The sequence below is a fragment of the Melanotaenia boesemani genome, chromosome 17 (assembly GCF_017639745.1).
Source record: "Melanotaenia boesemani isolate fMelBoe1 chromosome 17, fMelBoe1.pri, whole genome shotgun sequence".
Classification (NCBI taxonomy): Eukaryota; Metazoa; Chordata; class Actinopteri; order Atheriniformes; family Melanotaeniidae; genus Melanotaenia; species Melanotaenia boesemani.
This window is the reverse complement of record NC_055698.1, coordinates 12,295,993-12,584,350: the sequence shown is the minus strand read 5'-3', so window position 1 is coordinate 12,584,350 and position 288,358 is coordinate 12,295,993. Positions and strand designations below refer to the sequence as shown.

General features: G+C 39.2%; 12 protein-coding genes across 20 annotated transcripts; 8 read left to right on the top strand and 4 right to left on the bottom strand.

Annotated features, from left to right (window-relative positions):
• The first annotated feature begins 178 nt into the window (after positions 1 to 178).
• On the top strand, positions 179 to 2,769 carry evx1 (even-skipped homeobox 1). The gene is made up of 3 exons (XM_041967092.1): positions 179 to 542; positions 1,529 to 1,764; positions 2,242 to 2,769. Exons 1-3 carry the CDS (start codon positions 179 to 181, stop codon positions 2,767 to 2,769), a joined length of 1,128 nt encoding a protein of 375 aa, XP_041823026.1.
• A 20,802-nt stretch (positions 2,770 to 23,571) lies between these two features.
• On the bottom strand, positions 23,572 to 45,487 carry hibadha (3-hydroxyisobutyrate dehydrogenase a). Its single transcript, XM_041967058.1, has 8 exons — positions 45,376 to 45,487; positions 43,799 to 43,959; positions 43,573 to 43,682; positions 43,313 to 43,434; positions 30,884 to 31,017; positions 30,501 to 30,577; positions 25,752 to 25,908; positions 23,572 to 24,959 (listed from the first exon to the last, which is right to left on the bottom strand). The coding sequence occupies exons 1-8, from the start codon at positions 45,443 to 45,445 to the stop codon at positions 24,801 to 24,803; spliced, it is 990 nt and encodes a 329-aa protein (XP_041822992.1). The 5' UTR covers positions 45,446 to 45,487; the 3' UTR covers positions 23,572 to 24,800.
• Positions 45,488 to 45,888: 401 nt separating this feature from the next.
• On the top strand, positions 45,889 to 65,348 carry tax1bp1a (Tax1 (human T-cell leukemia virus type I) binding protein 1a). 2 transcript variants are annotated; one of them, XM_042012056.1, is made up of 17 exons: positions 45,889 to 46,059; positions 47,315 to 47,529; positions 50,522 to 50,624; positions 51,122 to 51,312; positions 52,880 to 53,035; positions 55,363 to 55,511; positions 55,878 to 55,968; positions 56,065 to 56,250; positions 56,337 to 56,588; positions 56,807 to 56,998; positions 57,116 to 57,188; positions 57,733 to 58,256; positions 61,380 to 61,466; positions 62,385 to 62,571; positions 62,654 to 62,862; positions 63,478 to 63,560; positions 63,885 to 65,348. In XM_042012056.1, exons 2-17 carry the CDS (start codon positions 47,341 to 47,343, stop codon positions 64,090 to 64,092), a joined length of 2,880 nt encoding a protein of 959 aa, XP_041867990.1. In that variant the 5' UTR covers positions 45,889 to 46,059; positions 47,315 to 47,340; the 3' UTR covers positions 64,093 to 65,348. The 2 variants fall into 2 exon arrangements, with proteins under 2 accessions (XP_041867990.1, XP_041867989.1); XM_042012055.1 differs by having other exon boundaries at positions 45,894 to 46,059; positions 63,882 to 65,348.
• On the bottom strand, positions 65,330 to 79,456 carry jazf1a (JAZF zinc finger 1a). 2 transcript variants are annotated; one of them, XM_042012058.1, is made up of 5 exons: positions 79,127 to 79,456; positions 73,180 to 73,252; positions 71,466 to 71,593; positions 69,868 to 70,037; positions 65,330 to 67,787 (listed from the first exon to the last, which is right to left on the bottom strand). In XM_042012058.1, exons 1-5 carry the CDS (start codon positions 79,239 to 79,241, stop codon positions 67,611 to 67,613), a joined length of 663 nt encoding a protein of 220 aa, XP_041867992.1. In that variant the 5' UTR covers positions 79,242 to 79,456; the 3' UTR covers positions 65,330 to 67,610. The 2 variants fall into 2 exon arrangements, with proteins under 2 accessions (XP_041867992.1, XP_041867991.1); XM_042012057.1 differs by having other exon boundaries at positions 71,397 to 71,593; positions 79,127 to 79,451.
• A 5,268-nt stretch (positions 79,457 to 84,724) lies between these two features.
• On the top strand, positions 84,725 to 100,287 carry creb5a (cAMP responsive element binding protein 5a). 5 transcript variants are annotated; one of them, XM_041967262.1, is made up of 10 exons: positions 84,725 to 84,809; positions 87,195 to 87,261; positions 87,563 to 87,656; positions 88,858 to 88,952; positions 89,419 to 89,678; positions 93,942 to 94,068; positions 98,058 to 98,438; positions 98,542 to 98,802; positions 98,892 to 99,000; positions 99,748 to 100,287. In XM_041967262.1, the coding sequence occupies exons 2-10, from the start codon at positions 87,208 to 87,210 to the stop codon at positions 99,882 to 99,884; spliced, it is 1,518 nt and encodes a 505-aa protein (XP_041823196.1). In that variant the 5' UTR covers positions 84,725 to 84,809; positions 87,195 to 87,207; the 3' UTR covers positions 99,885 to 100,287. The 5 variants fall into 5 exon arrangements, with proteins under 5 accessions (XP_041823196.1, XP_041823197.1, XP_041823198.1 ...); XM_041967263.1 differs by having other exon boundaries at positions 84,758 to 84,805; XM_041967264.1 differs by having other exon boundaries at positions 84,792 to 84,809; positions 87,516 to 87,656.
• Positions 100,288 to 101,691: 1,404 nt separating this feature from the next.
• Positions 101,692 to 105,052, bottom strand: tril (TLR4 interactor with leucine-rich repeats). The gene has a single exon (XM_041967260.1). It carries the CDS (start codon positions 104,784 to 104,786, stop codon positions 102,327 to 102,329), a length of 2,460 nt encoding a protein of 819 aa, XP_041823194.1. The 5' UTR covers positions 104,787 to 105,052; the 3' UTR covers positions 101,692 to 102,326.
• Positions 105,053 to 116,827: 11,775 nt separating this feature from the next.
• LOC121628193 (oxysterol-binding protein-related protein 3-like) lies at positions 116,828 to 134,490 on the top strand. Its single transcript, XM_041967148.1, has 22 exons — positions 116,828 to 116,932; positions 125,039 to 125,228; positions 125,600 to 125,716; positions 126,448 to 126,501; positions 126,595 to 126,708; positions 126,853 to 127,005; positions 127,083 to 127,173; positions 127,374 to 127,477; positions 127,557 to 127,646; positions 127,759 to 127,918; positions 128,069 to 128,193; positions 128,274 to 128,405; positions 129,106 to 129,193; positions 129,723 to 129,970; positions 130,408 to 130,545; positions 130,845 to 130,908; positions 131,361 to 131,439; positions 131,618 to 131,762; positions 132,428 to 132,572; positions 132,706 to 132,832; positions 133,321 to 133,443; positions 133,762 to 134,490. The coding sequence occupies exons 2-22, from the start codon at positions 125,166 to 125,168 to the stop codon at positions 133,856 to 133,858; spliced, it is 2,457 nt and encodes an 818-aa protein (XP_041823082.1). The 5' UTR covers positions 116,828 to 116,932; positions 125,039 to 125,165; the 3' UTR covers positions 133,859 to 134,490.
• Positions 134,491 to 141,758: 7,268 nt separating this feature from the next.
• LOC121656313 (gasdermin-E-like) lies at positions 141,759 to 148,574 on the top strand. 2 transcript variants are annotated; one of them, XM_042011345.1, is made up of 10 exons: positions 141,759 to 141,994; positions 143,268 to 143,500; positions 143,585 to 143,777; positions 143,994 to 144,171; positions 144,324 to 144,444; positions 145,148 to 145,282; positions 145,617 to 145,738; positions 145,922 to 146,084; positions 146,186 to 146,256; positions 146,560 to 148,574. In XM_042011345.1, the coding sequence occupies exons 2-10, from the start codon at positions 143,290 to 143,292 to the stop codon at positions 146,773 to 146,775; spliced, it is 1,410 nt and encodes a 469-aa protein (XP_041867279.1). In that variant the 5' UTR covers positions 141,759 to 141,994; positions 143,268 to 143,289; the 3' UTR covers positions 146,776 to 148,574. The 2 variants fall into 2 exon arrangements, with proteins under 2 accessions (XP_041867279.1, XP_041867278.1); XM_042011344.1 differs by having other exon boundaries at positions 145,148 to 145,297.
• A 1,298-nt stretch (positions 148,575 to 149,872) lies between these two features.
• nup42 (nucleoporin 42) lies at positions 149,873 to 154,016 on the top strand. The gene is made up of 7 exons (XM_041967258.1): positions 149,873 to 150,117; positions 150,682 to 150,982; positions 151,075 to 151,163; positions 151,249 to 151,325; positions 151,485 to 151,571; positions 151,695 to 151,794; positions 152,409 to 154,016. Exons 1-7 carry the CDS (start codon positions 149,961 to 149,963, stop codon positions 152,921 to 152,923), a joined length of 1,326 nt encoding a protein of 441 aa, XP_041823192.1. The 5' UTR covers positions 149,873 to 149,960; the 3' UTR covers positions 152,924 to 154,016.
• Positions 154,017 to 155,518: 1,502 nt separating this feature from the next.
• rims3 (regulating synaptic membrane exocytosis 3) lies at positions 155,519 to 205,549 on the top strand. The gene is made up of 7 exons (XM_042011932.1): positions 155,519 to 155,754; positions 171,288 to 171,616; positions 197,836 to 197,977; positions 198,079 to 198,191; positions 198,695 to 198,796; positions 198,875 to 199,014; positions 200,237 to 205,549. Exons 2-7 carry the CDS (start codon positions 171,352 to 171,354, stop codon positions 200,447 to 200,449), a joined length of 975 nt encoding a protein of 324 aa, XP_041867866.1. The 5' UTR covers positions 155,519 to 155,754; positions 171,288 to 171,351; the 3' UTR covers positions 200,450 to 205,549.
• Positions 186,843 to 223,008, bottom strand: smap2 (small ArfGAP2). Of its 2 annotated transcripts, XM_042011931.1 has the most exons (11): positions 222,599 to 223,008; positions 214,278 to 214,411; positions 213,299 to 213,463; positions 213,070 to 213,129; positions 212,662 to 212,719; positions 212,267 to 212,424; positions 210,875 to 211,055; positions 210,352 to 210,776; positions 210,122 to 210,278; positions 200,073 to 200,079; positions 186,843 to 186,855 (listed from the first exon to the last, which is right to left on the bottom strand). In XM_042011931.1, the coding sequence occupies exons 1-9, from the start codon at positions 222,699 to 222,701 to the stop codon at positions 210,153 to 210,155; spliced, it is 1,410 nt and encodes a 469-aa protein (XP_041867865.1). In that variant the 5' UTR covers positions 222,702 to 223,008; the 3' UTR covers positions 186,843 to 186,855; positions 200,073 to 200,079; positions 210,122 to 210,152. The 2 variants fall into 2 exon arrangements, with proteins under 2 accessions (XP_041867865.1, XP_041867864.1); XM_042011930.1 differs by lacking the exons at positions 186,843 to 186,855; positions 200,073 to 200,079 and having other exon boundaries at positions 206,714 to 210,278.
• A 461-nt stretch (positions 223,009 to 223,469) lies between these two features.
• trappc3 (trafficking protein particle complex subunit 3) lies at positions 223,470 to 231,188 on the top strand. Its single transcript, XM_041967213.1, has 5 exons — positions 223,470 to 223,643; positions 224,708 to 224,805; positions 227,861 to 227,960; positions 229,149 to 229,331; positions 230,402 to 231,188. The coding sequence occupies exons 1-5, from the start codon at positions 223,602 to 223,604 to the stop codon at positions 230,519 to 230,521; spliced, it is 543 nt and encodes a 180-aa protein (XP_041823147.1). The 5' UTR covers positions 223,470 to 223,601; the 3' UTR covers positions 230,522 to 231,188.
• The last annotated feature ends 57,170 nt before the right edge of the window (positions 231,189 to 288,358 follow it).

Sequence of the window (288,358 nt, the reverse complement as noted above, 5' to 3'; positions counted from 1 at the left end):
ATCTTTTCCAGAAGCCTCTTCTACTACCCGTTTGGACGAAATTTCTCCCACCCACATTCACCGCCATCATCACCACAATCACACACCCCTCTAACCTGAGAACCATCGCCGTAGTTTTGACGGCTTGCATTCTCCATTGAAGTCGAGTTAAAAAAAAAAAAAAAAAACAGTGGTTGTGATGGAAAGCAGAGAGGAGGTGGTGAGGTTGGCGGAGGGAGGTCGGCTTGGCAAGAGCGGTTCGAATTTGTCGGATGCCATAGGGAGCCCCGTGAGAGAACCGCAGGGGAAGCCGAGTCACAGGAGCTGTCTCAGCCCCGCCGCTGCGCCTTACTGCCGGGACAGGACCGAGATGATAGTGGAGGAGAGCGCACGGAGAAATGTGTGCGGCGACGTGAGACCGATCAGCACGTCTTCCACCGGTAAGAGGCACCGGGCTGATCAACCCCATAAGGACGGCAGCAGCTCAGACACGGAGTCGGACTTCTATGAGGAAATTGATGTCAGCTGCACGCCTGAAAGCATGGACTACCATACAGCCAAAGGTAGGCTTTATGTTGCTGCCTGCAGGGTTTCTGTGACTGCGTGATTCTATCACCAAGTTGATTGTATACATAAAACTAAATTATGCATCCTAAAATTAGAAACAGACTATTCAGCAGCTGCAATAGTTTATTATGAAAATGCACATTGAAATAGATACACACAGAATACCTGCTTAATAGGTACATTTTAGCCTTACTGGCTACACAAAATACATTCAAACTGTAGCTGCTACACACAGCTGTTTTGCCAAGTGACCAATGTGGCTGCAACACTGAGGTGACACCCACAGTCTAACCAGGAATTTTTATCTCTGACTTACACAGCAAATATGTCTGATACATTGACAGCTTGAGAAAAATGCAGGATTTAGTCTCAAGTACAAGCAAAATGGTGAAGCAAAGGAGATTGACATACTAGGTCCATGGGTATCTGTCTGGCATCCTCTGTAAGTGCAAAGGCTCAGTCTTCAGTATATTCCATGTGTATCTTATTAAATAAATAAATAAATAAATGACACCAAGCTGCTACATACTACTATTAAAATAATAAATTATTTAAAGTCTATTTGCTTCAGGCTAAAGAAATGCCAAGAAAACCAATACGCCAAAGATAATTTTCGTAATAATTTATCAATGCAATCGTCGTACAAACCAATTAATGTGTACTACAGTAATTAACTGATAATAATCTTTTTCATCTTAAAAATAAGATTAAAAGACTCTACAAAATAAAGACAGACAAAGCTGTAGAGCATTATGCAAAAAAAGGCCTTGAAAATAATAAATGAATAACAATGGAGTTTGAATAATGAAATAAACCAAATACCAACTATCAGCAAAATGTCCTGATACGTATTAAACGAATAAAAATAAAATAATAATAATAAACCATCTCAGTACATTTTTATTCAAGGGATTCTACAGATGTGTATTTGACTTTGGCTGCAAATATAAGCATCATTAATTTATTCTGTTTATTGGTTCAGGTCGAAATGGGGATTCTCCGGGTCACCCAAGTGAGACTGGTGCAGACCCGGGTAAGTCAGTACCGGGTCAAGGCTCTCTGTCCTACGCAGCAGACCAGATTCGCCGGTATCGAACTGCATTCACTCGGGAGCAGATCGCCCGACTGGAGAAGGAATTTTACCGGGAGAACTACGTATCCAGGCCGCGGAGATGCGAACTTGCGGCTGCATTAAATCTACCTGAAACTACCATCAAAGTAAGATTCTTGTCCCAAACGAGCAGGGCAGCATCGGGCCTCTGATGCACCAACCCAGGCTCCCATTTCGCAAGCTCGTTTTGATGCAAATTAGCAATATGCAAAAAAATGTTTCGAGCTTATACAATAAAGGAGTCCTGGATGTAATAAGGCAAACCAAGGAAAACTAACATGCAGCAAGACAAAGACGCAGATTGTCACTGAAGCAAGGCCTTCATTTAAATGTAAATTCTTTCCATTTGCATGTTTTATCTATTTACCTGCTTACTGGCACAAGAAACGGAGCAAATTATATCAATTTTAAAAAGTAATTACCAAATCAATCTAAATGAAAAAGATAAAATCCCCTTCTAACCCAAAGCAGTATTGGGGCGTGTGTGGAAGCGTTACTACTGTATCACGTGGTTTCCATATCTGCTTTTGTTGGTCAGAGGGAGGGCTGAGGTTAATATTTGACGCAGTGTGTCTCTGTTCCAGGTGTGGTTTCAGAACCGAAGAATGAAAGACAAACGCCAGCGTCTAGCCATGACATGGCCTCACCCTGCTGACCCGGCCTTTTACACCTATATGATGAGCCACGCAGCGGCCACAGGCAACCTGCCATATCCATTTCCATCCCACCTGCCGCTTCCTTACTACTCCCCTTTAGGTGTTGGTGCAGGCTCAGCTCCTACCGGCTCCCCCTTCTCGAACCCATTGCGATCTCTCGACAGTTTCCGGGTTTTGTCTCATCCCTACCAGAGACCAGAACTCCTGTGCGCCTTCAGACACCCTTCCATGTACCCAGGTCCAACTCACGGCCTCGGTCCCGGAGGGAGTCCTTGCGCCTGTCTGGCCTGCCACTCCAGTCAGTCTAATGGTATTTCAACTAGGCCCTCTGGCTCGGACTTCACTTGCTCCCCAACAAGCAGGACAGACGCTTTTGTCACTTTTACGCCTTCGGTGCTCAGCAAATCCTCATCTGTGACATTAGACCAGAGGGAAGAAGTGCCTCTGACCAGATAAAACCAAAACAAACTATACGACAGCATTTAATATAAGCTTTCATTTTAGCATATTATATGGTCAGAACTGAAACAGTGTAAAGGGGTAAGCAGATAAATCCAACCAAGTGTGGGGAAATAGTTAGATCTTCAGGACGCACAACATTTCAACCATAACTGTAACAAAATAATCCCTTGGCAGAGCCACGAGAGTGGGCTGAAATAAGACCGCATGGACGCAAAACCAGATTTCGTTTTTAGAAGATTAATTTGATGTGTGAAAGACGAAAAGGGTGTTAGGGGGAGGGGGTTTCATAAACAAAAACATTTAAATCTCCGTGATGGATGAAGATGAGATTTTTTTTTTCATAACTTGTCGTCTCTTTACGCGTCCAAATCGACCTCCATGTATTGTTAGTTACACGAGAATGATGCTTTCCATCTCTCTTTTTAACAAGGGGATTTGTTAACAGACTGCGTCCGTCTCATTATAACCAACTCTCCACACCGGTGCCCTCCATGGCGGCGGCCCGGGCCGAAATGTGCAGATGCAAGTAAAATTAGTAAGTGATGTATATGGACGACCCTGCGATTTTTGAGTGTTGAATTAATGATAATACCAGGAAGGGATCGTTGCTGCCAAAAGGTAACAAGGCGCCGAGGGAACGGATTACTACAGCCCGCACGGCTTGACAAGGGGAGGGGGGGCAGTGGAGGATGGAAAGAGGACAATCAAAATGTGGGGAAAAAATCTCGAAACATTTCGAAGGCCTTCAAACAGACTTTTTGTTTTGTTTCCATCTATAATGATAAAGAGAGATGTATTGCCTAATCTAATGAAAATGTGATTAAATTATGGAAACGTTTTTTTCTCGCTTTGCACTGCTGCAGTGATTCTAGTTTTGTGACATTTCATGGAGAGTGCTAACTAACCATTGACTGATTTTTTTATTTTCTTTTCTTCTCTCTCTCTCTTTTTATCATTTAATATTTGTACATCTTTTGTGGTTGTTTGGTTGTGTATTGGCTGGGGTGTCCACAACGTCCACCTTGCAATAAATTATGTCAGTCAATGCAGCCGTCTTTGTCCTCTAAACACATTTATGATTTTTTAAATCCCAAATGAGGATTCAAAGTTTTTCATTTGAACACCCCTTTATTTCATCAAAACAAATTAAAACTAATTCTAACCAGCTTTATCCCTTTCAGATAATTTCTACTTGGTTTGATTTCGTTCAGTTCACGTACGCTCAGTTGGTTCCCTCCTGCCGCCTCCCGATTCAATAATAACACTAATTTTGTTCTCAAGTGGTCGCTGTCAAAACCCCAATGTGCCCCCCCATATTTCCTAATGGGACCGCTAGATTGACCGTGACAGCTAAGTGGTCCCTGTGCTCCGTTAACGTCACGCATATTTTCTCTGCAAACACTTAATAGACACAGAATTAGTTGCGTGAAAATATTGGAAACACTGAGATCGATCATTCAGAGAGAAGCACAACAATAAGTCGGATTTTAATTGGCCGTATTTGACCGAGGCCGCGCAAATTTAAAAAAAAAAAAAAAAATAAAAAAATTAAGGGATTGGTGAAAAGCTGCGGCCCAGAGAGAGAGAGACACAAATCAGGGTTTAAAAGTAGTTTTACGCTGCAGATTAGAAGTTATTGCAGTAATATATGGAGATAAATGGCTGGCATTTAGCGCGCAGGCTTTGAAGTCTTTGTTAGCAAAAAGAAAAATATTGGACAAGTACATAATTGCAGCTATAATCCAAAACTACATAAAAAAAAACGTCAAATTAGCATGAAATATCCTCCAGTTATTTATTCCACAAGATTATTTCAATCGACTAATCTTCATAGGTTATCTCAGTAAACAAACCCTTAGAATAAACATGTCTCACAAAGTCAGTATATTTTTATTCTGTAAAGCTTTCTGAGGTTAAAAAAAAAAAAAAAAAAAAAGGTTCATCCTAATCAGACTCAACTTCACCAACCATCCCCTCTTCTCCCCCCGCCTCCCACCCCAGCGCACACGCATTTGATTGATGGCCTTATTAACTGGAGTTCTTGTAAGTGTGACCGAGCTGATTAAAATGCATATGTTTGGAATAATACACCGTTTAAGCCTCCCGGGTCGGGGCGAAACCACAAGGCAGATTTATGTAAACTATCAGCCGTTGTCTTTAAGCCTGATAGGGACCCGGGTCAAGCAGGGAAATGGCCCTGGTTTGTGCATAATAAAATTGCGTTGTAAAAGATGAACGGACCCGGTGTGATATTCAAAAGGCGCAGTCTCCCAACATTTTTTTCTTGTTTCTTCTACCCATGTTGGTGCAGCAGGACTACAATACTCTTCCAAAGCCACATCACACTCTGCCAGAATGACACATTAAAACAAGGCAAATTACAGCCACATTTACACCAGCCAAGCATATGAGTCCTCATCTCACGGTACACGGCTGTATCCTCAGTGGCCTAATCCAGCATCGCCATGCCATTTAATCGCGGGAAGATTGCGAACGACTGAGCTTCCAGATATGATGGGCTCATATAGATCGAACACATAACAGCAATTACATCAGCCTTATAAGATCCTATTAGGGAGAGCTGGCACAGAGTTCCACAGCTCCCACAACTAAGCACAAAGCGTCTTGATAGGGGCGGTGCATGCAGCTGTCCACCGGCAGCAAAACCGCACATTCACACGCACACACACACACACAAAGAAAAGAGTGGATCTGTGGCTTATACTACCATTGTTAAAATTGGATTACATCCTAATTTACAGACCTTGTCGTAACGCGGGAGGCTGGTGAAGGCGTGGATGGACCAATCACACAGTAATGATGATGAATGGGAGATTAATGCGCATACAAGCAAGACAATTTAAGCCTTCATCTGTTTAAATAGGCTTCCAATATCATTTGGAAACGGAGGTCATGTTAAATCAATCGGGGGACGCGTGAAAGTCGTTTTCAACTGAGTCTTTATCAACATTATTTACGGCGCACTGGAGACAACCACATGCGGCAAGAAAATGTGCCGGCTGCCGCACACTCGTGTCAAACATTAGAGCAAGAAAAACTGAGCAGGATGGATCCAGGTCATAAAGGGCCTTTGTTAATTTGTTTTTGTTTGGGGTTGAAATAAAGACTTTCATGTCATGAAGATCCTTTGGATTAATCCAAAGAAATTTATTTTTCTTTTCTTTTTCAGCAGGGGCTATTAGTTGTAATGATGCTGGATTTAGAGGAAGAAAAGGCTTTCTGTTTTACAATTATCCCAGAATCCCAGAAAACATCTTTTATAAAGGCTCACATCTGTTATCTTTACACTGCCGCATAACCTAAATGAATTTATGCCAGTGATCCTAATTTATCAGGAGCATAAAAACGTACAAATAGGCCTAATATAGCTGTTATGCCTGTACACGACTAATTCATTCAGTGAACTCATTCTGGACAAATGAACAAAAACTACTTTAAGTAATGGATTAATGCATTAGTATTATTTAATTCATGACTTGTATCAAGCACATAAAGCCACTGAGATGACAAGGCTGTATGAAATATAATCTTGACATATCTAGGCATACAATATAGACAGAGGAAATCTTTTAGAATGTCTTATCCTTAACACACTGTGTGGCAGGCAACAAGTAAAATGACTTTGCTTCACACATCAGTTTAAAAAGGGATTGCAAAGTTACAAGTTTTGGACAGGGTTTTACAGTGGTATAATTATCTGGGTTTTAGTAAAAGAAGCAGTTGTCCTAAACAAACACAAACCTTGAGAACGGTAAAAATTGTGATGGACATCCACCAGAGGAATATGGATAGATATTTTTTTCACAAATGAGTTTCATCTTTGGGATATGGGGTATCATATATCTGATAGAACCCCCGTTAGGGTAATGATTAATGAAACAAATGATTCTAAACGGTTCATTAGAATTTGTAGAGCACCAATACTGTATTTCATAAAACTATCCCTGAATAGCATATAAATCTGATACATACAGAAGATGTTTAACAGTCAATAAACAGACCAGCGTAAAAATTGCTTTTGTATGAAGCATTTGGAAAGGGCAGCAATATGTGACAGTTAACACTGTCACATTCATTGTTCAAAACTGACTGTAGGTATGCAGTATTAGTGTAATATGAGTGTGTGATGCACTGGTGACCTGTATAAGGTGTATCCCACCTCTTACCTTTAACAGCTGGAATATCGTCCACCCACTGTGACCCTTAACATTAACTAGGGAAAGGAGTGTAGAAAATGGATGCAGGCATTTACTAAATGCTTAATCCTGCAGAACAGCATTAATGAGTAAGAATAAACATGATGAATTAATTACATGTAGCCTCTGCGGCTCCAAACACCTATCAGCCTCCTCTAATGATGTTGTAACCTCAGAAAACGTAGCTGAAAAAATGACTACTTCTGTGAAATTATACAATCTGTAGAGCATAGTGAAAACAAAACAGGTGTAAGCAGTGTGAGATAAATATGTGTGTGAGATAAATATTTCAAACATGGTTTCTTTCTTAACTTAAAATAAGGTGCAAATTACAAGACCAGTAAAGTCCTAAGTCAGTCCTCGAGGGCCACTGACCTGCAGGTTTTTAATATTTCATAGAAACTGAGTCTAAATTAAATGGATCCAACAATCTATGAAGTTCTGCACAACGATTTATTAATTTGAGTCAGGTGTGTTGGAGCAGGGAAACATTGAAACCTTCAGGATTGTGGCCTTCAATGACCAGAGTTGGTCACCACTGTGTTAGATCATGAGTGAATAAGATTATTTAATTTAATGGTCATTGCAACTAAATAAGCTAAAATGCTTATATTGATCATGGTCAGCATTTTAAAATGTACCTGTATATAAACAGTGACAGGTGGGCAGAACAGGACGTCTCTGTGTGAATATGAATGGACTGTCATTAATAGTTTTTTGTTAATTTTCTAGTTTACAGTAGTTTCTTGAACATTCTGCCTTTGCAGCTCTTTTTGTGTATTTTTAAGGATCTTAGTTCAAACATCCTCTCTCTTTTCATCTCATAGTCTTGCAATTGGGTCGTTCCTCTTCATAACAGTTAGACCATGGATTTTTGGCATGGAGGGATTCATAATCACATCTCACTCCAAAATCTAAGAATCTTACCAGTTTTTATCCGTTCCAGAATAATAACCACAAAGGTTTTTGGAAGGTATGCAAATATTTGACATTTATGCAGAAATATTCTCATTTTATTGATTCACATTTAAAGCAATGTGTAAATGGAAATATATGTCCAGGTATTCAGTATGACTGTGCAGAATAACTATGTTTTATGGTTAATTTTAAAATTAACAAGTCATACAATATTGTGATACAATCAAAGAAAGCAGTTCAGGCTATACCACCATAAAGTGCAAAATGTCACTAGCAAACTTGCAGACTTTAACATAAAATGCATAATATTTACTGTCAGTAAATACAAAGCTAGCATAGCTAGTTTAGCAGTAATGTACATGACTACATGACTGTGAGGAATATGTAGTTGTGCTGGCTACAGTGGTTACCTCTGCTTTCTTTTTTACTTCAATATAAAGACTAACAAAAATCTTCTGCAGCAGTTGAAAGTACACAACTCCACCAAGATGATGTTGAATTACTGCCTACTAACTATAATATATTGGTGAAAAGAAAATCACAGACACAAAACAAAACTAAATTCTATTCTTTTATCTGGACTTTGACTTTCTTCTTTTTCTTAATTTTCTTTTATGGTACACTAAAAGTTGTATTACCATTGTATTTACTCTTTTCCCACAGTCTATAGGCTTTCCTCATCATTTCTGGTAAATCATTTGTCTCCCAGTAATCACATCACAAAAAGTGGGAAAATATTTTTCTATTTTACTCAGATAACGTTTTTTTTGCGTCGCTATAACAACTTAATTTCTTTTGTTTCCTTCTGTCCATTTTTAAATTAGCTATATTTTAAATTTAGCATTTTGTGCGCTGTTTCCAATAATGCTGTTTCCAGTACTTTTTCTATCTTTGATTCCATAACTGAAAACTCCTTTGATTGAGATTGCATTATTGCTATCTAAATGCTCTTAATTTCTCCTTTCTTTGTGGTTAGTTTTTCCAACTCTGCTGTGCATATGAGCTGGAAATTATATAAATGTTAACTGAGTTGTCTACTTGTAAATGTGCTATCTTTATCTCAGAAGTGCTACCAGTGATTTGCTTCCCTGGATTTCTTTAAGCCACTCTAAAGACAGTACGGCATACAACTTTGTGGTCAATATATACATTCTCCTAACTTATTCAACTCTGTGGGGCATAACCTATAATATGCCGTACATATGTATGTAAAAAATAGTTTTGGGTTGTCTGACAAATTTAGACTTTATTGATATCATATTTTCCAACAAGGCAAACATTTAGTCAGATCTAAACACAAAAACAAGACCATCTTCAAAGAAATCTCAGTCCAAAGTTGTGGAAGGTAAATGCACTTTTAAAATAAATGACTATTGGAAATCTAGGAATAAAGTTAAAACAAACTAGGTATAAAATTATACTTAGAATATTAGTTTTACATTGTACTTAAACTGTAGTTCTTTCTGAGATACAAGTGTATGATTTTTTTTTTATATTTGTCAGTTACTTCTAAAACTCACAAGTTCCAACATCCTGACCTGGAATAGAGTATCAAGGTCATACACAGAGTCACACACAGATGAAAGCATCAGGGACATTGTGGATATCACTGGAAACGACATATTGACATGTGGGACTGAACCATCACCCTTCTGATTGGCAGACAACAGCTCTATTTCCTGAGGCTGTGAAGAGTATGTTTTAAGACTCAACAAGACACAAAAAGTCATACAACTTAGTATTCTGAGAAATTCATGTAATCTATTCCAACTAAGACATAAAACCTTTGCACTGGAAATTTAATTGTTTGATGTTCAAGAAAAGAATGACAAAATAAGAGGATGAGGAAGATGTGGAAAAAGCAGGGAAAAAATCCTTCAAAAAATTCTGTAAAAATGATGAGATTCAGCACCAATCAAAAGTTTGGACACACTTGCACAATTTAAAATGAATGGACAATGAATGTGACTACTATTTTTGCTGATGATGTAAGCATACATGAGTTTTATCATATTTGAGGCCATCCTCTGCACAGATGCCTTATTGTCATAGTAAGTTAGTAATAGTAGGTAAGTAAAGATTGCGGAGTTTGGGTCGGAACCACCAACCTTAAAGACTTCATTACTTTAGTGTGAAAATGTGATACACAGCATGCTGCTTTATTTAATGTACATGTTGTGTTTATGCATGCATAACCTTAACATATCTATTTGTGTGATATTACCACCTTTGGATAGAACAAAACATCACATGCTTAGTGTAGAATTATAGAAAATATTTTACCCCACTGCTCTTCTTATGTGCAATTGTCACTTAAAGTCCATGTAATGGCCACATAATGGCTAAGTGTCATATTATTGATAGTGCTGGTAGGAGCTCAGCCACCAACGTGTCCCAAAAGTCTTACACAGTTTTGTGATAATGATCAACTTATTAAATTTCATGTGATTGTTCAGCTGCTTTCCCCATGAGATTTTTTTGTTTGGTGGAAAAGCTCACAGAGCACATAACATTGTGCGATATTGTTTAAAAATGATTTAATAAGCACTTTGCTTTACAACAGAGTGTTATTATTTTACAGCCCTCTTGGCAGCCAATAGCTTTGCAGATCGGTCCAATTCTCCCCACACCTCACTTTATTTTACTACTTACTGGCTGCTTTACTGCTCAGTAACAGTGGTGGCTGATGGCGACAGGAAAAGTTGTTCCCTTTCTTTCCCAGAGATTGAAACAAACTTTGTTGCAAAGTAGGTAGGTAAGGATCAAGTCTGTTCCCACAGTTATACAAGGCCTGCATCATTCATATGCAGCATTTTCTGCTTTTCTGTGAGAATGTGTTGCAGTTTAGGCTCATCTGATGTCCTCTGAACAACAGTAATAAGGGTGATGGTGATGTGATATCTGCACAGGCCTTTGGTGGGTACCGTACACAGCAGGTATGTTCTTCTTGTGCATGCTTGCCTGTGATAGAGTACCTTATTGTTGCAGTGATGCATCCTCATTATGCCCTCATCCCATGACCGTCACACCCAGACTGCTGGACCTCTCCTGGGGACTGGTAAGTCTAGTCTTCCCCATTCTATCTGCTCTTCCATCTCCTGCAATCCTCTGCCCTTATTCTTATTCTGACTCCAGCATCCCACATCCCCCAACCTCCTTTCAATGTAAAGTGCTGAGTGTTACTGACCCCTCATGTGGCTGACCAATAGCTGGGGTTTGGCAATGTTTAATTGAATTTGAGAGGGCTGAGAAAGCCTTGTTTCATGGTGGCACAAAATGTAACGCATTTATTTAAACAAATGGAATTCATCTTGCATATTTTGCAAAAAGGGTTGGAAAACGGAGATTTCCAATTTGTGATACATGTTGTGAGAATATCTTAAGGCAAGCCATGTTTTCCTTTTCTTAATCAAATAGCCTAGTTTTGAAAAGTAAATCCATTGCATTATAACTGCCAAATCTTGATTTAGATTCTTCTGAGTAATCAACTCATAAAATCAAAGTTATATTGTGTCAGTTGAAGGATAGACTTTAACATCCTGATGAAAATATACAGACTGAACAGATCTGATCACATCGTTAGTTAAACTTGTCAACCCCCTCATGCAGCTTTACTCTTTTATCATGACCCTATCTGTGAAGCGCATTAACTGCATATTTAAAAAATTCCCCAGCCAGCATGACCATGTGTGGTTAAAACTGGGCTGCAAATAAGGGTCTCAAGTAGATTTGTCTACAGTTTCCACATTGGCCTCACCTGTGTTTGCCCATATGGGTTTCAAGTTGTTTCTGACTGGATTTCAGCTGGGGCCTAATTTGGTAAGGGCCCATGTTTGCCCTGTTTATATCCATGCCCACTTAGCCCACATACATTCCTTATGGGGCTCATACAGCCAGCCCACATGAGCTTCACATATGGGGCCCATGTAACTGAAACCACATGGGACCTGCAAAATTTGCCTTGTGGGCTCCACATGGAAATGCTGGTTGGCTCATTTTACAATTGTTTGTTTTATTATATCTGTAAATAAACAAATTCTAGAAAAACAAAATGTTGAGCACCTTGCTCACCTCACTAATAGATAACTTCCTTACATTATATTTGTTATGCAGTCTTGCAGCAGTTTGTGAATCTGTCACAAAACATATATTTTTTTTCTATTAATGTTTAAATTACATTTTTTTCTAGTTTTAACTTTATGTTTTGGTTTCTTGGTTTCTTACATCAAGTTCTAGTTGACCCTATGATCAGGTTATTTCTTGCAATTGAGTGTTATTTATTTAATGTTTTTCAGTCACGCAGTTTTCAGTTAGATTGCTATACCTGCTCCTTGTTTGTAATTATTTCCGTTATTTCTTCAAATTGTCCTTTTTTAATCACCATATACTCATCATAGATTTCCCCTGCCAGCCACCTGGTCTGTTACTTTTGTCCTCAGTTTTGGTCTGTGTTAGTTTGCAGTCAGTGGTTTCTTATTTCTTTCTGTAAGGTTTTCTTCACCAACCTGGATGCCTCTCACCCCGTTAATCTCTTTTTGGGTCTTGCTTCAGCTGCAGACAGTGACATTATTGGTTTTAGCAGTGGAAAAAGTCAACCCCATCCAGTGGAATCAGTTTTGAAATTATGCCTGAAGCCATGAGCATCTAAAAATGTGCTAGCTAGCTCTATGTCATTGAATTTGCAACAGAATCTTACAGCAGTTCATGCCAAGGAACATGTTTAAATCATATTCTGGGATGCAAGTTTTTCTCCTTTTTTTGAGCATGTGTTCATGAACACAGAAATTACCACCATTTTATGGCATATATAAATGTTTATCATGTTTACCATGATGAAAAATCTGAATTGGGAGGTTGCAGGTTGAAGTTCTTGCTATACGCATGAATGCCATCCAAGACTTTGGTTTGTCTCAGGTCTGACACTGTTCTATTTACATTTTCATGTTAAATTTGACTTGTTTTCATTGGCTGACTTCTCTCACCATGTTCCTGTTTGTCAGGTTTGGGCACTAAAGCAATCTGGTTAGAATTAGGTTTTAACTGCTATTTATTTATCTGTTCTAATTGTGCAAGAAAAGTGATAATCAAAACTTTAGTTTTATGAAACTTGGTTGAGAAGTAAAGTAAATTTAAACAAGGCGTTAGTCTGTTTAAAATTATAAGACAAGCCATTGACCTTTGTAGAGGGTTCCTTGGTGCCCAAGCAGTTTCTAATGAAGTAATTAATACTAAAATTCTAATTATAATCCAGTTATATGAAGGAGTAACAGGGTATAAATGCCTGCATGTTCATGTTGAGGGAAGATAAATTTAGGAAGTAAGCTTTTACCATGGGAAAGAGAGCAGAGGAGATGATGGTTCCAGATAGCAAGGATATCAGTAGAGCAGCTGAGAGCTTGTGCTTAGTGCCTTAATGGATGGTTTCAAAGAACACTCACACTGGTTAGCAGGGAGAAGACCTCCCCACAACTATAAAAACAGAGACAGTGTAGAGGTAGGGTCAGCTGTCTACATTCTGTGCTGTAATCTTCCATGAAAATGAGCTTACTCAGCTTATTTGTGAGATAGTGAAATAACTTACCAGTTTAATATGTATTTTATGGTTGCAAGATTATTTGAGATCTTGAAAGGTTCATAAACACATCTGTTTTTTTTATCTTGACAATATAATACAATATAACCAGATTGTGTCAGAATATTTTCATTTTAGGGACTTGTACTTCTCTGAGAGACTTTAAAGATACTCAACTTTTCCCATTGTTTTCTTGTACAATATTTGTATTTCAATTAAGTCACTGAAATAATTATTAGTCTCCAATTCCTCCTATGAATCCACTAAGGACATTTTTTATAACAGAATAAATTGCATTGTCTGAAAATTATATTTTATATGACTCGTAGTTTGTATTAACAGTTTTTTAATTGTTATTACCATTCATTGGATTGCTTGAACCTTAGCTAATACCTGGTTCATTGCCAGTGTCCATCTGTCCATTGGCTATGACTCTATTACTAGAATTGATAGATGCAGTGAAATCAGGGTCTTTACCAAGTTTATGTGAAAGATGTTGAGATTAACAGAGCTCAGATTGATAATGGATCAGGTAACATACTTAAAACCTTATAATGCCAACTTCCCACTTATGTACAAAAGGTAAACTCTGTGTGTAAATACGTTTTATTTTTTAGTAGTAGGCAGAGTTTGAGCGCAGAATGAGCCCTATTAAAATGCCTTGAAGAAGTCCTCAAAAAAGTGTTGGTGACTTTGCATGAATGAATGGGAAACTGGTTTAATAAGACAGACAGGGTGACGCTGACTGATAGACATGTGGCGTCTTCAGGTTGTGACTCAGGGACCAGGAACCCAGTTTAAATGGGGAAAGGACAAAACAAGGAAGCCTTGTTTTGGTCAGTCAGTTAGGAGGAAGGGTGTCAGGAAGGCAATGGGGAATACTTGTGCTATAAATTTGTTTTCTAATGTCTCTTAGCTGTGTAGAATGCAATTGTAAGACATTTAAAGCAAGGAGAAAAATAGGGTCAAACAGGAGGAAGGATGGAGGAGAATGGGGCAAAGACTGTGTGACACAGTGCTCTAGAGATCAAGAGAAAGATGGAGGTAAGGTCGGACGATAGGTTTTATGGTGATGCTCTGTTTGTGACGGCTGTCTGCTGGATGAAAACAGGGCCTCTTTAACTCCTCACAGGTTAATGGAACTTTTATGAGTTTGTTCTGCAATCATGTAACCCCTGGCGTCTCCTTTCCTCTGTTTCTTTCTCTGCATCTTTGCCTTTCATTCCATCTTTTTTTTTTTACCATCTTTCGCAGGGCAGATCAGAGGTAAGCCGCTCCCGCGTTTCTGTAAACACAGCTCTCTCACTCTCCACAGTGGGTTTATGAGGACAAAACCAGTATCAAAGTGGTCTCCTTTGGATGAGTCACTGCTCTGGCTTAGTTTACATTAGGTAAAGACTTGTTTAGGCAGTGGTTAGTATAGTCAGATGGAGAAATGGAAAGCAGCAGTTAAATGGCTTAATAGCTAGTAAGAAAGGGGCAGTCTAATTGTTTAGCTATTACCTCTGTAGTGTGGGAAATTATGGACTTCTTCCTAACAGTGGCAAAATATGTTTAATTGTACGTAAGAAAAAACTAATAGCTCATCTGTTTTACAGCCACAGACACCAAAACCTCTGTGACTCAATTCAGATAAGCTCCACAGCTAAAAGGTCTCCCACCACCAGGATACAATCAGCTGCTGTCTGACAACATAGGGTACATTAAGTCTGAAGAAGGAGGTGAGGTTGTCTGTAGACAGTGGATTGATGGAGATTGGCGCAGAAAGGCGATGGGAACCCGTTCAGGTCTCCCGTCATAAAGCATGACTGAGGAATGCACTGCTGAGGCCCAGACGCAACTTTTAATGCCTGAACATGACTCAAGCTGACTGTCAGTAATGAGTTTTATTCACTTCCATCATTTGAGTGTCGATTGTGATCATGGGCTATCTGAGAGGAATGATTGACGGGGATGGTGCCAAAGATGTGAGGCGGGAGTGTGGGGTAAAGGAGGACAGAAAGGAGCTGGACTCATATTTATGCTTAAATGTGCCTGTTGGAAAAGATATAGAAATCTTATTTGACAAACTACACAATTAGATTAAGCTTCTATGCCTTCATCTCATTGATGTTTCATCTTCTCTCTCCCTTTGCAACACAAAACTCTGAAAATAAGTCAGAATCAAAATCACAACCTTTTTCTGTTACATCAAACTATTCTTGGTACAGCAGCTCCTTAGAGGCACAAAGCCAAAGAAAAAAAAGGCAGTTTAAGGATGATAATCAATATTGATCTGAGTTATGGAGTGAGTGTGAGCCACTGTGAAGAAGAGGGGGTGATCCTTTCTCTGTCTGGATGTTGAAAGGATCAATGAGCTTTAGAGGATTGAGAACGAATGGTTCCCCTTGTGGAGGCACTGTTAGAAATGACAGAGCCAGAAAGATTATATAGTCTGTCCCATCATCTCCTTATTTCTCCCCTTTTCTATTCCATTTGTCAACACACCTTAACACCATCAACGAAAGTGCACGTGAAAAAAAAATATGCATATCCATGTGTGCGGAGGTGACACATCTTTCACCCCTTGAAGGTATTGATTTGGAAGCAATGCAGTAATCTCCTGGGGAGTTACATTAGAGACATGACACACACACTAATTTTTGTTTTTTATTAACCCAGAACATTTATTGTAAATTATAGAGGCTCCACACAAACATCTACCTTTGAGTTGTGGTATTAGATAAAATGACAAGGCTAAAAATGGGAGAAATACTAATGGGAAAGTCTTTTTTCAGAATAGTATAAGAAATATGCAACCAAAAGATGAAGATGGCCTTTTAGAAAAGCTTAGGAAGGCTGCTGCTATGAGCATAGAGGGGAAGGTCTGTCCCTACTGGCCATGCTTACCCCTGACAGTAAGAGAGCCTTTTCTATTCTAATAAAGCCTGTCCTCACTATATTTACCTGCTTAGCACAGTCCAGTGCTCTGCGGCCACAGTGACCTGCCTGCCCGAGGGTGTTTGTGCATGCATGTGTGCACTGAAGGGAGACATAATGGTGACTTAGCACCTGGACACGTCAACAATATGTAGATCTGTTGATACAGCATCTGAATTGGCAGTGAATGCAAATTTATTTGTGGCCCAGAGTGTAGATGGAGGAAAGCAGTTCACTCTCTCTGAGTGTGTGTGTGTGTGTGTGTGTGTGTGTGTGTGTGTGTGTGTGTGTGTGTGTGTGTGTGTGTGTGTGTGTGTGTGTGTGTGTGTACAACATGAGAGATTGAGAGAGATGAAGATTCAGCTGTGTGGGTGAGACACTTGGATTAGAGATGACAACCAAGACTGAGGAATCCCATCATTCCACATCCAGGGAGCACTACATAAACCACTGACATGGTCCTCTGGGATGGAACCATAGGAGGATGCCAGTTACACCCTGTCAGGGGGTCTTATGACCTGATGGATGTGGTGCTGTGGGACTCAGAGAACACGTGAATATTACACCAACATCCAAGAACAGATAAACTCACTGACTTCATTGTTTCAGGATGCACCAGCTCTTCCAGCTAATTTCTTGGTGCATTTTTGCTGCACAGATGTTGAGCTTCAATGCATGTTTTGCTGCATGGACAAAACTATATACCCACATAGATGAGCACACTCTTTGCAAGATCCCATATGACAGCACTGAAACCTCTCTACAACTATCATCAAACTGAAAAGCCCCAAAGTTGCATCTTCTTTTATTAGAATGACATAATAACTATCCATCAACTCAGCTAGCCAACCGTAGCTTCCCTCCTGACATACAGCCAATCAGCTTTTGCAATATTTGAGAGCTAATTTGTCACAGTCAGCAGCGTCCCTCCCATTTCTTACTCTCCCTGAAGTGAGTTTTATTGTCATCCAAAGTCTCTGAGGATAGTTTTATCATTCCTGCTCAGTACAGCACTGGGACTTCTGAGACACACATCTTTCCACCCCACCCACACCAAGCTGCAAGCTGAAGATTTTTTTTTTTTTTTTTTTTTTTTTTTTGCTGTTGTTATGACCATTTAATATTGCTCTCTTTTTCTCTCTTGGTATTCCTAACACACATAGGGTCAGTGATGGCTGTGTTTGTGTGTGTGTGCCATTTCCCTCTACTCTGCTCTAAACGAACCAATTATGGGTGTTTATGTAGCTTTAATGCGTGTAAGTGTCAGGAGAGAAACATTGCACCGCTCACCACCTAATCAATGAGGCCTCGCGTGCTACACAACCATTCGCTTTTCTCCATTCTTCCTCTCCGATTCCTCTATCACATCACTCCATCCTCCTCAGTACCCCTCATTTTCTCTTTCTATCCCTCACTCTGCTTCACACTCCCATTCCTTCTCTGTTCAATTAGCAAGACATGAGAATGAGGTATCAGGTCAATTGGCCGTGAAGAGAGCTTTAAACAGGGCAAGATGAGGCCATCAAAAAGTTGCTATGTGCAGGGCAATTGCTCTAAGTCTGGGAGTTTTTTTTTTTTTTTTTTTTTTAAAGATTTAGAGGAAGTTTCAATGTATCTAAACCAGCTTTTTGAAAGTTGTATCAGCTGTTCATGTGCAATTGCTGTGTTTTTAAATTTAATAAATTTTATAATCCATGTTTATTTTTTCTGTCAAGTTTCTAGAATCTACAATTTCTCTTCCAGTCAGGATTTTGGTGTATTGAAAATATGCAACTTTAAAATGTCATCAATAAATTTGATCTACCCAGCATGTAGCCCCCTGTCATCACACCATCACACTCCCACCTCAGTTAATTGTTGATGCTGTAGATAACTCTTTGCAGATAAGTCTTCAAATTTTGATCAAGCATGACTGATTTGTAGTGAGCCCTGTGATGTCTCTCAATGTCTATAATTGATGCAACACACATTATAAATCTGTTGTGATACTTTATTTTTTGTTTTAGAACCCAACCTCACTCAGTTACTTATGCACCTCTACAGAGGTTGTCATAAAACAGAATTTTATTCATCTCAGATTGCTGATCCTGGATCAGATTACCACACTGACCCAAGTTTGAACTGTTTCTGGATCAGTTGGTAACAGCTACCTTAGTTGGTAGCAGAGATTAATGTGGAACAGTGGGAGTTGTACCCCCCTTGGGTATTTAGGACCCAACACGGAGGGTCTGATGGTATCAGCAGGGCCATAGCCCTGTTATCAACACCAGTGATTATTTACTGGACCTGGGCCTCTGTGGGAACTGGGGTGATGAATCCTGACAGGACTGATGATCACTCTTCCAATAAGAGTAATTAATATAATGAGGAGCTACTGAGCAAGTGCAGAAGCATATGATGAATAGTACATGCATGTTGTCGTTACTCACAGGTGACAGTAGGCATATGGGGGGTATTGTGAAGCAGGAAAAATAATGTGGACCACATGGGGAGAAAGGAGAGGTTATAGAAAAAGAAAAGGAAAATATGGAGGAATCAACAAAGTGTTGCAGTAAGAAGCAGATGATCTTGAAGATAAGGGTACATATATCAGAATCAGAATCATACTCCTTTTGAAAACCACATCTATGTAAAGGCAGCTACGGTGAGGGAAAGTGAGAGAAAGCAAACTCGTATGACAAGACAAGCAGGGACAGAGTTTATGGAGCCCACTTTACCCTGATATGCTTACTCATATAGCTGAGATGAAACCTTTTAGCCAGGTAGTGGCTTCATGTTTCACAACAAGTATATATACTCCCAATGAAATTCTAATGAGGACTTAATAGTTATAATTAGCTGTTGTTATGTGCCTCACTGTCGACATGATATGTTTGATGCTGACTTGCTGTCTGAAATGAAATTATCTTCACTAATGAACCTAAGCGGAGTCAGTGACTAAGGATGAGGGAATGATGTCTACAAAACAGGAAGAAGACATGTGGGTGTTTTTGCCGATGTGCAGACACTGTGGGTGTGGATATGAGCTAGGGCTAAATGGGCTGAATATTATTGGCGGATTCATGTAAAAGATATCAAGGCCGCATTACTACACAGCGAGACAGTGGCTCGTTACACACCACTGCATGAGCTATAATGCCTGCTAAATTCCAGCCACTAATTTAGCCGCATGCCACTTAACCTGCATTTGATATGAATCACGGGGTGCTGCAAGAAGCCTTGCCTCCCTTCCTGCCTCATGACCTCACCACTCTTACTTCCTTAAAGAGCAAGTCGTTAAACAGCCATGAGGATCCACATGCAGTTATAATGGGGAAATAATGAACGCTGTTGCCTCAGGTATTTATCACAGCAGCAGCTCTCAGCATAATCTCTAAATGGCAGAAAGTGGAGCTTAGCAGGTGGTAAATTTACAACAAATTTACAGGGGTAGGGAGGCTACCTGGTATAACTAATGTGTTCATGAGCAGGTTGCAGGGAACTGCACGTTTGTAGATGGAAAGGGCATAAACTAGTCGAGGTGAATGAAGTGCATTGATATGAAACTTCAAGTTTGTCGACCACTTTAAGTGCCTTTAGTTTGACTCACCCATTCACTAAACACTTTGAAGTGTGTATACCAGGGATTGGCCCACATTTACACGCTGATGAATTAGAATGGTGACCTGGGGTGCGATCTTTCTCAACGACAGTTTGACATGTTTTGTTTGTATGTTTTTTCTAAAAATGCCAATCTAAAACTGTCGATAACCTTTCTCAGTAAACAGTATCAAAGCCTTTGGAGGTAGTCACTGCAAGCAGAATCATTGCTTACAAACTTTGTGCACATCAAAGCAGTCCTCGCTCCCTCTGCTTTGCAATCACTGTCCTTTCCACTCTTTCTACATGTTATTTGTGTCTGAACTTTAGCTGGGCTTGCTGAAAATCCAATGCTTCTCAAGACTAAGCTTTTCTGCAGACTTCCTGATGTTTTCTCCAAAAGTGTAATACAGACCTCTATTTCAAGGTTCAACTAAGGTCCAAAGATCACTACCAAGACCACTGTGATGAATCTGTTAGAAATACTGGCTGTCTCATCTAGAGGCAGACACTCTACCTGACTCTGTACAAAGCTGCTGTTAACATCTGCCTAAAAATCCTAATATTTGTAAAAGCTCATGCAAATAAAAGCTAGTCAGATACAATTCAAAACTAAACAATACTATACAATACAGTTACAAAAAAAATTTGTTATGATATGATAAGTTATGGTATCTTACAATACGCTTTATTGTCCCCAAAGAAAAATTTGTCCTTGACTCAAGGGCTGTTAAAATAGCTGCCTTGATGAGAGGAGTTGTTTGGACACAGGAACATGTTTTCCTTCACTAAAAGCTTTTTCAGCCATTTAATTGGGCAAAACTCACCATTTCTTTTTAAAAGGTCGACAAAGGACTGTTTAAAGATTTTAGTTAGTTGATTTCAGTTAGTCTGCAAAAATTGGGCCTTAAGCAGTGCTAAATACAGATGTGGACCATGATCAGACTTTTTTTTTTTTTTTTTTTTTGAGTTGTCCAGTCAGTCTAAATCTCAACTTCATTCAGAATCTTTGAGGAACATCTCCAAGTTCAAAGACCCATAGCTCTCCAGAGAAAAGGTGTTGCCCTGCACTGTACATCTTGATAGGAACTTTTGATTGGGTTGATGCTATGAAAAGGTATGGATAAGTTTGAATTTTATTTTGAATTATGAATTGAATGCGATGCCTTTCTTTCAGTGTGATACTTTATGCCATCTCTAATCAGACGTAGGGTGCACAGGTGCACAGGGGTGTGATGGTTTGCACCGCAGCCTCACAGTAAGAAGGTCGCTGGTTTGAGCCTTGGCTGGGGGCAGGTTTGAACCTGTGGGGCAGTGGCTTGTCTGTGTGGAGTTTGTGTGTTCTCCCTGTGTATGCATGGGTTTTCTCCGTCTTCCTCCCACCGTCCAAAGACATGCATGTTAGGTTATTTGGTCACTCTATATTCTCCCTAGGAGTGATTGTTGGCCGTGCAATGGACTGGTGACCTGTCCAGGGTGTACCCTGCCTCTCACCTGCTAAAAATTGTGGGTATATGGGATATACTAAGCGGTACAGAAAGAATGAAAAAATAGTCAGAAGTAACTTATTGGTAATACAAAAAATTCTTATCAACCCAAACTCAGGCTCAGTGTGGATATGAATAATTGTTGGCTGAACTGTATCATTGAAATTTGCATTACACACTTTTATAATCTATAAATAGAAATAAGTAACTCATGAAACGCTGAACTCTTGCTGACACTAAATTGGTCTAGTATACTGGTGTCGACACAGTATGGTGTGTCTGGTGTCCCACCGCTGGCTGCTGGGCTGGGAGGGTGAGGCCCTCTGGCTCAGACCGGCTGGCTCGGGACTTTGTCGGTCCTTCAGTTGCTTGCATCCTCCTTCTGACGTCAGCAGAAGCCGGCCTCACCACTTCTCCTTTACAACCTGCTTTCATGTGTCCTTTAATGAGGAAACCACCGGCTCAGCAGCTTGCTATAAAACACAGGCAAATTAAAACACCCAAATATGAATCAGCGACACTGCCTAATTCAGCTGGCCAAGCCAGAGACATAGTTCCACTTCAGAGAGACCTCAGGAAGACTCAAATCTATTGTCTACAAAACAAACTCCGATGAAGTCCCTGAGATATGAAAAGTGTGTAAGAGATATGTAATAACAATCACCTCTTCATTTCAACCTGATAATTCTGTTCTATTACAATGACATGAAGATAATCTTCAAAGCAGACAGCTGAGGCAAGTGCATGACTTCCCAAAGAACAATAACAGAATGAGTCACAACACAACTCCTGCCACCAATGGCTCACCACAGTCTGCTACAACTGCGACTGCCACTTAGACAACAGCAGCTCTATAAAATGTCGAAGAAACACCAGCCCTCCGAAAAAAAGGAGTGTTAAATAAAATACAACCACATTTGTTTTTTTCATCTCATTTCATTGTAATGATGGAAATAAGGGCATCATTCTGAGATTAGTGCTACTATTCCTCCTCAACTGACATTAAGTTTTATATGACTGACTGCTAAAGAGTTTAAAGAAACAATGAAACAACAACCCAAAGAGGAGGAGGACGGTATGATCATCAGCTGGCACTTTAAACTGCATAAAATGGGGTAATATTGCCTAAAATATGGAACCAAAGTAGCATAGAGTGCTCTCATCACACAAGATTAACAGGACTGGATGCGTAAATCTAAATTTCTAGACAATGCTATAACACTAGAAGACTGGCATGTGGTCGTACAAGGCTTGTTACATGGTTAAGATGTCCATTTCCCTAAAAAGACACAACTTGGTGATCCCACTCAAGGCTTTTAACTTTGTCTTTTATTCTCATTGGAAAATGACTTGGCCCCAGTTTTGGTCAGCACACACTGTTCTTGCAGCAGAGCAACCTAGTGGAGCTTCTTGGACAGATGAGTGACACAATTTATGCCACACACTTTGCAGCTGATTAGACAGGCAAACACAAATTGCCTTTCAATAAGATAACCTAAAGCAAACATTGTAGAATACAAAGCATTTATTGAAACTGAAAAAAATAAATGTTTTAGTCATTCTTACGGAGTCTTGACTAGAACTGCTTAGGGTAAAATTGAAGTTTTTCAAACAAAGGATTCTTAATGGGGTTCAGGTCCAATCCATTTTAAAAGTTGTCTCATACACTCGGAACCACTCTTTCACAATTTAAGCTCAATAAATCCTGGCATTGTCATCTTGGAATATGTTCATGCTATGAGGGGGGAAAATAAATAAATGAAAAAAAAAAGCCAGTGATGGAATAATCTGTTCATTCAGTATACTCAGGTAGTCAGCTGACCTCATTCTTTGGGAACATACAGCAGTGTTTCTGAACCTAGACCTGACCAACTGAAGCAACCCCAGTTCATAGCAAGGCCCACACAGGCTTGTACGGTAGGCATTAGACAGAATGGGTGCATCACTTCACCTGCCTCTCTTCCAGGGTAAATCTGGACCTACCAGGAATTCTTCCTTGAAGACAATGGTTCCCCACTGTCCTTCCAGTTCTTAATAATGTTTTGGACAGTTTAATTTACAAAAAAAAAAAAAAAAAAAAAAAAAAAAAAACCTCACCCAATTCACAGAACATATTTTATTTAGGCTACAGCATGACTGAGGATCTGTTTGACAGAACAAAGACAAACTGTAGACACCATTAATGAATTTTACTAAAAAAAAAAGTAAATTTTAATTTCTATCAAATGCTACACAACAATATGAAATATAAATTATGTACATTTTCTAAGAGCAGGGAGAACCATTCCTCTCTGGCACTTTACATGATGTAGTAGACACAGAGAAGGAAGGAGAGACAGAGAGGAGAGAATATGAGGAGAAATATGAACCAGAGAAGGTGCTTGACACAGACAACGTTTTGTAGATGATAGTATAAAATTTCAACATTATTGGTCACAAAATACTACTCAGGTGGCTCAATAAGCAGATGTACACAGTTGAGAAAAGAGGTAAATTCAAATGTAACAGTATCAAAATGGCCAAGCACATCGCACTGCGATGCACACGGTACAAAAATAACCGGATATTTATCTCACAGCATAGTAGATCAGGACTGGTAAATCCAGCAAGTAAGGACTTATATGTAGTACCACTGTAACTGTAGTGTATTCAAAAGGTAATAATTAAATAGATAAAATGAATTATTCAATAAACAAATTAAATTATGTTTCCTAACTGGAAGGAATGAAGTGGATTGAATGACATCACCTTCCAGTCAGAAACAAAAAATGGAACAAAGTCAGTACACTTTGTGTGGGCAGTTGTAACTTCACATGAACAGCTGTTAATATGGGAATTAACAGATATATAGTGTAGCAGAACCTCTGCACTCTCCTATTCTCTTCAATTCCATTTATTACCATAACATGAATCATTACTGTTTTTTTTTTCTTGTCCTTATCATTTAACATGTTCAGGCTCAGGTAACAGGCATATAGCATAGATTGGACAAATACATGCTTAACTTTTAACATTCATGCAATTTTTACTCATAAACCATCTTGAAAAGCCAAATATTAGTTGCATTGTTACATGTAAACCTGCCACACCTCAATCTTTCTTAGCATTTCCTCCATGTAAAGTGAAGGACACAGGCAGAAAATTATTATTCAGCTATTATTCTGCATAATTGGGACATGTGTCAACATACAACATGTTAATTGGACTGCATAAATGTGCCTGAGCATTAGGCCTTAGTCCCTCCTGAGCGTTGTGGGATAAGGGACACTGGGGTGTGTGGTTTTGGTGTGTGTATATTTGGTTATGATAGCAGCTATGATAGCTGTACTCCATTCACTGTCCTTCCTCCTCGCGCAGAAACTGGAAGACGGATGAGAAATCTTTGTTGGCATAGCCGCGAGAGCACATGACTCTGTAGATCTGATGGGCGAGGGAACCTAGAGGGATGGGTGTCTTTGTGCCGGTGGCAGTGTTTTGGGCCAAACCCAGATCCTTTAAACAGAGACATAAGAGTGAAAATAGAAAGAAAGTTAGAAATAAACAAAGACAGCTGCATTTAGTTAGATCAATATAATAACACCTTCTGAAATAGCCACATGCTTTGCTGACTTAAAAATGGCAACCGACAGGATTGAGGGTGCTTTAAGAGGTAATCAGGTCAGCTGCTATGCATAATTTGACTCTACACCTGGAGAATGCGTAGAGTCAAATGATAAATTATAGGTGTAGGATTTCCTCAAAGAGTCAGACTTGTTTTCAGTGGGTGTTGGGTTTTGTTGGATTTTCTCTGTGGCACATAATTTATAGGGGCAGTCTAAGAGAGGAAGCTATCTTGTCTGGTAAGCTTAAGATTGAAAAGTTTTCCTGTTTTGAGGTTTCTAAAGCACCTTGGGGTCACATTTATAAGTGGAGGAAGAGGAAGCAAGAGATTTAAAGATGGGCAGGTGCACAGTATACTAAAGATATGAAAGCCATATGGGTCTTCTGTGATGAAGAGAGAGTTTAACTCAGATAATAAAGGTTAATCTGCGGATTCTCTATTCATTTTTACCTTAACCTATGGTCATGAAACAAAATGTGGGCTGTTTAGTGACAGAAAAAGCAAACTCTCAAATAAGAACAGCTAAAATGAGCTTACTCTATAGGGTGTGTACTGCTAACCCATAGAAAATGAATGGGTGGGCAGACTTTAGGCCTTTAAATGTCCAAGCATTGAAACTAAAGCAATACTACTAACAACACATTATCAAAACATTACAAAAAGACACAAGGTAGGTGTTGTACTTTGGCCATTAGTGTGGTTCCAAAGCCGCCCTGGTAGTTGTTGGCAGAAGGGACTCCCTCCATTACCCCGGGGACTGGGTTGTATGTGTCGCTGGACCAGCAGCGACCTGAGGACATGTTGAGGATCTTTGCAAGAAGTTTGGGGTCCAAACCCAGTCTGAAACAATGACAGGAAACCAGAAATAAGTAGATACTTTGGAGACCATTTGACAAAATGGAGTTCATCCTCTGAAGGTATAAGCTAGCCACTTAACAGAGTAAAATGTTGAAAATGTTAACTAGGGGAAAGCCCAGAAAGGAATAGGAAGAGAAATATCAAAAGAGAAAATGATGAAAAGCTCAATTCTTCAAATAAGATGGGAGACCAAAAATAAAAAGGATGCAAATTTTCATTAGATTAAAATAACAATAAGACGTCTGTTTTACTTTTAAACATTTAGAAATGACTTGGTAAAGCCAGTACAAGTAAAAAGTCAAATAGAAGTAAAGCAGATAAAGGAAATATATAACCAAGAGCACTGATTTTGGTGTTCATTTTGAAAAGAGCTTGAAGAGGCAATGTGAAAAAAGATGGGTGTGGGTTACCAGCTGATTCTAGTGACCCCCACTGAACTTTAAGCCTAGCTGTGACCATTCCTCAGTGATAATGGCTCAAGGCTTTGTAATGCTGGCTAATGCAGTATTGATGTTCACTAACAGAACTATCCTTCATCATCCCTCTTTCCAGCAAGTGGAGGAGGAGAAGTGGTTAAGCTGCACAGGGGAGCCATAAACCTGGCTGTCACATTTCAGAAGCACACTCTTAGCTCTGCTGCCCCATTTTGCAACAACCTACTTTCATATGCAAAAGGAGAAATCTCTAGGCTATGATATGAAGCAATGAAAAGCAAATGAGACAAAGAAAAAAGGACAGAGCACAGACAGAAGCAAAGAGTAAAACCAAGTGCCAACCATTACAGCAAGAGGGTGTAACCATAGCGCCTGTGTCGGGTATTCAACGTGCCTGTATAGTTCAGCTTTTGTATATTAATGGTTTAAAGGCCACTGTAAAGCTGACCACATCAAGTCCTAGCTGCCTTAAGTTTATTGTTACTTACAGGCCTGTAACTCTTTTCTGCTCTCAATATGACGATTAAACCATCATAGGTCCTAAAAGCCAGCAGTCCCCCTCCCTGCCTCTTTCCACCTGGCTTTCATTCTGCCATTACTACCACAGTTTTATTATCTGTCTTCTAACTAATTAAGAATAAGGATTGCATTTACACTCTCTCTGTCTCTCCCTCCTCTTTTTCCCTCTCCTTCATCCCTTACATGTCCTTTCAGACTCCCTAAATTTTTAACACACAGTTGTGGAAATGCAGCATCAGTGACTCTGCATGCAAGCTGATTTTATTTATTTATTTTTTAAAAGCACCAGTCTTGTGGTGGCTTTTTTCCACTTATGTCTATGCATGCTTCTCCATTCTGCTACCCCTCTATTCTACCTCCTCCCTCACCATCCATGCTGAAACCTCCCTGTCTGTGGACTCTTGGAGACATATGTTTGACATCGCACACAAACCCAACGCCACCCCACCCCTCTCAACTCGCCACACATACGCACACACAAGCAGGTCCCCCTCCTTACGTTCTGGGTCAGCAGCTGAAAAGGTTACTGGCTGAACTACAATAAAGCGCGTCCGAGCGCACGGATCGTTTGTTATAGCGACCAGAGACGCTGACGGGGAGCTGTTGTCCTCTGTTAACGATAAATCAATGAAGTTCCCCTCTTGCTCCCTTCACACATTTACACACACACATACAAACTCAGCTGTGGTTATTAGCTGACGCAGTGGTGTCGTTCCTCGCCTGCGGTAATTTGTGTGAAGAAGCGGACATGTCACACTTTAACAAGATTGACATGGATAAACAGACATGAATGGTGAAACAAACGTGTTGCTGTTTGGTGCTGCTGCAGATTAAAAATGGAAGGAAAAAAAAAAAAAAAAAGGAAAAACAATGTACATGAGATGGAGATGCAGATGGAAATAAGAGGGGAGGGTGTGTTTATGTGTTGGGAGCGCAAGCAGGTGGAGTTCATTTGCAGAACTGATATTAACTGTCTGTTTCATCACGATTAGCTTCTCGTCCTCATTTGATGCCACAAGAGAGGCAGCCCAACCCGTTCCCCATTTATTATTTCATTAAAGAGCTAACGAGCAAAGATACACACACAAGTGTTTACTATCCCATTTACAGAGGCAACAAACGCGTTTATCGCCCATGTTTAATCTTTGTCGCAACATATGCTCACAAATTTAAGCTACGGAGAGCGGAGACGAGATGTGTGTTGTGGTAAACCTGTTCCTATTAGTCAGGCAAAAGGTTTGTGTCTTGTTAGTCACTTTGATTAGAAGGTTGCTCCTCCCACAAAATATCAGGAAAGAAGTACACATGTGCATTATTACTGCTGCATTAATTATTGCATGTGACCTGGTGAGATAAATAGGTGTGCAAGATGGGCAAAGATCTAAAAATGTCAAATCCTCTTCTAAGACAGTCGTCCTTCTCCTTCTCGCCTTCACCATTTGTCTTCATGTGCATCATTAAAATCACTGCTGCTTCTCTGCACTACTCTCTGCAGCGCCTCATTTCCCTATTTTAAAAGACTGGCTGATTGGACACAAAAATTACAGCAGACATGACAGAGATGGAGGACGTTAAAGAATTAAAAACGCAAATAAAATTCAAAGTAAATAAAATATGGATTTGAAAGGAAAAACAAAAACAAGGGAAAGAAAGGAATGCAAAAAAAAAAAAAAAAGACGGGTGTGCACGTAGGTTTGGGAGTGAGTGTATGTGTTCATAATTGTCATGCGTGGCCATTCCTTGCACTAAGAGAGCGTCACGCTCTGTTGGAGACGGCCAGAGCTTCCATCTGAGATCAACAAATTAGTTCCATGAGCAGAACTGTGTGCATGTGTCTGTGTGCGTTTGTGTGTCTGCCAGCATGAGCAGGTAAAGAGACACACAATAATATCTGAAGAAAGGGCAGCTCTATCAGACCCAGGTTCAGCATGATAAAATGTTATTGCCATTTTCCTGTAAATTGGCTGTGAGTGCTTAGTCTCCTTTGTGTTGAACTGTGGCGGTGTGTGTGTCTGTACACATGCGCCGATGAGAGCATCCTCTCTGCATAAGAGGCTGGGCTGCAATGCAGCATGGGAGATTTACGGGTGTGTGTGCTCTGTCTAAATGATGACAGACTTTGTCAAGCCCTCTAATAAAGCCCCAGAGATTGTCAAATAAGAAGAGGGGGAAACATGGGAACACACACACACACACACCATTCATATCTGAATGCACTATCAAGAGAGCATAGGGTCAGTCCTTCAAAAATAAAAAGAAAATTCACATTCAATGTGAGTAGATGTGGTAGGAAGTATTCTTTTTCTCTACAGGAATACATTATAATGATATGCTCTGGGATAAGTTGTTATACTGCTAGAAAACTGCTGTTTTCAATGTATCTGGGTGTAAATTGGCATCTGAGTGCTTGTGTGCATGCTTCAGAGGCAGTGTGGAAATGTGTAAATCTGTGTAGCTCACTTAATGCCTCGATATTTCAGAGGACTAGTGAGGGGATTTATGTGCGACTGCTCATGCCAATTTTCTTCCTCTGTCTCAGCACAGATAAATCAGCCACACTAACACAGCTACACTGTGCAAAGAGCAATACATTTACACTCATGTCCACACAAAACTGGATACGCATACAATTTTAAATAGTAAAACCCATAAAAACTCATAATAGTGCAACAGTAGCCAGAGGAAACAGTCTATTATTGACAATGGATATGCATAAACAGAGTAGAATGTAAACTCCCATATCATTCACCTGACTGACAGCCAATATACAGATTCACTGTGTGCAATTTGCACTCAGCATCCACTTGCCTGACCTCTACTCCATAATGTAGTGTAGTGGTTTAATTCAGAAGACTTCATATCCCATCATTCTCAGCCACCTGGCAAAGAGACTTAGGATGAGACATGATGACTGATGGGATTTCTAGGTGGTGTTCAGTGGCATGGGTGTGGCAGAATAAAAGTGAATGCTCAAGAAGCAGATGTAAAATCAGACTATTGCTCCACCCTCTCATCCATCTTGCTCTAACACAGGCAGCTCTGACTTGGGGCAGGGTTGACCCCTTTGCACCTCCATAAACTACACACGCACACATACACAGAAACATTTCCAAGCCTGTATTGAACTAGTAAATTACAGTTACAGCCATATCACTGGTGTAGTAATTGCTGTTATTGTGACAGCTATATCTAAAGGCAATTTCATGGCTGAATTAATGCATAGTTAAATGGTAGTAGCTTCAAAATAGGTGATGTTTAAGGTAATTGTACCAAATCTCCACCTAAAAACAAATGTGTCTCAAATACTGCAGGACTCAAACATGGATATATTTAAGCCCAGTTTTCATATGTACGCTTTTACCTGACAGAAGCTACATCTGCATGGGAGCAATATTCTAGGCTTATTCTAGTCTTATTAATAGGCATATTTAAGTGGGTCAGATTATTTGTACCTATTACTGATAGCAAATTCTTGAGCGTTTTCCTGTGTCAGTCTTTACAAATGAATCTGTCTGTTGATTTGCATAAACCCTTTCCATGTAAATAAAACTACCAATGACACTGCTGAATCTTGGCTTTCAAAACAGCACATATCCAGCAGGTCAGCTTTACTTACTGTACCTGATGCCAAGGTTCATGGTCTCTGCAGTCCCAATCATCCCGATAGCTAACAGCATGTTGTTGCATATCTTAGCTGCCTGGAGGGTTGTGGAAAAAACAGAGAAAGAAAGAGAAGCAATCCTTATATAAACAGTAAGGTTTGGAAACAAGCATGCAATACAAAATGGGAAGAAATTTAAAAAGACATCCCAAAAGGAAATGCAAAGTGAACAAACTAGTGGAGAGACAGGCCACTAAAGCTATCTTGAATAGATCGGTATGATCAAATATTTGTTTTGTTTTACTTTAGAATTTGTGTGGGAATGATTTATTAAACAATTCACACAAAATAAGCAGTATGTAATTCTTATATCCATAATCTTTGTGAGTGAGCTTTGCTTTACCTGTCCAGTGCCAACCTGTCCGCAGTACACAACATTGGCTCCCATGCAGGTGAGCAGCTCCTGTGCAGCCTGATATTCCTCCTCCACTCCTCCAACCATGAAGGTCAGTTTGGCCATGCTGGCAGCCCCAACACCTAAACACACATCATACGAACAAAACTGAGATTAACTTGACAATGCGCACTGTTGACTTGATGCTTAGCCTACAAGAAAGATTTGCAAAAATTATTTATATTCAAGTTTATACAACACCTACCCTGTTTCCTTTTTTGTTATATTACATTCAAATTCAATCTGAATTTTAGAAATTAAGTGCAAGAGAAGATAACAGTCAAAACAAACTACAATGTATGGCTTTGCCATACAAAAGACATCTTAAAACACCAGATTGTTTTAACACTATTAACTTAGCCTAAAAAGTCAGCTGTTCTTTGTGTGTGTGCATGTGTTTGTGTGTGGGAAAAAAGTGTTAAGTAGTTGTGCACCAGAGGGACACAGATATCTTTAAAAGCTGATTGTTGCCATGATCCACTGCGCAACCCTCGTGGGAACCCTTGGCTTTTGTCTTGTCACCCCTGCTCTTTCACATACACATAAACACCAACACAAATGCACATACACACCACCAGCTGTGCCTGAGGCCAGCCCCTCTCATGTGGGTATCAGTGACAAGCGTGAGGGGTAATTAACTTTATACTTTATCATGTTCAATTAGGCGTCCCTCCCCATGCCTGATGGCTTAAGGAGCGTGCCATGTTGTAGGAGGCAACCCCTTCCCAACCCCCCTTCTATCATCTCCACAGGGTCCTTAATGCAGAAATAACCCCTTTTCATAGAAAGGTTGTAGCCGGCTGGCCTAAGCTTCTTATGCAGTCAACTGTCCCCTAAATGCTTCTGTGACTGGCCCTGAACCCAAGACAGACAGACAGACAGACAGACAGACAGATTTTTTATGAATTGGCTTATATGAATTCAGATATTATAACTGGAGCAAAGTGGCTCAAATAATGCATTTGCTTGAATTGGGTTATAAATGAACTACAATAAATTGCTTTGAACTAGACTGTCTATAAAAGTGCCTTGAGATAATTTTGTTGTGAATTGGCGATATACAAATAAAGCAAGATTTAACTGAATTTAACTAAAGATAAAATTGAATTACTGACTACGTAACTGATAAGTTGTCCTCATTTCTAGAGAAGGATATGTCTATTATTTACTACCAAAAAAGAAAAATTGCATTAAAATAGAACAATAACTCCTGAATATCTCATATTTTTTCTCTAGTGAGTGGCCAAAAGGACTGGCTTTACCTAATCTTGATATTTTTTTAGTTTTATTTCTACAGTGATCAGTAAATTTCTAATCACTAATTAGAGACAAGAGTAATTTAGCATATGCCATTTCCATGATGTGACATCACCATACATAAACCACAGCCAAGTTTTTCTTTTCCTCATCCATTTAATGAAAACACTTGTAATTAATATTTTTTAAGAATTTCAAAAGGGTGCTTCCTGCTTGTTTAAGATGATAATAGTGCAGTGACTGAAAAATAGCAGGGAATGGAGATAGACTAAATCCCTCTTTAGGGTGCCCTTAAGCTCTAATGAAAGGCCTCTAACTAGTGAAAACCTAATAATGTTAGCATTAATAATTAAAAGGGATCTTCTACAGACAGAACAGCTGAAATCACATTATCAGAGCTTACTAGAGAGGAGGAGAACTATATTTCCATGGTCCATAAACATAAATATACATCTTTTCCCCTCCCCCTCATTTAATTGGCTGTTCTCTTGTCAGGGATATCATGATGCCACTGCGTGCTTCTGTGTGTGTCAGTGACGAGCTGTCAGCAGGTCATTAGGGCCCCATAATGAAGCCCGAAGCCCGAAGCCCACACTGCAGCAGCAGCCTATGGACCAAAGCTAACATGCACTCAACATAAGGCTACCACAGACACCAATCATACACACATATGGTCCACAGACATGACAGATTATTTCCTTACTTGCCACTTCACGTCAAGTTTTACATTTAGTTTAAGTGTATTTAGTCTAACTTGAATCAATGTTCTCTTCTATTGTTCAAACTTCTCTTTCAGTATTATTTTAATTTTGGAAGAAAAAAATCATGCACTTATAAATAGTTCAAAAAGTTTGACTTGCTATAACAGTTGTTTTTTTTTTCAAATTTCCAGCCTTTAGGCTCCAAGATGAGCCTCACAAATGCAAATACATATGCCCAAACACACAGCAGTGTGACAACTTTGCAGGTTCATTAGTGGAGATCACTGTTTGCTGACGACTAAAGAGAAGATTATTGATAACATAGTCGACATGGTAATCAATATATCGCACTAAGGAGGGAAAGGGGGAAAGGGAGAGAGAGCAAAGAAGAAAAAGGATCTTTCTGTTTCTACCTCCCAGCATCCCTCTCTCAAATTAACTAATCACCCATAATAAGCTCTTATGATCTGTAGTGGATTTCTATAAGGAGTGACAACAGGATGATGGAAGATCCTTGTAGGTGGAAGAATAAGATATCATTAGCATAAAAGTATGTGTGTGTAGGCATCTTCAGGATACCAGTGAGTCTGCTCACTGTGCACGGATTAAAGTGTTATTGTTACGTGTAATTTTAATGTTGTGTTTATGTGGTTCATGCACCTTGTTGGGCGTGCATGAGGGGATGTCCCATTCCTGGGCTGGTCCTGTCAGAGACGGATTAAAGAGGAATCCTAATGAGGCTTCCTGAGTGCCGACTATACCAGCTCATCCATCCCAGCGGGAGTGACAGTCTTGGATCGTTAGCACTGCACAACTACACAACGCCCCCTAGGGGGAGGAGACAAGGAGTGTGGGGCTGGGGGAGAGGCATCTACGATAAAATATACAGGGTAAAAACATTGAAAGGAAAGAATACAGAAGAGAGGACAATAACAAGAGGGCATGCACAGGAGAAAGTTGAATAAGCTAAAACAAATATGTGTAAGTAAAAAATCATAAACATAATACAAGTATGCCTGAGGTCTGAATGTACTACTAACACCTTTTCCAAGTCTCACAAAGGCTTAAAATTAAAAAAAGGAAATACTCGCTTTGGAAATAATTCCCTCTTTTCTCCAGTTATCCAAATCCTAGGGAAAAACTTAGGCCAACTGCATGGTGAGTGCCCATACTGTCACCCCAAAAGCATCCAACTCAACTATTTTCTAACCAAGTTTACTTCTGTACTAGGAAGCTACTCAGTGCAATTATTCTTTAAGAACAAGAGGGAGGAGAATGCAAGATGCTCTTTTGTTCTAGTATTGTATAAAAAGATGGAATGGTACCGCACAGAAAATGGTTATGTGTCCAAGTGTGTGCATTTGAAAAACTTACCAACACACACTGTATAAACACTGGCTGCAAGTGAACTCTAGCAACAAAACTGTATTTAAGAAGCAAGCGATTGGGCAATATAAGGGCAGATGCTAACCCGCAGGTTTTAACGGTGGCATCATCCATGAGTGTGAAACTGATCGTATGAAGGCAAATGAACATCAAAGAAACAACTTTGGTTTGGTCTGTTTGTAGCAAACGCTAAGTTCATTAGCACTTCTTTCATTACACACAAACGAATCAACCAAAGCAATTGATGACAGCTGTATAGCCTTTTAAAGCACAGCTCTGTCTGAAGTGGTGCATATACAAAGCAGGAATATGTGTGTGCATGTGTGCACCATAGACAGGTGCACATCCCAGAGCTGGCCGCCAGTAAGACGTCAGTTGGAGCTTTGAGGCTGTGTCTCAGAGTTACAAGCCGCATGTAAACCAGTAGCCACTTTTTTTTTTTTTTTTTTTTTTTTTTTTATTGGTGGTGGGTTTAAACTAGATTTGTGGATATGAGGCAACACAAACTATACACACACACACACACACACACACACACACACACACACAAAGGGGGTGTTGCTGGTGTTTTGTAATGAATGACGCATTTGATACCATTCCGCAACTCTGCTTTCCTGTCAAGGGATTACATGGAAAAAACATTTAGAGGAAAACAGCACCCATATGATTAGTGATCTAGAAACACCTAATTTCCTCAAAAGATGATGCTGCTGCTCTTTGTGCTAAATGCAAGTGTTTTAAGAATACAGCAGATTTTAAACCTCTAAGTAAAGCAGTTGATGCAAATATACTACTTAGATTTTAACTTTATACAAACACTACTAGTCAAAAGTTTGGATGCACATTGCTATTAGATTTAATGGGAAAGTGCATCCACACTACTGACTGGTAGTGTATGTGAGAATGCTTTGGCTTCATGCAGTCATCTCTTAATTCTGAGTGAAAAGTGTACCAGCTTTGAGTCAATGGGAGTTGACTGTTGGGAGTGTAAGCCAATGGGGGTAGGATGTTTACAGGCCAAATACGAAGCCTCATGTGGTCCACCATTATAATTACACCCAAGGGCAGATCTTTTTCTCAAACAAATTAAAACCCAAAACAGGGCCCGTAAAAAGCACAGCGGATATCGAGTAAATAAGTGAAACGGGACGAGGGTGTGCGTTAACCAAAATCGCTCACACACTTCAGCATCAAAATCCGCACTTTCAACAGTTTTTCTGCCAACTTTACTAATGCTTCATGTGCTTCTCTGTTGTGTTAAAAACAGACTCTTTATCGGCTGCACTTAACGAGCACAGAGCCATGAGAACCGACTTCAGCACACAAATACTCCATGAGAACCTCAAGTGAGCAGGCGACTCAGGAAAATTTGGGTTTTGGGAAAAAAAGGCGAGGGAAAAAGGTTAACTCAGTTTAGAGTAAAGACATGGCTTCTCTTTCATAAATGTTTATACAGCCTTAAGAGTTTGCAAGTATCTCTCTATTGACCAACAGGTCAGCTCTCATCACCATCATTATTATCTTCATCATCATCAGTAACGGCTGTGTTCCATAGGGGACCGTCTGGTCAACGGTAAGTGACAGAACGGACGTAGCAGGAGAAAGCTGCAATCAATCCTCTCCCTGGCCCAACAAGACTCATCTAGGATAAACCAAGTTAATAATGACCCCCAATTAAGCTGCTAGGAAGACACACACAAACATGCACACTCACACAGTTACTTTTTATCCAGACACAATGCCAATTTATTTTTAGATGATTGACGTCAAGTGTGAGGTTTGGACTACATTTGATGGACAGTTACTTTTTGTATAACTCATCCACCAGCTGACTGTTTGCCTGCACACAACACACACAGACAGCAGATGACTAAGAACAAGCCCCCCAGCTGTTGTGGGTCTACTGCCATCTGGAGCATAAGCAAGAGCCCCCACACAAGTGCCCCTCCATCATCACCATCCCTGGTCACTTTACCAAAACACACCCTCCCTCCAACAATCCCCTCACTCCACCTCTTTGTCACCAGGACCCATCAGTGAGAGGCTTGTTATGTTAATCTGGTCTTTGGACAACTGACATTGCCTCATACTGGTTAGCCAAGACAGACTGACAGTTCCATCCCATTCCTGTCCAGCATGATTCCTTACCTCAGTGTTTAACTTAACTAAACAGCATGCAGACACCTTGGGCTCAACTTCTTAAACAATTAAATGATCAGACTGGATTAGGCAGGAGCAAGTGCAGCCTTATCAGTTGTAACTTTCACAGAAAGATTTAGACTGGTATACGAAGAGAAGCAAGTCTTAAGCTGTGCACAGAATCTGTTACATCCTGGTTGCTATGTCTAGGTTCAATGTTTTGGATTTTGTGGATGAAAACATTTTGTTTCTGGGACAAATTAGTGTTCAAAACCTCTACATGCTGCTTAAAATTGTGTAGCTAAAAGTAAATGTTTTCACCACTTGATATGATGATGATATGATTATGCCACTAAACTATTTTTATAACCCAGTGTGAAATTATTACATTTGCTTTTTCTCATTAACAGTTTAATTCCCACAGAAATCTTTTCAATCACACTGACTAAGAAAGAAACCAGACAATTGGACTGACATTTCAGCTTGAATAACAGATTATATCAACCACTGCAGAATTATTATTGGTAGTTTGACTAATAACCATCAAATTATTTTCTATTTAAAATGTTTCAGAGTTTTTTTAAGGAAGTGTAAATGATTGAAAGAGGGGGATTTCAGAAAGAGCCCTGGTGACAAATAAACTGCTTGATCCCTGCTTGGAAAAGAAAGTGTGGCGAGTATGGCATTGCATCATGTGACCGAAGCAAGACGAGTAGAAACTTCAGAAATACAACGAATTTTAGGGTTGAAGCAACTAAAAACCGGCAGTTTTAACATTTCTGTCACTGTTAGGGTACACTCACACCACCAGGGTACTCTGTTAGACTGGGCAGGAGATTATAAAAAAATTTTGCACCTTCATTTGGTTTGGTTTCACATTTCATTTTACCCAAGCAGACCAAACCACCAGTACAACGTCATGCAGAATGTGTGCTCGGGGTGATATTCTGCAAAATGACCACTGCCACAGAAAAAAAAAAAAGAAAATACTGGTGATTGGCCAGGACTGAAAAAGGCTCAATCACAAGTAAACAATGAAGCAACAATAAATTTGTGCAGTTTTGGGGTTTCTGCTTTTACTTTGGTGTCCAAACCTAATGCGGTTTTCACCAGAATCTGTCCAGTATAAACAGCAGGAGAGTTAGAAAGTAATTCAAAATAATGCGCTATGATGTGCTCCATGTCACTTCCTCGCTTTGGTTTACTGGATGGTCTGTTTGCTTTCACACTGCAAGCAAACTGCAACAAGATTCGCTTGCAAGTGACCCCCCAGGTTTCAAGTGGACCAGAGTTTGCTTCTTTAGTCCGCACCAAAGTACGAATGAGCCATCACTACTCCAATTACTCCAAACAAACCCTAACATCCATGGAAGTGGACCAGAGTTGTATTAAAGTAGTCCAAATGGCGTCAGTGTGAATGCACTCTAGATTCTTTAAAAATATATGGTCTAAGCAATTTTTAATTTATTCAGTAATCATGAAGAATAACTGAGAACCATCCAAAATTCAGGTGCACTCAGTAACTTTCTTTCTCTGCTTGTTTAACTGTATTACAGCCTTGACAGAGGTGTGAAAAGGGTATGAAAGCTCATTCTAAACACTGGATAGAATGAGAAAAAACACGTCATCTGCTAATCTAACGAAACTAAATGCTCAAAGAGAAGCTAGGGCCTTAAATTAGGAATGCTCTATTAAATTAATATGAATAAAGATAAAGTTTCATAGTTAAATGATAAATAATACCGAACTTTAATGCAAAACTGAAATTAATTGTAGTATTTATTAAAAAAAAAATTCTGAACCACGGGTAGCAGTAGTTTGCAAATTAATTAATTAAAATGATTACTTCACAAACATCAGCTTTGACTTTGTTTAAAGGTTTTGGGGTGCAGAGGGAGAAGCAGTCTTTCTCATTCAGCACAGGATTGGATTTGAATGGTGTTGACTGACAAACCAAGTGGTTCCAGCTTCTGCTTGAACAAGCTCCTACAGGCTGGAGGATGACGTTCAAACTGTCAGCAAATGACACATTGCAAAACCAAGGCCGACCTGATGTGGTATGGATATGATTAGAGTGGTGTTGAGACTCAGCCTAAAGAGGTAGTTGGCTGAAGACTATAAGAGCTCACAAACAAGCAAGATTAACCTGAATACTTATGCTCCCACAGCAGCTTTGCACCATTTGCACCAATAGTTGACTTTCCAGCTCTGGGAAAAACACAATGAAAGGTTTTTTAGGGTCTTTTTAAAGCCACCGTGCGTTAGCAATGCGGCAGCCCACCATGGGCACACAAACACAAAGACAGGCATTCTGGGTAATTACTGCTAACGACCCTGCCACTTTTTAGCTAGACCTCCTATTTTTGCCATCATTGTGCCAACACCCTGAGCCTGTGACATCAGAGCTTGTTTTGTTGTGGGTCAACTTTGCATGTAGACGCTTTTATTGGCACCAGACGGTGGTAGAAACGTGTATGTATAAGCAAACGTTAGCATGCCTGAAGAACCAGTGTCTTAATCATTATGACTATGTCTATGCAAGTAAGTGATTAGAGTGTTGGAGCAGGATGTTTAAAGATCTGATGGATGTGAGTGTGTTTTTGCCAGGATACGGTTGGCTCATGTATGGCCACAGCCAAAACACTGGTAAATGTGTAAGAATGGAAGCCAGCACCACGAGAAAAAGAAGAAAGAAAGGGTTTTTTGATTGCCCTTCTTAAAAAAGGGTTATGACTTTGCAGTTCAGATCCCATCATTTCTTGCCAAACCTCTAGTGACGCACACAACAGACACTTGTGTGAGAGAACATGCCACCTCACACGACACACAAAGGGATTTATTTTATATCAAAAGAGTCATAGTGAATCTATCCTTATTCTGTCCTCAGAGAACTAAATCAGTTCTTGCTAGATGCCTTCTCTTAAGTTAGTTTAATAAGAAAAAATAAATAAAAATAAAATATTTAATATCAAGAGTATACTGTATGACAATGTAACAGTTCTGACCCAGTGACATGTACATTTGTTTATCTACATGACATGATTTCACTTTATCATTGTGCATATTCATAACAAATTCATAAAAATAATCCTCGTTCAAGAGCTGATCTCATCTGTACTTGATGTCTTGTACACACACACACACACACACACACACACACACACACACACACACACACACACACAAACCTTGTAATTATGACAGTGCCCTGTTTGGGTAGGGTGCCATCTTCTGGTTGGAGCAAGACATATATACTCAACTCCCACCGAGAGATGAGTGCAGGGTGACAGGGAGTAGGGATAGTGGCTGGGAAATAGTTCTCAGAGATTTTTCATTGAATAGTCATGAAGAAACTTTTTAGAAGGTGGAAGTTTTTGGGAGGGTTTGAGGCATAAATTACCTAAATAGATTCTTAGAATTTAACTTATTCTCACACTGTGCTTGTGAGTATTTAACTGCATAAATATATTCTTCTGCTAAACAGAAGAATATTTTTGATGTAGCATGGGATGGGTTCTGCATGCAGCACACGTGCATGTGAAAGAAGAGCGCCCACAGAGCTGGCTACACAGACCAGAGGAAGCAGGTAAATCATTGGTCATCTCAGGCTAGTAAAAGGGGCTTAGTTAAGAGACTGAAGAGGAAGAACCTTCACAAAGGGCTGCACACACAAAAACCATGCACTGTCTATCGTATGTAAACAGACTATGTGTGAGGGGAGAGTAACAGGCTTAAGGCTCTGATCTCTCTGTCTGCTTTGTAGACGCCAGCTGGTAAACATGCCAAAATGGGCTAAGTCTGTGTTTGCATGGAAGAGGGCAGGAAGAGCAGTGTGCATTCAGCATGCATTTAAGATAGAAAAACATAACATGAATATAAAATATTATCAGAGTTAGCAGCCTGATGTGCAGGAGTGTCAGGAAAACCTTAACTTGCATACTAGAATAAAAAGAAGCTGTGTGTGGGTGCATGTGTGAAAAAAAGAAAGATAGAGAGGGGAAGAGAGATGGACAGTTTTACTGCGATGTATCTCCTTCATGTCTTATCTCCCTCCTCTCGTCTCCTGCTCTCCATGTGAGGGCAGTTTCTCTCTTCTTTATGACTCTTTATCTGACATGAAAGGCCCTAACATGGGATACCCGCCATTACGGCTCCATCAACATGAAAAGCCCTGACACGGGATTCTCCACTGTGGCTCAGCCCATTAAGGACGACTGGTGATCCTGTGCTCTGTCAAGAAGCCGTCACAAGTAGACAGCACCAACATAATGAGGACTTAAAACCTTAACCTTGCCTTTAAGACCCCTGGTCAAAAGCAGCAATAAAATCCTCATGAGGGCACCTACTGGCTAGCCCGCTCAGTAATTACAACCCATGTCCGAGCACTAACCCAAAAGGTCCTATATTTTAGATATACAAAAGAGTGTACGGCAGTTCAGATCCAAGGCTGAAGGGTCATAGACTTAACACACTATAGTCGCAAACTAGCTGTCAAATTCTGCCTTTGGGGGACAAAATTAACTCCTCATTTTCTTCATTTAATATCTGATCAGTGACAGGACTGATAAAAAGAAAGCAATCATTCACGTGATTCATGAAATATTAACCAGGGACAAAGCCTGCAAGAGAAACTTAACATTTTACTCTTGGTGACATTTAACATCAAGCGCCTTAAAAACCAGACTGACTCTTCAAATAAATATGGTTCAAATTTGTTATTGAAGTATAAGAACTACAAAAAGAAAAAAAAAATACACAAAGATAAATGAGGCAACCAACTATACATACTTGTACTCACAGTTACAGTTAATTAATTCAGTTTCTGTACTGATTATTCCCATTCAGGGTTGCAAAGAAGCTGGAACCTAGCCTAGCAGGTGAGAGCCAGGGTCCACCATGGACAGGTCGTCAGTCTATAGCAGGGCCAACATAGAGAGACAAACAACCACTCATGCTCACACTCACTCCTAGGGAAAATTCAAAGTGACCAATTAACCTAACATGCATGTCTTTGGGGCGGTGGGAAAAAGCCAGAGTACTCAGAGAGAACTCATGCATATATGGGAAGAATATACAAACTCTACACAGAAAGGCCACTATTTGAACCCCTCTCCAGCTGAGGCTTGAACCAGTGACCTTCTCGCTGTGAAGCAGTGTTGGCAATTACCAGCACAACATGCAGCCTTTGGTAATTCATGATAATCATAAATTAACATGCACTGACCAGCATCACATGCATGCTGTTGGACTGTCAATAAAAGCTCCAGTACCATAAGAAAAACCCACACATGCACAAGGAGAACAAGCTAACTCAAAACAGAATGGCCCTGGCTCAGAATCAGGTTTATCTGGGCCAAAGCTCACTCAAAAAGCAGAAGCAGAGTGAGAAAAAACTGTTTCTGTGGTCAGATGACATTAAAAATTATTTGGAGTAGTTGTGAATAACGTTTCACGCATCTTTGCACTAAAAAACATGGTTTAAAAAACTGCATCTGTAATGGTATACAGGCATAACCGCACACATTTCATGGATAGCCTGCACATCCTGAAAGCATTATTCATTCCAAATGATGTGAACAATTTTGGATTAATGAGCAGTGCCTTCCAAAAATATAAATGTACCTGAAAATGTCAAAGCTTTATAGCAAACCTTAAAAGGTATATTAAAACACCAATTAACAACATAAAATGGCAAAACACCACAATGTTCAATATTACCAATGCTCTTAACAGAAACGAAGAAACAGAAAAAACTTTGCCAAGACACAAGCCTGTCAGATGAGCTTTTAAGATCAGATAAACCAACAAAACAATTGCTAAAACTTCACCTCACTAAGGTGTAATCTGTCTGTACTTCAGTGTAAGGCCAACTGTAACTTCTCCTACAGATAGGTTTCTTAGTACACCTAATCTGCACAACAGATGCTGAACTCTTTCTCAAATGACAACTTAACTTAATGATACAAATCCAACTACAGTGTCTTCCTCAGCAGTCTGGAAATAGATCCAGATAGTAGACTTGGATTGCAGAGTTTTTTTTAATAAGTAGCTATCACATGCCCAATACAAGATGAACAAATTACATGCAGAATAGGACCATTTACATTTGAACTAAAGATGCCTAGAACACTGTACTTGTGGGTAAATCATTTAAAAAAAACTTGATAGTCGGTTACAGCTGTCATGGTTATAATGTTAAGCACATTGGGGTGTTTTGCTGTTGCTGAAGTTGGTGACATTAAAATCCAAGAAAAACTCAGCTAAAACAGATATCACTCCATCTTCAGATTCATACTCTACTTTCTGGCCATTTGATTGGTCTCATGTTTATCATGCAGCCAAGCCATTAGTCCAAGCACATTTTAAAGTTGTGAAAAGCACCAGAGAAGGATGGCGAGCTAGCGAGTCATGTCCTGGCCATCTTAACCACCTGACCTAAAGTATAGAGAACTTGTTTTGGATATTCTTAAGTTTTTTAACTATGCAACCAACAAACGCCTACCTGCTCTGGGAATGCCTTTAAATACCAAGTAGAATGAGTGCAGCAGGTTATATAGAATCAATGCATCAATAATGTGTTTCAGAGAATACCTTTCTTACATCTGCAGAACAACCTTCTGTGTGCATTACAGTATGTGTTTGCAATAACAGCTTGAGTGAAAAACTCTGCATTATTGCATTTGTTGTATTATCAAAATGAAAAGAACAATAAAGAAGGCCCTAAAGCATTCTTTACATTTCATACAGCATCCTGAAATCTACTGGGAAACACAAATCAATTACGAACTAAAAGAGGCAGAGACAGATTCTACACAGGCGAAGTGCTTGGGAACAATTATAATAAATAAAGCTGTACTTGCCAACTTCCTAACAATAGCTTTGTCTAAGACCTTACCTCCTGACACTGGAGCATCCATGAAAACAGAACCCATCTTCTCTGCAGCTACTGCCATCTCTTTGGCTACGGCAGGATCAATTGTTGAGGAGTCAATTAACAGTGTCCCCTTCTTCACCTTTCTGAACAAGGACAGATGGAAAGCATTAAAATGACATGCACAGAGCATAGAATTTGTTTTCCCTTTCTGTTTATACGTTCAACACCTTACAGTTATAGCATAGGGTTTCAAAGACACTGTCATGCAAAGATGTGCTTACTTGAGGATACCATTTGGACCTGTGTAGACTTCTATGACATTAGGACTAGAGGGCAGCATTGTAATGATGCGGTCTGCTTTCTCCGCTACTTCTGCAGGGGAGTCCATTACCTGAATATCAAGAGTCATCATTATCTCACTGTATTAACAACATTGAATAAAATTGCATTTCTTAGAAAATCTCAGCCTGAATATAAATATGTAAAATTTTACTGACATCATCTTACCTGGGCACCCATGTCCTGCAACTCTTTACAAGACTCTGGGAAGACATCAGTGGCAATGACAGGATAACCATTTTTTAACAGGTTTTTGGCCATTGGAGTTCCCATGTTTCCCAGACCGATGAACCCCACTGGTGTTTTAGAGGCCATTGAACGTGTTGACACTGATGGAGGAAAACAAAAGAAAACATTAGAACTGCGAGAAAAACAAACCCTGAGGGGTGTTCTGACCTGATCAGGTCAAATTTAAAAAAAAAAGATTCAACGAGGAAACCAACTTGAACTTTGAAGTAAATTAACTCAATAGCACAGTAAGTCTGCATACAGTAACCTACCACAGGCTTTTGGGAAATCTGGCTAGCCGATTAAAATCTTCTGGCTGAAAACAACATCCAGCCAGATTAAGATACACTAAACAGAGCGGAAATTGGAAGTGAACCAACCAGCCTACAATAGGATTAGGCCTGGATAATGATGCCCAAACAAACAGCATTGTAAAATTAACTCCTCAACATTCAGTAGATACTGTCATATTATAACTTCAATTACTTGAAGCATAAATACATAACTTATCTCATTCAATACTTATTTTTAGAAATAAAGTCACAATAACATGATTCAGAAAAAAGGGAAAACTAAATGATTGGATATTATTACAGTATTCCTTTTGCAAATAATGCTGACACCTTGATTTCAACAATGTTCAAGAAATAAATCTTAAACACTTTTATCATGTACTTAATTTGGTGACAATGGAATGTCACAATGAGTCATAGTAAATGAATTTGGCCAGTGGTTCATTTTGCTGTTTGTTCAGCTTTCAGACAAACAGTACAAACATTTTAAAACCATATGCAGCTTTCAGTTTTAATCAGCAACAAGTGACGATAACACTTTTCTAGTTTGGCATAAAATATAAACACAATTATTATTTGCTTATTTTATTACAAGAAACATGTCAACTAGAAAAAAGTGGAGGAAATATGTATACATGTCATTTAAATACGTTGGACCTGCACCCTTGTCATAACAGTGAAATCAGAAGGTAATGAGACAATATTATACTATATTTACTATACTCACAAGTATGTTAAATCACCTTACGTGATTTAGGGCTTTAAATTGTATTTAATAGTTGATTCAGAATAAAATAAAATGGCTGTGATTTAAAATGTGGGATCAGCAGGGAGTCCTGGGTGTGGTGGCTGTAATGCAATCCAAGTATAATCAATAGTTTTGTGAAGGAAGAGCCAGCCACTACAAATATAAAGCACCACGTTTAATGGTTGAAGTGCAGTCATATAAGGGTCCAAAAACGGAGCTATGAGTTAAAATTAGCTGTTGTTTGACACCTCCTTTATGATTCAGCGTGCTCATGTTGATTCCACACAAAATGAACGCAGGGACCTTGAGTTTAGACTACACTTGAAAAAACACATGGGGAGCAAGTATTCATACTTTCTTCTTGGGGCTAACGAGCTAGCTAACAAGCTGAAGTATGGAATATTCTGCTTGTATTTATCTCTGAAAGCACGAAAAAAGCAACACAAGGCAATTGACAGCATAAAAGAATACGTTACCGAAGGCAAAGTCGACATGTTTATTCCACCTTAACCATATAGTTCGAGACCCTCTAAACAACGCAGCCATGCTTCTCTCCCCTTGACCTCGACGTACGGTGACAGCTGTCAAGCCAGGAAAGCTACGCTGAACTGTTATGATTAACTGTATTTTCCACCAATCATAGCGGCGGCTGAGTTGTCAAAGCCAATAGGAATGATGCAAAGGCGGGACATCCTGTGGTGCTCTTGAACGTGTCCTTTAGCCTTTACTCTTACTATTTTACCTAATAAAAACAGATAAAATCTTTGAATTTACCAGTGAGTTTATATGTTTCGCTGTGTTTTGTCTCGTAACAAATGGCCCAGAGTTACAGGCTGCAGTTGATCTGAGCAGTTAAGCATTTAACTTAGAAGGGAAAAAATCAAGGACGCGAGAGAAGATAAATTGTGAATCTATTTTAGTAAGGTAAAAAAATAAAAATAAAATATAAAGTAGTTTATTATGGAAGATACTTTTTCTACTCTCTTTTAGCCCTCTCAGCATCACTGGTACTGCTCAGCATCCCGGAAGTTCAGCATCATCTCTTTCAGGAAGAGACGCATTACCTTCAGGGCTTTGACAACAGCGGGTGGAGTGGCATAAATATCGACCCACCCGGCAGAAATTCATCCTTCTTTGCAAGTGACAATTACTTGAAAAGGGTAAACTTTCCATTTAAATTTGTATTAACACCTGTCATTTTAGTTTCATGTGCTAGCATGCTAGCTGCCCGACCAGAATGATGTTAAGCTAGCTGGTGACTTGACACGACATGGCCTATACTCAAGCTAATGTTAGCTCCTTAGCCATCTTTAATAAGATAAACCACAGGTTAGCCTAGCCAGTTTCAAACGGCCGAGCTGCATCGTAACCGATTTGTTATGTGAGAGCTGCGAGCTGTTAGCACAGTAACATAAAAAATACGTATATGTTAGCTGACTATATCATCATACAGTTTTGCCTTAGTCATGTTTCACATTATTTTATCTCAGTTAATTCAGTGTCAGGTCACAAGGAAATAAGTACCTTGGGGTTAGTTATTTCATCCTTCGTTTACATGAAGATTATTGCGTGACAGTGATGCAAAACAGCTGCATCACTTGTGAACAGCTGCCCACATTCACACCTGCTTGTTTTCCACTCTGTACCACAACTAAAGGCTCCGTTTGAGCTGTTAAAAGACAACAGCCTTTCTGCAAAGATTCTTACAGGAGTGTTTGAAGGTTTCCAATCCCTTTCTTCTGTGTCTGCTTAAATATAACCACAAACACCAGTCTGTTTTAATTACTGGTGTGAAAATCTGATACAATTTTGTGTCATGTTAATGATTACATTTTTTTTTACTTATTTTCATGCATTATTGTCGACATAGTGAATGGGTTCTACCTTTTATATATTGAAATACATAGCTTCTACACCCTGTAGTGTAAAATCTTTAGAATTTTAGCCACAGAATGCGAAAGAGAAACAATAGTCAATGCATTTAATCTAAAAACACAAAAACCATCCCAATCCTTGGACTGTCACAGCCAGAGGAAAGAAAAAGCCTTTATGTACCCAATTCAGTCACCTCTGACTTGACTGGACTCCCCAGGGGACACAAAGGACAGTTTACATTGCTGTTGTCACATGCAATGTATGCTGTTCTATAATGAGTTGACTTTGACTAGTCATGGATCCCACACTATGGAAAAAAATCCATTAATAATTTATATCCAGGGTTGTGCATTAAGCCATTAATTACCCAGGGCTACCATTTGAAGGTTGCAAGACAAGCATGAGGCTGAATGGACACTATATTAGGTCAATATATAATTTAATAGGAACCTGCTGTATCCTCTTGCTGTGTGAGCTTGCATTTCCATTCACTATTTCTGATATTTTGTTAATTTATTTTCTGCTGTTTTTCACTTGTAGACGAATGAAGTGACCAACGGGGTACAATGTCATCATTCCAGGTGGTGGATTCATCGCCTGGCAGCAGCGTCAGCATCATGGAAACATCCAACTTTGCTCATGTCATCTTCCAGAATGTTGGAAAGAGTTTCCTACCCCAGGCACCATTGGAGTGTCGTTACACCCTGACCCCTTACATTACTCCCCACCCCAAAGACTGGGTGGGCATTTTCAAGGTACCACACACAAAGATAGCAGCTGTTCTCATCAGATCAGACTTTACAAAGTCAACCATAATCAGTTTAGGAGGAGAAGCACTTTATTGATGACAATATCTTTTGTTAAATTTGTTGTTGTGAGAAGTTGTTCAGTGGTCATTGCACAAGTGTTTAATTTTTTTTATTTATTTTTTTTTTGTTTTGTTTTTTTTTGTGACAAAATGATGTGTTAGGGTTTTATTAATTGCCCACTTGGCAAATTAACACATACATCTGCCTAACATTAATGGTTCAGCTCTTCAGTGTCAACCTTACCACAAGCTTTGGTGTGGTTGCCCTGTATGAAGAAAGAGGAAGAGTGTACATGGTGGGCTGGCTGCAGTAGGTCTCTCAGGCGGGGGGCAAACATTTGGTACTCTTTATGAACCACACTAATTCCTATTAGGACCTCTTTCCCTTCTTTTCACATGTTTTTTCCTCTATGTCTTTCCATTAGCCTTTTCCCTGCTTCCTGCTAACCATCACCACCCCCCCCGCTCCGCTCTGCTCTTTTATCAGCGCCATCAAATCTCACACATAATTAACAGGAAATGTGAACCAGGAAACTTAATGTCTCATAAAGTCAAAAGACAAACATTTTATCGTTGTTTAAGAACTAACTTCAAATCCACCAGCTCAATAAAAAAAGAATAAAGATGCTGGGTTTATTTGGAAAAAGGACGATTGGAAAATGTAATTATGGTAATCCATGCTAATGAAACCTGTTTGATGGTTAGCACATCAAGTCAGGGAACAAGCAAACCACGCTTCTTTAATCTGTTTGACGTACAAGTCGGCCTTTTTTTGTGTTAAGAAAGGTTTCACTTAATTGTAGCTAAAGCTTAGCAATGTCAATCTGCATATTATAAGAGTAAACCCATTCTGGCATGAAAAGGTTGGTGTTTGTGTGCTGTTACAAATGGTAATCATTTATTAGCAGAAAATAAAACAGATTTACATTTTGCTGTGGATGTTCAGATGCTTTAATGTCAAAATCAACAGCTTGGGGATTTTTTTTTTTAAATGATTGATTTCATGTGCCTTTGCATGAAAATGTTAGTCTTATCTATGAAGCTTCATTTTCCTCCCACAGGCAATGTCTTTGTGTAGAGGTGACTCAGGGAGAGAATATTTTCTTTCTTTTACATTTTACATCTATAGGCGTTACCTGAAAAAGGAGAGAGCCTGATCAGCAAAGCTTTACTGCTCTGAGGATGACTCAGAAGCAGGAGCTGCTCATTTGAGTTGTGTTCAGACACCCTCTAGTGGCTTAAAGTGTTCATACTATGCAATGTAATGGATTGTGGTCTGACAAGCTTGTTCCTATACAGTGGTGCCCTCAAGCAGTGCTCGCGTGTTGTGTATGCACAATGGTGAACCTTCTAAACAAGCTCGTCAAGTATCCTGTCTCTAGTTTTGTAGCTCTCTGATGTGATTCTGTGCATGTTTTTTTAAAAAAAGATGTTAAAGTCAAATTCTTATGCATACCTTTTAACTTGAGATCACATACATAACTCCCTTTAAAGAAAAAAAAAAGAAAAGAAAGGGAAAACATGGAGGTTTTTGGTTGTGGCATGTTTGTTGGGTCGGCAGGGAGAAACCCGTTGTGTGAGTGTATAATTAAAGTGTCATCATGTTGTCCCCTCACATTTTGGATGAATGATTGATGGCTGCTTTGCCTGTGATTATTTTATCACATCACTTCTGTGTTGGAATGCCACACCATGCCTAACCAAACGTCAGTCAGCCTCACTCTGCAATTACCACAGTTATTGATGTCTTTTCTGTCTTGAGCAAATGCGCTTGAACACACAAGCAAACTTGGCAGGAGGCCATGGCGATCTGGCTCCTCACTGAGATACTGGTGGAGGTGGAAGGAATGTTCTTGGCCCAGGTTCTCACGCTGACTATTACCATTTGTTTGGAACAGCATTATACTTGCTATAATGGGGCTTATGGGGGAACCACTGCAATTACGTTTTAGGCAACAATATTATCAAACCTGAAATTTTGACAAACGTTTTGAGTAGTTCAGTTGATTTACAGTTAGAGCTCCCAGGTGCTTTGCTTTGATTCATCTGTTCGTAATTGTTTTCTCCTATAATTGTTGTTAATTTGAATAATCAATTGTAGGGATTGTTTTCTGTGATTATAGTTATATCTTCTAGCATTTTAGTTGTTTTTGTTTTTTTGTTTCCAAATCCCTATTTTTTATATCTTTTTATTAGCTGTGTAACATTAAAAAAAGCCACCCACCTAAATCACACTATGATGATTTACAGCTATCTAGAAGATACATTTCCTCCTGTTTTTAGATGTAACATACCACAGTCGGTTACTTATCCACAGCTGTAGTCATGGCTTATACATGTATGACATGTGTGAGTTGTAAGTAAAAGTGTGTGTATGTGCTTGAGTGGTCTTGACAGGGGACAGATTTATGATGCAGGACTTGAGTTAAGAAATTCTCAATACTCTTTTATCATCTGTCACCTAACGACATATGAAATCCAAGGAATTACATGTCCCTTGCCATTTGGTGTAAAATTTTCACCTTTTTCCCCCTCCCCGTACTCGTATTTTCTTCACCTTTTCCCGTTTCCATAAGGGTCAGTTTCAGAATGCCCCCCCACCCCGTGTAAGTCTGCGCATGTGTTCATAGTATGTCGCATAGTATGTCACAGCCCTCCCACCCCGTTCTCACACCTTCTGTGGCCCCTTTTTTGTGAGTCTAAAAAGGGGGAGGAACTAAGGAGGTGTGCAGAGAAACGAGGGGAACATGGTTTTAAATGTTTCCATTCTCACCTTCAATCCTCCAGAGTCCTCCAAACTTCCAAACTATGTCTTTCAAAAGCATGTATATATTGGAGTTAAGGATTTTTTAAGTAAAGGAAAAAAAAAAAACTAAATATGCTTTCATATGAAGAATACGTGTTCTTCATTGTAGTTTTTGTTCTCACTTTTTTCTTAGGTGGGTTGGAGCACGGCAAGGGATTACTACACCTTCCTTTGGTCTCCAATGCCTGAAAACTATGAACCAGGAAGTACTGTGCATAGGACTGTGGTGTTTCAAGGTACACATAGACACACATGCACACAAACTCACTGTGTAAACCACTATACAGACCCAGGGTATTCCAGAGTAACTCCTCCATTTTACAGTGCATATAAAAACCAGCACTTTTATTTAATAAGGGAACACAACCGCAAACGGCGGCCTGGGACCTGAACACCTCTCAAATCCCACACACATACACACACGGCCTACAAACTGGTTTTACTGGATCTGGAATGGTCAGATATTACACAGTGAAAATATGAGAGCCTTCTGTGGTGTGTTAGGAGTCAGTAAAAGCAGTTGGCTCCTGGATATCCTGTACTTACTCTCCTCCTTCTCAGAGATGCAGGCCCAACAGTTGAATCTAGTACTCCAGTTAGGTCTCCCGTGTGTTACTATTGAGTTGTTAAAAATGTCAGTGAATAAAACATTTAACACAAAGTTAATATTAAAAGAAAGAGGAAAAGCTAAACTCAAATCCAATGCATCCACTCTTATCTGTTTCTTCTGCAGGTTATTATGTTCCTAAATCTGATGGGGAGTTTTACCAGTTTTGTTATGTCACGCATGCTGGTGATATCAGAGGAGCCAGCACGCCCTTCCAGTTCAGACCAGCCACACCCACTGAAGAGCTTCTGACAGTTACCGAGGATGACAGCAACTCAGACATACTGGTCGTCACCACCAAGACTGGCCTGCTAGAGGTAGGCCACACAAGATCAAGGTTTTTGTTTATTTTCCATCTGTCTGGTCTTGATCTCCAGTTAAAAGGACCCAAAGTGAACTTTGACCTCAGCAAGTAGTGGGAAAGATGAGAGGGAATTTCTTCTTTGGCTTTAAAATTAGCTGTATCTAGATAGCTATGGATACATACTATTTGTCATAAATTGGATGTTTGATTTCATTTGCAAGATCAATGATGTATTTTGCACAACATTTTTAAAAAGTAGATATTTTATGGATTAAAATGCTTATTTTTTATTTCTTATGCATCCTGCTGTATTTGGAATGTCGATTAACCCTTACTAATGCATCCACAAGATGAAATACGTGGGTTGTAGCAGTATAGGGGCAAAAGGGGGAAAATCTTTTCTGTCCTTGATTTGATAGATTTGATAGATACCTCTGCAATACAGGAACTGTTGCTTTTTCTGCCATGATCTTACATTAATAAAAACTCATCTCAATTGTCACCATATTTTCATGTAAATCAAGAAGTCTAATACAATCTATATTCTTGGTGAACCCTCAACCTGAATACTCCAGTAACTGGTGCTGTAGTTAGGAGAGGCTGGACAATATCCCAGCTTTTAAATTTATACCTGTATATTTATAAAGAAGGTATAAAATTCAGTAATGTTGATGTAAAGTGATACCATCTATGTCTCATGTAAAGCGGTATGTGAATTTCTCTTCCTTCTTTCTCAGATCGTAGCCCCACCCCAACTTTTCCTTCTGTATTCATCAGCAACAAGCTGACCTGCATGCTCTTACAACATTTTGTCATTGTTACCATCTTTGTTTTTAAAACATGCTTAACATGTAGGAACATGTTGGATTAATGGTGACAGGGATTTGTGGGAAAATGCCACCTGAATAGTCCCATAAGCATATGCACGTTTTTTTCTTCTCTCACTCTCTCTGAACTATGTCAAATGAAGCTGCAGCTCTCTGTGAGCCTAGCATGCAAACATTTTCTGGGTCGTTTTACATGTAATTACCAACAATATCAAAATACGGCTTCAAAAGGAGTCAAAAGGTGACTTGTTTTAATGACAACAAATTTGTAGAATCAGAATCACTACTATCCAAGATAAAATCTTAATGTGTTATTTCATTGTGCCGGTGTAATTATTCAAAGAGAAGGATTTTTATCTTTATGGTTTACATTTTTGTTATTTGCATAACCTCATAGGAACAATAGGCTGTTATTCTGTAGGTACTTATAAACTAGATATACCATTTCATTTTTATATGTGGTATGCAACTGTATATTTTCAGATGGGAGAGGCTTATTATTCTTGTTTACATATATGTTGTTTGCACAGATGTGCTTTTTTTAACTAGGAGAAGAAAATCTGAAAGGGTTCTTAGTAGATTAAAGCTTGGATCTGGCCACCTAGCTCCAGTTTTCAGGCAAGTATGTGAGAAGCTACGTGGACAAAGGAGCAAGTTGTCTAATTGAGCCTGATGTCTCTACCCTAACATAAAACCTTTAACAATCAGATACCATTTTGTTTGTATTATTTTCTCCCCTCTTCTGTCCTGTAGCGGGTGGAGGAGGCACAACAGGAACGTAGGGAGCTGCTGAAGGCCATGCGTCTCCTGCAGGAGGAGAAACAACAGCTGCAGGAGGAGCAGAAACGACTGGCCAGGGAAAGGGAGCAGGAGAGGGAGACATGTTGCCTACTGCGGACACATAACCAGGTTAGAGAATGTACGGGGGCTGGAGTGTTGGCAAGAATGAAAATGGAGAGAGACCGTCTGATTTCAGATGCATGCACAGTGGTACGGAAAGTGTCCAGATATGATTTAAAGTACAGTTTGCAATTGAAATCTATCTTTTATTCTGTTTATGTGCACTTACATAAAATGTGTGTGCGTGTGTGTGTTTTGGTGTGGATGTTTAGCTACCATGTACATATGTGCATGGAGCCGGTTCTACGCCAATGATCATAGAACTGAAAACTTCAAAAGGTCTACATTTTTGCATAATCTGTGTCCATGTTTGAGAGACACACAGCGAACAGTTTTGTGTGTGTGCACAACCTCAAACTCGTTCTTTAACGATTTGACTCAGTGGGCCAGAACGGAATTGGGACAAAGTTTTCCTGGACATCTGGCGTCAGGGACGATGCCATCGCAACCGCAGAGTGAACAAACATGACGTCAAACACACTCGCGCACTGGAGTGTCACAGTCGTATTCAGGTTCCACACCACGGGGCTCTGCTCATGTGCATTTACACATGCACGAGCGTACACAAACACACTTATTATGCCACCCGCTTGCAAACCCTTTTAGTCTGTGTGTGGAATGAGAGGAGGGTAGTCCACAAAACCGCCTGTCTGAAAAAAGAGCCCGGCCCAGCCCCAGGGACAAACTCCACTCTGTCACGCGATTCAGTGGCCACTGCTTTCTTACTGTTTTCTTTCTGCCCGTCTCTTGGCTTCTTTTTCAGTATTTTGAGTTACTTAATTGGCATGACAAGAAAATAAACAGTTAAACTGCTTCCTGAATGAAATAAGACAAATGATTAAACCTCCACAATTTTTCCTGGCAGGACAAGTCAGACTCAGGTTTTAGTGCATTATGTGTTGCTTATTTAAGAGCAGTAACTTGGCACTCAAATTCAAGGAAGCTCGATGTAAGCAGGAGAGGAGAGGAGCGGGTGGCATAATGAGCAGGGAGAGGTGAAACATTGAAACCTGCCAAGAGTTTCACAAGTTGCAATCTAGTCTCATATCGCCCCCTAGTGCTGTGCTCTGGCTTAGATCCACAGTAAGAGCAGGCTGCTTTGAGTTAGTCTGCTGGTCTGTTTTTTTTACGAAGGACAAAATCGCCATAAATTAAATGGTAATACACACACACACACACTCTGTTATTACCATGCTGCTTTTCATTCAACAGGCATGTCCATCTGTGGATATACGACTTGTACAAGTAGGTGTGTGCGTGTGTGTTTCTTTTGCAATGCATTTGCAGAGGGTGCGTCAACTCATGGCACTCTGATGAAAATATCCTTTGAGTTTAACATGAAAACATAAGTACATATTTTGTGGCTGCTAATTTTACGACTACACTTTTTATAAGGTCTTTATGCACTGCTAAAGTGCTTCCCAAACGCCTGCAGTAAAAATCATACAGCAATCTATGCTGAGCCAAGCCCAGAGGGAGACGGGCCTGAATGCACCGGTGTGAGTGTGTGCTCTCTTATGTTGGACTGGTTGCTGTCTATATGTCCTTGAATGCGGCAACTGTGTGTCTGACCTTGTGTGAGCGAGAAAGGTCGACTGTGAGTATGTAAGCGCCGCTGTTACACACAGAAAATAGGGCGTGTGCAGAGGTATGCTTTTCTGTCACTACTGATATTAGCTGTGGATGATTTATTGTCTTTCTCTGCTCATCAGCAGCAAGTTCAAACAAGGCTTTTCCTCAGCAGGATCACAACAGGAAGAAAACAGACATCATGTGATCTGCTGTCTATATACCAAGAGTTTGTTTCAAGAAATTCATTGATACTCGACAGGTTATTTGTGCTTCCTCTTGCCAGTTAGTTCTTTTGTTTGTTCAGTGAAGGCTGCCAAACATCTCAGTAGCTTGAAATACTCAGTGTGTGCTTTGCATCCATCAAAGAACACATGACTCATGATTTGTTGCGGGTGATTTATGAGTGATAAGATAAGGCTATACAGATACCTAGCAGGGGAATTCATGTTACAGCTGCAGCACAAGTATGCTATTGCAGAAAACAAAGAAAAAAAAACAACCAAGTAAAACTTACAAAGCTAAGTATGACACTTTGAGTAGAGTTTGTGCAGATATATACATACAAAAATTATTAGTCGAGTTGTGCAACAGCTTTAATGAAAACTGGAAAGAGGTTTGGCAAACTGTGTTAAGACTTGGAGTAAATGTTATCATCAGTAAACAATCATTAGGGTTATAGAAATTTGTGCAGCCCTTTTTTCTCCCCTTGAAAATGTCACCCTGCTGTTTCAGCTGCTGTGATTGGCTGCATCTCTGTCCCACAGGAGCTGCTGCGCTCATCTCAAGGCCTGTCAGAAGAAAGGGAGGAGGTTCGGAGGAGGCTGACAGAGGCTACGGACCGGGTTCGCCAGCTGGAGGAAGACCTGCTGGGAGTCACCCAGAGAGGCCTGCAAAAGGAGACGGAGCTGGATTGGTGAGTGATCGCTCACATGTAGTTTTTAGGAGGATCAAACTGTCCTTGGCATCTTCATAATTTTACTTATCTGAAAATGCGAACAACAAGGATGCATTCCAATTAAATTATCGGCTTTACAAATATATACAAAAAATGTTTGCATGTAGGTCAGATTTCCCACGTCCAGATTTCACTGCCATCTGGTGACTCCAATGTTTAAGATGTGATTTTTTCTTTTTTTTTAACTTAAAAGCTACTAACCTAATAAACAGTAACCAAACTTGTGACAAAAAGATCCCTGGTCCATCTTCAATGACTCTTCCAATGGTTTTTGGAAGAATGGCTTGAAAATTTTTAATAAAGTTAACTTAAAAAATGTTGCAGTCTTCGTGACCGTTTAAAGAAGCTGACAGCAGAACGAGACAGTCTGGAGAACCAGCTGAAGAATGAAAAGGATGAGAGAGATCTTTATAAGGTGAGACAATGCTTTTCATATCAGAAGCTGTGTCATCATGTGTGTGCTTCTGTCTCCAGTAACACACTCTACTTCTCTGCTTTGGTACCTGTGCAGGCCCACCTACGCAGCACAGAACTGGAGAACACCAAGCTGAGTGCAGAGCTTCAGATGCTAAAAGCGGTGGAGCTCAACAGGGAGGTGACCATCGCTCAGTTTCAGGAGGAGCTAGAGAGGCTCAGGGTCTGCGTGGCCCAGCGAGACAGCCTGGAGAAAGAGCTGCTGGCACACAAATCCGATAAGGTAGAGGTGGTTTTAAGTACTTAATTATGCATTATATATTTCCTGTTAAATCAGTTACTGTATGACTACTTCTTATGTATCCTTAGGCAGAGTTGGCCCGTGTACATGAGCAGCTCCGTCAAGCTGAGGAGCAGCTTCAAGCATCCCGGCAGCAGGCTTCCCTACTCGCCTCGGAGCTCCGTGACTCTGCCAGCGCCCGTGACCACACTATGACAGAGCTGTACCGTGCCCGTGTAGAGGCGGACAAGCTACGTGCCAGTTTGGCCGATGCTCAGGCTGAGTGCCAACGCATGGAGAATCAGCTGGACCGCATGAGGAGCACTGCCCAGAAGGAGGTGGTCAGTGTCTGACCTCTTTAAGACACTGTCTTTCTATGGCAGCTTTTCATTTCAGAAAGAATGAAAGCTAAAGTTAGAAAAATGCACATCTAAATCTTAGCTATGTTTTCCTAGGGAATGCACTGTTCTTTGACCCTGACTTTTTAGTTTAAAGCTAAACTTTTTAATTGCAATACAAAACAATGACAAGCAAGTAATTTTTATAACTTGTGTTTCAGGGAGTTGGGACCAGCGGGGACGTGACGCTGAGCATCGTGGTGGTGTCAGAGGCCGAGGCAGAGCTGCAGAGGGAAGTGGAGGAGCTGAAACTGCGCCTCCACATGGCTGCTGAGCACTATAAAGAGAAATACCGTGAGTGTCAGCGCCTCCGCAGACAGGTGGCCAAGCTCAATGCATCAGAGTCCCAGGGGGTGAGTACTTTGTATAAAATGTCATAAAGAGACAGGGTTGAAAGAAATTTCAGTAACTGCCGCTGCCTGAGACAGGAGCATTTATTTATTTTTTTCATGTTTGTTGATACTTTTCAGGAGTCAAAGAGAAATGTGTCCACTGAGACAACACAGGAGCCACTTACCCCAAGTCCAGAGTCACCTACAGAAGGTACATATGCAGAAGTAAATGTGCATAAAAAACTCATTTTAAGAATCAGCATTACATTAGTTCAAGTGAATGTTTGCACAAACATACGTAGGTTTATGTTGTATATATATATATATATATATATATAGTTTTGTATCTCTGATCAAATTCTTGAACTTGGTATTTCTTTATTTAAATATCCTAAAATAATTTATCATTAAAAATACTGGGATACCAACTGGATCTCAAATATTTCAGTAAATGGTGTGTGTCAGTATTTCTAGACTTTTCTAAAATTTCTGAAAAGTCTCTCTAGGGAAGGTAGGGTAATGGTAACGGTCAATGGATCTGTGTGACCAAATTAGTCCTGCAGAAATGCTAATTAATTTTTTTTTTAACTTTCAACCACCTTAAAAAACAGCAACTGGTGACATTTAAAGACTCATCAACTCAGACTGCAAGTCACCCTCATTTTAAAGTTTTTTAACTTAAACGTGTAAGTTATTTCAAGTTGAAGCAATGCAGGGTTTGTCCAGCTTATAAACTTTGTGTGTTTTTTTTACAGAAAATATTGCTATTACGGCTCTACAAGAAGCTGTAGCGATGACAATCACCCCAGAACTCAGTAACAAGGGACCTACATGTGCCGACACACACATCAGCACAGAGATGGAGGAAAAGGCAGGCGTGAAAAAACTGAAGGAGAAAGCTGCAATGGAAGCTGAGAAGGAAGTGAAGCAAGCTGAAAGGGAAAAAGAAGTCAAAGGGAATGAAAAGGAGGAGAAGGAGAGCCTGGTGGAGGAGAGCTTGAGGATGATGAGCTGGGTGGAGGTGGCCAACGAGAGGCCGAGCTCTGAGAAGACCAGCGAAGCAGAAGCCATGCTGAAGGCAGAGCAAGGGAGGGACAGTGCGGAAGAGCAGGTGCTGCTGGAGATGGAGGTGGAGGGGAGAAGCACAGAGGAGGCAGAGAAGGAGCAAACGCGCTCGGTGGAGGCAGAGCTGGCAATGATGGAGGAGAAGTGGAGGGAGCAGTGTGCAATCAACGAGACACTCAAACAGCGGCTGGCCGATGAAGAGGAGCGATTTAGAGTAAGAAACTTTGAAACAAAAACTCTGTGTTGGATGAAATGCTGCTACCCCAAAAACACACTTGAATGGTTTTTCTTCTGATTCCTATTACACACACAGTAACTTTATCAGAGTAACAAGGTTACAGTAGATCATAGACATTTCCATTCTTAATGGAGATATCTAAATGTTAGAATGATTCAAGACTGAGTATTGACCAATACAAAGTCTCATTGTGATTCCTGCATTTTCTCAAAGCACACATTGCAAACTAAACTCCATAGACTGTCAATGACATGTTGAGAAGTAGCTTTATTAAATGTGTTTATCACGTTTATTTGTTAATTAGCCATGTTAGCCATAATCACTATATACTGAATGTCATTTTCAGACACTAAAGATAAAAAAGCAAAGGTTGTAAGTTCAGGTGTACTCAGTGACCAAGTAATGAGATCAGACTGGGAAAATATCTCCCATACTTGAGATTGGTTCAGCACATCCCTAGTTCTGAATAATGAATACCACATTAGGTGCCAAGTCTTAGCTTTATTTTTTATTAAGCTTGTGTACAATAAAAAAAATATGGAAATTACAGTATTCTTCTTAAAGAAATTGGGGTCCAGCTCTTGGTTGCTGTTTTGTCTCTCTGTTTTTCGTCTGTCCACTGGGTTGGTTCACATTGCTGTCTCACTACCAGAGTGGTCAGGTGATAGACTGGACCAGTAAAAAGCATTTATACCTCTTGGAAAGTTCTTTAGTTGGTCTGACTGCAAGTTTCAGATCGATGTCCTGCTGAATGATGAAATGCCATCCATTGAAGTGTTGACAAGCCCAAGTTGTAACACTCCCACCAGGTTTGATGTATGGGTTTCATCATGGGTTGTTCTTTTTTTGGTGCACATCTCTTCCCCTCACTGACATCAGTATGATCGAGTTTGGCTTTAGTTTCTTCCATCCATAAAGAGGCCCGTCAATATTATGAAGTTTTAGTAGATGATTAATTGCACAAATCATTTTAGACTTTCTCTGTTCCCCTTTTGGCATTTGTAAAGTGTAACCCTTTAGTTTTATTCAGTTTAATGTGTCATTTATGTCGTGTCAAATGACAAAATCGAAATGCATTTTACATGAGGAAACCTAAAAATTCCCTCTCATTTGCTAGGTCCTGTTAAAAGTTTGTCTGAAGCAGTTTGGATCTGTTGGAAGCGGTACCTTATAAAGGAGCACAAATACCAGTATGTCTAAAATATAAGCCTACATGGCAAATTTGATGTGACCACATGAAGGAGTTGCAGTGAGATGACATTTAAAACTTTATCTTAAAAATCTGGAAGCAGCTCTCATTTCTATATAAATTCCCCCAAAAATGTGGTTCTTGGCTAAGATGTCTTTTCTTTGATTCTGTTGAGTCAATTTATTCCAAAGAATCACCAGAAATTATGAGTATTTTTGTTTAAAAGCACATTAAAGGATTACAAGAAAATCTAGCTTGTTTAAAAACAAAAAAATAAGGTTCTTATGATCACGTCAATCACAGGCCAAATCTTAAAATTTTCTTCCACATCTCTGCTCATTTCTCTTTTTGCAAGTTGATACAAAGCTTTTCTGTGTTTTGAGTCATCTTTTGGTCAGGCAGCAGAGTTATCTTCAACTTTGTAATGGCCGACACTGCTCAATGTGAGCTGTGGCTTCAGTGTCTGCGTGTGGCAAAAGCATGCACTGAGTGATGATTTGCAAAGCTCAAAAACCCATAGTTTGTCCTAAATCGAATGTTAACTTCTTCAAATATTAAAAATGTGACATTTTTTTTAATTTGATGGCTGCAGATACCCAAAATATGGGTTTATGAGAGTTGCATATCATTACATTCTGTTTTTGTTTACATTTTTCACAGCATTACAACTTTTTGGAAATAGGGGTTGTAAATTATATGATCCAAACATTTGGTCAATAGTGTTTAAAAATGTTGCATTTTCTCCGCAACATCTGCCTTAATGAAGTACGAAAGTTTGATAGTAAAAAGCTATGTTTTACTGTAGTCCGCATAAATTGTTTTCGAATACAATGTGCTGACACCAGAGAGAGAAATGTGGGCCTGATCCACATACTGATGTTGTGAATCATGGGCACTACATCACATCCACAGATGAGTCGATATGTGTGGTATGTGCACACATTATTGAACAGAGCTCTTGCATTTTGTGTGCAAACGTCCGCCAAAGCACTGACTGGCATTTAATCTTGGTGAGTGAGTATGTGTTTATCAGTGTTGTAAAACAGCTCTCCCTTGACTTTGATAGAGTCTGCTGTCTGAGGCAAGTGCTCGGGGGCCCAGAGCTACCCCTTAATAGCCCCAGAGACCGACGAGAGAGGCAGACGCAAAAGTCTGTGCTTTACGGCTGTTTACATCAGCCAGCCAGAGGATGGAAAGAGGGAGAGGAATATGTGGGGAGAGACACAGAAATACACCATTGCAGACTCCCTTCACCTGAACTTAACCCTCTAATGCTGTGTCGTAAATTCATGACAAGAGGGGAGAACTATAGAGGACAAAAGAAGATGAAAGAGAATTAGGGGGGTAAAGCAAAAGAAGCAGGGAGAATTTAAAAGTGATGAGATCAGGACAGACAGACATGAAGCAGAAAGGAACCATTGGGGGGGGTCAGATTTGAAACCTTTGAAATGGGGTGAAATAAGAGAGGAGCAAGCAACCAGCAATGTAAACTATCCCACCGGGTCAGTTCTGTTTGAGAGTGAGAAATTTATGATGACCCTCTGACCGCTTCATCTTCACCCCCCTCTCCAAACACTGGCCTGGTTTCTTTGGTTTTATTTCTTTGCTTTACAATAAGCCCCACACACTCGACACTGCACCAGGTTAAATAATAGCCAAATAATTCGCTCGGATGTCTGTGCATATTCATCATCAGCTGACAAAAAATGGAAGCAGGAAGGAGGTTCTTCTATCAGCCAGATAAGATCCTTTCCAGCTGAGCTTCCGCAGGAAGGATTTTTACTGAGACCTTTTAAAGAAAGTCATGTGGGCCAACAGAAGTGAAAACACTAATTTGTGGGGTACAGTTCTGAACTTTACTCATATAACACTTTTTTTTTTTTTTTAATCTTTGTGTGTCTTGTAACCAGGTACAGATGGCAGAGCGAGCCAGCGAAGTGACTGAACTCAAACGCAGCCTCGCTCAGGCTCTTAAAGAAAAAGAACAGCTACAGGAGGTAAAAATCTTGAGCCAGTGCAACTTTGAATATTTTGTTCTTAGTGCAGCATTGTTGCTTCTTAGTATGCCACTGATAAACTAATTATTTATAGGTAAAATTGTGCTGATATCCTTCTTCAGGAGCTGCAAAATTTTCATCATAGAATAAACTGAAAGTCGAAGTTACATATGTAGATCCACACTCCACACCAGAGTCCATAACAAGATCTTTACTTTTAATTATATTCAGCTTTTCTTTAGAGTCTAAACTCTTTCTGTAGCTTTTTTCCTTCCAGCTCAACACTCCCCAAACCATCTAATTAATACATCTATACCTCCTTCTTTCGCCCTCAGGTACAGTGCCATTAGACAGTGCAAATGCCACATAACGTGTCTGTTTCACCTTCCCAACCCTGGTTTAAATGTTAAACCTGATAGCAGCGCACTAATGAAGTCATCAAGAGTGGAGATCAGGGAGGAATAAAGAAAGCACAAAAAAAGGGAGAGGGTGCGTGCCTCCATCAGAGCAGAGGGAGCCAGAGTCTGACACCTATTACAGTAATGAGTAGGGTACTAATGCTCTTGCTTCAGATATATTCGCAAAGGGCAGAAACAGTGTTTAGGGAAATTAAACTGTAAGTTAAAATTACTTAGTCACCTTGTGGTTCCAACATTGACAATGTGCTGTGGAAATGTGGACTGAATTAGTTATAAAACTGACAGTGATTGTGTTTCTTTTGACCATTTAGCATATTGAGCAGAATTTAAAAAGATTAGAGAGGATGAAACAAAAATAATCAAATAGTATCAACATAAAATATATTTATTAAAAGATTAAATATTTAGTAATGGATATGTATCTGTCAAATCAGACAGTGTGTGTGTGGTTAAGTACCAACTCTCACAGGTGGATGCTGCATCCCCATCTCTTCTCCAGGAGCTGCAGCGTTTTGTGTCCAGGCAGAGGGAGAAGGAGGCTGCTTCTCAGGGCGCTGAGGTTAGGCAGCCAATGGTACTGCAATACCCTCTCCCTTACCCCCAGGACCCCTCCCCTCCACCACTGGTGCCGCAGAGGCCCGCTGAGCTACAGTACGGCAATCCCTACTCCACCGATATCTCAAGAGGTGGGAGGAATGAAAGCTTCATTAATTTGTACGCAGCATGCCTCTGTTCTGTTCTATCATTGCTTATGTTACTCTTTTACAGATCGGGTGGATGTTGCACTGTCTCCTGAACACATGCTGCGTCCCCCACCTGAAGCTCCTCCCTGCCCCCCTCCTTGCGCACCCCCAGTCACACCCCCCAGCCCTGGTCCTGGAGTGCCAGGCTGGGACAGAAAGGTGGTTTGCATCCAACCATCGCGCAGCACAAGTCCCCCTGAGAACATCGAGCATTCACCAGAGGAGGCGCAAAAGGTAAGAAGGAGCACACTAACAACCATATCTGTTCCTTCTACATGTCAGTAAACTACATGGCCATGTCTTTTTTTAAACGGCATTCATTTAAATACACTAACACGATCACACAGCATCCAAACTGCACTCACAGCCTTTGTTTCAAACCCAAGCTTTGTATTTTGCAGCCCATGAATTCTTGTCACGAATATCCCTCCGTTACTGCACCTCTCATCTGTTTCTGTCTCTAGGGCGCCACTCCCTCACAGACTAAAGAGAAATACAGCTTGCCCTTAAAAGACGAAGCTTTAAACTAATTTGCATTAAGCTCTAATTAATGTCACTCCCTTGTAGCACAAGAGAGAGATAGATAATCAGAGCTGAGAGAGTAATTAGGAGATTTTGAATAGACCCAGACCTGTGATTGGTTGTTGACAGATTATATCTTTAGTTGTTTAAGAGAAACCAGGATAGAAACAAGTGGAAATTTACTGCATGCTAATCCTAGAAACATAGTTGCACATACTGAACATTTATGGTTAATTACGACTGTCTTTTCTTAAATGATTGTGTTTATAAATGCTGCAGTGAAGGGAAAAAAACATGACCAACTACACATCCTTTTGTGTGTCGAAGGTAGGTGATGGAGCTCAGCCGTCATGTGATCATCAGTCCAACAGACGCAGTGAAGCAAGGAGCAGCTTCTGCTTTGACTCCAGGTAACTTCCCAATTCATAAATATAATGAGGATCTACTGCATGAGCGGGAAAGAAAGAAAGAACAGTCCATCAATAATTATCATCCATGGTTGAGAGCCTGTATTTAACCAAATTCACCAAAAGCCTAAAGACCAATTCCTTAACTGTTCCCTCAAGGTAAATATGTACTTAAATAAATTATTTATAACCGTTTTAATTAGCTCTTGTGAAGCCAAAATCTACCAAATTATTATTTTGGTCAGTTTCATTCTGACCTCACTTGGCTGAAATTTTATCTCCCTTTTATCCTCCCCACCCACTCCATGTTGTCCTCTTCCCCAGTAGTGACGTTCACAAGCGCTGCCCACTATGCGAGGTGATCTTCCCACCACACTTTGAGCAGCGCAGCTTTGAGCAGCACGTGGAAAGCCACTGGAAGGTGTGCCCAGTCTGCTCCGAGCAGTTCCCCCTCAACTGTCAGCAGCAGCTCTTTGAGAGACACGTCCTCACGCACTTCGACGGCCACGTGCTCAACTTTGACCAGATTGAATGAAGGACGCGAAGGAGGAAGCTCGAATTCTGACATACAGTGTGTGTACGTGTGTGTTGTCAGCTATTAGTTCATTTTGATTGCGGGTTGGTTAAGTTGTCTTGTTAAAAAAAAAAAACTAAATCAGCACTTTTTTGCAATCTTATAAAGGTTTTAAAGAATGTAGTTGACTTCTAAAAGGAAGAAGAGTATACTGTGGCTAATTAGGGTAGCTGTTACTTTAATACGAATTTTGGGAGTAGTGCCATGATCCTTTATTTTTTATTTATTTATTTTTTTATTAGTTTTACGCCCATCTTTTAAGCATCTTTTTAAGTGCATGCTTATGATCTTTAATAAAATTCCCATCCACTAATTTCTTGCCTATTTTGTAGGGCGTTGTAGAGGTTTGAGTTGTGGCTTTAAGGAGAGAGGGGGAAAAAAAAGTAGTTTTATAATACTTCTTTAAATTAAACTGAACATACATACATATGTAACAAAACAACCAAGAGAGTGTGTCATCTTTTAGTTACCCACAGAAATGAAACAGAAGTACAAATGCAGAGTGAACCGGAGTGTTTCTACTTTAAAGTCACTTGAATGTGTACATATGAGATATCTTCCTGTTCTGCTGTATGTATGAGCGTTTTGCAAAGATGTCAGATGGTCTTAACAAAAACAGCACTACGTTTTCATGTATCTGCACTAAATAAGGCTTTACCCTGAATGTATTGTACATAATTGAAATGAAGTATAAGTTTTGGAGAGACCTGTGAATTGCTGTTGTCAACCTGTCCTCTCATCATTGCCTCATGTTTAAATTATGAAAAACAAATGGGCCAATGATGTTTCACTTCCCTTTGTGCACTTTGTTCTCTTGGATCGGTCATTAGCAACGGGACTGAAAGGTCATGTATCGTGTTTTAGACAAAAATACGCTGCAGGATGCTGCATTATTGACACTTTATTTATGGTTTTTAGTTTTTTATTTGGAACTGTGAAGTTGCTGCTTTATGTACATGTTGGTCCTCATGACTGAATGTCATTTAAGTGTATTTTCACAGGGCTTCATACCACTGCTTGTCTAATTTTCCATCATTTCAACTCATTTCCCTGACAGTGTTGTATTCAGGCTTTAAAAACTGCACATGCGCAGAAATCTCAAGGCAAATCAGTGTGTCATGTGTCTGACTCCACCCTTTTAATGTGAGAATGTCAAGAAGGTGGTCTACGTGTGGACTGCAAAGATCTTTATGAATAAATTAAGCTTGTCTAAATGATTTTCACTGCTTTGTATCTCATTTGGGTTGCATTGGGAGGGAAAAAATTAAGTGCTGCAGATTTTTTTTACTTTATTTTGCTGTTTACATATAAGCAGCTCTTCTTTTATATAGAAAGACAGTTTGACATCATTTACAAGTCACTCATCTCAGAACCTGTTGAAACCCCATAAAAAGAGGGAAACGCTGGTCTGCACGTTACATACGAAAATATAATTTAAAAGCACTTGACAACAAACACACATTAAAATACATTCACTGTACATGGTATACTGACTGAAACCCTCCCTCATCCCCTCCTTCTGCACACAGCCTCTGCTCCGCTTCTCCCATTTGTGTTAATGCTGCAGACAACCCTCATGAATAGCATCGCCATGGTGATGGTGGTGTCTGTGAAGCAAAGGTTGGTTTTACGAGTGTTTGACAGCTTGACTGTCTGTCCCTGCTGAGAAAGACCTCCCCTATGCCTGAAGGCTTCTTCTATTATTATCCAGGGTTAATCTGGACACTGAAACTGGAACTACAGATTAGACTTGGAGCATCTTTGAAGCCACATTTGTGCTGGTTTGTTCAGCAGCACGCTAGATAGATGCATTGACGTCTTAAATGATTAATTAAATTTGTGGAAACTTTGCAGTGCAAACCCAAAAATAAACTGGAGGAGAGGAGGATGCGTGCATGTTGAAGGTCAGTGTATCCATCAAACGAAGGCTCTGCAGCTGAATCTAAACTGCATGAGAGGGGAAAAAAAATTGATGCCATGAACAAAAGTGATAGCACCACTCTCCCCAAGTGGATGATGAAATCCCAGTCAGCCTGGCACAGAACCATGACACATCCCAGTACTGAAACACACAGATACAGTAATACTCTCAAGGCTGATGACTTGGATGTAGCTGAAACGTACACATACACATAATGGACTGGAATGCTGCTGTCTACAACACACAAATGACAAGTTGTAGATGGTAATCTCCTTTAAATATGAATGCAACCTCATCTTCAAAAAAGCATGCATGAAAACATTCTGCTCACGTACATCTGTGTGCATTTTGGAGGCGCGATAAACAAGAAAATCATTGCCACACGTTTGACGGCTTCCACAGTGAAACCATCATGATAAACCCCCACCCATCCCACCCCTCCCATCAGGCACATGGTATGGTCAATGTTTGGCAGTGGAGAGCTGTTGGCAACGATCATGGAAAAAAAACATAGCAACAAAGACATTGGCAACCGCAATATGATGCTTAGGCCACGTTAGCGGCTAAGTCTGTGGAGCACAGCTCTGGCACTCTGAATGAGGAAACATGGATGACTCCGGGAATGAGAAGTTTAGGAAACAGGCTGCGTTCTCTTCCTGATCAACAGTGAAATACCGCACACAATTCAGAGTGTATCAAATGGAAAGGAGTATTGGATTTGTAAAAATATCTCAACTTTCCAACTCTAAAATCAGCCAGCTGTTTTTAAACCACAAAACTGGCTGTCTCAGCAAAGAAGGAATGGAAAAAACACGTAACGATACATACAAAACACTAAATCTACAACACTGACAGAAATATATAAAATAAAGCTTGAAAATAAAGTGTAACTATGAATATGCTCATGAATACTTTTATATTTTTTATGTACACATACATATCTATTGTTTATATATCAATATATCTGTTAAAAGTATAACTTAACTCTTGCTTTTACTCCCAGAAGTGACCATGAAGGCACAGACCTAAGCTCAGCCGGACTCTACAGCCAGCAGACAGGGAGTGTAAAAACTACTGATCTCATATCAGCACTAGAAGCCAACTTCTTCCGGCTCAGGGATGAGCAGGAAAACGGCAGAAGTTGTTTGGATTTCCTGTTTCACATCTTTTTTTTTATGTTTCTCCTTTCTTCTTTTATATCATTTGTTTTTTTTTGTCTTTTCTTTCTGTTGTTTTTTACAGTTAGCACCTTATGTTATAAGTGAAACAATAGAAAAAAAATAGCATAAAAATGATAGCATAAATGAAATGTGCAAATGTACATCAATAGAAATACTACAAAGATACATATTTTAAAAAATACAAGTGATATAGATAGAAAAAAAATGTAACAAATTAAATGGTGACAAAAAAAAACAAACAAACAAACAAAAAAAAAAAAAAAAAACAAACAAACAAAAACTTAAAGCATGCACTTGATCCTTTAGTGTGTAGGTTGGGGAAGGAAAAGTCGGGACCGGGACAGGGCTTGGGTTGTTGACGGGTGTGGCCACCAGCTTTAGCCTTGAATCTTGCGCAGGATCTCGGTGGAGACGGGCGGATGGAAGTTGATGGTGTGGTGTCTCAGCCCCTGCGAGGTCTTGTAGCTCTTGCCACAGCGACATTTGAAGGGTTTCCTCACGCGGATCTGCGTTCGGTGGCCGTTCTTGGCGTGGTATTTGATTCCATTTACATTCTGGATAAATAAGGAATGAGGACAGAAAGAGGTGAAAGGTTAAAAAATACCTTCTTACTGGGGAAGTGCCGATCTGATATTGATATCGGTGCCGATATTGAAGAAAATTCTTGATTGCGTATCAGCGATCCATAGGTGCAGTGTGTCTATTTAGTGTAATTCTGTGCACTTGGACAACTAACACACCAAACTTGACAAGTTGGGACTATCTGATTTTTTTCCAAGCTACTAAAGCTATTGTTTTATTCAGCAGCTTTTGTAATGGATGTTTATTTCAGGGTTTAAAGTATTTCGGCACCGTGCCGGATCTCCGGCTTGCATAGATTTTGCACCGGAAAAAAAAAGAAAAAGAAAAGATTATTTAATAAGTTAATGTTCTAATTTGGACTATTGTCACTTTGAGTTAATATAGCAGTGGTGTGAGATGAACGCAGCTTTGCTCTCAATTAAACGCATTAATAACCGATCTGAAGCTGAGCTGAGCTTTGAAAAACGTGTGGTTGAGAGATCCAGCTGTAGTTTAAATCTACGCTAGACCACAGATTGCTATAATAGTGCAGAGACGTTGATGAATAGCTCAACGTTAAATAAAACTACAATCAAACTACGCTACATCAGTTTTATCGGCGGGATGGAGGGTAAATTTGTGAAACCTGGTTATTATCTCTTATTTACGCCACATATTATCCGACACATGCTCTCTGCCTGCCTGCTGGTGGGAGTGTGCTCACCTACGTGTGCAGGTGTCTTTGGACATCAGGCGGAGCAGAATTGTGAACATGCGACCATGCAGAGTCAGAAAGAACATGCCATCATTTCAATAAGGTAAATAACTTCAGGCTGATTAGTTTTTAAACACCGGTGTTGAGCATGGATGAGAAATAATAGAATGGCTGTACTCCACTAGCTAATGGAGGTCAAAATAAATACAAATAGATTAATTAACAATTATAAAGAGATTTTGTTCTTGTTTATTTTTATAAATGTTTTAATCCAGGTAGTCAAGCTATAGTTTTTTTTTTTTTCAGTTTCACCACTTTATTTTACACTGGGTGTTATACACCTACTTCCACTGAACCAGAAGAAGTTTTGTTTATGTTTTACATGTTTGACCAAGCTTGTGAAGCTTATTTAAGATTGAAGTTTATTTAAGATTGCTGTACTGGTGCACAGTTGTTAAATAAATATTTCAGTACATTTATATCTGTTTGTTTTTAAAATTTAGGAAAGAAATTTTAAGTCAAGTCACAAAATAAAGATCTCAGTCTTTTCCACACAATGAGACATAATTTGTTAGGTAATTCAGCGCTGTTTTTCTGTATCGATTTCAACTTATTTTAAATCTCAGATATCTGTATTCGTATTGGAAGTGAAAATACATGGATTAAATCATCCCTACTGCTTACTAGGCAGCCTAAACCTCAGTTTCTTCAAACACCCTGGTTACAAACATTGCTTATGCCAAATATTTTGCTTTAATCTTATATAATTGTTAAGAAGGTTTAGTTTTGTTCTATTTAATAGTAACTTATCATCATAATCCATGTTTTATAGCTTTGTTACCATCTTTCCCTCTCCCTTTTAGATATCGGACTAAACATTCAAAATATGCCTAAATGGAAACACCTGTATCTCCCAGAGCTGGCCTCGTCACTGTAGATTCTTGGTTATTTTTTTGTTTTGTTCTTTTGTTTTTTACATATGAAATTTAAAACAGTCCAATCAGCATTAAACTTTGGAGGAGCTGAGACAAAATGTGGCTTTTCCCACGTTGTAGTTCTGGCCTGTGAGGGGAATTTAAAAATAATGCTCTAACACTGTCCATTAGCTAAGGCATTAGAATAGTGAGATGAATGAGGTTCTTGTTAGTAGTTATGAAAAATTAAAAAAAAAACAAATCTACCATCATATATTTATCAGTGCTTTCAATCACAGCAGTGTGGATTTATACTGTGTTTTTTAAAACATTATGCCTAGGCATGTGATACCACACAAAAGCTCCAGTGTAGATTTAATCACTGACAAAACCTCCATGTCCCATGGCAGGAGCTGACTTTTCCATCATCTGGTCTACCCTTACCTTATATCTCTTCTTACACCCGGGGACGGGGCAGGCGAACGGCTTCTCCTCTCCCCCATTCATGCACATGGAACTCAGGATAGACTCAGAGCTGATGGCGCTTTCTGTGGTCCACGACTCATCGCTGTCCGACTCCTCGTAGTCTACCTCCTCCTCATCATACTCGCTGCCTAAAGACATATTGGTGCCATGCAGAACAAAAAAACATTTGTCAACCCAGATGAAATATGGAAAGAGACATAGCCAAAAGAGCATCATGCCATGGGAATTCACCATGCAGAAAATGATTTGTGATTCTTTATCAATGCTTTTCTCTGTATTCTGCTGCTACTTACAGCCCACATGTCACTGGGATCAGACAAAACAAAACTGGTAATGCATGTGTGTGTGTGTGTGTGTGTGTGTGTGTGCGTGTGTGTGTGTGTGTGTGTGTGTGTGTGTGTGCGTGTGTGTGTGTGTGTGTGTGTGTGCGCGCGCATAAGTGTGTGTGCCTGTGAGTCAAAATGCAGGGATTGGCACTGAGAAAGGGATCATTAAGTGGGAGTGAATCCCATTGCTCAGCCTGGAAAAAGTGCTTTGCTAAGTGCAGAACATTTTCCACTCACGCATACATGCACACACACACAAGTATCCACATACCAAATTACTAGAAAAGTTCAGACCAACACAAGTACACATAAAGACCCACTGACCCCCCACCATACAACAGGAAATGTTGCACCTCAGCATGAGGAAATGGATAGCACCCTGGCACATGTTGAAAGAGGGTGTGTGTGAGTGTGTGTGTGTGTGTATCCATGCTGGTGTGTAAGCCCAGACCTAACACTAAGTTTGAAACCATTTGGGCTGGAAATGGACATCTGCTTCTGGGCTGTGCAACACACGGCCCCATGCAAACACACAGTGTGACAGCTGCTATGTAATTAGCAGAGTGTTGACTGGTTTGCTCACTGCAGGAGCTACCAAAGCCAGCACACAAACAAGACACACATACACACACACACACTCATATATATAAATAAATAAATATATAAATAAATATATATATATATATATATATATATATAGTGGTTGGGTTTCCTGCTTTCCACTCTGACTGCAGATTTCCCTCATGCTTTAAAATCTCGAGGAAAAACTGTATGGAAACATTCAAAACTACCCAATAACTTTTTATTGCTTAAAGAGAATAATTTGTGGTTTTCTATTTACAGTTCTGTGAATAAGAGGTGAGCTGCCTCGTGCTCTCTCCTGCCAGCTTTTCTTGGGTTTCTCACAGTAATGCTAAGTCACTGGACAGGTATGAAATAAGCTGCATTCCATTTGCATTACAAACATTTTCTTCTGTGTGCTGCATGAAAATGATAAACCTGCTCTTGATGGCGCAATCACAAACGCGAGGTTTGTTTCAGTTACTGGGTTAATTTTACATTAGTCACTTTCAACACCTCCATTCCCTGTACAAGTAAAAGTAATCCATCTTTTTTCCTCTCAAACACACGGTTCGACACACACACACACACCTGTCGTACCTGTGGGTGTGCTGCTGCGGAATGAGGAGGAAGGGGTGATGGGGGGCGTGACGGGAGGCGTCAGGTTACCGCTGGTGTGGCGGGGAGGTGTGGCCGTGCTGTTCCTGGACATTCCACCCGTGATGGACAGGGACAGCTTGGGTGTGGCCTTCTTCTTCATGGTTTCCTGTTCCCGGCGTGCTGCATCCGTCATGAACCTGACAGCAAAGAGGTTTGTCATGTATTAATGTTCCACTTTTAGGACAAAATGTACTATACTCTTGTATTTTGTTCTTGCTTTGCTCATTTTGTTACAAACTTATCAGAGGGGTCCAAATTAACACCTGCCATGAGTCAAATGTGATGCAGTGTCAAATCTTATTTTTACAGTTTTCTACTCTCTGATGTCTGTGATGTAAATTATGTGCTCAGGATAGAAGGAATCACAATGAAACTATTACAATGATGGTATTTATTACTTAAATAGTTCATGGTAAAGTTGTGGATTTGATGCTATCTGTTCTTATGTTCTCTAAAGCTTCATTTCCACCAAGGGGTCTGGCTCAGGATGGGTCAGTATGCATTTTTTTTGCATCTCCACAGGCAAAAACTGAGTAGAGTGTCATCCCACTTTTTTGGGACCCTTCCATTGGGGTCCCAATCTTATTGATCCAACAATAAAGGGTGAAGCTTGACACACTGCTGGATGTTCACAATTTTTAGCCTTTGTTTTTGTGTTTCTCTTTCTTCTTTTCTTATAATTCAAGGAAGGCAGTGCACCACTTTGATGTAATACTGTAATGTTAATGCATGAATTGCTATCCGGCTTGTACCTCACTTACGACCTTGTATGAATGGCTGTGGAAACGCAAAGGAAATTAAGGTTTACTGAACCAATCTGCACTGAACTGTGCCAACCCGTGCAGGGCCACTTGGCAGAAATGGGGCTTAAAATAAATGTAAGAATCTGCATATAACAAACTGGAAAAAGCTGATGCAATTGTATGACTGGTATGAGGAGGTTGATTTGCCAGGAAGTCAATCTTAACCCCAAAGTGATTTTTTTTCTGAAACACATTTATGATTTAAAGGGTATTCTACTTTAGTGCAAAGTGGGTTATTCTGTGCAGTGTGGTCTCTTGGTTAGAACTGGTTCATATAAAACCTGCTCCACTGAAAACTCATATCTCTGGCTGACTTTTTTTTATGTGTGTCAAGCTATTTTTAAGTGTTGTTACTGGGAGGACTCTTCTTTTATTTGTGCTTCCTAACTTTTCAGATTGAGTCTTAATGCCTTTTATCTCATCTAATCTGTAGATTTGAATTGAGACAGATGTCTACGGTGTGATTAAACAACTGAGCCGCTAAAGAAATTCTTGTAACAACATGGACAATAAATACGGATGACATTTACAGCCTCAGCCACTTGAGCAATTATCACTGAAAACAAGGCTCATTCCCACTCCCTCTTTGTTTTACCATTCCCTCTCTAAAAGATAGATCTTGTAGTAATTTGATGAGGCATTAAGTAAGATGCGACACACCGGTTGACTGAGCTAAAACACACAAACATGCCATGATCCTGAGGCGCTGCCTTTGGCAGCACAGGGAGTTGAGAGTGATTGTCTTGTGTGGTTTTGTCTGTTTTATGAGTCACTGGCATTCTGTCTATGGGAAGACATATCAGTCACTGAAAACTTTCTGAGTAAGTCACATGAGCACACACAGATGCAGACTTTCAATGGTGGAGCAATGCTGCCCTCTATAGATGCACACTTTTTAATATGGGCATGAATATGTGTACCTGTTAATGTAGCTCAGGGCGAGGTAAGTGGGCTGCTGTTGCTCCTGCTTCTCCAGAACCCGCGGATCTGTGTCTGAGAGAGAAAGAGACAATCAAATTAATTATGTCTGCCTGCAGAGGGAAGATGTGTAAATATTCTTAGCACATAGGTGACTCAGACATCTATTCTTCCTGCCACACAGGCTGATAAATCACTGGAGGTTTCCCACACTGGCTTCAGTGTAATAGTGGCTAATGTGCAGCACTCTGCAAATTCATTTAAGATACTTTCATAAGTCGTACATTCTTACACTGTGTTCACCAGGTGCTCGCTAAGACTGAAGGAGCAATTTGAAGTAGGCTGTGATGAATGTATTATGAATGTATATTAGTCAAGACGCGCACACACAAGCTTTTTCCAACTGACTTGCTAAGTCAGTAACACTACAGTAGGTACCTTCTATTGCCTGAGGGTAGCAGGGTTAACTTCAAAGTCACACTTCCCACCCCCTGGAAAACAGGAGCAAGTGTGCATGGAAAATCTGCCCCTGGGTTGAATCTGTGAACAACCAGTGCCATCAAGTGTTCAAAAAGGGGACATTCAAAAGGAGCTGAACTAAGAAAAAGTACAAAGCTTATTCCATGGCATCTATAGAGTGCGTGAGTGTGTGTGCATGCTAAGGAATAATTGTAGCTGCATATTTAATGGTTTGCAGATGCATTGCAATTCAGATCTGAGGACTCCAGGATGCTCCTTCCTACTAATCCCAACTGTGTGTGCTGGCCTTCTTAGCTCTTTCAGGCTTTCACACCTCATAATTGAAAAAAAGAATGCAGACTTCCCACGGTGCAGGAGAACACCAAGGAGACCAGCAAACAAGAAAATAACCTTGAAAAAAAAAGAGACCCACACTGCTGCCACTACAGAACAAACCACAATCCTACACAACCCTCTAAACAGAAAAAAAAATGGATGAAGAAAAACAAAGACAGCAGTTCAGTTATTTGTGTTCATTAGCACAAACAAGCTCACACACACTTACATCTCCACAGAGGTGGTCTTCGAGAGTTTTTTATAGCTGAACCTTATAATCCTACCTGCTGCTTAGATGTATAGACCAGAGCTCTTTTCACATGCATGATCAATCTCTCTCTCTCTCTCTCTCTCTCTCTCTCTCTCTCTCTCTCTCACACACACACACACACACACACACACACAAATCACAACTCTACCTAAACGACTGACATGGCTGAATCACAATTTGTGTGATGGTACTGATATCCAACAAGATGACATGATTAGGATGCCTCCTGAGTTTGTCTCAGTAGTTGATCAGCTATTTAATAATAATGTTAGACTCTGTGTAATGCAATGAATGAGACTTCTACATGATGAGATGTGTAAAAAAAAAGAGCCAAATGGAAAAAAAAATTGGGTGAAAATTTAACTTAAGGTGAGGATTGTGGGTGAACTAAGTGTGTGCATGTGTGCTGAGATGAGGGGGGTGTTGGTGGTAAAGGAATAGGCCTGGTGAAGAGAGCGAGAGTTGTAGTAAATGTTTGCTGGCTTTATGACATCCGCTCAGCTAACAGGACAGGAAGCTAAAACGCTGCTGATCCTGCTGCTGGAGCTGGAGGAAGGTCTGCATGTGCAAGTTAAGTAACCTGAGTGTGATTTCATTTCAGTATTATTTTTCTTTAAATGTTAGAACATCATTTTATCAGACTTGCATTTGCCCATGTTACATAACGATTGCACTTAAAAGTCTTAAGGGGACTGTATATAACCTATACAGTCCCTAGTAAATAACATTTCTGTAATTGAAAAACAGCTTAAATTGAAACAAACCAACAGCACACTTCTGCCCCCTACTGACTGCATGAATCCACAAGTGTGTGCACACTGTGTCATGTGTCATATGCATTATGTGTATGTGTTCAAACCAGGCCAAGAATGCATGGCTTGTTTTGCAGCCTGCTAATTAAGCCACAGAGAGCATTTTAACGTGTTTCTAGAGCAGCAGGCAACCGGATGGAGGGAGAAGAGAGGAGGAGGAGGGATGCGGGTGGGGTGTTGGGGGGGGGGGGGGGGGGGGGGGGGGCAGCTTCTCTTTAATTACACTTTCCAGTCTTCTGTGAGGCTCTCAGGCCCTGCGACTTCCGAAAAGCAAAATGTATGGGTGTGTGTAAGTGTGTGTGGGTGTGTTTGAGTATTTAGGGTAAAGAGAAGCTCTGCAGATTCAAGTTTGGGATGCAAGTTCAGTAATTGCTGTTACACCCTCACAGGTCATTCAGGAAGTATGGTGAACACGCAAACACATGCAATCGTGTTACACATGCTCACGTGTTACACATCTGACACTGGAATGGAAAACAATCTGTCAGAAATACTGGAGTACATGGCTGATTAATGGGGATTATTTATTGTATAATAGTGCATAATCCCATAAGTGGCAAATGCAGTTACAAAAAGGACAAAATATATATCTTGTCATTTTTTGCTTATTCAACAGGTATTATGTGAACAGGCAAATATTTTGATTAACCTATGAAAAAATTTGTAAAATTGGATAAATCTGCATGACTTTTAAATTGAAACAGAACATTTCCACACTTTTACTTTAAAATTCATCTAAATATTTTTCAAGATTTATTTAGCCATACGGTCCACATCAAAGCAAAAATACAAAAATTAAACACATATTTCCTCAGCTGTGTAATACATTGAAATAATATCAAGCATGTTTTCTTATGGTTCATAAAGACAGTTGACAACTGTATCTCTGAGATGTACTGTCGTGATTGTGGCATTTTTTATAATTATCTATTTACAAACCTTATACAAGTCCAACATTTGTATTAATGCCGTTGATCTGCCCTTTTTCAAAGGGAATCCAACAAATATTTTCCTCCAAGTTATGTGATCCTCCCATTCTTTTAGCTTAAATCAAAATGTGCCCCAAAAGTGAGGCTATTATTTTCTGTTATTTTCTTTTACCTTAACTCTGCAGAGTGTACACAGCAGTTAAGATAAACAATCAAATAAATAAGTATAATGATTTCTATCAACTCAGGCAATTAAATCATAATCGTCACAGACCTGCCTATCATACCATACTGATTTCAACTTTAAAATAAGTAATTAAGTCGCAGCATGCTTTACAAAAAAGCCAATTCTAACACATCTGACTTATTATTTTCAAACTCTGTTCAACCAGATATAAAATGAAAATCCACCTATGAAAAAGACAACAAAAAGAAAGGAAATTAGTCAAAATAAAGCCTAAATATTTTGGGATTTCATTGCACTTGAACCCAGATTTTGGCTTTCTTAATCTTGTCTTTCATGTCTCTTCCTGTCTTTTAATCCCAGCCTGTCTCCTCCTCCTTTGCCTGCTCTGTATCTGTTCAAGTAAAAGGCAGGTATGTGCTTGTGCAGGTGAGATCACAACACGGTGCTGTCGTGCACACAGGCACAGGAGCTTGACATCATTACATTCCTCAGACCTTACCTAGACTTACTGCACAAAGCGGTCAACAACAACTAAACACAATCCACCTTAGCCACTTCCCCCTGCATTCAGCTGTAATCTAAACAGCAGGGGAAGACTGCTCTTTCTTCTGGGATGAGGTCAGCACCAAGACCCACACATTATTCAATTTTCTCACGGAAGGGCTCATCTGTATATTTGCTACTAGCTATTGTGTGATGTATCACAGAAGGCAAAAGTCCTTATAAAGATGCAAACTAAGATTATGGAGTTAAAAAGCGGTTCAAACCAGCTGCTGGAGCAAGAGCTGGACTAGTTCAGGTTATCAGGCACATAAGATACCCTGCCACAAGAGGGCAGCAAAGACTGCAAGAGTAACAAAACGCTGCTGGGACAGGTTTGCACTGATTTCTTCCGCTGATTTAAGTCCCACTGGCTCACTTTTACCTCTACATATATCTTACAACATAAGCTTGGTATCAAATCTACATAAACTCATTTTTGTCTGCTTGCTCTTTCACAATTTGTGCATGCACGATGCATAAACAAACACAATCAAAGCAATCTTTTACTAACAAACAGCTTATTTAACAATCTGAAGCAAAAAAGTTAGGAAGATCAAAATAGTTTAGTATTTGATCAGGTGTCGTCATGCGCTACTACACTGCTTCAAAACCAAAAGGAGATGGGTGTAAAAACCAAATGCCACTAACCCCCTCCTCCTCGCTCACAATATTACCTCAAACCCACTCCATCTGTCACACTGGTCCCTGTGGTAACTGATCTGTGCACAATATTGATTAGACTGTGCGCGATCTTGACACTGCTGATGACAAGCCGTGGTATAAAGCGAGCACTGGGGCAATTCATTAATCCCAAAGATCTGGTAAACTGACTTTCTGCTCTGCTGACGAGTAGAGTCAAAGGTCAAGTTTAGAGCCAGATGGGGCATAAATCAGCGTCTGCTCTGTTTAGGATACAGGACTGAAAACTACATTTAATTTAGCATTTCTGTCCTTCATTTGTTCACTTTTGTGTTAGGTGGTCTATATACCCACAGGCCACGACATGTAAGGTGTAAAAAAAATTATCTAAATCCGTGCTTCATTTGGTTTATTTGAAAGCAATAAAGTGGTAACCAGTAAGTACTGTGACCCGCTACACTCTGCTTACCCTTGTAACCCATTTCAAAACATCTGCACACACTGATATTCCACATGTGATGTGTCATAGTGTAGGGTGTCATCACCACAGCTGGCGTCTACAGCGCTCTTTGTTTGTGAGACAGCAGGTGTGCAATAACTCAGCCAATGTACTGCCCCCAACCCTGTTAGAGACAGCCAGTTGCCATGGAGACTGGCTCAATGAAGCATCCATTTTACCCCCTCACCCCGTTCAAACAGATTCATGAAGATGGATACATGCTGGAAATAATGATTAGCCCCAATCAGCAGAGCTACACATGTATTCCTGCCTTAATGCTTATACTTATATATGATATATTGAGTTTATTCTAGAACATAGGATGATTGCTGTGTTTACATAGAAGTTAAGAGTGTGCTTCAAAAAGTTATGTAATGCTAGTTAAATATTTATTAACAAGCACTGCTGGTAACTAATAAATGTTTTGTTCTCTCTCTCCCTCTGAAACATCAAAGCAAAGAGAAGAAACATTCCCATTTCCCCATTTTTTCATTTACGTTTCTGCATAGTATCACTTGACAATGCAAAAACAAACTTGTCTACGAGCCAATCAGATGTCACTAATCCAGACATTAATTTTTCCTTCCTATTTAACCTCCTGCTTTTTTTTGTCTCTTGTATTAAAAGGTGGATAAACTAATTAAAAGTCTATTTATGCACGGTCGGTGACAGTTATCTGGGTTGATTGTCAGATGAAAATCTAATAAGGGATGCAACAAGTTAAGGTTTGTGCTTGGAGAAGAAAAATCTAATTATGTTACTGCATGTCTACAATAACTTGGTTAAACTAATGTAGTGACAGTGGTTCTAAGTGACACAAAGATAGTAGTGCAAATTGTGATGCCTTGATGAGAAACCAGAGGTAAGTAAGTGACAGACTGTTTGGCAGCTTTACACACCAGTGTTGTGAGAGAAGCTGTACTGCATCAGGCCTTGAAATGTAAACACAGACTGTTAGCTGAAAACCGCTGCCTGGTCGGGATGCTAGTTACACCCATTAGACCTACCCGGCCCTTACAGTCGAATTTTCGCTGCAAAGGTAACCATCTTAGCTAAATTAAACACACACACGTAATTCTAATACAAAGCATTCATTTTCATAATAATTAAAGTCTGAGCTACTAAAGAATTTGTACTCCAACGAGTCTCGACGAAGAGTGGTCACAGGGATAGCGGAATGCAATGCCGTGCCTATCTGCGTTTAGCTAGCTAGCTAGCTAGCAAATACCAGTTAGCTGCCTAGCTCCGTCACCCCCTCTTTGGCCCCAACTCACCGATGTGATTGTCCTCGATGTGGACGATGAGCTCGGCGAGAGACTCGAACTGGAGACCGCAGCCTCCGAACCTGCAAGAATTAGAGAAGAAAGAAGCAGCGGCGATGCCCGTCATGTTTTTGGTGCTGGTGCATTCACTGGGTTTCAGAGAGGTCCAGGAGCCGGGGGTGGTAAACGAGGAGGCAGAGGCTTCGGGTCCGGGGTGGGAGCGGAGCGGAGCGGGGCAGAGAGAGGAGCAGACACCGGGCGGCCAGACAGGACAGCGGCGGACGCAGCTGGGAGGCAGGCGTTACGGTGGGGGTGGGTGGGTGGATGAGGACAGGGTGGCTGGTGGCTGTCGACGTCACGGTTTTCCTACCTGTTGGAGTCAGACCTCGTTCTGAATCACTGATCGCATCAAAATCAGTCTAGTCTGAGCATATTTAGATATATTATGCTGCAGCTTCCATACATGGAGTCTGGAAAACATTTGATAATCTCATTTGTCTTTATGTTGTTGATGTTGTCCTATTTCTCATTTGAAGAGGAATACATTTTAAATCACAGATCTGGAGCAATCAAATATTGAGAATGTTGTAGTTTATAAGAATAATAAATAAAAAGAGGAGATAAAACCAAAAAATTAGCTTTTTTTAAGCATCTCAGAATAGCTTCAGTTTAAGAAAAATAATTTGAGTTAACTACAATTAATCAACTGATATCCCTTCAAAAGTGTGGGTATTCTGTGAACATGATATGTCATGGTTAATAGTATATATCCAATAAAAAAAAATAAAAATAAAAAATAAAAACTTTTGGTGCATATCAGGGAAAAAAACCAACGGGAGACTCATCTGCTTCAATGCAGGAGTACTTAATCAAAATGCCAATCCTCCAATTTCAGTGAAACTATTAAGCTATAAAACTTCATTATCTTTTCATTAAATTTACTTTTAATGTAATTTTATAGTGCAGATCACATTTACAGTTGATCAGATCAGTTTAGTTTAAAGAAAATCCTCCTGGTTGCAAGATCTAAATGTGAGCTGTATTGTTTTTTCTTAATGAGTGTTTGATTACATCTTTAAAATATGGCCACATAGTGTGATCACATTATCCTTGATGGTGTAGTTCTAATCTAATTACAGCTCTTTTCAAATGTATTGTGGCTGATGATAGTTGCAAATATATTTTGGAATTGCATGACAATGCAACAAAAATGGTGTAATATGATGCACATATGTATTGTTCTGTTTTGAACATACAATACATAAAAAGAACATTTAATAGGCCTTTAAAAATTACATTAGAAACATCTTTTTTTTATACTACTACTCATCAAAATTATAATTTGAATTCATATAGCAACAAAAGGCTGCCAAAATCAAAAGAAAAACAATAAAAATACTAATTCTGAAAGTATATGTTAGACTCAAAATCTGCTTGATGTTGATTACCTCTCTGAGGCAGTAAAATGCAGTTTTGTTTTACAGTTGATGCTTCACTTGTGCATCAGCCTGTAATAAAACATTAAATGAGAGTCCCTTTAGGGCCTTTAATAGACCTGAGCTGTCATGTAGATATTATGTGAATAAATATCTGGTGGGGGAACTGAGCTTTAAGTGAACAGAAGCACAGAGTCAGGATGAGCAGTATCATAGTCCTGCAATAAAAAGACATGGACAGGATAGGCACTGAGTATCTTTATTCTTCTTTTTTTCATGGTGGTAAAAAGGATTCTGTATTTAGTTTTTGTCACAACACTTCTGTAATCTTTTGTAAGCTTTTTAACATACCTTGTAAAACTGTTGTTTGATAAGCAACTTAATACAGACTTATAAAGCATCCATCCAATGTCTGCATCCACTTATTCCAATACAGGGTCGTGGGGCAAATTAATAATTCAAAAACAGAAAAAGACACCATGTCTAAACACCAATGTTGTGTCCAGATATAACGGGCAACTTTGTGGGCTCTTTGTTACTAGGTGCCTGACACACAATCTCAAAATTTGTTCCCATTTCATCCCTCACATATATTAAATGTACCAAGTTTGACAAGTATTAAATAGTGTTTTTGCACAAATACTATTTATTGGTTGTAAAACTTGCATCAAAAAGCTGAAAACTTGGCATATCTTAGAATGGTGTGCAGCAGAAATGTGAGGAAACTGGATTGATGGAAGACATAAGAAGATGTGGCAGGCCTGTAAAGCTACCTACAGCTGAGGAAAATGGTCTATCATCGATGTCCTTAAGAAACAAGAAAAAAAAGACCTGACACAGAACCAGAGGGATGCATCTGGTCCTTCAGTTAATACATCTGCTGAAAATCCATTGCAACAGGTCTTATGGAGTGACTATTCCTCTCCTCTCTTCTCAACACCACTGAAACAATGTGGGATCAAACTGACTGAGGACAGAGGAAAAGTCAAGATCCAAAGAAGAGCTTTAGAAAGTCCTTCAAGAAACCTGGAGAAACTTGTGTAATATGGCTCTGGCTGTGTTGATGAATAAATAATGACTTTAAAGTTAATTAGAATTTTTGCTAACTCTGTTCCTCCCATTTATAATGTTTTTCCATTTTTGTTTGCATACATTAAAAAAAATCCCTCCAACTATTTCCTTTTTTCCTGACATAAATAATAAAATAATGGGCAGTTCAAGACTTTTGCACATTACGGTATTTTGTTGCATATGAAATCCTTGTGAATTGCTTCATTTGCTTGAAATCTGTCATGTCAAAACATCCCTCCCCATGTTATCTAACTTTAATGGAACTTACTTAATAAATGCCATGTAAATGCCTGGAAACAATATTTTATATATTTCTCAAACAAGTCAGTGCTTGAAAGCAAACGTTTTGAAACAAAAGTGAAAGAACTCACATAACACTTTGACAACAGAATCCGTTTTACCCATAAAACTTACTGATTCATGTTACCTATAATGGCTAAATTGCACAGAGAGAACTGTGCAGCTTTTAAATGTGTGTGTACGTGTATGCATGTGGCTCCCAGAGAGAGGAGAATGTCCTTAAAACTTTGGGGTTGTCCAACTAGAACCGGCTGGCTTGTGTTGGACTTGTTAAATCAAGCGTTAAAACAATCTGCCATAAACCAGCGGCTGGTGACTTCAATGAACAACTTTAAGATCTGGTAACGCTCTTTTTCTGTGCAGCCCTGTGAGATCCAGTAACACACATACAAAATATAAAAGACACAACAATTCAATAGTATAACAACCATAACATGCATACACACACCCAACAACATGACATCACCAGAAAGAACAGTATTTAACACATGTAGTGTATAGAAATTCAGTGACTTCATCAACCTAACACAGATGTTCTCTCTTACACACTAACATGAAGACACACACTCAACATAAACACACTCATTACACACACATGGCACATCGAATCTGTAACAGTGACGCAGTTGCCGACACTGTTGCGCAAATGAGAAGTGGTCACATGTGTTGCCGAATGCACGCGAGACACGGTGAAAAGTTCATGGTGCATGACATCATCTGATCTGAGGTCAGTAGGTGGGACACACTGTTACAGTTTGGGGTTTTAAACTTGGATTATCCTGTACATCTGCTTCATTCGGATATAGACAGACAGTCCAACAAGTGGGATGATGAACTCAGAACTGCATTTAAACGCAAGCTATGTAGCGTGAAGCAAGCAAAAATCACAACAAACACACACCCAATGCAAGCAGTCTGCTCTGAAGGTGCCATGCATGTAGAGGCAGAGCTGAGGGAAATTTTAAATCAGATCATTGTATTACATAAAGAGAGCACTGGAAACGCCAAATGTGTTGAAAGTGTCTGGTTCCTGTTATTTTCTTCAAGTTTTACAAGAATAAATATGCAGAAAATCACATGGTAGTCTTGCCAAGTGTGTGATACAGCCATAGTATAGCTGTAGTTAATGATGTCAGTAGGTTTGTCTGACCTTTGACATGAAACAGCATATTTTTACAGTTAGGGTGACATCAGGCTCTGAGCGGGCAGCTTTCTAAAGCTCCCAGACTGGTTGTTAAAAGCCATACCGAGCTGAAGATGCCAGATGGTAATGGCTGGTATAGCCCCTGAGTTATAGAGGTAGTTGTAATCTCAGTGGCATTGTCTGCTTCAAGGCACCAGCCAGAGACTTCCTGGCTGCCGTCATAGACATTTGAGTGTGACTGTGCACTCCCCTCGTGCACGTACACATGCTGTACAACATCCCTTATCTCCTCTAAAAACAAAACTCTGTGATTCACATCACATCCACACGGGGGATGAACTCAAAACACAGTGACATCATGACAACTTCCTGTTTCATCTTGTTGCCATGGCAGCTGGGATTTGCATGCGTAAGGTGATTGGTGGATGATGAGTAATGGGGGTTTGGTTTTATTTTGTGCTAGAACCACAACACGGCCATACCCCTCTGCTCAGCTCCAGTCCGTCAGGAGGACCGGAAAGCAAAACCAAACATGGCATAAGCATTTTTTAGAGGTTTTGCTTATGTTGATGTTGATAACCACAACACTTCTTGTTTGATGTTGTCATTTGCCAATTGGGAATTCATAATTTTTCACAGTTTTTTTTTTTAAGAAATAATGACTATTATTTCCTCTTAGTAACATATCCAACACACACATGTATATATATATATATATATATATATATATATATATATATATATATATATATATATAGATAGATAGATAGATAGATAGATAGATAGATAGATAGATAGATAGATAGATAGATAGATAGATAGATACCAAAAGTTTTTTTTATGTTTGCTCTTAGCAATGCTGTCGATGAGAGTAGCCTATTTTAAAGACAATGGCCTAATTATGTTTTTCATAAATTTATTTGTTTCTGTGGCCTTTCTGTGTGGAGTTTGCATGTTCTCCCCATGTGTACATTCATGTTAGGTTAATTAGTCATTATATATTCTCCCTAGGAGTGAATGTGAGCATGAGTGGTTGCTTGTCTCTTTCTGTGTTGGCCCTGCAATTGACTGGTGACCTGTCCAGGGTGTACCCTGCCTCTCACCTGCTAAATGGATGGATGGATAGATGGATGGATGGATGGACGGATGGACGAAGTTGAGGCTGATAATGAAATGAAATTAAAAATACTTTATTAATCCCAGAGAGAAATAACAACAATAATAATACTACTAAAAATAATAATAAAAAATAATATTAATAATAATAATGAGTAAAGACATTAGGACACTATATATATATATATATATATAGAGAGAGAGAGAGAGAGAGAGAGAGAGAGCGAGTTTCCTAATAATTTAATTTAATTAATTTAAGAAATCGCCTATTCAAAGTAGGGAGAATAAACCTTTTAAAAAAGAAGAAGAAAAAACACTCATCTGCCCAATCGTTCAGCCCCGTGTCACGTTGCTGTTGGTGTGTCTGATTCGGTTTGTCTGTCAGTCTGGGTCTATTTGCTACCACGTTGCTGTCCCGTCCCGTCCCGCTGCCGGCCGCTGTCATAACCCCGCCCCCCTCCTCTATTCCTCTCTCCGTACGGGACCGCAATGATTTAGAAGTTTAGGAATCCCACGTGACGTCACCGTGAGGGTGATGTAATGCTTCTGTAAATAGAACGTATTGTAATCGCGCTCCAGTCCAACGTGGTTCCTCTCTGGAGCGCCGCTCGTCCCTCTCCACTTGTAGGTAAGCCTCCGTTTACTTTCATTCACAAAACTTTAAACTCCGTCGCAACCGCTCTCCGCAAAATCTGAAAGTTGTCTGCGGAAACTCCCTATTTGTTTAATTTTTTGGCATTCATTTACTTTTTTCAAGCTCTAAAAGTTACCGGTAGAACTTTTTAGGCTGGTTGTACCGGTAAAGTCTCGTCATCAAGTGGACGGGTAGAGCGCTCGTGTCTATTTGGGGGGTGTGACAGCACTCTCCGTACAGCTGTGCCGGGCTTGTTTATGAGTTGAACAGGTTGCTCGCGCGGTGGGGAAGAGAGAAGCACCGGGTCACGGTCTTGTCTTGGGACGCGCACTTGCAACTGACCGCACGCCTGCCGGAGGATTTAGGCTTCCGTTCAGAATGCTGCGTAATTTGACCTGAATCAACTCCATGCCCGCTCGGCCCAATTCGGTGCTGTTACCATGAGTCCACCGTCATATATGGAAACTTTGAGAAACAGTAAGTAACTGAAGTTTACACTTTAAGGAGGCTGGATGTTGATGATGGTTGAAGGGCAAAACAGTTATATGCTGATTCATTGTCAAAGACGAGAAGAAGCAGGAAAAGAGTTGTTTTGTTGCTTTAAAGTGGATAAAAAAAACAATAGTGAGCAACTTTAGAAGAAATGTTAATCCATCTTAAATTCGCAGCATGTCTGGTCTGTTGTATGTAGGATTTATGCCTAAAGGATGACGTCATTGTCCATTGATGTAACCACTCTGACAGAAGGTTTTCTGGAAATCTGCTGAGTCTGCTAATCTCATACAAGCACTAGGCCTACTTAATGGAGACTGTCAATGTAAAAGTCTTAAAAAAATGCATTTCAAAATTAAATTTTTCTATAAAAATGACAGATTATGTGATTATATTGCAATAAAGGCATTATTTGTGTAAATAGTAGTACATAAAACTGTGCAGTCGTGATGCCTTTTAGTCTTTTAACTGACAAAGTAAGGCTTTTTGTCTTTTTTTCCATGTGCCTGGGCATCTGTAACTGGGACCTTGTGTACACTTGCTTATTTGTTTTGTTTTGTAACACATACACGTACACACCCATGAAGTCACCTCTACTTGCCAGGGGTTGGAAAATGGGGGCTGAGGCAGGTTGAAACCTGTCAGGAGTGTAGGCCCTGAAGTGCAGCCCTCCCTCTGCTGCCTCTCTTCCATTCATCATGCCCTCCTCCTTCTCTCTCCCTCTTTCTCTCTCTTGCCCTCTCCATTCCCCTCTCCATCACCCTTATGCTCTGCACCCGCCCCTTGGCCTCAACCCCCCGCCCACCTCTACCCCTCACACACATGCACAATCTTTCCATTTCTTATGGAAGCATATACTGTTTCCCCCCCTTTCTTTCCTGACTACCCTCTCTTCACTTCTCACTCTTTCCCATAACATCAGGACCCACTTTGCTGCCCTTTTCACCACACTTTCTCTGCTCATGCAAACCAAAGGTTCAAGAGCGAGTGTGCAAACACTTCTCACAAGCATAATCTCCACCTAACATCACAGTAGTAATATTTCTACCTCCTGTTTTCCTCCATGGGAATGTGAGAATATAAAGTCAAAGAAGTAGCCACTTTTTTGTCCTGTGTGTCTTAGCTTTCAGCTTAGGAGGAACCCTTGAGGTCAGGGAGCTTAAGGTTCTCTTCAGCATTGGCTGAACTCTTCATCAGTGGTTTAATATTTTCAGAGCCGAGCTGACTGCATTGAGCCTGGCTTAGAACTACAAGCTGGTTTATTATTGTTCTCTGTCCAGCATTTGAGTGGTATTTTTATCCTGTGATGACTTGATACAAGACCCGATGAGAATTCATCCTTTCATCACACTCATATTATTAACTGTGTCCCGATGAAAGCCTAATTGCAGGCTGAAACAATTGCACTACACTGAGCACTTCACTACACAACAACCAGGAAAACTAGATCATGATACTGTAATCCTCTGATGCCTTTCTAGCTCTTAAAAGTTATCAGTATTAGATAATGAAAGGCTGGATAAAAAACAAACTGATCGTGTGTATTATGACTTAATACTTGACTTGGTAAAACAAACAGCAATGCTCTCACAAGACTTTTGCATTCCCGCTGACACAAGAGGGATCATTTTCCTCGAGATGATGTTGTGTCTCAGAGTGAAACATCCATCATCTGTGGCAACTATCTCATTACAGCTTCCACACTCAAGGCATGGCATGTGAGTTATCATGCATTGTCTGAGCAAATTCAAATATAAGGCAGAGAACTGCAGGCTGAAAGCTGAATGCTGAATGAGCTCGACTCAGCTGGGATCGGAGAGAAACTACTCTGTTGCTGTGACGAGAATGCAAGTTAAAACATTGTACTTACTTCTTCTGTTTGTGTAGGCCTGTGTATGACATGAATGACAAACAGGACAGGCCTTATGTGTGCGGCGCCCCTGGCTGCTCTCAGGTCAGTTGGATACAGCACAACTTACACTATATGAAATGCAATAATTACCTGTTTGAGGAATTAGAAGCTTGAATATTGAAATAATATGACTTTTGACACAATATGTATAGTTATAACATCTGATGTCATTCATTTATCTTGTTTATGAGCGAAGTTCTCTGAAATACTGAACAGACTAAGAATGTTGTGACTGTTTAGTCAGCTAAGAGGCATCAGCTGATTTACCTTAACAACTCATCCCATGTGTCACACAGCTGCACGAATATCTTCATATATTTCTCCCTCTGTCGGTGTGCTGCAGCGCTTCCAGCTGGAGGAGCATCTGATCATCCACAGACACAAGCATGAGATGACCCTCAAGTTTCCCTCCATAAAGACGGATACAACTTTTACAGGTGAGGCCTGCACAGAAGACAAAGCAGCTTCATCTCACAAAGAACATTTTCTGGAGTCTGTGTATCTACTTTCTACAGTTTTCTTTGAGTTTTTAGCTTGCATGGTTCTCCTTTGCTACTCAGCCCAGTCTGCACATGTGTGTTTGCTGACCCCCACTCAGGATCAGTGCTTGCTAAAAAAAAATGGCGATATGTTGTACAGTATGAAATCAGATAACCTTGATACAGTCTTCCTTCCTTCAGGTAGCCTATGCTGTGAAACAAAGCAGCTAATGTTCCAGCATGTACAGGATACTCCATCAGATGAGCCAAACATGAAGATGCACTTTGATTTTTAAAAACATGGGGAAGATGTGCATGTATTAATTTCATTGTTTTTTTTTTAGTGCTACAATACATACAGTATAATACAGCTGAAATTTTGCAATCCAATCCAGCGTTATACGGCGATTCCCTCAATCTTGAATCTTGACATTGGGTAAAAGCGTGTAGAGAAATTTCTATGTACTTCTGCTCACCTGGCACAAAACCTACAGTTAATGTGCATCCGTGTTTGATTTGGTTAGTTGATTATTTAGCAAATAAGCCCAGTCTCATGTCAAAAGAAATATAAATATATATAAAACACAAATTAATGAAAACAATTTCTCAAAGCAAATGCTGTTATTTAGCTTGGCAATTTGGCTTAAATGGAAGGCTGAAATAATATGTCAGAATGCAACATTTTCATAAAATCCTTTAAATCCATAAAAACTTATCAGTAACTCTGTCCCACCAACTACATAGTCCCACAGTCAAAATGCTGTCATACAAAAGTGTATGTAACTATAGAAACAGCTGTCTGTCTGGATGGAAACATCAGTGTGAGATCTGACCTCTGCAGACTCTCCCGCTGGGTCTCTCTCCCCCCATGTCCCTGTCCTGCAGCCTGTCTCACCTCCTGCAGGAAATCTCATGTCAAAACAAAGGGCCCAGCTGACCTCTGACCCCTGCATGTTTAGACGGCTCAGGGAGACAGACTGATGTTATCAGAGAGCATGGCTGAGAGACTTGTCTCTCTTCTTTGCATTACAACCTGGACCATAGTTGATTTAGACAGCAAATAGACTGAAACAAGACAGGTTATTGTGGGAATTTTTAATGTTTACATTTTTTTTGTCTGCCTGTCTTCTTTATTTCCACTTTTGTGTAATGTTTTCAGACCAGACCCCAACACCAACGAGGTTTTTGCAGAATTGTGAAGATCTGTTCAAGGAGATAGAGTTTCTTCAAACACCAGAGGACAACAACAAACAGGTAAATGTACACAACACAATACACAACTTAAACTTTCTTTCTATGCTTTAAGCAGCATTTTGGGGTTAAGCTTAAAGGTGCTCTAAGTAATATTTAGGACACAATGCAGTTGTGTGAGTTATTGCTCCTAAGAATTTGCTTGTGAGGTCTGTCGTGTTTGCATTTTGAGTGACATTTGTTTGCGAGGCCGATGAAAGCAATCAGACTCAATTAGACAACTGCAGATATCTGACCTGCAGCAGGAAAGATACACCAGGCGATCGTGTTCTACCCTGTAAATTAAACAGCCAGTCATCAAACACAAAAGCAACCAAACAAATACAGGCATGCTCACACCTACACACAGCGGTCACCTTAATCGCATATCATAATACGCACGCTGTGCACGTGCAATTGTAATCAAATCCTACCCTACAAGTTTTGGAAAAAGTTTCCAGTTGTTTGTTGTTCCTGCTTCTCTTTACAGACATTTTCTCACAATGGACCGTCTTGTGTAAACCAGCACCATCTCAAACCCCAGCTTCAGCTCCAACACCCACCCCAGCCTCAGCACCCACATCCCCAGCCAGCACTACATCATCCCCAGCCAGCGCTGCATCATCCCCAGAGTCATGGCTCCATGATGGCACCCAGCTGCAGCCTGGCTGCCCAGCAAGCTTTGTCCTCCTCCTCCTCCCAGTCTGGATCAGTCATCACTCAGGCTCCTTCCACTCTAACACATTCAGGGTGAGTATAGCTTGGATACATAAACAAATACATATACATATACATATACATATACATATAAACATATACATTATTTGCTTCATTACTTCACTCATGTAGTATTACATAGTGTCTCATTTGAATACACATTTTCTTTGAATTTCTATTCTATCTTCCTTCTCTTTTCTTGTTTTAGACATAGTATTATAACTCATTCTGTCGAGCTGAGATTGGCATTTTCTCCTGCATAATTGATCATTTTATTATTGAACTTAATGGAAGGATGGAAAAAATGTAACTACAATTTATTAAAGGAAGAAAGTAGAAATGGTGAGCTACAAAAATGCCCAGTCTGTCCCACTGCCTATATCTACCCCAACCCCCAAATACTTCCTCTGTTATGTCTGTAAAAACTCAGAACCAGACTGGTGTCTGTTAATGCCTGGACAGCTTCCATGGCTCCCTGGTTATCACCCATTTCAACTGACAGATTAGAGGAGTTCCTGTCTTTCATCTGACTGGCTCCCAACAGCTGCTCCCACTCTTTCTGGCAGTTTGGCTAAGGATTTGTGAAACTCAGTAGACACTGTTTTCTCTGAATTTTTTAATTATTTTTACACACACACACACACATATATATAAATATATACTCATATGTAAACTGTAGAGTCAGTGTAACACAGTGATTTATGTCAAGCCATGCTGTTGGATTTGCAAAATATAGTTATTTTTGTTCTATTTTTGCCATGTCAAACTAAAGAGTGCCTGAGGTTACATTTGCATGTCAATAATGTGAATGTAAACACAGGATCTTAAAAATGAACACCGTTGTTTAAAATAGATTGCATAACCAGCATTTGTAAATAAAGTTAAGTTCAACTGCAATAAATCTGTTTTGCATCTCTATTTTCATTTTAAATCTATTTCCACTTTATTTAGCATTCAAAAGAAAAAAAAAACATTTAATCCCATTTGCACCAACTCCAACTATTTGGCCAATGTAGTAAAGTTCCTTTAGTAAACTTAAGTCTATTTTTTTCATTTATTTTTTGCACTGGTAGTTTCATATATCAAATTTTGAACTCATTATTTGGTTTAAGTTTTTTCTTATTATAAAAACATTTTTCATTTTATTGTTATTTTCTAATTACTGTGGGACTTTCTATATTTTCCAAATAACCCAAGATTCTGAAAAAAAAGTTTAAATTATTTAATAGTTAACAGTAAATGAAAAATAATTTGACTTACAGTACTTTTGGACCTGGAGGAACCCGGTGATCTACTGAGGGTCCCTGAGCAAGATTCTTAACCCGCTCTCTGGGCGCCAGATTCTGGGCCTGGCAGCCCACTGCTCCTAGTACAGCTAGGATGGGTTAAAAGCAGAGAATGAATTTCCTAGCTGGGATTTAAAAAGTATAATAAAATTAAAATTGAATTAAATTAAATTTACTTATGTTACTGCCTACAGTCAAAACCATATTATTTTCTACTTTCTTCTTTTTTTTAAGAAACATTGTCAACTAGGAATACTTCAATGTTTTTTTGTTTTTTTTACAATATAAAATGAATCTATATAATTATACTGTAATTGTATTTATTAAAATAATGCTGGAATCAAGCAGCCCCATTACATCATGATATGGTTTGTAGTTTAGCTAATATTAGGGAGACAGGGCACTGTAAGGCACATATCAGTGTGGGCTATTCTGATATGTGTCTTAATCGTTTGGACACCAGTGCCCTCCAGCATTCTTTCATTTCCAATGACAGTCTCACAATTGAGAATAAGCCTTTTAACCTCCTATCAACTGGCTTATGGGTAATATCTGCTTCCAACACACTGCACATAAACAAAGTGTTTGTCACAACCCTGTAGATGATTAGATGAGTCAAGGTGCCAGAAGTATGTCAGTGACATAATAAGCTCCAAACATCTGTCCAGACCCAGGCAGGCCACAACAAGACAGTGGGAGAGTGTCTGACAGTCGATTACGGTACAATAAATCAATGCCAGCTGAATTCAGACAGTTTATTAGTCAGTGAAAGCTGCTATGTGTTACTAAACGAACGAAGGATTCAGCAATCTGACTGTTTCCTATCATGTTTACCACTAGTTTCCACAGCAACCTTTTCTCTAAGTGTCTGGCAGCTGGCCTAGCAGAGCTGTTGTGGTTACGTTAGGAAATGCTGTTTTGGTTTGTCTGTATTTTGTTGTATGTTAATGAGGTCGCAAACTCCCCGATTCAGTAATGACGTCATTGCAGATGACCTCAGTGTGACCACGGAGGCCAACATTGTTTGACTGACCGAGTTCGAGAACGGTTAGGTCAGCACATGGCACCCCGGATCTCTGCATCTCCTACTGTGATCCATTAGCTTCTTTCCTCCCTCACAAGCTGCCCCCTTTCCACACATTTCTTTTGTCTTTATCAACACATAATCCTTTCCATTGTCATTGCTTCAGTTCAAACTTCTGCTACACTGCAGGTGGAATAACACGTCTACTCAACTGCTTCCTCTGTAAAAACTAGTTACAATGAGCATCTAGAATGATATGCTGATGTTTATTTCAAGTTAATACTCACATTTTCTTCAAAATAATAAGTTTTTTTCAGGCAGAAATGTTGTATTTTTTATTTCATTGTAAATATCTAAGTAAGATTTCAGACTCAGTATCTTTCACTAAGGTCATGTTTCTGAAAAGAAAAGAAAAAAAATCAAATAAGGCATAAGTGTCCATTTAAAATGTGTAGAAGTTGTGAACAGTTTTGTCAAAGACTAAAATCTTGTCCATACTTCTTGTCAGTATAGGGGAAATTGAACTTATGAATGACATTTTGTAAGTGTTTGGAAACTGTTGTTTTCCAATTTTTCCATTTTTGAAAAATGATTTAGGATGTTACATTTTTCCATGTCAGTGTATTAATTTCCTAATGGGCAAAACATTTTAAGTGGGTAACAATTTTTTCTTACAGGCAGGCCAGTACCTTGAGCCATTTCTTTATGGCGCTGTGTCATTACTTTGCTGAAACAAGCAATGATTTCCTAAATTTTTTTTACTTGTATTATATTTAGGGCTGGGCCCATTAACACATTATTATCACGTTAACACATTAATTGATTAACATTGTTCATTTTAAAAAATGATATTAAATATAAAAATTTTTAAAACAAACATTTTCAAAACATACTCAATAAAATCTCATTCTGCTGGTTTATTGACTGATGCGTGCCTCCCTGCCAGCAAAAACATATAGAAGGCTCTGGACACATGAAGAGAACCTCCCGCTGAAAGATATTAATTTGAAAGTTTAAAAGACATGAAAAAGGCTGCATAATTTGCATCCCTCTTCACCAATAGGTGATTTAGGGCAGGGATTGGCAACTAAATTTGGCCTGGGACCAAATTTATTCTGACCAACTGAATGGCAGGCCTACATCTTCATTTGGCAAAACTTGTTTATTTCCTAGTAAACAAAACTTTTTCATATCTATGCTATTTTATCTTATACAACAATGTAATTTAATTAAGTTGTTTATCTACAATCAGTTAAATGTGTTACAGACTGTTATTACTGTTATTACTGTTATTACTGCTTTGGCTCCAGACTGTCTGCGTTATGAAACAAACAGTAACCTTGTGAAATTAAGGCCTCTGTCTTTAATCACCTTCACACACTCTGTCTTTTTGGACATAACCATTAAATAATTACCACTTTAAATAATAAATATTTCTCTAAGCCTAACTAACATATTAATAAATTTGAGGACATTTACTGTAATGATTTGGCTATCCGTCAGTAACACGGCCTTTTCCTCTTGCTGAGATAACATGTCGATGGTATTTGTATGATGTCTGTTTCATACACGATTATGTTTTACTTTGTTATATTTTTAACATAGTGTGGGCTCTAATGTCCTTTTATAGTTTTACTGGATTAAACCTGGTCTAGCTGCATTTATGGGTCGGCTGTTATGCCAGGTAAACTATACACCACCCACAGGAGCATTTAACAACAACAAAATCAGCTTCTTTATTGCTCATCGTTTACTCATCTCTTGACACTACCCATATTAACTTTTTTCTTATTCTTTTTTTTTTTTCGTATTCTCCTTTTTTTTTTTTTTTTTACTTATTCTATCACGGTGTCACCTCCATGTGCCATTGGGACTCAGCTATAAATGTTTTAGCTCACACCTCCCTTTGAACCAGGATTAGTGAAATTTAAGCCATGGACAGCTCTGGTTTGACATGTTATTTTCTTTCTCTGTACCTGACCACAGGCCGGTTCCCGGGGCGCTGTCCTGCCTCCTCCACATGCGGAACAGACACAGACAACCGCTGCCAGCCTCCTTACCTGGCACCCTGCCAGACCCAGCTATGCAAGGGGCATCTGCTCAACACATGACTGTAAGTATGGTAGGCAGCAATTATCATGCTCAGGCTTACACACCTTCACAGACGAACATTTTATGATTTATAGATGGAAGTATACTGACCTAAGAGTCCCAGAGTTAAAAATATTGTTGACAGGAAAATTCTCTTTACACTTGTGGATGAATTAATCAGAAGTGTCTGAATCTAGATGGATTCACCTGGGCCTCACTGGTTACTCTGGATACTAAAAATTAATGCATATATATATATATATGTATATATATATATATATATATATATATATATATATATATATATATATATATATATATTATTATTATTATTACTTTTTTTTTTAGATAGATAGAAACAGATGCAATGAGCATACAAGTCCCTATTCACAATCCCTCCTGCTGTTCCCTCCAGTTAGTGACCAATACCTCATTGTCAGTTTATTTTTGCTTAAGCTGACAGTCAGCTGTCAAAAATAAAAAAGAAAAGAAAGAAGAAAATCTGATATTTTAGACCATGTAGCTGCTTGCTTTCCAGCAGCGTTAGAGAAGAGGATTGATACCACTCTTACAGTAGTGCAGTAAATGTAAAGCTAGCGGTAAAGCTAGCCTACCTTTGTCCAAAGATGGCACATTTCACCCACCAACAACCAAAGTTAAGTAATATACATATTTCACACATTACAATTACCAGTTTTGTGGCTTAACACAACTAACAGGCAGCAAACTAAACCTTTGTTTAGCTTATTTTTGCATTTTGATTATATTATGTAGCTACTAATGTAGCTAACATTTAAGCTAACTAATGTATAAAATATGTATTTCCCAAAATGCAAAACTATTTTTATTTTATTTTATTTTTAGTTGTGTTTATAGATTTCTCTTTGTGTCTTATATGTATAAGGAAAAGATTTAAACCACATTGCTTGTCACCCAAACACCCTGTGTGTTTATTCACAATGATAATTTCGGGAGAGCGTAACTTGACTGTTTAATGCACACATCTGCAGAGCTGTGGGCCACAGGACGTCAGAGTCTACATGCTCTGGATGATTGTGTTGGTTGTTTTATTTTCCTTGTGCCAGCTTGCTCTCAATCACTTATCTTATGAATTTTGCATTTTCCCCTTTAAGGTGCATGTTGAATGAATTGTTAAATAGGTTTGTGCTATCAAAAGCAACTTCAAAGAGAAAACTGTGAACCCGCCTTGCATCCACTCTTTCTTTCACAAAGGTTATGGCTCCTTGTAGCAGAGCTTGTATTTAGAGTGGCAACTGAAAAGTAGTTTTAGATTGCAGAGCCATTCTTTTCCCTTGTTCAGAACTTAACCACTCTTCATACACTTTATATGAGGGCACTTAACTGATATAGTGCATTATCAAGTCCCTTACTTTCACTATCACAACTAAATGCCAATCTTACCCTAACTAAATTATTTATAATTGTAAACCATGTGTCCCAACTAAAATCCATTTTCCACAAATGTCCTAACTCAAACTTCTCCTCATACAAGTAATCACAAGCACAGATGTAGCACAGTCAGACTTATTCTGCATCTACAGTGCACTGTTTAATTCTAATTTAGTGTTATCAGGTGGTATGCATTTCTAATGTGTGAAATGGGACCCTGCTCCTTTAAATCCACAGGAGGTGTATTAACATGCCTCTGCTGTGCAGTAAGGCCGCACTCAGCTCAAGTGGAAAAGTAAACATTTGACAAGTGGATCAATGTCTCATGTACAGTTTTGTGTCTTCATTCACTGATCCCTCCAGACAGAAATATCAACGTGGTGTGTCATCTAGGCCAAGGAGAGCTATGATGTAATCAGCAGAGCCAGCATCAGGGTGTTTCTATGTAGTAAACAGAGCTGAAACACTCGTGTCCCGTCCTGCTTTGTGTGTGTGGCTGCGCATGTGTGTTTGACTGGCTGGCTGGTAAAGCTGGCACAAGACAGCCCAATGACCTCATCCTTGGCAACCACTAAATGTACTCCCTTTTTTTCATCGCTGAATGGCAAAGAGAGACAGAGTGAGAAAGAGAGAGAGCAAGAGAAAATCTGCTTCTTCTCTTAAAGAAATATTGTGTAACAAGCAAATAGCAATATTGCCAGGGATAGGGAGTTAGGAGGGTGATGTCATGCTCCAAACATGACCTCTCCCTCTCTCGCTGAGTGTGGGAGAAAGGTGAGATGAGTTTTAATTTAGCTCGCACAGTCAGTTTAGTCAGATGATATACGGGAATGATAAAGTGTGAAGGTATCAAGCTGCAGATGGCAGCATTTTTATTGGAACACATTATCCCTCTTATCAACAGTTGTCTTTACTGTTGTAGATTGTTAGGACAAAACTGCAATGATGGACTACAGTGGGGAATTTTTTGTGAGAGCTGATGTACTTTTAATTTTCAGACATTAGAGAGAGGTAGGATAATATGGAAAGCATCTACTTACCCTGGAGGGGCCAGATGGCTCATATTTAATACACAGCCAATAATTAGCTGGTGATAGCAGTTAAGCTAACTGCCACAAGTGATGGGAAATATCTTTTATAATTATAAGATCTTTATACAGCCTTCTATAACTATTTCAACACATTTACACATACTCTCACATGAGTTTGTGAGTTAGTAATTAAACTAATTAAACTAATAATGTTGTTTGCAAGCGAGCAGAAACAACATTGAGTTGTTTTATTTTTTCTTTGATTTTGACATTTAACTTTCAATTCAATAAAGTTTGGTTTCCTAAACTACTGGGTTTTTTTTAGATATAAATATAGATCATTTCACGACAACTTAAGCTCTGTTGTCTTAATAACTAAGTTGACAAGTCCTGTGCCATTTAAAAACAAAACAAAAATATGCAGCCATCTACATGTTTTGAGATTTTCATGAATTGTCACTAAGCTTCACTGCAAATGCCTGTGGAAGCAAAGTTATATAAAACCATGTAGACCACGATGACAGTAACAGCTAGATTTTTTTTATTTGTTTGCTTGTTTTTGTTGTTTCTTTTGTTTAAGCTAGAAGAGCCCAAAGCGTAGGTGCTAAGCAGTTGACTAATGCTAGCCCTGATTGCTAGCTGCATGCTAATTTTCTTTACCATTCTGTTGTCAAGATAACATTTGGAAAAAAAACACACCAATATTTGTGGTTCACTAAATGCATCTCATTGAACTCTACAAATACAAGTGCAGTGCACAAAAACTGGAAACTAATAAAACAAATATTCGCTAATTTAGAAAAACTAAGAAGACAACATTTTGACATGTTAATCTTCAAGCTTGCATCCCCCAATAAATGACAGTTATCCCCACAGACTCACGTGTATGTCAGATAAGCTACCGAGCATCAATTTTTGACACCTACCTATAGCATATTTTGTACTTAGGAAATTACTTTGCATTATCTTTGCTAGGACAGTTCAAGAGAATGACTGTGCCATACACACAATCACTTTCTTCTCAAATTTATTGTGTAGGCCAATCCTTTTTGTAGAATCATGTATAGAGTTATTACTTTCAAATTTAGTTAAAATGTTAAATAACTGTAAACCTCTCATGAGATATGTATGTATTTTCATATTTGGAAAGAAAAATGCTACAACATATCCGAACATTTCTATATGGCTGTAAGCCTTTTGGAAAACCGGTATCAGTGTGTCAATGTATCAATGTGCATAAAGCTATATTTGGTCAGGACTTTAGTTAAGAACTTTTTATTACACTTTTACAACTCTGTAGTTGGCAACATCTATAGTATTCTTACCCCTATATTAACAAGCATACAACATCCACTCAGAGAGAGGCATGTTAAACCACAGAAAAATATCTGGTTGCAACTATCTGGTGTTAGTAGACCAAATTTATATACCTGTACGCTGTATATCTGTACACAATCTGACACCTGTACACTCTATCTTCATCCTTATAAGATGTATTGCATCATTCTGTCTTTACAACAAGGAAAGAAGCAGTTGTTGAGGAAGGCCATTTCTTTTTTTTCCCCCTCAGAGAGCCAAACAGACAATGGGACATCATTACCAACAGCACCACACAGGAATGGTCCCCATCAACAACCCTGTGACCTCCATGGGTCACATGATGGAGATGATGTCACAGCACCACCAAGCACCTCCACTACAACAGCACCATCCCCAACCCCATCATCATCATCAACATCATCATAATCCTCCTCATCCTCCACAACTTCCAGGAATGCCACTTACCTACCAACAGCGATGCCATGCTCCGCCTCCACAACATCTGGGAAGCACCCAAAGCCACCAGCTTCATCAGTCAGGGAATGTACCACATGCTCAAGCTCACCAATCACCGCCTTCACGCTTGCACCAGAGCTCACCACCAGCACCTCCACTGTCAGCTCCAGCACAGGTGCTGTTTGTATTAAAATGATGCTTTCAGGCTCAGCAAAGTTGCTCAATTTTTACCTATTTTGATATAATTTTATTTATTTTTTTTTTCCTTTTTGTTGCAGTTATCGCCAGTTGCACAACAGATGCAGCCCTCTCAGCATGCAGTACAAGCAAGTGGAAGCTGTAGCAGTGGTGGAGGAGGGGCCATGGGAGGTGGCAACCGTCGCAGAAGGACATCAGAGCAGGATCCGGATGAGCGAAGGCAGAAGTTTCTTGAACGTAACCGGGCGGCAGCCACCCGTTGCCGGCAGAAGAGGAAACTGTGGGTGTCATCGCTGGAGAAGAAAGCCGAAGAGCTGACACACACAAACCTGCAACTACAGGTGGGATGCTCTCCGTATGTAGACGATTACTCACATTCACACAAAGTAGACAGAAAGACACTTAGCATCATCTATCTTTGTGTTCCCAGAATGAGGTGACGTCACTGAAGTCAGAGGTGGGTCAGCTGAAGCAGATTCTGCTCACCCACAAGGACTGTCCTGTCACAGCACGGCAGAGAGAGGCACAGGTGTACCCCAGTGAGTAAAACCCCATAAACCCCTCACTTATGTTTATTAAGCTCAATAACTTTTCTGATACATCCTCAGCAACTGTTGAGGATATAATTTAGGTTCACTCTTCCTTATATTTGCACATTTGAAAATATTACTTGGTTACATGTAGTCCATAGTTTTAAGCACATTTCTACACACAGAGAGACCTTAAATGATGTCTTACATAGCGCAACTAAACCAAACCTAACTGCTTTTTACCCCACAGACTCCAAATAAAGCAATGCACTTTGATTCCTAAGGAGAGCCAATCAAGGAAAAGCACTGCACTATCAACTTTCCATTTAAAGGAATGTTACCCATAATTTGTCATACTACTTTAACGTATTAAATCTTAAACATCTTGCACTCCAGGCAGGTTAGGGTTAATGCTCACATTAACTTTGATTGTTATGTAAAGTAGTAAAAGCAAAAGAAAAAAATAAATACTTTGCCTTTTGGCCTTAAAAAAGATGCTGTGCTTCAAAAGCATCAGTGAACAAAGAGGGATGCAGTATTGCTATATCCTATATTCATATGTTTCTATTATCTTTTTACCTGTTTGTACAGTATTAAAATGTCAAATAAAAAAAAAGATATTTTCATTTACTCTGAACTCCAATGAGTTTTTATTCATCACTTATATGTGCAACAATGAAGTGATGGCAAGGCTCACTCCAACTGTGGACATTCCGCCACTTTGTCAGTGACTTTGACAGCTGTCTCTGTGTCCAGCTGCAGGGGTGAGCCCAGGAGGAAGTCCCACCCCTGCAGGTTCTGGGTCTCATCTCCAAGCCATCCAACACAACAGCATTTCCACCTCCTCAACAGCTGGAGGCGACACCGGGCACATCCCCCCACCTGGAAACTAGCCTTCTACGTTTAGATGAGATGCTAAACTGGATTTAGGAGGAATTTATTAATCCACTTAAGCACTGAGGTGTTTTTCAACATTTTTATCAGGTTTTCTGGTTGGAGCAAAGACCAGGGGTAGAATTTTCCATATCATGTGCAAAAATGAAACTTTCTTTGAACCTTGTTTAAAAAAAATGTGATTGTAACACGGCAACTGGATCCTATGTTCATGCAGAAAATGCTTGTTTCTCACCTGTGACCTATTGCCTATCCACACACACAGTCACATTACATTTTTATTTTTTAAACATCGTTTGCTCTCAAATCTTGCACTAATTTTCTAAAAAAAAAAGAAAAAAAAAAACAAAGCTCATATTTTAGTTTTTATTTCTAACTGAGCAGCTGTTTTTGCAAACCTGATGCCTTTTATTTCAAGCAAAGGCAGCTTGCAATAAACAATACAACGGTATTTGTTTTTATTTTTATTTTTTTGTTTAAATAAAAAGTTCAAAGCAAAATTATATTTTGATTTTAGAAAGTTTGTTGTCTTGTAAATAGAAGTCAGTCTAATCTACATCTGTGTTGGAAAAGCCATTCAAAAGATGATTGTACAGTATTTCCTGTAAGGCACCTTTTTTTGTAACACAACAGGATTGAGTCACCAAAGTACTATAAATTGCACTTCATGTCTAAAACCCTGTCAACTACTTTACACTTAATTACACTTTTTGTACTGTAAAGATGTGGACAATCGCTGTAAATCTAATGCTTAAATAAAGACTTATTCTGGTATGTTAATGTGATTTTGTTTTTAGGACGTTGACCACTTTTCTCTGTTTCATGAGACTATGGTTGTCAGGTTGGCCCTGCACAGACAGTGTGGTCTACTCTGCCATCTAGTGTCTACTTTTGTCAGTGGTGGCTAACCAGTGAAGGAGAGTCTGACTGATGTTTTACAAAAAATAAATAAATAACACAGACATGTAGATTTCTCACTATAAAATGCAAAACATTTAAAGTGACCTTTCCTCTTTTATTTAAATTTAATTCATTTATATAAATTATGTCATTTTTCTAAACTGTTACTAATTATCCAGGCAGAATACTAACTATTGCTCTGACTTGGCTTTAATATTTGACATGTCAGATGAACTGATGATATATATAGCTTGTGTGTATGCATGTCTGTGTATGTGGCAGTGTTTTTGCATATTAGTATTTCAACTAAATGTTGTAGGGAGACACTCCACCCTGTTGACTCAAACAAAGGGGCTGCTTAACCATTACCAGACATCCTGATGACAAGCACACAACAGTCCCAACAACCTCACACTGTGTTTAGTTCTCTATATTTTAAAATGGAACAAATAGGGCCATTTTGATACTGGTACTGTGGTAAAGATGGACAGATAGCCTAAATGAGACATTTCATACTTTATTCATCCCCCTGTGGGGAATTCCTTTAAATTAATATGTTTAATGCTTATAAGTTCAACATTTCATGCTGAACTTATGAAGATAAAACATAGTTGAGTTCAGTTTTTTTTTATTCATTTATTTTAATCTAATTATTTTGTGAATACCTAGTACAGAGGCAAGTTCAGGCGAGCCTCAGTCCTGCAGGTTTTCTGTGTTTCCCTGCTCCAACACACCTGATTTAAATTAAATGGATCCAAAAGCTTATCAAGTTCTGACTCGTTCATTTGAATCAGGTGTGTCGAAACAGGTAAACCCTGAAAACCTGCAGGACTGCGGCTCTCTGGGACCAATTTTGCCTACCCCGACTTAGTATTTCACATATCATCTAATAAGCTACTTCCTGGTATCCCTGGAAACATACTTTTAACTCAGCAGCCATAGAAACAGCAACATCTCTTCCACAATTAAATGATCAACAAACACTGAAATGAAAATTAGTCACATTCTTGGGAATTTTACTTTTTTGTGTAATACAAAATTATACAAAACTCCATATAAAAGTGTAAAAAGTAATAGTTGTGGTACCAAAAAAAAAATAAAACAAATACACAATTGTTTTTTATCTGCCATCCAGCAGCCATTGTTACATTTTGTACAAAAATGAGACAATATAATGTCTGTGAATTCAGTATTAGCACCATCGTTGAAATCAGTGGTACAACATTCATATGTGCACACTTGAGCTCACAGCATTTAGAGGCACTTGCAGGTGCAAGGAAATGAAAGAGGAAAGGCACAAAGCAGGAAGGGGAAGTCAGAGCAACTGGATTTCCTCTTAAGTCTGGATAGAACCACATGAGTTTAACTGTTCTGCAGACAGTTAAATGAGTTTGTTTTCAGCTGTGAAGAAACTCAATGTTTATAGTGTGATGCTGCAGCGTGTCTGCTGAGAAGAGCAAAGACTGAAACCATAAGCAAGTGTACATGTTTCTATGCTGTACAGTGTCAATATTTTTAGGTCTGAGTTAGTTGAGAGCTTTCTACAGGTCACTATCTCTGCGAACACTGCAGGTGTCCAAAAAGCGATCGCAGGGAAACTCAATGAGGTCTCCTTCTTCTAGTGGCGTAAGTCGTGTTGGTCGACTGCTCTGGTAGCTGGTGAAGTCTGTGGACACCGAGGCAGTCGCCATGGTGGGGCGAAATGGTCTCCTGGTGGAGTACATGTGACGCACGTGGACGGCCGACTTCCTCCTCTGCAACCTCTTCTTCAGGCTCCGTCCCAGCCAGATTCCACCAATGACAAGCAGCAGAATGGCGTTCCCTGCCAGGGTTGCTATGGTTACCAGCTGGAGGTCAGAGGTCAACAAAACTCCATGGCTCAGCCCATCAGGAAGGGTGACCAGTCCTGCACAGTGGTCACGGGGTGCAACTTGACACACGGATCCACCAACCACTCCTTCCACGCAGACCATGTAGGTGACTCCTGAGCTGAGTTCTCGAAGGGTTACAGACCGAGCTGCTCCACGGGCATAAACGTAGCGAGGGAAACGATCGGGGGTTCCAAATCTGTCAAACAGAACCCGATAGTGGACTTCGTCTAGGCCTGGTTTTGGTCTTGGTGTGTAGGGATGATGATCCCTTGTGGTCCAATATACAGTGACAGTACTGGATGTAACTTGATCCACTGACACATTAGTGATGAAATGGCGGTTAAACAAGCATGGATCTGTGATTACAGGTAGAGCCTCATCCCGATCTGATCTCAGAAGATCAAATTTTCCTCCTGCCTGGGCAGGAGAACTGGTACTGTGTCTGATGTCTATCATATGACTCGATGTGGAAGTGGTTGATGAATCAGCTTTGGAAATAACATTCGACCTGCGTCTCCCTTTGGCACGTCTCCCAGCTGCCTCTGCAGCAGGTCGTGACTCCCTCTTTGGTTTCTTTCCTTTTAGGATAGAGGATTCTACAACCTCTGGACCCCCCTGGTCTCCCTGGACGCCCACTTCTTCCTGTCCCTCTCTTTTCCTTTTTTCTTCTTCTCTCCTCATCATTGTCTCATTCATCCTTTCTCGTCTCAAGTTTTCCCTTTCTTCCACTTCTGATTTGTTTCTCTCACCCGTTTCCAGAGTGTTTTCACCTCTCCTCCCTCCATCTTTTGCATTTAGCACACCTCTGACCGCCTCCACCTTGACTACTACACCCCCTGAACGGCTCTCTTCAGGCCCGGCTCCGTTCTTACAAAAATGGCTCCAGTTCCCGAGGGGTTGCAGCTGGGAGCTATTCACATAGTCCAGATATTTCCCCCTAAGACTTGCCGGGTAATGACACTGTACAAATACCGTCAACAGTTTTCCCTGAGAATGTGCAGCAGTCATCCATCTCTTCAGTTCCTCCAGACGGCAATCACATGTCCAGTTGTTGCCTTGGAGATCCAGGTCATAAAGCACATTGTTGAGGGCAAAAATGTCACCTGACAGGCTGGTGAGAAAGTTGTTCTTAAGCTTAAGCACCTTCAGGTATTTAAGTCTGGAAAAGGCCAAAGAGTCCACATTGGAGATTCGGTTTCGGCTGAAGTCCAGCTCTTCCACATGCTCCAGAGGGTCAAGAAGACCAGCGCGGATTTCTACCAACTCATTGCCATCGACTAGAAGTTCTCTGAGGCTTGACAGTCCCTTCAAAGTGTCACTCCCCAAACGAGAGATTCTGTTGTTGCTAAGGGAGAGCTTGGAGAGCTTTTTCAGGTTTTGGAAGACATGGTTTTCAATGTATTGGATTTCATTGTCAGACAATAGCAAAGTTGTCAGAGCTCTGAGTTGAGAAAAAGTGAGGGCACTGCGCACGGCTCCCTGTTTGTTGTGGGCCAGATTTAAAAAGCGCAGGCTAGTCAGTTTGGAGAAGGCATTTCTATGTATGTGCTGCACTTTGTTGTATTCCAGATGGAGATAATGTAGACTTGTCAAACTTTTAAAAACAGAGTCCTGCAAAACTTCAATTGCATTGCCATCTAGGCGCAATTTAACAAGACTATCCAAGTTGGAAAAGAGCTCTGGTGTGATTTTCTTAATGGCGTTGTTATTTCCATAAAGAATAGTTAATTTCTTTAGTGGCTGCAAAGTGCCAGCAGGTACAGCTGTTAAAAGATTATGTCCCAAATACAGCTCCTCCAGCTTGGAAAGTTTCTCAAAAGCTTTTGGGTGAATATTTGCAATTTGATTGTACTGTAAATTGAGCCTTACAAGATTAATGTACCGTGTGAAATCGAAGACAGAGATGTTGGCGATGAAATTACCCCCGAGGCTGAAGACCAGTGTATCATCAGACACCCGCGCGGCGGATTTGGGTATAGTGCGCAACCCGCGGTTGGTGCACATGAGGTGCTGCGCATGCTGACAGTCACAGGGCTCGGGGCAGAAGTCCGTCGCCAGTGAAGGAGATGGAAACCCGCTGAGCGACAGCAGAAAAAAGCATATCCCAACCAAGAAACTGCTAGTATCCATTCCCACAGCGCGGCTGGCACAGCCAGAGACAGATGCAGCATTCGCTTTGCGTTCAGGTGCAGTCACCCGTTTCCTCTGTCATCCTGCAGACCGACTCCTTCATTATTCACTTGTTGCCTCCAAAAGCGTCCTGCGCTTCACGTACACCTCATGGCTGAGCTGCATCATCTACACAGCAAATCAATTAGTACAGCGCGCTCTGGCACGGTCTGTGGAAGCGCTCAAGTCAAGCCTCCACCCCCCCAAAACTGGTCATCTGCAGCGAATTACAGAGTTCAGGCGCTGAGCTCGATCACACACACACACACACACACACACACACACACTGAAAAGTCCCTCCCCTGCAACTCTGCGACCCTGCCAGAACCAGATGTGCACAGTCCTTGAAGCACGAGATTCAGAACTTTGCGCGTGCACGCAGGTAATCAAACGCACACGACCAATGGTCGATGGGGAGGGAGACTGAGAAACCTTGTGACCGAGTTTTGTGCGCCCCCCCGCAGCCCACGGGGGTCTGAGATCTGGATCTGGTCCCTAGTATGGACAAAGCAGACAGGAAGAAATCCTTCACAAAGAATCCCATGAGAACCCCTGATTTTTTTTCTCCAACAAACTTTATTCAGAGCAAACTAGTCACTATTCTTATATGTCTTTAAGAAAAAGGAAATAAATGAAATAAAATTTAAATTTGTTTTGTGTGTCTCCACAGAATGTATAGTCATCCCAGCAGAGTCAATGCAAACACATCAGATAAATTTGCATACACTCTGCAGTAGGAGCATGATTGTAATTTATAGTCTCTCAGTAACATGTCTTTTTTGTTGTGTGGGTTAGTGTGTGTGTGTGTGGGCACAAGAAGCACAAATGGTACCCATTTGAAAGTGAAGAATTCAAGTCAACAAGCGTTTGTTAAGACTGGTGGGGAAATGTGCCAAATCTGAGTTAAAGATCTCAAATTTGAGTGTGTCTGTGTGTGTGTGTGTGTGTGTATGTATGTGTATATGTGTATATGTGTGTGTGTGTGTGTGTGTGCAGGAGAGGACAGACTAAGTGAAGGGTAAGTGAAGCATGTGAATATCTGGTGCATAATTTTGCAGACAGAGAAATGATTCTCTGCACTACACAGAGGTTTCTGGGCCAGTCTAAAAGCATGCAACACTACTGCCAAGAAATCTGCACATTTATGACAAACATGAGGTAGAGTTTTCATTCGGTCACAGAAGCTGCACAAAATCCACAAGTGAACTTCATTGTAGTTTTTTTTAAGGTTTAAAGCTTATTGTTTTGAATGCAGTTTGCTGTTTGTGACACAAGAAAGTTTAACCAGTTACTTTATCTTTTATCTCAATAATATAATAATCTTAGTAAACTGACAAATTATAAGTGAAGGGGAAGAAAATGCAGATAGATAGTAAATCTTGTTGTGTGGAATGTGGAATAATGCTGAACTAACCCAGTTGACACTAATTTTGTACTGAAATCGCAATAAATAAATAAATAAAATGGCTTTGAAAGGACAAATGGCAGAAGTTTCAGTCAAAAGGACCAGTTATGTGGCTTAGCTCACCATATTCTCAGCAAGTGAGTAAGTTTTGTTTAGCATATACAAACAAAAGTGCATAAACCCGAAACTTGGTTCTACGTGGCCTCTTAGAACAGGAGGCAACTGTTTTTTCCAAAGAAGTTTGAGAAGCTGAAGTGTATCCTTTATTTATTTGTTTGTTTATTTTAAGGAATCAAGGAGCAAGGGTCCCCCCATCCACTAAAACAGCCCCCCAAATCCCTGGTTAAAGATGACCAAAACTCTGTAATCCACTTTAATTTTGAAAAATGGAGGGTGGGGCCAAGTCAAAAGGCCAATAAGAATTGGAATTGGGACAAAGTTAAAGAAATGAAAGGACTATCCTAGTTAGCCACCTCCATTACACAAAAAACATTTTTAAAAATATATGACCAAAGAACAACTTCATTTGAGTTGAATGTGTAAGCTTCCTTTTAAGCTCAACTGGTTTGTTAAATTTTCTTTATGTCAAGAAGGCATCCAGAGCTGTTTTCTTCTTTTTCCTGCAATGACAAGTTTTTAGCATCACAGTTAGCAGAAAAAAACATCTCTTGATATTGAAACTTCTTGATCATAGTGAGATTCTCTTGACTTTTCAAAACTGCTTTTGTTCAGACACTGACAAAATGTTTTGATGTTTGCTCTTATAAATTAGACATTCAGAGTCAAATATTCTTTTCGCTCTTTCCTTTTTTCTGTTCTTGAAGCCTTTATCAAGTCGACACAATTTCATGGTAGTGATTATAAATAGCCCACCACTTTCTGCAGCTTTATTTTGTCATTTATATGCATTTATTATTTTATGTTATCATATGTTATTTTGGGGCACAGGTTAAGCTACATAACATGAAATGAAAAGCAAAAAAAGAAAAAAAAATTATACTAATAATGTGTAATAATTGCACCTTTTAATGAGAACAGGTTACGTCTGGTTCTGCCATCACAGCTTCATAAGATTTTAAAGTTTATTTTAATTCATTCTAAATATATGCAATGCTTTCTGATAGAATTTAGTTTAGACATAAGTTCATCTGACCAATGTTTCACTGTTTCATTATTTAAACTTTTTAGGAGGATTTGTTTTCATCTGACAACATCACAACCAAACCAAGGTAGCTCGTAATCTGCTTCTCACCCTCTGGCCATATTTTCTTAGATGAAATGCTAAAAAACAAAATATTACTTTTATCACCTTTATTTTGAATGAAAGAATATTTAAGTTCTTTAATTTAAGAAATTCATTTTTACTTCTTGTGCATTATATAAGCTAACTCTCTGAAATAATTATCCATGTTTCAGCTTCTCAGCTTCCTTGGATTTTCACATTGTGCCTGAAAAAGATGATGCTAATGTCTGATCTGAGAATTTTCAACTTTTTTACACAAAATGCATTCTCAGCTCTCTCAGGAACAACAGTGCATACACATCCATGCAGGATAAAACTCACATGTGCTTTTTTTTTCAACTACTCATGAGACTGAAGTGATGCAATGGTTTCCAGAGCTGAGCTAATGCATGACTTTTGCAACTCTCTACATTCCCAGCACACACAGAAAGCATTCCCTGACCAGCCTCATTCTCATGCATATCTGCTGGAAGACATCATCAGACATTAGCCTATAGCCCTGAGTGACTGTGAGAGACAGGAGAGAAATAAAACCCATGGGAAGCCCCCTCTCTCTGGGAGGTCATTTCCTGTCTGACCATATCTCTGTTGGATTTCTCTGCATATCCTCCATTCCCCCCATGTCTCTGCTCCCTCCTCCAAGGAACACACACATTGAGAAAAGCAGACACAGTGGGAGCAGTCCAATTGTTTTATGGCAGTCGCCTGTTCCGACTCAAAGTTGAAAGGAATAAACAAAAGTTTAATTACCACAGACTAGCTTCTACTCCATATCACCAGCAAATAAACCTTGAGATTGACTTTATCTTTACACGAAGAGGAGGTAAGAGTGAATGATTCACTCCAGAGGGGGCTCTGTGTGTGAAATGAACAGAGAGAATGAAATATGGAAGAGAGGGTTAAAGATAAACAGTGGGTAAAGTGGGAGTTGTGTTAGACTTTTAGACTAATGCAGGAGAAAAGTGTTTTGACCCAGATTCACATAGACACAAGCAGTGATGCCACAGATTACTTGAAAAAGTAATCTGACCACTGATTACTGATTACTTCTTTAAAAAGTAATCTAGTTACTTTACTGATCACTAAGGTTTAGAAGTAACTAAGTTAGATTACTAGTTACTTTATTAGTTAAAACCCCCCAAACAAAAAAATGACGGACGGAAGTGGAGAGGCGGACCTCCCATCATGCACCAGGGTAATAAGTTTCTATATCATATTTTTTTCTAAAGTCATGTGCAGTGAATGATTTGTGTTTGTCGATTTAAAAAAGGTCAAGTTTCAGCGAAGAAAGGTAACTGCATGCTTACGAGTACATAAAATTTCTGTACCACCGTTAATGAGAAGGTGTGTTGAGTTAGATAAATACACTTTCGTCCACGGCGCTTGATTTCAAATCATATGTGAAAGGAGTGGGGAGTGCCGAAGTAACGCAGGACGAATATGAAGAGTAACGGTAATTTGATTACACTGTAGGACATCCTAACGCGTTAGATTATATTTTGTTAAAATATGTAGTCAGATTACTGTAATGCGTTACTTTGTAACGCGTTACTGGCATCTCTGGACACAAGCAGAATAGGCTCATCGAGAGCAACATACAGAGTTGCATGTCAATGTGCATTTGACAAAAAGCTGCCTCAGAGGGCCCCTCAGGGTCCAATCAACTGAGTTCACAAGCAGTAGAAAGTCTGCATGAACTGAAGAATATCCAGGTTAGTGCTGACAAGTTGGTATATGAGAGCAGCTTAAGGTGGTTATCTACAAGTGATACATTTCCCCAATTTGGTTTTCTGGTATTGAAACTGCATCTTATAAACAAGGGAGAAAAATGGGTGAATGTTTATGTGTGTTGCAAAAGTTATGAGGGATTTTATATTTCTTCACTTTGACTACTTAGTCAAGTGAGTTTACATCTACCTGCACGAATATGTGATTCTCTCTACACCTATTTCAAATATTTCATTTATACCTAAATGCAATTAAATTGTCTTACAAGGACAATAATATTGTTTATGGTATTTTTTTCCTGGATAATTTATCTCCCAGAGAAGCCTAGAGGCATTATTCTGAATTAATGTTTAAAATTAACAATGAAAAAGTTTGTTTTAGTGTTGAACCTCAAAACAGGAGAGTCAGGGTATCAGTAATTAAAACTGGTATACTTTATTTGCAAGTGTTAACAGGAGGATACAGTGAACAGCTTTGTAACAAGTCCATAGAAGTGAGTTAATATTATTTTGTCAACAACAGTAAATGTCCTGCTAGAGCTAAAACTATCAGAGAACAGTTAATGTTAAAATGGGTGAGGATTATAACAAGATTTTCTCAAAAGTGCTCCTTGGAGAGCGTTTCTTTGTTAAACCGCCGCTGAGAGACAGTAATACAAGGAGGTGGCACTTAAATAGAGAAATTTAGGAACCTTTCCTTTCAGTGTGTCCAACAAATATGGTCTTTGGGAAGTATTTAATGCCCACTGAGGTCTGTGTGGATGGTATAGACCAGGGGTGCCCAAAGTTGGTCCTCAAAGGCCTCTGTCCTGCAGATTTTCCAATGTTTCCTGCTTCAATACACCTGACTCAAACGAAATAGATCCAACAGCCTATTAAGTTTTGCAAAATGACTCATCAATTTAAGTCAGGTGGTTTTGGAGCAGGGACAAATAAAAAACCTGCAGGATTGTGGCCCTCCAGGACCAGAGCTGGGCATCCCTGGTATAGACTGTTGCAGCTAAGTAATTAATTTCATGTTTCGTGAAACCACAGATACATTTTACCATCTTTTGACATATAATTTAGAAAAGTTTGGACACACAAATTTTAAGTGAGCTGAAGATAATCTGATCATCAAACAGTTAAAAATCCAACAAAAATCTTAAATCTTTTGATACAAGATTCCTGTGTGATGTTCTGGTTTTGGTTTTTGGTTTGATCTTGGTTTCTTGTATTTAGGGTCATATTCCGTGTTTTTTGGTTTCTGCTCATTGGTTCACCTGGTCTGATTTGTTTATTCACCTTTAGTTCCTCAGTGTATTTAAGCCATTGGTTTCAGTTCCTCCCTTGCCAGTTCATTGTTTTCTGACTTATGCTTTTCCATGTCTTTTAGTGCTATTGTCCATGTTTTGCCACCAGAGTTTTTTACTAGTTATTCCTTTTTAAAACCTTTTTACCTGCACCTGTCTGCCTCTTGCCTCATCTTCCTGCATTTGGGTCCTCAAGTCTACAGCTTTACAGTAACAGCATAGATCCTCAAATAAAGTTTTGATTTAGAGAAAAACCCATCAGTTCAGTTTCTGATATCTCAAACGGTCTGGTGCTTCCAAGGAGCTTTTACTGTGCCAAGCAAATGAAAGCATGGCAAAAGATGGAAACATATTGCTTTTGCTTCTGTGTAAGTATGCATTTTGGTGTTTTACTAGCATGGTTGCTACACGTGTTTGGTGAAAACAAACTGTGATTGGCTGTGATGAAAGATACAAAGTTTCATCAGATGTGATGTCACATGAATACAAGCAATACCTCAAAATCCACCATAGGTTACTTGAGTAGACTAAAGCTAAAAGCTTTAACATGAACATAATAGCCCACTGACATTAAAAAGAAATCTGCAAAGCCACCTAATAATCAAAAGAACAAGAAATATTTCACAGGAAGAGTGAGTGTAAATCCTCCCAAACAAGAACTAAAAGACTCCTAGCTGCGTACAAAAAGCCTGGAGGCAGAAATCCAATATATTACTTAATAAACAGATGTAGAACTGGCCACGAAGGGTGCATAAATCTAGCTTTGGGGTCACTTCTTTTTTAATTTGGAAAATATATTCTACAAACAAAGGAAGTACATAAAATTTTGAACAAATACATCATCTTCAAGCTTTCAGGAATCCAGGTCACCCTCCATTCACTTAGCTATTTAAAGTAACAGAAATTGCACCCTGGGGTGCCACTCTATATACACAGCACTGTAATATAGATATATTAAAGCTCTGATGACAGAGGCTGATACCCTCAAAGTTATCTATATATTACACACAAATCCTAAATAATAGTTTGCCCAATAAAGCAGGATTCACATTACAAGTGATGTTGAGTCTCATATAAAGACATAAACATGTAAAAACATACATTTTATTATGTCTAAATACAGTGATCTTAGTATCTAAGATTTCTTGCAGATCTTAGATCAGAGACATGACTTGATTCATATCTAAAGCCTGTCTTAGTAATCAGTGTGTAGGGTGGGCAGCACTGGATGTACTTTACATCAATAGAAAACAGTTGAAAGTAACAGACTCCTCCTCTGTAGCAAGGTCAGAAAACATGTGGGACTCCCTGAGTGAATGTGTAGTTTTACAGAATTATTACCACAAGAACAGATGACAAGTACATGTTTGTTCATTTACTTTTACTTATTGTATTCTGTAGGTACTTTTACAGGGGGAAAGGGGATGAGAAAGTGGGATTTTGAGTGTGTGTTTTACTGTGTGTGAGAGGAATGTTTACATGAGTAACAGCTGCTGTGATCATTAACTGCCTTAGCTTGAGCTGCGGATCATAGATCTATTCCACGCTCCGATGCATTAACATTGTGTGCGTTTAACTGTTTGTGAGGGGATATATGAGTGTGTTTCTGCAATCAGAGAGAGATGGTGAAAGAGACTTTCCTTTGAGTGAAGCATGTGACGATGAGGACATGTTTTACATGTGCCAGAAATGGATAAATGTTGGAGGAAGAATAAGAGCAACACCTGGGCCCCATGCCTGCAGCCATCCACATTCTCAGTGCTCCCCTGTTTAGCTCCAGCTGGTTCCCATCAAAGGCAGAAGAAAAGACAAGGCTAACAAGGACAGACACGACAAAAGACACATAATAACAAACTTATCAAATCCAATGCAATAAAGAAAGTCACGAGCAGCTGCACCATCAATGCTGAATGCACTAACAATTGAGAACCATGTTTCATGGCATGCTTCTCTGCTTTGGGCGAGCTCCACCCTTTGCTGCCTGACCTCTCGGGGCCTCCTTTCGTTATTGAGGCCAGTGTGTTGAACGAGCCGGGGAGGGGTAACACGGGAATGGAAAGGAAGAAGGGCTGGGAGAGCCTTTATGGTCTTAGTCAAGTCTGGGAGCTCTAAGAATGGAGGGAACAGAGCAGGAAAAGGGAGGAAGGGAGGTACTCTCAACATCTGGAAAAAATTACAGAGCATGCTATTACCCTGTTGAAGGTCTGGAGAGAGTGGTGGGGGAGATAGAGGAATAAGGAGGGTAGTGTAAAGGATAGATTGTTTGTGTATGTATTGAGGGGCAAGTCCTTTGATCTAACAAGTCTGATAGAACCTGTCTGCACACCCATAATCTGCCGCAATCACATAATGACGCTAACGCAGCATAATGCCTTGAGATGTTAAGCTCACTGAGCTGCACATAAGATAACACTCAAGAAATCAAACACCCTGAAAACAGCGCAAGAAGTCCATGTGCACACAAAAAGATTAAAGAAATAATGGATACAGGCATATGGGCATGATCTCTGGAACAGTATTTGCTCCATCTGACAAAATCCATTGCAAGTCACAAACAAGAGAGAAGAAAAGTGGGGCCTTTATGAGTCATTAAAACAAAGTCGTCAGTCAGTGATTTAGGCAGAGACATCTGATCTGCAGCTGTCTGAGTCCCCATGCTGCCACACTGGTGTCCAACATCGCCCCCTGCAGACATTCAAATGCAGAAACTTTAGTTTTGCTCCTTTCTTCCTGAGAGGAAGTAAGACTGGATAAGTAGGTGAAGTGATGACTTCTTAGTAAAAACATTTTATAGTTGCTCTTTGGTTTGCACTTCTTCTCTACTGAAATATGCCCTGAATTCTGGTATACATAAAAGACCCCTGGAGGTGAGTATAAAGATGGTGATTCCCTCTGAGTTTTCCTTAGTGACCTGAGCACATTGGTTACTGAACACTGAATTTGATACATCCATTAATGTTCTTTTAAAAGTCCATGCAGATAAATAAAGTCCACAAAGATTCCATATGCTAATCCTTTACATCAAATAAAAAAAGAAATGCTTTCAGTGCATTGGTATGTGATCCTACAAATCAACATACATCACCTTCAGTTGTAGTTTGCATTTGGGATAAGATAGAAAATGGCTAAATGGGAAGCTAAGATGGTAACAAGGCAAACATTACACTGGACTGCATTTCCACATTTCCAATAGAATCCATTTTAACACATTTGAAACCATATTTCTATGGAATTAAATTCTTGTAATTAAAATATGTTATGCATTGGTTTTAGCTATGAAAACAATCCCCAGTAATCTTTAATGATCTAAAAAAAATGTCATTTTTCTTTCTTTGGTTATTAACTTTTTTAAATATTGCATGCTTGTTTTAAATTTGATACTAGCAATTTCTTTAAAAAAAAATGAAGGTTTGTGTTAAATTATCTATAAATCACTTTACCACAAATTCAGTTATCAGCAGGAAGATAACTGTTATAAAAGAATACAAGAGAGGATTGGGTTCACCACTCTGATAAACTTTGTGAGGAAATTGTTTAACAGTTAAGTAATATTGTCAAGAATATGACAATTTGTGCATCTTGATAATATTAAATATCCTTCAGATTCAGAGTCCAGATATATCTCTTTATGTAGGGAACAAAACCCAAATCCATGACAGACCAGCTGTGAATTTTGGACTCTCAGGTATTGCTGCATTAATATCACATACAGCTCTGTAAAAGTAATACTGCATAAACTTAGAAACACCTTTAAAGATCCAGAACTTTGGCAGATTTTCTCAGTGATGACGGCTAATTCAGCATCCATCTTGCATCTGTCCTGTACTCTGAACTCTCTCCAGAAAGTAAAAGTCAGCCCTGTGTTGACTCTTGTCTCATCTCATGCTATGTCTCTTTCACTTTTCTTCCCCTCTCTTCCTTTAATAACAATATCTTGGGTTTCTTTTTCCTAGTCAATCATGGTGCGTGTTCAAAGCAGTTGGTCTGTTTATATCTGCTTGCAGATGTGTGAGACAGCAGGTAAAGCAAACACCCACAAAACTGGGTGGTGTCCCAGAAGGAAAAGTGTGGTTTCTCAGCATTGCGATCTTAATCTCAACCGTTTGATAGAAAACATTGATTGTTATTATTATTGTCCAAAGGGAAAGAAAAAATGCAGAGAAATATTTTTCTCCTGCTTTTTTCTTGGTAAGTACATAAAACAGTTGCTGGAATCAAATTCCACATAAGCATGTTTTGAGTCACAACTTTTAACATGTTGTCTATCTTAGATTACATCTCAGTAACATGATTTGCAAAGCAGTGCATCCTATTTTTATTCAAATTTAAAACAGAGTACACTGATCCAGTCCAAAATCAAGGATCACGTTTAGCTGCAAACCACTAAGGTCCTATGGTTGGAAGGGTGTTGCCTCCTATCATGACTTCCCTCTTATACTTCAAAATACATCTACACACTACTCATACTATATCCACATAAATGGCAGCCCTCTGTATGAAGTGTAAATAACATGAGGCTCTCCCAGTGGTACAGTTCCCCCTTTGAACAGAAGCTACTCTGTGTGCAGTAACCAAAGCTAACCTACAGATGACACTGTAATACACATTCTACCAGTACAGTATGTGCACGTCTCTCTTCTCTCTGTATATTGCAAGTGACAGAGAGGTGAAGAGTGATATTAATAACTTCAGGTTTCATACTTCAGCTTTTGTTTTACTATCTTGTTCATGACTTTCCCTGTATTTCTTCCTTATCATGCCTTACTAGGCTCATATAATTAAATCTTCTTTGAGAGTCACAATTATTAAAAATCTTGAGCAATTTCTTTTGAATCAAATGCATCCCTGTTTGCAGACAGACATAGTTCACAAAGTCTCAGCTGTAAGTGAGACAAGGGTGTGTCCCTTGTGGCTACAACACTCCTCAGGTGAGTAGGCTTCACAGGAATCTGTCAAAGTTTAACAATGAAAAACATGTGATACAAACAGAGGTAGCAACCTCTTTTCTTTCTGTTCTACTTTAAGAGCTACAGTACATTGTAACATGCAAAGCAATTTTTCTTCTCTCTCTTAGTTCCAGTCGTGATGTAGGCCTACACTCCCTCTTTTTTTTTTTTTTACACCAAATAATTAGTTTTGTTGGTTCCAAGTTACTGGACACACCCAGCTCTTGCTCTCCTTTTCAGACCCCCCTCTCTCCATCCCTTTTGTTCTGTTTTTTTTTTTATTTTTTTCCTTCCTTCTGTTGCCATAGAAATAAACCCAGGCAGGAAGTCAGTCTCATGCCCATGCAAAGGAGGGAATTTGTTTTGTTGGTTAAACAAATCCACAGCATGAGGGTGGTGCACGAAGCCACAAGGACAGCAGAGGAGCAGAGCTTTTCAGAGAAATCATGGCGGATTAAGCAGAGACACAAACACATGCTCATTTGTTCGCCCACTTGTTCATTCTGTCTGGGTGCAATCACACAACTTCTCTCACTTACTCATCGTGTAAGTATACAGTCAGCAGCCATCTTTTGCAACCAAAATGTCTGAGGAAAATCACCAAACAATCTGTCCCAGGACTATCAGCTATGTCATTAAGCAACAACACCAGGCTTATAATGAAAACATGCTGTATATCTATTACAAGCTTTTCTATCGTTTGTTTTTCAAATGTTTGTACTGTGCAGAATTGATCACATTAAAAATATAATGTTCTAGGTTGAGTATGCTGACAGAGAAATGATAAACAAGCAGACATTTCCTGTTTTTATCTTATAATCAAGGACTGTTGTGACTATTTTATGTAAATGTTTAAAGTTTGTATATCATGTAAGTAAGCTATATCACTTGGGCACAATGAAATCATAGTGAGTAGCCAAGGATGAGTTTTCAGGACCTTATTTTCTGTGGACATATTGTGGTTTAGTAGGTCTTCATCTAATGTTTAAAAGTTGATAATTCTGCTTTTGATAGCAATAAACAATAATACTAATAATAAAACTAACAATACAGAGAAGGATGAAAAAAGGGAATGCAAAACATGCTAGTAATTGTCTTATCTTTGAAGTTGAGTGGCTCATTGTGTAAACAGAAAGCTATAATAGCTTAGCGTGCGTCTCTGCACATCACCTTTGCGTCAGTTATCAGGAATTAACCTGACACTCCACTGCCTAACTCTCACCTTGATTGATTTCCCTATTCACTTTTTTGTCTACGTCAGTTTATGGTCAGTCAAAAGAATGCACTCACCCCGCCTTAATTTCCCCGCCCTACTCAGTCATGCTGTATTCTAATTGGCTTAGACGGATGTCACTCACACCTGCTTTTCAATCAAGCCCCTCCCATCCACAACGTTCTACTCTGGCTTGGAAACGAGGAGCAGAGCAGTCCAAATCCAGGTGCTGTGGGGCTCTGGTTCCAGAATAAGATGCTGTAGCTTCCCGTCACAGAACCGTAAGCTTATCTTTTCTTATAAATACTAATAACTCGTGTGAAAGTGGGTCTCTGTGTTGTTCGTGGTCGTTTTCGTTTGAATGAAACGGCAGAGTTGACAGCGTTGTGATGTCTGTAGCAGACCGTTTAACTGAAACATCGCTTTCGATAGAATTATTAATGGACTCTTAATGCTTGGTGCCCAGCTTGTGTGTGAGAGTCTGCTTATAGCAACATGCGAAGAATAGAGTTTAAGTTGTATCGAGGCTGCGTGTTTCAGAATTTGAATGGATTGGTTATTTTGTTAACGCTGACAAGTTTGACTTGCTGTGCTGGCTGTTGGCAACAGGAACTGTCTGAACGGGGCCACCTGTGGTGACTCCCTGTGGAGTTTGGGTTTATTAATGAATATTTTATATAAATGATCCACGTTAGCTGTTGTTACTGACATCATCTTCAGCTTGATCAGTTATTTTTAATCAGCTTGTTTATGTAAAACCTAAGATTGTACAAGAGATGGGATCTCACGAGTCAAATCTGATTGAACAGCTGTCCAGCTGTAGTAACAGCCCACTTCCGCTCTGCTTTACAAGTTGAGTACAGTTTGCTTCCTGAAGGCTACAAAGGAAATTATTAGCTGATTGAATCTTCAATTAGCAGACAATTAACCAGTGCTGACATTAATTACAAAATAATCCCTTCCTTGTTGCTTTTGTGGTTCTATAGTGACTTTGCTGCCATTTGTACTGTAAATCGATATTGGGCCTCAGGGCCTCCTGGCCCAGACAAGATCAATTTTATGCATGAGCAGTGATGGCATCACTATCACTGTGAATTTCACTGAGAGCCTGTTGGTGCACACTACCATCCCAGCAGTCAAACTAAACAAACAAAACTGCTGCCATGCAGTTTTTTTTTTTGTGTGTGAGTGTGTGAACAAATTTAAAGTCAGAGAGTAGGTCTGCTTCATGGAAGTGGAAGACTGTGACAGCAATGATATCCACTTTCCAGACAATGACAGTGGGGACATTTTCTACATACAGCAGCTGGCTAATTCTATCAAAGCTAATTTATTTTTCTAATCAAACTGAAAAATGCTTAATGTAATGTGGAAAAGCACTGATTGTCTTATTTTTAGGCCTTTGTTCAGAAGCACCTTTGTTTTTGTGTCATTTCAGTCTGACAATTTCAAATATGTTAAATATATAGAAATGCAATGTCACGGCATGGAAATTAACTTCATGTTATGTTTTAAACCCCCCCCCCCCTTTTTTTTTTAAACTAGAAAACTATAAGCATTCAGGTTCTTGTAAGCACAGATTGTTTTTAGTTTTTTTTTTTTTTACCAGTAAATGTTGTGTGTCACCAGTGATTAACATGCAGTCTCAGCAGGCACACAGGAATGAGTAAAGGAAAACCCAGAAAAAAGGAAGATGTACTCCAAAAACAAACCAATTCATCTGATGGAGGTATTGTAGAGAACGGAAGTGAATAACTGAACTAAAAACAGGTTTTATGTCACCTTAAGTTGTGGCTGAAAGACTGATTCAGAGATGCAATGATTGTAATTTTCCTGGCTGTTTATATGCATTATTATTATTATTATTTTTTTTTTTTACTTTAACTGGACAATCAACTCTAAAAGAAACAAAAAAAAAAGAAGAAAACATTGGTCCCCATGAACTATAAAAGGACACCAGAGAAAAGGACAAACATTTACTGAACCTGAAAATGTCTTGAACTAAAAGTGTTGTATTTATAAAAATTAATATGCCAGATTATGAAAACAGAAACATAAAATAAAAAAACCTTCAGGTTGTCACGCATAAATGTAGAGCCATTTCAGTTACTTTAACATTAATGGTTTGCCAGGAGATGTCCATAACTCTTACTGTCCAAAAGGTTCATTTACTGATGGAGAAAAAGATCTGACTTCTAGGTATTATGTATATGGTGCTTTTCTGAGTCTAATAATTAGGTGATTTCTAGTTAGTTAGTTTGACCAAAACTCAGCATAAAAACTGCAGTCATAAAAAATATTGTGGCACATTAGATCACTGACTTGGCATTGAGTGGCTGGATGGGTAGAAGAATATTATATAAATACAATGCTGTTATGATGAGTCAGTTTTGATTCCCCCACTAAAATCACTTCAGAATCTCCACTTCCGATGAGTAGTCCCAGTGCTCTATTGTGTTTTGCACTTTGAAACCAGTTGCACACCATTTATTGTAAAAAAAAGAAGAAGAAGAAAAAAAAGAAAATAAAGATGGGTCAGACAAATTTGTTAGCCTGCATCTACCCTTCTAAAGTGCCTTTGAGCAAGAGATACATTCTTTTCCCCATGTGGTGCTGTTCCAAGCTATTCTCCCAGCACTCTCATTATTTTAAGCCAAAGTCACTGTTTCACAGGGGGTCTGTCAATCACCCAATCGCTGCCCAGCTAAGACAGTTTTTTCCTGCTGCTGCATTTTCGGGTGTAAACATCCAGCGTGGCCGACGTGACTCACTGAGTTATCTCTGTGTCACCTTCTCCTTTTATACAACTCCCACTGAAAAGCTGGGAAATACAGAGCACTCCTTCTTAACTAGTATGCCAAGTCAAGAATAGCCCGCCTGTGCTTGCATGAGGTTATGGGATGTTGTGCCCTACTTCCTTTCAAGCCAGCTGGTCAGTGCAGAAACTCCTGTGAAATTAATAATCCCATGTTTAATACCTCCAATTAATGCCTCCAATTTATTCATAAACAACAATCAAATTGTATATAATGTTCGGTTTTTTGTATCCATAGCAACCTGTGATTGAGCAGTAACACAAAGTGTACCTTGTCTCAGCAGGAATGAGGCCAAGTGATGGCCTTTGTGATGCAGCTTTTTCAAAAATACATTGGTCAGGAATCTGAGGCTATGCTGTTTCTCTCTTTTTCTTTCTGTCTGTCTATGAGTGTGAACAAAAATAACTGAGTGCTACGTGGCATATTGGTGCTGTTTTTATCTCTTTGATCACTTGCTAATAGTCACATCAGGTTTTCACTGGCTGCTTACACCGAGCACAAATGCTGTCTTCCTGTCAGGTGAGAAAATGGCTCTAAAATAACTTTAAACAAGTCAGTCCCATCTGCTTTACTCTCCGACTCACAGTCAGAGTTCAGATAAAATAAGTGCTGCTGCCATCAACCATATGCTGTCACTAATACTGCTACTTTTTTTTTTTTTTGCTACAACATTTTTGTTTTGAAATATAAATAGATGTTGCCAGATGTGAGTCAGTTTAAAGTGTCTTATACTGCTTTCTGATAATCAGTGGATCATCCACAGCTTTAAAACAGTAATCCGGTAATCTGTTAGGACCTTTTTGCAATTCCAATAAGCCAGTAATGGGGAGGATGCTACAACTATGTGGACTGTTGGGTTAATGGCAGTCCTGATGTTGCAAGAATGTGTGTTTATAGAGTGGCCGCTATGTCAATGTCAGTGTGTTTTGTTTTTATTTTTTTTCTCATGCCAGGACTGGAACCTCCAGCCTGACCATCCCTCAGGCTAATGCTTGAGGGATGGTTAACAACAAGGCTCAGATTTGCTCTGTGAAGATCACAGGGTTCTTGGATAATAAGTATGTGGTGCCTGTTGTAGTCATGCTTTACTCAGAAAAATTATGTGGATCATGAAACGATAGTTTCCTAGTTTAATTTGTAGACTTTGCACAACAGAATATTGATTTCCTGTGACCTCTTAATTGTCATTTACAAATTGCTAGCAACAACAGTTGCAGGTTACTTAAAGAGATTTCTATTTTGTCTCTGAAACCTGTGAATGTCTCTGCCCCACTTACACTTGGTTTTAAGTTCAAAATCAAAGAAAAGTTTAGCGGAAAAGGTGCAGGGCCTCTGAGGTACTTTTTGTTCAGTGCAAGGGAAGAAAGAGAAGTTGCATATCAAGTTGTACTCATGCTCACGGTGTACTATGGGTTAGTTGTTGAACTACACGCTGTTACGCTGTGGTCTACTACAAACACAACACCATTTATCTGTCTCTTCCTCCTGTCAACTGATATTACTAATTTGACATTTAAGGAAACAAAACAGAGTCTATACTTAAGTCCAATCAGCTCCTAATTTTGTCCTTGAGATTCTGTGGCATCTTAACAGATCGTTTACACAATGCTGTGCCATTAATGATTGACTCATGTTATGTAATGCTAAAGGCAGAAAGCACAAGCCCTTCTAGTGTTACTCTGCAGAAAGCTTGGCAGTGTACAGTCCCGTCAGTAATCAGTGGAAGTACTTTACTATAACTAGGACACACAGTGGTGTGTTCAGGGACTTGGGTCCCAGCTTATCTACTGTATGGCAGATAGGTGTGTGTAGTCCTTATAGTATGGGTTTTACTCAGTCTTTTAGGTTAGCAAGGAGAGGAAGTGAGTCTTCAATGAAAATCTCTGCACTGATGCATATAAACAATTTTGAGGTTTTGCTCAAAGGAAGTGTGTTTTTGCAAACTTTGGTGAGCTGTATCAGAGTCGGGGGAAGAATGAGGAAAGAAGAAATTAACATAAGTTTCCATCCTAACTTATTTTGTGCACTGACTGAAAACATTTAGTTGCAGTTGTAAGATATCAGGCAAGTCACAGCCTGAAAAGGGGCTAACAGAAAAGCTTGATGAGCTAAATCAAGCTATTCAAGTCTATCATTTCAAACCTACTCAAACATGTTTTCTGTTCTTTTAGCCCATGCTCCCGAGCTGTGAAGTAAGTGGGCCGTCCTTGTACTCCAGTCTGCTTTTAGCTGAGTGTTGACTGTAGCTAGCCTGCTGTTGTGGTGTTTCGGAGGTATCGAAGCGCGGAGCACATTCTTTCCTGTTGATGACTCATGTCCTGAGCATGGAACAGACTGTAAGAGAGGCCTTGGGGAACTTTAGAATACACACACTAGCACTCACACACTCATCTAAACCCCCAGAGTGCTTCCAGATAATGTGGCTAACAGCATAAAAGTCTTGAAGTTTAAAAAAAAAAAAGTTGCATGCATGTAAGCACACACAAAGCCCACAAACATTTTCACTGGACAGGGATGTGCTTTTCTCACGTGTGGTACATTTAACTAGAAACGCATACCTCAGACAGTGTCAGTTGACAATAAAATAGGGCCATTACATGCTCATTCAGGTTGCTGCATGTTTTTTTCTGGCAAGGAGACGAATGAATGTTACATCACAGCATGAGTGCCACGTTTCCTGAATCCTGCTCTTTACATACAATCATAAATATGCTGCACAGTGCATTTTAGTAATTATTTAGAAGAGCCTTCCATGAGCTCCACAAAAAAAAGATTAAAATATCACATTTACATAAATATTTAGAACTTTTCTTCTTTTGCATTTAAACTCTGGTGCGCCCTACTTCTGTTTTGTTGTCCTTGAAATACTTCTACCACTAATTCGCTGGGTTTAATTCAGTGACCAGTATACGATCTCACAGTGGGTGGTGAGTATCAGAATGATAATCAAGCACTAAGGTTGAGAAAACTTTCTGTATGTCAAAAAAGATTGTCTCCAAGTATCGACCTAGGAAGCATACAAGCTAGTGATCTCTCTGAATTATATCAGGGGTACCTTTTGTTGTGATGGGAGAACCTTACAGATGGATAACCATCAGTGCAACACTACCTGTCACTTTCATGTGGTGGAGAGGCAAGCCAGAAGCCACGCCTCATTAAGCAGCAAATGACAGCCTGCATTTGGCATTCGGATGACTCTCAGATCATGACAAGAAAATGGTCTGATTTGATTAAAGATATGTAAATTGAACCTATTTGGCTGCAGTTACCAAATTTGTGTTTCAAACAACCAGGCTTTGAGGACTATCTCATTAAAACTATCCCAAATGTTAAGCATGGTGGAGGCAGCATCATGCTAAGACAGAGATGCACAGTAAAAGTCTCATCCAAAGTGGTCAGGATCTCAGGACGGGGTCATGGGAGAAACTTCCAAAGGACTTTTGTGCCAACTCCGTAGAACAAGAAATCATTCTTACCTTCAGTATTTCATCCGGTACGGCTTCTTCTTCATCAAACACAAAATCAAATTGTCCCATGTGGTCAGTTGGTCAGGAAAAGTTTTACTTTATGAGTTTAAATGTATTGTATTGTTGTATTTATCGTAATTTTGTCAAAGAGAAATTTATTTCCCCTACTTGTGAATGTACAATGAAGTTTTTTTTTTTTTTTTTTTGTCTAATCTAACCCAAAATAAAATCCAAGTTGTTAATACTGTAGGTTGGAATCACTGACATGTTGGGTTATGTGATCATATGGAAGGTGGGATCATATAATCATAATGCTCATTCAGGACTCTTGCATCAGGGTTTCAAAGTCCATTGTAGAATAAAGAGCAAAAACAAGCTTAGTCCTGTGGTTTTCATGTTTTGAATTCACAGCATTCGATCAGCACATTAAAAAAGAGATTCAAAATTCTTAAAGTAAAATGTTACTTTAGATAAAAAACTGAGGGGGCAAAAGAACTTTGCTGAAAAAAGTGGAATGAATGCAAACTGTACCTGTAAGCAGTGTTGGAATAAAAGAAGGATTCGGAGAACACACACGTCCACCAAGCCATAGGATCCCTCACCTGAGGAAAAACCCCAAAAGGCCCAACAGCCTTTTGGGGCTATATATTTTGAACCTTCTGGATCACCAGATCCAGAATACCCCAAAATACAGTCACTTGTTCTGTTATTCTATTTCTGACATTTCCTGAATATTTAATGAAGAGCCATCCATAACTTTTTGAGCTACGTTGCTAACAGTCAGACAGACAAACTAACGCAGCTGAAAACATAATAAGAAAACGGAGTAGAAGCACAGGAATGAATGCATTATAAGCTTTAGCTATGCTTCAACAAAGGAACGAGGAAGACTCAGATGGGGGAGAAATAATTAGCTCCTCTTACAACATTAGGATCTAGTTTAGACATTCTTGAAATGCTGAGGCAGTATTAATCTCGAGCTACAACTAGAAGATGGCCTGTTGTGGTGTTTTTAAAACGTTTTGGACATCGCTTCACTGAATCCATGGGTCGATGCCAGAATGACCCGAAGTGGGTTCATTATACAGCTCTCGACATGCGATACAATAGATCAAGATCAGCTGACATCTAGCACTCTGTTTCATTAATTTAGCTTTTTATAATGCTTTTTCTAATTGTTTTCCCTCAAATAATTGATAAAAAATATAAATACATTTAAAAATGATTTAATTTTGCAACGTTAGCTGATAAGCGAGAGTTGTGAGCTAGTAAGCATTTGACATTTTCTATTTGAAATATAAGCCTGAAGAAATCCCACAAGCTAATCAATTATTTATTTATTGAAGCTGTGTCTACTTCAAAAATGATAAAAAAAAAAAAAAATCAAAGGGGGAAAAAATTGGCCTCTGTAAGAAGGCCTTGGCAGAGGTATTTGACTGGAAGATAAGGAACATGTTATTACAAAACACCTCTACCTTCCTGGACTTCTTTATGAACCCCTAATCCTTTCAGCTCATGTGATATTTGCAATGAATGATGGCAGTTTGACTTTACCAGTGCTGGAGGAGCAGCCTCTGCAGTAAGGTTTAATTGGTATTTTTCATTAGGTTTGATTGTATTATGATATGGTGATTCCAAATGGATTGCTTTTGCTGTATCCCTGATGCTCACATGCTTCCATCATCATACAAGAGCAACGATCAAAGGCACACTGCCTTTGATCGTTGCTCTTGCACGGTACCGCCACGGCCATAAACACTGACTTTGAAGCATTTGTCTGAGCTTTTGCATGTATTTAGTTCATGTATTTAGTTTGCATTTATCAAAACAATCCACAAAAGCCACACATTTAAATGCAGACCTACACATGTGTTTGTGTGAGATGTCTTATGATTATGATTGTAGTCTGGATATTTCTGTCTAGCGTCCTTAAAACTCAGCTACTTTAGACTCTGGGGATTTTACAGTTACTCATGCACACAGTGAGTAAACGATACCTCTGTTGGTCCTGTTTGCAGGCGCTCTGTGCTGCTACTATTCTCTTTGAAATAAGCATAACCTTTGTGCTGCTCTGACATCACTTTGCTGCAACCTTTCTCGGCAGTGCTGACTGTTGGCGTGGCCTTCAAAGGTCAGGGTGATGCTCCTGGCGCCCCCGCTGTGATCTCGCCTGCTGCAGTTTCCAGAGAAACAAGACAACGTTTGGCAGAGACCAGTAAAGTCGCAATACGATGACATCACCGTCGCCCACTCACAGTGACAGCAGCGGCTCCTCTAAACATGACAGCAACCAGGTGCGTATGAGGGGTGCTTGTAGCCGCTGTTGTTATTTTCACAATATCCGCTGACCCCTGATGTGTTTAATGTAAATGCACCATTGGATTCTTTGAAGCTGTGAAGTAGCTGGAGCTTAACTGCAGCGCAAGTGTGTCTATTTGTTACTTTTTAACTAATAAACATTAAAAATTGGTCTCTGAGAGAAAATATTATTAAGCGTAGCAAAAATTTATGTGTTCCAAGAATGGCAGGTCTCTGAAAGCTTACTTAAATTTTTGTTTTTGATTGCATCTGTATGTGCCTGCTTACCTCTGTTGTTTAAAAGAGAGCGAATATTTCACTTGCCTTGTCTTTCTGATGCTATGTTGCTTCTGTGTCTCCCCCTCAGGATAGCTGGGAGATTGTGGAGGGGCTCAGGGGGGTTCCTGCCAACATGCAGGAACCTGACAGACAAGAGGGCTTCCTGCTCAAGAGGAGGAAGTGGCCCATGAAAGGGTGGCATAAGGTAAGCACCTCAGCAGCCAGATGGCATCAGTAGTGAGACATCTGCTGCTTCACTCTGATCTTAATTGATTTAATGCAGAGGAACATAGACATATTGCCTATGCTGGATTATTAAATTATTTCATTAAATTAGCTTTAGAAATACTGGGATTGTGTCTGATACTTTTAACCTCAACTCATTTCTATATTTTCTCCTGTTCATAGTCACATTTCCGTCATTCCATTAATTTAATTTCCAGCTAATTTCACTCTAATTCTGATTCATCCCCACCCCTCTCCCCATGAGTGTGTGCTTCCTTTCCTGAAAGGTTCTGCCTTGCAACACAATGAAGCTCCCACTTTAATAGTAACCAAAAGCCAAAAGTGTCAGAATGCCATGTCGGCACACACCTCTCATTATAAAAGTAAAATGTGCTGTTAAACTGTTGTTATGCCTGTATGTGACCATTATGTCCATTGCTGATCTCCTATCTTAACTGCTGCTGCTATAAAATTTATCCTTTAACACATTAAGGTTTCAAAGTCCATTGTAGAATAAACAACAACAAAAAAATAATTATAATTTTTTAAGGACTCCTGTGCATTTTTTCATTTTTTTACCCTTGCAAGTTCAAGGGTAAAGTCGATAAAGATGCACAACGTCTGCTTGCAGGTTTTTGTTGGAGTTGAACTCTTTATGTAAGCAAGAACTCTGAATAATTGTTGATTGATTATTGTTTTCTTCCCCCTTAGAGATACTTTGTGTTGGATAGAGGCATCTTGAAGTATGCAAAGCGTGGAACTGATGTAGGTGTCAACTCATGAGTGCCATCTGTTTGTTATTCCTCTATACATATGCACAAACTAAACGCTAACTGCATATAAATGATTCTCGCGCAGTTGCAAAAGGGGAAGCTCCACGGCTGCATAGATGTCGGCCTCTCTGTCATGTCAATCAAGAAGAAAGCCATGTGTATTGACCTGGATACTGAGGACAACATTTATCACCTAAAGGTAACTCCTTAAGTCTTGAGTTTGATGGAATTCTTTTGTTGCCCGGGCCATGCAAACACAAGCATTTCCTTTCATTTCCTCTGCCTGTTTTATACAAAGATCTTCTTCTACTTAGTACCCCTATTTTGATGTTATGGCATCCAGGTGAAGTCTCCAGAGCTGTTTGAGGAGTGGGTGTCAAAGCTGCGTCATCACCGTGTTTTCCGGCAGAATGAAATTTCCACATATCCCCACGAGAAGCTCCTCTTCCACCCTCATGCCTCATCCTCCCCCTCCCTCAGTGACTCTCTTAGAAAAGTAAGTTGTCTTAAAGTGGGAAAAGCAATGTGTTGCCGAACAGACTGTGCGTCATCCTCTTTTTCTTGCTTAAACAGAGGGCCACACTGACCAAGCAGGCATCAGTCCACCAGGCTAAGGTTAGCTCTTGGCTCCACTCCTCTGAGGACATGAACAAGTGCTGCAAAGGTGGGTTGCTCTCTGCTGTTCCATTCACTTCCTGCAGCTGTCTTATCTCACAAATTGTCAGCCGTTTTGCTTGTTGCTGCACCTTGTCGGCTGCTTATGCTGCAGTGTGTCACCGCAGTATTTTGGGTTCTGTTTATCCCTCATCATCGTGCCTGCATGCAGCTGCACTTTGATCTAATAATAGTCTGTTATTCATTCAGAGTTGGAGGAATGTGAATCTTATCTAATGGAACTCAACTTGCTGCTAAAGAGCATGGAGGTCATGCACCGCACATACTCTGCTCCGGCCATCAGTGCACTACAAGTAAGCATGGAAATGAAAAGGATCATTGTCTAAGCATAGAGGAATTGTAAGAATTAAGAAAAGCCTTGTGTTTCCACAGTCATCTACTTATGACATCCCAAAAAAGGATAAGAGGCCACGGAGATGGCGATCCAAAAACAATGGCAAAGAAACCAAAGCCACATTACAAGTACATGTCCATCTTCTATTCTGTTCTTTATGCATGCTGCTGGTGATATAAAGTAGGAAAAATATGGAAATGGGGAAATAGTGGCTCACTTCCCTCTGCATTTGTCTGCCAGGTTCCAAGCTGCATCTCCTCCCAGTCCCCTCGCCTTCATGCCTCCAATCCCAATCTTTCCACCACAGAGTCAGCTCCCCAGGAGGCCTGCCTTGAATCTCCAGACTCGCCTACAAATGTGTCACGTCTACAAGAGGACTTCTGCCGACTGGCCAACAACAGTGAGTTTGTGCCTGCATGTCTGCTGTTTTGCTCAGCGCATGCATTTACTGTGCAGAGAAAAATGCTTATACCAACATAGTTTCCATGACAACTCTGTTTCTCCATGTTTCCCTGCTTCTTTACTGTATCTGGCATTCTGTTCCCTCTAGTCCACGTTACATTGAAATCAGCATATAGCTCACTGGTGGCAGAGAGAGACAAACTGAGGCACACCATTGACCTGCAGGGCCCCCAGCCAGCCCAGGTCATGAGCCTGAAGACTGGCTACTCCTCTGTGAGTAATGTCTGAATCAAAACTCATTGTATCACCATCTATCATCTCTCTGATATCTCTTCACTGATGTGTTCAATCAGGAATGTGCAGGTGCCCCTCATTCACTGGTCCACCAGGTCTCCAATGAGAGCAGAACATCAATTCCGGAGTCCATATCGGAGTTCTTTGATGCTCAGGAGTACCTTCTCTCCTCTTCTTCTTCTGAGAATGAGGTCAATCAATGCTTATTATCTTTCTTCTCTATGTGAAAACTTTAATGTGAGAATCTGTTAATAAATCATCAAAATTATGACTGGAAAAAAAAAGTATCATATCTAAGAGCAGCAGCAAATAATAGCAGCGAAAAATACTCCCTAACACGGGGAGCGTGGTCTTTTAGAGAGGTGGACTGGAGGACGCAGGTTCAAGCCCCTGGACTAGCAATAGAGGTGAATCACTGTAGGCTCCTACGACTGCTCCCTGGGCCCCAAAATATTATAATATTAGTATTATTAATATAAATTAATAAAAAACAGCTTTCCCTGTTGGGATGGATAAAATAGATATGTATATATGTTTCAAAAAGATTTTTCTGCATTGCCACCATGTCTTCTGGTAACTTTACTTATCTATCAAAAACTACAGAATATAATTCTTAAATTCCACAAAGACAGAAAAGCAGCGAATCTTCATGTTTGACAGCTAGAAATTTTCCATTATTTTTCATACATTTTCTAATTGATTGAAGGTCAAATAAGGAGTTTAATTTACAGAGTTAAAAAAAAAAATCAAACACCTTCATTTAAATGAAAACTTCTATACACAGTTTTTCTGTAGCAGTGCAGGGACTTTACAGATATGTGTGTGTTTTTGATATTTAATCTGATATTCTAAAGGCTTACCGACCTTCCTTTACTGATTTTCTGTCTGCAGGTGTCTGACGATGACTCGTATATCAGTGATGTCAGCGACAGTGTCTCCATGGACACCTACGACGGAGCCAGCGAGAGACACAACTCCGGTAAAGTTACAAGTTGTGTGTGTGTGTGTGTAAAGCCAAGCTAAGCCCTTCAGCGGATGGAAAAACAAGACTGAGTAAAGAAACCTTTTTGGTATTCTGTTAGTGAGGCAGGGATTGTCTGTCTCAGTGTGTTTGTGTGACTAAGCCTTCTGTGTGCATTTTACAGAAAGCATCAGCATCAAATAAATTATTAATGTCAGGAATGAGTGAAATTACTCACTTGCTCAGCACGTGCGAACACAAACATTGTTGACTTCCACATATGTTTACAAGCTCGGTGCCATGTCTCATTTTACAGCATGTGAGAAATAATCTGAAGTCATCGTTAAGTGACTGCTGCAGATTATATTAGTTTTATATTTTCACTGCATAAACCTTAAGCATTGGTTTGAATTTGTCTGGTTACGATTATTCAGTTATAACTTTTTTTTTTAATTTGACAAAAACAATCTCTTCCCTATTTTAATTCTTCCACATACTTTATCCCATTCAAATATCCAATCCCCCTCCTTCATCTCACCACATACAGTATGTCCTGCAGTCAGAAGCATGGTGGCCGTGGCTCGCCGACGCTCCACGCTGCCGGCCCCCTGTCCCGCCAGCAGCGTCAGCTTATGGAACATCCTGAGAAACAACATCGGCAAGGACCTGTCCAAGGTGGCCATGCCCGTGCAGCTCAATGAACCGCTCAACACCCTGCAGAGATTGTGTGAGGAGCTGGAGTACGGCGACCTCTTAGACACTGCAAACCAGACAGAAGACCCTTACCAGCGCATGGTGAATAGTTTTAGTACAAACTCGACAATAATCGTCAAAATTGTAACAAGCAAATGCTTGAAATATCTCACTTTGCATATAATGAGACTATATAATATTTTAGTGTCCTCTTTTAAGTTGAATTACTGTAATAAAGTTTTGTTTCACCTGTACTTTTAAAAATTAAAACAGACTCAGAAACACAAATTTAAATATGTTTACACCTAAAATCATGTCACATATGACAATATGTAGATTTTACCTCCATGTATGTCAATTTTGTTAGAAACATTGTGTACAGAAATACCTACACAATCTGAGGCATGTATGTGGCTACCATAACATACTGCACGCACACATGCCAATACTGAGGATATACATGTCCAGTAGAAAAATTCAGTCAGTGTTGTGAACAAGTAGGATATGTTCACCCTTTCTCTTCATTTTTTCCTGCACAGGTTTATGTTGCTACATTTGCAATAACTGCCTATGCCTCCAGCTACTACCGAGCAGGGAGCAAACCCTTTAACCCCGTCCTGGGAGAAACTTACGAGTGTGACAGACCTGATAAGGGCTTCAGATTTATTGCTGAACAGGTAATACATATACATAATGTAATCGGGGGTTTTTGCAACAACAGTTTATTTAAATTCCTTGCTCATTATAGCTATGTATTTATGGTAAAGATAAACACATTTTGTGGTTGTTTTTGTTTTATTTTTTAACACTTATTGTGATATAGTGGTCTTGCTTCATTTACATTAATCAGATTAATTTGTTATAGCTAGTAAAAGTTGCAGATGCTACCTCTCGGACTGCTTGCTTCAACAGATTATTGATAACACAGCAAGGCTTTAGATAAAGGCCTTTATCATCTGTTCTCTACAATTTCCAGGTCAGTCATCACCCACCTGTGTCAGCATGTCACTCAGATTCAAAGAACTTCAGCTTCTGGCAAGGTGAGAATATGTTTGGAACAACCCCCACCCGTATCTTCCTCTTTCATTGGTTCACTTTACAAATGCATCAGTGCTGCCACACCTTTGTTTCCAAGTGATTTTCCAACATGCTGTGGGTCTTTAAAGGTTAAAACCAGTTCTGCAGAAGCTATAACCTAACCTAACTTAACCCTGTGATTCTCATATAAGAAATGATCTTGCAGAATATGGCCTGATTTACATCTGATTAGACTAAGTATTTTGCTTTTGAAGCAAATGCTGATAAAAGAAAACTGAAGCCCGATGCCTTGTTTGTTTCCCTCTGTGAAAATGTGATAAAGAAGCAGCAGAAAAAGAAGCTATTGTGGGTTAAATGGATTAGATTGATAAGCCTGAAGACATAAATTAAGATAATGAAGTTTCTATTTTTAAATGTGCTCACCTGTGGATTTGTCTTCTCTTTTCTCTCTTAGATGTACGATGGAAAAATAAATTCTGGGGGAAATCCATGGAAATAGTTCCCATGGGAACCACACATGTGACACTACCTGCGTAGGTCCTTGACTTATTCTGTGTGGGTGTGTTTGTGAGTGTGTATATTCAACATGTGTGTCTACATCATTCACAATTTAGGCCACATGTGCAATTCAAAGGAATAAAACAACATGCACTTCTTGGTGCAATAAGTGGAATGTGTGTGTGTGTGTGTGTGTGTGTGATCTTTCTTCAGCTTTGGGGACCACTATGAATGGAACAAAGTGACTTCCTGCATCCATAACATCTTGAGTGGCCAACGCTGGATTGAGCACTACGGAGAGATGGCCATAAAAAATATAAACAGTGATGTCTGCCAGTGTAAAGTAACATTCATCAAGGTGAGATGACACAGACATGGAACTTCTATTTTTGTACTGAATGCATCTGTTGTAGCTGTGAATGACTGATTATTTGGAGGAAAGAAAAACACAACTTCAACAAGAAATTATGATGTTTTAAAAGAGTCCTGCACTGTAGAGACAAACTATACAAAAGCATCTCATGTTCTTGTCCTGGTTGCTAACAGTCATATGAACCTCTTTCAAGGTCTTGTAGTTAGTGTGGTTGGTTGAAATTTAGCTTGAGTTTGGCTTCCTAATACTTTGAGCAGACATGTACTTTTCTTCTCACAGCTTTAAATGATTGCTGATATTTGCTGTACTGCCTTTTAAAACTTGCTCTCAAATACTGTCCTGTCAAGGCAAACAGCACCATCTAGGGGACAAAAGAAGGACTGAAATTTAAAAAAAAAAAAATGAAGGCAAGCTTAGAAAATATATATATATATTTTCAAGAATGCATTTACCAAAGTGCCTTTTACTATAGAGCTGCACTGAAGAATCAGTCAGTGTATATATCATAGTTTGCATTCCCCTACTGCAATGGATTGCACATGCAGTGGATATTGAATGATTTTAGTCCTGACTGTATGGAAATGTGTGTGTTTTTTAATGTTTTTTCCTTCTGTTCTTTACAAACATTTGTTTTCCTGCTTTCTCTGAAGGCAAGATCGTGGACCTCTACTGTGAATGAAATAGAGGGAGTAGTTACAGATTCAAATGGAAAAGTGGTGCACTCCATTTTTGGAAAATGGCACGAATCAGTTTTTCAAGGAGACCCACCGTCTGCCACATGTATCTGGCGAGCAAGTGAGTGAATAATCCCAGCAAATGTTGGTTATTACATTTTCTCTCTCTTTGTTTTTCCATCAGGAAACCTAAAGCTAAAAGCGGAGTAACATGTTATTATAGAGGTTTTATTTATACCTGCTCATGTCTGTAGATCCCATGCCAGTGGAACAAGAGCAGTACTACGGCTTCACCCAGTTTGCAGTGGAATTAAATGAGCTGGACTCCGCATTGAGACCACTGCTGCCCTCGACAGACACACGCTTCAGGCTGGACCAGAGGTAGTTGCTCATAAGCTGTCATTCATGTTTTCTGAGCACAGCCAGGAAGCCATTATTGTTTTTTCTTTCTTTTCCTTTTTTTTTTTTTAACATTTTCTTAAAATTTACAGTCAGGCTGAGTGGATGCAAAGCTGCCAAATCAAACCATCTGGTCCCAAATAAACACATTTTTTGGAGAGGCCAAGAGCGGTTTAGCCCATGTAGTGTGAAGTAAGAGATATGGGTATTACCATGGCAACAGAATTATGAAAAGACAAGAATAGTATTGTTTAATATACAGAAACTTTATACTGTACACTATAAAAGTGTAATGTAATTTTGAACTTTCCTGTGTAACCTCCAGTGTATATACCTAAACATCCTGACGGGTGGATGACGGCTATACAGTTTTCCCATTTGGAAAGAGATTGGAAGAATGGTGCTTACACTTTAGTAAGAAAGAATTCCTGCTGTTCCCTGTCCTCACTTAATCTGCATACTTTTTCCAGGCTGCTGGAGGAGGGGAATGTAGACGGAGCTGAGGAGCAAAAACAGAGGATAGAGCAACTACAGAGGGAGAGGAGGAAAGTGCTGCAGGACAACAACATGATGCATCAGCCACGCTTTTTCAAGTACGCTGCTCTTTGCTTGTTTGTAAACGTGTCTTTGTATGCAATCAGACACAGTGTTCCCATTTGTTTCTGCCATATTACTGTTCTGTCGCATGATCGGAGGTCACCTCTGCAACAGCCCCCGTGTTGTTTCAGGTTCATACTGCCTTCTCGATTATCAAGTCTCTGTTTTCTTTTTGTGTCAGACAGATGAGGATGTATTGATAGAATTTGGGTTGTTTAAATGGATTCATCAGACCAAAATATATATCAGTTTAATTTTAATAATATTTAAAAACCTTTGAAAATGTATCTAAACTAATTGTTTTATGTGGACAGGAAGTCTAAGGATGACACGTGGGTGAGCAACAACACATACTGGGAGCTACGCAGAGATCCCGGCTTCAGCAAAATGGACTTCCCTGTGCTGTGGTGACCTCTGATTTTAATCAGCTCCACTCTGATTTATCATCGGGAAGGAAGCATAAAACTAAACTTAGACCAGAGTCCTGACCTGGTTAACATGCATTGCTCTGTGTCATGGTAACCCATGGTAACCTCCTGCTTCCTCTTTCTGGACTGGAGTAAGCTGAACCTGAAGAACTCCTCCTGTTAGGTTTATTACTAATGTCATGATTCTGCAGACATTTTATTCTCATAACTGTAATTTATACCATGTCAGTGTAGACTAATGATGCATATCAGTGTGTTTTGTTGTATCTTTGCATTTACCAAAGTGCCTTTTACTATAGAGCTGCACTCAATGAGTTGCAGCAATTATGCAAAAACACTTTTATTCCGACACTTAATGATGTCTGTATCATACTTCGCTGGAGAGAGAGGGAACAGGAACTAGTGCAAAAAAGTCTTAACCTGATCATGTATGACAAATGTCTGGCTTATCAGATGTTCTAATTTTAAAAGAATATGATTTTAAAGGCCTTTTTTATTATGCTGCTTTGTTTTAATCAGTAATGATTGTTATGGGACTGTGGAAAAAGTTTTTCACAGAGGAAAATCACAAGAATACTCCCTGTTAAAAAAATATAATAAACTGTACAGTGGGTGGAAGAATTATTGTGTCAAACCTTCTTTTTTTCCAGTATTCTAAATAATTACATACAGTCCACTACCTTTCATGTTCTAATCATGAGGAAGTGCCCCCCCCTTTATAATAATTGAAGAGAAACCACAGCATCAGCAGAATTAGTGTGCGGTGTGAACAACATGCCACATTTCAGACCGATCATCGGAGTCCGTGCAATGAGCTAATCATCAATCACAGCAAAGAAAGGTACAGAAACATTGACTTGATAAATAATTAGACCATTATATTTAACACTAGAAGTCCCAGGAATTTTGATATCTCCCTAAAGTCCCAGAGAAGGGTCGAAAGACCTTTAGTCCAAACTGACGACTCTGCTGGCAAAAATTAGCATCTCTTCATTTGTAAATGCAGCCATTACCTGAGGAATGCACCCATTGCATCCAGCCCCTCCTTGTTACCTTGAAACGTCTGGTAAATTCTGTGGCAGTGGGGGATGGTGGGCTGAGGGGGATAAATAGTAGCTAGCTTCACCTCCAACAAATAGAAGGAAGCAAAATGCAGAGGCGGCTTACAACTCAGCAGGCATTGGACCTGATCCTCAGCGATACAAACCCTTGTGACTCAGATGGAGAAGAGATACAAATTCAGCTGGATTCGGACTCTGACTCTGAGCAGTCTTCAGGTAAGATTTGAAACTATTATTGAACTTTTTGGTATGACAAATTTCTTTCTTTCTGCTTTGTCCTGTACTGTGAGTTGCAACACTGGAATTTCTCCATTTTGGTACAAATAAAGGATTTTTTTAATCTTATTTCCAAAACATCCTATTTTCGTCCTCTGAAATTGTGAAATTGTTTACCTTGCAGATGATGAGACTGCTCCACTGCCAGAAAAGAGGGCTCGGTTGGGAAGTGAGAGGACAGAGATGGCTAAAGATGGCACAGTGTGGCATGAAGAACAGCTGGGGACATGTCTCAATTTCACCCCAATAGAACCATACGGCACAGATGGAGAGCCAACTGCTAAGGCCAGAAGAAGTATCCGGACTCGTCTTCAAAGCTTCTTCTGTTTTATAACACTTGAAATGCTTCGTAGCATTCAAGAATGGACCATTCAGCATGCACGGCAAAAGGAGCAGGCAGATTGGTTCATGAACCTCCCAGAACTAATGGCATTTATTGCAATTATTATCTTGCGGGGGGTGAAGAAAGTTCCATCACTACGTGACAATTGGTCAGCAGAGCTGGGAAACCCACGAATCATTGCTACTATGGCCCGAAACCGCTTCCAAAACATCATGCAACACCTACGCTTTGATAACATGTTCACACGCAGTGAGCGAGTGGAGACAAATAAGTTTGCTGCAATTTCTAATCTGTGGGAATCTTTTGTCAATAACTGCATCAGATCTTATAACCCTGGTCGACACATCACTATTGATCAACAGCTTTTCCCGACAAAGACTCGCTGCAGTTTTCTGCAGTACATTGCAACAAAACCGGACAAATTTGGCATTAAGTTTTGGCTGGCTTGTGACTTGAAATCAAAGTACATTTGCAATATCCTGCCATATCTTGGCAAGGACCCCAGTCGTCCCAGTGGAGAGAGACTCTCTGAGAGTGTAGTGATGAGGCTGATGGAGCCGTTCATGGATAAGGGCAGAACTGTAACAACAGACAATTTTTTTACATCGCTGTCCCTTGCGCAATGACTGCTTAGCCGGAAAACCACCATCCTTGGCACAGTCAACAAGATTCACCGGGAAATTCCTCAGTCAACTAGACAGAAGGACCACACTAAATTCACCACTCGAGTGTTTTCCACCACTGGTGCAACACTCACAGTATATGCGCCGAAACGGAAAAAGACTGTCTATCTTCTCAGCAGCATGCACAATGTGGTTGAGACTGAGAATACCACCAAAAGGAAGCCAAACACTGTCACACAATACAACACCACAAAGTGTGGTGTGGATGTGATGGACCAGATGGTGCGGGAGTACAGCGTGCGTGCAGGAACACGGAGATGGCCAGTCGCCGTGTTCTACAACATGATCGACATGGCGGCACTGAACGCTCATGTTCTTCATAAGGAATGCACCGGAGTGCAGGAGAGAAGAGTGGACTTCCTGGTTGAGCTCGCGAAAGAGTTGGCCAACTCTCATGTGAGTCAGAAGAAGGCACATAAGGAGCAACTGCTTCAGCAGCAACCTCCCACACCTAGCCCTGGGAAAAGGGCAAAATGTCAGGTCAACCATCGATGCAAGAACAATTGCGCAACTGTAAGATGTGTTGACTGCTACAAATACACATGTGGCAAATGCAGGATGGAGATACCATGGAAGTGCCAAGCATGTTTGGACTTAGCACAGACGGACTGCTGAAAGAGCAGAAAAGCCATTCACACAAGGGCATGCCACTGTAGCCTTGTGTAAATATTTGTGAAATTGTTTCATTACTTGCATTATTTTAACTGTTTTGTTGTTTTTTTTATGACAAAAATAAAAAGCATTGGAAAAAATTCACAGTTGTTCTTTTATATCTTTGTCATGTTGACATTTATGCCCTCTTGACTTAGACACTAATGCTTCTGGATATTTTACTCACAGACCCTGCCTGTACCACCACAATCAAAAAATGTTCATTTTAAATATTCAAAATTGTTCATTGCTTGGGCTTTTTGGACATAAGGTACATGAACATTGGGTTAGAAAGTTTGAAAAATTGGTCAAAAATTTTGAAAAATTTGTATTTTTTCATTTGTATGAAAAGAGGAGAGCTGGACCTTTTAAAGTGATTTTTAAAAAAAATATGAATTCATCATTTTGTCATATCATTCTAAATTGTTTGCTTTTTTATTGAAGGCCCACAATGATTATCTTTTTTTTTTCTTCTAAAAGCACACAAATGTGTCGAGGAGGTATATATCATATATCATATCAAATATATTTTTAATTATTTGAAATATACCAGAATGCAGGAAAACCTTTCTGAATCTGTTTGAGGTCTACTCCAATCTCATACTCAGGGGACCAAGCAGTGTCTCAAGCCAAGCTTTGGGCAAAAGTTGACAGTCAGGTTTCAAGAGTCTACAGTGTCTCCCCTAAGTATGCGCCCTCCTGGGGTGTGCCAGTAATTGACTCGTCTACAAACAAAAGAAGCTGTTCACAGCTTAAGACAGGATTTTAGCTAAAATCCTACTGGTCAATCGACCCATCTCTGGGTTGTAAAGGTAGAAAGGTCAATTGACCCCTCTCTGGGACTTCTAGTGTTAATGAGACTTCAAGCAACCACAGAAACTTTTATTACTGTAAAAAATGTTTAATTATGAAATGTTCTGATTATAAACAGCTTGTTTACATTTGCAGGTGTTGCCTTGTAACATTATTACAAGTTATTACAAGTCATGTTTCTCTTTTAGCATAATTTGTGACAACAAATCAGAAAGCATCTACATAAAATCAAATAGATGACGTGTGTCCTAAATATCGTTTTTTTTTTTTTGCAGGGTTCAAGTACCAAAACTACCAAGGGAAGTAGAATCTGTCATGTCCCTTCTTTTAGACAACCTCACTGTTTCATTTCAAGTCCAATATTCTCTCGAAGTGAACTCAAGCATCTGTAGCTCTCAGTCACCTCCATATTCTCTCCCAGTATGGAATTAACATTTGGGTTTGTCCTCATCCTCCTTAAAGCTCCACAATCATCAACTTTCTGTTTAGCCATCACAGCACTGACACTCTGACTCAGGCTGATGTTGAAGAGGTGTAGATTCCCAAACATTTCTGTACAGTTCTGTGCAGGTCTTCAGGTCTCTGGGATTTGTCCAGATCCCCATCTGGACCTACAGCCTTGTGGGAGCAGTCAAAATGGCGAACTTCTACTTAAAGCACATTTAGAGAAGGGTTTGTCTTCAGATTTCTAGATTTATTACATGAAATTACACATCGCTATACCGTAACTCTATCCTAAACTCAACCTTAACATAATCCCAATTTAAACTCAACAAAATGTTACCTTAACCCTAACCTGACAAACCTAAATATAATTTGAAAATCTTCATCACCTAGAATATGATGAAGAATGAGGTCATTGCAGAAGTGCTTATGTGAAATGTGGGATCACCACAGCCACATGAATCAGCTCTGCGGGCAGACTGAGCTCAGATACACATTCCCAGTAACCTGAGGACCACGTCATACAGTGAAATCCCAGTGAACTAACACTGTCCTATTTGCTTCTCTCCATACAACATTACAGAGAAATACATTCCTTTAAAGACATAAAGGAGCAATTTTTCTGAGGATTTTTGACAGATAACAGGTCATATCTGATGGGGATATTTTGCCCACATTTGCTGATGTTCATCTTAAAACAACAGTGAGAATGTGAGGCATAAAGCTAAAATCAGTGAAAGCTAAGCTGGGAAATGTGTGGAAAGCTGAGCACCAGCAGAGTATCTTAACTACTGGGCTCACAATTACGAGACACACACGCCACACTGTAAAACCACCAAACAACGGTCCTCTGTTCTGCTGCCCTGCAATGGTGTAATGTCAGTTTGACAAAATCTACTGCAACACTTCGAATTGTAACAATATGATGAAAATGGTTATTATTGTTTGTTTCATTGGATTTGCATTTAGTAAGAAGTTCACATGGCTGAGAAGCATCCACTGAAATAGAAAAGGTAATGGACATACAAAACATCAGTTTCAGGTTTTAATGGTACTATAGTCAGCATCACTGTCCCATTAATTAAAAGGTTTTGCTTTCACTATGTGGACTTTTCTTCCTGCCACAAGGGTTTTCTCAAAAAATTAAATTGCTTGCAACTGTGAATGCTTGTGTGAAACGATTACGGCTAACCACAGTACCTCAAAGCCGTTGCCATGGCAATCAGCATCCAAATCAGTACTGAAATGCTTCATTTTTTCTTTCTCTCTCTTCCTTGGCCAAGCCAGTGAAAAACTTGCATGCTTCTTTTGCTGAATACCACCATTAAGTAATCATACTTAATAGTAATGTTTTAGCCATCCTGGGTCTTTGTGTTGCTGAGAGTGGGTTATGTTTTGTTTTATAACAAGTGTACGGCCAAGAAATAAGTTCCTAAAACATCTGTCTTAATCAAGCAGCTATTCCAAGAGAAGTTAGTCTACCTAATTTTTCAGCTAAAGTTACCAACACTGACCCTTTCAAATTTTCACTAAACCCTAAATATACAGTAAGAGGGATGGTGTCTTTGCGTAGCCACACGTACCAGTGTTTGGAACCCTTAATCTTTTGGTATAATTTCTTTTTTCTTTTTTCTTTTTTTTTTGGAGTCTGAAGTTGCCATATTTTAACACGGCTGTTGAGAAGGAAATGGACATTTGTAAGCTGAGTGTATAAAATATATTTCTTCATTAGTATTTTGTAATAGTAGTTATTTATTTGATTCTACTGGAACCAGAGATGTTACGGGAACAACATCTAGTGGCCATCAGAGGTGCACTTGCATTGGGTTTCACGTCCTACAGCAGATAATTGTGTCTTTTTTTTGTTTTGTTTTTTGTTTTTAAACATGGTTCAGGTTTAGGTTGTAACTCCAAGTAACTAAGTTGAGGCAGACAAGTTTGACAACCTGAAAACTGTAGCTAACTGCTTCCCTGCCTTGGAACTGAATGCTAACGAATTGTAAGGCTAATTATCAGGTATGTAATTTTATTTTTGGCTAATTCTGGTTAACTTTGCAGACAGCTCTTGATGAAAATGCAAAGCCCATAAAGTCATCTAATCTTTTGATAAACCTCTCTCCCAAATACTGGCTTTCCATATACAAACTAGCTTTTTCTTTTCTTTTCTTTTCTTTTCCCAAACTCGGTTAACTAGCGCCCTAAAAAGACGATTTCAAGGGTTAAAAAACATGAGGACACTTTTGTAACAAGTAAATATCAAAGTGATGTCTATGTTATCCGTTCCCATGTTCAAAAATGCCCAATAAATCCCCATAAGAAGGATGGAGAGAAGCAAACAGATAGTTAGTTAGAACTTTTAGAAAAAATGCTATTGTGTTTACTCTAGCCATGTTTAATGAAGCCTTTACCACCACCTTCTGATGTATAAAACTTACTTTATTTGCCCAAAACCAGGATGGAAATATATCAGTTTTGTTTCCAACTTGCTTGATGGTTGGATGAAAATGAAGGTCATTACTGATTTGTGGAGGAACTTTAGAAATAAAGGGATGGTGTTTTCTATATTTCATTGTCTGTAGACACACTGAAGACATGTAATTTAGAAAAGTGGATTTTATACATTGACAGCAGAAGAACTATTTTTTTTAAATGCAAACATTATTAATTTGAACTATTATATTACATTTGATTGTGTTAGTGCAGACTCAAAATGGGCCTTTTGAGCTATTTTTGAAACTTTGCTAACACCTTTTTGCTAAAATCACTTTTAAAGATGTACATTTCCTCCACACTGGTCTGTGGGTTTTTGGTAGCCTATTACAGAAGCCTCAGCCATGACTGTTTACATGTGTGTGTGCTCATCCATTAAGAGGAGCAGAGAACAATTATCTCCACATCTGCATGACAACTCCCTGACAGCCTTTAGTTGCTACTTATCATTACCGGCAAGCCTGTCACAAACAAAATGCACCCACCCACTCTCACCGTCTCACACACACATTCTTGCAACTACATGTCATGTCTAATTTCTCTTTAAATCTCACTCTCACCACATGCTGATATACAGACACCATAATACTGAGACAGTGGTGCCATTTCAAGTTTAATAAAATGTGATTCCTTTTAAGAAATTAGACATTTCTAAGTTGAAGTTTTTAACTCTTAAGTAGCAAAAGAAATCTGGCACGAGTCAAAGTCAGGGAATGGACACACAGATTTAAGCTTTGTACTTGAAATTATTTAATCTGTGTAACAGAATTATAGAAATGTAATTTATCATTTTATTGTGTATTAAAAGGGGGTGAATGACTAAACTGTACCAGTTGTACTCCTCCCTTGGCTGGATGTGGTGTAGCCTTGTGACATACTGACCTACTTTAAGATCAGCTGCATTATACCACAGAAAGGTAAAAATGAATGTATAAATAATCAAACGAAGGCATTTAAAAGAAATTCAAACAGGCAAATATGTGAATGTCCTGATACCTACATACAGAGAAAGTGAGATAAAAACAGTGCATTCATATGATCATAATTAACTCCAGTGGGAAAGAAGGAGGAGGCGTGTTCAGCCTCTACTTTACAGTCTGTCCTTCTGCCATCATTCAGCCACTGGTCTGACCGAACAGAGCCGCGATCAGTCGCTGTACTTAACGGAACGAGAGGTTTGGGTGCGGACTATCACTTTTTCATTCAGAGACCCGTATTTGCCCACGTTTGGAATATTTTGTTCCACTTTAACGCACGGCATCATCGCTGACATTACTGGAGTGACAGCCAGACCCGCACGAGTTCTGATTGCATGGGACGCAAACTCAACTTGGAAACGCTTCACAAGCTAATTTAAGGTGAATAAACACTAATTGTTGCGCAATCTGCTTTATTAACGCGTTTCTGCTTTAGTTTTATTCCAACTAACCCGCGCGCTCGGAGTGGTTGGATGTTTTGAAGTGAGAATGTTTTCCTTCTTCGATTTAACTTCATAAGCCAAGTCATGGGTCTTCATAGCTCATACGCTGTTGGCTCACTGCGCGCGCACTCTCTGGCCAACAACTGGCTGGAAAAAATCGGGCTGCCGGGAAATGAACACGCGCACTGGCTTAATTTGCAAGCATGTGTGTATATCGGTGGAATGCTGTGGGGGCGACTGCACTGACAGTTTCATTAATTACAGTTTGTAATGGGGGGAAAAAAAGAAAAAAAAACGTTAGCGTATTGAAGCGCAAGAAAACATATTAAAAGGGACTTTTACTCTGAAAAAAGTACTTTTTGTTGTAGAATATGTAACATTTTTGCTGATATTGTTAAATCACAATCTGAATTTTACATGAACGTAAATACCACATGCCTCATCTTGCAGCTAAAATCTGCATATTACAGCTTATTTTCATCATCTGTCAGCCTATCATATTCACAACGTTCTTGCATATTTTGTGATTCCTTTTATTCTGCTTCCTCACTGTTTCATTGGTTCAGATCACACTAAACAAAAGAAGCATTAAATATTTAGAAAGCTTTCATTTGAGCCTTTGGATTTCAAGTTTAGGGTTAGGGGAAGGTCTGCACTGACATTACAAAAACTTAAATTATTCATCCTAAATGACTCAACACAGTGAAACCATGTGAAGTCATAGGGTTTGTCTTACTCGTGTAGGAAGGAGGCAACTTTCTCGATTTTATTCAGAAAAGATGTTTTGGGTGTAGGATCTTTCCCTTTTAACTCCCCCTTCCCCCCTCTCCTTCTTGATAGCTGTTTATACACAGCTGCAACTTACTGCTCCCCCCTCTGCCTCACCAAAAAGTAAATCCCCTTTACTGGCAGATTCATTAGAATATTTATAGTATGATGTATCAACCTGCGGAAGAAGTGAATATAGTGTGTGTGTGTGTTTGCACGTGTGTGTGGGCCATCAATACACAGCTATAAACACACTCGATGCTTCCTCTGTCTTAGTGAGTCACTACATGCAATTTGATACCAAACATCTCTCTGTTAGGGATTCTTAGTCTTACATGAACTTTATCAAGTGGGGAAAACTGGGGAGAATACCAAGTGGAAATCACCCTTCAGAAAACACATCAAGGTTGTGGTCTGAAGCCTGAAAAGTCTTTCTTTTTTAGAGACTCATCGACTGCTGAGGCCATGTTTTCCAAGGCCACTGCCAAGTTTGTTCGTCAGGTTGATCCCGATGGAAGCCTCATCCACGTGTCCCGAGTAAATGATTCCCAGAAACTTGCTCCCATGGCACTTGTTGTCAAGCGCAACTGCGTCCTGCCCTGGCAGAAGCCCAAATACCAGCCCACAGATTTTACCCTCAGCGACTTGTTGCTGGGTGACAGCGTGCTCAGTCCTGGTAAGTAGGAGTTCACATTGCAGGCTTCATGAACTGCTTCATACATTTCTGACATGCTTCCATTTGTTGTGTTTGTTTTCTCAGGAGTGTCTGATGCAGAATTCCTGACCTATAAGGAGATATACGGTGATGATCAGTCCGGGACTCTGGACACAAACGTTGGCCATGTAAGCGTTGCACTGGAGGGACGGGGCACATCCAAGCTCCAGTCATGTTTTGGCAAGCTGAAGAAAGAGGAATTGGACGTGAAGAAACTGTTGAGAGACTCCCACGACAGGTGTTTAACAACCCTCCTTTATAAAGTTTGCACTGTCAGCAGAAGGCGACAGAGTGATGAGCTCATTAATAATGTATCACACATTAACTAACACCACTACTGTGTAAAGACAGTGGTGTAATGTTTCATTCTACTCAATGACTCCATGTGTTTAGTGATTATGTCATTGATGGAAATCAGAGGGAGCAGATTTGAGCTTCTTTTTCTTTGCACCAGGTTAGTGGACATGCAGCATGTGCTGGTGCAGCAGCTGGAGAAGCGTGCTGAAGTGCTGGCAGTGGTAAAGGAGAGGATCCTCACCACCAGCTCCTGCACTGTCACTCTGACAAAACAGCAGCAGTGCACCTTTCGGGCGGTACTCGGGCTGCTGGGGCTGCTGGGGAGCTCTGTGAAGGTGTGACATGAAAATCAGATCTGTCTGCGATCATTATATTTGACATATGTCTCATTTACTTATGGCTGCTGAATTTAAAATATTTCCACATAAATAATACAAAATACCTAAACAATTATAACATGCTTGTGTGTGCATGTGTTCTTTGTCAGGTTTGTGTGAAGGATGTCAACAACATTGAGATAAACAGTGACATTTCCTTGGAAATCCCCTCGGGTACAGTCATTGCATACAGCATACTGGAGCTGGAGATAAAAAAAAATGGACACTATGGTGAGTGTGTGTATTACAATTAGTGTCTGGAGAAGAAATTGAAACTCAAAACATCACTTCACCATTATGTTTTTCTCCCACTGGCCATGTGTGCAAGCAATGTCCAGAAACACCTCTGTGTTGTAACATCTCTTTTCAGATATCTGGTCTTTCTCTTTAACGTTATTGTGTATTTCTGCTTTTTTGTGTGTGTTTCAGCTACTAACCAGCTGTAAGGATGGGTGTTTTTTTTAAATGTTATCTGTACTTTATCTCATAATTATGCTTTATCAGGCCTTCTCAATCAGTTTGGGAGTTTTCCTGTGATGGACTGGTTATCTGTTCAGGCTTTACTCGTCTTTTGCCCACAAGCAGCTGGGATAGGGTTCAGCCTCCACTATGACCCTGAATATGACAATGGGAGTATAGAAATGAGATAAATGGAAATATTCTACTTTTTTTAAAATAATTTTTTAAATGATTTTTTAAGGAACGAATACAAAGTATTTGAACTATAAGTATTTTTGCTTCAACAAAATCTTCTAATAGAAGGTTGTCATGCATCAAATAGAGAAGTTAGGCTGACAGCTAGACTAACATCCTTACTTAGTAAACATTTACTTCATCATTTCTAACAATTTGCTCTGTTGTCAGTCAGATGTTTTTTTTTTTTTTTTTTTTTGCTTCTCTTTTTGTTGATATATGATGTCGTGTGTATTTTCAGATATATGCCTGCGGCCTAGCACAATCGGAGGCTTTGAGGAGGACAATGCCTCAGCGTACGGTTCGCCCGATCATTCCTTTACTACAGTGGACGGCAAGATCAACGGACACACAATTCAAGACAAAGCATCTCAGGGTGTGCTACATGATGGTTTGTCCATTCATATATTTGGCCTGTTTCCCAGTAATTAAGAGGGGCAGAGCTTATAGGTGGTCATTATCATTAGGAAGTAAAACACTGTATTAAAATGCTGGAACTGAAGAAGTTTCCTTTTCCTTTCAAACACACATCACTGTGGATTCTTTGATGTATCAACGCAGTTTTTTAAATTTATTTATTTTTTATTTATGCACCTCTGTTGCACCAGCTGGGACTTAGAAATAGTAAGAATGAAGATAAAGTTAAAGCAATACAAAGGTGTAATATTCAGTTTTATTAAATACATTCATCTGGTTCTGCTATCTTTTAGGATCACAGGAGATGGAGCTTTCTCCTCTAGCTGAGCTTCCTCAGTCAACTCGATGCTCATTAATCAAGAAGCTCCAAGAGACTCTGAAGGACAGAGCGGTTTTGTCATATCTGCAGTGTATGGTAAGCGACAGCAATAGACTGTCTTGTATATTTTTGTAGATCACTTCAATAAATAATAAATGTGCTAAATCAGCACATTGTGTTTACTTTAAAATCACCACTGAGGTCAAAATCTGTGACTTTTGTGTAAGACTCTTCTGTTTCCTTCCTCTTTCTTCTTGTTCTTACTTTTTTCTCTAACAGCTGGAGAAGTTGTGCAGTCAGGAAACAGTCGATACATCCTTTACTGAAGAGCTGCCAGAGATTCTAAGAAATGCCGTCATCCTTCCTCAGGACTCAGAGAGTCTCACAGAAAATGTTCCTGCATACCTGAATGCAGCTTACCTGCTGGTCAGTGCCATGGAAGGTAAGAGGATACTCTAGACATAAAAAAAATGCTAACATTTTTATTAATATTATTAATTTACTCATAAGATTTGTTGTATGTCCTTTTTCTTGTTTGTGCAGAGTTGCCAGATAAAACTCTGATCTTTCTGAGCGAGAGCCAGCCGGATTTTCTGGAAGCCTTCGACAAACTGGTTGGTTAACTTGATTTATTTATTATAAACTATTATAAAAATGCACTGATTATGCCTAAAAGTAACAACATTTTACTGCTCACTATTAACATAGTACATCTACTTTATAAAACAAATTAAAAAATCTGGTTCCAACTTTTGTTCCAACCACTTCCCGCTTCACACAGGACTTCATATCATATTATATTTAAAAATCATTAGAGTATTCTGTTATTTACTGTAGCTACAGTTAGGCTAAAAATGATTTATACCCCTGAGTGTATGAATAATTTTGAGGCTAACTGTGTGTTTCTGTCTCACCAGCTGAGGAGGTTAAAGGAGAGCAGCAAGCCTCTCTCCATCCACTATCTTCCCATCTCGCTGCAGGTCTTCCAGCAGGCAGAGCAGCTGCTTGGCACCATCGGAGTGACACTGAGAAGAGAGGCTGAGCAGCTGTGGAGGGAGACTGAAAATGATGCAAGATTTCTCTCTCTGGTCCTCAGCATTCGTGGGCTGTCCTTGCTGTGCACTAAGCTGTAGTGGTCATAGTATTTGCATAGATTCTACATTTTCCATTCTTTATTGTAAATGCTCATTGAGAATAAGCTTATTGTAGTCTCTTGCAAGACTTTCTCATATTGTTATTGCACTTTTTTTATTTTATATAGTTTTTTACATGTATTTTCATATTTCACAAATAATACATATTTTTATTTTTTAAAATAAAAAAGAATGTGAGATGGGTGGAAGTTAAACTTTTTGCAATCTGATGTAAAACTTTTAAGGAATTTGGAGCTCAAACTGGAGCTTTCTATCCAAAAAGAGATTTTACCTTTTAACACACAATGTTTTTTTGCTTCAATAATCAGTGAGAAGCTTTATTTATTTACACAATAAGCTGTTCCTTCTTGCCAGGGCTGACGAAAGATTTGCTATCCAGCCATTTTTCATGTATACTTCTCAAGTTATAGGCATTTACCATTTCCTGAAATACTTGCAATTGTTAGAAATGTTTTACAGTGTAAAATTGAAGCCTTGAAGTTTCATATACTGATTATATTTGTATTTATATGTTTTATGAAGTTGCCCCTCCTGAATCCAGACAGTCTCTAATTTATTTTTGGAAAAAAAAACACACTTAACTTTATTACATTGATGCACCTCAATCAAATATTATTCTATGAAGTTCACTTTGTAATTTCTATTGTGAAGTTAAACAGTGTTTTATTCTTTATTACCAAAAAATAATGCCTTCTTCGTGTCCACAAGACACTATCCCAAGTCAATTGAAGATTTTTTTTTTTTTTTTTTTTGTACCGGTCCTTGTATTGTGAAAATTGTGAAAGTTTCTCTAATGTCTTGCTGTTTTCCTACGGCCCTGAAACATGCTGTGGTTCAGCTAATCTTGATCCAAATGTGCTGTTTAACTTTAGACGTATCTCAAAACTGTCACTTATGTCTAAGGTCTTAAAGAAAGTTGCTTACCTTAATTTAAATTAAACCTGGTGAAAAGTTTCAAAATGGTTTTGAATTGCAGCACACAGCACTGAAACGGCCCTTTTCTAAGTTTTTAACAAGCTTCTTTTAACTGTTGAAATCTGGGTGGAAATCTGGAGTCCTTTTACTTTTAGGCTTGTCTGCAGGCTTTGATACTGTGAACCAGGACCTGCCTGAAGACACATGTAGGCAATAAGTGTACACCAATCAAATTGTTTTAGTCCTGTCTCTCCAACAGGAGACTTTCTCTAATTTTAAGACAGCACTCTTCCTCTGTGTCTCCTCTAAATTGTGGCATGCCCCAGAGGTTGATATTAGTGGCTGTTTGTTTTGCTTAGTAAATGCTCCCTCTGGGTTCTGTTTTTTTCTTTTTTGTTGAGCACACTGTCTCTAAAGCCAGGCTAAAAACCACAGGTGATAGAGCCTTCTCTGTTGCAGCTTCCAGACTGTCAGGTCCTGTCATGGACCCTGAAGGGGCCCTCAGACTTTAGGATTGTTTAAATCTAGACTAAAATACACTTTTTCTCCCTGGCTTTCACTGCTAGCTAAATAGAATATGGAGTATACCTTAGCTTGTTATTTTTATTTGTGATTTTTTGTATGTGCACGTTGGGCAATGGACATATATATATATATATATATATATAAAGATCAGGATCATTGATGATGCTGCCTGTTAGAAGTTCCGAGGGGACAAAGATGTAATAAAAGTTTTTTTTTTTACTCCAACTTTTTATTTCAAAATTTTAATTATTTAATGCATCTATCCAGTCTCTGGCTGTTCTTCCTGCTTTAGACTCTTTGTGTGCCACAAGTATTTTCCATTAAACTTGATTAAACCATTTCTCTCTGTTCTCTGACCATGAATGATCTATATCTGCAAAACCAGTTAGGTTCTGACACATTACTCTATTGCAAATTATTGAAAATTGCTATACATCCAGATAATCAACAAAAGCTCTGACAAGGACCAGAGGGCAGGAACACATCACACCAGTTTTAAAATTGATGTATTGGCTCCCCATGCGTTTCAGGATTGATTTCAAGGTTCTTTTAGTAGTTTATAAATGTCTTAAAGGCAAAGTAAGTAGCACTGACCCATAGCGTTTCAAATCAGAAGAGAAAAACACGGACAGCATTAATTAAAATATGCATAAATTTCTTAATCATGTAAAGCACTTTGTGTTGCCTTTGGAATGAAAAGGGCTTTGTAAATAAAGTTTGATTTTGATTTGAAGATAAAACGAAGAACTTTCTCAATCATACAAGACCCCAGAACTCCAACTTTGTTGCAGGTTTTGGAGTTGTGTTGGATATGAGAAAGTTGTTTAATTTCTAAATAAGCCTATAAAGTCTATTGCTGAATTTATACCTGCAATATAAAACATCATATTATAGCCATGTCTTATTTACCTTTACAATTGTTCAGTAATGTTTGGACAAATCACTGGTTTTGGAGTTTATATTATACATATTTAACCAAATTTAATATGCCGAAAGCCTGGCTTCACAGACAAGGTCTCTGAAAACATAATGATGGTTGCAATATTAGTGATTAAAGACTTTGAGTGGTGGTGGCCTACAAGGCACGGGTTATCACTGAGATGTAATAAAAAAAGGAACTGATTCTCATATTTGGGTTTGATGGAAACATACAGCAATATGGCAGGTAATTATTTTCTGATCTGCAGAATTTGCTGATTTATTTTTTTATTTTTATTTTTTGCCATCTTGATCGAAAAGCCACAAAAACATGACTCACAAAACTGTAGATTCATTTGTGACATGATCTCAGCCTTTAACGTAGATCATTGGAGGGTCACCCTCCCTTTTTTAAACATCTTTATAAAAAAAGAAGTATTGAACTTTATTTATAGGAATAGCCTACAAGTAAACACTTCTTCACTTTGAAAATGTAGTTATACGAATGCATTTATAATTGTATGTGAAACGTAGCGTCATTTACAAAAGAACAAAATAAAAATAGATTGACTTTGCAGATTAAATTAAACATTATTGAAGACCATCAGTATTTAACCTTGTTCCATTGGAGAAAATAAATGTCTTGAGCTAAAACTGCCACCAGAGGTCGCTGTGGACCTAGGTGATTAATGACGTCATTCTCACGCGACCAGAGCAGTGTCAACAGCCTACTCGAAAACCGAGTAGCAAGGGGTTTTCAGCTCCAGCAGAAATTCAAAATTTAGTCATAGAAACACCGTGTTGATATGACAGTTTGTAGCTTTTTCCTCCAGGGTCGTTGTCGGTACGGGGAAAAATGTTGGAATGAGCACCCCAGAGGAGGAAGCAGAGGAGGTGGAGGAGGCTACAATGATTATAACCGTTCGTCCGGCCAGCACCAGCCAAGAGGAGGTGGTGGTGGAGGTAACAAATACAAACTAAAACCTCTCGAAATGTGTCGTAAAAGCTTAAAATCGCCAGCAAAATTACTTCTCATGCAGAGGTTATCTGTTTTTCCCACTCATTGACAAGCTGTTTACTTTCAGTTTACAATAATATGTAAACTGAAATCTGACCCCGCAAGGGGCTCCCCGATTCTTCGACCATTCGGGGCCGTTGTGATTAATGTCTACAAACTGTCGCTATTTTAAGAAACAAAAATAAATACTTAGGCTATGTGTTGTTAATTTAAGTTATTTTTTATTGAAGGACAGGAGGCAGCCAGAATACATTATTTATGGTGTGAATCTCACTTTTGAAAGCATTAAACCAAGCCTGGTGTCAGCACGTGGTGGGGGGGGGGGGGGGGTCCATGGCGTTTTAGTATTTGCATTAAGGGGGTCCTCAAAAAAAAAAAATTTAGGAACTGAATTAGAAGATGGATTTCTCGTTCACAATGAACAGAGATGCTGTGCTATAGGTGTCATGTACAAAGTTGACTGTGATCATAACAGCTGTGATTATTGTGATTTTGCTTGTTTGTTCCAGGTTTTGGAAACAGAGTTTGGGTAAATCCTTCTCAGCAGAAAGGAGGCTACATCCAGCCTTCATCCTTTTCCTCACAGGGAAGCAATGACTGGGGTCGTGGAGGTGGAGGAGGGAGTGACTGGGGCAGAGGAGGAGGTGGAGGAGGAGGGAGAAGAGAAAACATAAAGAGCTCCGAATTTGCTTTCTCTAATCAGAACAGATTTTCAACACTAAGTACTTCCAACACCTTTGACAAAGGAGGAAGAGGAGGAGGAACAGCAGGGGGCAAAATAGCTGGTGATGAAGATGATGATAAAAAACTGTGAGTTTGGTCTTTTTGTAAATAGTGTGTCTTTTTTGAATAAACTTATTTGTCATTATATATTAATGTGTGTATGTCTCATTGTCAACCAGGGAGATCATTCAAATGGACATGGATGCTTGGGAAAGTTCAGGGCAGTGGGGCTTCTCATGTTATTCGAGCTTCAAGACATCACTATCTGGTCTGGATTAAAGTTGTTTTTATTATAATAATAGACCTACTTATAAAGGTGACTACATTTAAACATGTTCCACTCTTGTGTGCAGGTTTTACTGATCTTTCTCCAGAAGAGCTCAGGCTGGAGTATTACTCTACAAGGGCATCAGGAGATCTGCAGAGTTATGTAGGTTTGGTATCATTCATAGATTTTATTCTTGCTGTGCCTTCAGATCAGTAATGAAGGCAAAAGTTGTGATCTGTCTATGACTATGTGAGAAGACAAAGTATTAGTATTGTGCATTTTATAATGTAAAGTCTTAATAAATTCCTGTTTTTGGTTTAGCTTAATGGTGTCAATCAGTTGCTCAGTCAGTGGAAAAGCAGAGTCCAGGAGCTGAAGATTATGAATCCATCCACCCGCACAGCATTGGTAAAACAGGCAACATGCACAAACTGCCAGCATAACATTTAAAAACCACCTTTGTTGTTTTATTAATTGAGTGAGTAAATTTTTATTTGGGATTTTTTTCCCAACAATTTTCTTTCTTTGCAGCTTGCAGAGTTAAACGGAGCACCGCCTCAGATATCATCTAGTGGCTTTGGTTCCACGATGACTGGGTTTGGATCCACTACATCCAGTTTTGAGAACAAAGGTAAAGTATTGTTGTAATGTAACAGTAGGGAGGGCCACAGAGTCAAATAATCTTTTGTGAAACTAATTTTTCCACTTTTAGAAAGTTGGGATCAGCACATATGGCTTATTTTGTAACATAACTAGCCATGAACTGGCCAGTTACAGGTGGATCTGTACCTATCTTATTTACATGCATGCATCACAGGATGGTTCATGCCATGCAGCTGCTTGCTTTCATGCTAACATGTCATTAGCATGGAAGTTTTTTTATAGTGACACTTAAAAAGGTTCTAAAATGTGTTGGCCAGTTTGTACACTGGTTGGAGCATAATGTACACTACAGCAACTCCACAAGTTATTTAAGTTTTCCAGATAAATCACTAAGAAGAAATACATAGATAGAAACAGATACCAGTTTCTGCGTTAAGGTAAGTTGAGATGAGAGACAATCATGTAGGAACTCAGCAAAGTGCAACACCAGAAAAGAGATCTCTTTGTTGTAGAAAGTGAGATATATCCCACTTTAAGTTGGATATATTTTTGCTATCCAGTAAGTTAAAACTTCTGGGTGAGAGGGTTACACTGTTCACTGTTTATTTTCTTCATGCTGATTCTGAGTCTCTGACCATGCAGGCTTTGGTGCCCCGGCAGCCGTCCAGGCCAACAGTTTCAGCTTTACTACTTCACATACTGGATTTGGTTCTTCAGCTGCTCCTTCATCCTCCACAGGGTTTGGGAGCACCTTAGCGGCTTCTACACAACCTCCCTCTGCGTTTGGGTCCTCGTCCACACCCTCAGTTTCAACCTTCTCCTTCGCTTCCTCAACCACTGACAAACCAGCAGCCTCTGCAGGGTTTGGATCAGCTTCTGGGTTCAGCTTCTCTACTACAGCAAATGCTGGTGGAGGATTTGGGAGTGGTTTTGGGTCCACAGCCCCCGCCACGGCAAGTGGTAGCAGTGGGTTTGGACAGACAAGTGGGGGATTTGGGGCTGCGCTGGGAGCAGGGTCTGTTGGGGAGCAATCAGACAGCCTTTTTTCACCTGAGGACAAACTGACTGAAGAAGAACTGAATCAGTTCAAGGCTAAAAGATTCACTCTTGGCCAGATTCCACTAAAGCCTCCCCCAGCTAACATGCTAGTAGTATGATACTCTGGGAAAAGTACGAGATTAAAAAAGATTAATGATTTTCTTCTCCATAAATCCAGCCTCTTACATTAATCCCACATAAATGGCACATTGGTTTTGTTAAGGAAGACTTGTTTTGGGTTTTATTTCACATTTTCATTAAATGTTAAAACGTATATATTATATACAGTTGTACTATTGTACTTTATAGTTGATTGTGGAGATCATTTTGTTAATGAAAGTATGTATAAATATGTAACAGATTAGTACAAATATGCCTTATATTCATAAGCAGATAAAAAAATTCATTTGTCCATCAACTGTTAAAAAACTAGTTTCATGCATCAGTCAGCAGAGGGCGCTGCTCTAAAAACTTTAATATCTGTCAGATGTTTTACATTCAAGTGAAGCTCTTATCAATGCTTTACTTGATGTGTAGCTGCTTAAGCTTGAACTGCTACTCAATTTGTTTGTTGTTTGAGTTAAAAGAGTAAACACAACACCGGCTTGTAGGCCTGCATCCTCTTCAAGACAGTAAATTGTGTTAACACAGAAAACAATGAATGTGTAAAATGTTCAGGATGTATTTATTAGGTACTGAGCGTTGGGTGGAACCACAACAAGAGTAATACAGTAACAGAGCTGGCAATAAGCAGTTTTATTGTAGAAGCCTCCGCTCTGCTGACCTGAGCATATTTTCAGCTGACCAGGACTTTGTGATGGTAGGAGGTGAAACAAAATGGATGTTGGCTACAATAACCGCACTGTGGATTCAGTACAATATTAATTTAATCTTGTGTATACCTTAAACAAAACATTAACTGGGAACGACTGTGTGCAGTTTCTCCTACTTCGCCTGTCAGCAGTCCCCTCCCACCTGCCCCCTGCTAGCAGATAATACATAAATAATTCAACAGATTAAAAAGAGACTATCTCATGAAAAGGCTCTCTCATTTTACTGGAACTTGTTTAATTTGCAACGCAGCGCCATCAAACTAGCAGTTTGCTGTTGTTTATGTAACGCATGGAAGCGTGGAGAGTGGATCAGAGCAGCATCACATGTAAAGAATGAAGCTGTTTTTATATTTGAAATAATAAAATTTCACCTATCTGACCTTCTTACTCTGAGTTAAGTAATTTCCTACTTCCCTTTTGTGGATTGTTCAAACTTCTCATGAGTCCAAGCATCTGTGCTCCTCCTTTAGATGCAATCTCCCAAATATTGCTAAATTATGACACATATTGTGTTATTGGCTGGCTTAATTCCAGCATCATGAACCATATATACACTACAAATACAGCTCTAATATATTTAAAACACTTATTCAAGTTAGGACCTAGGTGGTCTTGGTCTTGGACTGTAAGCTTTAATGTGTAAATATTCCAGTACTGAATGGATCTGTCCTTTGTAGTCACTGTTTCCAGCGGCAATTAAACCCCCATCCTCCCTTATTTGCATTTCCTGATGAGCATTTTATTAAAATCTATGAAATATTCAAATCCACTTCATACTTACTGATTTTACGCAGATATTGTGGTCAGTAGCTTAGCTTGTGATGGTAATAGATGCTCCCACTACTGCTGCTTAAAACGTCTCTGTGCAGAATGCTAACGAAGTAATTCGGATTCAGAGCTGCTGTTATTGATGGTTGGTGAGAGCTGATTCCGTTGGAGCCTCCTTACCTTTACAGCTGAGAACAAGGCTTACTAATTGGAACAATGAATCCAGGGGTAGAATTGATTGTGTTCTGCCACAACACTTCGCCTTTGGGAAACAGTGCATTGATCCCAAGCCAGTGATTTATGCCTGTTTGAGTGGCCTGCTTCATGGGTGAATGACTTGAACATATTTCACCTGTGAACATATTTCCCCAGCACAGGTCTGAACCTAGGTATCTATATTCCAGAAGTTTATGGGCTAATATCATTGTAATCTCTTGGCAGAATGGTGATAAGAACCTACTGTCAGTACAGAAGATCTATACTGTATTTGAGACCAGTTTGAGTGTCCACTGTCAGTGTGTGAGTGATAACTGTGCAAGGAGAATATTCCTGAACTTAAGTGGCTGGTGTTTCAGTTCATTTAAGTACAGTTTCACTCAAACAATTTAGGCCCTTATGAGTGATGAGGTTTGACTATTTTCCCTATATGTAAAAATCAATGTGAGAAAATGTATTTATAAACTGGTGCATATGAGCACTAACACTTAATGAAATTAATGAAATTAATGATCATCTGAAATATCCATAGGACACTCCAGACAAACACTTGATGCTGTGCATTTTAATAGCAAACAGTGATTTATTTTGGTTTACATTCACCAATATCCACCCCTTTTTGGCTTATTTGAATCATTCATCATCTTAGTTTAGCTGTTCATAAGAAAAAAAAATTACAGCATTGCAATTTGCCTTTGGGATTAATACGGCATTTTTTATTTAATTTTATTGTCAATCATCTTCTGAGAAAAATATCTGGCTCCCGAGTTCAGAGAGTGTTTCTGATCCCCTCTGCCCAGAAATTTGTTTTAACGCTTCATTCTTCTTACGCGCCACCCGGACAAAACCACACGTGGTCGCTGTTTGCCAGTCCTCTCTAATGAATCCATCCTCTCTCCTCCTCCTCTCCTCTCTCTACAGCAGCGCGTCTCTCACCGCGCCTTGGATGCCGTGTGACCAGCAGCACTGAACAGGGAAACCGGAGAAATCCAACAAACCGCCGCCCGTCCGCACACCAGCACAGCAAAAATTAAACCCAAACGATGACATTCATACAGAAACTACAGGGGCAAACATTTATTTGACAACTTCCGACCCCACACCTTGCCTCCGCCGCTCCTTGCTGTTAAGTGGTGAGTGCATGGGTTCCTATTTTTCTAAATATTATGATTTTAATTGCAGGGCTCGCGCTGCTCGGTCTCTGCAGGTTAGCAGCTATGACCTGATGCTATGGGGATAAAACCAATTAATATCTCAATTGATGGTCTGTTATAGCAGCACATATGACAGAAAATCTACATTTGTTTTAATATTGTGACGTTGTATGCCTGTTTTACAGTTAATGGACACTGGTTTAGATTTAATTAGTCATAAAGATTTGGTTTCCTGTTTATATTTTATGTTTATATTTTGTTTTTGTTGTTGTTTGACTGTAGTGTAAGGTATCAGATTACAGGATCATACCCTATGTTATAAAAGCTTATAAGATGTTTCAGGGATTTATATGAGAAGGCATGAATTATGCACCTTAAGTCTACTGCAGGGTTATGATGAGAACATGTATGGGCATTTCATTATGCTTTGAGATTGGATTTTCTACTTTAGACATGTGAGACTGTCTATCGATTGAGCACTGCAAGGAAAAGGACCCTAGATGGGTCAGTTGTGTACCTCTGATCAGAGTAAGAGTTTCATGGGGTTAGAGACACAAATGCACCTCTTCTTTGTTTGTGTTGCTTGAGTGCATGACAGTAAAGCTGGGGGAGGAGGGAACATAAGGGAGCGAATAAGCATATTTTATGATGTCTATCCTCTGAGGTCAGGCCAAGTGCATGCTGAGGTGTGAGATTGTATCCGATGGCTGTATGGCACATGCACGCAACATGCAATTCTAAACAGAACAATGTCCTGATCTTAGCTCAGACTATGCTTGCCACCTGTAGATGGAAATGGAAACACGTGATGGGGCCCTTGAGCTTCATGTGACTTTTCCCCCGCTGAGAAAATAGAAAAGAGTCTGAATATGAGTCTGTGATATTTCTGGCATCTGTAATTGTTAGTGTTGAATACCGAGGCATAAGTGTATTCACGGACACCGAAGGAGTGGGCCCCTCTTGGCTCATTTTAAGGAGAAAGTGAATAATTATCCATCTGCTTAATGCTTAAAATCTCACCCGATTGTGACTTGATACTTAGAATAATCCACCGAGACATAATACAGACCTAAGCGTATGCTGTGGAAAGCTATGACTCGATGTCTCCATTGAGCCCTAACTCAAAGTTTAAATCCAGAAGGGAAATTCTACACATTTTGCACACTGTGCAGAAGAGAGGAAAATGAATCATCCTTACATTCTCACACAGCTGCCATAAAACTCACATGTCTGATTATAAAGTATTAATGCATTCGTGCCACAGTCTAGCTGGGAGCGGCAATCCAAGCGACTTTTAGATGTGTGCCACATAAGCTAGAGGAGAGGGGGGGCAGACAAAACCGTGCTCTTGTGAAATATTTACTTGAAAAGTGCATGTGTTTGAGTCTGAGTGGTAAGGAGAGATGCATTACATGCTATCAGATGATCTGGATGCTCAAAAGGCCAGGCTGACTGTTGTGCACTGCATCATCTTCCATCAAAGAGCCTCTGCTCACACACAAACATGCAGGCGTGCCCTTTTTCAGAACTGATAGTTGGAAAGGGCAAAGTTCAGTGCACTGTGCACACACACTAATAAATGCGCTGACACATCTGACCACACTCCAGATCTGTAGCTGCCCGCTGCTGGTCCTGATGGTCTTTGAAATGAAAATCAAATGAAAACAACCAAGGGGCTGAGCAGACACTTATCATAGTAATGAGCAGGCCTCGCCGTGTTTGCTTGAGTGCATCTTCATGTGTGTGTTGTTGCACAGTATGTTGCTTTGTGCAACTGTGGATGGCCATCTGTAAGGCACAGTTCCCTGGCCAAGTTTTGTGCATCATCAAAGAGAGAGGCTGGGATTCATTGTCAATGAATGGTTGGTTGGTATCGCGCCTCTCCTCACACTTCAAACTGGACTTGCTAATGAGACACCATGGACTTGTATAAAGGAAATTCTGTACAATTGCTAAAACTCTTGTAAAAGAGGTCAAGATATGTTTTTTTTAAGCCTGTAATTTTCACGAGATGACACAGTTTACTGTGGTCTTGTTGTCTTACTTTGATCTGTTTTTTTTTATTCTAATTATCCAGTTTATTCCAGTTTATTCTGATGATCCAGTTGCACCTTGGTCCTGGAATGCTTTCCAAGTTGCATTAAAGCCCAGTAACTTGGTCTCTTTGGGGTCAGTTTAAAGCTTATTAACTCATTAACTGCTTCTGTTTTATGGGTAGACTGCCTTTGTGTCCTATGTGTTAATTATTTTAACTCTCGTTAATGTAGTTTTTTTTTTAAGTTCTTGCTCACAGGCTCTGAACACAGAGAAACCACGTGCAGAGGCTTGCAGTCATATCGTTCATCCTGCTGACGGTTTACCTTTTAGTTAGTAAATCCTAAACATTTCATCCTTCTTTGTCATAAATACTTGATTTTATATATATTATGAAATATTTTATCTGTTGCTGTTTAAAGAGAAAACTGTCTGTTTATGTGTTTAGTGCAGGGGTCCTTTCCAATCCAAAGAGCCATTTTTCTCTCAGCCAGCTAAATAAAACTTCTTTAGAGACGCAAATGTTACGAGACCTTTTGAAAAAAGACCACTTAGAATTTTTGATAAATATTTACTGTAGGAAATTTGTTGCCATTTTTGAAGAACCACATTTTTATTTCTATTTTTTAGGTTTTAAAATAAAGAAAAACAAAGCGTTTGCAAAAAGAGGATAAAAGACTTTCTTTTATAGGATGTAGAAAATTTGTGGAAAAATTGTGGTTTGTGGAAAATTAAGTAAAAAAAAAAAGTTAATAGATTCCAACCTAATGACAAGGGGGTAAAAAGTATTACTGTTACTTTTAATGTCATTATGTTGTGGAAATTCAATGCCACTATTTCATAAAAAAAAAAGAAAAAGAAAAAATTGCTTTGTTTGTTTGTACTAAATTATAGTGCTTGAACACTAACAAAATTCTGGAGCCAGTATAGATTTATACAGAGTAAACAAAAGGTTTCATATCGATATGTTGGCTAATATATATATTGGCCATATATCACATGCTGCCAGTTTTGGCCTCTTAATGAATCAAAGCAGAGAGAGGCCTTTACCATCAGTTTCCTACATAACAGGTAAAGGTGAAATGTGAGATGAAAGGTGAAATTATTTATATAACGCTGTACATTCTTGTACTTTTAAAAAGTATTTTTCTAAACCTAACCAAATTGCTTTGTTTTCTAAGCCTAAAAAGTAGTTTTGATTCGGAAATTCAATGAATTTGTTTACTTTACAGTTACAACAAAAATCTATGCACTGCACAATACACTCAACAAAGAACTTAAAACTGAATACAAGTCCAAGATACAAGATCGAGTTCAGTCCAGTTATAATCCAAATAGCATGTGATACTAAAAGTAAACAGGAAATGCATATAAACAAGTATCAACAAACTGTCCAACGGCATTCTTGAAGTTAAATCTCGTGTTTTCATGGCTTCCTCCCAGCAACGTAATCAGGACCTTTTTGGCTTTTTATTACTGGGTTAGCGGAACTGCTGAAAGAAACAAACCAGAACCTATACCAAAAACCACCGAGTGAAAACCAAAAGACTGTACGGAACTCGGTGAAGCTAAAACCAAACAAAAGAGCAGCAAACCCATAAACTAAAGTAACGGAAGTCACAACCAAAACCAAACACTACTCTAGCCCAACACTGAACATAAACACAAACGAAACTAAACACATAACACCCACTGTGACAGAACAACTAAAGGGGTAGCAAAGCTTAAACAAAACTGGGTGTACAACGGTGAATCCAACTAAAACAGAACCATTACTAAGTCCTACCACAGGGCCGCACAAAATGGTCTGACACAAAACGGAACACCAACACGAAGCACAGCGAACACCCAGTTAGCCCTACAACCAAAACCTGTCACACTCAGGATGAGACCACCGGCGCTAACCAGTTTCACCCTAATACCATAAACACACACACACACCCGGTACACAACGTGAGGGGAAAGCGGCCTGAGCCATTCCGGCTTCCCCCTTCGAATGACTTGAATCACGTTTTCTCAGGGCATCCACCCACAGCTTTGGCAAAGGACGTCTTGTATAAATCACAGCGATATCACACTTTGATAACTTAACTAATCAATTTGGATAAAATTAATTTCTTTGTATTTGTAATTTACTTAGAAATATCTGATATTACCATTTACAATACTGAAATGACACAGTATGATGCAGCAGTGAACTAGCTGTTCGTTCGGAGATATGTCCAGTTCAACACCAGTCAGATGTGCACAGTTACACTTTGCATACACATTCGCTGGGGCAACAGATATTATCACATTATTTTCTATATTGATTGATCTCAATTATGGTGATCATATAGTCTGTAATGCTTTAATTTTCAGAAGTATACCAATCATGACAACAAGGAGTAATCCATATTTTGCTATGAGATCTAAAAAATGCATTTGTGATCTCTCTGCTTTGTTTTGATGCTTTTCATGTAAGGAGATGATGCTTTTCTGTTTGCACTGCAAAAGCTGGTGCACAGAGTCACATCAGCCCATATTTTCATTCTTTTTGTTTAGCAGCTGGGGTGATACGCTGTCAGCTAGTGGACCGGTGTGTGCTGAGGGACAGGCTCTGTAGATGGTTTGACTGTCTCATGCTTCTCACTGAGATTGAAATAAATTTGTTGCGATCTACTTTTAAAATCGTTTTCCTGCCCGGTCCTAATGTGCACACATGTGTGCACACGCACACTAATGCTAGCGTGTTTTTAGCGTGGAAGTTTTTCAAGTGAGTTAAGAGGATCCAAACTGGAAATTTTGGACAATCGATGAGGATGAGTTCAGAGTAAATCCAGAGATTCAGCCATGTCCACTGCCTCCTCAAGATATTCGAGGAGTGAAACAGCTTGGATCAATAACTCTGAAATGAAATGTTAGAATATAATCAATGCATCTTTCTAATGACAGTGATAATAAAATAGGGACCTGAATCTGCTGCAGTTTTTAAATAGTAATTTCTTTTAATATTAATATTGAATTTTCAATTTAAATAGAATTTTTAAAACCTGTCATTCATAGAAATCACAACTGGCCAATACCCGAATCGGTGGGTCAGATTCTTTTAAAGATTAGAAATCTGTTTTTCCTATTAAGATCTTGCCATATAATAAATCTCACTTATTGTAAGAGAGCCGTCAGATCAACAAAACAAGCAATTAGCTAAAAAATGATGCCATGGAGGCCGGTGAGGACAGAGAAATTCCATGACAGAAATATTAAAGATAAAAGAGGAAACAGATAAATATGACACTTGTCTTGTCCTTCCATGGGATCAGAATACCATCCAGTGCACACATGTCTTTTAAAGGTTTAGCACTAAATAAAAGAGATACGTTTTCTGTATGGCCCCAGTTGTCTCTACAGACCTGTTGTAGCCCCCACCCTCAGCACAGTGCAGCCTTTTCATTCCAATCAGGAACTTACTGCTTTGACATGGTAAGTGGGGTGAGATTGTGTGTGCACTACTCCACCCAAGGCCAGCTGCAGTACCAGCATCCCAGGTGGGATGGGGAGGGATGGCGATGTGGGAGTGGCTGAGGGGTATTGAGAGAGATGTCACTGACCACATTAGTCACCAGAAAAAGCAGGCCATGAGTCAGGAAAGCTCCCAGCCTCATCCATCACACCCTCCTTAACCCACTTTCCTTCCAGCCTTTGCCACTCCGACTTTTTATTTTTCTATTTTCTGCCGGCTCTCCATCCCCCTGCTGCTGACGGAGTAACTTTGCCATCCTTCTTTTGATGCTGATGAAAAGGAGAAGAGGGCTCGAAGAGAATGATTCAGTGCTGGACAGATTGCAGGTTGCTTCCAGGGATGAAAGCGAGAAGAGATTTAGGGATAAGCTTTGTAGTGCAGCCAAAGAATGTCTCCTAACAAACAGCTTTTAGTGTAAATATAATAATTAAGGGAAATTGTTTAGTCAGTCACTGTGGAGAGATAAGAGAACATTACATTCTGGTGGTGTGGAGAGAAAAAATATGTAAGATTTCTGTGATGATGTGAGAGCAGTTTCATTTCTTAATAAGGCTGCTGGTTCAAACTTGAGTAGCAGTGCATGGCTCCCTTACTGCTGCACTGAAAACATAATATTGCCAGCTCAGCTATGGAGGGATTAGCCTGGAAAATGGAAGAAGCTGGGGATGAGTGGATGAACGTTTGAAAGAATACAGGGGAGTGATTTCACACTTGTGTGGAGGCATTTTGCAGTGTTAAGGAAAACAAACAACCTTAAAATTCTAATATAAACTAGTTTTATACCTATAGTTTCAACTAAATTTTCTTATAAACTATTCCTATAACAACATCTTAAACTTTCTTTTGTAATTGAATTCCATGTTTTGCTTTTCCTTCCAAAGTCACTACGAACCATTACAGAGATCCATTTGAGTTATTTATTTGGGTATTTATTAATTAATTTGATCTGGTTTCTTTTTTTAAATATGGTCTTTTTTATTTATTATATATGTAAACATATTCCTGATGTGAATTAATTCAATGTAATGTATGTCTTGGCCCTTCAGACCTCATTTTGGATTTCAGAATTGATTAATTTTGCAGTGCTTTGTTTGGCCTCTACTGTTTCCTAATAGCAAAGCTAGACATTTGAGATCTAAATATAATGGTGTGTAGCCAGTCTTTCATTTCTTTGGTTCTTGTTTTGGCCTTTATTTATTTATTTAATGTCATAACATAAGACTTAAGTGATTTGGCCTTTTGATGTGATTTAGACTGAGATGGGTGCTTATTGTCTGTAACACTTCCATTTTCCGTTTGGATTTTATACTATGTTGCATTCAGTTAGGCTGTATGCACACTTGATTCTGACTTCAGTTTTTCCAATTTATTATTATTATTATTATTTATTTATTTATCGCAGTGAGTTGCTCAATTATGAATTAACCCTTTAGGCACCTGAGTTCTTAAAGTAAACGTAAATGAGAATTAGAAAAAAAGTTGAATATGAACCAGAGTTTTTTATATATATATATATATATATATATATATATATATATATATATATATATATATATATATATATATATATATATATGTGTATGTATGTATGTATAGCTGCAGCTCTGTATGGCAGAGTGATTCTTAAGGGGGGCTTGTAAACTTTGTTTCCCAGTTGTTGTGGCGTTGTCCATGGCAACGTGTAGATTCACACAGCTGTAGTAGTTAAAGTGTGGAATACCTGGGTTGGCTTCCGCAATCACCAGATCTTAGCATAATAAAAAAAAATCCCTCTAGTGTTCTGAAGCAGAAAGTTAAAGAACCCTCTCCCCATCCCATAATCTCAGAAAAAGCATTAACAGGTTATAATTGAATAAAATTCCCCCAGCTACTGTGTGAAACTTGTAGACCTCTACTCTTTTATGTAAAGAATAGAGTTCTGTAGTTATTGCAGCCAAAAGAAAAACAACTCAATATTAAAAATGGTAAAAATGGTGTTTCTATTATTTTTTTCCAAGCCCTGTATCTGATAATGCTATTATTTATCTGTTTGCTTACTGCCCACAGATGTGTAAATATCAATTTCATCTCATTGTAAACAACCTCAGACAGACCAATGCATCTCATAATTGTAGGTCTAATTGAGAAAATGTAGTGCTATGCCTGATTTGACATGATCCAGCTAGTCTGCGTAAAAACATGTATGACAGATTAAAATTATGTCTCTTGTCATGAGGTGATGGGGGGAGTGAGTCAGTGACTCCCCCATAGAAAAAATCTATTGGAAAAAAATGTAATTATACCAGTGGGGCAGGCTTCTTATGAAGTCCTTGTTTCCCTTCATTTCATAGCTGTTAGAATTCAGAACTGTATGTGTGCATGACAAGCTTGATATTGCTCTGAAAAGTGTGAAATAGGAGATTTGCGAATAATAAATGCTGCTGTGACTGTATTTGGACGGTTCTTTTCTGATTCTTTGTGCTGATTAAGTCAATGTGAGAGTGAAGAAATCAAATCTGTATCTGAGCTGCATGCTTTCCAGATGATCTGGATGTTAATTCAAGTCCACTGGTCAAGACATCGATGATACAGTCCTCTGTCATTCAATATTGTGTCAAAGTCTTTGGCTCTAATCTGGCACATTCATTCAGTTCAGCATATGTGTGTTTGCTTTACTCATGGTTTCTCCATGTGTCATTTTGTGTGTGATCCATTTGGCTCCCAGTTTTCCTTCAGCCTGGCACCTTTACTCTCCTCTGTGTGTAACTGTAAAACCTGCTTTCTGCTTTCTCGCCTTGAGAGACCCGTTATAATCAGATAGATGCATCAGCCACACACACACACACATATACAAGGCCAAACACAATGGCAGCAGTAGGACTCATACTGTATCATAGCCTGGGAAGTATCCATGGCAGCCTTAACAGAAAGTGCTTTACAGCTCCCGTGTGCCCTTGTGCACTGCCGGTGTGGTTTTCATGCAATTACATTTTTTTTTATAAGTAGCTAATTTTTTATACATGCACACATTATAAAATGTGCAGAGCTTAAAATATGAAACCTTTGCATATATTTTTGCATGTTGAAAACATACATTTCCCAACTTTTACGGATCATTTTCATTTTAATTTGCACAGTGTATTAGTTGAAATATTGATAGAAGGTACTGTAAAAGGGTTGGAATAATGATAGACTTTCAGTCAAAACAGCGTTTACATTAGGAATCACACACAATCTGTTACTTTTTTTGTATCTGTGTTTTGCCATGCGAGAAATTCAGCTTGCGCCAGCTCTGTAGCAAAGATGCAAAAAACATAAACGGACTTACTCGATAGCAAAAGCAGTAAAAGAGATCAGCAGTGACAATAGCTTCAAAAAGTTAAAAGGGTTTCACTTTTCAGGTGGGTCGAATTTCTGTTGATGTATGTATGACCTGATAAGACACTCAGACACAGATTACATCTTTACAACCATAGCTGTTGTTAGATGTAGGCTAATTAACTGTCCAGCAGTGGCAGAGTGGTCTGCAAAACTAGAAGAGATCTTTAAAGTGACCATTAATGAATCACTCAGCCATCTCTGTTAACATGATTGTGATATTTTGTGATTAGAGGTTAAACTAAAACGAAGAGATCAAATTTTAGGCTTTTTGTTTTAGCTTTAAAATGTATTAATCTTACTGCAGACAGTCAGTTAGTTGAATTACACTGACATTTGTGTCCTTTGGTCTTTTACACAGTTTTCAAATGCTGATTTTATTTGGAACCAGATGACTAATGACATTTTGTGCATCTAGCATTAGTTGGGAATTAAAGCTATATATCTTGTGAAGAACAATGAATTGGAGAAACATCTTGCCTGGTTCTAAAGGTAAACACAAACCAGCACGTTTGAAGCTCAATTGACTTAATATTTCAATTACTCTCTGTGACTTGTGAAGTGAAAAAGATGTATTTCTTTCACCTTCCCTTTGCTTGTCCTGTAAACCTGGAAACTTAAGAGGTGAAATCTCACATGGCACTGTTTGTGTGGGGGTGGGGAAGAGTTGTGTTGAGGTGTGCAGGAGGAGGAACTGAATGCTGGGTGGTTTGCTGACAGGGGGAGAAATAAATGAACTCTGGGATGGGAAGTTTGAGAGCACAGAGACATATGGTGAGGTAGCTGTCTGGAACAGAGATTAAGATGGATGGGCTATGGAGCTGTCTTTAGGTCCAGCAAAACATAATATGGAGTCAGGTACATGGGGCCTGATTTACTAAAGGTTTGCGTGTGTAAAAACATGGGCAAACTTAATAGCACACGCAAAACATGTTCCAGTTGATTTTCTAACCAGGTGCACCAAGGATTGCGTCTGTAAAATGGACAATATAATGCGAGTTCCATTTAGCGCGTTTGCTCTTGACCAATATGCGATGTGCCAGAAAGCGCAAAACATTGGAGGAGCAGATGCAAATAGATAAAAATATCACACACAATGTGATTTACCAAACATGGAATTCTACGTCTATATTTAGCATGTTTGAAAGGCAGGTATTGCACAACTTTGCGCAGACATAGCTGCAGTTATTGTTGCAAGGAGGAGGCTACACACCTCAAAGGTGACGGAGAAACCACATCTTTTCTGATTGCTTAATGTTTTTGGAACACCAGAGACAAAGATTATTGAAACATTTGGCTGTGTTGATCGCTATGTTACGCTGGATGGGCTGTTGCTGCTGCGCTCTGGGTCTGCTGGCATTTAGAGCCTTCACCACCGCCTGTACCCCAGCTTCGATCCCTCTCTTAAGAGCATTAATGACCATCATCAACCCAGATACAGCAATGACCAGCTGCCGAGTGTGTGTTGCAATGCGCCCCTGTTAGCTCAACTCGTGCCAATTAAGAGGTGCCACAGGAGGCACGTTTATTTGATCAATATGTCTTGGGCTAAAAGTTTTATTTCATCAATAATTGTTTTGTCACATACCTTGCTCTGCAATCAGCTCTAGTGCGTCATACCTGGTGTTCCAGTCATCTGCTCCTCACAGTTGGTCAGAGGCATCTCCTGTACCGGCCCCCACCTGTCTTATTTGGTGAGGTTTTATTAAGCAATTTGTTTGGGAACTTCATCTTATATCTTGCCACTTCCTCTTAACCTAACCCCATCTGCATTTACTGTTTAGTAAATACTCTTCCATATTGAACTTATTCTGGTGATGTTTACATTTCTTTGGAGGAGCTCAGCAATATTTTTATTTTCCTTGTCCACTTATATCTGTATCTCCATCGGGTCAAATTTCATTTTGCATTTGCAACCTTCCTGCTTCCAATCTCTCCACGGTGAAACCATAACACACGTTAAATGCTCATTTGAGTATTGCTGTTTGCGCCTGTTATCAGTTGCGCCAACATTCTTAGTTGATCATTTGCAAATCATAAACAACACGTGCAAATGTATTTGCGTGTTCACACAATTTATTCTCCTTTTTATTAGGGATCTAAGTAAATCAGGCCCATGAGTAGCTGCAACACTTTGATGTGAGATTGGAAGACACACTAAGATACAAGAATGACTAGAAAGGCTTTTTTAAATTTAAATGTTAACACTTCATAACAAAGTGAATATACACTCATTTCCTCTTATGGAGAGCAGATGATATTAAGAAAGCCATCTATGGAATCTGTGAACGTATGGAGGAGACAACTCAAAGTGCTAGTTCACCTGAGACAGGTTAGCTATTTCTGCTGCTTCCAGTGTTTTGACTATGCTGAGCTAGGATAACAGCTTTGGTTCTATCATCATGGTAAAGCACAAGTAAGCAAGAGAGTGCAGAAAATGCTGATCTGTTTATATAGTGGAGGAATCTATATGGGTGTACAATGTGTCCAGCTGGCCCTGTTTTAATCAGCAGATATAAACTAACATTGTTACCACCAGCTGTCAGTATGCATGTCCTCTGGGCAAAGCATATGCAGTACGCTAGATTCAGCGTAACACATCTCAGTTCATCCTGTGTCCTGTTAGAGCATGGCAGCCAAAACCCAACACAAGTAGACAGAAGATCATGAGATGGAGAAGAGGACTGGTTGCGTGTCTCAGTCATCATTGGTATTGGTGTCATAGTCCTCTCCCCCTTCCTCTGCTTGCTTCCACTCTATTATTTCTCGCAGATCAGGCCAGCTTCATGCAGTGTTTTTTCTCTGTCCATTCATTATGAAGCATCCCCTCCACCCACGTTTCTCTCCCTGTCCTTCCTCTCCCCTCATTTGTTCCTCTTCAGCCTCATGCCTCTTTGAAAGCAGTGTTATTATATTTATATCTCTCAGCCTTTTCTGTTCCTCAGTTTTTTTCCCTGCTGCTCTGCTCACTGTGTTCAAAGTACAACCCCCCCCCCCTCAGAAAGCAAAGCAAGAGAAGAGTTCTCTCCTAGTCTCCCCCCACTTGGGGTTAGAATAGGGAGGAGTAAAAGAAAAAAAAAAAAAAAGAAAAAGGAGATGGGAGAAAATGAGGGCATATTTGCTTACCTGAATTTCTACTTTAAAGCCATTTTTTCTATTTATCATTCCTTTCTTTCAGTATTTTTAGCTGTAATAACTAATGCAATCGCTGTGTATAGCTATGTAAATAGTCTTCATCCTCCTTGCCTTCTTATTACGAGTTACTATAACTAAATGCCAGAATGACACCTAAACCTTTGCAATATCACTTAATTGTTCCAGTGCCCCCGTCGACTCCTCTGCGTATAGTAAATACTCTCCTACAAAAAGTCCTGGTCAGCAAAGTCTTTTAGGTTGTAAGCATCGTGGTTGTCTGACAAAGCAGGGCTGTGATGATGATTTATAGAGATGCCTAAAGCACAACACATTTGCATTTGAGTCTTTTGTTTTGAAGATATAAAGGTTTAATCATTGTACTGTACAGAATTTGCATTATTTATTATTTCCAGTGGTGGTATTTTAGTAACGCATTTGTGCACCACTCCCTGCAGTCATCGACTGAGCATGCAAAACTAGTCATTTAGTCACGTTAGTGTAGTCTTTTAGACATGCTAGATGTATCTTGAGATGGAAAATTCAGATTTGTTTTGCCACAGCCATTGGATGGATTACCATAACGTCTCATATTGACACTTAAAACCCTTAGATGATGAGTTCTGCAGATGCTGGCCATCCCTTGACTCATCTTCCAGCATCACCACATTTGGACAGCTGCTGGATGGATTGGCATGAAAGTGAATATCCTCATGTTCATTATGACATTACATTGAATTTGAATAAGTTTGTCCAACTTTTTGTTCTCGGCTCAAATGTCTGGTCAGCAGTGAGTCTTGGGCTAAATCCCATTAAATATTTTTAAAGTGAGTTGAAACAGTTTTCATTAAAATGTTTCTGGCAAAAATTGCAAGGTGTTTGATACCTGTAGATGGCTACAAGATGTGCAGGCTGTCATTGTTTCCAAGAGTTCTGCAATAAAATGTTGATCAAGTTGCTCTATTTACTTTGTGTTTGCATTTGTTTTTAGTTCACTATATGGCAGCATTTTTCTTTTGCTGTTGTACAGTATCTGGGCTTACTGTTTCTGGAGGAAGAGCATCACTCTGCCAACTGGAAGTTAAATAGAGCACTACCCGTGGCACAAGATACTGAATCCTATGTTGCCACCAATGTGTCCATCAATATAAATATTTTAGAAAATGAAAAAGTAAACACCGCATAGCCTAAGAACGTGTATATAGACTGAATTACTGAACTATTGTCACTATACAAGATAAAAAAAATAAATAAATAAAAAAAAATTCCAGTTAATTTGTCCTGCAATGTTTGACCACATGTCTGAAACTTACATTACCAGCATCATGTGAAATCTTGCCTGTTCAAATTAGCAGATGGCAGCATGAAAGGCTAAGATGTGCTCAGTTTCTTTGGCACATGTGTAGCTATAGGTCTACCAAAACCTGAATCAATATAATTTGAATTTTGAATATTGCTTTTATTAAATTAAGATTATGTGGAGGACTCTGTAAGCGCTCCATATTTTGAGAATTTGAAGCTTTCCAGATGGGCAAGCTAAATCTAAAAGCTACTAGTTCTATCCTAACTTAAATATCTTGTGCTATTTGTAAGTATTCACAATTTAACTCTTGCTTAAATTATTATGAATCTTTTTTTAGGTTTGTGTTTTTCTAGATTTTAAATAAGCTCTTTTACTGTTGTTTGAGTAGAATTGTCACAATACTAAAATTTCAAACTCCATACCGATATTAAGGATGGTGCTCGATACTCTTTACTATTATTAATAGTACTATAGACGGGGACAAAATTGATTTACTTTTTAAATCTAAGCCAGAACACCACAAAAATAACAACACAATCCAAACAATACAACAAAAATGTATTAATACATATAAGAAAAGGCATTACAATGTAAAATAAATGCATTATTTTAAAGCTCTATTAGTTTGTGCAGAGAATACAGTTTTCATACAGTCTCAAACAGTCTTGTCAGACTGCTCATTGTGGTGCAAAAAAAAAGTATATATATATATAAATATATATATATATATATATACAGGATTTTTAGAATCAATTAGTATCTGAGAATTGATTTTTTTTAAAAACCCTAGTCCTGAGTAGCTTTAGCCATCAGGGAAGCTTGTGATTCTAAGAGCTGTGACCACTAATTAAAACATGATTAGTCATGAATTTAAACTCACTTGACTAAAACACAAAAACACACACAAAGTAAAAAAAAATAAATAAAAATAAATAAAAAAAAATTAAATTCATTGTATGTTAGCCCTATATCAATAGTGCTTTGTTAGAAATTTTATCATGCACACCTGTGCACTGTCTGTAGATTCTTTAGCTGGTTACATGATCTTGCATATTTATGTGTGTTACTGTGCTGAGGTAGATAAATTTTTCAAGCCCCATATTAAGTAGGTTATGGAAGACAACAGTGCTGTCCTCTTTACAACAAAAACAAAAGAAATAAACAAAATGCAACAATAAACTTTTATATGAAAGAAAAGAAATGCACAATTATTTAAAAGCAGTGTCCCACTTTGTCTACACATTTAAAAATTTTATGGCGGTCCATTTAGCCTCAGAAAGAGAGAACAGAAGAGGTGACTGAAGAGGAAATTGCATGGTTGAATATTGATGGTTTCTTTCTGGAAAAAGTTTAATATCATAGAAAGAAAACACATGCAAATAATAAAATTAGTTGCCCGAATTCCATTTTGCTTAGCTACCTGTTCCACAGTATATGCTAGCTCACTGTAACACAGCTATGTCTTACTATGAAATGAAGTAGAACATCGTCATTCAGTTTGTTGCAGATGTGTTTTTGCTGCTTTAACAAGTCACGAGTCTATGAGTGCTACACCTCTGCAAACAGGCTGCTGTGTCCTTCAGTTTAGCCAGTGTATTGTGCAGAAGATCACACAGACATTCTGCCAGGATTCAGCCAGCCAGTCATGACTTGACAACAAAGTCATGACTATTTATCGTCACTGTTTAAGGTCAGATGGAAAATAAAATTCCAAAAAAAAAAACCCCCAAAAAACAGAGGACAAATACCAGCTGACAGGGTCGATCTTAACAACAGGCCAGCTTTGACATTTGTGTGTGTGAGAGGCTGGAGGGATTTCTTACTTGGCTTAAACTGTGTATCGGAACTATCCTCGCCTACTGACCTTTGAGTTCTTTGTTTTCTCAGATTGCAAAACTTCTGGATATCAAAAAGACCTTTACGAGCTTTTTACTTTTGTCTTTACATCCTGTAGGAAGTCATTTCTGCTGTGTATGCAGTAAGTGGAGACTTAAACTGAAAACTAAACTCTGGTTGGAATTTAAACTCATTGTCCTTCAGTCACAAGGAGCTCATACAGCTGTAAGACAAGCGATTACACAGTACTTTATCTGAGCAGTGGTACTGCTCACACATTTAATCCTTCCTGTATTTCCATCCTCACCTTGTTATTTTGTCTCATGCCCTCTTATCTTCTTTTCATAGCCCTGTTCCAACTCTCCGGCCCCCCACTCCTCCCAGCCCATTGGCCCTCCAGTTCAGCAGGACCATGATGCTTAGCAGTTCCGTGGAGGTGCCCAGTCCAGGCGGGATGAGTGGTCTCAGTGGGCTCAGCGCAGCAGCCCGGAATGTGGTGCGATCCTCCAGCATCTCAGGGGCCATGTACAACCTGGAGAAAAGCCCCAGCAGCGGGGGTCCTGATTCAACATCGTTGGCTGGCAACAAGAAGCGGCGCTCCAGTCTGGGTGCAAAGATGGTGGCCATTGTGGGGTTGTCACAGTGGAGCAAAAGCACACAGCAGCTCAACCAGCAAGGTCAGTCTCCGTTCCAATATTTTTTTTAATATCCTTTTTTCATTTCTTTATTCCAGCAGAGCAACTTCATACTGTTTGTCCTTTTCTCCTTTTATTATTCTCACAGTGTTGACACTTTTACACTTTCTCTATGTTGCCCTTTCATCCTGTTGTTCCTGTCAGCTTCTTTTTGTCTTTTTCCTGTTGTTTTCAAGGTAGTTTATAAAGTTTTGTGATATGATAGGTTTGATTTTAAAGTGCCAATCAAATTCATTCTCACTTTTAATTTAGTTGAATATTTAATCAGTTTTCCAGAGAATTTGGTTTAAACATTACAAAACATGGGCTTTCTAATATTATTAAATGCTTTAATATAATTGATAAGATTTGCAATACCGTGTTAATTTGATGTATAGACTAGAATACAACTATAATTCACCTTAAAGAGTATTTGGAAATGCACTACCTTAAATATAGTTATAATAGGCAAAAAGCTCTCTGTGGCTTTGCAAATCTTTTATTATTAACAAACGTCTTTATTGAAGACAGCAGCTCTATTTTAAGCATTACTGTGTGTTGAACTGTGCTGCGGTTTTTGCAGCAGTAGCAGCAAGTATGCATTGTGATTGTGTGGTAGTGACAGTGGTTCTATCTTGTAATATGTCCCCCACAGTGTATAATTACAGATCCTGTGCAGCGGCAACAAAAGTGTTTCTCAATTTGCGCATCAGTGGTGAACACAGGCCCACTCATTCCTGCTGGATAATGGGGATAACATGCCACACACTGAGACATGGTACAAGCTGAGAGGCTGGGCAAGCAGGGGCAGGGAATGCAACTTCTTTCAGTGCAGTTAAATAATTTCTGTCTATAAAAAACAACTTATTAATTTCACCATGTCCTCAGGCTCTGCTTCTGCATGTTCACACTGAACTGAATGTCTGCTGGTTCCCATCTGCTTGCTGGCTTTTGTGTATGTTTAGTTGTGTTACAGGGTTTAAAGCACTCCGCTTTGTGTAACATTGAGGACCATTATATTTTTTTCATAATATTTCTTAACTAAAAATGTAAATTTTCACAACATTGTACTTTCAGTTTTTATTGTGTTGAGAAAGTTGGAGCAGTTAGTCACAAATATATATATATATATATATATATATATATATATATATATATATATATATATATATATATATTTAATATAGACTAAATGTTGATAGGTTTTCAATTGCTAAGCAAACATTGTATGCTATTGTTGATTTTAGATATATCTGCATATATGCTTACTTTCTAAAGGCTCATTTAAATGAGACTGCTGTACTTTTTAAATGTTTAGAAATTATTAGGCTTCAGACCTCACAATTCTTTCCTTAAGTGAGACTAGGATTTAACAAGCATGAACATTTAGCAACTCCACATTATATGTGAATTCCTCAAAAAAAGTACTTCCGTTCGCAAACTAGCTAGTTACTCCCAGTCAGTTCTCTAATTTCTTTTTTCTACCTAAATAAAGTGCAGCTTTACCTTTTTTATTTATTACTGAGCAGTACAAATAGGGATTAAAACTGTCTGGTGAAAAAGCAGAAAGTTGAATAAAATCTTTTTATTTGTCTCTCAGTTTATCTTCCACTATCTCTTGATGTGTTCTCAGCTGACTTTTGTTGCCTCTGGATTTTCCACTGTCTCCTCCTCTGACTTAACCTTTTTAAGAGCCTTATCAGATTTACTTCTTACTGACATTTTTGTAACAGATAAATACAGTGATAACATAACCAGGACAAAAAGCAGAAGTGAATTAAATGGCCAAAGGTACACAGTGAATTGTAACATGTCAACAACAAGATCATGTAGAATAGAGAATGTAAAGTTGACGTCAGCTTGCACCCAGTTGCACCTTCATATCTTTATGTGCACAATTATAAGGATCCCACTAACGCCAAGGCAGTATTTTGTTTTCAACTATGCATTCTAACCTTCAGGATTATGTTTTTACACACATAGTCCATTTCTAGTTTCTATATATTTGTCCACTGCAAACACATTCCAACAAGATATAACAAAGCAAATCGACATGAACTAAACATGTCTGAATGTATTTGGTAGTATTTCTCTAGAAATGTGACAAATAAAGGGTTGAATTTAGGAAGGAATTGGATTTGGGTTTGACATCAACTTTTACACAGATACAGCAAAAGTGTTCATGAACTTCACTGGTAACTTTTAAACTCACACAATTTGCCTCCTTTCAGTTCAAAAACAGCATTTTCAAAGTACAGGAATCAACCAGAGATCTGTAACAGGATCACATGTTACTTATTATAAAATTTAACCAGCAAAAACAAAAACTATTTTATGAGTCACTGGGAGCTGGCTATTAACTCGGTACAAGGGCAGCCATGGATCTGGTGGGAATCTACATTTGTGCATAGTTCATTAATTCTGTACAAAAGAACATCCTGGTGGGAGTTATCTCTTACCTCTCAGCAAGGTGTAGCATGACCTGAGTGAAATGCATGTGTCTCGTGCTACATTGCAAAGGCTTTCTGCTTTTTTTCCAGCCTTTCACATCTGATAGCGTCTGTTCTGCTCCCTGCTTTCATATTTACTGTGTTTTGAAATGGCCAAATTCTGAATAGTACTGCACTCCTTCACATATTTTTGTTTCTGATTTCAGATGATTAAAAAAGTCTGAAATTGTGACCAATTAGCTTTCATTAAGCGTTAGGCCAGAGTCCATTTAAAAGGATGTTGCTCTGGTTTAATAAAATCTTTAATATCATATTTTATTTTTGTTTAAGCACAGCGTCATCTCATGCAGCCACCATTCACTTACAGTAGTAGCGGTTTAAAAGTTCCCCTGTTTCCATGATGGGTCCTTGACTGGTTCTTGACTGGTCCTTGACTGGTCCTTGACTGATCCTTGGCCGATCCTTCACAGGTCTGTGGGGGTAATGTAATCCCCCGCAATGACGTCGTCAGCGAGGCTCTGCCCCTAAGCAGCCCAAGTAAAAAAACAGCTGCAATCCCTCTTTTGTCCACGGGGAGGAGCAGTGATTTGATCTTGCTGCTCTCTAAACAGTTTATAATGAGCTGTGTCCCTCATTTGTTGCATTTTTGCCAACATTTAAAAAATGATTTGATTTGAAAATGGCGTCAAATAAATGTATCAAAAAAGCCGACATGTGTAGCTAATGGTGTTATGAGGCAAAGCACAACCTCCTCAAGTCGGCTAAGTGGTGAATGTCACTAGCAGCGAGCTTTCTAAACATCCCGAGGAGCGCTGCCAGCGGTCATTTGACTGCAACGTAAGTTATTCACAGTGGGGGTTGATACAGCTGCTGCATAACTGAATATTGACAAAATCATAACGTAATATCGGCAGGTAAAAATAACATAATACTGATAATGTGTAAAGCAGGGATCACAAAAGTCCGGACCCAGCCCAACCTATATTCTGAATTAGGCCTCAAAGTGCTATTATCCTAAGTAGATAAGTAAATAAATGGTTTATACTGTGAAATGAAGTGTCCCTGGATTTTATTCATAGCGATCTAGTGATAAAACGTGATAAAACGTCATACAACTGTGTCTCAGCGGTGGGACAGCTGCCTGCCCGCTGTCTGAAGCAGGCACATGCGCAAAGGCTGGTAGGAATGACAGGAACCAGCAGCCTATCATCACACAGGGTTTGTGATCTTACAGCCAATCAGAAGCAGAGTAGGGCGGCCATTTATTACAACTCCATAGCCGTGATATACGACAGTTTGGCTGAGAAAGAGTCTCCCTGAGCGGCTCTGTGGAAGTTTAGACGTGCTAAACTGCTCGTAAATATTGATGTGTTTACTTTTCCAAACAAGTAAGCAGGTAAAACTATAGACAACAACTATATAATAAAAGTCCTAAAATACCAGGTTCAGCCGTTTAGTTTTTAATACACTATAAGCATGATAGCATGACTGGCGGTCATCAAAAGACCGCTGGCGGCGCTTCCAGTGTTTAACACTAGAAAACCCAGAGATTTCTTATCCCTCTACCATGCCCAGAGTACAACCAAAAGGCTGCCCGGTTTGAAATTAACAATTCAATGGCCAACAATTAGCACCTTTACATTTGTAAACACAGCCATTACCTGCCGTTAGCTGTTCAAGCATACTCCTTGGGGGGAGGAGTGTGCTTGAAAAGAGCCTTGTGGACTGTGCTGTATAGTTTCACTCACCACAAACGGTATTTGTGCTTTTGACCATTTCTCACATTTTCATGTACCCTTTATTGAGCATTGGTCATGTGAGTTTTCATCGTCATCACACTATTGTACGCCCAGCTTGCTTTCAAGTGAGAGATTATCACGTTTCTATTTCCACAAAGGCAAGAAGGAAAGCATAATCAAGTATTTCAAATGAGAGATAATTACATTCCTTTTGACCTGGGAACAGAAAAGCAAAATCAATTTAATGTTCCTCACTTCCTAATATGGTGCAACAAGGTTCACAGTCCTCAATGTTTTTAGTAAAAAAAAAATTAAAAAACACCTTACTAACAGGGTGGAATGGAACATAACAGAGTGGAACAGAATATAACAGGGTGGAAAATATTTGTTCCCAATTCCAAATAAAAACGCTTCAATGGCCAGATGATCAGCAATGAATAAAGATATTTCTACAGTGATCCAGATTTTTTGTTTGTTGTTTTTTTTGTTTTACATTTTAGATTTTGTAAGAGATGGGTGTTTTAACAACAGCAGTTTTATCCGTGACTTTAATCGATAATTATTATCATTATCCAGTGTATAAAAATGTTGGTGTAAAAACGCCAAAGATAGATAAGCATGATGCTGAACTTCGTGGTCTTAGCTCCTGGTTTGGTGTGTCTTGTTCTGTTTATTATCATTCTGAAAGGTATACCAAGTTGTGGGCTGCATAACTTGAACAAAGGCTAAATTCCTCAACATTCGCACTTGCTCCATAAAATTACCATCTCCAAGGCTCCTCCACCACCACTTTGACTATGGATTGATAAGTAAATGAGCCGCAGTTTTGTAATTGTTGCATTGTCAAAACAGTTCTGTTAGTGTTGTCACACAAAATTCAGTAGACTAGTTGGTTCCTATGCAGTGAATTTACATGTTATTACAAAAATACACAATAATAAAATAGGCAAGTGGCAAGATTAGAATAATGTTATAAGTTCTGCGCAAAGACTCCTTTTTCATTTTCCAAAACAAAACTGACATAAACAATCTTGAAAAAAATGTGCACGTAGGCTATGAGGAAAGAATGAATGCAATGAAGTAGGGACTGGTTGAATAAACACGGTTTAACTGGACGCCTAAGCGAGCGCGTTGCAGGATGGCTCCAGATTTTATTGTCAAATGGTTCCAGGTCAACCAAGTCCGAACTGCTTAGAGCAGAGTCCTGCACGGTTCCGTTTTGCTACGCATACCTGCTCTAACCCGTTAGAATGACTCCCGAACCCGACTCGTCACCAATGTATTTATTCCATTTAAATCCGAACCAGACTGATGTTTAACCCGCGACCCGAGCCATTAACGCATCATTGCCATGCTGCACCGCTTCTTTTCCATTATTATAGCCTATTGTTGTTTTATCATTGTGTTAATCTAAAACACATAGATAGCCTATGAATGTTTATTTTAAGCTTGCTCAACATTTTTAAAACAGCTTTATATTCCTCTGACTGAACCATTTCAGAGTGAAGACTCATTTCTGGTAGCATGACAACACAAACTGGACTCGTTTGACCACTCTTACCCAATGTGCAACAATCACAAAACTGGGTCACTTGTTCAGCTGCCTCATTGCGGCTCATTTACGTATCAATCCACAGTCAAAGTGGTGGTGGAGGAGCCTAAGAGATGGTAATTTTCTGGAGCAAGTGCGAATGTTGAAGAAGGCGCATGTTCAAGTTGGGGGCTGCATACAGTACCTTTTGGAATGGTAATCAGAGCGTGTCGGGGAATAGCCCACCTGGAGGGGTGACGTAATCGGGATTCCCGGCGAGCAGGAAGTCGCAGCACAGCGAGTGTTGGATGTCCCCCCGCGATTAGACACATTGAAGTGGAAGAAATTATCTCCGATCCTGCGTGGGGCTTTTATCTGTTGCCCTGTCTTCTTATGGAGGTGAAATAAATAATATGAGAATAAAATAACCCTTCCTAGCTACCTCAAACAGATTCTGTGTTGCTTGATCCAAATCTGATTTGTCTATGTTAATAATGCTAATATTAAAAGATTAATCAGTATGATAAATACATGCTATTGAGAATAGAGCTAGGGGCTGTGATCCAGTATTTGAAAGGTTTTATTAACCTACTAGCATTCATTTCTGAATAAAACAATTGGCAGCGCACAAGCATGTTACAATTTCACATTCCACGTCAAACGATGATTATGTATTAAGTTTTATGCATTTTTATGAATTGTGACTGGCCATCAGAGGTGCTTTGAGTGGCGCCTCTGCCGGTCAGTGTAAATTCAGATAAAATCTGACAGACTACGGGCGATGAGAAGTCTGTGAGAGAAGCGCCATCTTCTGGGTCTACCCTATATTACAAGGAATGGGTGGAGTTTGATTAAAACATCGACACTCCCAGGAGAAGGAGGGGGCCTCTCTGGCGGCTGGAAGTTGGAAGGCAGCTGGCTGGAACTGGAATGGAACTGGGCTGGAAGCCGGCAGGTATTCGGCTGGCTTTCAGCTTGGATGGGAACTTTTAAACCGCTACTACTGTATATCACATACAATGATGACTTAAAACAGGTAAAATAAAAGGTAGAATGTCTTAGGTATTTTCTCAAAGTAATGTCAATGCTGCTGCTGCTTCTCCACCTCCTCTATCTCATGCAGGTGGTGCAATGGCAGCATAAGCGAGCCTTTATGTTACAGCACTGCTCCCCTTGACTGCACATCTCACAATCTAGCAAACCTCTAGACATCGCCCTTGGCGAATAATATTTTGGCATCTTAATTTTCTAGAAATTTGCTAATGTTTGTCTTGAAAGTTTATAGATGCTATACAAAAGATACTGAGCTGTTTTGAAAAGTAGCTGAATCTAACAACAGATTTACCAAGCTGGCAACATTAGCAACATTGCTAGTAGCTCAAAATGAATAAGTGTGCCGCTCCCTTCCATTATGTGGCGACCATGGTGGACGTGGAGGGTAAGAACAGTTTTTACTCTAGCGTGCATATCCATCTGTGCAGCTCTCAGCGCCCACAAACTGAAAGATTCTGGCTAAATTTTCAATGCAAATGGACAGACATCCACTTCTCCAAACTCCAAAATCTAACTTGATTTTTCTGACAAACATTGCAATTTGGTTTGCAGTTTAATTTTTTTTTAAATTCCGGCTTCTGTTCAGTGTTCACCAAGACATTTGTTTAAAACATGAAAAGTAGGATTTCCACATCCAAATAAATTCCGCTGTATTCTAATTCGAGGATGCAAAGTTGAGATATTAACAGCTTCACTTACCAACAGCAAGATGCAACTTGTGGCCACTGAAGTGAACATTTATGGTGACATTATTTTTTCCAGGTTTATACTTTGTCCTTGTATTCAAAACTAAACAGTCTGATGTTATTTTATTTACACCACAGACACATGCACACACACGTAAGTGAGCACACTCCAACCAGCAGAAAGAGAATGCATGTTGGAATATATGGTTTCATCCACCTGAAAAGCAGATAAAAAATATGTCTTTTAAACTCTACCAAGGGAGGTGAAGATGGCAACACTCGTGTTATTCTGAGACCTTCTTGCCCAACACAGCTGAACAAGCTGAATCTACTGTCATTGTGGTAATTGCTAAGCAGTATTATGGCTTCAGATTGATCCCATATTTTTGTAGGTTTTATCAACGTCAACATGTTTTCTGAGATCTGAACTTTAAGTACATTTAGAACGACTCCACTCAGTAAAACAGTTTTTATTCACTTCATCAGGACATTTCAGAAGTTGGACTGTTTTCTGCCATAAAAGACAGACAACAGTAATTACAACTGAAGAGAGTGGATTTATAAATGCTACAGGTTTGAAACCTGGATTAGGTGTGTCATGTAAACGAAAATTAATTGTACTTCTTACAATTTGCTAAGTACAGCATTGTAAATTGCAATTTCAGTTTAAAATTGATTCGTCATTCAACCCAACACCAAACACTGCCGATGCTATGCGTAAGTGTCTTTCAGAGTTTTGGTGTGTAATTATCATGGCTGTTTTGCATATTCTGTGTTTGTGCATGACACTCAGAAATTAACGCCATGCATTTACAAGCTGCATTGTTGACTGGACGTAAGGTCACAGGGTCGGCAGCAGTAAAAATGATGGAAAGTTTTCCATTGATTAATTTTTTAATCAAACACTAACCCTCCTTTTTGCAATGTTTATAATTTTGTTTATATCCTACAAATTTGGCAACTCTGTCCAGTCTGAGTTTCCAATGTGCCCCCTAGTGGCATTCTCTGGCAACAAAAGTGGTACACAAGGAGGTTGCGCTCACTACTACGGAACGTGAGGTTAAAACTCACATATATTCTTGACCAAAAATGTTTTTGTGGCGCTGTTCCAGTCCTTGGAAGTCTTTCAACAATCAACTCTTTGACTACTACACCATCTGGAAAAGCATAGAACAATGCATGTAACTATTTATGTCCGTTTATGTTATGTGTCCATAAATATGGAAGTATGCAACCTGAGACAAAGCACAACCTTTTAGTAAAATACTCAAAAGTATAACAAAAAAAAGTCAAAAAGTCAACCAGAAAGGCTTAAAAGTGATGCTGAAATTTTATCATTAGAAATAATAAAATCTCAGAAAATCAAGCATCAAAGCAATGTCTTTCATGCTCCCAATTGTCATTTGTCTGTAGCCAATTGCACATAAATAAACTTCCAATCAATGCTCCTTCATTGAGCCACATTTGTATGAAGATGAGTATTATTGTGCTGTATCACTACCTGTGGTTTTTTTCAGTGTGTCTGTACTCAGTATAGATTCTCACATACATACATTCAAAGGGCTCGCTGCTCTCAGGCACAGCTGACACTTGTCTGACGCAGACAGAGCTGTCAATATTTTCACCAGGGGGCTTTGATGAGGAGAGCACAGCAATGGAGAAAGTGTGGCTGAGGAGGCAAGGAAGGGCTGAGGATGTAGAGAGGAGGAAGGGGAGATGAGGAGCATGTCTAAATTTAGATGTTTTCAGCTGCCAGAAGAAGACCGCGCGTGGAACAAAATCACAGTATCATGCACCCTTTCCCTTTCTTCTCGCATTCACAACACTTACCATATTGGAGTTATGATCATTTCCCCTTCCCTGAGCTGGCAACTGGTTTTTAGTGTAAAAGTTTACCTTAGATGAGCAGAAGTTTATTATGAAATATAATTAGATGAATCTGCACCAGCCTAGTGGCTTGAGCTTTGGCAAGGGAAGCTTAGAAAATGACAAGATTATGTATCTTCCCAACAAACATAGTTTATCTGTGTTACCGTCCATGCTAAGCTCATAACAACAAGCAGATGCAGTCCTGTGACAGCAGCATGATTGTCATTACATTTTGAAAAAGAGCGAAGTGATGTTGGATTGCTCCTTATTACTGTCGCATACCCTTAGTGTTGGAAAAGGTTGGATCAGTGCACCCTCAAACCAAAATGAACCAATTTAAACTCAGACGTACAATGCTTCAATTAATTAGGTTCAAATTGAATCAAGGCAGTAGGTTGTTACGTAAAATTTTCCCAGCAAAATTATATCACTGCACTTCCAGGAATTTGCCTAAAGCTTAAAATTTATTGGACTGAGTTTGTTGCTGAAGGAAAAACAGGGTTGTTTACCCAATGACCTATTAAGGCTGACCTGGGCTCTCCGTTTCTCCATTTGCCTCATAATTTATATCAACTAGATGGTGAAGTCAGGACATCTAATTAGATATGTGACTGAAACAGAACGAGCGACAGGCAAACGTTCCTTCCTGCTAAAGTTCGATTCAGCTCCTTCCTGGAAGTCATTAATGTATCCTGCCTGGTCCGCTGTTGGTGCTCCATCTTCTGAGTGACATGTGTTGATTGGCCAATGGGGTGGCTTGACCTGGTAGCCTGGCCTGTGCTCCACTCAGCTGGCCAGCTAATAGCCACTAAACCACAGGTTGATCTGGTCCAGAGAGAAGAGGGAATGTAAGACAGGGTAGATCTGTGCTCCAGATGTAGCAATGGGAAAAGGAAATTACCCACAAAAACTGACATGTCAGAAATAAAGATGTAGAAAAGACAAAGAGACAAAAGACAATTGGGAGATACGTCAGTGCCCTAAAGTTAAAATGCTATTAGGAGGTAACGTGGTTATGGTAGTGTTGTCTCAGTTTCTGCAGGGTATGTTCTGGCCATGCTTCAGTTTGTGAATTAGACCCTGTCGATTACAAACATCCACAAAATCCCCTTTGGTGCATCTTATGCAAGCATGTAAGCACATATGTATATTTAGAATGAACATGATTTCCATCGTCGTGTTGGAACTGAAGTGCCTGATGTTTTTTTCTCTTTTCTCTTTCGAAATAATAATTATATAAGAACTGTTTTTACAGCATTTTTTTTTAATTCTTTTATGTAAAATACAGCAATTATGTATTCAAGAACGTGCCTTTCCTTATCTGAGTTTTTTAAAGGACTGTGGAAGAAACATCTTTACTCTAAACTTATGCAATATTCTTTTGACATTAACAATCAGGCTGTAGAAAAAAAAGATGTAGTCATTGAGTTAGATGTTAAACTGAGACAGACGGGCCTTAAGTGAATTACCACTCATGCATGGCTCCAAAAGACTCTAATTCAAAAAGCATCAACCTCTCTTATAAAGTACTCTTTCAATACGTTTTTTCCCTTAAGTCATTTTGGTGTCATCAGCTATTCAGTACTGGTGGTCCTCCTGAAAGTATTCATTTATTTTCTGGCTTAATACAATTAAGGGTCGTAGGGAAGCTGGAGCCTATCCCAGCAATTAGCAGGTGAAAGGCAGGGTCCACTCTGGACAGGTCACCAGTCCATTGCAGAGACATAGAGAGACAAACAACAACCCACACTCACACTCACTCCTAGGGAGAATTTAGAGTGACCAGTTAACCTAACATGCATGTCTTTGGACGGTGGGAGGAAGCCAGAGTAGCCGGAGAGAACCCACGCATACATGGGGAGAACATGCAAACTCCACACAGAAAGACCACAGTTTGAACTTCCCCCGAGCCGAGGCTCAAACCAGTGACCTTCTTGCTGTGAGGCCACGGTGCTAACCATCACACCACTGTGCAGCCCTCCTGAAAGTAATCTAATTATTTTATATAAATACAGATCTCCAAAGATGCATACTGTAGTTAAAGCACTATTGAATTATCATACTTAATCTCCACCTAATTTCCATCAAAGGAAAGAAAATGATTATGTGCTGGTGTTTTTTCTACTGTCTTTTGTCTCCATCCCCCATTTTAAAGGCTTCTGTCTCACTGGTATAGTGAGACACACAAAAGAATTGAGTACCCATTTTAATTGAATTAAACAACACCCTGCACACATCAGTTGGTGGAAAACCCTTCATACATGCAAAGTAGTTGTAGATGTCGTAAGTATGAGAGGTACATTTTCTAAGGCATGTTGAGGTTTTCACAGAACAAACTCAGAGAGTTCTTGGTGTTAAGTGGTACAATTTAATTGATTCCAAACAAAAAACCTTTGGGGCTCATTTTTACTTACTTTTTTGTCTAGTTGTAATCACCATCCATTTTATTATTTATTATAACTGTAAATAAAAGTGTCAATGTTAAATTGATTGCAGCATTAAGATCTCTGAAAATTAAGTTGCAGAATGTCCTTTGTTTTCTATTGATACAAAACACAATTGTACAGTGTTGTGTAAGTGGTTTATATTTAACTCCTGGTCCTTGATGCAGGATATTTTCATGCATACCTACATATCTTCCATATCTTGCATTTCAGTTTTCCATGCCATTCCATGCATAACTCCGACTCCCACTGTACCAGTGTCTCATTATTCTAGCTTTTGTAACAGACAAGTGTTGGTGATGGCATTTTGGTTCTGTTTGTGCTCTATTTATTACCTGCTATTATTAGTATCGGTGAGGAAGAAAGCACACACAAGGTTTCCCAGGTTTAATGGGTGAGTCACTCCTCGGCTGAACATGCTCTTATCTCCTGAGCAGGTTTATCCTGTTGGCTCTGTGAAAACGGAGCCGGTGGAACGACTTCCAGTTCATCGGCAGCCTGCAGGGAGGGTCATGGCTTTCAGGGAAGCGAACACAGCTGATGAGAAGCAGCGCAGTACTTAGATTAAAGGATAGCAGGTGTAAATGTGTGTGATTTTTGGTTAGTGTCCTAGTGGAAAGCTTCACCCCACCCCCCATCCCAGCCCTGTCATCACCGTCCCAGCTTAAACCGTTTGTCTCTGCGTGTGTTTGTATTTCACTGCATATTCGATCACCTCACACTGTCCTGCTCCATTTAGATTTCTCAGCCCACTCAACACCCATCCTCTTCTTCTCTCAGCCTTGCTTACAACTTCTTTAAATATACTTTATTTAAATCATTCGTCTCGTCTGTGTGTTTATTTCGACACCAGTGTAGCTGCTGCTGGAAGGACACCAGAGGCACAGAAAAGAAACAGAGACAGAAAGATAATTGTCTGACACTGGAAGAGAATACTTGTTAGTTTGCTTATTAAACTGATTCCATCTTTGCTCTGAGACCGATTTATTTCCGTACTATTGTCAGGTAAATATTGAGTTGGCTTACTGGAACTCTAGCTCCCAGCTGGGAGTGAAAATGCATGAAGAAACCTAACACCACTGCCAGTAATGTGAAGTGCTTTTCACTAAGTTTGGTTTTGACTCTGAGGAAAATAACATGACTGTTTCTGTTTCACATGCCTTTGGTTTGTTATGCCAGCTGCACAAATGATCAACACAAAAACGCAACACTTTACTGAAGTTTTACAGAGTTCAAAACTACAGAAATCAGCTATAACTGGATGCAACATATGCTGCCATACAGATGTCATAATTCTTTTTAGGTAGTGTTAAATCACATAGCTTATTTAGCTCAGGCACTAAACTGGCCAGCCTCAGGTGCCAGGCTGTTGTGGCTGTGTATGGTTCTTCCACATGCTACTGAGGCCCTGTTTGTTAAATTAATAATGTGTGAAATCACCAGTACATCTTGTTTCTTCAGACTTCAATCATCCAATCTAATGAATGACACCAAACAAGAGTCAATAGCAGAATAAGTTGTTAAATCAACTGAAATTCAAATTAATCCAGTTTATACAGATGCATTCATATATAGCAAGTCCATAAAACTGCTTTTTTTAAACCTGTTGGTAAGACTTATTTATACATATAAGATGCATGCCTATTATACATATTTGTCAAACATGGCTTGTAGCATACAGTTTAAAACCACCTTTTCACATTGCTGTAGTTACAGGCTTGTCCCCTGGAAGGCAGTTTTTGGACTAGTTCTGAATACAAAGTAGTCTCCAGAGAACTCAGACCTTCATCACACTCACAAAGGTATTTTCACAAACACAGATCCTTCTCTGCGTTTGCACTTTTTGTCCATATGCAAATGCAGTATTTGAGCCTTGAAAACATACTTTTAGGAAAATACACTGAAAGGTGAATATTTTTGGATAACCAGGATAACCAGCAAATTTACACTTAGTTGATGACTAGTCTGAAGAACAAAAGAATCACAATGTGTATTTGAGGACAATATCACAAAAAAACAAACAAAGAAACAAACAAAACAAAACAAACAAACAAAAAAAAAAAAACCAACAACAACAACACAATTTTGTTTGCATTCACTGGAAGACTTCTGATTGGCCAACATGCCTCCAGGGCTACATCACCACCTTTTGGTTTGCCATGACGTTGAGAGTATTTTAATTGTGTGTGCTTTTGTTTAGACAGACATTTATTTGTAAAGAGTATGCAGATGGGATTCATTTTAGATGGAAAAACTCTGTTTTGTGTGGACATAGCCTAAGGATAACTATTGTGTTGGCAGTGGAATTAAAGCACATTTTAATAACCAGTTTCATTTAATTAGTTTTGGTTAAAAAAAAAGCACATGTGACAAAGGACGCCCCAGTCTGTTGAGTAAAGTATTTTTATATTAACATACATTGTGGTGGAGTATTTTTCTGCCTTAGTTCTCCTTCAACAACTGTCATTCTGCTGCTTTTTGGTCCCTATTTTTAGGAAAGTATTTGCTGGGATGTTAATGGGAAAATGTTTAACTGTAGTTCTACTTTAATCATTTTCCTGAACTATGGTGTAAATAAAAAAAAAAAACTCTTTGTAGTGTTCTGGGTACTTGGGATATGAATGTTCTGCTCCCCCTCATTGAGATAACTCTGTTGGACAGGTTGATGTGATGCAGAGGGGAGATAGCCAAGGATAAAGTTTTCTGTATTCTTTTTCCATCTGGATGCCTGAAAGACCTTTAACTTCAGCTTCTCTGACATGTCTGATTTAGTTTGGTAAGCTGAATGATTTAAATATGTCTTAAACTTAAAAGGAACATTTTATTCTTAGGCTCAGAAGTGGACTACCAAGCAGACCTGGCACTTTCAGAACTTGGGGTGTTTTCAGGGTGACTCACTCATGCCCTACTTCTAGCTCTGAGTCACAGCATCCAAAGACACTTTTAGGAATTTTGGCAGAGACATCTTGGAAAGCTTGCTGTGACCAGATCCTTCGAGGGAAAAGTCACCCCTGAGGAGAAATACTTGTATTTGAAGACGGCTTTAAAAAGGCTGAATAGCTTGAGCAGCAGTGGATAAAAGCTGTGAATTGTTGGAAACCGTACCAGTGAAACTTTTTTTAGGGTAACACTGTCCTATTTCACTGGATATCTACACTTGACTGCTATTTATATTCACTGTGACTCACTGAAAACAAAACAAAAAAACCTAAAGCAACTTCTTGTGTCTTTAAATGTTCTGTTTCAGATGAGGCTGCTGCTGTGTTCCAGTTTCACATCACCTCCTTTTTCCTTTGAAGCCTGTTGGCTCTTTGGCTTTCCTGACGCACGCATACTCAAACTTTACTCATGTTTATGAAAGCTTTATCTTCCCCACAAAGGCTTCTGGATGCTACTAAAGCCCCAGCTTAGCAAACCAGTGATCACTTTCTCATTTCTCCCCTCACTGTTCTCTTTAGTTTCCTCTCTTTGTGTTTTCCAAAGATTGCTGACATCTTAATTTCCCATCCTCTTTATCTTTTCTCCCCTCATTTCCATCTCTTTGGCTCTCACTTTCGCTCAGACCTATCACGTTATTTCAATCTTGCCAACCAGCTCATCCACGCTTTATGATCTATTCTTAGGCAGACAGGCTCAACCATTCAACTGTTACTTTCTTGGTCACTAGGCCTGCTGGTGTTCGTAAATCACTGTATCCAGACCAAATGTGAATTTATTCAATGTAACCTAGATAGTTTCTGGTTTTCTAGATATTCTAGTTTTTTTTTAGATATAACTATTCTCTCTTAGAATAGAACGATTCATATAAGGCTGCCCCACATCAAACCATGTTGCTCTGCCACATTTTTTCCCCTCAAACTTTTATCTGCAATGGTGATACTGTCTTTTTATTTTTAGGTTTATTATGGTGAAAGTGGGTTGCTGTCTAGTTGTTGGTGTAAGACGTGAAGCAGGTGGTGCGAGGCTGATGTGATCTGTGGTGTCTCGTTCCCTTTGCACTTCGGGGCTACTTTAGGCTCAAGTAAAAGATAAGCATGCTTCAAAATAAGTCAAAAGGACAAGATCTTAAGATTCACACACTTTTCTAGTGTTGCTTTAAAGCGAGTCGACTCCTCTGCTGTGTGCTTCTAGATGTTGAACAAAACAGCTCTGACACTAAGCTGCGCTAAACTGAACAAGACTGAGTTTAAAAATGCAGCATTTAATTTTTTTTAAAGTGTGTTGAATTTACATTCACATTTTTATAATTGCTGGAAACTAAATTTATTATTGGAAATTGCTTTTATTTAAAAAAAAAAAAAAATCAATTAACTCCAGATATGACAAAAAACAATTTAATTTAACAGCTAAATATTCAGGCTTTTTAAAACATACCTAAAGGAGTCACCATATAATTTGCATCTCTAAAACACATTTTAATATTTAAATTGGCATGCAATTAAATTAGAGTACAAAAAAATTGGCTTAACTCAAAGTTGATATTTGTGACTATGTAAGAAACTGGCTTAGGAAAGTGGGATTTACTTATAGAATACACAAAGCATTACCAACACCTAAATAAAGTCATAAAAACAACGTTAAAGAAGGCTGAAAAGAAACAGTCATGAGCTGTTGATGACTGGATTAAAGCCATTTTCAGTGATGAGATGATAATTCTGCGTTGCACAAAGAAACGATGTAAGAACTTTTGTTTGGTGATGGTCCACTGAAACATAGAGATGACTGCATGAAGTAAACAAATTAGCACCATCATTGATGGGATAGGGCTGCTAAACATTTTACTCATTGCTGGCCAGCTATTTAACCTGTTTTCTTAAACATGTCTAAAATATTAAAAATAAATACCAAACTCAATGATAGCTTTGTCCAATGACTGTAAAACAGTAGTTTTTCTTTAATTATACAGTATATGATAGTTGTCAGTGGCAGCTTGGACGTCTTTGACTGTTACTTTTATTTCTTCAAGCTCTCATATTTAATTTAAGTTTATTATAAAGAAAACATTGCACTTGTCTACAGTTACCTCACACCTACAAGCCTGTTGACTCATAAAATGCTTAAAAGGCAGATCGAGAAAGCAGCTTTTGGCAGAAGTACGCTCTTACATCTCTTCCCAGCTAATTTAAACACAGCTTGGAAACTGATTTTAATAATCTGTTTCATGGCACATGGTGGCTGCTGAAAACCCCTGTAAAAGATTTAGCTTTGTTTTATCTTTTCTTTGGTCTGAGTGAAAAACTAATCTGTAAAATTGAGAAAAATCATGTCTTGAGTTAAATCTTTAGAGTGTTTGGGGAGTTTTGTTCTCTTTATTTTGTTTTGACTGAAGATTCACTATAAGCTAAAAATAAACTATATTAGAAGGAAATATGTTTTATCTCATACACTAGCAGAAGTTCAGACCATATGTCAAGACAGCTGAGCAAGTTTTTTTTAATGCAAAACACAGATGTATTCTCTTTGTGTTGCTATGTTTGTGGTTGTTTTTTTTTTTATTATTTTTTTTATTTAAAAGAAAAGAAAACTTTCCATTTCTACCAATCTGATTCTTGTTTCTTATAGCCATCTAACATCATTTAGTCTTTAGCCAAACAGTTGAGTGATTAAGGGGAAATTGCATCTGAACTGGATTAGTCTTTTCCTTTTTGTAATTAATTGTCATTAGATGGGAGCCTGTGCAGCTTATTACCTCATTGAAAGACATCCTGCCATACATGAAAAGTTTCAATTCCAAGAAATCATTTCCTATGCAGTGTGGTGTTGAGAGAGGCTAATCTCTTCTCACTGGCCACTTCTTGGCTCTTGTCCTTTTCTGAGCTGTTGGTGTAATTCCCACACACCATTTCTCACTCGTAAGGATGAAACAGAAGATTAGACTTTTTAAAATTCCTCTGCATTATCATTAAAGACATGGCAAGAGCTGAGATATTAGGTTACACCCCATTCTCTGCCACATTTATATTGTTGTATGCTTTTGAAGAGGTAAGAATTGCACATCTTAGCAAAGTGGGATATCAGCAGTAAATGATTGAATTATAGTGAAATAGTAATGGAAAAAACACACAAGCCAACAAGGAAGGAGTCAGAAAATAAACATAGGCCTTTAAAGGCTCACAGACAGAATAAAACCAAAAATACACTATTCAAAAGCTGTTTTCATTAATCTAATGGGGCTACTTACTGTGTGAGTAGGTTTTATGCAAACACCAAAGTGTTAGCATTATTAACTGTTAGCCTCAAAAAGTAAAAACAACAAACTTTTTTTAAAATATGCTTATTTACACCTTGGCTGAAAAGTTAAATTTCACCCTCATTACCTCTAAATATGTAGCCAGTGTGTAAGCTAGTAGTAAGCTAACTTAACAAAATCACTGTTAATTAGGGAAACTAAGTAGCTTGGCCCTGTCTCATAGGAATTAATATCTACCTATCAGCACGTAAATGTGTAAAGCACAGAAATTACATTGTCAACAAGACAATCCACAAATCTTAAACCCAGGCAAAAATAAACCAAAAAATAAATAAAAAAGATCATTACTCTTTGTTTTTGTGTCTGAATGCACTTGGCAAAGCATGTTTAATATTATCCAAAATAATTGCATAGAGGCAGAAAAAAAGCACATTTCTCAAAATGAATCAGTTTTATAGACAATAATGAGTCATTTGGCCAAGAGGAAGATTCCACTAGTCCTCCATCTGTCGTTGGATCCTGGCTTGGATGTTGCTATATCCTAACTGGAACATGTTGGGCTGCTGATGCTCCCTTGAGGAAAGCATACTGCTAATCATGGATCAGGTTTTCTCAAACATGAATATTCAATACGATAAATGTCCTGCAGTGTATTAAACCATCAAACCATCCACACAAGATTTAAGTTTGTAGAGTCTTTTGCTGATGTGTTGGCTGACCTGTTCAGTGCTGAATGAAATTCCTAATGTCTGCCAGAAAAGTACTGTCCCTTTAATAGTTATGTGAATCTTTGTAAACTGAGACTGTATGATGCATGGATATGACTCTGAATCACAGATCCACATATACTGTGGAATTTCTTGTCTTACTTAAGCTTCAACCTTGAATCTCCCTGTGGTCCAAATTTAGCAGGGGTCCAGTGGTAAAGATACCACAACAGATCTTTCATCTCCAAAACCCATCCTTGGTTACTGTTGCTATGCACGGTGGATCGTTGCCGTCACCGGTGCATCCAATAGGCATGTCAGCGCAGCCAGGGAGTCTAAAAACAGCATTCTATATTACAGCATATAATGAGAGAGGCTTCATCAGTGTTCTCTCCAAATGTCAGAACAGCTTTAATGATCTGCTGAGCACACACACACACACACACACAAAGCTGTGCATGAGTGTGTGTTCAGTCACAGTGCGTGGCTCTTTTCTGCATTGTTGGCGTTTTCAGTAATCCCACCTATCTTTATTCCCTCTCTGCTATTAATTCTCACCACTGAAGCTATTAATTCTTTCCATCCTCATCACTTCCTGTTCGTCTATTCTATCCTGTGGCTTGCTCTTGCCTTATCATGATTATCAAACATCTAACTTGCATTAGTGCTTGCAGAATTTTTTTAAATTTTTTTCCACAAAAAAAAAAAAAAAAAGTTTTTAACATGTAAGTGCTCCCCAGGCTGCACATTTCAATGAGATTCATGAATGTGTTTCCAGGCACAAGGTATTATTCATCATAGTGAAGCCAACAGGAGACAATTAAACAGCTCTGTAGTGCACAAAGACCAAGAAAACCCCTCCTCTAGCACATTATATAATGTCATTTCTAGCCGCCTAATGGCATCAACCAATAAATACTTCTTCCAGGATATGTGTGTGTATGTTTGATGTTGAATCTGAATAACAGAGTCACTTCCCAGCAGAAAATACTTCATGGCAAGTGATGAGTGGGTTAATAAGAGTTGTGTGATAAAGAGAAAAATAAAATAACACCTAAAACAAACAGAGAAATAGACCTCTGTGTGTGAGAGTAGAAAAAGGAGGATAAGCAAGCAGAAGACAAAGCTACCGAGAAATAAAACAGCTGTAAAAGAAGGAATAGTTACAGGCGGAGATTTAAGAAGAAAAAAGAAGTGGTGGCTGATAGAGGATTGAGACTTGTGAAGAGGACAAATAAGCAAAGAAAGATACAGGGTGAGGGGAAAAGCTTATAAGCGAACATGCCGGCTGGGGCTCTTGGTGCAATGCAGAAGGCATTGCCATGGAAACGAATGGAGGGAAAGCTCAGACGAGGAGGAGGGGATTAAATAGGAAGGAAGAGATCACTCCTTTGGACTATGAAGTTGGGAGGGTTGTTTTGACGAGATGGGAGGGGTTGACGGAAATAACTAATGAGTGGATGTGAAGTTAAATTAATAGCTTCTTGATAGTTTTCTGTTGAAGATGTTCTATTTCTGTGAATGAATTCATATGTAAGGTTGTTTTGACAGACTCATTAACCATCATTAACACTTTTGACTATGATAATATATCATACACACTTAATCATTTCACTATTTCAAATTCCTCAACAGTAGATTTAGGGTGAGTATTACAGAGAGGGATTAAGTTTAGGTAAATTGAATGAATTCGATTAAAATGTTGCTTTGATAAATTTGTGGGGGGGGAAAAAATTGATGGGGGATAAGCTTGTCACCATGGCGCCAGTTGTCTCAGGTGGCATGTCTGGGTCCAGACCTGAGGGTGGGGGTTGTCATGGCAGCAGGCGCACATGGAGTTTGTCTTGGTGTCATGCTACAAAGATACACACACACACACACACATTCGTGCACACGTGTCTGTTCGAAATATTCTTCACTGTAGGATTATAAATAGAAAGCATCAGAAGGCAGCGCTCCTCTCCAAAATACTCTTGGGACCCCATCATTCTCATCTTCCTCCGTTTACTCTCTCTTCAATATTTGGTCTCCCTCCACTGTGTCATTCTTCATACCTTATTCAAAACCCTCTATCCTCATCATCTCAACTCCCCAAAGTCTCATCGAGTGACTTTGTTTGCCTTTGTTTATCTCCATAGCGATGGTGATGATGCAGGGGTGTCTGTGGTTGTCATGGCAATGAGACGGGCATGGTGAGGATACTTAATGAGACTGGAGATGCTCAGGCTAATGAGATGGGATGGCTCTACTGGGGTGTGTTCTTACCCTGTGACAGTGAGCAAAGGCATGTTAAAAGTTGTCTGGAGTGACTACAGGGTGTCGTTGAACTATCTGGGTTTTGTTAGAGCACGGGTTTCTGCCACGACCATAGCTGCAGCCATGATGAGTTGTACAGATGCAGTGATGAAACTGATTAAGGTAACCTGTTGATAACCAGTAATTTATTTTATAATTAGCAAGTTCAATAAAAATGGAAACTTTTAGATTACATGTGTGTCTGTAAATGTGTGCACATGGCACTTAAGCCTATTGTAGTCCTCTCTGTAGGTCTTGTCCTTTTTTTTTAACTTTATTATGAGGTTCACATGGCACTAAGCTTACTCCTCCTTATTCTGCTTACTATCAATGCAATTTATGATTAAAATGAATTCACTGGTTTATTAGGGGGCAGCAGCCATCAGCTTATTTCATGATCATGTGATAATCATATGGATGTTTTCATTTGTAAAAGCACCAGGAGAATAATGAAAATGGTATTATCAATGATCCCAAGCTTTCTATCACTGCAGGTATACACAAAGTAAATCCACGCAGCATCCATTGATCACAGGTGCCCCTGAAACTTTAGTTCTCTAAATTTGAGGTGCTGCCCTTGGAGCTCTGTAATGTGCTGCTGATAGGTTACTAGGTTCGCAATGAAGTTGCTGTTCACCTTCACCTTTCACAAAATTTATCAATTTTTTCAACACATTTCCATGTTGAAGGCAGAATAGTTAGCTAGCTAGTTGCTTATCTAAAGCTAATGTAAAGCGGTAGACCTTCTCCGAACTTTCCAGCTTTAAAGCAGCACTACAAGTTTCTGACTTTAAAACTCCATGCTTCTGACTTGTTTTGGTGGAACACTAACATTTATGTCATTGCCCTGCAGTGTACAAGCGTTGAGAAACTATATTTTACAACTCTGTGTTCCAGCCCAGAGCATTATGAGACAGCTTTTTTGTGCAGTAGAGCAGTGGTTCCCAACCTGGGGTCAGGGACCCCCAAATGGTCCCCCAAAAACCGCAGGGGGTCCCTGAGGTTTGACCATTCAGAGCCATTGTGATTAAAAGTTAAGACCATGCCCTCACAGAGACAAGTTGAAGCATGTCCGCTCAAGTTTTATTTAATTAACATCTGGACATTTCGTTCACATGGAACTGACTTTTTAGGAGCCTGAAAAAACTAACTTTTTAAACCACTTCCTAAAGATCATCGGAATCTACAATATTTTAACACATGTATCCTTAGTCCAAAAACAAAACACAAAATCATTTATAAGGCTACAACTCGTGCATCCAGTCAATTCCCATCCACATACTGGGGTTTTGTGAGGTCTGTGAGCAGGTGGAGCTAGAGTAGTAGAGCACTTAATCTCTGTCCTGGTAATCTTGATTTTTCCTGCAACATCTAATTAATAAAACGTGTCTGAGAAATGCCACAGAGCAGATGATTTGTCCCTAGTTATTTATTTATTCATTATTTAAGTAAGGCTATAGGCTATATAGCAGATAAAAACCCTGTTTTTTCATCACCTGGTAATTTTTTTCCCTTATGTCTTCTCTTTCAGACTGAAGAAATTGTCATAAATTAACATTTTAGGTGTTCCTTTTAATGAAAATTTAAATGGATGCACACCTAAATTTGTTCAAAATTCACCTAAAGTTTGCCTTTTTACACAAAGCACAGCACCGCGGTGGTTGTCTGCAGCCCGTCAAGTTTGGCATCATTTGAAATGTCTGTCTCTGATGAACGATAATAATCTCATCTAAACTTGACATTTCCCTTGTATTAGTAACTTTTTATGCTAGTTATGGACTCTCATTGGCTGGTCTCAATTTCTGACAGTGTCATCACATTATTTTGGTCATGTGACACACTTCGTTTATTTCCTGTTTAGATTTTTATGGGACTTATAAAGACAAAATGCTGAGAGAAAGACGTCTAAAATATTGTCAGAGATGATGACAGTAACATTTGTGTAGGAGGAGACAGGATGACATAAACACTGAGATTGGCTGATGAAATATCTGTGAGTTTAGCTACAATAAGCTGTCAATCAAAAGAGAAGTGTGGGGACAGCTGATCAATGCGCAGCAGCACAGCGTGTCTCACAGTTCACGTTGCATGTTGGAATGAACAGATCAGCAGATTAATTTGCCCCAACTGGGCAGGGACAAGACTCAGAGTAGAGATCAAGGAATAAAATCATGGTTTTGTAGCAGTTTGCTTCTTAAGTGAAGTCTGTGAAGGAGCTCATAACAGAATAACTTGCCCTCCCTCTCCTCCTTAGTATGCAACAGGGCCGAATGTCGCCATTGACACTAATGTGCACATTTTCATGGCCCATGAATTAGGATTGGGGTGTGCTGTCCTAAAATAAAATTAAAAAGAAAAAAAAAAAAAAAAGAAAAAAAAGGGAAAACTTCTGGGAATTCCTGCACATCTCCTAAAACCTACCAGAAACACAACAGGAAATAAATCTCCCTATCATGGTTCCTTTAAAGGGGAAAAAAAAGTGAAAAGGAAAAAAGGAATATGCAAAGTCAAACACACTGAGCAAAATAGTTTCACCATTTTGTGGAATATGTCGAAGTAACTTTTAATGTTTATGTTGTTACTCACTGTCCAGGAGAAGAGCTAGCTCCAAGTCTAATTGTAGCCACGTTAGCTCTCGCATTGCTCTCCATTTTGGCGATACAAGGCCCTTAATCCAGGTTATGTCCCTTTCTTTATCCAATAACTTCTCTGCCAACAACTATAGTTTTGTTAGAGTTAATGTCGGATCTTAATTGTCTGCAAGTAAACAATTTGTTCTGCTCTCCGCCATTTTGCTTAGTAAAATATGAGCGGCCATTGTTTGCTTCCTGTAGCTATTTGTAGTGAAGGATGGCCGTTGGCTCAGAAAGGAGAGAGGAGGCGGTGATTTTTTTCCTAGAAATATATGTAGACTGGTGCTTTTTGGGGAATATAATACATAATTTGTATATTTAAACATAACATTTTAGAAAATATACAAAAAATAATAGTAATAAACCAGGAAAGCTTCATGGTGATACCAGTTAGTTATAAATTTTACTGTATTCACCTGTAGTGTCTCGCCTTATTTTAACTTTGGCTTCATCCAAGGACAGAACTCAGCTAGAATACAGTATTTATGGTGAGAATCTCGCTAATGAAAGCATATAACCAAGCATGGTTTAAGCATGGGGTGGGGCAGGGGGTCCACAGCTTTTTAGTTTTTGCATGAAGGGGGCCCTCAAGGAAATTACTAGGTTGGAAATCACTGCTGTATGGCACTATGTCACACTGATAGTAGTGGATGCACACCATGGCTGATTCAGCAAAGAAAAGCAATAGGACAGAGCAGAAGATAAGACAAGAGTCAACATGGGACTTTTACTCACTGGAAAGAGCTCAGGGAACAGGAAGGATGCAAGACATGCTGGATTAGCCTTTGTGTCAAAGTATGAAAATCTGCTTAATTTCAGTAGCGTCACTTTAATGTGAGGTTGTTGCCTCATATGCTCAATTTCACTGTATCATATACAGTATTTGTCATCTGTGACTTGCTGTCAAAATCCAGAACAAAAACCAGATGAAAAGCAGTTAAACAGTCTTACTTCACAATTCAGTTAAACAGTTCTCAGCCTTCTGTTTTAAGCAACTCCTGTCTAACACATAAGTTCTTTCCTTGAGAATCTCTGAATTTCTTTACATTGAAATTTAAATGTTGAATTAAAACTAAAATGTTTCTGTTAATAAGTGGGGAGTGTTGCTGAAATGTTTTGGTGATACCTGCAAGCTTTGCAACACCTGCAAAGTCACCTACAAGCTGCAGGTGTTGTCAGTGGGAGACTCCAGCTGTCTTCAAAGGTTTTCAACAGGTTTTGATTCAGGAGACACTTTTGGTCAGTTCAAAGTGGTCCAATTGCAACTATTATTTTGTGCAGCTGGGTGTGCACTTCAGTTCAAACCCAAGATACCTTCAACATAGCCATCCAGGTCCCCTCTGTCTAAAGAAGCAGAAAGGCATATTTCATTTAAAAGGGAAAATAAAAGCAATCAGCTCATTTATTTTTATACAGTCAAACAAAATGTAGTGCTTAATTTGCTTAAATTTATCAGAAGAATGTTAATAATTGTGCCTGGGGGGCTTTTCATGAAGCAAAATTATGAATACAAAACCTACATCTTGTTGTTACTTTAAACTGAGCATTTTATTGAAATTATTTGATTATACAGAATTGATTGATGTGTATTTATTAAAGATAAACTGAAGCTATTTCATCTAATATTAGAAGCTGAGGGTTGCAGTTGCTTTTTAATTTTCTCCCTGGTGACTAATTGATAAATTCACTTATTTCAGCTTCAGTATAATAGCATGAGTCTGTGTGTGCGTGTACTGTGCATGTGTAAAGTGCCATGATGTCTTTAGGATAGATTTTTGCCTCCATTACCATTATATTTTTGAGTAAGTGCCACATTGAGTTTCACGTCCCCAAGTCACTCAGACACAGTGTGTCATCACAGAGGATGATGTCCTGAAAGCTCCTTTTGGGAGCAGCTCTTGAGCTTGCTCTCATTTTCCCAGCGTCAGCAGAGTTGTAAAGATTAAATACCTCCACACCCCCACCCCCGTACTACTTGTCTTCTGTCCTCAGCTTGTTGACTTTCTTTCTACCTTGCCACCCAGAACACTACTCGTGCTGCCAGTTTGTGTATTACTGCCTTACAACTCGAAGCTCATGAGTCCACCCAAAAGATTATTACTCCTGGCTCACAGCAGCAGCTGCCAAATGGGCTTTGTGTGCGTTTAAAATGGAGTATAGTAATACCTGGGAAGTGGGGAGATTTTTCATTTGCACAGGGACATCCCAGTGGATATTAAGTGTGAGTGCTTTTTTGCTCAAGTGAGCTTGCTTCAGAATAAATAGTGGTGAGATTTGTCAAGGTGAATTGAGGTAATTCTGACATGGTAAACTCTGAAGATAGGTTAAAAAAAAAAAGGAAAGTCACAGAAGCATTCGTCCTTTGTCACTTTTAGATGCATATTTTTAATGAACTGCAAGAAGCTAAGAAAGCTGGAGGTCAGCTTAGAGCATGAGGGACAGATTATTTTATATCACCTGTTTGCAAAGTGTGCTGAAGGTTCACGTGAGTGACTAATCATGCTGCTGTCGGCTCTGTGTAATACCTGACTTCCTTATCAGACTCCTCCTCTGATTATTATAGTTGATGGATTATCTTGCTGAAATAAGGCAGCTTAAATAAGTGAGCTATGATTTTTTTTTCAGACGGTGGAACAAAGAAGCTCCGCAGCACCATCCGGAGGAGCACAGAGACTGGCATCGCCGTGGAGATGAGGAACAGGGTAACACGGCAGGGCAGCAAGGACTCCACTGATGGTAGCACCAACTCAAATAGCTCTGATGGAACGTGAGTGTCTTACAAGCTGTTCCTGCATCCAACCATTCATCCATCCACTCATATTTTCTGTATCTATCTATTCATCGCTGTTCATGTTTCTTCTCTCCCAGGTTCGTCTTCCCTACCACACGCCTAGGGCCTGAGAGCCAGTTCAGTGATTTTCTGGATGGACTCGGCCCTGCCCAGATTGTAGGCCGACAAACACTAGCTACACCCCCTATGGGTAAGCTAAGAAGAAAGATGACCAGCATCACCAGCTCAGCCCACTTTATTCTCATCTTCTGTGATTTAAAATTAAGCTTTGCAGATGTAGAAAGGAAACAAAGACTAAGGTGCACATCATGACAGTCAGTCAGACAGACAGTTACAGGCAATGACAGATGGCATGTGTCACATTTTAATAATATTTTACTGATGTGCAAACTCTTAGGTGCACAGGTGCATCCTAAAAATAGCACACATTACTCGTGTATTCACTCAGTAGGAGTGAGTTATACTTCCACAAAATATATATCTTTCATGTAAAGGTCACTGGTTATGAAAACCAACAAAACAAAGCAGTGTGCTTCTCCATACTTGCTGGTTCACAGTCCTGCTCCAGCTCTCTGTGGCCCTCTGCTGGTAGACAGCAGTACTGCACGGTAAAGTTGAGACCCAATAACCAATGACTGGAGTTTTGGCTGTTTTTATTCATATTTTTGTTGTTGTGGTTGTGTCTCTTTTCAGGGGATATCCATGTAGGTATGGTAGACAGAGGAGGGCAGCTGGAGGTGGAAGTCAACCAGGCCAGAGGGTTGATCCCAAAACCAGGCTCTAAGAACATACCAGGTACTGACTGCACCTGTTAAAACTACACTTTTTTTACTCAGCCCATGCAGCAGGGTTATTTTGTATTTCTTTCTTTAGCAACTTATGTGAAGGTATATGTCTTGGAGAACGGAGTGTGTTTGGCCAAGAAGAAAACCAAAGTAGTGAAGAAGACTCTGGACCCCACCTACCAGCAGGCTCTGTTGTTTGATGAGAGTCCTCAGGGCAAAGTCCTACAGGTGAGTGAAGTTTTTTTTTCCTTTCATTTCTCCCACCCTTCATAATTTTGGCCTGAAAGTCGCTGCAGTTTGCTCATATTTAGTAACTGAAGTTCCTCATCTCTTGTCTGGCTTCTTTGTTGGGGACTGTTTGACAGTTTGAACTGATGAGCTGCTGATGCGAGCTGGCTACAGAGGCAGTGCATATGTGTTCGGGCGTGGTAGCGCTATGAAACCATGCAGTTATTTGAGGGCTGATGTTCACTTTTCTATTTCTCCCATTACTTGCTTTTCTACTTTGCTCTCAGCTGGTATGATTTGGGTGATAAACATACATGTTTATGGTGAAAACACACGTACATGATTATGTTTAGATTTAAAAAAATACATAGTTAGATGATAAAGATATACACTGTTACAGAGTACAAAGTTTTATACACATTGGTTGCATTTACAATGATGTGGTATGACACTGCAGTCACCTAAAACCTTTTCATCTCATAATTTGACATATATTTTCCATGTACTGTTTGACCAAAAATAATAAAAAAGGTTTCAGTCACACTTAGTTTGCACTAGGGACCTAGCTTCTCTGGATAATGTTTTGAAAAAAATAAAAAAAACAGCCTACAGTGCAGTTAGAAAACCAGTTTTGTTAGATCATTTTTACACCGACTGTACCCGGTTGGCAGCCCATCTCAGAGAAACAAACAACCACTCACACACTCACTCCTAGCGATGATTTAGTGACACCAACCAACCAACAAGCTGGCCTTTTGGCTGAGGAAGAAAGCTGAAATACCCAGAGAAAAACCCATGCATGCACAGGGAAACCACACCAACTCCACACAGAAAGGTCATGGTTTAAACCAGGGACCTTCTCACTGTGTGTTGACAGTGCTAACCACCACACCACTGTGCAGCCCCCACTAAACCAGACTAAATTCTTTCTCAACGCCGTTAGCAGTGTGTTTAGTCAGTGGTCTGTGGGCTAAGAATAAGCTGCCAGTTATCTTACAGTCAGGTAAAATTGATCAGTCTTCTTTATGTCTGCAGGTTGTGGTCAGTCAGAGCATCAGTGTGAGATATGACTGATAAAAGTGTGTTTCTGTAAAGTGTGCTCTATCTAATCTTTAGTAAATTCTAATTAAAAACATTCCCAGATGTAAGCATGTGTATTTGCTTTTTGAAAAAAAAAAGAAAAAGGTTGTAGTTGCTTATTTTTCTGTAATCTCTCTTCCAGGTAATAGTGTGGGGGGATTATGGGCGTATGGACCACAAGTGCTTCATGGGAATGGCCCAGATCCTTTTGGAGGACTTGGACCTGTCTGCCACAGTCAGCGGCTGGTACAAGCTGTTCCCTACCTCTTCTCTGGCAGACCCCAGCATTGGACCCCTCACCAGACGCCTCTCCCAGTCCTCCCTGGAGAGCGCCACCAGCCCCTCATGCACCTAGACACCCAAGAGACACCCACATACACTAGCGTAGGCAGTCATGCAGACACAGACACTGTATATACACAACAACTGCATTTAAAGTGTAATGCAGAAAGGCACACACACAAACAAATGCACATCTTCTGCAGAAAGACACACTCGACACACAGCCAATCCTGTCCGCATTAACACATACACACAAAACATGCTGCCATATCTGTTACCGGACAGCATCCTTTACTGTACGCTCATATTCTCACCCACGGACAAAACGATCAGCAAATCCAACTCAAAGAAGACACAGTTTAACCAAACATGTAGCATTTTTCACTCACCTGTTTCAGTATTTCATACCACGATTCACCATGTGCCACATCCTGCATTCCAAGTTACGAAATCTCTGTGGCACGCGTCATTCCAGGGCCATCCCAATGCCAGTTTCTAAACTCTCTATGCCAAACTAAGACAAAAAAAACTTTATTTTTTAAAACCAAAGCAATTGTTATTGTTGTTATTATTACTATAAGTAGTAGGTGAACTAGTAGACAATATAAAGTATGGATATGTAGCAGAGTCAATGACTTAGATGTAATGCAAAAAAAAAAAAAAAAAAAGACAATACATTTTACACACATGAGCTGAGAACGGTAGGCCAAACACATAAACATACGTGGCTAACAGACGTGGATATTCACATAATGGCTATTATGTGAGGTAGCAACACTGCTATTCTATAATTTTCACAGGGCAGAGTTTATATCTAGAGATATATATCTAAATAGATAGTTAAATACTTATTTGTCTTTATATATGTATTGGCTGCATTCTGCATGTTTGCTTGCAACACATTTTTAAAGCGCTTCAATCTTTTTATTTAGCTTGCCTTGACCAGTGTAACAGGAGTATAGTGCCGCTTTGTTTTGCAAACTGTCCCGAGAATAGAGCACTGCACTGAGTTAAGGGGAAGGATACGACTTTGGCAACTATCATTGCTATCAGTGGAAAAAGAGAACAAAATTAGTGAGCCAGCCACACACTCGCTGCTGAACACATTACCAATGCTGCTTCATCTTCAGAGTATTGGAGAGTAGTTAGCAGTGTGAGAGGGGGTTCTTGTGCTCTACATACAGGGGGTGCTACAGTCTCACACTCCAGTTTAGTTCCCCATCTTAAAGTCCCAAAGATTTTCCCCCTGCATGTTGAAGGATGCAGGGATATGGTGAGCACGCCTCTGCCTCTCTCCACAGCCACAACTCCTTCCTCTCATGGCAGTTTTTCTGTTTAATCTCTATTACGTCAGTATTACTTTGCTAGCATACATACATACAGTAACCTGCCATGACTGTGGTAGTTTTACTTGTTTCAGGTGCATTATGTCGGTAACACATCCTTCAGCAGTCTGATTTTATATTTCCTGCCCAGCAGTATGTTGGCGTTTTGGACAGCACTTTACTGTAAATGATGTATTTTTGAATTTTGAACTTCAGTAATGGTTGACCACTTTTTTATGTTATTTTATTTGGTTAAACCACACTGCATTGCGCTTCTCTGAATCTTTGAAATCCAGCATGAAAATGTAACTCGAGTGTATTTTTAAAGTTCAGTGTGGAGGTGTACTGGAACAGCTGAAGCAGGTCAGTCCTGATGCTGGTTTTAGACTTGAATCTAAGCAGCAATTTCCGTCGTTTACAGCTTGGGCTTAGTCACAAACAAATATGTAAGAAGTGGTAAAAGGTACTTCCGTTAGAATCTTTTTGATTCCTCTTAAGAGAAAACCTTTATTTATTTTAATATTTTTTTTGTTCCAACTACAGATTGATTGTAAATTCAAGCTTTTAATTAAGATTTGAACATAGAAAAAAACCATGAAGACAGACTGTTGTATGTGCAGTGTGTGAATCCTGACTTACATCAGAGGAGCAGCACGCCAAACTAACCTATTGATGTTTCCTGTTTTCTTTAGATGAAGATATTCTCTGTCGATTCAGTGTCTTTTTAAAAGAAATGTATCCCAGTAATTATAATCTTTCTGAGCTGAAACAAACATCAAACCTTGTCTGTGGATAAAGATATTAAAACACTGTAATATTTTAGTGGAGCATTAAAAGTGTTGAGCTCTTTATTAAAATCTTGTGTGTTTGTGAGCTCACACATATTTTTTTTTGTATCACTACACAGTCGTCTGAGAATTACGAAGTTTGTTCTATGGAGTTTAATCTTTTTAAACACCTCAAACCAACAAAACTCCCATTTCAGTTCTGCTTAGACTTTAAATAAAAGGATCTCTGGCATTCTTGTATAATATGGGCAGGGAGTCATAGTTGTTTTTTGTACCCTCCCAATAAGCATTCAACCCTTTTTAAGAAGCGAGAAGGTCAGGGTTCCAGTTTGTTTTAAGTTTTGAGGAGCTATCCTTTGGTGGATCAGTACTTGTATGGTCACATGTATGAAGTAATTTTATGTATCTTAAACTGGTTTGTAGCTATTGGTTATGGACGACTGGCATGTAAAAGATTCTTGGTCGGTGCACATGTTATTTCAAGTGTGTACCGTTTGTGAGGAGCTGAAAGCTTGGATGATAAGTGAAGAAATTAAATGAGAAAGAAAAATTGATGTATACCCTTTCCACTGAATGTTCAGTTCTTAAAAAAACTAGAAAAAAGCTGTTAATAATTTTTCCGTGTGAATCCAAGTGGTTTAGAGCTTGTATGAGACTGTATGGTGTCCCTTTGCTGTGTATTAAATAACCCTGCACATGATGTATATGATCTTTAACAAGTTTCTTTATGGCAGCAGAGAGCATTTGCCAAATTTGTCCAAAACCTTTGAATTCAGCAACCAAAAGAAGAAGTTAGAATATTGCCTTTCTTCAAAGTGTAGTGTGTGTGTGTGTGTGTGTGTGTGTGTGTGTGTCTTTTTTTGACAAGTTGCATTTATTGAACTGTGTGATGCATAATGAATAGCAGGACAGGAAGATGCGAGTGACGGTATATGATTATCAAACGTTGTCCCACATGGGGGTAAATTTATTTATTTGATAACCTGAATGAGTTTTTAAATATGTATCTGAAAGTTACGAAGCAACAGCAGGTTGTGGATCTGGGAGATGTCGTTATATGTGACGGTGGATGCATGTAGCCGGTTGCAGAAGCTGTTGGACTTATCTAAGTGTCGATTGCAGGCACCAAAGAGCTAATAGTTGGAAACATGTAGAGCTTGCCAAAATGTGGTTCAGATGCTTGGTTAAGAGTTTTGGATGGAAAAGCTGTGGATATTTGGAATGTAGATCCCATAAACCTGCTTGCTTCCACTTAAACCCCAATGATAACAGGTCAGAATCCAACTGCATCATCGCTTGAAAAGTGAGTTGAAAGCTTATTTTTATTTTTGTAAGGATAGAGATATTATTCAATAAAGGAGGATAGAGTCAGAGAGGTGACACGGGCAAGACCTGCCTTTAGGTTTTTTGCAAAAATGAGGGCTTGTTAAGTTTACAATGGCCTTATTTCGTGTAGGAGACATTGCTTCACTATTGTAGCACACAACTGAAAGTTTTGACAAATGTATTTTGCTTGGAATATTGTACTAAAGTTCTATATGTGTATAGTTTTATGAATGTATTTCTAAATCCTTACACCACAATGGAGTGCTGTTTTTTTGTCATCCTGTTTGCTATATTGTCTACTTTGATGACTTTTTCCAGGGCTCTCGCCACAGAAAGCCACCTACTTTTACTGTACTGTATTCTGTATGTCCTGTTTGTTTCCCGAGAGAACAACTCCATGTTAGAAACGAGCATGAATTCCGTCTGGCGAAATGCATTTTTATTTATTTACATCGCCACGATGGCTTTCGAGAAAGGATTGCAGTCCTCCCTCCTGCACCACTTAACTTCTCAAGTTTATCTTATCGAGCTGATATTTGTACTTTGATCTAGAAAATGTTTGCAGCATGGTTTCTCTAAGAGTTTTCTTGTATTTAATCTTTATGGTAACATGACTATGATGATAACAAGCCGTAGTTATAAGACAGATATGACCCAGTGCAAAGTAAAAGGCAATTCCAAGAGATGCAACAGAATTGTCTAAAAATGCTGTATCTTAAGTAGCATGGACTTAGCCTTACATTTTCTCAAAAATACTTCTGGCAATAATGATTGGCTGTAGCCTCTACTGTTGCTAGGGCTCTTTGTCTCTTTCTCAGTCCTTATAGCTGCTGATGTGGAGACAGTATCAGCTGAGTTACCATGACAAGTACGATTTAAGGTTGAGTAACATTTTTAAGCACTAGAAGCAATTTAGACTCAACAAGGCATGCAATGCATTGTGAGTATCTGCTATATTAAAGCACCCATGAGCAGCAGATCTTCTTCTTCTTCTTCTTCTTCTTCTTTTTTTTTTTTTTTTTTTTAACCAGAATAAGCATGAAATCCATTTGTCTGTTTACCTGAGTTACAGCTGTCAACAAGAGCTAATGGGCATATTAGTAAGCTTTTGCTTCTTGTTTGTCTTTGTCCACATCTACAAATGTCACAGCACAAGTTTCTTAAGTGGCCATTTTGTCCTTTTTAGCTGTCTGTCAGTCTATTTTAAGGCCGTAGTAGCTCCCCTCGCCACCGTCAAGACAACCTTCATCTTATCAAGCACAGAAAAGCACAAAATCAGAACTAACGGTTTTACTTTGAAAGGAGGTAAACCTTCAGTTCTAACAATATTTAATGGACCACACTAATGCACCCAAGCACATGTAGTACAATTAATGTCAAGATGTTTAAAAAAGCATCTTGTAAAACTAACAAATGACTCAGCCCAGTTAAATTGGATCACTGGTGTTGGTAAGTGAGCGGTTGTCTTTTCTGAACTGGCCTTAAACTTTCCACCAAGTGTTCGCAGACTAAACGGGCTAAGTGTTAACAGACTGATGTCTGATGAAAGGATATGGTTAATGGCAAAGAAGAAAAAGGGAGCTGTAATTTTATACCTGTGCTTTGTAAATGTTTTCTATGTGCAGTATTTGATAATGTAAAACTGGTATTTTTGTGGTTTGTACGCTGCAAAATTGATTACTTACGGTGCACGTAGTTTTGTAAGAAAATAGAACCAAAATGGGGAAAAACAAAAACAAAAAAAACAAAACAAAACAAAAATAAACCCAACTTATTTCGGATTCAGAAGCCTGTATTTGCATGCCCTTTGACATCTGGACGCAAAGTCAATAAAGTTTATTTGAATCACAAATATTTCTTGTGTTTATTTCAGTGTTTTTCTCACAGGTTGCCACAACATTTATAGTCACCACTGGACAAACTTTACAGCATTAATATAATCATACCTTTAAGAAGGATATTATTATTCATAATTTATCTATTCAGATTTCTTATTTGTTTTAAGTAGGTTTTTGTGGAGTAGTTGCAAGTAATCAGCATTTTACCTGCATTGAGAGCTAAGCTAACTTTGCCATCTTAAACAACTTAAACCCAAATGATGTCAGCGTGGTTGAAGTAAATGTTATTTATAGTCAGTTTTCCAACAAATCAGGGTTGTTGTCCATGTTTCCGTCATGACATTCATAGTGGGTGCTCAGCGTGTCCAGCAGCTGTTGACGGCTATGACATGATTCTACTGCTTCATTCAGAAATGACAAGATGAGAGAAATAACAGCTGGAATTAATTTAGAAAATAAAAAGCAAAAACTAAAACCCAGCAATAAGCTATCCAACAAATCAGAAATGTCCTGATAAACCTCAGCTGACCAGTGGTATATTGCTTTGGGCAGCCACCATGCATGCAGTGATGTTAGTTTTGTTCAGCGAAGATGATGACAAAGGAAACACCTGCCTGACACAAAGGTGAAACTAATATTTTGCTCTGAGGGTGTAAATTCTCTGCACAGACAAAACACTTCTAACTCCAGGATACTGTTTCTTTGGCCAAACTTTAGGATCATCCTCTAAAATCATATCTCAGCTCAATTTTAGTCCTTAACTGTTAGATGCATGAGTTATAAAATGAAAACACATTTTTATCCATTACACGACTTCATAAAGTAAACTGATTGTGCCTGTGAATCTGAATGTTCAAAAGTTTTAAAACTATTTGAAGAAACTGCCCAAAAAAAAGGAAGCCAGATTTAGCAGAGCATCAGATTTCTGCAGAATACTGGCAGAAATGTGCTTCTGGAGAATGAGGTGTAACAAGTGTTATATATATATGTTGCCATTGGGGCTGCAGTTAAAAATATTTTTAATAGAGGAAAAGCATTTTAAATCAATACATGAATAGTATTTAATGAAACAATATTTATTTCCTGTTTTCACAGAGACAAGTATATATTACATCTATATTATTTTGTTTGATTGAGATTGTGTAGACAAAACCAAAAGAGGCAAAGCATGAGGAAAAAAAATGCAGAGCCAATATACATATATCATATTCATCAATCTTTTTTTTTTATATAAACATAATATACATATTCTGATAAAGAATAAAATGCACAATATCTTGGTTGACAAGTACATAAAAGATACATTCCTTTATTTGCTTTCATTTCACAGAAAACATACAAAACAAAGAAAAAGGAACAGATTGCAAGCAACCTAAACTTAGTCGCCTCATACAGAGATGGATTTTGTTGCCTTTCCAGAAACACCTCATTACTCTCTGGCAGATCGACCGTTGCAGTGCAGAGACGACACATAGTCATTGGATAATATTGCACTCTGCAGAAAAGGTGACTGCTGCTGTCAGACTCCTGCCTGAGCTGCTCCCAAATTAGATGAATTTGAAAGAAACAGCAGTAAAGTATCAAGTTCTGAAGGCTGGGCTGCTGGTTTATTGGCAGCGGTTAACGCTTGAAGTGTTTTTTTTTTTTACAAAAAGAAGTGGAAAGACCGAGTTTATTTACAGCAATGACTTCATGCATTTATATGAAAGGGTGAATGTAGAAATCAGTACAGGAGTGAGAAGGATAACTCAAACGCTGAGCAGTGACAGGTTTTGGTCGCACAATCCCTTTTCACTTCACAATGAGTTGTGGCCAAATTGTAAAGGCTCCAGAATAACCTGAAAATGTTTCAGCCTGGTCACAGTTTGCTCCTGACTAGACAGTTCCTGCAAAACGTAGATGAATTCAACAATTCACCAAAAAAAAAAAAAAAAAAAAAAAAAAAAAAAAAACCCAAACAAAAAACAAACAAACAAGCAAACAAAGGCTTTCAACCACAAAACATTCAAGAAACACACAAATGCACATCTTGACAGAGTAAAAAAGAAAGAAGAAATATAATAAAATGCAAACTGCAGCAATACACAAGTGTGTGTACTCAAAATGAGTCCAGCACAATCATGAACACATTCAGGACACACTGATATTTTTTGTTGTTCTTGGTTAAAGACTGATCACCATGTACAGTAGAAACATTCAGAAATCTTAAACATACAATGCGAACAATCAGAGCTAGATAAACATTTTCATGCAGGTCAGTGGAAGCATCTGAAACGGAACTGATCTGTACCTCTCTCCACTTCTTTCACGCTAACAGACATTCAATATTATCTGAGGCCACTATTGTACAAGGTAGATTCTTAACTTGAGGTGTATGAGCGCTTATGTGTTGACAAAGCATGCATTTGTTAACGTGTCCCCACCCTTGCTGAGGCAATAGCACAGTGATCTGTAAGAGCAGATATTGCCAAATAGACTGCTGTTGATTTTCTATTAATCACTAGTTAAGTGGTGATATACAAAAAGGACACTAGAATACAGTCTTAATAAAGCTTGTGTTGATCTTTGGTCTCCGAAAACCCAGTTTAGACCTTTTGTACAGTTAAAAATTAAGACTGATTTTAAATGAAGCCCTCTGTAATTTGAGACGTAGACATCATATATAAAGGTTGTTTAGGTAGGCTTTGCTAGCGTTCTAGCGTGTGATATGGTGGGGAACTAATCTAGGAACTAATCACTACATAAAGGAACTTACTGAATTTAAATGTTGGAAAGGTAGAACAACTTAACTGATCATTTTTTTTTCCACATTTTTCCAAATAAGCATAAAAAGTCATTGATGCTTTTGCCATCTGCATAATGCATACAGTGAACATGTCAATTGCTAAGCCACAAAGATAAACTGATCGTAATAGGACTTGAAATTAAAGATAAAATATTGCTGAACATTCAAAGATCAGTGCAGTAAAAAAAGAAAGAAACACCATGCAAGGAAAATGAGATACAGGCTCTCAGGGAACTTTTACAGATCTTATAACTCGTATCAGCCCAGTTGTTGACAGCCACTGTTAGGAAAGGCTGTGAGATGTAATTTCATTTGTCCCTGCAATCTAAACAAATGCCTAGCAGTCTAGAAATTAAAATAAATAATGCAAACAAGCAGGAAAAAAGCTATCATGTAGCAGAACATTTTCGTATTGTTTTTCCTCAGTTCTTCAGTACTGCCACACCTGCACAGCTCTGTCATTGAAGAGTCAACTGAAGAAAACTTGACCTCCGCTCATCAGATTTTTAATAAACATCAAAGCAAACCTGATGTGTTTGATGGTCTGTTGACTGACAAAGTTAGAAAAAAAAACACCTTTAAAGTACAGGGCTGGATGCTAATAATCCTAAATACATCTCAAAATCAACAATGGATTAGCTCAAGAAGTGTTATGTAAGCTAAATGAATTCCTTTGTACAGCACAGTCCCCATGACCAAATTATGATAGGAATATGTGATGGGATGTAAGCTTACTGACTAAAAGCCTTTTGTGAGAAGAATGGATAAAGACTCCCAGAACAAAAACTCAAACACTTAGACTGGTGTAAATTCCGAAGTAAGGTTACCATATATTTAACAAGAAAAAAAACGGAAATATAAAAATAGCAACAATTAATCTATCTTGAAAATATTACAGGATTGTGTCATCTTTACCTTTATTTCTTCTCTGTAAGTTTATTGTTTACTTGCTTTGATATACACAGTAACAGAAGTTTTGACCATACTTTTGCTAGCATCTAGATTAGCCTAGCTTAGCTAACATCTTTGGTGTTTGTGTTAAATTAAACAGCATCAATTTCTCTCAAATGTGGAAATATAATTTTAAAAAATGGTTGGACTTATACTTTGATTAACAATCTTTGTATGCTTGATAACTAGCTAAGTTGTAGCTGCTCCTTCAAATATGGTTTCTACTTAAGTGTCACAACTTTTTGGAGCCAACATGTTTAAAATCTTTGTAAGCGCATAGTTTACAGAAATGAAAACTACTTAGCCACCATTGTGTTGTCTCTTGCTCATTTTTGCCTTGTTTTGGTAAAGTTCAATCATATAAACTATTAAAGCTAGGCTAACTTCAGTGCTCAACCGCAGGGCTGTACGAAAAACACAAATTCTACAAAACCAAAGCAGCTACTTGACACCTACTGATAGCAGAAGTGTGCTATCATTCTCCCATGATGACTAGAAACAATGAAAGATATAAGGTCCTAACCAGTGGCCTCGGAACCCTGTAGTCTTGGTCAAAGTACTAAAATGTCCTGAAGGCAAATGCAGAAACCTGCAGAGCATGGCTATGGATATGATGGCAAGAGAAAGCGTGGGCAGAGAGAAGGGAGAAAGAGAGGTAGTAGTTGTTTCTCACATCTTCTTCACACCCGTCTTCTCCTCCTCTCTTGCATCAGAAAATGTTCATGGAAAGTCTGTTGGGTGTTAAATTTTGAGACGTATGAGATCATTTCCAGACGTGTGCAGTCATGTGTTCTGAGCTCTGAGTTGTTGACCCTTCCATGCGCTGGCTACCATATCCCATCGTGCCACTGGTGTTGTACAGATTCATGCCGGCCATGTGCTGCGTCATCTGAAAGACACAAAACACACTTTGTTACTCGTAGTTCACTGCTTTCAAAAACTTGCTAAGCTAACGCACACACCTGTGCAATGTTCCACTGAAGCTGTTGAGTTTGATGCACTCCATAAACCTGCTGGTGAGGTAACGTGGCCAAACCTCCAACCTGATGTTGTCCTATCATTCCACTCTGATGCTGTCCCATAATGCCATTCTGCTGCTGAATCAAGAGTCCACTTTGCTGCTGTCCCATCATGCCCTGGGCCATCCCTGTCATGTATGGTGATGCCACAGCCCCACTAGGCTGAGCCATGACACCCTGAGCACCCACTATGCCATTCTGTTGTCCCATCATGCAGTTCTGTTGAACCCCGATCATGCCGCTCTGCTGCTGACCCATCATAGCCATTTGTGAAGTCATCATGGTGCCTCCCATTCCACCCACCTGGGCTAAAGAATGGTATGAACCGTACGGATGCGTCGGGTATCCCATCTGGTTCATGTACAAACCTGTAAATAACAACCACAGACATTATTTTGTGATTTAATAATAAATACTAAGACTATCATCATGCGAATACCCTTAGATAACTTTGCATGGTTCTCACCGTGCGCAGCTATACTGCTGGCATGCACTGAGGGGGTGGAAGCATACAGGGAGAGAATAGAATCCTTGGACAGTTTCTTGACTGTGCCTTCTTCTACTTTACGTTTCGGGTCTAGAAACAAGCTGAGGTTTTCAGGCACTGAGGCTGTCACTCTGCTCTGAGACATGGAGCTGGAAACAGGCTAATGGGTGGGAGGGAGAACGGACAGGTTAAACATGAAGAGAGAAGGCTATCAGGATGCAAGCTTACAAACAAAAGAGAAAACAGTTAGAGTAATGCTTTAAACTTTATCTGCAATATGTGAACCTCTGAGAAAAGCAATTAATCCAAATGTGAAATAAAAGTCAGGTGTTTTCAATTAGTGGAATCTATTCCAGGTGTGAATGGAGTTTTTATTTTATTAAGTTAATCAGAAAGAAGAGATGCTAATCAGGGTGAAAAAAGCTCTAACGGTTTGAACTATGTTACCCCCAGTTCCCCAATTTTAAAGACCCTAACAGCTTCTTACATATTGTGAAATGTGAACTTTCATGGTGAAAACTTACCACTATCAGCAGGTTAACATTGTTCTACTTGAAAAGGTGGGCTTAAACTCATTAAAACTAATGTACAGGACTGATATACAGTTAATAAGACCAAGTGGACAATCCTCTAGATGATGGAAAAAAAATACTTTGTGGACAGAAAACAAGATTTTTTTTATTTGAAAAAAAAAAAAAAATATATATATATATATATATATATATATATATATATATATATATAATATATATATATATATAAAATCATGTTTACAGTGGAAATGGAAAATAACGCTTCATTCTACCATAAGGACATCATCTAATCTGTAAAACATAGTGGTGGAATAATTACTTGCATGGTTTTAGGAGCATCTGGTCCATAATGGGTTACCATTACAGCAGGAATCATAATTAAAATTTTAAAGGAAAAAACATCAGGACATTTGTCCGTGAACAGAACTGAATGAAAAGGTAATCAATGAATCAAGATGCTGACTAACCACACAATTTCTTTTACCAAAGAAGAGTAAAGATACTGTTTTGGAGGCATCTAGTCAACGCTCTGATACAATAAAATGGTTGTAAAGGGACTTTAAGTGATCAGTTTATGTGATGAAACCAAGCAGCAACCTCTAGAGATGACAACTTTGGCAAATTCAGTAGTACCAAAATTGTGTTTTTAAGGGCACGGTTGCTTTTTACTGACAAGTGAGTAAAAAGTTCTCAGTTAGATTAATCCATTTTATTTTACTGTAAAACCTGCAGAAATAACTGTAAGGTTCATACATTTGCAAACACCACTGCTGATTTGATAAAAGTCTAGACACAGCAGAGACACAGTATAGAGTGTGTGCAGTATGCCATCCACTACCATGGTTTTTGTAGAGGAAGCAGAAGAGGGAGCTGGGAGAGAGCTGAAGAGATCCAGTGCAGATTGTGCCAGAGTTGCATTAGACACCACTGGGCTCTCATTACTGTCTGGAACACATCCTCTACCATTAGACACCACAGGGCTTGGAGCAGGGGCATCTAATGGAGGGTAGATGGAAGAACGGTAATGATTATCTTTCTGTGGTATCAATCAAGCATTTTGGAATCAATTTATCTAATCGAACCTTACATTTTAAACCACAGTGTAGATGTTTGGTGTTTTTTTATGGTGCAGATAAGCAACACATAAGTAGGTCTATATCACAACAGTTTCTTGGGTTATTAAGCATTCATCATTATAGTATGTATGCTTAAGAAGTTAAAGAGATACAATACCTAATCCAAGCAGGTCTGTGACGGACTGGGAATCTATCATCGGGCTGATGTCTTTTTTCTGAGAAAATCAATATAGTTTATGCAACATTTCTGCATTGACAAATGGGCCTGAATCCATAAACATTTTTCTCCAACTCCCTGGTGGTGTAATGACTTTTCTATCCAAGTCAGAAGAGAAAAGTTACACCCAGTTTTCTCTGGTGGTCTTAATGAAAAATGTCACCTTCACCTCATTGACTGACACTCCCTCTCCTCCTCTATTCTGTTCTCAACCAGTGATCTTATCTCAGTGCTGCACTCATTTACTCTACAGCAGCTAAATACTGAGAATGTAACAAAGAAAAGACAACATTACGTCAATCGTACTACCTCTAATGTAAAAAATATGAACATGGAAAGATGACCTACCAATTTCATCTTCTCAAATATTACAGGCTCCTTGGGGATGTTGTCACAACTCTTTTCTTTCTGTGCAGAGAAAACACTTGATTTTGTTGGTTGAGCAAGATGACATTAAGGCTGAATGATTATCCTTTAGGGTAGTATGTGGAGAAAATCTTTGTGCATTGTTTTGCCCCTGAGCAATACCACGAGACACAGTCACAAACCCATCTTTTATCTGTTTCTGTACACTCACCCTGAGCATTTGGATGTCAATAACCTTATCCATGTATTTCTTCTTATCATACTTGTCCCTGATGAAGATCTCTGCAGCCTGGTCTGTCTCTGGGCGCTGGAAGCACTCAGGTAAAAAAGCCTCGTAGAGACGTTTGGCCTTGGCATTTCCCATCTCCTGAACACACTGGGGTCACCAAAACGAAACATAAAACAGAAACCAAATCAATGACAAATTCAAACTGCGGCTAATAAAAATGTGGCAAATACAACGCTAGCTTTAAGCTGTAGTTTTGTTTTCTGTATTCTGACCATGATTGTGCTGCTAAATCTATTAAAATTATTAAAATAGATTCTAAAAGGGCGTAATAAACAAGAGAAGCTGTAAAAACGGGAGACTGTTTCTCAGCAGTCGACTGCAAGAAGCTAACAGATAAGTCAGCTATAAGTCAGGGATATTTTTAAACAAAGTACACATTATGCAACAGAATGAGTAAATCGATGTAATTTTGATGATGAAATGAACAAACGTTGAAAGTGTTTTGGGTTGCTAATGCTAACTATGATGATGCATGCTAGCCCAGTGAAAGATACAATATTTAACTATTTTTCAAGTAAATAATGAGTCAGAGTTTTTATTTATGATGTAGAAATCACATCTGTGCTGATAAGAAATGTCCCCAATTCCTTGGATGCTATTAAAAAATATGCCCATATGCTCTCTTGCAAGGAGGACCATGACGAGAAACACTAGTTTTGTCTGTATGCTAAATATAGCTAGCTGCTGTTTAGCTTAGCATAGCATAAAGCGCAAAAATAAGGGACAATTGTTAGTCATTTTCAGAGTCAATTATAAAAAAATGATTTAGTTAATCCTACAAATTCAGACTAAGGTGGAAATCAAGGCAGAGTGACTTTAGCTGTTGTTGCCTGATGACACTTCTGTTTGGGAGCCTTTACAGTTTAAGAAATTGTGAAGTTTTACAGTCAAGACTTTTGACCTGGACTTGCTCCTGTGTCCACTGATCCAGGTTGACAGACTTGACCTTGGAGATGTGGACCCCCAGATTCCGATGAATACCAGCACAGCGGATACAAATAAAGATGCCCAAATTCCAGGATGCCCATCTTGGACCTGGGAGAGACAGAATAAGGATACACATGACATTTTGAGCGTGGACAGAGGGGGTAATGAAAGGAGGTAATGAGATTATCCAGAGGTGTAACAGTGAGGTAGATTACGTGGGTGAAACAACTTGGTGAGGAGGCCGAAGAATGAGAAAAACTCTATTATTACACCAGAATTAATCAGAGACAAGCCTGAAACCTCAATTTTGAGTTTGAATTCATCTGGGAACACATCTAATCTTGTGCAAGTCGTGCGACGTCCTGACACATAATAGGATCCAATACGAGAGTTAGCCTACATAACTGAGACTAAGAGGAGAGAGGGGGAGTACGAAAAGACACACACATACATAGACAAGCTATCAGACACACTCAGAGCCTGGGTACCTGCAGGGAAGATTACTCATTTGGTCATGAGCCTGTGTGTGGGAGCAATGTTATCTGAACAAACCATTTTGTCCATCTTACTGACATATGTGTATAAATGGATCCAACTGATGTTTGTATCACCTTCTCAGTCCTGCATGCAGCATATTTAAGCTGAATATAGTGTTTTTGTGTCTGTGATGTTTCCCTCTGTTTGCAGAGCTGTCAGGATCATTCCTGAACACACAAATCAGAAAAGGGAATTAAAAAAAACACTTTTTAAAATTTATATTATGCAACCATCTTCTTCAAAGAGTACATTCAGCTTCAAAGAGAATACTTGAACTTCTCTTCCTGCATCTCTCTCATTTCATCCCTCCTCCTCTTTTCTTGCCTCCATCGCTTCCTGCCCCCCCCCTTTTTGCCTGCAAACCACTCTAGTGCATTGTGGCCTTTACGCCACTAGGTGGAAGAACAGTTTTGGTTTGGATTTTTTTTCTCTCCTGTTGGCTGAATCCAGTGCATAACATGTAAGAAAAGAGTATTCTATGCAAATGAAAGCGGAAGCTTATTTTCAGAAGGGAAAACATGCAAAACCTTCCTCTTTGAGGCAGCTGCGGAAACATTGTGTTTGGGTGCAGAGTCAAAGAATAGCTTCTTTTGTCTTGGCTGCATCCTGAGCTATGAAAACATTTCTCTTTGCATTCTTAGGAGACAATAACTGGACTGGGAGTAACTTTTAGCTCTTATAGAGTTGAAAGCTTAATTGATATATGACGATTCATTCATAAATATGGGGATACTTTTTCTATTCAGGCATATATGAAAACAAATCTAAGCAGAGAAAACCAGTAAATGTAAACCACAGGATCATCAGACAGAACGTGTCTACCTATCATCCTGACCGTCTAGCTGAAGCATTAGCTACTGTGCCGGCTAATAATAGTAGATTACTTTGCAAAGCCTGCTTAACCGCTGTAAACACTGGCACTGACACAGAGAAACACAGAGAGACTGTCAATTGTATTGAACTCCCCAAACACAGGAATTAGTTTGTCTTTCATCATTCTGTTCCTACTCTCCTGGGCTCTGCCAGCCATTTCTTATCTCCTTATTTCACACCATCACTGCCTTCCATATCTTTGTCACACAGTTGCATTTATCCCTTTTCTATTACATTTTCTACCATTTATTTTCCAGGTTTTTGCTTAGTTGTCCTTTTCTTTGTGTTCTGAAACAAGCCAACATCTGTCTTTGTCCAGACTGAAATGTTAAGTTTGGCTTAGACATTCATCATCTTCAGATAAAGCCTCAACTGTTCTCACACATGAACCCATGATACACTGACACAGCAGGAGTTTCACAGTCAAAGATCTGATCTCCAGAGTGGTGTTTCAGAGAGAGGGCTGACATGATGCAAAGTTTATTTATAGCATTTTGAGGGTTATAGAAAAGACTTCAGATTTTGTACTGAAAACCGTAATAGGGAGCAGGCTGTGCAAAGTCTGCACAAAAATTGGAGATAATTCCTCTGGGTATTGTCAGAGTTGTGGTGAATTTTCTCCTTTAATGTCTTTTTTTCTTTTTTTGCAATAATGTAGATATTTTAACTGACATTGATATATATTTACAAACAGTATGATTACTTGGATGCTATGAAAATGGCAACTTGCACATCTGGAAAGGTACTATCATTGCTGAAAATCTAGATAGATGTGGTCTTACATGTTGTAGCTGAAAATAAATGAAACAGGAACTTAAAGGTGTTTTCTTTCAGGAGACATAAATACGTCATGTCCGCCCCCTGTCCAATCAGAACCCTTCCCAAGCCCCAGATCTAAGGCAGAACTGAATAAAGGTGATTAAACGCATTTTCCATGCAAACCTCAATTCGTAATTACTATTTTAATTTAAATACAAAGAAGAATACTTTAATTCAGAATGATTTAATTCTGAATAATTCTGAATGAAAAAAAAAAAAACATCAAGTAACCGTGGCCAATGGTAGAAACATGTCAACACGATTTATTCCACGTGATACATGTAAACACACATCAAGATCGGAATTACTTTTTCAGGCTCATGAAAACAGGTCTGATCAGAATTTAATCTGTGCACTACTGGAGAACCCATTATAGAGGAAGTTTGTTCAGTTCCTGTGCACATCTTAAGATACTTTTAACCGTTATAAGTGGAAGAGAGTAGGAGGAACAGATGTCTAAATAAGGAGGGAGATTGAGCAAACACTCATAAAAATACTGGTTTTGCAGTGTTGAGTGAGTTGGCTGCATAGACTATGTGGTCATAGAACAAATATAAACGCTTTAATTATTTTTAGAATCAGCGAATGGTGGACTTTAGCCGTTTGATGACCTGCTGGGATGTGTACATGGGTGAATGAAAAGAGATTTAAAATGGACTTTTATGTCAATATTTGTGAGCACCCTTATTCTACATGCCAATTCAGAAACAAACATGTAGAATTTTTCAGCACCTTCATTACCATGGGTAATTTTCGACAAGCAGCCAAAAACATCATGTGCAAGCCCACACCTAATGGCTTACACACACTTGTGCATGAGCAGGTGCATATGGCTCATTAGCTTAGATCTCATAAGGATAAATGGTGCTCTCTGCAAGCACCAAGTTAATCCCACAGAGCTTCAGTCCTCAGTGGATCCTACACGCCTCCTCTGCCACCATACAAACACGCACACACACTCATGAACACACTTGTCCCATCCTCTCGCTGCATGGTAGGAAAAAAAAATCCAGAAACCCTAAAGCCACACGGCGACCCAGTCCCAGTCTGAGCAAGGCAGATGGATCTTTATTGATAATTTACTAACAAACGCCCACCATCTGTGTTACCATGTCAGCCGTGACTGTGCAGGTGAGGCTGAACAAGATTACGCATCAAAAAGATTTGTGAAAGCTGTAAGTGCTGAAATATTATAAAATATATTTCTTCTATGAAGTGTTTATATGTTTCGCAAGTCTTGACAGTGCATGGTCTGGATTGTGCATTGAGATGGGTCATGTGCATTGAAAAACATATGCTCAGTTTCCATTTGATGCCTGTCACACATTTTTAAAAAGGTGCAGAGCAAGCTGTATTAAGCTGTGGAGCACAGGGACCTACTCCAAAACCTTTCTTAAAATAAAAAGACACCAAAAGTAAAACTCTAAGTGATTATAATTCAGGATTACTGATGGACAAACTTTACACTAAAAGAGCATCAGTGATGTTAAAAAGAGCATCAGCAGCTCATAATATTTTGTCCAAGGGCCTTTGGCAGGTTTGTCTGGCATTCTGCTGCTCTGCCAACCTCTTCCTGGTACTGGGAGACTCAGGGGAACATAAACAGCCAATCCTCTTCAGATTCCTGCTGCCTTCTGATTGGATCAAATTAAAAGGTTAGAGGGGAGCATGGGCCAAAGGCTAGTAGAGGGAGAAAGCATAACATAGCCAGGTGATATCTCCACGGCAACCAGTGTGTGCATAAGCACAAGCACAAAGAAGACAATAAAAAAGAGATACGCTTTGATGCAATCTAAAGCACTCACACACACAGACATGCACACGCACGTGCAAACACACACGCACACACACACGTAGCCTCTTCAGATAGTATTGGCTGCATTATGCACCTGCCTTTCAACCTCCATCTATTTATTATTTACTGGCAGGATTGAAGGCTTACAGTAGAAGTGTCACTTAGTGAGGAAGTGGTTAAAAAAATAAAAAAGAAAACATAATGAGACTGTAAAAGAGACAGGAAGTTGGGAAGAATGGCAGCTCAACTGCAGTCAAGAAACAGAAATGTAGTTTCATGGTTTCAGTATCTGCACAGTGAGATCAGATGGGGAGACTGTCTGATGGAGCTTTTTTTTCATGTGTGTGTGTGTGTTTTTTTATGCTGGTGTAAACACATTTTCATCTTCATAAATCACACCACTTCCTCTACAATCACCCAAGAGGGAGGAAGGTGATACACGCACAGCACTCTATATCAACGCAAACGGGATTAGACCCAACGTCATCACGAGCCATATGGCTGGAAGCCTGACTCAAGAGAGCACTAGAGGCTGCGAATGTGAGCGCATGTGTGCTGTTGGCAGACAAAAAAAAAAAAAAAAAACGTGCTGCTGAGCTAAGAGGTAAGATACCTGCCTGACACAAGGATCTTAGCATCAACTTGCTCATTAGCAGTTTCAGTCACGAAAAAGGAAATGAGATTAATCTGCGACCTTTTAACGAGGATGGAGCCATATTGTTTAGTGTTGCTTTTTTAGCAAGTCTGTTGAAGGTTACAATAACAGAACACTAAATAATAGTAGGAAATTGTCAGTTTCATACAGTTTAAAATAAACTATTTAACATTCTTTTCATGTATTTATCCAGTGCTATTTTCTCCCTCAGCCCCTAATCTCATCTGCAGCCTAATTAGACCAATCTTTTGCTGATCACGACCAGTCATGCCAGGCGACTTTAAGGATGTGAGAAAAAGATAAATCAAACATGAGCAATGATTAAAACAAGTTTAACTACCTAAAATGGCCTTTAGTCTGTCCACATTTCCTTGACTAAGATCACAAAAGTGACGAACGTCTTAACATAAGAGAAATTTCTAACAGTAATCAAATCCTAGAACAATCCTGTGTTCAGAGAGGCTGCAGCCTGATCACTTCATGCTCTTTTGAAATGATTTTGCCTGAAGTACATCACCATCATCTGCTTCAGCTCTATTCATACCTCATTTAAAAAGATCATCTGAAGGCAATATGAAAAGGAACAAAACCTTGTATTGTACGCTTCATCAGCCATCGTGATTCAGTGACATCAGCAATTTAAATCCAACTAAAATTTGGAGATCACATGTCATATTTAAAAAGAACCAACTTTGTATTTGTCTACATCCTCCTCATGAAGTGTGTCTGGATTAAAATCCAGCAAGAATACATAAAGGAAGGTGTAATGTGTTTATGTAACACCCTATTAATGATGATTCATTCATAAATTAAAGCCAGATCAGGAACTCCTGCTGCCCATCATTAACAAATGATCAGGCCACTTTTAATCACATTGACTCATAATTAATAGATCATAAGTTCTTAATTAACTGATGCCCTGTGAATCTGGTTTGGATACATGAAACAAAATTACCTTCAAATGCTCAATAAAAATATACAAAGTTAAATAAAACATATTAATTCATGTCTGAAATAACTGAATTAATAAGTTTTAAGTGTAAATTGTTTAATCCTGAGGGCACGAAAATAAAAGCAACTGGACAGTTTCTGTGTGTTAGATGTCAGATGAGCTTAAACTGAATGACTGAGAATCCACACAGACATGTTTGCAATGATCTCATATCTCTTTGGTGTCAAGGCCTTTTGTTTACAGAAGTGCAGGCCACATTCATGCTGACATTACATCACCAGTTTTTTTCTACGGTCTTGAGCCACCCTTTTGTTTCTTAATGTTTTTGTTCCCAGGACCATGACTTCTTCTATTCTTTTAAAGTGATCTTCAGCAGTAGTTCTCCAGGCTTTCTGGAGGTTTTCTTACAACTTCTGCTACTTTTTCCACTCATTTTCAGTCTTTGTGTCCGTGTATGCGACTATTGTCAGAAGAATGCGTTATTTGCTAGGCCTCTCATCACTGACTGATGGATTATTACAGTATAAAAAAGGCACCTAACTCAAGGATGAGCCACTGATGTGATAACTTAGCAAATAAAATATTTGAAAATGTATGCATTGATCATGATGTGAACAAAAGAAAATATTTTAAATATCCTTTTCTCATACTGTTCATCTACAGTAGATGATTTTTCAGACCTGATCCTTCTTCTTTTGTATGCACTTGTCCATTTTCTTTGTGTATGTCAGACACCATGTGTTCAGTATTAGCTCTTGGAGAGTCACCTTGTCAATGCAGATAAAGAATTTGAAACAAATTACGTCTTTGCAACAGGCTGCTAGTAAAAAAAAATGTTCCTAAAGTCTGCAGAACTATCTTTTAAAATCATTTAAACACCACACACTTGTTAGATTATGTATGCCAAATATGAAGGATTTAGTTTTGCATACTTTTCCTCATATTAACTGGGTTTAAAACAAATTGCCTGACTAATTAGAGACACAAGCAAATTGATTTATGAATTTTAGAAAGTATAAAGTAAAATATTTAAGACACAGGGATCGGCACAGAGATAATTTCGGCTGTATTTTATATGAATCAAGGTCCAGAGACAAACACAGAAGAGGAAGTAAATAGAGAACAAGAGGATGACAATGACCTTCATCTCAATAAACAACAACTGACACCAGCTTGTACAAGGGGTCAAGCTCTGTTTATCTGTCCGCACCACCTCCAAGTTTATCTTCATATATTGGCAACAACCATAACATACATTTTCTCATATTGGACCCAGTCTGGTTCATAAATTCAGACAAAAGTGCTATATCATTCATTCAGCCATGACGCAGAACTCATTATGGTTTTGCATTATAAATCTGCATGTTAAAACACATCTGATGTGAGGATTTTTATGCTGTAACCCACATGATTTGTGCTTTTTACCTGATTGTAACCTAGTGAAAGTTTCTCCTACAGAAAAGGTATCACAGTGAAAGTTGCTCAGCTATATCAATCACACATTTTTTTCTTTTAAAATCACAGTGTGTCTCCTCACATGACAGCCTGCAGTCTGTTAACATTGGTTGTGGGCGTTTACTGTGGGCGCCCACATTAAACAACAAGCCACTGCGCTTCTGAAGCATGTGTCTGACAAGATGTGTTGTCACGACACAATTTCATCAATCTATACACCAATCACATGCTTTAAAACTGGCATACATATTAAAAAGCAGGACCCTTACACTTGCATATGAGTTGCAGGCTGAGTAGCACAAAAAATTATAAGTTTCTTGTAAAAAAAAAAAATCCATACACATTGAACAAAAACGGTCATTTTCACAATAAATAAATAAATACTACAAGAATCAATAACTAACACGAGAAGACTTTTGCAGAATAAGTTAAGTTGTTGATTTGGTCTCCAGTTTAGTGTGTTTGCTACCAAAAAGCAGTGTTTGCCCACCAGTACAGCAAAACAAGTTCAGCAAACAGCTGACGGCACAGGTCAAGGCCTGAGGCGACACAGACTGAAAGGCCAGATACAGAAAAGTACAGACAACTAAAACTCTGGTATAGAACAATTAAGACTATTAGATTACACCAGCAAGTCAACTAAATAACTGGGATTATATGTAATCTGAGAGTAACACCCCTACACTATGGATGCAGCACTGGGCAATGTGAGGAAGATTTCCCTGGGCACACTTAGCCTGCAGGAACAATCTGTTCAGGGCGACTCAAAGTCAGCACAGGTGTCTCCATGTCTTTATCTGCCCGCCTGCACTGCAGTTTCCAGACAGTGATTCAGTAGCCCAAAAGGGATCTTGCAAGGGTGCCATTATTTGGAGTAATTTTCACTTTATTTTATGCAATACTTCACACTATTAACAGAACACTTCTTAAATGAGGATCGTTCCAATTAAATCAGCTACCAGGTCGTCTTATTATGAACATCATAGTGCTTGAGGTATCTATGATGTAACAGCATGCCATGCTTCTGCCTTGTGAGGATGTGGCCCCCAGTCTCCCCTTGCTCTATAGTACAACGTAATTGGTCGAGGGCTGGTGTGTGTGCAATGCCGCATTTCCCAGTGTAGTAAATGAGAAGGGGGGACTAACAGACAGACCATTTGCAGGTATTAACAGGATGAGACAGGAACCACGATACTGACAATCACCCACCTTTAGATTCGCAGTCAGCGCAGAATTTGTTCTCCTCCAGCGCCAGTAAAGAGTTGAGGACCGCCTGATATCTGTCAACGTCTTTCACAGATTTGCCCGTCATCACTGCACTGTAGTCCACCTCCTCCACAGCCCCCTTCCACAGTCAGTGCCGACTATTGTCAAACAGCTTTACACTTCACAAAATGAAAGCAGTGTGAGCAGAGGTGGCGTGCACAGTTCCTCCTCCTCGTCCTCCGCCTCGATGGGGAGCGCAGTGAGTTTGTTTTACCACGATGGGATGAGAGCCTTTCAGCCAACCAGCATGCGGGTTATTCGAGGCGCACGTACCCCAATCAGGACGCAGCACATAGGAAAACACCATGTGATTTCCAGGACTCAGAATGCGCTGTCTGCTTTGAGCACATCTGTAACCTATCACACAGTGTTGGTTGCTACATAAGCTCCCATCTACCTCTTTTTTATACACGCGCGCGCGCGCACGGACACAACTCTACTGCCATCATGTGGTTAAATTAGAGGACTACTTTTACTCTTAGTAATGTCTTATATTACCCTCCTCGACGCAAGAGGGCGGTATTAATAAGTACAACGAGTTAAAGGGAAAAGGAAAGGCGACACAACTGTCTGAAAATGTCGTCAATGCGACAAACAACTCCAGAAGTATGGCAAATCGACCTTCAAAATAAAGCGTACCACACGTTTTTACTCTTTAAAATTATGCAAATGCGAAGCCCCTGTAACATAAATAGACGTACTTTTTAAATCTGGTCTTATTACCCTCTTTACCTTAAACTCGCAATATTTCTCGCCAATTTCCTTGCATTGATTTATTAAAATTCTGAAGTGATACCGGAAGTTTGTCTTTCAATTTAACGAAATTTACACAATTTCAAGCGTGTGACTGAGCCAGCGATTACGGAAATAAGTGCTCTTCCAGAATCAAATAAATAAAGGATTAATCTCAGATCACCAGCCGTGTAATCCTATAACTCTGTCCACAATGTCCAGGCAATCCAACCGAACAACAGACAGCAAGAAGATGGTAGGTCTCTCCCACAGGATTAACAGCAGCCTAACCTAGCTAGCTTAACTAGCATAATGCTAACCGTACACCATTACTTCCCCAACTAGCTACATTATTAATAATTGGTCAAATATGTCATTGACAGTCATGTGTCATTGTGTAACATGTGAGACTAGATGTATGGAGAACTTTTAAATCTGTAAATTTTTCATTTCCATTTATGGGTAGCTTCAAGAGGGAGTGTAACTTGTGTTAGCGCACAAGCTAAAAAGATACCAACATAAACATGTACATGTTCTGTCCAACGTAGCTGCGATGTGTCCCCCCCAAAAAATTTCAGTTATGAAATGTCATCATGCAAGTACAAGTTATTCCTGAAATGCATTTACACTTGGCTAAATAAATAATTAAATTAAAGCTGTTATCAATTGTGTCCCGTGAGCTGACAGCGCCTCTAAGCAGCTGTAAACATTATAATGAAGCATTAGTATTTAGCCTGTGTGGGTAGCTGTTTCAAAGCACGGCTGTGACACAGTATTTCAATGAAGTCACAAATTTTAATCCCCGACCTATGCCGAATTTACGGTTGGCCAGATTATTTGACACTAAAAATAACACAATAGCAGTAACAGATGACCACCCTAGCTGTAGACATGTTTTACCATTTTTTTAATCTAAATGTTGATAACCCAACTGGATTTGAAACATAGCTATAGCTTTTACCCTAATGAGTCCCTTAATGTTGATTAAAGCTGTAACTACTTGTAAAATTACAGAACCTGGCCATTCGTTCATTATGTTAACATTTTATTGGCTTTTTTTTGTGTGTTATTACATGTCCTTTTAGCACCAGGAGCCATTGATAGCACAGTTAATTAAAGTTCCTAATCCAGAAAGAAACCATGTATCCATTTATAAATCTTCCAACTCTTTGAAAGAATTAATTCTGTTGTGATGAAAAAAAAAGTAAGACATGCTTTTTTCTTTTCTTTAATTGAGCCATTTTGTCATTATTGCCATACTTACTTTTTAAAATGCAATTATCAGCGACTATAAGAACCACTTTGTGTTTTTGTCTGCAGAATTCTGAGCTGTTCACATTGACGTATGGGGCCCTGGTCACCCAGCTTTGTAAAGACTATGAAAATGATGAGGAAGTCAATAAACAGTTGGATAAAATGTAAGTATTAAATTAAGTGCATTCAATGTTTTTTAAACAAAGAAGTGGGAATTCTCAGTGTGAAGAAAACCCTGTTCATCACATCTTGCCCACATCTATCCTGCTGTTGTGTACATTGCTGTATTTAACTTGAGATATTTGTTAATATGCTTTAAATTGCTGCAGCATATAACAACACTTTACAGTAAAATGGCTACAATATAACAAAAATATAATCTTTTACATTATACCTTTAATGACTCTTCTATCTCCACCACCTGCTCAACCACCCAGTGTGCTGACTGTATGTTTGCTTCCTACTCCACTGAAAAGGTCGCTACCATCAGTAACCAGTTCACTGAGCCTGACCAACTCAGCCTTACCAAACAAGCTACTGGTGCCTCACTCTGCTCCCTCCGCTCTCTAAATGAGGATGAAGTCTCTGAACTTCTAGTCAACTCAAAACCCAAGACCTGTCCTCTTGATCCTGTTCCTTCTGACATCCTGCAGACCCTAACAATCAAAACTGCAGTAAGCCATATTATCAACTCCTCTTTTAAATCCGGTGTCTTTCCCTCTACCTTCAAGCAAGCTTGGGTTACCCCACTGCTGAAGAAACACTCAACCCAGCCCAGGTTGAAAACTACCGGCCAGTCTCACTGCTTCCATTCATGTCTAAACTACTAGAGTGTGCCGTCTTCAGTCAGGTCTCACAGTTCCTCCAAGACAACAGCCTGTTTGATCCATATCATTCTGGCTATAGGCAAGGCCACTCTACTGAAACTGCTCTCCTGTCAGTTACTGATTCCCTATGGCTGCCCAGATCCGCTGGTTAATCCTCAATCCTTATACTGCTGGACCTGTCTGCTGCCTTTGACATGGTCAACCATCATATACTGTTCTCCACACTTTCAGAGCTTGGCATCTCAGGATCTGTCCTCTCATGGTTTATGTCCTACCGCACAGGAAGATCCTTCAGAGTATCTTGGTGTAGAAGAGTTTCCAGATCACATGGGCTGACAACAGGGGTACCTCAGGGCTCGGTGCTTGGCCTCCTCACTCGGTGCAATCATGAACTCTCATGGTTTCTCCTACCACTACTATGCAGATGACACTCAGCTTTTCCTTTCTTTCCCACCTGATGACACAACCGTCTCAATGCGAATATCAGCATGCCTTGCTGATATCTCTGCATGGATGAAGGATCGCCACCTTCAGCTAAATCTGTCCAAGACCGAGCCTATTGTCTTTCCAGCCAATCCTTCCTTACCGCCACAGATAAGCGTGCAGCTTGACTCAATCACACTTGTGCCTACGTCTTCTACCAGGAATCTTGGTGTCATGGTAGACAACCGACTGACCTTTAAGGACCATGTTGCCTCGGTTGCTCGATCTGGCTGATTTGCTCTCTACAACATCAGGAGGATCAGACCCTACCTGACTGAACACACGACCCAGCTCCTGGTCCAGACTCTGGTCATTTCACTCATTGACTACTGCAACTCCTTACTGGCTGACCTGCCTGCATGCTCAGTTAAACCTCTGCAGATGATCCAGAACGCAGCAGCACATCTGGTCTTCAACCAGCCCAAAAGAGCTCATGTCACTCCGCTGCTAATCGCTCTCCACTGGCTTCCAGTTGCAGCACACATCAAATTCAAAGCTCTGCTTCTAGCTTACAAAACAATAACCCAAATGGCTCCGGTCTACCTTCACTCCTTAATCCAGAGCTACACTCCCTCTCGACAGTTACGCCTAGTGCTCCCACCACAACGTGGCGCAAAATCAGTAGCTAGACTCTTTTCCTCTGTTGTACCCCGGGTGGTGGAACGATCAATCCGATCCGCAAAGTCCTTATCCACTTTTAAAAGCAAGCTAAACACTCAGTTATTTAAGGAGCATTTCCACACTTAGCTTAACTCTTCTACTCAACAGAATGAGTTAGAAAGATTTGTCCAGCTAATTGGCTCAACTCAGCACTGAATAAGCTGCGTGCACTTACGCTCAAGATGATATTGTGCAATGAAATCGTGGTCTTGTATTTAAACAAATGACTTACAAAAAAAAAAAAAAAAGCACTGCCTCTAGCACTACATTACAGCACCTGGGTCCAACTGGACTCAAAGCAGTCTGACCACCACTTAATTATGATGTCCCATCTTGTTTTAATTCTTGCTTGTGTTCTTACTCTCAAATGTAAATCACTTTGGATAAAAAACATCTGATATATGACGGTAAAAATGGAAAATAATTATGCAATGATGTCATAAAACAGTAAGCATAATACTCTACACTGAACATTGGTGTTATTATACTCTGAGATAGAGTATAATAAAGTGCGCAGACATGATCCCTTGTATTATTTTTTTTATTTTTTTTATTTTTGGATGCTTTTCCTTAAACACATAGCTTAACTCTACTCAGGCACATTCTTCTGCTTTCAGTTGTGCAGCGATGTGTCCTAATAAGATTTATTTTCTCACACTTCTGTATCTGCTCTTTAGAGGGAAAGGGCTTTAGAAGAAGGAAATTTTAATACTTGTTTTTTAAGATGGAGAAAAAATGGTGGGAAGCTAAGCTGGATGCAGTAATCCTACCAAATAAAGCTTAGACAAAACCAGGGATTTATGAACACAAAAATTCAAAACCTCTCGTGAAGCTGGAAGACGTTTGGACCGGATGCACTTTGGTTTTCTTGTTGTTAGGGAATCCCAAGCTTAAGTCGGGTTTTGGCACGCATTACCTGTCCTTAGAAGGTAACAGCTGTTCACTTCTCGCCCTGCCGTTTGCCATCCAACAGGCTAGAGACAGACCATGTTAGGATTGGGGTGCATTGGTTGGTTTCAGCCTCTGCAGTTAGGATGAGTTGTCCTGACTCTAATCAGAGTTATCATCATGTGAGCATCAAACCAAAAAAAAAAAAAAGTCTTAATTATAAGGATAGGTCCTGCCTTTTATTTTTACAGAGCACTACACTTTTAGCCTGTCATTCCTCCTTTGTCGTTTTCTTCTACCACAAAAAAGGAGAAATGACTTCATTTCTCCATTCTTTGTTTGCGTGCCTCTTCTTTCACAGGGGTTATAACATTGGAGTCCGTCTGATTGAGGACTTCTTGGCACGTTCCAACATCGGCAGGTGTCAGGATTTCCGAGAAACGGCTGATGTCATTGCTAAGGTAAAATGGAAGGTTCCAGACCAATCGAAGCGTGACTGTGGATGTGTCCCAAGGTGGAGGGAGGACAGAAAATACAGATTAGTGAGATCAAAACATCTCAACACATGATGTGGGCCAGAGCAGCAATAGGGGAGGGGAGAACTGATGCTTGTGACTGAGTAGATCAGAAAAGCTTAAAGTTGCAGGATGAAGTAGTCTGCATTTTTCTAAGCCAGGATCACATGCTTTTGTGCTTGCCATGTTAATTACCTTTTGTGGAAGTATTATTATTAACTAAATAACCGAACTACTTACATATGCTGCAGCTTCTGACTTGTGTCTCTAACTAGTTTCATGGATATAAATCTGTTTTTCCAGATAACTTTTTGGCAAAAACAGCACAAATAAACCAGAAAAGCAGCTCTTGGGCTTTGTGTTAAGCACTGCAGCTGCTTTCAAGGTGCTACTTTTGCCTGCTAAAAGAGTCATTCCACAGATGAAAATCACAGACTAGTTCAGGGAATTGGCTCATGGCGACCAAAGGGTGAAGACTGTAAATAGAGGAGCTCTATGGGACGGTAGCTTGGAAAGTGCTGTAAATGACTGCCTTGCCTTATGATATCATTTGACTTCTTGGTGAACTATAAAATCAGCAAAGCCATTTGTTCTGATAAAGCCATGTTAAAAATGAGTATAAAACAGAAAAACAGATGACTCTCAGCATACTTGATCAATAAAACATTCAGTCCTCTTTAAAGCAATGCCTCCAGATAAATATTAATTATTTTAATAACAATAAAGAAAAACCCGGATTTTCAGTAATCTTATTAAGAAAAAATGAACTTGTGTAATCTTCTTAAGAAGTTAGGCCTTAAAGTGAATACAAGGCGTTTGGCAGAAATGACTGCTTTTGGATGTTTTGCACAATTATCCAGCATCTTTCACATCAACTTGGTGTAATGTCTGACTGCTATTAGATGCATATTTCTTTCTATTGCAAGGTTTTGGAGTTTTCCTGCATCCTGCTGTTTTAGATCCAGTTTTTCTCTCTTAACCCAAATCTGGTTGGATTTGTGCCAGAGTTAAACACATTTTTGTGCAACAGTCTTTTAATTGGGAGTAAATGGTAACTGAAAATCTATTCTGCTGACCTTAGATGTTTAGGAACTTATGCTTCTCTTTTCACTTCACCTTGTCCACATCTGTTAGGTGGCATTTAAGATGTACCTGGGAATCACCCCCAGCGTGACCAACTGGAGTCCAGCAGGAGACGAATTTTCCCTCATCCTAGAGAATAACCCACTGGTTGACTTTGTGGAGCTGCCAGATAATCACAGTACGCTCATCTACTCCAACCTGCTATGTGGAGTCCTCAGAGGATCCTTGGAGATGGTAAATTCAGCCCTGAAACGAGTCTTCTTTAATGAAGGATTATAAAAGGATTAAACAACGACAGCTTCTGTACATCTACTAAATTATAATATATCTCTAACATTTGTATATGTATGAATGGATCCATATAAACATAATGTTTTTTACACACATTTACAGGCCAAAAAAAGTTTGTGTAAATCTACAATATGAAATGTGACACTGCTCTGCAAAAAAAAAACTTTATTTTGAAAACACTGAGTCTCAGCTTCCTTTCTGGCTCTACTGTGGCTCGCTTGAAAGGGGCGGCAAACAGGTAACAGAGTGGAGTAAAGGGAGAAAGAAAGGGCTGAGATAAAGGTACCTAAGCAAGGATAAGGTTAAGGAATATTTGGCTCAACCCTTATGTCAACGTCAATGTTAGCGACAGTAACGTTTAACGTTAACGATGCAAAGTTTGCCTTCACGTGTTGTTTCAGCTGACGTTAAAGTTACATAAAAAAAAAATGTAACAGAACAATATCTGGTAATTTTCTGCTCATTCTTGGTTGCATTTTCAGATGAGTGGGTCAATAATAAAATATTTTCAAAGGCAGTAGAAAAAAGGAAGGCGATGGGTGACATAAGATAATGGCGAATTTTCATTTCATAGGTGGGTTTTTTCTGCTTTCTTTTCTTTTCTCTGAGACCAAAACTGCTTATTTTGGTCCTTTTTTTTCAACTGCTACATGATTCGCCCACATTATCATTAGCAAACTAATGCAAAGTTCTTTATGAAGAAGAGTGGCTGTCTCTTTGCAGATTGCCATGTCCCCCAGTGTTGTTCAGTGCTCTCCTGATGGGAAACACTGACACCAGACAGTGGCCTGTAGTTGTGTAGAGGTTTATGTGGGTCCTGTTATGACCTCATACAATTGTGCAGGTGTTGCATCTTTGTCAGCCAACCATTTGTATACTACAGATTTTCAGTTATTAGTACTATTGAAAATCCTGAAGTAAAACAAATGCATCATGGTAAAGGATTGTCTTGTGCAAATATGTGTTGGTGTTGTTCGTGTTTGGAAATATAACAGATTATGATTTCACTTTAGGTCCAGATGGCGGTGGATGTGAAATTTGTTCAAGACACTCTCAGAGGGGACAACGTCACAGAAATTCGCATGAAGTTCATCAAAAGGATCGAAGAAAACCTTCCGGCAGGAGATGAATGATGGAGACAAAAAGATGTTTTTCCCTCAGTTGTCTTTGGAGGAAAGACTAACTTGCACGAGGAACATTTTTACACTCTAAAGAAATGATGAAGAACGTTACTCTTACCTTAAACTGAGGCTAAATCTTAACCATATAGAGGATATTTACATTCCTTGCAGCTTGACATGTTTGTGAGTTGGGTTTAACACACACCCACACACACATAAAATGCTTGATTTTCTCACTGGAAAGGTCTGAAATTAATCTGGTTAACTCCTGTGACTGCTGCTCAAATTTACAGAGAAAAGAAACTTATTGTGGTATCAGGACAGGGCACAGCTGTCTCAGCCAACTACTGACCTGTGCATCTGTTTGAGGTGAAGGTTTTTGTAGGTTTGTGCCTAAATGACACACCACTACACTTTCCTCTCACTAATCCACATTTAAAAAGATGTCTGTCCTTCACCTTTCCAGACAGATATGTTTTCATCTGCCTGTATATAAATATATACATATATATATGTACCTTTTTGACACAAGGCAGGGATGTTTTGTGCTGAATTGTTTGTTTGGTTCTGTTTTTTTTTTTGTTTTTTTTTTTTTTATGAAATCTAATTCTGTGTTGCTGCCAATTGTCTGGCATGTTAATTTATGTTGATTGTCTCAAGTAAAATTGATTTGAAGTGATTTGAAGCTTTTTTTTTTATGTGGTTAGGAAACTTGACACCTACAACTTGACCTTAAACAGTTTAAGCTGCTCACACATTCATACACAAATACTGTTTCCTATTTATTTCTGCTTCAGATATTCCTTCTGTATCTTGAATCAACAGCCCTGCAAAGATCAACAATAACAGACCTAATACCAGTTTTGTGTTTTTTTTCAGGATACATGGAAGTAATCTGTGTGTGTGTGTTTGCTGAAAACTCAGAAGTACATGGTTGTGGTTGTCACACCTGTGAATAGCTTTACGTCATCCAGAAGTAATGAGCAGAACTTCCCAGTAGGCCCAGTGCACACCTCATCAATAACAGAAAACAAGCCGCTATTCACACGCATACACAAATCATCCCAGCTCCCACATTACAAGAAAAAAAAAGATTTGGTCTAGATACCATGAGCACATTAGCCATGTTTTTCTCATTCTTCATCTTTTTTGTGTTATTGTGTAACAAAACAATAACAACTCACGAGTCTGCTGAAAACACTTAAGAGAGGATGAGATTGTTAGATAGGGAAATATGTCAGCTATTAGCTGCTGGAAACCTCAAGACTCTGCACATCACATTTTATAGCTGCTATCGCATGAAGCCATGTCTGTTTTTACAGCTTCAGGAAGAACTTGTAGAATTCTCTCTACAGCCACCAGAGGTGGCTGTCTACATGACATTCTGCTTCCCACCATGAAGCTGAAGCAATGTACGCCCAGCTCTTTTGGCCAAAGATGGATGTTGTGGGGGATATACATTCCCTTATTTGTGGGAGTAAAGGCTGAAGCTGCCAGAAAACATAAATAAATGGATCTTTGTCAGATTAGTAATATGGAAAGGTGATCCACAGTAGTTGAAGCAGAGTTGCTATACATGCCAGTTTATGGACTCAAGCTTTGATTTGGCTTAAGATTAGAAAGACCGTGACATCATGATTTCTTTGTACGATGTAAGATGTTATCAGGGTGAGATTTTTGATTATTATTTACTGCCTCTGCCCACTTCTGTTTGGGGTAGTGATTATTTAAAGGGATCAAGAGCAGAAAGTGGAAGCAGCAAAAGGGCCATAAGTGTGCAATAAACTCCGTGTGCCATTAGGCAAGTTCTCAACACATTACGTGTGCATATCTGTGCACCCCGTAGGCCCGCCATGTGTATGTTGGATAGAAACCGGGGCAGGAAATTCTTTTTTTTTTCTGCAGCAGCTCAGTGTAAATGACTTGGCAGGTGTGGAGCTGTCTACCTGGGGATGGATGGACAGCTGGGTTTGTGTACTTCTGAAAGCCTGTCTTCCTTTGCCATTTGCTCACAGGAGACTAACTTTGACAAATGTATAGACAAATACTCACACATGCTGTGCATGGAGGCCAAAGTGAAGATGAATTTATTAGCACCACAGTACTCACAAATAGGTGTTAATGCATACTAAAAGGACCTTATTCAAACACGCAAATCGGCCATTTTTGCTTCTCTGCCCTGAAAGCTTCACCGGTCTGTCCCATAGAGAGTTTTGTGTTGATGGTTTTCACAGTTTTACCCATTAAACAAGAAAGTATGAAGATTACAAACTAGCTAATACTCCAATATGACTTCACTTTCTCATAACCTGTGCAGATGGAATTTCTATTCCCTTTAGCAGTGCTGCAGATGTTGTCACAGAATGAAAACACTTGCAGGAAAAAGACGAGATGTTATTGAGACACTTAAGACTTGTTGAGCCATGAGGAACTACTTGAGGAGGCTGTTTTATCTAGTGTTTTTCCCCTTCTACAGTCTCTTTCATATTTGTTTTAAGCACTCACACTGGGACGTATCGCATCAGTCATATCAGACACAGTTTGTTCAGTGTCTTCCCTCAGCAGACAGACTCCTTTTAAAAAAAATATTTCATTTTAGTAATGTTATTTATTGCAGCCGCCTATATTTTTCAGAAAACTTTATTAGAACAGACCTGGAAAACAAGTAGCAAATGTTACAGGCCCGAGACAGCATGCGCTGATCTGCTTTAAGCCAGATAAATGTTTCCATGTGGCCTTTATGGGAACCAAATGGTGAAAGGCACGCTGTGACAGCAAAGCCCAGCATACAGCCTGGTATTGACTTGAGCTTATTGAGTACCACATCCCTTTCTTCTACCTTCACTTCATCCATTTCTGCTCACTCACTATTATAGTTTATCTAAGTTATTTTCACAGGTTCTCATTATTCAAATTCTCCTTTTTCCTTATACTTGTTAATTATTTTCTGGTGTGCTGAAAGCAAGCCAGAGTTGTCTGAATCAGAGAAAAGATATGTGATAGTCAGCCTTTTGGAAATCTGCTGCATCTGATGGTAAACGTGCTGTGTGAGGTAAAGGCTGACTGAAGACTCAGTCACCCAAGACTCGCACAGGTTTCAGGTGTGTGTGTTTTGTGTCTGGTCAGTGGAAAGAGCGGACGGCAGGACAGACATCACACTGTATGAAGAGAATGCAGTGAATCAGCAAAGAAGTGAGTTCATGAAAAACAAATCCCAGACAAACTGAATATTCCCAGGCTGTGAAGCAGAAAAATGGAAGTAGCTGATTTACCAAACATGTTTCCAGAGCTCAAATAAAAAGACACCTACATAAACACAGGAGATGTAGTTGTGTAATTCACAAGATTTAACCTTGCCTACATAAATATGCCGTGTGTGATTTTAGTGGTCTGAGAGAAAGCTATTTTTCAGTTTTGTGGGCATAAACACCTCAGTAAACAAATGTGGATGTGGTTTTGAGAGACAATTATGAGTTGATTTAGTTTTCTATCACAGCACGTACTTACTGAGATTTCCTACAGCATCTGTAAGCCATTTGGATTATGAATCATCATCCACTTGCAAACAGTTGAGCAGTTCTTATAAATCTAATAACTCATTCTTTGTTCCCTCATTTAGTATGGATCATACATCTAACAGAAAGTGAGAAGTTATTAGATTTCACAAAGTTGTTTGGGTCATTAGAAGTGTTGGCAGGAATGGTGGAATGTTAAAGAAAAACACTCAAAAATAAACCTGGGGCAGATCCAGCTAAGGACAATAAAATCCTGGAGCATCAGTGTCACAAGAGATTCTTGTTTTCCTTTTTTCTGCAAGAGGAGATCAGGATGAAGTGGGTCCAAAAGCTGTCTTTCTCTTACTCCTTTTGTTTTTGTATCGGTACTAGGTTTCAGGCAGGGCCTGAATGTTGCCGAGCCATTTAATGCCTTGTTTTCAGTTTTTCCCTCTTCCCTTTCTTCCAGGCTTGTGGGATGAGAGCTGCTAAGCTGGCTTCACTCTGCTTCCAATTTCCTCCTGCTCTTTTGTTCTTCCCACTTTCTCCAGGATGTGATGAGGAGGATGTTTTAGAAGTTCCTGATGATATAGACTTTATCCAGTCCATACTCCTTTTCTGCCCCATTTTCCCACAACGCTCCTGTACTTTTGTCTTGTTTTTCTCCCTCTAGAGTTGGACTTTATGTAATAGCAATAGAACTTTCCAGCTTGGATCCTTGAAGAATGAGAGATAGAAGAAAAACATTTTATGTATAATTTTGCCCCAACTGGCCCTGAGGGCACACAGCACTTCACCTTAGACTTTTTTATTCCATAGTTTGTCCAAATTCACATATGTAAGCATATGATCTCCCAGGCAGTAAGAAATATGTTAATTCCAATTGAAAAGCAAGAATGTGAAAGTCCTGGGTTGCCCTGGACTAAAATCAAACCAGGCTTCCCTTTCCAGAGCACAAGGCTGCCTAGAGGCTGCACAGCAGCTGCAGTGGATAGGCCTATCACTGCTCAACACTGCCAAGCATGAACTGACCATGTGTGTGTGTGTGTCCCATTAACACAAACTTTGTAGCGACAAAACACACATCATACAAAGAATAGAGCAGCATGTTCCTCGTGATGTATGTCTCCCAAGCAGACCATCTATCTAACTTGTAAAGCATGATATCTGAGCTAATATCAAGGCATAAATCTAGACACCAGCTCAGAGGCTTTATGTCTTCAGCAAGTAATTTATTATCTGTCCACTTGAAGCGCCTCTCACACAAGGCAGTACAATTGCAAGATTTCTGGATGTCCTATTATACAGGCTAGACATTTCAGGACTTGGAGTGTAGCTTGCCAAGTGTAGCTTCTCTATTTAAACACGTTAAGGTGTCACATTAGTAACTGAGACTGGCCTGTTGAGTGAGACAAGTTATGTGGCAACAATGATAAACTGAAAGCATTTATATACACTTTTTTATTGGGTAGTCAAACCATTTTGCATTACAAAGCAACATTACATATTTACATTCATTGTGGAGAAGAATCAGAATGCATCACCAAGGTTGGGATTTGTGGGTAAATGGCATATTTATGTATTAAACAAATTTCATGACACGGCAAATTTAACTAAAGAATGTTTACAACAAAAAGCTTTGTGATGGAAAAAATTAAGACAGATCATATAGAATCAAAAACTATCCACTTCCTAAGATTTTGTGTACTGTTAGCAAGCCATAATTAATATCGGTAGGAGTCTTTTGGTACCAATTGATTAAATTTGATTAGATGGTTGCGATTATATAAATATTGGTGTAACTTTTTTCCCAGTGTGACAACTACTTTACTACTACTGCTAGTTTCTGAGTGAAAAAGTAACATGGTTTCTCATTTTTGTCGTGATAAACAACAAAGAAAACTTGTTTAAATAGTGGTTAATTACTTTCATTTCTAACAAATAAGAACAAAACATGGAGCTGCATCAAATTCTAGCGATCTTAGGATGTGCGTGGGGAGTCAGATCTGCTCGGGGTCCTGCACCTGCCGACGACATAGCACTATATGATGACAGAATGTTGGCATGATTACATAGAAGATTGTGATTGAGTAAATTATGGAAGTAGTTTTTTTTGTGGGATTGTAGTTCTTCTATGTAAGAAACATGGATGACTTTTACAAAGAAATCTATCATTACCTATCAACAAGGACTTACCACAGCATGACCATCACCTCTAAAAGTTCATAGAGCAGAAAGGTCACCTTTCAGAAAACATAAAAGATTACACATTTAAAAGTAAGCAACAGTGTGACTTAACCTTAGTGTTAGCGACTCCTATTCATATTTGCAAGATATAAATGCCATTGTGTTTCTGGAGCTTCATTTATTCACAGTGTAACCAGTTATTATACATACATCCAAGCACAAGTCTGCAATGTCTTGAGGAGTTGCCCGACTCTGCCCGTTGAGAGGAGCAGACGCTTCAATCCTCCTTGCTTTGTCATTTTACGAACTCTATTGCTCTGGTGTCCACTTTTTAATTTTTTTTTTATCAGTGATTAATTCATCTTTAATTATATATTGTGGGGTTCAATGTTAAATGCTTTGACTTTAGGGTTAGAGCTCACTTCCTTCTGATTAATATGTGTATCAAAAAGAAGATGTATTTTTATTTATAAATATCAGAACTTATTTTTGGCCCAATAAATAGTCCAAGACTGTACGCCTTAAATAATTTAAATTATCTATATACTCAAATTCATTTGCTCACATAGGGAAAATAAGCTGATATTGCCAGTATGTGTTCAAAATCTATTGATAAATAGAGACCTCCAAGCAAATCTGATTCTTATGAAACACCATCGCAGCGCTATGCCTTCCTTAATGTATAACCAACGCACGACAAAGAAACTAAGGAGGACCAAAGAGATCATCCAGAAGTTTGTGTTCTTTTTTCTTGGTCATGCTTCTTAACACCATTTTAACCAGATTTAATAACTAAAAAGAAAATATGTTGCTGTAAACATGGAGCCATTCTTGCTTAGTGACTTTCCTTCTCAACCAATCAACAGATTGCAGTGTATCAAACTCAAGCAAGTGTTCAAAGCAGGGTGACTAAAGCCTTGTTTCCACCAACAGGCACAGTTCAGTTTGTGTTTTTTTTTTTATCCTAGATGTTAATATAAAGCAAGTAGTGTGTTTATTTGACCATTTTTAAATTTATTATATTTTAATTTTGTTGGTGACCAGGTGAGCCTGACAGTTGATGCTGCGATGACAATGTTTGCTTCAATCAACACAGGAGGCTGCTTGAACACACAACATCTGTGTTATATCACTCTTCTGTAATTTTACTACCGTTTTCTTTTTTTTCAAATGATTATTTTTATGGCAATAAATAATTTTATGGCCATTGAAAACTTCGTCCAAAACCAGCAAATGTCTGATGAATACAACATTGCCACAAACATCTTTGGAGTTCAGACAGAGTGGAGAAGGAGAGGAGCGAGACCTGGCGTGTGGTTGATTGCACAATTTAACCATCATGTATGAAATACAGACTTCCTGCACTTTTTATTTTAGAAGAAATAATGCCTTGTAAAAATGTGTCACTGAAGTCATCACTTCTCCGTCTCTACCCAGGTATGATAATCACGCAGTATCTTCCACAGTGTATTTAGGTATACAGCAAAATGACATAATATAAATGCCACACTTTTTAATTACATAAACAGCATTTTCTTCATGATGTTGTATTTGCCAAAGATGAAGTCTAATTTAGTTTCCATTACAGAAGTTTGTTCAAGTGCTAATTAAAGGTTAAAGGCTCACAAAAGTGTTTGCTCTAGGGACTGGCATGGTTGTTCAGCCATTTCTCTAAAACTGACCCTGTTAACGGATGCTGGCTCTGATCATGGTATTACCTATTTGTTGAGAAATTTTAATTTTGAGAAAAAGCAGTGGAAATTTCTATCATGTTGCTGCCAGTCATAACAATAGTGAATTTGTTCTGTCACAATTAACTCCTAATTTGCAAAGATAAACTTGTGACTTGGCAACTGTGGGTCCAATAATCATTTCTGCTCTTTAACCTATCATCAATACTGACAAGACCAGACTATTGTTCATACTGTCAGTCCTGGTATTATTTAATCCGGAGTTGTGTTCTCCGTCCTGTTATTACTGTTGTCTCTGGTGATGTGTTTGCCCAACTGTTAAGTCTTCAAAGTCTTTTTATTGTTGCCAAGCCCAAGACCTTGTTCACCTTCTGGGCAGAGGCACAAAGGCTTGAGGTGATTTGCAATAGGTCATATTTATGGGACAGGCCAATATAAGCGGAGCATACCTTCTCAATGATCCATAATGAAAATCAGAGGTCACACTAGAGGAGAAACATTGGATTTACATTTTCATGTAAAAGACATAGTGCTCATACATTCAGCACAGCAAGAACTATTCTCACTGACACTTCATCATGAAAGTCCTGAGCTTCCAGGTGCCTGAAGTTTTAAAATTGTGTAATCTTGGGTACAAGACAGCTACAACAAGATGTAGCAGTATAACGTATGCTAGCAATGTGGGTTCAATCTAGCCAATGAGTGCAAAATAGGATGTTGTCAGTGTAAGTAAGGACTTCATTATGTCTGACAGAGCACGCTGACATGTATACCTGCACACATTTATTATATTTCAAGTACAACACATTCATGCATATATTTTGGATTCTTCACATGAGTATTCTCAAATGGCAAAGTCCATGCCAAACACATGTAGCTGAATGTTCGACTTTCCCATTTCCTCACTCATGTCATTCAGTAATGTGAGCACTGAGCCAAAAGTTCTTAATTTTTATAGCCTCGAGGACATGATGTGTTTGCGTCTGCATGCATGCATGCATACAGTCGAGGATTTATCTCTGAACATTTGCACATGTGTGCATCAGTTTCACCTGTGTGCTTCCCTACAAGTTTTCTTACTTATTCAATGTAGAAGTGCTGAAAGCGCTCTCTGCGGGCCTCATAAACCTTTTTTCAGTTTAGCAGGCCAGGTTGGGTTTAGTGGTGCATAGATCTACTATAAATCTGACCCAGCCAAAACTACCATTGTGTCTTGCTACACTGGGACTGAAGTGGGAAAAAGCTATCAAAAAAGTGTAGCATTTTTTTTTTTTTTCTTGATGGTTTGAAGGCTTCTTTGACCCTTTAATTAACGTTGGTTAGTATTTCTAGCCAGCATCATCTTAGCACAAAGCAGTTTAATCTTTAATGGTCACCATGAACTAATGTCATTAACAACTGATTGTCTCACAATGTAGTTTCAATCACAGTGATTCATATGCTAAGCCATAACAATTCAAACTAAAGTTGGATCCCACAGAAAGCAAAACATAAATGTTGAAAAAAAAAACAAAAAAAAACAAAAAAAACTGTTGGTTTCTTTCGCAGTTGGTATGCTGCAAACACCATGGGGACATTTTCAGTGCACATAAAACACAGTGAAGCTAAGTGAATGAGACCTGAATGTCCTCAGAGATGTGATCTGGAAGATAAAAGCATAACTTGAGTTGTGAGGGAACATCCAGCACTCACATTTATTTTTTTTCATTTTTTTCTTCTCCTCTGTTTTATATAGTTTTTGTCTGAAGGGAATAAATGCAAATGGATGTTGCTGTGAGACGAAAACTGATGTTCACTGGCTAATTTGAATGCAGTGACACTTCTTTTTTATTCACTTTTCTGGCATAAATAGATCAAGACTGTATCTGAACAGCAGTAAAAGAGCCAGTAATTTCCCAACAAAGCAGTGTTTGAAAAACATAATTACCTACTACTCATGTTTACAAAAATATTTTTATCCCTATGATCGAAATTCCTTCCTTATTAACATCCTTGGTAACATCCTAAATTGAACAAGGTAAACATGAATCAGTTATTATTGTAACCATGGTGACAAGCTAACTTTATTGTATGTAACTCAGGGGCCAACTCAAAAACAGATCATAAAGTTGCAGGTGCGGCCATGCAGGCTTTTTACACCTGGTTTTATGATGTGACTTGGCTCATCACAGGTGAACATGTAACTGTGTCAGTTTCCACCATGGTCAGGGTTGTCCAAATCTGGTTCTTAAGGGTCACTGCTCTGCATCTTTTATTGTTACACACTTGATTCTGATTAAATAAATCTTCTCAAGTTCAACACAAGCTTGTTAATGACCCAATCATTGGAGCTACGTGAGTAATTGCAGGGAAACATCTGGAATCTGCAGGCCAGTGGCCCTCAAGGACTGGATTTGGACGACCTTGCTTTACTTTTTAAATGACCACTTGTGATCAGACATAGGCTAATTACACTAATATATATGCTCTATGTACTGTTGGGTGGGCAAAAATCAGGGTTTATGGCTGTATTGTGACAAACAGATACCATATGAGACAGACAGAAAAACTTGTTTTCATGTGGTCAAGACGGATACAAATGGAAAACTTTGTTGGAGTGAGGGTAAAGTAAGTGAATGCTTCATATGTACTTGTGACATTAATGGTTTCTTTATTTCTGTAAATATAAAGCACAACCCACCCGAGTTAGAGAAGCAGTTGTGCCACCATCCATCTTGAAAATCTACTCCCCTTTAAGAACCTGTAACGATTCCGAAGGCAACTTAGCCCTGTATGTAATGTAAATGTGTGCGCAGGTGTGTATGCATGTGCAAACGCAAATACTGAAAATGTTTTATGTCCATTTTAAAAACTGTATGCTAGTGCTTTCTGCAAATAGTTTTTACATTCCAATTTCACTTCAAAAAAACGTCTGCACAGCCTACCTAGCCAATGAGATAGCAGCAATGTAGGACATTGAATCACTTAAACCTAAATAAACTGTCTGAGGCTCTGTTGTTTTCTAGCCAGTAGACACTTCATTAACCCCTTAAAAATCAATGAATATCAATGATTACAGAATTTTAATGCCACAGTTTAACAAACATGTTTTTAATGTACTTTGTTTTGTCACGTTTCTACTAAAGTGAGATAAAACAGAAACAAAAAAAGAAAAAAGAAAAAAAAAAAAAACACAAACAAAAACACAGTCTTCTGAGCTTAGTTCAGTACGACCCGGAGGACTGGGTCAGTTCAGGACGTCAACCTGGAGGCCGACCAGATGGCAGACCTGGGAGTAGTGGCCGAGCAGGCTGGATCTCCGGGGGGTGGGCAGGCTGGATCTCAGGAGGGCTCAGTATGCAGATTGTGATGAGCCCCAGAACCAGAGGCAGAAACGGAGCGATCTCCTTGGCTGTGTAGACCACAACCTGCAGAGGAGGAGCAATCTCAGTACCAGAAACCAGAAGCGAGTGAGGAGCATCTCGAACTGAGACCCCCTCTGGAACATGGACTCGAGCTGGGTAAGGAGCATCTCGAACTGAGACCCCCTCTGGAACATGGACTCGAGCTGGGTAAGGAGCATCCCGACCTGAGACCCCCTCTGGAACATGGACTCGAGCTGGGTGAGGAGCGTCCCGACCTGAAACTCCCTCTGGAACATGGACTCGAGCTGGGTGAGGAGTGACTCGAGCTGGGTGAGGAGCGTCCCGACCCGAGACCCCCTCTGGAACATTTACTCGAGCTGGTGAGGAGCTTCTCGAACCGAGACCCCCTCTGGAACATGGACTCGAGCTGGGGACAACACTGGTGACGTGGACTGTGGATCTAATGATTTATATGAATTTATTGAATAACCCAAAATGTTTTCTAACACCTGAGGCCAGGGCCACCAGTTAACCTGATGGTAACGCCTCTTCCAAGAATGCTCGATCCGCTAGGGTGAACCTGGCAATGGGAGTTTAAAGAGTGAACTGTTCAGGGACATAACTCCCCATTCACACCCACCTCCGGTGCAGCATGGTCTGGTAAAACTTTACAACATTAGGAGAGTGGGGCGGCGGGGTCTTAAAAAACACACACTGTCTCCAGAATGTGTCATTGATTTGCACACATGCTCATGCTTCACCAACCTCTGACAAGTGCAGGTGAGGAAAGTGGGTATTTATGATATCATGACATCATCAAGCTGGGTGATGGAGTGCTATGTCAACCTTTGTTTGGTTTTCCAGAACTAACCGAATTAGCAATAACACCAGCTTTGGGAAAACATGTCAGGGGAGGGTATAAGTAAGACTGGCAAAAAACAGTAAGAAAAAAACAAAAAAATCCTGAAAAAACATACAATAATAACCCAGGGGGTGACTGTTTGGAGGAAATCTGGACTTGAACGTAACTGAGTGATTATACAGTAACAAGCTGCCGTCAATCACAATCCCTTCTCTTTCTTCACACCTCAGTGACCCGTGACCCACCCTACCGCCCACAACACTGAGCTCCTTGTGACACAAGGCCCCTCTCAGCACCATGATAATCTCCATATATATTCCATACAGCTCAGAAAACCCTAATGTCTGTGCTAGTGGCTTGGGGGTTTTTTGCAAGCATTTACTTTAGTTTGTCAAACAGAAAGACTGAAAAGCATTCAACTAAACATTTTAAATTTTTTTGGCTTGGACACAGAAGATTGACCTCTTTGTATATTCCATAGCAGCTTTGCATGTTAATGAGATGCTAATGGAAATCTACTCCTTGAATGGTTTTAGTAACAGTTGTTGTGGCAGAACAGATTAATCACATTATTCTGATTTTTTTTTAACTCAGTTATAAATATCTTACCATTATATAAATATATAAATATGAAGATATTGCTTAGAAGGAAAATAATTCATTTGTTGATGTTGTTTAAAGACTTAAATCACCAAAAAACATTTGAATCTTCTTTGAATAATATTTATGATTACACACTGCCCAATAAAAGAGATTAAATCCTGAGTAAACAAGCGTGATCAGTAATGACTCTGGTAATGAAAATAACAGAATAACTGTAGTCAGTGGTCAGTGGTGCAAGGTGTGGACACAGTGAGGAAAGAATGACTGATGAAGCAGAGGGTTTTCTGAAATATGAGTCATTTATAAGCACCTCTTTATAGAGTTGTGGGCCTCATTTAAAAAAAAAGGTAGCTAAAAATAGATGTGAGAGTAACACGCTTGGAAAAGTGCATCTGATATTTCCATTTTCACATTTTGGGCCACTTATGTAAAGTATCAGTGGTGGGGTGATGTGTTCAGAGGCACATTACACCACCTGTGGGCCCACCCTCACTACCAGTGATCAAAAGGCCAACTGTACTATAGTACTAACCAGCAACTCTAGGGAAATACAGAATAACATACATTTCCTGAAATAGTTGAAAATGTCTTCATGTCTAAGTGCTTGCACATTTACTGGGTGTAATACATTTGACTTAAAGCCCAAAAAGAAATGATTAATGATGGAATACCTTACATCAATAACACAAATTCCAAAAACTGGAACAATGTGTAAAATGTAAACCAAACACAATGTGCTGATTTGTCAGTCTCATAGAGCAATGATTTTTATTTACAATAGAACTTAGAACAGAAAAGGTCTAAAGCTCCTGATTGGCCATTTCAAAGTTGTCTACAGCGATTGATGTATGTCATAACCAGTTTGCATCAATAAACTTTCTGCATCCCAGTGGACACAAATGACATGTTGCATGTTGAAAGGACAAAACGATGGTATCATCGTTTCCCGTCTGATGTTTCCGTTTCAGGGCACCAGAGATGGGAGGAGTATCGTGTCTTCCACAGATGACAGATGAGGTCTTTGTAGGGAAAGGAAGTAGGACATTGTGAACCGGGTGCAGGAAATCCGAATCTTCATCTGGGTCCAGGTTAGGTTGGGTTACTCTCTCTCAGTTTTTTCTTTTTTTTTTTTTTTTGAACCCACAAAATCCCTTAATTGTTGGTGATTTTTGATTGTATGAAAAAACTGTGGGAGTTATGTTTAATGTAAAATAAGGAAAGTTTATAAAGTTTTGTAGCTGTAGCTTTATCATTCTAGCACAAGCTAAGCCGAAAACTGTGATATAATCTGAAAGGCATTTGATTATTAATATCACATTTGAAGGTGATCTAACTTCTGACCTACAGTTTTTTTATTTTTCACTGTTTAGCCAGGCCGCAAAAGTTTGCATGAGGGTTATGCCAAATAAACCCCATTCACCCCAAACTGGCAAACTGAAACCCCCTTAATTGTTCATCTATCTACTAGCTTTACCCAACATGACTTGCAGAATGTTATATGGAGGCTTAATGACAACTGAAATTAGGTGACAGCTAGGACAGGTCATGGTCTCACATGCACAACTGTGACATGTGAAATAATCTAGAGCTCTATATCAGCTGACTTCATACATAAATTCATATTAAGTTTATAACAGCAAATACCTGACTTAAGAAGTTTAACTTTACATTTTTACAGTCTACACATTTAACACTGTTAAAATTGTTACACCTTTATTTGCATTTTTATCATAAAAATCTATTTTCTTCCTCATATAGGTGGGTTTGCTAGTCTAAAGAAGTTTCTGTGACATAATAGTTGTGCTTTTTAATTTTCACAATTACAAGGGGTGCAAAACCATGAAAAGTCTCAGTCTCCCCTGAAAAGTGTGCTACCCAGATGTCACTGGTTATCACATGCATCTGTCCTCAAATACAGGCTATGCATTGGACACAAAATAGAACACAAATGTAGCTGCTGGCTCTAAAAAGTAATTCCAGTACAGAATGTATTCTTTCCCTTGTTTGCAAAAACCTTTTGATCAATATGAAAGTAAATATTTTACCCTAGCTACAGTATTGTGTTTACTGACTGATACTTTAGTGTCATTCGGAGTAAATATAGAGGATTCGTCACCATATGAACAGACAAACTTTTTATCAGCAGTCATATCATCATATCATCAAAATGACAAGCTCAAGATTAGATTATGACAAACGGTAGTTTACACACTTTGTCTATTCATTTTCTTGCCGCCTATCCAGGGTCGGGTCACGGGGGACAGCTGCTTTAGTAGGAAAGCCCAGACTTCCCTCTGTCTGGCCACATTTGCCGGCTCATCCAGGGGAATCTTGAGGCATTCCCAGGCCAGCTGAGAGATGTAGCCCCTCCAGTGGGTCCTGGGTTTTCACTGGGGCCTCCTCCCGGTGGGACGTGTCCAAAATACCTCACCAAGGAGGCATCCTAGAGGCATCTTGACCAGATGCCCGAGCCACGTCATCTGCCTCCTCTTGATGTGAAAGAGCAGTGGATCCAGGACCCCCTCCTGGATGATCAAGCTTCTCACCCTATCTCTAAGGAAGAGCCCAGCCACCCTGCAGAGGAAGCTCATTTTAGCTGCTTGTATTCATGATCTTGTTCTTTGGGTCACTACCTACAGCTTGTGACCATAGATGAGGGTAGGAACATAGATCGACTGGTAAATCGTAAGCTTCACCTTTTACCTCAGGTCCTTTTTCACCACAACAGGCTGATGCATTACTGCAGACACGTCACTGATCCGCTTGTCGATCTCCCACTCCATCCTTCCCTCATTTGTGAACAAGACCCTGAGATACTTGAAATCATCCACTTGGGGTAGGACCTCATTCCCGACCCAAAGAGGACACTCTTAGGCTGAGGAGTGGAAGGAAATCCAGGTCGATCAGTGGGCTGGGATCCAGGATCCTGGTACAACTTGCCATCAGTCGATGCTCAAAGTGTGCCACTATGGGGTGAAAGGAAAGCATAGCTTAAGAAGGGAAAAGAGTTTACATGCTCGTAATGCGTGCAAGCTACGTCACATTCCTTTACTTAGCTGTTAGTAAGGGGGTTGAATTATTATCCTCTCTGGCTAGGCCAAACTGCACCGTCTTCCTTCCTCTAGTCTCCACTTGTAGTCCATGCAGCAGTTTCCTTAGATGCACCTGGTCCTTCCCATGCAGCAGCTTTCTGTATTCCTGCACATCCGACTGAATTATTCCACTCCTTTGGTCTCTTCTCTTGGCCAATAAAAATTCTCTTAATTGTCCATTGTCCAGTCTAAACTACATGGACATGGTGGCCTTACTAAGATCAGCTGTCCTCAATCAAGAAGTCCAGGTTACAACATGCAGATAAAAATCACAGTGAGTCAATAAAACCAAGTAAAATCCACACACATTCAAATGCTTCTTAAGGTGAAAAAGTAGGTTAAAAGACACCAAACGAAATGTGTAAACTATGACAAGTTTATTATGAATATAACTTAAAGAAAAAGGCTCCTTCATAAACCCCTTGATCCCATTTCCCAGACTATTATGCTTGCATATTTTAATCGGCATGGAACGCAAGTGAGGGGTGGAGGGGAAGACTGAGGAAGAAAGGGGAGGAATGAAAAACAAAAGGAGGTCATCGAGAGAGATGTTTCTTTCACACCACGTGTTACTGTAAGATATTCATTTCCTCTGTGATTCCTCTCCCTCCCTCCAGCTCTTTGTTTGTCTTCTCAATCACTGTCAGTGTGTACTGGCTGAAGTAGTCCAGGTCGTGTCGAGTCCACTGGATCTCATCTCTGCCTTGGATCCGTCCCTCCAAATTGGTTTCCCAAACTGAACTGTGCACAGAGCAGCTGGGGTAACCGGAGAGCTCTCTGTTGTAGTTCTGAGCCGCCAAGGACCATTAAAAATGAGCATGTTTGACTTTTGAGCCTGGTTTTGTGATTGAATTGTGAGACCAATTTTATTTATAAGGTTAAAGCTAGAAAGAGATCTGTTGACTTGTTGTGAAATTTATAGTCAGGCTTCGCTTAAGTGTACAGAAGCAGTAACGCGAACTAAAGCCTGACTTGCCACTGACATGCTTCTAATTTATTCAATGCATTAATTACCACCAATTATTAACTATATAGATAAAAATTCAATCATCTCCCCTCCATTTTTTCCCCAATGCACATTGGCCTCTGGCCTGGACTATGGCTCCAGCAAAGCCTGAAGTTATTACTTTACAGTGTATCATGCCTCTGAGCTAAGACACTATCATCATAAAATCATAAAATCTGATCTGCGGTTGTACTTCAAAATGCAAAGCATTCTGGCACTCAGAGACTGAATATGAGTCATTCCAAGTGGAGGGGTAATCCACTTGGCCAAAATTTCACACGCATCTGCTGCAGGTTTTAGGTTCATTTGAGCTATAGCCAGCGATTTTCATTAAATGTTGTATTTTTCATTTAAATATTGATATTCTACTGCTAAATTGTTACATTTCAGGAATAAATAAATAAATGAATAAATAGAAAAACATGATTTGAAGATCGTTTAAGAGACATTGATACTCAGGGTAGCTGGAACCACAAGGATGCTTACCATAACCTTGAATATGGCAGGTTTGAGATCTATGTGCTGAAAGATGAACTTCTTTTTGTATTTTCTGCCTTTACAAACCAGCTTTCTACCTTTAGATGAATAAAATATCTCTTCCAAAACATTTGTAAATTCCCCTTAAACTGTAGCTGATTACTGTGCTAATGTTAGTTAGGTTGAAAAAAAGTAGGGACTTTCACAAAGAAAAATAATAGTAACAACAAACCAAAGAATTGCTTACATCTGGCTTTAGACTTGGCTGCAAAGGTTAAAGTGAGCATTCACTTTTTGGTTGGCTGACCTTGCAGTAGTTTCAGATATTGATGCACTTAAACTGGTGATGAAAAAAACATGAAATTACAATTAGATGTTAGCTACCATGGAGACTTGTTGCCTTTAAATGCACAACAGGCACTTATTTGGGATAGGCCAGACTTTCCTGTTTTTTTCTTGAATGTGACATATTAAATAAATAACCCATGGTGCTATTTCTATCAATCCTTAATGAGTATAAAAATTCTTATAGCTTATTCCTTCAACTTACAATTAGCCTCTGTTTAGAGCTCTTACTGTGAGATTTTAACTTGGTTTTAGCATTGATACAAAACACAATTCAGCTGAGTTATCTGTAATATACTAGTCAGTAACGTGCTTATAATAAGTTTTTCATTTAATGTTTTAACAAATATTTGTATGTATATTCTACCGTGCATAAGGACATGGCATCATTGGATCAGGAAAGATGTGTATGGGTTTTTAACACAAAGACAAAATGGTGGCATTTTCAGATTTATTCACTGTGTGTGACCCAGTTTGAAGCCACATCTGCTACTTTGTTTTTTAAAAAAATGTTTTTTTGTACAGACAACAGCATTTGTGCATCCACACAATTCCAATGAAAATGCCGGCGTAGTAATGCCAGGTCTGTATGTAATCCTGCAAAGCTGCCATGGGAAAAACACCAAAACCTGAGAAGACCTGGAGCATGCGCAGATGCAAACCACCATTAATAAAGAAGCAGAAGAAGAAGAGGCTGATCTGAGAATAGAGTGATTGTGTTATTGGGTCACAAGAAAAAGATGCGTCCAGGTTGTACACATGGAATGGATAAGGGTGGCGTTTGCAGAGCTATTCACTTTGGAAGGTGTTTTAGAAGAGCTGCAGTTTTAGACTTCCACAACGACGTGTGGATGAAACGTCCAAATGAAAAACAACTGTAGCCAAATCACCTACTCATCCCCATGTGGATACGGCCTAAAAGGTACGTAGACCCCATTCTCCACCAGCATGCACCAGAGTAAACTGGTGTGGACCCATTGATGTGAGAATCATACTATTGCCAAGTGAAATTAGAGGTAAAAACTAAGTTAAATGCATTTTAAATGCAGAATGGGTTCATTAACTGGTTTATGTTGCTTGATTTTACTTTACTTTTTACACTTTACTTGTTAAAATCAACACAGAGTGCCATTTTTAATTAGATATCTAGCAAAAGCTTAAAAAAATTCTCCAGTAAAACCTTTTATTTTAACTCACGAAAATTATGGTACCTGCCTGAAGAAGAAGAAAATAATAATCAATCTAGAACAGATAATCTACCTCCATTATCATCCTAAACATCTGCTGTTTAATGAGCATGATCATTTTCCTGTTTTTAATGCCAACAGGGAATTTGTGGCCAGACTTGATAAATGCAGTCTTGCATTATGAGATTGTCACCACCACACTGAGGGGATAATATTTACTCAGGTGTTGAATATAAATTGCTAGACATTTATAGAGCTGAGTGGAATATACGGCGAGCCCTCTCTGGGATCAAAATACTGAGGTTTGCCTGTGTCCCCCAGGGGGAGACAGAAAATAGAGGAAGAAGAAGATTGAATAAAAAGAAAAGAGCAGGACTCATGATGAAGAGAGCAGAAAGAAAGTGGAAACCAGACATAGACAGAGACAAATGCTCCTGTCTGACAGTCGTAGTTAAATTCAATATCCTGCGATGCTGCAAATCAAACCCACTAGTCTTGCTATTGTCAAACAATTTCTATGAGAGATAATTACATTCTGGATTGAAAAGAGCCCCCATGCTGCTGTGAAGTAGAATTAAAGAGCTCTGCTAAATTCCTGCCTTTTATTTTATTTTATTTTATTTTATTTTATGTAGCCAGACACCCACTGGCATGTAATGTAAGTGTGGTCAAAAAGAGGGAGAGGCCTTAGTAGCATTTGGACCCCACCCCGCCAACCAGCATCCATGCACGGTGCCTCGCCCCACGTGTTCAGCTCGCTTGTATGTTTCTGTGAAAGTGAGCGGGTCTGAGAGATTCAGGAAGGAGAATAGTAGGATTTGTGCCCTACTAGAAGGCCACCTCGGCGGCTAGGGTTACCTCCACTCATTCTTCCCTTCGCTCTTCCCTCCTTTTTTTCCACATGAACAGGAAAACCCTGGCTCTCCCTCCCTCTGCACTGGTGTATAACTCAGTGTGTCTATGAGAAGGTGATGGGCCAAGCTGGACCGACTTGTCCTTGGGAAAACCACATGCAAGAGTATACTCCTACTCTGACACGTTTCCCACTGAGAAAAACTCATCACAAATGTCAAAACCCCACCTTTCATAAAATCAACACTACACTTTCATCTTCACTATGTCCATCTTTGTTGCTCTGTGTTTCTCCACTTTTTCCCTCTTTGCTTTTCTTTGGTTTCTCTAAGTTTAGCATTCTTTCCTTCCTTCTTAAAATGTGCAAACATGTCAGTGGTAATTCATGTTGATAGCAGCTTTTACCCAAATATTTCCACTGTAACTTTAACCAAGAAATCAGTGGTAAATCCTTTTAATCGAGCTGTTTGCTGAGGTGGCTACAAAGCCCTGCTTTCTTTGGCTGGTGGGCTGCGACCAGTTTAAATATACGCCCCTTTTCTGTTTACAGTGAAGTTTTGGATTTAACCCCTCAGCCTGCCAGTCAGCACACCTGATGGGAACAAATTGACTGAATCTGCTTTAGCTGTCAGTCACAGTGAGTCTGGGCTGCAATTGAACCTTGTGTGGGAGGATTGTATGTGCAATGACTGTACTGTATATCAGCATATGTCTAATTTAGGCATGGATTTTTGTTTACAGTATATTGCAGACTTGGTGCAAAATGTGTTTTAATGCAAGTCATAATACATCTCTCACTAACAGCTTGTTTATTACCCACAACAATGCAAGCAATGTGTAACAATCCTTCCGTTAGGTAAATTGAATCTATAATAAATCTACAATTAAATCTATCATGGATCTTTCAGCTTGTCAGTTTACATTGAAATGGAGGACCATCCATACTCTTTGCCCCACAAGACAGAGGAAAAAATAGCCAAGAAAAGAAAAAGAAATAATAATAACCAGACGAAAACGAGAGTGTACCAGATGGAGGCAATTGGTGAAGAAGAGGAACTTCAAAACTAAAGCGGAGGTTTCAGGATTTCTGCTAGATAGGTGAGTTAATTCAGTGTAACAGTGAAGTTTATTTTGGCGTTATGTTAGAAACAGGTGGTCCAGTAACTACTTTATCCTCCCGTTTAAGTCGTATCATTTACTGTGACTTGCTAAATAAAATGGCAGAAATGGCAAATTTGTTGGTTAGCCACAGTAGAAAAACTCCATTGCAAAAATTTTCAGTTGTTGTTACTGTTCACAGAAGTCTTACCAGTAGACGACCGTGTGCTTCTTTCAGACGTATTTTCCGAGAGCTGTGTTTCATAATTTATTTCAGCTGATTTGTCAATGGGGTTGGGGGTAGTCGTCCTCCATCTAGTCAGACAGAATAGACCAAGGTAATACCAGTTTCTCGTTGTGATTTAATCACTAGAACCGAAAGCATTCTGACCCAAATCTCCCAGATAACAATTATTTATCTGAATGAAAATGAAATAAAATTACATCATTAGGTAGCCATGTTGTAGCTGAAAAGAAAAGAAGCAGGAACTGGAGTTTGTCTACTTCTGGTAGACGTAACTACGTCATGTCCGCTCCCTGTCCAATCAGAACCCTTCCATACCCCCAGGTCTAAAGCAAAATTGAATGAAGGCATAAACATGTTTTCTATGTAAACCTCAATTTGTAATTACTAGTTCCATGTAAACATGAAGGAGAATACTTTAATTCCAAATTATTTAAATTGGAATAATTAATTTAGAATTAAATAACATCATGTAACTGTGGCCAGTGTTTCTCTCTGCCTACTTTAACTAGGGTTAAAAATCTGGTTGCAACTACTCAAGCCTCTAGTCTTTATTACTGATTACAAAACTCTATATTTATGGTACCTAGAATAGGACAAACAATGTGCCAATGTTGTGAATACACACATATACAGGTGTAATAGGGCAATAAATCGATGCACATCCAAATCACATATGCAGCTGACTCAAACCTGATTCTAAGTTTAATCTTTAAATCAAGTTTTAATATTCAGGGAAATCTGAGATGGCATATTAGAAAGAGAAGACTGGGCAAAATGTCTTTACTTTCCCTAAAGTCCTTACTTAAGTGGTCTAGAAGGTAAAAGTCCTCGCTAAGAAGTTTGGTAAGTATGAACAAGCACATGCACACCTGCATGCTGGATTCATATTGCTTATGGGGCTCTCTTCACATAATACATAACCTTAACCCTGAACCTAAAACCAAGTCTTTACTCTCAAAAATCACTTGATTCATGGAAACAACATTGTGGCCCCCAGTCCCTATAGTCTTAAAAACAAAACAAAACAAAACAAAAAAAGTATACATGCACATACAAACACACACATGTTGATACATCCTTCTTAACCCTTTAAAGCCCAACCCAAGAAATAATGTGGAAAAAAAGTCAATTTTTTTCATTCGAAGGCTTTTTTTTGCCCTTTAACAAAATGAAAAAAAAAAAAAAAAATGTATATTTATCATTTATTACAGTGTAATATGTCAAAAACATTCGGCATTATAGGGTTAATACCAGTAATCATGCATCAACGAAATTACCTATTAATATTCCACATGACATCCAGGAACTTTAATACTATTTTTTATTTTTTTTAAAATCCCTAATTCATTTAACACACAACCAATCTTTCTTTGAACACACACACGCACCTTGCAGTTTGGCCTCAGCTGCAGTCTGCCCCAAGTCCACATATGTTCCCTCTCAGGGTGATCTCCAGGATTTGGGGAATGTTTTGAAGCATTGGGCCAATGACGCGCTGCAAAGCCCTGGAAATTTTACTTGCCCTGAAAGACAATCTACCCTACCTGCTGAACTCTGCACTGATGCTGAGCTAGTGTGGATTGTAATATCTTACCCATGTGTATTTGTGAGTATAAAGACATTTTTATATTGGCAACCTTCCTCTTCTACATTTGTTTTCCATTTCCCAATTGGAACAAAATTAATTTAAATCTATTTACGTCTTTTTCCCTAATAGTTTAAATGTTAAGAAATAAAAGGCAGAAGCTACTAAACACTAACAAAGACTATTCCCCCCCCCCCCCCCCAAAAAAAAAAAAAAAAAAAAAAAGAAAAAGAAATAATAATAAAAAAAATGCATCATTTACAAGTATGTTTTCAATTTGGTGTATTTTTCTGCAGCAGACTTTGGAATCTTACTATAAATTAAAGGTTTTTACAATTGCTTCCTGACTAGCAGGCTGACGAAAATGCAAGCTTGTCTGTTGTTAAATGCTGGAATAGTATCAGTCAATTTTATTGACATGCCATACTTGCCTTGAAGGCCATAAATGAAAACATTTAGCCAGACAAAATTGGCACCACTTTACAACTGTGCTGTTTTTTGACATCATGTCAACATATTTAGCTGTTTTTTTCACATATAAGAATAAACGATAAGCCTTAAATAAGTTCAGGGTCAGCATCATAAACAAGTAACTCAAATCAGGTCCTTAAGGACAATCTATAAAAACTTGTACACTGTGTTACAACACAGATTCTAAGCAGCGTTTTCCTAATAAGAAGTTTGGCAAAATGGAGGGCCTCACTTAATAAGTTTTTTTTTCCCCACTAGAGAAAACCCACTAACACCCATTCTTATTTGGATTTTACAGTTGGCATTCAGTACTAGGTCCCCGGTAGTGTTGGGAACATGACTCACACACACACATGCTAATTTCCATAAATGTGCTATGCTTCGGGCTTTAACTCTAAAAAAATGCTTTCATAAAAGTTAAATCCATGAAGTCATGTTTACCTTTCTTCTATAGTTTGCAGCTCAGTTTCAGTGCTGCTGTTGATCCAATCAAAAATCCTGGAATATTTTTCTCAAACAGTCCTCCATGGGTCAAAGTCTGTAAATCTCAGTAACTGCAGTGTGTGTTGTATTTATTGATAGCGCCACACTGAAGGTAACCACCCTGCTTCTGTAGTAGAAAAGGACTCATCTAACTTGTTTTTCTTAGTTCAAAACATCTGCACATTTGGATGTCAAAAATACCAAGGATTTTGCACATCAAGTTATTATTGTAAAATTTGTTATATTTATTCCATCATTAAGCAAAATCTTGAAATTTTACAAACTTGAGTATGATGTGTTTTATTAATCTAATCAATATTTACAATATGTGGAGTCATCAAGGAGTCATGACTATGTGGTCTTAGTAATTCTACCCTAAAAAATAGAAAACCACTGGATCCATTCAATCTTGAAAATAAAATAAAATGAGCGCTTGAACAAATGATGAGCTGCAGTATTGTATTTGTAGTGTATTATTTTTTGTCAGAATGTGTGGGGGCATAATGTGATATTTTGATCATGTGTATTGCAAGGCAAATATGGACTTTGTGTCCAAAGGCTGTTAAAACTGGGATATGTTGTCTAAATCAAAACTCTTAATATTTGCTTTAGATGTGGAAACTTAATCGCAGGATAAAAAAAAAGAGAAAAAAAAAAAGAAAAAAGAAATCAGTCATTGAGATCCCATTTATAGCATTGTTGGTGAAGTAAATGTAAAATGGTAAACCCTCTTCCAACTAAACGGTATACAGACCAGTATTTTTGTCTATGAAACAAGCACTCTAACCTCTAACCCTACAAACCAAAGTACAAATTAAACTACTGTAACAGGTGGCTCTGAATTCTACTTTTCATACAGAGTAGAATATCTGTATAAAAGCTCGCTGCAAGCCAATAATCTAGTGTGTATTTTAAGTCAATTTCAGGCGATATCTCAACACAAATGCCAACATAATGGGAAGGGGACAAGTCAAGGGAACACAAGTCATTTGACTTTAGTCTGATGGGAAACATGAATTTCTTTATAATTTCTAAAATTCATTTTATGAAATCTAATTCAAAAATTAGTCTGGGGGCAGCACAAATGATTGTTAAGAAACAGTGCTTTCAGACAGACACCGTTCAGGCTCCAGCTGCTTTCTGGTGTCTCAGTAACTCCCACTGTACCGGCCACCGTTCACACCAACTGGAACCAAAGTGGAAAGTGAAAAATGGCACATAGCGTTTGATTATCTGCAAACTTTCATCCTGTATGAGGTCAATCTACAAATCTCCAGATTTTCATTTGTACCCTGATTCTAATGAGAGAAGATGGTATAAAAATGAGTTATGATTTTGGGTCAGAAGGCAAAGCAATTTTTCTGCTGGATGGTTTGCAGTCTCACTTTGGGGTTACACAGTCAATTTGGATTCCTCAACTTATGGTTGAAACTGTGAGTGTAGATTACATCATAGACACAGTCATTTCCACCAATCCCTGACTGAGCCAAACAGGCAGCACGGGCCTTTTCCAGACCGTGGTTATATCAAGCATTAGGGAGAATTGCATAGCAGATAAAACCATTCAAGTGTTTAAGGTGCTGTATGTAAACATTTAGTCACAAATGAAAGTAAACAAACATCTTTAGGTTTTTACTCAGGCTCCAGGTTAGGGTTTCCCATAACTGAGCAAACCAGGAGCATTTTGTTGCCCTAGACATTCTTAGTTTCGCAACTTTGTTATGTAACACCATCTGATTCAGCAGCGCTCACTGCTGATGAAGAATGTACACAAGTAAAAGGAGAGCTGGATCAGTACCGATGTCTCAATATGTTTCCATTTTGATCCTCAGAAACCACACTGGAGACACTCAACTCCGGCCAAGACCTTTTTTGAAACAAGCGCATATGAGTGAATGTTACATCCTGCGAACACGTTTTTGTAGGATGAAATGGAAAAGGAAAGAGCAGAGCACTTCAGGACTTATTATCTAATGGCTCTTTAAATAGACCATCGCATAGCCTTTGCTGCTATGAAAATAACAGTTGCTCATGACAGCATTGCAACATTTTCACTTTGATTTAGTCTTTTTTTGTCCATCCTAACCCTATCCCACTTTGTATCACTGAGATTAATGTCTTAGTATTCCCCTTCTGACATCTCGTATTGAAACTAAAAAGCAATCGTCTTCTTATATAGTCAGCCACTACCTGCAAAAATAAAGTCATGTGGGTCCCGAGTAAATGTGCTTCTGAAGGTCCAGTTAAATACAGCCATGAAATCTCTACATCAGTTGTAATTCTTCAAGTACAAATCGCTTGATTTCTAAAAGTTTTGTTCCCTGATCCTAACAAATTCCTTTGTTTCAGTGGTTCAGAGATTTTCCACTGAGTCTCCACGCTCTCTCCAGGCTACGTTGTTTTTCTGTGTGAGTTTAGAGGATGAGGATAGGATTCATTGAGGTTTGAAATGGGAAACAGGCTAGCAGTCTCTTCCAGGGATGATTATATCTGTGGGATAGTGGGATCCATCCAAATGTGTGTGGTGTCTTTGTCTTTGTCTGGTTCCCTAATACCCTTCAGGAGTGCAAATGAGTTGGAGACTGGAAGGCCTGGTTTTATACCAGCATATCTTGAGATCAGTCACTACTATGCTCTATTGAATAGGCGTTTTTCTTGTTATGGAAGGATTTGGTAATCAGTTATATCATGATCAGAAACAGTGGTTTGTTTGTACCACACTGTGGTAAGGAAAAAAGAGATGGATCAACTGACATCATTAAATTATGACATCACAATTAGGATGATCTTAAAAGAATATAACTAAATGATCACATGTATTAAACACGGTTGTAAGCTGTCATATTTGTTTCTGTGCAAAGGTTTCCGTGCATGTCCTTTATTGTGACCTGTGATGGTACCTTCCTGGTGGTTTTTTTCTGGATACTGGAACCTCCTTTTCATTCAATGGAATATTTTTGTTTTCTTGAAAATCACGAACAGGTTTCGTACTAGTCTGCCTACACCCTGATCCCTATAGACTCGCTTAGATTGTTTCAAGATGAAAGTTCATGCCTTTTTTTTTCTTTTACCCTATTTATTTTGATGCATTAAGACTGCAGACCTAAAGAAACAAATCTGTTCAGGAAGAGATACGTCCATACAAAAAAGTGAGAGAACTTGATTACCAATGATGAGATGCTGAACAAGGAATAATGTCTGTCTGAACTCTTGTCCTGCGCAGCCAGAGGCCCTTAATGCTTCTGCCCCATCAAATGCCTCCAGCCACATTTAGCCAGTTTTCTTGGATCCACACACAAGCTTCTCATTTAGGATGTTAATGGCAGCGAGACATAATCTGAACCGCATGTCAGAGTCTTGGTTCTATTTTCTGCCATCCTCGTTCCTTTCCTCTTTCATTCCACCTTTCTTTGTCTTTTCCTGACCCCACAGCCGTTTTTGAGGAATATCTTACAATCTCTCTTTTTTTCATTCTTCGGATTGATCAGTGTCCTAACATCTCACCTAGTTGAACAGACTGTGTGAGCCTTATCCGTTATCCTCCGTTTACCTTGTCTAAACCCCCCCCCCCTCTTCTTCTTCATCTCCACTGTCAAGCGAATGTGTGCAAGTGTGTGTGTACGTGAATATGTGCATGTGTATATTTTGTTCTCCATCTATTCTCTTTATTCAGCACATCTGTGCAGCAGCTGGACGCTCCTTCAGGCAATGTCTGCACTTTTAGTTTTCAACGCTTCGTATGTGTGTGGATGTGCATGTGTTTATGTATGCTATAGAAGATAAGGTGACCCTGAGAAGGATAAGTGATTTAGAAGTGGATGGATGTCTGCCTTTCATCTCTTTCCATGTGCGTCTGTGCTTTGTTCAGCTCTACACAACCATAATTGCAATGTGATTGAATGTGTCTGAGCACATATGTGTTTCATGCATGCGCAATACAAGTGTATATCACTTTGCTCATGTACAACCTGCTTATTGTTCTAGCTCATATCTTATTTTGCCATTAAACAGAGCCTACATGGGTAAAGTGTAAATTTTGAACTCTGCAGTGTCTTTTATTTTTAGCTTGAGGATTAGAGTACAGCCGTGATGTTTTTCAGAGAGCGACTCGCCATGTCAAAACCTCTCATGCAAGCTTGGAGTCTTTGGCAGGCATCAAGGCCTGCATGAGGCGAGCCAGGTGATTGTCTGTGTGTTTTCTTTGTGTACAGGTATAAATATTTATTACGCAGAAAGGCAGAACAAAAGAGGTTGTTTGTGTTCACTACCATAGCACTACATGATTTCCTTTTATACATGCGTTGCTCAATAATTCAGTTTTGTTAACTTTTAAATGTTAGTCGCGAGACAGAAATTGTGTTTTTGCTGTTTTGCATTTGTTATGAGTTTGTGAAAAATAATGTAAGTTTTTGGCCGATTTGGGATTAGTTTTAAAAAATTGGCAGGTTCACACATCCGCATACACAAGTGGCTCGTTCGCCATAGTTGCTGGATGTTTAAACATCCTGGCTGAATTAGTGACATGTTTTGTACAACCAGTGCGTGATTTTCTGTGATTTGTCTCAATTTTCACACTCTGATGTTTGCTTTTGGGTAAATATTCCATCCTCCTGGTCTCATCTTTTTGTTTAAAGAAAAACTGGGGAACAAAACAAAGCTGTAGCAAGTATGCTCATGTATGTGGCAATATTTTTGATTTGTGGGAAAGTTGGGAAACAGTGTTTCCGTTGTAATTCCTCTTGTGTACCACTTGTCTGGCTCTTTTTGGTTGTGAACTTTAATTAAAATGGATTTGAAATGGTATTTTTATTAGTGTGGTATCTTTGTTGGGCACTAACTAGCTTTCACTTCCAGAGCAGAGGCAGTATCAACATTTGGAAAGTGGTATCAATAAAATAATGGGCCCATCAAGTGTTGAATTCTTGTGAAAGACCAGTTTTATAGCATTTCATAAAAACCTTATGAAATATATTGATTTGTTTTTTGAGACACATTTTTTAAACCTTTATTTAACAAGATAAAAACCCATTGAGATTAAGATCTCTTTCACTCTTTCAAATCACTTGTTTTCGCCAGTTCCCCTTTATTTTTCTGTGTCCTCAAAAACTGACAGCATTTTGAGTAAATGTAAGTGAAACAGCCAAAAGGTAACATACTTGAAGGTTTGATGTTATGAAATTTAAGTTACAAACCTGCAAGTCAATAGTTTGGCCTACAGCCAACTCCTTACTTCTTAAAATTTTGCTTATGGTTTGCATCAGCAGGTTTTATTTACTGTTTTTGGTTGCTGTCAGTTAAATGCATCTTTCATTGCATTTAGGCTTAAAAACAATTTGTTTAGTGCTAGGAAAACATCTTTAATTGACTCAAAATGATCTATCAGCATGTTTTAATTTTCTTTTCTTTTCTTTACAGGGTGGAAATTTCTGCGGTGTTGGTGTAAAAGAAGCTTCTAACCTGAATTTGACCTGATAGTCACGCTGGGTGTCCTTGTTCATGTTTACCAAAAGACTTGGGTGGCAGGACAGACGTTTTAAAATTTTATTCTACTGTTGAGTTCAGTTGTCCACTCCTTCACTTCTACTTACCAGTTTAACCATTTTAAGTGCCATTTGAAATTTCAACTGCACCTTTTCATCAACTATATAGTGCACCATGTGTCATGTGGTACACCAAAAGTAGTTTGAGATTACATCAGTCAAAACATCATATGTTGTGGCCTGTATCCAGCAACCACTGGACTAACACAGCATGTTAATGCTAACATCTGTAGCCTATCACTGTGATCTTTATATAGTGGTAAATACCCCTCACTTGGTCTGAGATAGGGAAACGGAGAAATAATCAGAAAAAATATAGCAGAAACTAATTAGGTTGCTTAAGCTAAACACTGACCAAGCTACAGATCAGTCATGCAGCCTGCTTATCAGATAAGCATTTGTGCCCTCTGAGGCTTTAAAAATGCGGTTAAACAAACGATTATTTTGTTTTGACATATTTTGTGACAAATTGCCATTTGTATGAAATATGAATTCATAATTTGCATTTTGAAGATTGTTATGGACCTTTAGGTGGTGTCATTTGCAATCTATACTCACACAAGTTGATCCATATAACCAAAAAGAGATATGAACCCAAACACATTTATGGTCATAAACCTTTCTATTAATTTTATGGAGAGATGTCATTCAAAATATATTCTCAAACAGGAACCCTCACCTCAGATTTCCTGTGTTTGTAGCCTATAATGCTTCTGTTTGTTTATGCAACAAGGAAATATCTGGCACTTAATTGTGCAGCACTGCCGCATTCAAATATTGCTTGAAATACATCAGCAGTGGTCTGCCTTTATTCACTGGTTAGTTCTTAGTAAACTTTATATTGTGGGTGGCTGAGTGAGTAAACAATTGGACAATCCAAACACAGGTTTTGTTTGCTTGTTGTTTTAACTATTCAAAGTGACAAGCTCACACGTAAACAGTCACAATTTCCAGGTCATGGAAGTCCAACCCAAATGTTTAAAGCTTAAAAAAGCTTACAGTGGAAAAAGAAAGAAAGGTTGTGTACATGGCAGGACATTTATCAGACAACACACTGTGTTCAAGCTTTTCATCTGTAGATCTGTGTGATCAGTCAGCTTTCTAACATGCCATCTAACTGCTATTCCTCAGTCTAGCATTTGTTGCTCCCGTGGCTACACAAACTGTGGAGCAACAGATGTGAATGAAACATCGATAGTGAAAGAGACAAAACTAAGGCGGTAAAATTATGTGAATTTCCTGAAATGATCCCTTATGCTTTCTGCACATGATTCCAGTGATTAATGGGCATGGAGCAGAGTGAATCGGTGTAATCGAAGTGGCAAGTATTGGTGCTCTGCATCCAAATTGAGAGTAATGGCGTGGACTTTATGTACTTAGCAGAAATGATGCCCTGCACTAACTCATAGTGGGTGCATTGCTTGCCAAGATTCTGTAAGACATTAAGTCTTGTAAATACCCTATTTTATGATATATTGCCATCTCAGCTGCTTTGTTAATCAGCTTCTCGCAAGTGAATTATTTTAATTTGTGAAAATATACTATTTTTTAAATAAAATATATAGCTTTTTTTTGTCAAAGTTGCCACTTGAGTTATTTATATTCCTCTGACTGCTACTTTAGTTTATTTAAGAAAATTTCTTCTCCATCTTGAACGTGTACACATTTTCTAAATGGGCCATGTCATAATTTAATTCAGTACATTTTTTCATCTAAAAACAAGCAATATCATGTATTTGTTTAATCTTTTAAAAACTGTGGGAAGTTGAAGATTGATGAGGGAAATTATTAACTTCTTACCACAGGGGAGGCTGCTGAAAGAGGGGATGAGTGAGACGCACACACAGTGTGTCTGCCTTTGAGTTGTTAACTTGCTACTTGGAGTCAAAGAATTCATAGCTAAAGTCAAAATAAATCAGACTAACATTCCCAGCACAGTAGGGTTTACTTTCCGTCATATCCCCCGAGTCCTAGGTGCCAGGCATTCATCACAATGAATGTCACAGACTGTCTTGGGTACACAAACAGCATGCGCACACATAACTTTCAACACAGCAAGTGGTCATAACACAGGAATGCAAAAACCAAATGAAAAAGCGGAATTCTGGAAACATGGAAAACAAGCGAAAAAAGCAGTAAACTGTAAATCAATAGTGTGCTCTGACCACTGGATGATGGATGCAGCCTGAAGTGTTTGTATTTACTGGGGTATCGAATGCTGTTTATGAGCATGATGAGGTCAGAGTATGGAGGTTACCATGGGAGCAGACAGACCAATCCGGAGGTTGTAAAGGCCTGGAGCACTCTGTCATCACCAAGAGGAGCTCTCTGCTTTGATTTCCTTATTTTGAGACTTTGTGTGTGTGAATGTGTGCGTCAGGTTCGATTCACTTCATGGATGCTTGCACCCTTGATGATTAACCCAACAGTGGAATTTTAACCATAATGTTGAGAGACATGTTATGAAGTTGTTTAGGTTTTTAGACATACTGGTTTCATTTACAGACTTTCCGCATTTACTCACACATATAGCACATAACGGTGGAAAGCAAGTCGGTCATACCTCACAATGCAGAAACACAATGTATTGCATGATGTGGATCATACTGCCCCTTTATAGGATGGATTACACCAGACTTTAAACTCCGCTGTGAATATTGATTGTAATGAAACATCTCCCAAAATGTACATATTTTTTGTGCTGTACAGACTTAACATGCAAAATGTAGGAAACTAGAAATTCCAGCATGGAGGAAGCAATACAGTCAAGTAAATCATTTATTTTGTTCCAGTTTCTTTTCTAACATTCATTAACAATGGTGTTGTTTGTCTTCTGCCACTTTCTCTAAACTCTTAATTTAGCTTACACATCAGTGTGCTCAAATTAGCTGCTTCTAAAGGAGTTGCATTGTGAGAGACTCTATCATCTGCTAATGGAACGCAGGAAAAAGGTGGTTTTGTTTCATTTAACTGCTGCTTGTTAAAAAGCCTAGAAAAAATATATACTTGATCTTGTAGTTGAAAACAGCAAGTTAATTAAAGTAGAAGGGTTTCTATCAGCAAAACAAATCTGACCTGAGGTTTATTAATGAGCATCAGAGTTGGCTTGTACATTCACACCTCCCCAAACAAACCAGTCTTTCAGAGCAAACAAACTGGGATTCCATTAAGAAGGACTGGTATGAATGCACCCTAAGCAATTAAACTGTGTTATGTTTTAATTCAGTAAAGAACTTGTCCTAACTGAAAAGAAAAATAAATAAAAAATGTGGGAGATGTCCACAGGAGAAAATAGATGGACAGCCTGCTGTCCATCTGCTGTGTATGAACAAGCATGCAGCGACAGCCTGTTGGTAGAAGTTGCCAGTAATTGATTACTCTATTAAGACATTTTCTTCATTCTTTTTGTTTGTGGATTGCAAACCAACATTACAGGTGCAACTGCATAAAAAAACTTATGCAAATTTCTAAGAAATTCTAAGAACTTCTAAGAATCTGGGAACACTTTATGTCACCTTTCAAACATCCTCTTATTCTTTTAACAGTATTCACTTACTTTCACTGATTTATTTCTATCTCTTTTAAACTTTGCACCCTGCCTTTTCTATAAAATTCATCAATTTGCAAACCATCACTGTGAAGAGCTGGGATTCTTGGGGTATTTTATTCAACCAGTGCGATCACTTTCCTGCAGGGGAATTCTTGCCTCTGAGATATTTGTATTGTTAAATGCCCAATCTGCTATTTGCACCTAAGCTCAGACAGGATATTATGATAAGCACACTTTCGCAAACAGGAAGCATTTTAGCCCAGGCTAATGTTTATTTTGATTTTGATTTGTTTAGACCCCGGCCCAAATGTATTGTGTGCAAATACAGGATTTATTTAGATAAACTTGCTTTCTCCTCCAAGTGATGAAACATGAATGCTGGATCTGTTGAGTGTTTTGAAAGCTCTTTTTTTCATGCACCTTTATCAAGCAATGTTTGGGTTTTTTTCTTTTGTAATAGGGTTCATTGTTTTTTGAGTGGGAGTCAACACTGTTGGACTTAATTTCCTTGATTTTATCCAGTAAAAACATTTGAAATATGATATTAGGAAGGCTTTTTGATATAAAAGTCCGCTAAAGTGAAGTTCAATGGTGAGAAATGTTTCCTGACTATAAACTACATTCAAGTCATAACTTTTTCTACATGCACTGTATATGTGTGCAAACATTGTCTTTGCATTGCAGCTATATCAGCTCATGCAGGACTCCATAATTACTTCATGCTGTTTTACCTTTACATTTAATGCATGTTTGTTACTGCATGTTTTGTTTTGCACCATTACACTAAACTTGATTTCCTCAAATTGTCTCATCACACAGTGAGAACAGGAAGCAGGAAGTGCTTGTTGCTATGACGCAGTGTGAATGCTTTAACAAACACTGCCCAGTGACACTTGGCAAGGAGTGCTGTTGCTGTCTGGACCGCCCTGTGAAATATCCAGACGCGTGTGCATGTGTCAGAGTCTGCGCAAGTTTTCCTGCCTCCTTAATGCGTCTCTTCCTCCCTCTATTTGTCTTTCCGCAGACGGGTGGCTGACATTGCAGAGGAGGCTCATGTGAGATTAGATTCAGAAGTTGCAGAGAATGCTCATAAAGCACTCCTCTAATTGACCAGCTTGCCCAGCTCTGACATTTTCAAACCCCCTCTAGACCTTTAGATCATTAAATATCACTGCAGCATTTAATAAAAAGCTGATGACTGTTGGGCAAGTGGCAAGAAAAAAGTGAAATTTATCGCATCTCTGGCTTGGAAAAGCTTGATTGCCGATGCCAAATCAGTAGTAAGGATGTGTGCCTCGACACAACTGCCAAGCGAGATTTGTGTTCTGCTGCATTACACGTCCAACTGGAGCTGGGTTGAAGAAGCTGCTGTTGGGAGTTACAGTCGTAAAGATGGATGAAGTGTGCCTCTCTCCCTACTTCCCAGGAGCCCTTACCTCCTTATCGTTGAAGTCACCCCTGGCAGAAGCCCTATTTGTACAATTCACATTTGCTTTTTGTCATAAGGGAAAAAAAAAGACTGGACGAAGGACAGAACAGTGTGTGTTATGTAATAACTGCTGATATTTACTCCTTATTACAGAGCGGTCGGCATGCACAAAACCATATGGAGCAGACTGTCAAAAAGTGCCTTTGATTGCACTGAGACTGGTTAATGTCAGGCACCTTAGCATGTGGTCGACAGCCTAAATACCCACCAGGAAGCAGAGAACTCACCTGTAATCACCCATCACCTCACAGTTCTCTAACTCCCTCTGAGGTCGCATAAGTATGTGTGTGGGTGTTTTCTTTTTTTTCGTCTGATGAAGGCAGACAGACACTTGGGAAAAAGGAAATATTTAAACTCATTAATCATGCATCAGTTTCAAGACAAATGCATGGAGACGATTAGTATTAGCTGCACTGTTTTGCTAGACAGCTAGTGCAAAATAAGCAAGGGTTTCTAAAAGCATTTGGAATGTATAACAAATGTTTCGGGCACAGTGTTTTCACATTCCAGACATACAGTGATGAGGGTCATTTGTCTTATGTGGTCATATGTGTGAATGCCTGCATTCATGTGTGTGTGTTTGCGTGCAAATGAGCTTAGGAGGAGTGCGGAGGATGGGAAACAAAGCGAACTTGGCTTGAGTATTAGGTATAAGTGACTGTGTTGCAAAAAGACAGGAAAAACAAAGTGCAGATAGATATAGCCAGAGACTGGAGTGAGGTCGAGAAAATTAAAGGAAAATAAATGAGAAGGTCGAGAGGCAAGCAGCAGAAGAGAAGTGGAGTAGGGCTGAAAAACAGTGGAAAAAAAATAAAGAGGGCAGGAGGGAGGGGTGAGGGCCTGAGGGAGTGGCGGCAAGGGTCTTTTCAGTTGGAGCAAGCGAGCAGGGGATCTGGAAGAGGAAAGGGGGAGAGGGACACTGTGAAATGTTGAAAAACCTCACAATTGATGGTGTTTGATTTCCACAGTAATTACCATTCCTCTGGCTCCGTGCATTCCCAATCTGGCCCTATCTTATATCCACGCCACATTCCGCAAATGATTAGCTGGCCCACTACTTCTCCCTACTACCCACGGATTGAATGTGTGAGGAAGGTGGGGAGAGTTTGAAATACTAATCATAATAAACGGTCCTCAAAAAAACTGGATTTCACACTAACTCTAAATATTAATAAGATCCTGTAAGAAAAATGGTTAAGCTCAACAGAAAAGTGCAAAGACTTCCTTCCAGTTTCCACACGGTATGTAAGACGTTCTTGACGGAGAGGGAAAGGAAAGACAGAAGCAGTACAAGAGAACTGCTATGCCAAACTTATTCGCACACACTCCAAGAGCAGCCACGCTTAGCTGTGTGAAAAGGCCTGGCTCTGATTATATAGAATATGTCCACTTCATTTTTCTTAGTTGATAATAACTCTTCACTGGAGGAGACCCTCTGTGCAAGGAAGCCCATCAGAATGAACTGTTGCTGGATTACCTGCTGTGTGTATGACCATGTGCTACAGTGTAGAATATCTTCATATGCTTGTCATGTTTCAGTGCTTTTGTTTATGTGTTAGCATGGCTTGGTGGTATAAAGTTACCATGTGAGAGATTTAAGACTGCCACATGCAGAGAAGTAGAGTGTGGCTCTGTATGACCCTAGAGTCCAACACCTGGAGGTCTCAGGGTCCAGCCATCAACTACACCATCAACCCAGCCATCAGTCACTGTCCAGTTACACAGCAGGAGGCTGCATTGTAAGTCCTTCACTACTGACTTATAGAGTCACCATCATATTTTCCAGTATTGCACAGGGCAGCAAGAGAACAGGCACATGGTGTATAAAATTATATGTGCACGTAGCAGGCACACAATATGGTATTTTTGCAGACATGAACAGTAGTCTTTGCAATATAAACCAGGTGCAAAATAGGATGACCTTCTGGCATAGTATTGTCATACACACGTGGGTGATTCTAACTTACTCAAAGGTGGTCATATTCTGAAGCGACCATCACAGCAGTGTTGAAATATTGTTATTTACTGTCAGCTCCTGTGTTTCCCAACCTGCAGGTTTTAACCACAGGTCGGTTCAGAGTGGGTACAAGCTTACAGGTTGACCGTCTTTACAACAAATTCTTCTTTAAACTTGTCACATACTGACACTTGGTTAGGAGACCTCACTGTCAGTTTTTAATGTACTGGCTGCTTCTTTAGATTGTTTTATGTTTTATATTTTAATTCACTCTTCAGTGATTCTACATTTGCTACTTGGCTAACCCAAAGCTGCACCACTGAACTTTGGCAGATTTTCACACTTTGGAACCCCCCTAATGATATTTGTCTTCCATATTGCATTTTGTGCCTTCTTTGAGTTCCCTTCGTCGAGTAAAAGTCAAGTTGACTCTGGCTCTTTCACTTTCTCTCTTCCAATTCCCTGCTTCCTCACTCAGATAATGTCCTCTTGCATTTCTTTGCTGACCCAGCCATGGTGTATGTTTAAAATGGCCAGTTTGTTTATATGTGGCAAGGGCAAGGCAATTAAGGTTTTCTTTAAACTTAACAGGTGACAACGACAGCTGAAGGGGTGGGAAGCTACCCTCGAATAATCGTCAACAAAACGAAGATTCAAATTACATCTGCCACTGGACCAGGATTCCTGGCGGGCAGGATTGAGTTGAGTGGATAAAAAAAAAATTAACTGGGGCGGCGCTTCACACCACGCTGCAAAAAGATTAAGCCGCGTGAGCCTCTAAAGACAGACAAAACCTCCGGCCTGTCACTCTACACTTGGATATGCAAATGCCGCTGTGCCAGTGCTGCCTCGGGATTGGCTGTGGACCAGCAGCTGCAGTTCCTCCCCTCCGCCTCGCCGATTGGTGGCTACTGCTCTTGCACTCCCCAGCTGGAAATCATGAGTGATGCCTCGCCTTTAAATAGGAGGACCTGTCATTGATCATGGCAGCTGTGTAAGGGGACTTATGACTTCTTGAATGGCTTGGTTAACCCTAAATTACATAGCATACACGACGTGAAATTAATCCGAAGGTTAACAATCATACAAACAACTCAGTGAGCTAAACAATGCTAAATCCCGATCATGCTAACGAGCACGAATGGACATTTAAAGAGTGCAAACATACACAGGAGCAAGACAACACTATCAGAAAAGGTAAGTTATATGTACGCATTCATTTCATATCAGCATAAATGCAACTTTTATCATCAATGACTGCTGTACTGTTGTAAACATGTTGAATGCAGAATGTGAAGAAAAAGATTTGGAACCGCATAAACCATCTTTAACAAAACAAAACAAAACAAAACACCCACTTCAAAATAAAAGTATGAAAACATGAAAATTTCAAACTTGAAAACATTCATAACAATTCACATGTAGTCTAATTATTCAGCTTGTTAGCTCCCACATTAGCAGCTAATGCTAAGACCGCAGGCGCCATCATGTTCAACAAAGACAAGAGGTTTTAAAAATTACTGGAACTTCCATCACTACATACATAGTTACTCCAAAGAAATCTGTTAATAGGCTGGAAAATGTAGGCAAGGATTCGTTGGGATATTGTAGTATTGTCAGTTGTGCATCTAGATGTCCAAGATCAGGTTATTACAATGATCTGATTATTCCCAGTTATCTGATTTCAACTGCCATGTAAATGAGCTCACCGAGAAAAGATGAGAAGAGAGAAGCCACAACTGATGGACAACAGGACAATGCACCACCACCTTGCACTCACAGTGAAGCAGTTTTTGGTTGAGAAACATAACACAGAACTTTACCATCCTCCTTGCTCATAGGATTTAACACCATGCAACTTCTTTTGTTTTCTCAAAATAAAATGTAAACTCAGTGGAGCTAATTTCAAGACAACTGAAGAAGAAAACAATAACACCTCAGAACAAGACAAATTACACCACTTTGTTTAGTATGATAATTTAGCAGTGTGTCGCAGAAGCAAGGGAATACTGTAAAGTGAAGGGAAAGTGAATGAAATTTCTGTTCATTAAAACTAAATTAGAACATGATTGTTGTTTTTTAATGTTCACACCTCATAAAATGCTGGTCTGGCTTCAAAAGCAAAGAGTCTGATTTATTACCCTGCAGTGGATCCCAAATAAAACTTAAAAATTGGTATGAAATCTTGATCAGCTTTTGAAATGCTTTTGAAATGCTTTTAGGAAATGTAGCAGCAAATCTGCATAGCAGCACATAATGGAATATTAAACACTGTATTTCAATCTAACCAAGCTTTTTGGTGTTCAAACCTACTCAAACGGGGATTGAAACCAAAAGTAGATTTTATCAGAGTTGCTGCAGAGTTGTTGCTTGTTTGAGGGAAAATTCCACATACTTTTTTTTTTTTTTTTTATAAGATGTGTTAACTTGAGGCTGGGCAAGAGGGGTCATATTTTAAAGATATCAGTTTCCATCATGTTTGAGAATTTTTTTTCATGATGTGTGGTGTAGTGAGATTAAACCTTGCTTGTCCTTGGAAGAAAAGCCTTATTATTTTTCTTGATTAAAAAAAAACAATATGAACACAACTGATGACCATTTACATTTTCCTTAGGTTTTATTTTTCTCTCCTATTTTCATTGCCAAACAAAGCACACTTGTACAATATTGTTTTGTTACATTTTTATGCAAGATTGTCTGCACAGCTGGATGGAAACATGATTAAAGATTATTTCTACAAGGATTCTTTAAACATTTCTGCAGCAGCTTTTGTGGTTTTGATTATTTCTGACTGGAAATAAAAATTAATCGCAAAATAGAACATTCTCTGGTGGGTTTAAAGTCATAGCGGTAGAGTCCTAAATGGGAAATGATGGGTGAAAGAGATGGGTTTGCTGCTGTTGGAGATGTCTTGGGCAAATTATCAACATTTCTTCTCCCTGAGACAGTGAATATTTGGAGAAGGGACAGTTGTATATTTGGGTAAAGATGAGAGAATTCATTTATGCCAAGAAAAAAAAAGAAAAAAAAGAGAGGGAGAATGAAAGTGAAAAAACAAACGCTGAATTTGGTTACACACTTAAATTGTGCATAGATTGCAAATATAAAATACCTTTATCCTGCCTTTTGTCATTTAAGGGAAAACTTTTGATATTCTTCTTTGTTTTTTTGTTTTTTTTGTCTTATTTTCGCTTTTAATTAATATTTCCTTCAACCCCTGTTTTTGTCCATCTAATTTTCCCCTCAGGGGTCTTTTGGCTTGCTGGTGTCCTTCAGTATCAACTGCTTGTTTATCTGCATGCACTTACATGTACAGCTTGCCAAACAGTTTTGGAAATGTTTCTGCAAGGTTTGACTGATATATCCGTGTGAAAATCGCAATAATGCCATGGACATGTTTTAACTGACCCCGCATGAGAAATATTTGATGTGTGGTGCTATAACTGGCTCAGCAAAGGAGAAAACATAAAACAGTGAGAGATGTAAAAACCTAAATGGAACATCATGATTTCATACACTAACAAGGAAAATATTACAGAGGTGTCAATTATTTATTGTGCATAAATAATAGAATAATGCACTGCTGGGGTTTTAATGCAATCTACTAATTAAAGTCCAGTTTGACTTAATAAATTAAAGTAAAGCAGGGTTTAATGAGAGTCTATTAATTGGTCTATTAAGACCTGCATAACCCCATATTAGTCATGTTTTTATAATAATAGAAGAAGATTTGATATGCACATTTACACAGGTTGGCCACTATACTTGTAGGTTTTTGTGTATCCAGATTCCAAGTTGCCATCCTGACATAAAAATCAAGGCCAAAATATTAAACTGTCTCTATCCATTTTCTATACTGCTTATTCCAATTATTCCAATTATTATGCTTATTTGTGGGGAAGCTGGAGCCTATTCCAGCAATTATCAGACAAGAGGCAAGATACTTATTGCTGTAAAGCAGCAGTACTAACCACCACCACACCACCCTACTGAAATGCTTCATTGGATGTAATTGCAAATTGGAGTGAAAAGAAAACATTTTTTTGTGTGTGTTTTCATTTAGGTGATGTTTAGCTTTTCTACTAAGTAATCTAATTTGTTAAATGTCCATTGGGCATATAGTAATCTTCTCACTGTTCTTTTGCTCATAATCACAATTTAAATATCTTCATATTACATCATTTTACCTTAAAATGTGCTGTAATGCCAGGATTTGAGGTCTGCTGGTGGACCGGATTCCTGTTGGACTGGATTGTGAGTCTTCTGTATCAGTACTACTGATCAGTGATATGAATAGATGATAACGGCTTACTCGACCTGCTGGGAGATGGGTAACCACTGATGTTGATTCAAATGAGTGATAAAATCTAAATCAGGTTGCAAGGAGCACCCAGTTAATATGATTGGTAGTTCAGCATCCTACTTTACAGTTAGCTACTTTTAAAGATATTAAAAACATTTTTTTTTTTTGCATTTTTTTTTGTTGTTGAGTAAAATAGTGCTGCAGACACCACAACATAGCACCACCACAGAGTTATTGTGGGGATTTTCATGGTCCTGGCATGTTTGGACCATGAAAATATGTGTTGCAATGATGTGGTTATTGCACGTATTTAAACCTTGAGATCAGGTTTAGATATATATAAACAAAACATAATAGAATCTTACCATCACAACTAGGTTTTCACTGAGAACCTAAATGAGATCAGCACAATGCATAGCTTCATTGCTGATCTGTACAAGGCTGATGAATGACTGTATTCATTACAAACAAGGAAACACTGCAATCAGCCTCTGTGCACTTGTTTTTGTTTCACATGCTACCGCACATTGCTCAGAATACAGCATTTTTTTTAAGTACAATCCATCATAGTCTTGCAGGTTTCTTTTCTCTGTCCTGAACTATGTCAAAAATGTGTCTGTGCCTTCCTTTTCCTAAAAAGGGAAGAGGAAGGAATGCTCCCACCATCCTGTCTAATCTTTTTCCCACCTCCTTTCCATTAGAAGAGAATCCAAAATGATGAGCTGCATGTCTAGACTTCTGTTTAAAGATAGTTTTCAAAATAAAGATGCACAGGTCTACATGAAATGGAAATGTTGGTTGACTACAAATTTCCCTGTTGTGAAAACAAGCAGGCAGTTGGAAGTTTTGGCATTCTCTGGCATACTGTGAGACGTGAGGGGATCCTGGTCTGATAAAATAATCCCCCACTGTTCCTTTTGTCTTTTTGTCTACACATAATGAAGTATCCCAAATGGAACCCACCGTTCCCTCTCCTGACTGCATAAAAGAATGATAAAAGATTCTGTTTGAGAACATAAAAGATGAGAAGAAAAACAAAACATGTGCGCTAATGCTTAGCTCATTTAGCCCAGAGAGAGAGAAGGGAGAGGCCGTCAAGGGAGCAATGTGCCTATTTTGTTTTAACTGCCAGGTCAAAAACACAGCAAGGGTCAGATGTATTTTAGTAGCCCCAGGCTGTTCTCACTGAACACAGGAGATTTGAACAAGGTGGATATTACATGCAGGAGTCATGTTTTGGCATCAGGATACGCTGATGCAAAAGTTTAATCAGCAGCCATTATTGAATTACTCCTATCAGTGGTCAATGCATACTCAGGCCTGGGGATTGAATTGCAGAGAAAATTGAGTGTGATCTGTTGGTTTCCTTAAGTAGAATAAATAAATAAATAAATAAAATAAAATATTGGCATTATTCTATATGAACATTATTTTAATGAAATGGTATAATGTAGATTATAATGAAAATGACTGAATCCATGCTTCCATGGAATTGCATTTTAGAAAACCCTGCACTTAAAAAGTTACACTTAGAAGCTACCCTCTGCTTTCAAAAAGTGGGCTCTTGACCAACAACAGTAGCCTTCATCACTGATTTGCACGTCGGCGACATTAGTGGGTGGCAAAAATATAAACACAGCAGGCCTACTGCTACCGGCTCAGCTGCTACAGCTAGCTTTTGGCATAATTAACCAACCAACCAACCAACCAACCAACCAACCAACCAACCAACCAACAAACCAACAAACCAACAAACCAACAAACCAACAAACCAACAAACCAACAAACTACCAAACTACCAAACTACCAAACCAACAAACCAACAAACAAACAAAAAAATAAGGTACATCTGTTTTGTGCCTTTGGATGTTCCAATCAACATTCCCAGAAAAGGGATTTTATTTTCCAGACTGCCTGCTGACCCTGAACAACGGGCTAAATTGGTTGTTGCCGTCAAACGAGATAACTAGAAACTGTCTGAAAGCTCTCAGCTGTGTAGCGAGCACTTTGTCTGTGGCAAGTTTATCAAAAGTTTGTTTTGTATGCTTTCCAAGTATATTTATGGTGGGCTGGTGTAATTGTAAATATATTTATTTATGAAAATGTAAAGACAATACATTACAAAAATGCAGCAAACTGCAGAAGTTTATTGTATTGTACCTTGGGACCAGGAATATCCTCTTAACAGACATGTAATTGAGGCTAATTTTGTCTTCTAAAAGTGCGACAACCCATTGTCTTCAGCCTATGTCCCGTCCATCTTTGTATTTGTCTGCACTCCTCAAAAAAGAAGGCAGCAAGCATAAAAGAGAAGAGTACAATGACATTAAAGTTTTTTAAAATGGTTTTGTTCATTCATTTAATTCTTGAACAGATGTTCTTGTTCATGTAACAAAACATGGAAGCAAAAGCGTTCATGTATAATCAGGAGGCCAGTCAAATAAGTTTATATGTCAGTCATGTTTTATATGAAGCAGCAAATGACAGTGTAAATGTGTCCATGGAGAAACTTGTTGGATATCACTGAAACATCCCTAATTTTTACATTGCATTAACATTATCTGCATCTGCTGTTTTCTTACTCAGCTTTGACATGAAGAGGAAATACTTTGTTTGGGGCATTTCCACAGCTGAAGGTCTGATACCCATCATGCCATTAAATACTTTAAAGCCACTAATCTGACTTGTATGCTTTTAATTCTGTCCTGAAGTGCGACTGTCGATTGACTAAGTAGTTGTAAATGTCAAGGTAAGGTAAATCATGTAGCAATATCTCCATCAGTAGGATGTTTTGGAGATTTTTAATCAAGAATTTTGAAAGTCTTAAGCACCAACAGTGTATGTTTTCCAAAATATTGCTATCTGACTTAACCACAGAAGTGTTTAACTGGTTTTAAAATTGTGAAGTACACTAGTGCCATCTTTGATGAAAAACAGTTAATAGTCACTCGATAGCGGGAGCACAGTCCCAGCTAGCTTTTTTTCTACCCAACATGGCGGCATAACAAACAACGAGACATCACTGAGAATGGTCTATATGACAAATTGGGGAAATATATTGTGGAGAGCTCCTGCCACTTTTAGATCACTTGTTCGGACATGAAGAAATAATTGAAGGACACAACCTTCAGTATGGGGAAAAATTGAGAGCGTTTTAGCACAGGACGCACTCCTAAGATGTTTGGCCAGCAGCCATCAGGGAAGGACTCCTACATGCAGTCCAAAGTACACGGAGATGGAGCCAGGCTGTTAAATTAGCTTTTAAAATGACAGAGAAAATTTACTTCCCACAACTGCACAACCACATCCTATCTGTAGTTTGAAAATAAAGGTGTCATGTTACTGTAGATGCCCATAGGTTGCGAATGAAAATGTGCCTGTTCCTCTGCTGTGCAAACAATAAGCAATTAGTGGTGATGAATGCCAGTCTAACCCCCTGCACTCACTGATACAGTCTTAGCACTTCCTCTACAATTTCAGCATTCTTTGCCCACACTAACATACCTTGTGGAACTTGTCCCTCCAACACAGACAGCTGAGGGGAAAAGCCAAACAGTGGTCATCCAAAGACTGAAATACCAAGCCTGATATTTAACAGAGGCAGGACGTCTGGATACTACAACATAATGGCATGTAAAAGCACAGGTTATACGAGCCCCTTTGTGCACAGACTCAGACTTATAAGCCACAAAACTCAAATAAAAAGTATAAAAATATGGACATTGTTTCCAAATGATTTACTACCTAGCATCCAATTTTTTCTGCCTCTAAGCAGGGAGGTATTTGCCATAGAAAGGTTCACAGCTCATATTAGCTTTAAGGGCCTGTAAAAGGTAGTATATGGTTTATCTTACCTCCTGAGTGGATACACCTGGCTGGGCATTTGTATTTGCCTATGTTGGTGTGTGTGCATAGTACAGTTAATGTATTTTTGTTCATGCCACAGCTGCTGCTTGTCTGGCTAAGTCATGATGTGGTGTCAGTTTAGTCTCTGTTTTGACATTTTGACATTAAAACTAATCACCTCAAACTGAGACCAGGCTTCATGCCACACTTCATTAAAAGAGCATTACAGCAAAGGCTGGTTGGAGTTAATAGAAAACAGCAATTTTATACCAGTGGTTTAAAGAAACTTTTTCTACGAGAGAAACAATATTGTTAATGAGTTAAGATTAACATCCATAACCCAAGTAAAAGAAAGTGAAAGTACACTTTCTTTTTTTTAAGATCTTATAGAACAGCCCTTGAAGTCAGTGTATGTACTGTAATGTATTTACAGTGAGGTAAATACATTAGGACTTGGACACATCACACTATATTTTATCAAAAATTAAGTCTTGTAGAGTCACTTTTTGCAGCAATAACTTGAATAGTGATGTGTCTCTCACATCACTATAAAGGAATTTTGGTCCACTCTACTTTAAAATGTTGCTACAGTTCATTGAGGAGATTGCCTTAGATTGCATTTCTCTTAGTCCTGGCACAGCATCTAAATTAGGTTGAACTCTTAATTTTGACATTTCTTTTTTAAATGTTCTTCTGTTAATGTGCAGCTTTAAATCTTTGTTCTGTTGGATGAACTAGTTCTGGCTTAGCTTCATCTAAAAAACAGGTCTATAGTTCAGTACACTGAGTTCATAATAACAAAAATAATGGTGTTCTAAGGCTGAAATAAATCCAAGCAGACATGTTTTAGGTGCGGTGGCACCATAAACAAGCTGACTTGGAGTTGGTTTTGTGAGGATAGTAGGTAACTGTCATGTGTTTGTTCAATGCCAATATTTTCCTCCAATGATCAATGATATGGGGATGTGATATGTTATTTCCACAAAGTACAGTTAGTTATAATTTCTGTTGTGCCATTATGGTTGGGCTTTATGATGCAATATCTACTGATAAATTCCTTTACAGTATTTATTTAAGCCTCATAATCTGTCAATTAAGGCTGTGCTGAAAGAAATAATGTCTGTACTATTTAAAGAGCTTTTTTTTTAAAAGAGCTGATGTTCTATGGGAATTTTTACATAAAAAAAACAACAAAATTAGTCGAAAAAAAAAAAAAAAAAACACAAAAAAACTGGCAGATCAAAAATAGCAAAAAATGGCTTTTTTTAAGGGTTAATGTCTAACATGCATACTGGTGCCTGGAGAGTCTGAGATGTAGCTTTTTGGTTTAATTGCAATTCCCTAAGCATTGCATATTCCAGTGTGTGTAATGCTACCAAAAAATTGTTGCACACAACTACCTTTTTATCTCCTTAGAAGTCTGTCTTCAGTGCAAAGTCCCTCCTTAGCTGAGGGAGGAATAACACTGTGATGAGTAGCCAATTAAAGACACAAAAGTGTTATTTTCTTCTCCTCTTATTAGCTTTGATCAGTACTTGTTCGCCATGTTGTTTACACTTTTTGAAATTGTAACTGGTGCACACTAAGCAATGTTGTGAGCCAGGACTGGCACTCAGCAGTGTAAATGTATGGGTGAGTTTTTTTTTTTTTTTCTTCTTCTTATTTGGCAAAAACAGCACAGAGAAGAAAAAGGTGTATGGAGTTGTCCTCAACTAGAGACATACATGTGTTCCTGTATGTACACCTGTGCTCGTTGGAGTATAAATAAAAGTTTTCAGTTCAGATCATTTATTGTTGTTACTGCCAACGGGCCGACAAACCGGTGGCCACCTTACTACAGTTCGTAGACTGGGGAGCCACCTAGGTAACAACGAAGAAAAACACAAACAGAATTGCATAATTTGACTGTGGCGTTTGCTCATATGAGGATGTGATCTGCTTTTAAAGCTTACATACTGTTTCTGAGACCTTTTATAGTAAAAAACTTTGCTCACAACCCTGTTGTACACAATCTGATACTTGTCTGGTGGATACTTTTGCACTTCAGTTTTGATATATCACACAGTAATAAATGGTAAATATACAAAAAAATATTTTTGTAATTAATTTTTTTTAAATATTTTGTTAAAGGGCCAAATAAAAACTTCAGATTTAAAAAGTTAGAATTTCTCCCTGTCTTTTATTTTGTCAAGCTTTATAAGAGACACTCTAACCTTTGTGTGAACTTGCAAAGAGGTTCACTCCTGAGAAGACACTGTCTAAAATGTTTTCTGCTTGCAAATAATCTTCCTAATCTTTCTCTTTCTCATCAAATAAAGATCATTTGATCAGTCAAACTTGATAAGTCCAGATAGATATGTTGAAAAAATATGTTGTTGTTCATCTTAGATTGTATTTATCTCAGTTTAACATCTGGTTAGGACCATACAATTTTTTTAAAAAAATATTTATTTTACACCCATTTCTCTATATTAAAATATGTAGAGGTTTCTATTATGGAGATTTAGTTCACCAGATTAAAACCACATACACTTTGATTTATGGAAGTGGTATTCATTTGCTGGCTGACACAGCATTGCACTGTGGCAAAAGAATCAAAATATAAAAAAGTATTTTTTTAAATTGAAGCAGCCTTGTCATTTTTTTTTTAATTTTCTCAGTTTTCTGAATTATTTTGTGTAAATCATTTGTGTGGAAAGTCAGACAGGGATCCATTTCTTTAAAAACATCCATAATTATTAATATACTTGCATATGTTGTGTGGTGAAATTCTTTGAAAAAAACTAAACAAAAGAAAAAAAAGCATCAGTTGTCATGTTGAGCATCTCATTGTAATTGAACTGAGTGAAAGTATTATTTTTGGAAAAGTAAGAATAAACAGTCCTCTAAACGAACTTTAAACTTTTTCCTCCTGAGGCTATCAGATCCAGCCTAACCTTTACTTATCTCCCTCACATTTCCATCTTTCTACCTGTTTGAGTCTGGGGTTGTGATAAGAGTGTCAGTGAAATCTGACATGCTTGGAAATGCTTTCCCTTGCTTTCCCAAGAGCTGCTGTTTGATGAGCTTCCAGCGCCTTCTCATGTTGTGAAGCAATGATTTACTCGGATGGCAATGGTTTTCATTCTGCATTGGCCTTTCACAGTGACCTGACAAGCATGAAAATAAGGGTAGGTTTGGGAGTTTTAGTTTAGAGTTCAACTTTAAAATGCAGTTTAAAAATATTTTGTTATCCGCTTTTGTAATAGTAAACATGTGCAGAAGGCCTAAGGAGTTTCTATGGCGACAATCCCATTTCTCTTTATTGGGGATTTGGCTTCCAAGGATCAACAAATCTGCTCTTTTAGTCTTTTGCATTATGTTGGGTTCAACCAGGTTGCTTGGCTGATAAGTACAAGCTCAGTTGTCGGCCTTTGGAGTCACACACAAAACTTTTATTCTCTACTGAAAGGGGAACTCACCCAGCACACAGAATGATGCCTAAACCATGTGCCTAAAGTGTCTTTGGCACCCAGACTGTTTCTATCACATTTAAAACTGGTGATAAGACTTTTCTTCACCTTGCCAAGCCTGGCAGTGTGAAGCTCTTTGCAGTTTGTTGGATATAAATTGTGTTTTTTCATCTTTGAACAGATGTAAGCAGAAGGCCCACACCACAACAAAGAACCAAGCTTACAGCTGTGGGCTTAACTTAAATTATGATGTCTAATGCTCTTTTTGTAGCTTTTGATCAGGACTACTTGATTGTACTTTAAAGTCCCTTTTCTGCAAATTTCACTTGTGTGACTCTGTCTCTTGTGTCTCCTTTATTATTTTAACACACACACACGCACACACACACACACACACACACACACACACACACACACACACACACACACACAAACAGGCTAATTATAAAAAGAAAACATTAGCTAATATGTGATAAACCTTAGCCAAGCTAATTTATTAACTAAAAAGAAGAGCTTTGGAGGTGACCAAATGTGTCTCTTATAGAGCTCTACAGAGAAGGAAGAAACTCCTTGACAGCAACACTCTATCAAGCAGGTCTTAATAAGCCAATTTACACCAATAATCTGATCATTACCTGATTTTTGGAGTTATCAGATAATTTATGAAGTAAAGAGGATGTAAACAGCAAAATCTGATGTCCTTTATCAGATAACTGCCATTTTATATAATGAGATAAAGACACTATCCTCCCTGAGCCGCCACCTTACCGTGGTGGAGGAGTTTGCATGTCCTGATGATCCTAATGGCTATGTTGTCGGGGTCTTTATGCCCCTGGTAGGGTCACCCATGGCAAACAAGTGTCTAGGGGAGGGACCAGACGAAGCGCTGCTCACAACACCCCTATGATGATGACAAGTCATGGACCCAGGTTTCCCTTGCCCGGACGTGGGTCACTGGGGCCCCCTCCTGGAGCCAGGCCTGGAGATGGGGCACGGAGGCGAGGCCTTGGTGGCCAGGCCTTTGCCCATGGGGATTGGTCGGGCTCAGCCTGAAAGGGTGACATGGGCCCCCCCTCCCGTGGGCTCACCACCTGCAGGAGGGGCCATAGGGGTCGGGTGCAGTGTGAGCTGGGCGGCTGCCAGAGGCAGTAACCCTGGCGGTCTGATCCTCGGCTGCAGAAGCTAGCTCTAGGGACGTGGAATGTGGGGAAGGAGTCTGAGCTGGTGTGAGAGGTTGAGCGGTTCCGGCTAGATATAGTTGGACTCACCTCGACACACGGCTTGGGCTCTGGAACCACTGTCCTTGAGAGGGGCTGGACCCTCTTCCATTCTGGAGTTGCTCCTGGTGAGAGGCACCGAGCAGGTGTGGGCATGCTCATTGCCCCCCGACTTGGCGCCTGTGCATAGGGGTTTACCCCGGTGGACGAAAAGGTAGTCTCCCTCCGCCTTCAGGTGGGGGGACGGTTCCTGACTGTTATTCATAGAATAGAATAGAATAGAATAGAATAGAATAGAATAGAATAGAATGCCTTTTATTGTCATTATACACATATACAAGCCATCCCAAATGTCATGCTTATGCATCAAACAGCAGTTCAGAGTACCCACCCTTTTTGGAGTCCTTGGAGGGGTTGTTGGAGAGCACTCCTCCCGGGGACTCCCACTATCTGCTGGGGGACTTCAATGCTCACGTAGACAATGACTTCAATGCCCACGAGACCTGGAGGGGCGTGATTGGGAGGAACGGCCCCTGATCTGAATCTGAGTGGTGTTTTGTTGTTGGACTTCAGTGCTTGTCATGGATTGTCCATAACGAACATCTTGTTCTGGCATAAGAGTGTCCACATGTGCACGTGGCACCAAGACACTCTAGGCTGCAGTTCGTTGATTGACTTTGTAATCGTATCTTCATCTGCAGATACTCAGGTGAAGAGAGTGGCGGAGCTGTCAACTGATCACCACCTGGTGGTGAGTTGGCTCAAATGGTGGGGGAGGATGCCGGTCAGGCCTGGCAGACCCAAGCGTGTTGTGAGGGTATGCTGGGAATGTCTGGCAGAGTCCCCTGTCAGAAAGAGTTTCAACTCTCATCTCTGGCAGAGCTTCAGCCATGTCCCGGGTGAGCAGACCCGGCTGCAGAAACAAATTAGAGGGGGGGCATCACATTTATTCAGGGGGGCATACATTTTAAACCTACATTTTATATGCCTTAGGATGAACAGTGGCTCTGCGGCTACTCCTACAGTATTAACAAATCATTTTCTCTCACTAGAAAAAGGAAAGTTCATCCTAAAATATATATATATATAAATAAATAAATAAAACAAAATACCATAGTGTAGTGCTGGGTCCATTTAATTAACTCAAAACTCAAGAACAGCAACAGGGGCTGGTTATACAGAGAGCAGCACCATAGCTTCACTTCTCTTTTAAAAATAGGCTAAATCTGAACACTGGATCAAACATTCAAGCTGGGGAAGGTAGCTACAGCAGCTAGGGAGCACAAGGAGCAGAACTAAGCAGCTGACCCTTCTGCCTGCAAGTAATGCAAGTTAAATTGACCAGGAGTATCAATGGAGTATCTGTGAGGTATGTGTGAGAAAGGATGGAGCAAAGATTTAACCACTTTAACCACAATAGAGTATGTAGTATGTTCATGCCGACGACAGCAAAAAGCAGCTAATCTCACAGCAACCGGACCGGTGAGCTAAATCGTTTGACCTGATGACCCGCCCCCCTTTGTTTGTAATTGGCTAACATGTTGCCTTTGTTCATTGGTTGGATTGTAGGTTTGACACATCAAGATAGATAGTTTGAAAGGAAGATGGATACTCTGATTAAAAAAACAAAACCCAGACCCAAATAAAATAACGAAAAACTGCTTTTAGTCCAGGGCGGGCATAGCTGAGTCCATGGGCGGGCACGGCCCCCCAGTGCCCGCCCATGCCGCCGGGTCTGCGGGTGAGGCAGGGGACATTGAGTCCAAGTGGGCTGTATTCTGTGCCTCTATTGTCAAGGCAGCCAGCCGCAGCTGTGGCTGCAACATCGTTGGTGCCTGTCATGGCGGTAACCCCCAAACTTGATGGTGGACACCAGCAGTTAGGGATGCCGTCAAGCTGAAGAAGGAGTCCTATCGGGCCTTTTTGGCCTGTGGGACTCCAGAGGCAGCTGATGGGTATCGGCAGTCTAAGCGGAACACAGCTTCGGCGGTTGCTAAGGCAAAAGCTTGGAGAGGCCATGGAGAACGACTTTAGGACAGCTTCGAGGAGATTCTGGTCCACCATCCGGCGGCTCAGGAGGGGAAAGCAGTGCTCCATCAACACTGTGTACAGGGGCAGAGTCTGGGGACCCTGGTATTGGCTCTCCCATCTCTGGGGCTGAGGTTACTGAGGTGGTTAAAAAGCTCCTCGGTGGCAGGGTCCCAGGGGTGGATGAGGTCAGCCCAGAGTTCCTTAAAGCTCTGGATGCTGTAGGGCTGTCTTGACTGACACACCTCTGCAGCATCGCGTGGACATCGGGGACAGTTCCCCTGGACTAGCAGACTGGGGTGGTGGTCCCCCTCTTCAAAAAGGGGGACCGGAGGGTGTGCTCCAACTACAGGGGGATCACACTCCTCAGCCTCCCTGGTAAGGTCTATTCAGGGGTTTTAGAGAGGAGGGTCCATTGGATAGTCGAACCTTGGATTGAGGAGGAGCAGTGTGGTTTTCGTCCCAGTCATGGAAGAGTGGGCCAGCTCTACCCTCTCTTCAGGGTCTTGGAGGGGGCATTGGAGTTCCCTGAACCAGTCTACATGTGCTTTGTGGACTTCGAGAAGGCATTTGACCATGTCCCCGGGGACTCCTGTGAGGAGTACTCTGGGAGTATGGAGTGCCGGATCCCCTTATACAAACTGTCTGGTTCCTGTACGACCAGTGTCAGAGCTTCATCTGCATCGATGGCAGTAAATCAGAATCGTTTCTGGTGAGGGTTGGACTTTGCCAAGGCTGCCTTTTGTCACCGATTCTGTTAATAACTTTTATGGACAGAATTTCTAGGTGCAGCCGAGGTGTTGAGGGGATCCGGTTTGGTGGCCTCAGGATTGAGTCTCTGCTCTTTGCGGATGATGTGGTTCTGTTGGGTTTGTCGGGCCGTGATCTTCAGCTCTCGCTGGAGCGATTCGCAGCCGAGTGTGAAGCGGCTGGGATGAGAATCAGCACCTCCAAGTCCAAGACCATGGTCCTCAGCAGGAAAAGGGTGGAGTGCTCTCTCCGGGTCTGCAATAGGGTCCTGCCCCAATTGGAGGATTTACGTATCTCGGGGTCTTGTTCACGAGTGAGGGAAGGATGGAGCGGGAGATTGACAGGCAGATTGGTACAGTGTCTGCAGTGATGCGGACTCTGCATCGGTCTGTCTTGGTAAAGAAGGAGCTGAGCCAAAAGACAAAACTCTCGATTTACTTGTCAGTTTATATTCCTACCCTCACCTATGGTCACAAGCTGTGGGTAGAACAAGATCATGAATACAAGCGGCCGAGATGAGTTCTCATCGCAGGGTGGCTGGGCTCTCCCTTAGAGATAGGGTGAGAAGCTCGGTGATCCGGGAGGGGCTCAGCGTAGAGTCGCTGCTCCTCCGCATCGAGAGGAGCCAGATGAAGTGGCTCGGGCATCTGATCAGGATGTCTCCTGGATTCCTCCCTGGTGAGGTGTTCTGGGCACATCCCACCTAAAAGAGGCCCCGGGGAAGACCCAGGACACGCTGTACACAATACATCTCATGGCTGGCCTAGGAACAGCTCGGGATCCCCCCAGATGAGCTGGTAAATGTGGCCGGGGAGAGGGAAGTTTGGGTTTTCCTGCTTAGGCAGCTGCCCCAGCGACCCGACTTCGGATAAGCAGCTGATAATGAATGGATGAATAGCTAAACACACTTAGATTTTTATACTGATGTCTAAAAGCATGTAGAGCCTGTTATTTGATTTATTTTTAAATATGCACTTGTGCAAAACTCTGCGATGCTTCCATCATCTTCTGTCAAAAATGGAGGTGACACAGTCATAACGAGCAGAACACAAGAAAAACATGATGGTGTGCAGCAGCAGCAAGTTTGAGCATAATGACGTTCGGCATTCACAGGTAATCTATTTTGTAGGCTTATTAGCTCCCATACTAACATCTAATGCCAAGACTGTGGGTGCTGCTGTATTCAACAAAGACCAGATATTTTGAAAATAACAGTAAGTTACATCATTACGTGTGTAGTAGCCTATTATCCAGTGATGGACTGGGAAATGTAGACAAGGGGTTTTTCTAATATTTGCATTTCAGTAGTGCATGGAGATACATCAGAACTGATTTTTACAATTATCTGATAACTCCGTATTTTGATAGTCATATAAATGGGTTCGATGTTGGCTTCATTTGTAATACAGATACACCCAAATTTAAATGCTTATTTGGATAATCCTAAATGTTGCAATTTCCAGAATGGTCCCAATCCAGTCTGCTCAAGCTAGAGACAATCGCAGGGAAAAAATGTGATGAGTATCACAAATTCAGGTGTTTGAGCTTTTGTATTATATTTTTTTGGAAATTTACTGCTATAATGTAACACTTTCTGAGTGGAGTGTGTGTCTCCCTACACATACACACACACACACACACACACACACCAACACTCTGAACAGGTCTTCACTGAAAACATGCAGTTGTGAAAGTGCTGACTGAATTCTCCAGATGGTTTGTTATACAAAACCACCCGAGACATTCTTGGAAGCTGCCTGGAAAAGGGCAGGAATTTTCAAAAAGTACAGTGTGTGCACAGTTATTAGTCAGATGAGACTTCTGACCTCCAAACCATGTGTTCCAACTGGGTTTAACTATTTTTTAGGTGATATCTATTTGTGTAATGAGGGAGGCTGGGCTTTTAAAGTGTTTTATATATAGTGTTAACATTAATATCATTAGGCAGCAATGTTATCAGATTAAATGAATAAACTAGCTAAAGCTAGTGCTTTAGCTGACACTGAAATAAAAGAAAATATATAAATAAATAAATACAAGTAAATTACCAGTCTGACAGCATAACACATTTCCACAGGACTGAATTTATAATTTACAATAAGAAGATTGGTCATTTGTGGTCATTGGTCATTGGTGTATGTAAACTAGTAAAAAAAAAAATTACAACAATGCCACATTACAACAATGGGACTTTCACCCAAATATTAACATTACTCAATGCAAGGCATTCAAGTTTGTTATACTAATACGGCATGGCTCCAGTTAAATTAAAACAATCTTTATTTTAAAAAGAAACAAATTGTCAAAAATACCCAGGGTAAGGTAAGCCGGGGGACAGGTGGGCTGAAACGAGGTGAGGGAATCCAGCGAAGGGCCACCATAAGCACATATGCAGAACATGCACCCTACCACACAGCACTACAAACACACAGGACAGGCACTCGTGATCAGCATGCAGAAGATGGGAGTATCACACCAGAAAGGGAGCCGACACCAAGGAGGCACCACCACCCCAAGCTCTCAGACTACTAAAAAGAAGAAATAAAATAATCAGGATCAGCTGCCTGAAGGACTGCTGTGCTGTTGAAAGCTTCCTGATCTATCACCCTAAAAAATAAATATAACTATGGCATGTTGACAGGAAACGTGCCCACAAGCAGTGGGTTTACCTACCGGGTTGACAGAGTTAACTCCACAGAGGAGTCTTCATGAGCAGGAGGTAGCACGACTTGCAGGTTTACCTATAAAAACACCGCCATGTAACGTCTGTACGGCCGAATAACACGATGCAGGGAAAACGAGGCGTACATACCACAGTGACTCAGGTTTGCAGATTAATTCAGTGCGGTAGCAACAGGAATCTCTGTGACAGCCGGAAGTCATGTGACCAGCCAACCAGATGAGTGCTTGATGTCAGGAGCTTAAATATGTCTCAACCCTTAACTGATTGGCTGGGTACTCATTTCATACTGCCACGCCTGCATGGGCTCAGGAAACTTTCTAGAAAAAAACTATCTGTAAACATAATTTACCATGCACTTCATGAATTCAAGTTAAAACTCAGATCATGCAAAGAAGCCATATATGATCCAGAAAGGCTGGAGTGGAAAACTGTTCTGTGGTCAGACAGAGTAACATTTGAAGGTCTCTTTGGAAACAATGAATGCAATGTCCTGGGCAGTTCAAAAGCCTTCATTACTAATGGGATGGGCTTGCATTAGTGCCTATGGTGTGGGCAGCTTACACATATGTGAAAGAACCATCAATGCTCAAAAGTATATTGAGGTTTTAGAACAATGAATGGTCCCATCCAGACAACATCTCTTTCAGGGAAGGTGTTGCAGATTTCATCAAGACAATGCTGAACTGCATACTGTATCCTTCCCAACAAGATGATTCACAGAAGAATCTAGGTGCTGAACTGGTCTGCCTGCAGTCTAGACCTTCCATCAACAGAAAACATTTGGTACATTATAAAATAAAAAATCATCACCTCATAATTTGGCATTTGGCATTCTTAGGCTTTTCTTCCTGTTTAATTTTTTTTTCTTGATAGCCACGCTTTCATGGAGACCATGCCTGATGAGGCTTCAGACATTAGTCATTACATCAACTGAAGGTCCAAGTTTATCTGGTCTTGTGTCAGAACTATGTTGTTTTTTTTTTTCCCCTTCTTCTTCTTTCTTTTAGAAACTTTTTATCTGCTGTATGATTTTAGGCCTCCCAGTTCCCTTTTTGCCCTCCATTTGTCCAATTTCTTCAATGTTTTTTTTTTTTTAAGAATCTACTCCACGTCATGCTGCAATAGTCCAAGTTTTTGGCTATTAGCTTTTTAGGGAAACATGTTGTTGATGCCAAAACACTATTTTATGTATGTCAAACTGTGTTATCTTTGGCAGTTTTCATAGACACTCCACGTGGAGTGTAAGGTCCCAGCAATGCAACCACAAAGAGTTCAGTATAAAACTGAACAGCCTTGAAAAGTTAAAAAACATGCACACATGTAAATGGACTCTTTTAGCTGATGTACTGCTCCATCATGTAAAGCTGTTTTACTCAATTTAGTTACACTTAAAAGTACAAGAAAAATTAGGTGCATGGTTTTGAAATTTGAAATCCCCTATGTGATTTCACCTTGAATTAAACTTGTGAAACACCTGGAACATTTCTCAAAAACAATGCATAGACAACATAAAGATGGTATAAAAGGATTGAAGCTACAGCTGCATGCTTTTTCTTCTGTGTAGATAAATTGGAGTTCTCATGTGTTCCACATTCCTCATCTTTTCACCTCTGATGGGATACATTGCATCTAATGATTTGACTGAAGTTACCTGAGAAAAATCAGTCCTGACTTTGCATGAACTCGAGTGTAGCATATTATCTGATTCACCTGATATGAAGTTTAATGAACGGTATGTGCACTGGCGACTGTTAGATTCATTCTTCCTTTTTTCCCTTTAACTTTAAGGCAATGTTTTTCATTTGTATTTTTGCATGTGGCCAAACATACTGTATGCAAGTGTTCATGTGTGGTCTGCCCAGAGCACAACATGTGGCCATGGTTAAAAGTGGATTATTTCACTTCTTTTGGAATCATAAAATATCTTAATTTCCTCTATCCCCCCTCTTCTATTCACCCCACAAAAATCTAATGGACGTTAATGCCATTCTTTGAATTCTTGGTGCGTGGAGCTGCTGTTTCCGTATTTCACGGATCTGAATGGTGTGGCCCAGGCAGTCTGGAATTCCTGGCTTTGAGATCAGAGGCCTTGATTTATCAGGATGTACTCGTGTGCATGGGCAGGAAAACTGGGATACACATGTGATCATGCACAAGTGTGAACCAGAGGCTTGGTCACTGATTCAGGAAGTGTCACAGTCAGGAATATGATTGTGCTCAATATCCGGTTAGCATGTGACAAGTTTTGTAAAGAAGTGGCAGCATATGTTTTGAATTTACTATTTCAGTCTTTAAAAGAGACAGTCATAGGAAATGGTACAGATTAGGAAAAATCATTTTCCACTCTTTATTGATAAATGTTTTGTCACTGGATGTGTTACAGTATTATGGTAATCTCAGGCAATATCAACAGCTCCTCTCATCTCATTTTAAGCAGCTTTTGCTCCTATTGTCCAAGTTTTATTTGATGAAAGCATAAAGCAACAATTATAAATTGGTACATTAGTTTTTAACTGGATAGTCAAAAAAATCCAGTATACAACACTTTAAATCATCACAGCGGTAAGCAACAATTTGCTATGTGGAACTATTCTGGTGCAATGATGATTTTACCAGATAATGTCATTCCTTTCTTTCTGTGAATGTCAGTCTATGTTTTGTCAAGCCAGTATCATGGCAAAACCTGAAATAATCAAATTAATTGAATCTACTGATACATATTCAGACATAATTTTACTTTTTTAAGTCCCTTATTTAGAGTTCAGGTTGGTTGAAGGGGCACTGCATACCTGACTGCCAAGTGGAAGAGTTGAGATCGAATCCCACTGTTACCACAAGGATCTGAGTAACTTTACCTTGAATGGTCATTTTTGCATTCTGCAGCTCAAACTTTAACTTTCTGTTTCTTTGCTGTTCTACACATTAAAACTATAAGGTTAAAGCTGGGTATTAAAAACACAATGATTAAAGTTTCAAAAACATCATAGTTTGTATTCAAGAGCAGCATGTATAAAATATAACATCAAAATATTATTTTCCTTCATTACTGGAAAGTGGGTCCTGCCACCTTAGCTGAACATAAAAAAGGTATTATACACATGAAACACATTTCATATTCAAATATGGGACTCATCAGCTTATTTTTGCACTCTGGAAGCTCTTTGTTTAATTAACAATAGACAGACTTACAAATAGCTTGAAGGACTCCAAGTTAGGCTCCATTTCTTTTTTCTTTTTATTTTTTTTTTGTGGTTATAACTTTCTAGTTTAAATCATCTATCAATCCTTTAGCTATGCATGCTTAATCTTGCGCATGGATTCTTGTATATGGATTTTGGATGAAACTTGTAGCCCCACCTCAAAAGCTTATACTGGCATTAGTAGAACGTGCAGTCATCACAGAGGCCTTACTTGACCAGCAGGTTATTTGTTGTTTCTGTTGTAAGCCACAGCGCCTTGGCAACAAAGTATACAAGTGAAGTTTGTTGTCTAAGAGATTTTTTTGAAGGTCTAACCTGTGGTTAATGTTGGTAAAGGGTGCATTTTATCTCAGTCTAGGATCATTTTTATACTGATGATATCTTGCTATTTTTATTTGAACCTACTCTGCCAATTTACCAGCTAGTACAAGTTCTAAATAAATATTGGCTTTTTAAGGCTTTAATACAGTTTTTTTTCCAAGTCTGAAGCTATGTTTCGAGGCATTAAATTTCATGACACCTAACTCTCCGATTTAATTACCCCTTAAATGATCTCCATCAGGATTTGTGGATCTGGACATATAAATCATTCTGACACCCACATATTTAAAGCCAGTTCAATCAGACAAAATTAAACAGGGTTTGTATCACTGGAACTTCCTCTTTGTCTCCCATTCCTCTATTAAAACAAGCATTTTCTCTTGTTGGCTCGATTCATTTGTTGAGTAAATATGACTGGGTTTATTTTGATAGAGTAAGAGAAGAGATGGTTTAGCTCTTTTCTCTGGAATAAACTAAAACCTCTCAAAT

Excerpts from the sequence above, each read along its gene's own strand:
- creb5a (XM_041967262.1), top strand. The coding sequence starts at position 87,208 with ATGAATGACAAACAGGACAGGCCTTATGTGTGCGGCGCCCCTGGCTGC. Across the intron at positions 88,953-89,418 it reads CAGAGGACAACAACAAACAG|ACATTTTCTCACAATGGACC; the intron begins GTAAATGTACAC and ends TTCTCTTTACAG. Across the intron at positions 94,069-98,057 it reads CATCTGCTCAACACATGACT|AGAGCCAAACAGACAATGGG; the intron begins GTAAGTATGGTA and ends TTTCCCCCTCAG.
- rims3 (XM_042011932.1), top strand. The coding sequence starts at position 171,352 with ATGATGCTTAGCAGTTCCGTGGAGGTGCCCAGTCCAGGCGGGATGAGT. Across the intron at positions 171,617-197,835 it reads ACAGCAGCTCAACCAGCAAG|ACGGTGGAACAAAGAAGCTC; the intron begins GTCAGTCTCCGT and ends TTTTTTTTTCAG. Across the intron at positions 198,192-198,694 it reads ACTAGCTACACCCCCTATGG|GGGATATCCATGTAGGTATG; the intron begins GTAAGCTAAGAA and ends GTCTCTTTTCAG.
- trappc3 (XM_041967213.1), top strand. The coding sequence starts at position 223,602 with ATGTCCAGGCAATCCAACCGAACAACAGACAGCAAGAAGATG. Across the intron at positions 224,806-227,860 it reads AATAAACAGTTGGATAAAAT|GGGTTATAACATTGGAGTCC; the intron begins GTAAGTATTAAA and ends CTTCTTTCACAG. Across the intron at positions 229,332-230,401 it reads TCAGAGGATCCTTGGAGATG|GTCCAGATGGCGGTGGATGT; the intron begins GTAAATTCAGCC and ends ATTTCACTTTAG.
- LOC121656313 (XM_042011344.1), top strand. The coding sequence starts at position 143,290 with ATGTTTTCCAAGGCCACTGCCAAGTTTGTTCGTCAGGTTGATCCCGAT. Across the intron at positions 144,172-144,323 it reads TGCTGGGGAGCTCTGTGAAG|GTTTGTGTGAAGGATGTCAA; the intron begins GTGTGACATGAA and ends GTTCTTTGTCAG. Across the intron at positions 145,739-145,921 it reads TGTCATATCTGCAGTGTATG|CTGGAGAAGTTGTGCAGTCA; the intron begins GTAAGCGACAGC and ends TTTCTCTAACAG.
- tril (XM_041967260.1), bottom strand. The coding sequence starts at position 104,786 with ATGGATACTAGCAGTTTCTTGGTTGGGATATGCTTTTTTCTGCTGTCG.
- hibadha (XM_041967058.1), bottom strand. The coding sequence starts at position 45,445 with ATGGCTGCGTTGTTTAGAGGGTCTCGAACTATATGGTTAAGGTGGAAT. Across the intron at positions 43,683-43,798 it reads TGCAGGACATGGGTGCCCAG|GTAATGGACTCCCCTGCAGA; the intron begins GTAAGATGATGT and ends CTTGATATTCAG. Across the intron at positions 24,960-25,751 it reads GAACCACACTAATGGCCAAA|GATCTGGGTTTGGCCCAAAA; the intron begins GTACAACACCTA and ends CTCTGTTTAAAG.
- jazf1a (XM_042012057.1), bottom strand. The coding sequence starts at position 79,241 with ATGACGGGCATCGCCGCTGCTTCTTTCTTCTCTAATTCTTGCAGGTTC. Across the intron at positions 73,253-79,126 it reads CATCGAGGACAATCACATCG|ACACAGATCCGCGGGTTCTG; the intron begins GTGAGTTGGGGC and ends TTTCTCTCTCAG. Across the intron at positions 71,594-73,179 it reads GCCCTGAGCTACATTAACAG|GTTCATGACGGATGCAGCAC; the intron begins GTACACATATTC and ends CTTTGCTGTCAG.
- nup42 (XM_041967258.1), top strand. The coding sequence starts at position 149,961 with ATGACAGTTTGTAGCTTTTTCCTCCAGGGTCGTTGTCGGTACGGGGAA. Across the intron at positions 150,118-150,681 it reads AAGAGGAGGTGGTGGTGGAG|GTTTTGGAAACAGAGTTTGG; the intron begins GTAACAAATACA and ends TGTTTGTTCCAG. Across the intron at positions 151,572-151,694 it reads CATCCACCCGCACAGCATTG|CTTGCAGAGTTAAACGGAGC; the intron begins GTAAAACAGGCA and ends CTTTCTTTGCAG.
- smap2 (XM_042011931.1), bottom strand. The coding sequence starts at position 222,701 with ATGACGGGCAAATCTGTGAAAGACGTTGACAGATATCAGGCGGTCCTC. Across the intron at positions 212,720-213,069 it reads TATTTGAGAAGATGAAATTG|AAAAAAGACATCAGCCCGAT; the intron begins GTAGGTCATCTT and ends TGATTTTCTCAG. Across the intron at positions 210,279-210,351 it reads TTCAGTGGAACATTGCACAG|ATGACGCAGCACATGGCCGG; the intron begins GTGTGTGCGTTA and ends TGTGTCTTTCAG.
- evx1 (XM_041967092.1), top strand. The coding sequence starts at position 179 with ATGGAAAGCAGAGAGGAGGTGGTGAGGTTGGCGGAGGGAGGTCGGCTT. Across the intron at positions 543-1,528 it reads GGACTACCATACAGCCAAAG|GTCGAAATGGGGATTCTCCG; the intron begins GTAGGCTTTATG and ends TTATTGGTTCAG. Across the intron at positions 1,765-2,241 it reads TACCTGAAACTACCATCAAA|GTGTGGTTTCAGAACCGAAG; the intron begins GTAAGATTCTTG and ends TCTCTGTTCCAG.
- tax1bp1a (XM_042012055.1), top strand. The coding sequence starts at position 47,341 with ATGTCATCATTCCAGGTGGTGGATTCATCGCCTGGCAGCAGCGTCAGC. Across the intron at positions 56,251-56,336 it reads TGGCACACAAATCCGATAAG|GCAGAGTTGGCCCGTGTACA; the intron begins GTAGAGGTGGTT and ends ATGTATCCTTAG. Across the intron at positions 62,572-62,653 it reads CTCCACCGATATCTCAAGAG|ATCGGGTGGATGTTGCACTG; the intron begins GTGGGAGGAATG and ends ACTCTTTTACAG.
- LOC121628193 (XM_041967148.1), top strand. The coding sequence starts at position 125,166 with ATGACATCACCGTCGCCCACTCACAGTGACAGCAGCGGCTCCTCTAAA. Across the intron at positions 125,717-126,447 it reads CCATGAAAGGGTGGCATAAG|AGATACTTTGTGTTGGATAG; the intron begins GTAAGCACCTCA and ends CTTCCCCCTTAG. Across the intron at positions 129,971-130,407 it reads AAGACCCTTACCAGCGCATG|GTTTATGTTGCTACATTTGC; the intron begins GTGAATAGTTTT and ends TTTCCTGCACAG.